Raw genomic sequence first — 243,793 nt, 5'->3', positions numbered from 1 at the left:
AGAGACCTAGGTGATACAACAGGCAGCCAGCAACCCCTCATCTACACAAGGAACCAAAAGCCAGTGAAACCCCGTTTGCTAGGCGGTGGCTCCATCTGACAGAGACTACATATCCCAGAAAGCACGGCGGCCATGTCCCAAGCAGTCTAGGTGTATGTGACCAGTGCATGCCGGGAAGTAGAGTTTCCGTTTCAGAACTGTCAGGAGGGGTTTCATCTCTCTTCCCTATTCACGACCCCTGTATCCCGTCTTCGAGGACTGGATCAGTAATTGAGAGACCAACGTCAGTTATTCCTTTACATTACTAACCCTCTCCTCCCGTCGCAAAGTAATCTCCGGAGAAGCAGCTTTCCATTTCCGGTTGGCTTGTTGCCTTGGTAACCACGACGCACAATCCTCGGCTATTATGGCAGGGCTGGGTAGTACGCCGATCCCCGACGGGGAGTTCACCGCGGTGGTGTACCGGCTCATCCGGGATTCCCGCTACGCCGAGGTGGTGCAGCTGCTGGGCGGAGAGCTCCAGCGGATCCCGAGGAGCCGCGCAGGCCTGTCGCTGCTGGGCTACTGCTACTACCGCCTGCAGGAGTTCGCGCTGGCCGCCGAGTGCTATGAGCAGCTGAGCCAGCTGCACCCGGAGCTGGAGCAGTACCGCCTGTACCAGGCCCAGGCCCTGTACAAGGCCTGCCTTTATCCGGAGGCCACCCGGGTCGCCTTCCTCCTCTTGGACAACCCCGCCTACCACAGTCGGGTCCTCCGTCTGCAAGCTGCTATCAAGTACAGCGAGGGTGATCTTCCCGGGGCCAGGAGCCTGGTGGAGCAGCTACTGAGTGGGGAAGGGGGAGAAGACAGTGGGCGTGAGAACGAGTCAGATGGCCAGGTCAACCTGGGTTGTTTGCTCTACAAGGAAGGACAGTATCAAGCTGCATGTACCAAGTTCTTCGCAGCCCTGCAGGCCTCGGGCTACCGGCCTGACCTTTCCTACAACCTGGCTTTGGCCTATTATAGCAGTCGTCTGTATGCTCCAGCGCTGAAGCATATCGCTGACATTGTTGAGCGTGGCATCCGCCAGCATCCGGAGCTAGGTGTGGGCATGACCACCGAGGGCATTGATGTTCGCAGTGTTGGCAACACTTTAGTCCTTCACCAGACTGCACTGGTGGAAGCTTTCAACCTCAAGGCAGCCATAGAATACCAACTGAAAAACTATGAGGCTGCCCAGGAAGCCCTCACTGACATGCCACCTAGGGCAGAGGAAGAGTTGGACCCCGTGACCCTGCACAACCAGGCACTAATGAACATGGATGTTAGGCCTACAGAAGGGTTTGAAAAGCTACAGTTTTTGCTCCAACAGAACCCTTTCCCCCCAGAGACCTTTGGCAACCTGTTGCTGCTGTACTGTAAGTATGAGTATTTTGACCTAGCAGCAGATGTCCTGGCAGAGAACGCCCACTTGACTTTTAAGTTCCTCACCCCCTATCTCTATGACTTCTTGGATGCTGTGATCACTTGCCAGACAGCTCCTGAGGAGGCTTTCGTCAAGCTTGATGGGCTAGCTGGAGTGCTGACCGAGCAGCTCCGGAGACTCACCATACAAGTACAGGAAGCAAGACACAATAGAGATGATGAAGCTGTCAAAAAGGCAGTGAATGAATATGATGATATCCTAGAGAAGTATATTCCCGTGTTGATGGCCCAGGCAAAAATCTACTGGAACCTTGAAAATTATCCAATGGTGGAGAAGATCTTTCGCAAATCTGTGGAATTCTGCAATGACCATGATGTGTGGAAGCTGAATGTGGCTCATGTTCTGTTCATGCAGGAAAACAAATACAAAGAAGCCATTGGTTTTTATGAGCCCATAGTCAAGAAACATTATGACAACATCCTGAATGTCAGTGCTATTGTACTGGCTAACCTCTGTGTTTCATATATTATGACAAATCAAAATAAAGAAGCCGAAGAGCTGATGAGGAAGATTGAAAAGGAGGAAGAGCAGCTCTCCTATGATGACCCAGAGAAGAAAACCTACCATCTCTGCATTGTGAATTTGGTGATAGGGACACTTTACTGTGCCAAAGGAAATTATGATTTTGGGATTTCCCGAGTTATCAAAAGCTTGGAACCTTATAATAAAAAGCTGGGAACTGATACCTGGTATTATGCTAAAAGATGCTTCCTGTCTTTATTAGAAAACATGTCAAAACACACAATCATGCTTTGTGACAGTGTTATTCAAGAATGTGTCCAGTTTCTGGAACACTGTGAACTTTATGGCAGGAACATACCTGCCATTATTGAACAACCCTTGGAAGAAGAAAGAATGCATACTGGAAAGAATACAGTCACATATGAATCCAGACAGTTAAAAGCTTTGATTTATGAGATTACAGGATGGAACATGTAGTCATATCTGGTAATGGGCATTTATCATAATGGCTCTGTTATCTATATTTGGTATTCTCTTATCTTTATTTGCCCTTTATCTTCTTTATATGTGTGGAATGTTTTACCCTTTAAAAATTGAAATAATTTAGTTGTAACTTTTTTCTTGAGAAATCTCACAAAATGAAATGTAATAAAAGGCACTTGAACCCTAGAAAAATATGAACAAATTTAAAAGTTAATGAGGAAATTGTGTTTAATACTATTTGTAGTCTCTGTGTTCTCTCTCCTTTGTGTATTTGTTCTTTATCCTGAGGGAACCCTGCATGACAAGATGACATTATCCAGGATGAGGCATTCTGAAGTCCAGGACTCAGTTAATGAATAGGACATCTGGACATTAATAATTATTTCAAGAATATTGTGTTCTACTCCAACATTAACCCTTGTAATTACATTAATTTACAGTGCATATATTTTGCATAGGCTTTAGTATTTCTTGGCAGAGCTTTTCAATACAGTTTTAATGTTTTGTCTAACAAAAATTTATGATATTCTAAGTGGAGTTCTTTTTGTTGTTTTTTATTTTATTTGTTTGTTTTTTAATATGCAAGACTCTGGGAAATTTTGTGCCATAAAACAATTGTGGTGCTATGGTGTGGAGACAATAAATAGTTGACAAATTTCCATGGTTTTCGTTTGCTCCATTTGTGAATAATTTGAATATGTGAATGTAAGTAAGATATAATAATACTGTGTTCATAATTGTTTTTTAGCAGTGATTAATAACAGATAGGTTTAGCCTCAGTTCTTAATTCTTTTCCTTGTATTTCTACTTAAGATACATTAATGCTAGAGTTTGTTTCCATGTTGTACCCTCTTGGAAATGGAAAAATATTGTATCTATTCCAATGACTCCATCACCCTCCTCTCTTACTCATACAATAAGTGAGATGATCTATCAATGAATTCTGAAATTGTATCTGGTAATTCATAATGCAAATATCTGGTATTACGCCAAAAGATGTTTCCTGTCCTTATTAGAAAAAATGTCAAAACACACAATCATGCTTTGTGACTGTGTTATTCAAGAATGCGTCCAGTTTCTGGAACACTGAACTTTATGGCAGGAACATACCTGCCATTATTGAACAACCCCCTAGAAGAAGAAAGAGTGTATATTGGAAAGAATACAGTCACATATGAATCCAGACAATTAAAAGCCTTGATATATGAGATTATAGGATGGAATATGTAGTCATGTCTGATAATGGTTTTTGGTTTTGTTACTTATATTTCACACCCTTTTAAAATCTATGTTATCCTTGGCATCTTTATATTTGTCATATATTGAGTTTTGTACAATAGAAATAAATATTTGGTTTGAGGAAGTTATCCATTTAATTAAGGAGAGTTGGGAGCATGTAGAATGAGCTAAATCAGTTTGTATTTTCTCTGCCAGTAACAGTCACCATGTCTTGCTTTCATGCAAATACTGCTAGAGTGGCCCTGGCTGGTATGGCTCAGTGGGTTGAGTGCTGACCTGTGAACCAAAAGGTTGCTGGTTCAATTACCAGTTAGGCACAAACCTGGGTTGCAGGCCAGGTCCCTAGTTGGGGGCACATGAGAAGCAAGCACACATTGATGTTTCTCTGTCTTCTTTTCCCTCTCTCTAAAAATAAAATAAAATATTTTTTTAAAATATTGCTATCTTTGTATAAGCAAGTAACCCTATATAGCAGTTTATATTCATCTTTAGGCTGTAAAAAAGAGTGTTACCAGAGCCAATGAACATTTTGCGTTGCTATGATTGCTAGCCCATTGGCTGGACCATTTCTCAACAAAGACAGGTTCATTGTGCCATTTCAGTATAGACTGTGCTTCCAATAAGACCAATTCTGATCTAATTGTATGCCTCCACTCCATTTTCTTAGTCCTTTAACAAAAGGCTAAACAAAATCAAATTTGAACCCTGGTCCAAGCTCTTAGAGAAGTACAAGTATTAAATGGATGATAATTTTTTTTCTTGATTATTTTCAGGTTATGAGAGTCAGCCCATGACTTAATTTTTCTTCTATAGTTTGGCTAATTGGTTGGTCTTTAGTTTTACAATGGACATCTCCCTTCATCTTTCATTTTTGGTTTTTCAGAATTGATTGTACCTCCTTGTGAATACTGACAAATATCAAGTGTGGAAGCTTTCTAATATGTTCAATGTAAGGAAAAATAAACAATGAAATGACCTTGAGTTCCAAACCCTTCACAGTCAAAGTTTAGGTCTTAAGAAATTAATTTATGCCTTGAGATCTCACAGTAATTTGAACTACTAGATACTCTTAACAGTAACTTCTGGCTGTACTATCTGATCCTGTATAAGCCATGTAAAAGAAAATTGCCTTCTTTTATGACCTGGATATATAAACAAGTCAGTAAGGAAATGAAATACATAATTGAATCTCAAATGAATATTTTCTGGTATTTGGCCTACAGTAAATGTTAATTCCTAAGGTGAATGTTTGTTGTTATTTTATTGTTGGATGCTATAACATATTGATTACTAGTAGGATTTTTGGATCTTTGCCCTTTTTTACTTGGAGATTTTGCTTACAATTCAAGCTATGAATGTATATAAGGTAGTCCTTGTTCTCTGCTATGGTTGTGCTAAGTTTAGAATTTGTGAATATTTAGAAATTATTTAATTCTGGTAACTTACCCTTTTAGTTTATCTACTAATGTATATACAATGAGTTCTGTCTGGGAAAAGTCCAGCCATTTTTAATATAACAAGAATGGTTTGCATGAGATCCATGGAACCTGGTAGCCAAGGAAGGTGATCTGGAATGTGCATGCATGAACAATGATAACTTCACTGCACTAGTCAGTGGGGGCAGTAGATGCCACTGAGTGAGCATGTGTACTGTGTGGCCATTGCATTCAAAAATGACCGAGCGAGGAGAGCAACGAATCTGCATCAAATTTTGCATTAAGCTTGAACATTCCTCTGCAGAAACTATTTGGATGATTCAGAAAGCTGCTGCTATGGGCAACTGGTGATTGGCAGCTTCATAGTGACAATGTGCCAACTTACATATCATGTCTCACGCAGAGTTTTTTTGTGAAACATCAAATCACCCACGTGACTCAGCCCCATACAGCCCAGATTTGGTGCCCTGCGACTTCTGGCTTTTCCCAAAACTAAAATCACCTTTCAAAGGACAGAGATGAGATTCGGGAAAATATGACAGGGCAGCTGATGGTGACTGGAAGAACTGTGTGAGTTCGCAAGGTGCCTACTTTGAAAGGGACTGAGGTGTCATTGTCCTGTGTACAATACTTCTTGTATCTTGTATCTTCTTCAGAAAATGTCTCTATTTTTCATACTACATGGATGGATACCTTCTGGACAGACCTGGTATTTTGGGGGAGAGGATACTTGCTTTAGATTCTTCCCAAGAATGATACACAAAAATGATACATAGTCAGGCTATTAATATATGCATTTTTAAATCACTTGTTCTTGAAATAATTAGAGCCTCTCCTGCCCCTGAGGTGAAAACCTCCAGCTGCCAGCCTGCCAGAAATCTGGAAACAGGAACAGGTGAGGTGAAGATGAAATGGAGATTTACCTGAGTGATTTACTTCACAACCCACCATGGATTCCCTTCAGTTCCAAATCTTGATAGTTAATCAAATGTTTGCTGCCATTAACAGAACAGGAATAATGGATAACAGAGTGAAAGTAACAGATGCCAGAGCTACTTCTGTAACTAACTCACCAAATCACATCATCAGTCCTTATACACTTGTTTTATCTAATACAAGGGAGAGGGGTCATGCAGACTTTCCAAAAGGACAAAGCCACAAGGAACAAGAAGGCAGTCCCTTGTTTATACAGCTTTCTCTCAGGGTATTTCCTTTTTTCTGCCTTCAAAAGATCTATTTAGAAGATAGCAGTGTTACTGCTGCAGAATGTATCACAAGATAAGACATGAAAACCTACCTATTTTACCACCCCTTTTCTCTTCTTTGTCAATTATAGGAACACTTCTCTGATAGCTGGCAGTTGAAACCACAGGAGGATGTAAAAACGGCTTATCAACCTTTTAGCAATGTATCAGGTAAGATAGCACTCTTATTATCAGAGTACCTTTAGAAATCATTTAACCACATTTTTGCAAGTCAAGATAATATTATTAATTAAAAGTGACTCTCCAGTTGATACAGCTAGAGAAGATTTTAAGAGAACTCACCAAAAGCACTAGATCCATACAATTTGTAGAATACAAAGAGCTCTATTTGTATACTGTAACTTCTTTTTTTCTTTTAAACTCTTTGACCTCAATAGAGAAAGTGACTGAAATTTTAAAGATGTGCAATATTTTTATCATTTAAAATATTCTGTGGCATTTGGAATTAAATATACTGTTAACTCTAAAGGACACTTGCTTTTTTGTATCCATAATTGTTTTATATTGAAAAGCAGAGCCAGGCATTAGCCAGATCATAATTAATTAATTAGCCATTACTATAGTGTGGTATTGTTTTAATATTCTCCTGGGGGGAGTGGGGAGTCTTTTCAAGGTGATTATTTTATACTGCAATACACAATTAATTGAGGATGTTTTGATTGTTTAATTAAATCATCTCCTTTGTATTTGAGCCAAGATTGATCTGTCACATACTGAAATACTGTTACAACATCATAATGTGGATATATTAGAAAGTTTATTAGACAATAGAGAGCTCTACATATTTCTAGTAGGAAAGATATGCATTTGTTTAAGTAGGACTGCCAATAACTTGATTCTGAATATTTTTAGATGAACATGTAAAGTGAGTCCAAGTCCTTTGTTCAGAAATAAAATTTGCACGTTTGTGAAATTAAACACATCATTACCAATAACTGGATACCTAGTTCAAAATAACTAATGGCTAAAATTTTACTGTGCAAACTGGACCCCAGGAAGGTGTGTGAGAAAGCATTAATTGCTATTATTATTCTATTTCCAATTAGTACAAAAAACAAATGCTTATGTTAAAGGACACATGACTGAAGGTTTCACCAGCACTCATGACAACTGCTCTAAAAAGTATGTCCACAGAGTGTCCATAGACTCTTGGTTTGTCAAGACTCACCAAGAAATAAATGGCTGGTTAGTGTTTCTGTCTCTGCTGCATAAGATCAAAGGCTATTCTGTGACTCAACCTCTTGGTCCCAGTTTTCCCAAATTTGCCAAAGCCATCTCCTATAGCTTATTCACTCCATATATGGAAGGAGAATATGTACTGAGGAATATAAGATGTTTAATCCTTCTTTAAGTCAGGAAATACAATATTTATAGCAAGAGATGGTCACACCCTGACATTGTAAAGCAAAAGAAAACTTCAGGAATTGAATCATAACAGAAACACTTTACCAAAAGATTCTGTTACTGTACAATAAAACACCACCTACCCACATTCGCTAAGGAGTGCTATTATTTTGTGGGTTTACTAGAAAAAGCAAAACTTCTTCTGTAGCTCATGTGACATTGTTGTTTCCAGGTCTTGTTCTTGTACTGAGTCATGACATTTAATGAATGTTCTGATGAAATGCTGAAGAACAGAGGTGAGCTATCCATGATCTGACCAAGCTGCTGAAAGTAGTTACTGGCCCCTTTCAGAAACTAAGGAGACTATTTTTCTGACAATGTGTAAGATTTACAATGAAATGATTGGCAAATTGCTAAATTACTCTAGAAATAATCATGTAGAATATAAAATGCAAAAACAAATGAATTCTTCTATAGTATTTATAAATATGACAAATAGATTTTTTAAAAATTACAAATCAGGCATTATGATAAACATTGGGAATGCACCTGCAACAATGAACCCAGGGGTTGAACTAACTCATCTCTTAAAAACATAAACCTGAGGCTCACAGGGATTAATATGATTTGCCAAATAGTGGGGAAGCCAGGATCAGAATCTAGGGTTTCTGGCTCAATTCCTGTGCTCTTTCCATTTACCATATTCCACCCCTTAGGTTTTTTCCAAATTATTCTGACTATCAATGCTAAGCATTTCTTTTTCCAGAACTATGACTTGCACTGCTTCTGTTGCTGGTGACTATTTAATTTGTGGGTTAATAAGCTTTTCCCAAATACACTTAGTGAGCACATTCCTTGGCTAGCCTAAATCATATTATAGTTTTTAAAACTGTGCTGGAGAGGACTTGTGTAGCCACCGCGTATTATTTGTAACAGACACAGATTTACCTGTGGTGCAACCTGGGTTGGAGACAAAGATCATTAAACCACCTGCTGTTTCATCACTTCTTTTTTTAAATATCACTTTGTATGATCCTTCCTTAAGTTAGGGATTTTCTTCTCTCCACAACAGTGTCTTCCCACCAACCACAGTAAAAACAGCTGTCAAAAGCCTTCTCTGCAACTCAAGTACAAAACGTACGTTTAAGGTACTTATTCAGAAATCACTATAGAGGGCCAGCTGCCTACACAAGTTCTCACAGAGTGTTACCAGAATCTTTTGAAACTTCATAACGCTTTACCTTTACTTGCAAAATCCTTTCAAGCCAAGGAATTAAATGCTTACACTCTTCCACAAGATAGGTTACTCAGTTTAGCTTAGCTCTTGGGGAGGAAAACTTAAGGGCAAGCTAAAACAAGAGAACAGACTGAGTCCCTGCTGTCTACCTTTTCTTTTCTTTTTCTTTTGTACTAATAACTCTCAATCGTCACTCTACATCAGAATCAGCTGGTAAACTTTTCAAAAATAGAGGTGACTGGTCCCTAACCCTAAAGCTTCTTCTTAATTTATGGAGATGGGAGTAGAAGGGAGGGATAGTTATTTTTTTAAGATTGTATTTATTTTTAGGGAGAAAGAAAGGGAAAGAAACATCTATGTGCTAGAGGGAAACATCGATTAGGTTGCCTCTTGCACACCCCCAATCAGGAACCTGGTCCACAACCCAGGCATGTGCCCTGACTGGAAATCAAACTGGCAACCTTTCGGTTCACAAGGGGATACCCAACCTACTGAACCACACAAGTCAGTGCAGGAGGGATCAATTTCTTTAAAGTCCTCCCAGCTAAGTATAATGTGTAGCCAGGATTGATAAGCACTATTCTATGCAAACGTAACAGTGACCACTGAAAGCATGCAAGCAGGACCTGGGAGGTGAGGGTGCACTCTGTTTGAGAATGAAATTATCTTGATACACAACCTAAAAAAAAATTATAAAAAATGTGTACATAGAAAAAAATTAGTGCATCTGAATATGTAGAAGTAAATAGAGAATTAAATTGCTCGACCCAAAGGAGCTGCCCTCAGTCTAAGTCTTACTGCTGCTTGGCAAAACCACAAGATAAACAACAATGTGTATAGTGACTCATACAGAAAACATATTCCTCAATTTCAGAATTTTCTTCACATTCCTTTAAGGTTGTTTCAGTAAAAGAGCTCAATAATAATAGAAAATTAAAAAGGAAAAGGAAACAACAGCAGCATTTTTTTCATGTATAGTGAACCTAAGTGGTGAAGTAAGGCAACTGAATCTTCTCTCCAGTGAGAAATGCTAACCTATGTACCACACTATTTCAGTTTTGGCCCTTTCCAGTCGTAAATCTCCTTATAGAAAAAGCTTCACACACATAAAAATAATAAACACTTCAGGTCTTGATAATCCCCACAGCCCTGCATTTCACCTATCAGGCCCAACTAATTCTGAGCTGTTGGCTTACATCAGTTTTCTAGAAGAACGAAGAAAGAAATCCCAATTCGAACTGGATGGTCCATATCACATCGGGGGATTGGGATAGTTGATTTACTCATATGATCTCTTTAAACATTTACCAGGAGAGGTTCTAAGACAGAATTTATTGCCTCCTCCTGCCATCTTTGGGCCTACAAAAAGCAAAGCAAAATCCTTCTATGAAATCTGAAACTCTAGTCGCTGATTTCCTGGCTGATGTCATTTGAAAGGCAGAGTGTAGTCCTTTGATTGTTGCAGCAGAAACCTGCCTCTCTCTGGGGTTTCCATCTGTTTGCCATCAGAAAGAACCTCTTTGGAGAACTACAGGAAATGCAGAGCACCCATTCCCCCCATAGGTCCTGGGATCTCTTAGTGTTTTAAAGGTCAACTGTTGTTAGGATTGAATTTGCTTACATTTTCCAAAAATAATAAGATATATAGAATTACATTGCTGTAACTTTAGTTTTCATTTATGTTTCGCCTATCATAGGCTATTTTGAAAAAAGTTTCCATATGATTTTAAAGCTACTATGCAAATGTTACCAAAATGAAAAGTCACTCATGGAAATTCCTTCTTTTTGAAGAAGAGTTTTCTAACTTTATGAAGTGTAATTCTTATTATAAAAGAATTTAGATTTGAAGCAACTTTTTCTGAGCCCGTTAGATCCAATGTTGCTTAAATACTTTTGTATCAAAAACCTGTTTATTCACTTTTTCATGAAGGGTCAACAGAGACTGTATAATAAATTACACAAAAAATTACATTATAATGACAGGAGGTTTTAAAGCTGATCTTTTACAAATCAGCTTCAATACCAATAATCCATTGTATGTAATGTGGGGTTCACAGTGGCACCAAGTTATAACTACCTGGGAATTGAAAGTATTCACTCAGCAATAAATACATAATGGTCGCCTTTATTTCTCAAGAAACAAAGCTTGAATTAATTCCACAGGAATGTTTAATAAAGGAAAGGTTTCATAAACATCAGCCTTTCTCTCCTCTCAGTTCTCCCCTACAGGTATCACAACGTGCGCAGTACCCCAACAAAAACAGACTCTCCATTATATTCCTCAAGGGGTAATTTATTAAATGTGTTTTTATAAATTGGACTTTCTGTGTTTATGTGCCATTTCCTCAGAGAAGCTGACTATAAGGATGAAATAGAAATAACACCACTTTTTAATATTTCTCAAGCCTCAATTCCTAGAAAAAGACAAGAATACAAAGGTCTTTTTATTCATCCTGTCAAATACCAGTTTGTTTCTATCTGGTTTCCTGGATTTCAGTATAAAATGAGGCACAATCCCCAGTGGGCAATAGCGAACATTTCCCTCAGCTAACTGGGGGAAAGGAAATATCCTTATTGAACCAAAGAACTGTGAAGGGATGGAGAGGGAATGAAGAAAGGTGTCAAGAGAGAGAATAAGGCACAAGGGAGAGGCCAGGTGAAGAAAAGCAATAAACAACTTACCTTTAACGGAAAAATGAAATTATGACTACTATATTTACATGACTTACCCACAAGGTATATTTACCTCGGCATTTTCCAAAGCATGGTAAGCACGTGAGATGATTAAATCAAATGAATTTAGTTGGCACACAGAACAGTTTTAAATAGCCATGTATTTATTTTATTGAGCTCATGTACACACACATACTACATACATGAGACATCAAACCTAAAATTTCACGGATTTTATTGCATGGGATGAGACTAAAATAAGAAATGACTAGATTGAAAGAAAAATAATAAGACTCGGAGTACTTAGCTATGGCAAGAAGCGTGTCGGTGATACTTGAATGAGGGAGTTTAAGAAATCGTGGATTAGGCAAATGGAACACAGAATTTCAAATGAGGGCAGGGAGAACCCTACACTTCCCTGAGCAAAAGTGGGGTTTTTATCCATTATTGAGTCAGTAGGTATTTGTCTAGGCCCTACTATTTTCAGAAAGCTGACTTCACATTTTAATACAGAAATCTGTTTGTTTTTGACCACCTAGTGCGAAAATTTACTCAGAAGAACGGTGCCTGACAAATTTATGAGAAAACAAGTTTAAACATCCTAAATCTGTTCCCTTGTCTGAAAGGTTGAGATTTTAGAGTAGACATTGCTCCATGTTCCCTTACTATTGAAATCTGTGTCTGATCCTGTTTTGATTTTTTTGTTTGTTTGTTTTCATTTCCCACAAACCTAACAAGTCCTTACTCCTGCTCGAAAGAGGCATCCCGCCATTAGAGGGGGCTCACTCTGCTTGAAAAGTGCTCCAAAAGGCTAACTTCCGGAGGTCGCTGCCCTCAGGAACAGGATAGGCACGCCATTTGTTCGCTTACCACGCTATCGTTTTCCTCTGAGTCAGAGCCTGGAGAGGATCCGGCTAGCTGATGGATGGGTCTGGCAGTGGATGTGCTGTCTCAGTTCAGTTTGAGATCCAGTCTGAAGTTTTCTTCGGAAGGATCTGCCGTGCCACTGTACAACACACCTTGCTCAAACAGGGAATGTCCTCCTCATTACCACGTTTTTCATTATGTGCCTCATAGTTCCGGGCTGACTAGGCAGGGGTCCAATGGTATTCATTTCGAGTTGGATTCAAGGTTTCAGAGTTGAATTTTTAAGAGCATCTGTTCCAACTTCAATATCACAAATGAAGGATAGCCACTCAAAGAATTTACTAGTGTGGAAGTAGGGACTATTTAGCTTATGTTAAAAAAAAAAATGATTTGCTGCCTGTTTGGTTCTGACTGTCACTAGGAGCTGGGTGGGTCTCAGTTTCTTTTTTGGTAAAATAAAGGCACAAAACCAGGTAACCAATAAGACCATTTCAGCTTTATTTTCGTATGCTCTCTGCCTCTAAGTGATTATTGCTTTGGCTTCCATTTGAAGGCAAATGGAAGACTTCTTGTTCGCTTTTTTGTTCATTCATCTTCTTTAAGTTTATAAATATGTTTACCTTTGTGAAAATATAAGGAATTAAAATTCAACTATATAACAAAAAATTGGAACTCCATAATGAATGCAACAATTAAAAACACGAGTATACTGGACAATAAGAGAATGTAGAAAAGTGAAAACAGTTGGAGTATTAAGGTAAAATTATGAATGATTTGTCTTTTTAAGAAAAATTTTATAACTATGCATAATAAAACATAATTCAAGAGGATGAAAAAGTCCACCTAAAAGGCAAAGCAGAGGTTAACAAGCATCAGACTGTACAGCTAGGAATTTTAGGAGGTGGAATGAAAGTAATCAGCAGACCCACAGCACTCAGCCCCAGGTCCCCCACTGCTGGTGTACTTCAGCCTTGCAATAAAGCTTCCCATTTTTCAGGATATTAAATTTGAGCTCAGGGAAAGCCAGACATCACGTAATCATAGTTTGGAATTACAGTATATATCTAATAAAAGCCCACAGAACTTGCCCCCCTGAAATACTCAGAATCTGTTAAAGGGCTATGTGTTTGCTAAGAAGGAGGGAGGTGGGAAAGAAATCGGGTGTAAGGGAAACCTTTTCAGAGAGCCAAGGCGACTCCAGACCAGGCAGATACTGCTGGCAGGCAGCTTAAAGTAAGGACTCCCCTCTCCCCCTCCTTCTCACCTTAAAGGACAAGAAGAAAGGAAGAGGGACAGGAAATCAGTCTGCACTGCAGAGGGAGGACACCTTGATTCAGACTGGACCTTAGGGAGGTCCACCCACAAGTGCTCTGTGGAGAAGGTGAAGTTTTTTCTCTGATGGCTATGTAAAATGAAGGCAGAAGAGAGTTTTGGTGATGTAGCCTACACATTTGGATTAATTCTAATGGAGACACACGGCCAACTTCATGGGTGGCTGTGCAGTCAGTCACACAGGGCTTTGCTTACAGGAGGACCCAGCCTTGGCTTCATCCTCTGCTGCTGCTGTTTTGAAATCCTCAATAATTTATGAACAAGGGACCCCATATTTTCATTTTGTACTGGGCTTTGAAAATGATGTAGCTGGTTTTGGCTAGGCATTTCTGTGAGGCTTTTCACAGAATACTGCCTATATTTCTTATATTGTTGCTCCATGGTCAATATTTTAAACATGCTTAGCTGTGGCCTACTGTGTATGAAGAGCTGTTTTTTCCTGTGTGTTCCATACAGCAGCCTGTGGTTTTCCTTCCAGGAGGATGATTAGTCCTTTCTCCCTTCTAAACTCCAGGTCAAAGCCCAGGTCTGATCATATACCATTCAGCTTGCCTTTGGCCTCTTCACGAATTTCCCTGAGTCCTATGCTCTTTATGTGTGGTTGCTCTAAGAATATGCTACCCTCTTAGAACCAACAGTAAAAGCAGTTGAATCCTTAAAATCTTGCCTAGGGCAAAGATTTGAGTAAACTTTTGCTGTTCTGGGTACCCCATATTGACCATAATCAGGCCTATATGTAGCAAACAACAGAGGCCCCTGAGTTTTACTGCATCTTGCCCAGACCTCTCTCGACCCACCCCACCCTCACACACAAAAGTCCTGAGGAGGATGAGAATCACCCTGGGTGATGAAGCTCTTAACCTTCCAGCTATATTCTCCTTCCCCCTGCCCTATCCCAACTCAGGGCAGAGCAGAAAAGAATCCAAACACTGTTCTGCACAAAAAACACTGTTCAGTGCCTCAAGGGGGAAAGAAGGAGAGGGAAGAAAGTGAGAGAGAAGAGGAAAGGAATCTTGCAAATCTGGGAAATACTTCTCAGTATCAATATAGACTGTATCATTCCTGAAAATGTGGCCCCTGGTGACACTAGCAGACACAACGTAAGAGGTAAAGTAATGAGCATGAGCATAGTTCACCCTTGTAGAAGTAGTAAAAAATGAACCTGACCAGTAGACTTCAGGTCTACTACCCCTTGCCACACAACAAGGAGCCCTCCTACCTGTTTTGTGAGGTTTAAACAGACAGAAAGGGCCTCTGTGGCAAGAAGAACAAATTGCCATCTGGTTTCTAAAATACCGATGACCAAGACGGCCTTCATATCTCCCGCAGCTTGACTGAACTGTGGATAGGCTTCTTCTTGACCTCCTTTTTCCTAGATCATTTTCTTTAGAAAACTTGTCCTTGTGATTGTTTCTCTGCCTCTTTGAGATACTGGGTTGTGGACCAGGTCCCCAATAGGTGTCACGCAAGAGGCAAGCAATCAATGTATGTCTCACACATGGATGTCTCTCTCCCTCTCTTCCCCTCTCTCTAAAAATAAATAAATAAATAAAATCTTTAAAAAAAAAAAGAGGTACATGTAAATCTTTTAAAAAGTCTCTTGCCAGTTTCGCAGCCCAAGAATGTCTTTTTGGAGTATCTGGGAGCAATCTCTTTGATATGTAATCATCAAAGGAGATGTACTGCTATCTCCCAGTTCCTGTGGGAGAGCCAGAGCCTAACTTCTTTGGGAACCTTGCTCTGAGTTATAAAACTACCTCCTGTTGTAGATATGAGAAATTTACTTTCCCTTGTGTCAAGCCAATTAGCAAACACAGATAGCCCATGATCATTCTCTGACCCCACTGCTTAAGAACACTACTACCCCCTGTTTCAGCAGAGTTGAGTTCAGAGCACTCTCCCTTAGGGCAAGGGCTTTGAACAAAGTCTTGTTTGCAAGTTTAACTCTGTTGTGACTTTTGCGTGGACACCAACCATCTAAATACAGTTAAACAAAATGTGCTGTGTTCCTGCAAACCCTGATCACTTTGCAGCATAAAAAGATCAGTGACTAAAATGCATGAGGCAGTGTCTCTTGGTTTGTGCATCTCCCCAGGGGGTCCTGGGAAGGCATATCTGGGTCAAAGCTGACATGTGAATGAAGGATGTCACCAACCCTTCTCAGTAACTGGAACATGATCAAGGAGCAGCAAGGAGCTGTCTGGAGTTGAGCTGCCCAATAGAGCGTTCACCTCACACCAGGCACTGATCTAAGCACTGTATAAACAATAATCATTTTCAATAACCCTATGAAGCAGAGTTTATTAATAGCCCCATGTTATCAGGTGAGGCACACCTCTTGCACCACAGAAAGCTTAAGCAAACTTGCTCAAGTTCACACTGCTAATAAGCATAGAGCTTTGGCATTTTGGTTCCAGTGGCTGTGTTTTAAGGCCAGACTACAGCCAGCACCAAAGAACAGGAAATCCCCAGGCCTTAGAAAGCCCTGTGAGACCTAATCAGGAAACTAGGTACGTGTCAGAGAAGTCTCTAAGTCTGTACCAGAGAGCAGTTCCCTCTTTCAGAACTAAGGCAGCCTGTGACAGCCTCTACAGCATTCACACACAATGGCCTCTATTCCATAGGATAGGACTGTTATACACCAGTATCCCACATTGCCTACAGCTAGAAAGGATTCCTACATAAAAGGTACTGAGATCTTTTCTGTAAATCAGCTTTCACTATGAGCACAAGCCTGGCAGCTCCAGAAGCAAAGCAGCCTATTTTTCTGCAAAGGGTTCTACAGAGGTGGCAGTGTCTGAGAAAACGATTTGAACAATAACCAAGTTCTTTCCTCCTTGCAGTTCTGAAGCCCAGAGTGACCTTGGCTGCTCTCTGCAGAATATGCTGAAAATGAAATGGCGGCCGTGACTTGCCATCAAGAGCAAATCAGATTCCACCTTCAGTGTGTAGAGTAGCTTTTCTTCTGGTCCCTTGCTCCCTTCCAACTTGCTTGCCTCCCTTGCTGCTTCCAGAAGTGCGCGAGACGACCTTTGACTGAGGGAGCTCATGTTTGCACAAAGGAAAGAAAGTGCAGCTTGCACTTCAACTACACACACACACACACACACACAAACGGATACATTCACCGGGTACTTCGTTGTTCCCGAGGGACCCGGAGGTCTCTGCGTGGCCAGCTCTGGGCTCAGCCGGAGGAGATCGGAGCTGTGGCGCCCAGCTCACCATCCTCCTCTGAACCTTCCTTTTTCCATCTGTGAAAAGCGAATCACAATATCTGCGCTTCGTACTCCCCAGGGCTGTTATGAGTCTCAAATAAGATCATGTATGTAAAGCGTTTTGTAAACTGTAAAATGCTTTACAAATGTAAGGGATTAGGATAAACCACAATACAGCTATGTTTTATGCTTTTATAAAACTACTAGCTGGAACTGTAGGAAGGGGAATCCCTCTGGTGATTTTTATTTTGGAAACGGGAGGATTTGGGTTTGCCTCCTGGACAGGAATTGGATTCCTGGCAGCAGCTGTTTATTCCATTTCGCGGGGCGCCGCACATATGGCCGCTGCGCGCCTCCTGCCGAGCTGACAATATGTACTACTTTGTTTGTGCACATCAAGGAAAAGCGTCTTTTCACCTCCCTCGCTCTCTCCAACTTGCCAAGTCTAACACCTAGGAAATAGAGACTTTCAAGTTGCACTTCGCCACCGCAGCATTTGTTTTTTCAGATGAGATCTTTTTTCCTCCTTAGCAACCAGAAATGTACAGCCAGACTCACACCATTAAAATAAAAATTAAAAAAAGCAGCCTTCCCTTGAGCAGATTTAAAAACCTGGATGCTGCTGTTATAAAGCTTGGCCGTTGTTTAAATGAACATGATCTTAATATTCGCCCTGGGGCTCAGTTTGCACCAGCTGAAAAGGATTAAGCTACGAAATGGCTCTCTTTTCCGTGTCTGCCGCGCACCCATAGGCGGGGGAGGCGCGCTTCTGGGAAACGAGGGCGCGATGGAGCAGAGCTCCCTACAGCTCTGCGCAAATGCGGGCACCCGCGCGCTTCGTTTGGCCGCGCTCTGCAGCCTGAGGTGTTTTGAGGTCACTCATGAAAAAAAACTACTACTTGCTTGTAAACGTCACGAGGAATTACGAACCTTTGTAGAAAAGTAACTGTTTGACTAATTTCCGGTTCTATGGAGCAAATACACTACTTTATGTAATATTTAGAATCTGGTGCTGACAGCCAGGCCGTGGCAAGCTTCAAGGTTATAGGATCATAAATGGGATTAGGTAACCCAGACAGGGTAACTCAGACTCTAGCCCTTTTAAAATATTATTAAAACCCCAGGAAAAGGCAAACAATTTTGAAGGGAAAGGTAGAACAGACCCCAACAAAGAGAGAAAGGAATCGTGGAGATGGTACTAGTGACTAGGTAACCCTTGGAGCATTTCTAGAGTACATGTTAGAATAAATAAATATTTTAGAACATAAAACAAAGAAACAGGTGATGATTTATAGCTGAGAAAGATTTTTCTATGAGGTCTGAGGCATGGCAAAAATAAATAAATAAAAGGAAAGGATGAAGAAAAACTTATTGAGAAGACCTGAATTGACAGTAATAATTTGCAATTCCAGATAGCAGAATGCAGTGCACCACCTGGAAGCCTTTGCATTTTAAATGATCTGTTTCTTTTTAATTGACTAGATTAATTATTTCCACCTTGCCACTTGGCAGGTAGGTCACTGTTCCTTTTCACAGCCTTAATGAACCCATTCACTTTTTCTCTATGTAATTAAGACTCTGGGTTACAGATCACATTCTTAAATTGGCTTAGTGTACAGCCAACTCAGTCTTTATTAAACAAAATATATGACATCAGGTATTTCTCATTGAAAAAGTGTTGAGTTTCTACTGAGTTTCCCTCCAGTTGTTGTGAGAGTGGTGACTTTGTTCTTTTTATTTTTTTTGGAAAAGAAATACAGACCTATAAAGATTATAGCATCCAGGGTGGTGTTTCATTCTTAATGTACTTAAAGTCTGGAGACTTAAAGGGCAGCTGATGGATTCATGTTCAAGTATTTCTATTGCCTCCAAATTCTGACCAAGGCTTTCATGAGCTATTTAAAAAGAAATAATTTTGAGTGTGCATTAAAGTTAGTTAAGTGAAATATATTGCTCTCTTCTGTTAGCTTTATTTAGGAAACCCTAGGAACCTTAAGAGTTACTCAGTGCATTGAATACAGTAGCAGAACACAGTAGAGGAAGCTTTGTCTACGGCCCTCAAGAGAGCAAGCTGTAAGCCAGCCCAAGCTGTCCTCCAAAGCATTCGGTTTCATTCATGACTTCTGGATCTCAACTTTCTTCCCAGAGGAACTAAATTTAAAACTAAAACTAACGGTTAAGGTGCTTTAATCTGTCCAGGATCTGCATGGGATTTGCTCTGTGAAAATGAGTCTGGTGGAGCACCTAATCAAGAGGAAAATTGTGGGATAGTTATCTCAATGGTGGTCTTCTTTGCTGCTGGCAAAAGACTGGCACCACAAATTCAAAATACCAGTAATACTAGTGCATTGTTTTGACATATTGAAAGCCTGTGAGAAATTCTGTTTGCACTGTCTGAATACAATGGAACTGAGATCAAATATACAACAACTGGTATTTTTCCAATTCTTACTCCATTGCTTTGTGAGAATGTGATCTTCTCATCATAGGTAAAGACTAAGCTCTACTAATCACTGTATGACAAACCTATTCAAGTATATAACATAATTTATTTACTAATTTTTTGAATGGCACCTACATTTTGCAATCTTTTGTCCCAAAGTTGTAAAACTTTATGCCATTCTCCTTTTGTCTACTGAGATTTCAGATGGTTAATTGCTGTATTTCCTTCCAACCTAAAATGCAGTAATGATATCCATGTGCTTCAGTGAAGGCACATTGGCCTGTGGTTATGTTTTAAATAAGTGCCTGAACACAGACACTCACACAGAGTCAGAGTCAGCTGGAATGGCATTTCATCTTGGTCTCACGTATGGCAGACTATGGTGGTGACAAAAAACACACAAAGCTAATTGTAGCATGGCTTAGTGTAGCTCCATCTTTTGCGCTAAAAGTACCTTTTACCCATTGTTGGGATGACTTGAAATAGCATGCAGTGTTTATAGGAACAGGGCATTTCAAATTCATGTCATAGGCATGTGTGGGAATAGAAGTAATGGGAAGAGAAACATCAACTTCAGGAACTGGAGTGCTTATACATGCTGTTAAGAGTCCTCTTTGGGGCCCTGGAAACAAAATATTTAAAGGAAAACCTGCTCAGAGAAATGAAGCTTTCAACTTCCAGGAAGCTAACTGAACTAGGGAAACACCTCAATGCATTACAGCTCCTGGCTGGACAATTTTACCATGCAGATCACGTCATTCCACATGGGGACAGGTCCATCCCTCTGCTCTCCCCTCCAGGAAATAGGCTTCCAAGAAGCAGTAACTTCTGCCCTGGGGAAATCTTTGGGCATTGTAAACGTTCCCTGCTCTCCTTTCAACCACATTTTACTTCCATGATGGCACAAGAAGGCTGCCAGACACAGCACTTGGGAAACCTGCACATTTTAAAGGCCAGCTCAGTGGTCCTCACTTCTGGCTCAGTTCTCTGGAGCCACATCTGTACCAACACCTCTCTCCTGGCCTCCTTTCTTTTCCCATGATCAGCTTATCTCATTCCAGGCTGGAGTCTGGATCAGGAGCCATAGGGACTAAACAGGAAGAAAAATGGGAACTGTGATTAGACTAGGTCTTGAGAGCTTATCCCACTGTATAAAATACTGGATATGCCTTTTAAAAATAATAGTCATGAGGAATCTATCCAGTTTTCAACTTTCCTGATGTTTTGTATGTCACACTATTTTATGTTCAGAAATACTGATATTTCTATTGGTGTAATAATGTTATTCAGAGAAGGAAAACTCTGATTCCAAAAAACCTCCGCTGCCTTGCGGCATACCTCTTCAGGGGAAAGGCTAAGGGAGTAAACCCCGACAGAAAATCCGGAGCCGGAGTCCCTAAGGCGGTTTGACGTTGTAGTCAACACCGGCAACTCCTGCGGCGCACCTGAAGCCAAGCTGTATTGACTTCGTCTTTCCCTTGGACCCTTCAGCTGCGAAGAGAGGGGGGGTCTGCTGCATGGGCAACAGCAGACCCTCCATATCACCCTGCCCAGGCTCTGTAGCTTCAGCTCCACTGGAGAGGACACTCCAGCGTCATCGCAAGATGTCGATTCAACACGGGAGGAGACAGATACCGTGTCACTCCCGAGTCGGACTGCACAGCCATTCTCGGCGGTGCAGATAGACTCTTAAGAAGCTACACCATCGTCTCTCGAGGCGGACAGCTGCCGACTAATAATGTTATTGTGCTCTTTGGTTAATTTGACTCTCTCTCCAATCCCAACCCTACCTGACCCTTACCTGTCTCCCATCCCTATCACTGATACCCCCACCAAAAGCCCTACCAGCCTCTCTTTACCATTCAGCTTTTGTAACTCTCCTGTTTCTCCTCTTTCTACCCTAAACCCAATGGCTTAGCTGCACATGGTAGGAGGAACCAGATATCCTTGCCAAGGAAGGGGCTGGGTAGACCCCAAGTGGGCTCATCCCTCCTGGCCATTGGGAGAGAAATCGCACTACTATGACTGGAAAGTACTGACCAGAGCCACGGTGAGGCGCAGACGTGGTGGTCCTGAGAGCAGGAAGGACTAAGTCCTGCGGGCCCAGTGACCTCAAAGGCAGCAGCTCCAGGGAGGATGCAGGCCCGGGGGAGGGGGCAGTGGGGACAGAAGTGAAAGTAAGCAGCAGGGCCAGGAGTAGATTATATTTTATATCAGAATGCTAATGTTGTCTATCATTTATACATTTATGAATTCATGTTTTGACTTTATGTTTGATAAGTTAATAAATTTTTGTATGTGAAATGTATTAAATATTTACTTTCACTAAATTTTAAAATGTTTTTATTAATTCTGAATAGTTTTAATAAAATAACTTTCAGGAAGCTGTTTACACAAAATAAATGCCCCATCCCCAACACTGGTGATGTTGTTTTGCTTCAGAATCATTATTTTTTTAGGAAGGCCTCTCCTTGCCCCTGAACCCAAGGCTTTCTACATCAGAGATAGTGCTTATGCTAGCAATCAGAGAACGTGGCTTGAGCTACAACAAAAATTCAAGAATCCATGATCAGTCTACCAACTCTCATCCTGTCAGTCCATTTGTGACTCATCTGCAAGCAGCTCCAGGCTTCAGAGTGTCCACGGTTGCCAGGAAGTGTATGCAAGAGCCTGGCACATTATTTCTATTCTTTAAGACAAGAATTAAGTACAGGTAAGGAACCTGCATCCCAGAGAAGACAAGAATGTGTTCGAGGTCACAGAGCTAGTAAACTCGATGTCTAGGTGTTACACCAAATCTGCCTGCTGCTGCTCATCCCAGCTTCTCCTCTTGCCATGGACTCCTGGGGTTTCCTCCTGCTGGAAAGAAGGACTATGTGGTATAGATTGTGATCTGGGGACTTTTGTTGTTGTTGTACAAGTTTTTTTTTTTAAGCAATTCATTGAATTACTGTGCAGTGGTATGTGTTTCATCCTTTTTTAGACTGGCTTCAGCATTGTATAATTTAAAATAAGTAACTTAAACTTACATAAATTTTGAATTGTTCTGTTTTTTTTAAGCGAAAGTCATTTGGTGAGGAAATGTAAATCTGCCCCAGAGAGGAGCAGCAAATATTTTGAACAATATTACAATTTATCATAGGTCAAATATCAAACAAATATATGAAGCTAAAAGTCTGAACATTAATTTAAAAAAAATTTTTTTTAAGTTACAGGGAATGAAAAGACAAGACATTGGTCATACTTGAGTTGCTAAAGAGAATTTGATGTCTGATTATAACAAAGGCTGAGCAAAGATCCAGGTCTCATGACTTACTTGGAATGTTTTATCAATGACTTGGACAGGCAGGACTGGCCATCTAGAAACTAAAGCTATGGTGCTCTGAAGAGGTATAATTCAAGTAAAGTACTTCCGGCAAAGTGGTGGCAGAATAAGGAAAGTTAAAGTCATTTGTGAATATTGGGGAGAAAAGCTAGATATTTCTTGGCAAAGGCAATGTTTCCACATGGTTTCCTCAATGAAGAAATACATCCAAGGCCACACACTGGTGCTCAGCAGTTTGGTGCTGGATGCAGTGTGGTCCACAAAGGAGAGTGCAACCTGGAAAAAAGACATGTTACAGGCCTAATGGGGCCAGTCCCAAGGGGTAGGTAGCACTGAGATCTAGGACGTCTTTCACCCTGACCTTCAATTGGTTATGTAATTGGCATTGTTGCTCTCACTTCTACTCAGCTTGTAGCTCAGCACAGGAATCCCCTTTCAAAATCGTATGCAAAGGGCTGAAGGGTCCCTGCCCACTTACTTGAGCCTCACTCAATTAGCTAACAGTTCTGAGTGGGTTGCATCTCCTCTGTCCACTACCATCCCAGCCCCACTGCTGAATAAGGAAGAACCCTGGCTCATAATGCAGCTGTGTCCACACTCGTTTTCACATCTGCCTGGATTGCAGTTAGTGCGGTCAATCCAAGAACCAACCTGAATTGTTTGCCTCTTGCTCTGAGGTTTTGGCTTTGCCTAGACACAAATATGTGCTCCAGTAAAGCCCTAATGAGGCCCAACTGCAGGTGCCCACACAGACTGACCGACCCCTGGAGGGCAACCTGAGTGAGGGGCAAAGGGCACAGTGTTTCTCAGTTATGACCCTCTGAACTCTCACCCCCAGGAACATTTAACTGAGCTGTATGCTCCCTGACAAGGGGGCGGGATCCTGGTTGCCCGCTGCTCCCATGACAGCACCTGCCCTTAACTGGAAGCAGTGCAGCCTGTGCTGACCTGCCTCGGTGGCTCTTCGCCATCTCCCCATCTGAGACGTGAGGACGATTAATTGAAAACATCCCTGTTAGGAATCCACCGTCCTGCAGTGCCTGACTATTCACTAGCATGCAATAATCCAACCTCCACGTATCCCAGATCCTTTACGGAAGTAACTTGTTTTCAGAGGAGGTCTGAAGTTTTGCCCTAGGCAAAAATAAAGCTCACTGAGATGCACGGATCACATACCAGACCAGGAGAATGCTTCCAATGTGAAAATGTCTCTCAGGCTACCTGAAGGACATCAGAATGAGGGGACACACGGTGGTGAATATGCAGCCATGCCAGCTACTGTTACGTAGTAGAAAGCCATGGTGATCCACTATTTTTATTTTTTAAATATTTATATGCTCTGTAACCTTCTCTCATAATGCATCCCGACTTCTGGAAGAAATTCAACTCCACTGACCACAGGAATGGGAACCTGTGACACATTTTCGCCCAATCTGGACCTCAGACACTTGTTTCCAAAAGTTGGGCAGATAATCTAACCAGGACTAAACAGAATCCTTCCCTGAGACTTTTAAATAATAACTTGCCCCCTGGATCAGTGAACTAGGTCTCCGTTTGAGAGCGGCTCATCTGATCTTGTCCTGGCAAGACATTCAATGGCACTGACAGCCACTGAACTAAGTGCGGCTGATTCACCTGGGCTTGGGTTTTGTTTTTGGTGTTTTGTTTTGTTTTGGACAATGTGCTAAAACCCACTGCTTATGACAATAAACTTTGCCATTTCCTTCCAGTTATGAAGCATATTTTATGGCTTCTTGTTCTGACCCATGTTCCTTAGAGTCTACCACTCTTCTTCATAACCACTGGCCTTCTTGGCTCTGACTATTCACCATTCAATAGGCAAAAGGCCATAGGAAGTTCTGGCTCAGGTTCTTCTATCTGAAAACCTCTCTCAGCCATTTCTATCATCCGGCATCAGGTAAGAAGTGAGGCTATGCCTCTCATGAATCTTCTGAGAAGTGTACAGTCTTTGTAGCTATCCCTGGAGATGCAAGAAATAATCATGCCCTTAGATATCTCCAAGCCTATCTGATGTGCCTCCCACAACAGTATCCCCATGGGTTGGACCTCAAGTAGAGGAACAGTTAAGAACACTCAAGTCTGACCTTTCACTTTTCTTCTTCTTTGCTGCCTCAGATGAGTCTCCTACTTCACCTTCCTCTTTAATACGAACTTCCCCTGTGTCACATCTTCCTTCACCTGCTTCCCTAAGTGACACTTGTCCTTCCCTTCCCTGGGAAAACAATGCTGGAAAGTGTACAGAGAAAGAAGGCGAATTTCCAAGATGGGAAAACACATGGGAAATAGCATCATTGTTACTCCAGCAAAAACTCAACAATCTTAAACGAGCCTCCTCATATTTTATTTGTGCAATAACTAACTTACTGAGGAGGCAAAGACACAATGATCTCAGTACCCGTGACACCGGATTACACATTCTCAGTTGTATGTCTTCCCTTAAAAGATGAGAAGTTGTATTTTATTCTGTAGTTCCTAATGTAAAGCCTAACACAATGGTGTTGTTCAAAAAAATTTGTAAGTAAATGGATCAATGAATGAATGAAATAGAGAGTGTTGTAAGAGGACATGCATAGGGCATTCTATGAATACACACAGGGTTCCCTATTTTCACTGGTTGGGGGGATGGGACTCAGTCAAGGAGAAGACCCCAGAGAAGATGGTGCTTATGCTGAGCCTTGCGTTGAGCAGGAGTTGAGAGGTGGAGAAGGCACACACTATACAGTTGCCCTGTGATGGGAGGGATCCTTCCACTTCTCAGCAACTGTCTGTGGGATTGGCAAATTGCAACAGTCCTGGAATGCATGTTGTGGACATAAAGCTGGTAATTGGGAAAGACCTAGACTATGTAGGGCCTTGTATCCATACAAGCGCCCTCTAAAAGATTTTCACTTTATGAGGAGAGAAATTTTGTCTATTTGCTCACCATTGTATCCCTTGTTCTTTAGTCACTTCTTTCTCATTATTCAGTTTGCTCAAGGTTTTAGCCAGCCACGGTTCCAACCTAATCTCAGGTCAGCCTTACAGTTTACACTCCTGAAATGATTCCATCTCTCCATATTTCCCAATTCAATTTTCCAGGGGCATGGATCAGAGTTACACAGCCCATTTTTTACCACCAGGCCATAATATGGGTCAGCCTGTCGATGGCTGTTCTGGGTGGGGTGCCAGCCCAGATCCGATCAGTCTGAGCTTCAGGAATAGGCCACATGGTACCACATTGGCCCACCTTGACAGAAGGGCTATAATTATGGTATTTCCTTATGAGATTGGAGGTTGAGTCAATGAGGCAGGCACAGGACTGATATATTCAGTACAGGTTTAAAGAGAGAAAGAAAGAAGCAAAGAACACACCTTATTCTTACATGCATCCCCAATGTGTATAGAGTGCTTCATATATATTCCATGAATGAAGAACTGAATGAATAAACATATAAGGGAATAAATAAAATTAATGAAGCAGAAGCAAGTGCTACTCAGAAGACAATTACTCTTACACCAGTACAAGAAGGAATCGGGACACTGCTGAGCAGCTATCCTGAACCACAGCTGTTCTTGGCACACTCCTGTGTTCCTAAACCCCAGATATGCCCCTCGTAGGATGCCCTCTTGGAGAATAAGCAAGGAAAATCCCTGTCTGCCAGGTGTTTCATCCAGAACCTCCCTCTGGCTGTGAATGAAAAGAGCTTGACCCAAGAGGTCTCTGGAAAGAGAGAGGACTTTAGGTGCTCTTGCCTAATCAATCTCAGGCTTGGAAAGAGTGACTGGGAGTGTCAAGAATCTCTAGTCAAACAGATGCTTCTCCTGAACTTTAACAACAAAGTTGTCAATGATGTTGAGGAACAAGAATCCATATTATTATTTAAGAATCTAGTACGCTTGTTTGAGAGACATGGAAGAGAATGTCTTAGGGGTTTGGACCCAAAAGAAGTGAGTTTGAGTCTGAGTTTGACCTTGAATAAGTCACTTGATGTCTAAGGCTCTAACTTTCCTTTAAAATAAGGATAATCATTTCTGTCCTCCCCATACCTCATTAGGTTGTACTGATGACCAGTTTAGACATTTGTGAAAAGAGCTGGTAAATGGTGAAAGTCTGTATAGATGTGGGAAACTGTTAGTAGCATCAATAAGCAATTAAGCAAATGGATTAGGAATAGGGAAATATGAAAATGATAAGTCATCAACTACAAGCAATGCTAACTTAAACCAAAGTAGCAGCAGTGATAATGAAGAAAAGGGACAGGGATTCTCTTGTAATTTTCTGGCCCATATGAAGCATCTAACTTGTTTAATAAATGAATGAATAGATTCTAATCAGCAATTCTTTACAAAGAAATCATCTTACTTATCAAAACATCATCTGTTACAGTAATTTCTGAATTCTGAATTCTACTCCTATCTTTGTAACACCAGTGAACTTAGTACACATTTTATTATTGCCTTTATGACTTCAGTTTAATGTATTTGTTAAATTTTTCATTTCTTCTTCTACACTTGAATCCCTGCAGTACAGGGGCATGTTTTATTAATGACTGAAACCTCTCTTGTTGCCTACCACACTCTTTAATGTGTAATAAACATGTAACGTTTGATGGATAAATAAATGATTAATCATATCACCATGGATTAATTTATTACTTCAAATCTTCAAAATAACCTTGCAAGAAACTAAGACTCAGAGTAGTTAATTAAATAAGTCACCCAAGGTCCCATAGCCGGTAGAAGCTGGATCCAAATGGCCTGCTTGAGAGCCCATGCTGCCTCCACCTATTTCCTCAGTGCCCAGCTGGGTGTGTCCTTGTCATTTCCCATTTGTTTTCACGTTGCTGATCTCCTATGCACCGATGTGCTTGGACACACATTTCACTTCCAGGGAGAAGTGAAAGAGCTTCTGGGAGTAAGGCAGTACTGTGAGGACCATGGGAAGGATTGAGCATATAAGTCCTCTTCTGAAAATGATCGGCTTCTTCTGGGCTAAGGCCCTCAGGGATCAAGTCTGATACAAACTTTTAAACAAAACTAAGAGAACTGCACATGGTACCAAGGCTGAGGAAACCCCGCATGTCCCACCTTGTCCTACGATTCTTTATCACCTCACGACAAGGACAGCATGGAGAAGGTGGACAGGGACCCCTGCCTGTCAAGCTAGCAAGGCAGCTGGCAAAGACTGTCAAGAGAGGAAAGAAGGTCTCTAGCACCACTAGCAGCCATGAATATATAGTGTTTGAAGGTTACTCATCATTGATAAGGAAAAGCAAACCCTTATTCTATGCTTATGGCCCTGTTCTATTTTGCTTTTTACATACACATGTCCAACCTGCCTGGTCCAGCTAATGCATTGATGCTCAAAAAAACAATAAGATTTTCATATTATAGATGTTCTTCTGTACTTTGGTACAAAATACATGCTATAAGTAATAAAAACTATTATTAAATGGTTTTGAATAAAATAATAAATGAATTAGGAATGAATAAGTGAAATATACTATATGCCTTGATATGTCCCTGAAATGATCATTGAGCTGTAAACTATCCACGGACCCTGCTCTCATTTCCCAATCAGTCCATCTTCTGGTTTTCAAAAGTCACCCTTCTCTCATCAGTCAAGTAGGAGCATTTGTGAGCACCTGTCATCCGGAAATCCCAACCAAATGGGCCTGGGAAAGAGAAGAAAAGAAGCAGGTTTGCCCTTCCTTTGACAACTTAAGAACACACTTCTGAAACTTAATTTATTTGAAATGAGCCTGAGTCACCAGATAATTCTATACATAGAACCTCACTGAGACTAAAAACATGCTTTCTCCAATAAAGTCCAGGCCAAGCGTGGCCTTAATTAAGGAAAAGGCAAGAGTATATGCTGTGTATTCAGTCCCTTGCATATCAACTACAGATATTCTAAAGCTCTTATATCAGGGTCCCTTTAATTACCTTAGCAAACTCCTTCCGGGCAGCTGGAACAAAGATCAGCTTCATTCCGAATGGGTCACTGCTAGGGAATGAAGTGTGACCACATTCCTGGCTTTACCCCCCAGATTGCTATTCCACTCCAGTCCCTCCTTCCCAGTTCTGTGGGGGTGGAGAGCAGGGCAGGAGGGAGCTAGAGGAGGGGCTCATCTAGGGGGGCTGCTAACCTGCAGCCTGTCCCTTCCAGAGTACAAAGAGCCAGAGGAAATCCCTAGAATCTCACCCTGCCTCTGGGACCCTGGAGTGGGAAGCCCAGCTTGAGGCTCCATGGTCCTCTTATCCTCACTCTTCCCACAGAGGAACTCCTGACTCCTCTGTGGCTCCCCCAACAGTCCCTAAAATGATATCTCACTGGGTGTGTAGATTTTTTTCTAGCAGAAGTGCCCTCTGCCCCATCCATCTCAGAGATTTCCCCAAGCTGCCTCTCCTCCACCTCATGCCACACAGAGAAGAGGATTTTAACCAATCCAAGGCCCTGAGAGGAGAGGGGAACTGGCACGTGGGAGGCCCTTCCCCACCCACCTGAGATCCGCGGCAGGGCTGACAGAGAGCAGCTTACCTCTCCTCCGCCACAGAGCCAGGCTCAGGCATGCATATCCCGACCCCATCGCTCAGTAGACTTACAGCTAATGGGCTCACTTGACTTCCCTGCGTCTCACTTTCACAATCAACAACACGGCAAGGACAAAGCCTACTTTACAGGATTGTTGTGAGAACTAAACTAAACACAGCGTAATAGTTTCCAGTGACTGCTAGCAATACTAACGTTAGTTTTTATATTTTTGCTTCCATCTTTAGAATGGGACACCTAACAAAATCTCTCACCACTGATAATAAGCACTCTTCAAATGTACATGTATCGAGTAAGATGGAGATACACTGTCTGTACTCTTAACTGAAGACAGGTTGGGTTTCTCCTTGCATAAAATATTAGACAAGACAGGTTGTGGTTTGGTTTGGTTTTTGCTTTGTGCAGACGGCTTAAGCAGCGCTGCATAAACAAGCCGGGGTTGGGTAAGCCCACGTGTTAAATGATGTGACAGTTGACTGAGCTACCCCTTGAACTTTGAAACTTGTAAGGAGCCCTAAAGTGACCCTTGAAAGCCCCTGAGTTTAGCTGAGCCAAGTTCATCAATCATCACTTTTTGAGGCATGAGGTCAAAGGTGAGTCCCTCCCTGGCCTCCCTTGTAAATGCAGAGACACACCTATAGGGAAAGCGGACCATTCAAGGAGGTAGGCAAGTGCCAAAGAGCAGCACAGGCAATACTCAGACGGTGCTAAATGTCTCTCTGTGATGCACAAGGTATTTAGAATCAGCCCTTCCCCACTACAGCTGGCCTGAGCTGAGCTTTAGACCTTGAGATCAGTTACTTATGCCATTGTGTTTGTACCCCATTAGAACGATAACCAAGCTCCTCAAGGGTTTTCCTGATGGCACTGGGCATACTGTTTGGAACACAGTAGGTACTCAATAAACGATAAAGTAAAGTCACACTTAAGGTTACCTGTTACCTGATATTTTAGAACAGGTGTGCATAGTGGATAGATAGTGAGTGCGTCTGCTTGGGACAAGTTTGTTAGTGCTGTTGCTGCCTTTGATATTTCTGTGTAGAAATAAAAGACAGAAATATCTGTGTATTAATGTGCTTTGGCAGCTGACTTTCAGAGGTAGGATGTGGTAGGGACAGAAGTGGGAGGTGCCTCTGTTTAAAGGAAGCTCAAAGGATTATAGTGAGAGATGGAAGAGAGTCCTAATCCAAATACTGACAGATGTTCTGCAGTCACTCCTGGCTGCTGGAGACCCTGAAATCTGAAGTCCCTAGCTGGCTGCAGACCTTCCTGCATGTGACAAGGAGGGCCATGCAGTAGCACCCCCAAACCATTGCTAGAGGCCAGCTTCAGGGCTCCATGCTAGGTCTGCTTCTTTGGGCATGCCACTGCACCATGAGGCCTACCTCAATGTTCGCATCAATTTGGCAGAGATGAAAAGGCACTGAGATGTCAGGCAAGCAGCTCTACGTGGCTGTGGCTGTGACCTTCTGGCACTCGCAGCCCAGGCTGGTGGCTTTCCAGCTTGCCGTGGATGCAAGCCTGGCATTTCAGAAAGTTCTGGCAGCAGAACCTAGAAAAGAGTACCTTTAAAAAAGTGGAGAAAGCTAATGTCACATTGGCAAAGTTCACCTGGGGCCCCCTCCATCTCTCACTCCCTCTCTATGACTCTCCATTTCACATTCTCTTTAGTGGTCAGAATCTCTATTGTCCTTCCCACGCCCTTGAGGGGAACAGGACCACAGATGGTCTTCCACTGCTCACTGCCTTGTGGGTCCCTCTTTCACAATGGGCAAGACAGCTGAAGTAATTTCCATAGGGGTTGTAAGCTAAGACTGCAGTGGAGGGAACATGGTTCAGATGTGCACCGCGCATACCTGACGCCCTGCCATAGAGCATGAGGTGGCCATAATGGGGCAGCTGGAGTGATGGCAGGTCTCCTTCTGTAGCCCAAGGCAGTGTGAACAGAGATAATTGTGGGATATAGGGCGTCTCCATCCACCCTCTGGGTATCAGCTAGGGTTCCTTAGTTGCAAGCAACAGATACCAAATATGTTAAGTTTTTTTAAAGGAATTTGCGGAAAGGAAAGGTAACTCATGAAATCAAAGAAAGGCTGAATAGCTTAGTCTGAGAAAGGGCTGCGAGAAACGAAGGTCTTGGGATCAAGGCAACATGTCAAAAGCACATATTAATGCCTTCAGAACATTTTTTTGTCCCAGTATCAAGCTGTTCGAGATTCCTGGTGAATCTGATTGCCTGTGCTTGGTAAAATGACCCAAATAAAGCCAACGAGATTGCCTTACTGTGATGGACAGACCCACCAAGACTTCACAGAGCACAGTGCAGGGCTTGTTCCCAAAGGGAAACCAGGAGAGAGCTGGGCAACAATGGGGTGGCCAAAAGCAACAGGTGTCCACAACCTCAAACCCACAGAATTCCTACACCGACCTTTGCTCTAACTTGACAAAAACAGGATTTACTGTGAGAAAGCGGTGGAAGAGTTAAGGATGTCAAGGATGGTGGCGGGGGTGGGGTGGGGGCACTTATTATTGTTGGCAAGTCAGACAGACCATGAGAGGGGGTTCCTGGAGCCGTTCCCACTTCCTTGAAAATCTCAGTAGAGACAGCATTCATCCAAGCCGAGCAACTGGGAGTCACCCAGATGCCTCCGCTTTCTTTGCTTTTTCCCCCAAATCAAACTGGGTACCAATCTCTTTCACTTTATCTCTTCAGCACTTCTTCTCCTCTTTCCACAACACGTCAGGCCTCCTGCTTGTCACCTGCCCAGGGCCATAGTCTCCTAACCAGCCTCCTTGACTCCAGGCTGCTCCCTGCTGTACACTCCCACACTGTGCCCAGGGGGATCTCTTGCAAACCCAGGTCTGATCACATCTCTCTGTCTCTCTCAGGGGTTTCTGCTGCATTCAGGAAAGCCTTAGCGCATATTCAGGGCCCCTTGGATTAGTCTCTGGCTTACTTCTTCAGCTTTCTGGCAAGTTTCTCCTTTCTTCACAACTTTTACATAAAGTTTCTCAAAGCAATATTAGTGCTTGATAACTGTTGGTATTAAGAGGTGGGTAAAAGAACTATCTTCCTCCACTGCCTGGATTTGGGGTCCCATGGGCTGAACTGTGTCCCTTAAAATTCACACATTGAGGCCCTAGTGCCCTGATGTGACTGTATTTGGAGAAAGGGCCTATAAGGAGGTAGGACCCTAATACATATAATAGGATTGTTGTCCTTATAAGATGAGGAAGAGAGACCACAACTCTCTCTCTGTGTCATGTGAGGAAAAAGCAAGAAGGCAGCCATCTGCAAGCCAGAAAGAGAGCCCTTGCCAGAAATCGACCTTGCCAGCCCTTGGTCTGAGACTTCTAGCCTCCAGAATTATGAAAATAATTATTTAAGCCTCCCAGCCTATGGCATTTTGTATGGCTGCCTGAGCTGACTAAGACTAGGTGCATGCCATAAAATAGTCTGCATAAACCTTGACATCTCCTTGAAGTCTTTTGTTTTACAATAAGTTTTATTTTTGCATTCTGCCTCATAATAGTCTTATTTATTTTGAGACAAATACATGATTTTAAATCACATACTTATTGAATCGGGCCATCACTATCCACTGACTTCTAGTATCCCCAGCTCTCTCCGCCCCACCTCACCACACCAGAAGGGTTGACAACCCAGTTTCAAAGCCCACATCAGCAGCTGTCTTCCCCTCAAGGCTTTTGCACTGCTTGCTCTGGACTGGAACATCCTCTCCCTGGTGAACCCTTTAAAGCAAAAACTCAGTTGTCACTTCCTCTTTCACGATGCCCCTGGCCTCACACCTCAGAGCGGAGCTGCCATCTTCCTTCGTGCGCTCACTGTGCTTTTGCAGACGTACAGCTCTTTATAACTCAACACGCACATTTCAATGTTCGGCCCCTACTGAACTGAAAGCTCCTTGAGGGCAGACATGAGGTCTGATTTATCAGTGAGTCTCTAGGGCCTAGCAAAGCACTGAACGCAAAATACATGCTTCATAATAGTTGAAGAATGAGTAAATAAATGAATTAATGGATGAATGAATCCACAAATTAGCTTAAATTAAAGCAGGAGTCATTTCTGTGGAACATCCTTGAATAAACTGTCCCACATTAACTGGCAGGGAAATTTCCACAGCTAAAGGGTGGCAGCAGCAAGGCAAAGAGAGGTCTGCCCGAGAAGGCACTTCCCATCCCAGGGAGGAAGGAGAGCAGGTGAGAAGGTCTCCCGAGATTTCTGCAGCGTGTACTGGTGAGTGAGCCTTTTCTCTAAAACCCTCCCTGCCTCTCACACAGACCCCCCTTTCCAAGCTGTCTTTAACATAGTTGAACTCTTCATGTCTCATCCTTTATTACCACATTTATTTTTTAAGTAGGATATCTAAAAGCAATTCTCTGTTCAATTACTCTGCATCACCTGCCAGGTGTACTCACCCCACCCCCAAGCCTCCATACAGCTGGAGAACACCATCTAAGGAGTTTAAGCTCTTTCTGTTTCTAGCCTCACTTCACCTCACAACCCTCGTCAACAAAATAAATTGACAACACCGGCTCTAGGTATTTACAGCAACGAATTCAATAGACAAAACTTACAGCCCTTGGGTACCTCACCTTCTAGCCTTCTAGCCTTCTCTACCCCACCTCCCTCCACCATCTTTCCCCACCTGCCCCCATCACCTGCACACACATTCGCACTCCCATGTCCTCACCTTTCTTTCTGCCATTTCCTGGCCTGGAACGTCCTCCTTACCTGAGCCACACTTTCCTGAATCTCTGTCAATTTTCTCCTGTCTCCAAAGGCTTTTCTAAATACCTCAGCCCATAACCATCTCCCTTGCCTTCTCTGATCTCATGAGGCATTCACTTAATCATCATGCACTTGCTATTTATGCTATGTTGGCTTTCTTTCTGTGCACACACGTATGCATTGTATGGATATGCATGGGCACTTTCTACCATCAGATATGTATATATTTTCTACCCGTAGAATGTAAACTACCTGCAGCAGAGCAGGGTTTCTCTCTGTCTCCTTCTGGGTCTTGCTCAGTGCCCTGCACATGGAACTCAATGAGTCCTAGCAGGAGCAGGGAAGTTAGTTGGCAGCAAACAGCTCTGTGGGGCTCTCCCTGAATTCGCTGACTTAATTTCCCGCTTCCCAGACACCCACTTGTTTCGGCCACTCTGCCTGACTCTTGTCAGCTGAGGCACCTGTGCAGATCTGTCAGTTTAGGATGATGCCCAGCATCAGAGTGCTAGTAATTGAAGAAGAGTCCAAGTTTTGAAGGTGTCCTAGGCAGACATTTTCCTTGAATCTTGAAAGAACAAGCCAGGTCCTTCTTCCTTTCTTAACTTCTCCAGAATAGAAACTGTATATAGTATGAGACACATTCAAATCAGTAGGGATTCTCTTTTTATTTTTGTGAGGGATGAGGATATTTGAGCAGAGAAAAAAATAAGGCAGCAAGAGGACCTCCAAAGAGCTGGGGTGTGCTCTCCAGTAATCCATTACACACATACACATGTGTATGCACACACCCACATGACAGCACACAGGCCAGGGAGCCCACAGCTTTCACTGCAGCTAAAATAAAGTCACAACATAGTTCTCAGCAGTATCATGTCCAGATGGTTGTCCTGGCACAGGCAGACAAAGCTTGCTCAAAACGCACTAGTTGTCTACCCATAGTCTCTCCTTCACAGCAGAATCCACAGCCTCCACCATTTCCCACTGTCTAAGGCTGCTCCTGCTGCAATCGCTGAAAGGGAAGAAAGGGAAACAGATCACAAACATCATTACCACTAGCTCAGCAACGTGGACTCCTCCTCTAAACTGGCTTTCTCGCCTGCCAAACCTGAGCCGGGACCAAATCAAAGAGAGGAATTTCAGGAAAAAAAAATTACAGTCCCCCTAGAAAGCAAAACCCACAATGCTCTGAGGCCACATCTAATTAACTTACAGCCTCTGATGTCAACAGCTTCCAAGGCTCGCATGGTGCATTCACAAACACATTCCAGGAGAGTCAACACGATCTGGTGTTGACACAGGCTCATAACTGTTAGAGGCAGTAGTTTTCAATTTATGGATGCTGTAAAGCTTTGGCAATATGATTGCTACAATGTGTGGTGTGTTTTTGACAATAAGCAGGAGGTGGGGGGTTAGGGAATAATGGCTCTGCATTTGGCCATGGACTTAGGCTCATGTGGCCAAATCTGTAGTGATTTCTGTTATTGCAACACAATTGCAACAGTACCTCCAAATAATGAACCACAGAATGTTATATGGTTCCTTACTTGCAAACTCTAGACTTCTACACTAGACCAAAGGTATATTATTGATTCAATAAACATTTTTGTCACTTATTATGTGCCAGGCACACAATAAGGTATCAGCTCAGTGGGAGCGAAAGTACTGGAGGTGAGGGTAAGTTTATCTCCAGGGGACTTAATAAATGTTAGGTCTCCTTGGAAGGAGAATGGTGGAAGGAAAAGAAACAAAGGAGACATGGGGAATACAGCTCCTCCTATCATCTTGATAGTGCGTGTCCACAGCTGTAGGTGTGAAACGTGGTCATGTGGGCTGCAACAGGAAGAGTGACTTTTTCATTATCTAAAACCTGACTGTAATACTGGGTCTGATTACTGACCAAAATAAAATATCACTGAAAATATTCAATTGTTATTACTTATAGACCAAAGCCAACATTTAGAGGTCCTCTGAGCCTGGGGTTCAAAAGGCTGGGCAATATGGTCCCAAGCTGGTGCAGAAGAGTAGCTATGGTTTTTTTGTGAATAGTATGTGTACATGTGTGCACATGCCTACATGCTAGTCTGAATCTCTCCATAGAGTTCTCAAAAGCAGAGGCTGCCAGGTCATCAAGAGCCATGCAACCAGCAAATCTTTCTAAACACCTACAGGGTGCCGAGCATGCTGCTGAAACAGAGTCTAAAGGGCAACCTGTGTGGCTGTGTGTACAGCTGCTTAAGAATAGACAGGAGGTAACCTATTTAGAGTCATATTCACACAGTCATTTTCAGGCAATTCCAAATAGGAAAGGCTCTTAACAAAGAGAGAGGGTGAGAAGGAGAGAAAGGTTACCACTACCTATAAGGATGGCTAAAATCCAAAACACTGACAACACCAAGTACTAACAGAGATGTGGAGCAGCAGGAACTCTCATACATGGCTGGTGGAAATGCAAAATGGTACAGCCACTTTGGAAGACAGGTTGGCAGTGTCTTATAAAACTAAACATTTCATGAACCATATTCCTTGGTATTTATCCAAAAGAGTTTGAAACTTATGTCTAACACAAAAACCTGCACACAGATGTTTAAGGCACCTTTACTATAATTTTCCCAAAAGTTGGAAGCAACCATGAGGTCCTTCAGTAGAGGGATGGGCAAATAAACTGTGATACATCTAGATAATAGAATACTACTGAGTGCTAAAAAAGAAAGACATGGTGGAACCTTAAATGCATGTTACCAACTGAAAGAAGCCAATCTAAAAGGCTACATACTGTATGATTCCAACTATATGACTTTCTATGGGCAAAACTATGTAGATAGCAAAAAGGTCAGTGGTTGCCAAGAGTTTAGGAGAGGGAGGAATAAATATGTGAAATGCAAGGGATTTTTAGTGCAGGGAAACTATTCTGTATGATACATAATATAATGGTGGATACATGTCATTATATATTTGTCAAAATCCATAAAAGGTACAACACTAGGAGAGAATTCTAATGTAAACTATGTGCTTTGGATGATAATGGTATGTCAGTGTTGATTCACGGACTGCAACATATGTGCCACACTGGGGGAAGATGTTAATGGTGGCGGTGGGGTACTGCTGTGTGCTGGGGGTGATATATGGAAACTCTCTATACCTTCTGCTTAATGTTTGTGAACCTAAAACTATTTTTTAAAGTCTAAATAAATAAATAAGAGAAAATAACATTCCAAGCTATGAACACTTGAAGAAAGACATGAGTAGATCTGACGCTTAAGTTTCTCAGGAAAGGCCCTGAGCAGATTTCTTGAGTTCTTTCTTACATGGAAACATTTTACATTTTTATGCTAACATTATGCCTTCTGTGAGTATACAGCCATGTTTAGAACTGAGATAGAGGCTCCAATGAGTTGGGCCACTGCTTCCAAACCAGGAGTCAGACAGGTCTTAACAGAAGCTCTCAGTGATGTTGAAGAGTGGGAATGTTTGCCCAGGCAGAGTAACATGGTTGTAATACAGTAAGTGAAAAAGGTACTTTCTAAAAGAGCATAAATGAGATGGTCCTAATTCTATTTTATCTTAGATGAAAGACATATGAATTATTAACAGCAGTTGTCTCAGGACGGCAGGTTAACATGTGACTTTTTTATGTTCTGCTTGTGCATCTCTATGTTCTGAATTTTCTACAATAGATATGTATTATTTCATAATAAAAAAACAAGAGAAAAATATGAGAGATAATGATGCACTCAACAGAGTTGTCATTGAGGGTGTGAGTTTATCAGAATAAAAAATAACCAGCAGAAAAACCCTTCTTCATCTGGCCCAGAGCAAGCTTCTGGAGGATTGGGGTACACTTGGGTTAAAATGAAAACTAGGCACCTGGAAACATAAACCCATATTGTTGGTTTTAAGTCAACTATTTGGCCACAGCATTAGGGATCCACTCAGTTCTTGTCTGTCCCAGAAGCGGATCAAGAATGTCAAGTATTTGAACATGGCAGGTTTTCCCATCAATGTCCAACCTCTTCATGCACGGAAAGGAAAGGCTCCTTCCAAAGCTATAAAGGCAAGGATGGTAGTGTCTGTAGCCCCAAACAGATTATAAAAAAAATAATTGGAGTTACGGGCCCAAATGAGAATAGGGAGGTGGGGGAAGGAGATAGAAATGAAATAAACCTGAACCACAACTAGGGATCAAAACCTAACACCTTCCACTTGATGTGAGGGCTCTTCTAGGAGCCTGTTAACACCTCATAACTTAACTGACACCCACAAAAGGAAACATTCCACAGGGGAAACACACAACAATCCATACACCCAAGTGTGATCATAGTCTCTGGAGCAGAACAGACAATCCTTTCCAGAAGGCTGAGCAGTGAAGAAGTAAGAGAAAATAGGGGGCATCTCTTTAATGTCCCTTAACATACCCAGCTGTGGTTTGTTCTTTCAAATCCTCAATTTCCTGAGAATGCACATTTTTGTATTTTGGTGAAGGGCTTCTGTTTGACATGTGAGGTAGTGGGTCCAACTGGAGGGCTTAGATGAGGACTTAGGATGGGCTGTGAGTTCCTCCCAAGAGCTGTGGGATCCACTTACATGGAGAGACATATCCTAAGTCAAGATCACTACTGAGATTAGGGGCTCAGTTGAAGCTCAAGTTATGGGATGTCAAGCAGGTATCATTCCCATCCTAAGCTTTTTAAAAAACTAACCAGAGCTTAAAAATTATCAGAAGTCATCTCAATTGGCAGATGTCTCATCAGGGATTAGAGAAGCAGGGTCAGGGTTCAGTGCGTGTTTAATAGTGGGCATTCTAAACTAAGTGGCTGGAATACAACAAGGATGCCAGCCTGTTAAATCAAGCATGCCATTGTCCGGGGACAGCCAACTGACCTGGAGTCTGCACGACCCTTTCCCATGTGGGAAGGCCACCCTCTCCTCCACACCCACACTCTTACTAGGGATTTCTGGACCCAAGGGTAGGTAGGACGACGACCATGCCCAGCTTGAAGCAGCCAGAGGAGCTTGAGACCTTCGCCCATTGTCCTTCATAAGATTATAAAGGGTCTTAAGTCTGAGAGGGAGGGATTGTTATTTTTTATTGTTAAAATAATTAATTAATTAATCATTAAAAAAAAAAAGAATAATATGCGAAAGGGTGAAGCCGGAGAGCTTGTATGCACGACCCATGTTCATGAACTGGGGTGGGGGGGAATTGCTGGGGGAGGGTGGTGCTGGCGGAGAGGAGCAAAGGGGAAAAAAATTGAAACTATTGTAACAATATAATCAATAAAATATACTTAAAAACAATAATGGCCATTCTAGATTTTTATGATGTATGAATAATGTTGATATTTACATCTCCTTTATCCTTCACAACAAAGCTATATAGAAAGCAATATTGTCACTTCCATTTGTAAAAGAAGAAACTGTGTCTCAGGGAAAATGTCTTGCCCAGGATGATAAGTAAGCTAGCAAGTGACAGACAGAGCTGGGATTTGAACCAAGATCTTCTCACTCAGCAATCTGTCCAAGCTGCCTACCCAAGGACAGCTGGCACAGTACTAATATCTTACAGCTACAGAGGAACTTCCAAGCAGGGCTTGAAATGGGAGCCTGGAAAATATGAGTCTTTCCAGGACAGGAGTCATGTCCTGTTTACTTTTGTCTCAGGGTTTGGTGTGTGGAAGACTCTCATCACAGATGGTAAATGAAGGAGGACGAGGGTCAGGAAGACTTGAGGCACCCGGTGGGACTCAGTGTCAGCTTGAAGACTAATGGTATCCCACGATGGGCTCCATCAGAAGACAAAGCAATGAAACTTCTTAGAGCACCTTCTAAGAGCAAACGTGGCCTGGTGACTGCAGCTGTGGGCATACTGGGGACTTTCAGAAAAAACCTCAGGCCACTTGTACAGTTAGGGAATAGGGAGGTCAAAAGGAGGAGGGAGACTTGAGCCATTGAAGACTGAAGCAAGTGATATTTAAATTACTTTTTTATAGTAATACACAAAGATGAGGTTCATACCTGTTTTCAACTTATCAATCTATAGTGGGTATCTTTCTAAATCAGTAAATATATAGATCTATATCATCATGGTTATTGGAATACAATTATTTATTTTACTGACACTCTATTCATGGTCATTTATAGTACTTCCCAGTTTTTTTGCTATTATAACTATGATGTGCCCTTGCAAAGACAATTTCTGAACTTAAGAGGACTAGATGGTCAGAAGAGAAAAGGTGACTTTTAGCTTGGGGAAGAGGACCCGGGCAGCTTCACAGCACATACATAATTTGAGTTGGACTGGATGATCAGGCAGAGAATAGGGAATGTGAAATGAAGATGGAGAGAAAGGGAACTGAAGTAGATTACTGACCTAGAGCAAATGTACAGAACTGGAAAAGCAGATCAAGTCAGAGATGTGGGAAAAACTGTGTAATGAGATTGGAGCACAGAGTAGATGAAGCAGAGGGTCTGGAAATAGATTCACAAGTAGGTTTGTACAAAGCTGAGAAGGGATTTGACTGCGAGGCAAAGGGACCTGTTAGTGTAGATCAGCAAGATGGTTTCAGGGTAACTCATTCATTTTCGAGATCATCCATCCAGACTTCAGCACTCAATGAGGAACTCAAAGTCAATTGTCCTGTTACTGGTCATAAAGGAAAAAGAATGCCTTTAATTCCAGATTGCAAGATCTGAAAACAAAATTCACAGACTCAGAAGCCCAGTGATATGTATACGCAAGAAACTTGCATGGACTTGTCCCACAGTAACTGTTCAATAAAAGCTAACTATAAGTATGAACAACCATAGCAAGAGGTCATTTTTAAATTCTGGTACTCTGCAGTTAACAACGTAGCTTTTTTTTTTTTTTTTTTTCATGTTGACTTTGCCAGTATTTATGTTTTCAGTTTCCAATAAAATTGCATGGGGAGAACACAAGCTTGCTTCAAGGAGAGAACAAGACAAAACCCGCACATCCAGGCGGCTATGGGAGTTAGTTCTCAGATTGCTTTATCTCTTTAGTATTCAAATCCTCACCGTCTGATCACCAAGTTCACTCCAGCGTAAACCTGTCTATTTTTCCCCCTGTGTTTGGAGTTTATATTAGAAATTAAGATTTACTGCATTTGCAGACCATTTTTAGTCTTTTTATGAAGAAAGTGGAGGCAATAGAGACCCACTTGTCCAATGTGTCATTTTAAACATGGTGGGCAAGCAGAGGGTGGCAGCTTTATTTATCACTACACGCGCGCTTCAGCGCTGGTAAATGGAATTTCTTGCTCTGCCAAGCACACAGGGAATAAACACGGCACAGAGGCTGGGTTTCCACAGCAACTCTGTGATCTTGAATTATGAACGGATTAGACAAGGTTTGAGAGAAAGAAGGCTCTGTTGTTTTTCTTTCCTCTTTTGTGAAGATTTGAGGGTGAGGAAAGGCCTAGAATAAAGAGTGTAAAAAGTCGGCCAGATGATGCTCATTGGAAGATGGGTTGTGAGATTTCTGATTTATTCCCTCTGGTTATTTCCCAAGTCAGAAACCATAACGCAAATAATGACTTCTCTCTCCGGAGTGAGGAATTCATTAGTGTTAGACCCAAAGCCCTTTTGGGCCCTGAAGCACTTGCTTTCACTCCCAACCTGAAGGGCCACCCAGTATCTCATTTCCATGAATTTGAGAGTTGAAGCCTATGTTTGCTTAATGAGTTACGGTAAGTGAACTGTTTGTTCTCTGTTGTTATTTGTGTCAACTCCAACTAATTTGCAAGTTGATAGCATTTGAAAATTTTCTTCCTTAAAGAAGCCACAGATATGCCCTGACCGGTGTGGCTCAGTTGAATGGACCACCATTGCATAAAACAAAAGGTTGTGGGTTCGACCTTGGTGGGGTCACATACCGAAGTTATGGGTTCAATCCCTGGAAGCAATCAATTGATATTTCTCTTTCACATCCCTCCACCATCTCTCTCTCTCCATCTCTCTCTCTCTCTCTTCTTCTTCTCTCTCTCTGAAGAAAATGTCCTCAGGTGAGGATTAAAAAAGAAAAAAAAGCTACAGATACCAGTGGTACAATTTTTTTCCAGGCCAATCCCTTATTTCTCTCTACCTGCCTAACCTTTAGACCATGCCCCAGGTCACTCTCTGCTCACCCCATCATCCTCAGGTACTGAAAGAAATATGCCTGACAGGAGCCATCTTCCCAGGAACCTTACTCAAAGGTCTTAGTGTAATGGGAGGCTCTCCCTTCAGATCCAACATCAGCTCAATGCACCATCCTCCTTGGCAGCCACCATGCTCCTTGAATAAGTCATGTTCTCTCTGACTTTTGGCCTTTTGCAAAAAAAGCTGCTACTTTGGGAAGAAATACCCATCTGTCTCAGTCAGCAAGAACTGTCATAACAAAATAGCATAGAATGGGTGTCTTAAACAACAGAAATTTATTCACAGTTCTGGAAGTTGGAAGTCCAAGATCAGCACGCCAGTTGGTCAGGTTCTGATAAGGATTCTTTTCTTGGCTTGCAGATGGCTGCCTTTTTGCTCTGTCCTCACAAAGTGGAGAGAAATCCTCTCTCTTCCTCATTTTATAAGGGCACTAATCCCACCATGAAGCTCCACCTTCATGACCTCATCCAACTCTAATAACCTCACAAAGGCATCCATCTCCAAATGCTATCACATTGAGGGTCAGAGCTTCACCTTACAAATTTTGTGGGGATACAAACATTCAGTTCATAACACCATCCTGCCGTCTAATAGGCTTTGCTTCAGATCTTCAATTACATGACACCGCTCCTGAGAGTGTTTCCTGAAATGCCCAAGGCTATGATCTTTGGAAGCATCCCATGTTTACCTGGTACTTATCACACTATATTGCAACTGTTGGTATACCTATATGTCTTCTCTTGCTGACTGAACTCTCTGAGGGCAGGAATTGTTTGTAATTCGCTGATGGATCCCTACTACCCAATCTAATACCATGCATATAGTAAATAAATGGAGCCCTGGCTGGTTTAGCTCAGTGGATTGAGCGTCGGCCTGCGAGCTAAGTGTCGCTGGTTCGATCTTCCAGTCAGGGTACATCAGAGAAGGAAAACTCTGACTCCAAAAAACCTCCGCTGCCTTGCGGCATACCTCTTCAGGGGAAAGGCTAAGGGAGTAAACCCCGACAGAAAATCCGGAGCCGGAGTCCCTAAGGCGGTTCGACGTTGTAGTCAACACCGGCAACTCCTGCGGCGTACCTGAACCCAAGCTGTATTGACTCCGTCTTTCCCTTGGATCCTTCAGCTGCGAAGAGAGGGGGGGTCTGCTGCATGGGCAACAGCTGGCCCTCCATATCACCCTGCCCAGGCTCTGTAGCTTCAGCGTCATCGCAAGATGTCGATTCAACACGGGAGGAGACAGATACCATGTCACTCCCGAGTCGGACTGCACAGCCATTCTCGGCGGTGCAGATAGACTCTTAAGAAGCTACACCATCGTCTCTCGAGACGGACGGCTGCCGCCGCCGCCGCCGACGACGAGTAAATAAATGCCTGTTGCCTGACTGTATTTGTCAGGGTGATGTTAATGGTTTCAAAAGCAACAACAACAAAATTTAAGACAAAGAAGTTTATTTCTTCATACATGTAACCGTCCAGTGCAGTTGTTCAACAGGGTGATTCAGAGACTCGAGTTCCTTCCATCTTGTGGTTCTACTACCACCTAGGGCTTTGGAGTCCTATTCCAGTCAGCAGTTGGAAAAGAAAGGGTGGGAACAACACACTTAACTGCCTAGTCACCTCTGCCTGGAAGTGGCAAGCTCCCCTTTCAATAATATTGTGTTGGTAAGAACTGGCCCCAGCTGGATACGAGGCAGAAGTGGGGTGGACGGGGTTGGGGTGAAGGATGAGAAATATGATTCCAACTAGGCAGCTGCCTCCAAACAGCCATTCCTTACTATGGAATGAATGAAACCTAAGATACAGTAAAGTGGAAAGAACACAGGAATATTGGGACCAAGAGGGAAACCACATTAATCACTCATCACCCCAATTTTATAAGGAGAAGCAAGAGGTTCAGAGTAGATAAATGACTGGCCCCCAAATCACACTAGTGGAAGACCTGGGGTTTGAATTCAGGTGACGTTAGTTCTCGACTTAGTTTATTAAATAGAAAAGTCACCCCCCCACACACACACACCTCTCCAGACCTCAGTTTTGTCACCTGTAAAATGAGAGTTCTGTGCCAAACGGTCCCTATGATCCAGCCCAGCAAAGGGGACGCAACCAAGACCTTGGAGGATTGTTCTGAGAATGGTACATTCAGGTCCCTGGGATTATACTTCACAATAAGAAATGAAAATTCAGTGAAATAAGCCAAGCAGCAAAAGACAAATACCATATGATCTCACCTAATACAGGAAACTAATGAACAACACAAACAAATGAGTGAAATAGAACCACAGGCATGGAAACAAGGGACAGACTGACAGTGACCAGGGGAGAGGGGAGAAGGGGGGAAAGAAGGGGAAGGGTCTTGTCAAGGAACTAGTACCAATGAGCCATGGACATGGACAACAGGGTGGAGATTGACTGTGGAGGGCGGGGACAGAGTAGGAGAGAGAAATGGGGGAAAATTTTAAAAAATGGGACAACTGTAATAAAAAAAAACAATTCTTAAAAAAAGTGTTGAATTCTATTAAGATGGTGTTCTAATTAAAAAAAAACAAAAAAACTTAGCTTAAAATAAAAACCAAAATAACAATCTAAGAAATAAAAGATTTTTTTCTTGTTGGAGACATTTTCCATTTTTGAGGAAATGTTGGCAAATGCCATTAATAAAACATAAATAAGAACTCTTAAAAAAAAAAGAAATGAAAATCCATACATTGGTCAGTGAACCCCATTGTGAAGGTGTTTAGAATTAGGTGGCTATGACACTGTCCACATTCCTTTATTCATCCAGAACTGGCCTGGGTTTGCGTGTGGGGTTGATGAGCACGGCCTGGCTGCGTGTGCTGTCCCTCAGGAGACCTCAGGGCATCGCGCAGGGGCGATGAGAGTCAGACCATTTCTCAGGGGCGATGAGAGTCAGACCATTTCTCAGTTATTCGAGATATGAAGTTCACACCTGATGGTGTTCTGATTGTTAATATCAACCCTGTCCTTTCTTTTTAACCATTGTAACCAGGTATTTCATACTATTCAGATGTGCTTTGCATCTCAAATTGTAAAACAACTGGGTAGAAGAGATAAGAGGACTGACTAGCATGGTGACTTCATGAGGGGCCTATTTTAGAAAATAAAAAATAATAAGCTTGAATGACTGCAATCTTCAGAAATGAACTTCAGATGAAGATAAACTGAACTAGTCATTTTTCAGAAGTTACTAGAAAACTTCAAATGCTTTTGGCCCCACGGCTTTCTTTTAAATATAATGAATTTCTAGACTCTCATATAACTAAAGGATTGAGGCTTAAATCCTCAAATTGCAAATCAGTAAGAATGTGTGCTAGAAATATTACAAGTTTTTATTTTCAATCAGGCCATTGCATTTCCTAGGAGAAAGTGAAAGAGACACCCCCCCCGCCCCCGCCACGAGGCTCTGAAAGCTGTGTGTGTCCATGCCTGTATCAATATAACTAAAAAACAATCATAATGATCTCATCTACACCTCCCAAACTCCAAGTCCTTTCGCTGCAAGCCCATTCTGATATATGTGCCTCACCTCTTCATCCTGTATCCTTTTTCCCCTCTCTGTCCCTTGGGAAGAATGTCTGCTTCCTGAGGGTGGCACTGCTTTGGGAGCTACCGGCAGAGCACTCTGGGTTCTCCTTGGCAAGGAAGGCCTCCCCACTTCTCCTGGCCCCACCACTGCCACTTCACACAATTTACCTTCTACCCCAAATCTGGAGCACCAGTCTATAAAGAAAAAAGGGAAAAGCAAGCTATCTAAAGACTCTTAATTCTTCTTCCTGGAATAAAGCAACATGTTACTGTGGCTTTTGACCTCCAGGGGTTGGATCAGATGATTTTCCACATGGTTTACTGTGAAAGGTTTTATGGCGCATTGTTGCGTTGGTTGTGGTTTCGGACGCTGAAATAAATCCGGCAGGCAGGATGATTGGCCAGTAACGAACGGAGGGCTGTGGCTCGCTCAGACCATCAGCGGAGAGCGAGAAGCCTCATCCTCTTTTTATTAGGGTTTCAAAAGTTACTAAAAATAGAATAGGGTGTGACATTCCAGCCAACAACAGGAGAATTTTACAAGTGAAAGAATTCTTACAGTAGCATTAATATGTAAAATACGGCCAGGGTAACTCCTGTTTTATCTAGCACCTGTCAAGGAAGTAAGGAAGATCCACTAATCCTCAAGGCCAGCTCCATATCAAGACTTCATTAACAAGGAAGCAGATGGAGTACACAACAGAACCTGTTTTACCCAGGATTCCATGACTCAGTGGCCTCGACAGCCTAAAGCCGAAGGCGGAGACGAGAGTTGCTCATCGTCTCCTGAGTCACGGGATGCCACCTGGGTGGTGGGGCATGAGAATGCCCCTACCCAGAGATCTGTCTTCCTGCAACAGCGCATTCACCTCACAGATCCCCCAACAATTTAATTGCCATAAAAATAGCTAACATATGTGGCAAGTTTTAAAAATGTCCATCCGCCAAATGGATTTGCTTCTCATGTGGCCACCCGGAGCTGGCGGCTTTCCCCACACACACCTCCCTCCTGCTCTCAGCGAGAGGGTTACAGTCACCCTGGCAAGCGTATTGAATGTGGCTCCCTGGAGAGAAAGGACAGATTCTCTGCTTCTATGACCCCGAGATACACATCTTGGTTGCCATTTTTCTTTTTCTATACTTGTGGGAGTTTTACTTGTTTGCTTGTTTTTCTACTTTGAGAGGTGAGTTTTTAAAGACATTTCTCTGTGGGCCATAAAACATTTGTAGTCCTAGATTCCACGAAGGTAGAATGAACTAACGTGGTCCATAGTCGCTGTCTCCGTGGGCTAGACGGATCCTCATACTATCCCATATTCTGGTATGTAAGCCACCAATATTCCTAACCTACCTGTTCAAAACAGAGAGAGATAAATCTCTGATAATCTACAGTACAATGCAAAGCAATGCAATCATTTCCTTGGCAGGAAGTCAGTGTCTTTACATCTTATTAAATAGTGACAACAATACTAAAATAAATAAATAAGTAAATTATATATGGATGCACTTCTCCTTACATAACAGATGTTATTTCTCAAAGTGAGGTTGCCTGAGAAATCCTTTGAGGTTTGGTTAGTTAATGCCTCCTCTATAGACCCAATAACCAGGGGTGATTTCTCCCTTGACCTCTCTATTGTCACTTGTTATAATATCCCCTAGCTATGGGGGAACCAAAAGGCAGCCTCATAGGGGTCCAAGAACCAGCCTGTTAATAGCAGTACCCCATCTTTCTTCAGTAGTGGTTCTTCCTCCAGTTGCCTACAGAGCAGTCTGAAGAAGATACTTCCCATCAGAAAAAATGCTATTATCTGTCCCAAGTACCAGCAAGATTTTCTGTGCTCCAGATACGAGAAAGAAGCTAGGAAAGATCAGGAAAGGCCTTCTCCTGTCCCCTCAGAGCCTTGTCCTGTCACCAGGCTTGGGAATCTCCATCTCCATCCAGTGAAATCTCTCTTGGGCAGCACCATTAGCTTCTGACTTTCACCCCTCTTTGCAGAATGGCTCAAAATTAATTCAAAGGACCGTGGAGGGACCCTCCATTCTTTATCCCCCTGGTACAATTGGTATTTTTGATCCCCATCTCTCTCCCCTTTAATAACAGCAGGGGGCAGGAAAGCATTGTTTTTGGGAGCTGGTGGCAGAATTCACCTGATGAAGATGACTTTTGTTTAATAAAATGTTTTGATAAGCCACTTTGGCTGTAGCCAGATGGTCCCTAGGACATGGGCTGGATGAGACAAGAAGGTTTATAAAGTGAGAAAAATGTCTGAGTTTTCAGGAACAGTGCTGGAGGAAGAGAGGGCCTGAGAAAGGGGATAAGCTAGGGGAGATGAGAAGAGGTGACGGGAAGAAATGGCCCAGCAAGAGAATAGGGAATCCATGGCTCAAGGAGAAAAGAAAGGGGATGAGAAATCCCCAGTGTAGGATATGGCAGATGGACTTTTTAGACTAGGGGTAGCTAGCTAGTCTTTTCAGTATAAAAGTTGTTTACTCTGACATGGACATCAAGGACATCTTATATGAAAAGGAGCTGAATTAAATTAATTCAATGAAACAAGCTATAGAATTAATGAAGATCATTTTAATTAGTTCAGTATATCCAAATATGCTGCACATATTGGCACCCAAATGAACTGAAGTTCTTTTGCACACACAGCTACATATTGTACCTGGGATAAGAGATATGGTTTTACTGCTTCTCTAACATTATTATTCTCACCTATACTCCCTCTCCCTGATATTACTCCTGCTCAGTACCTCAGTGCCTGGGAATGATATTTGGAATAGAGTAAAGAAAATGTCTTCCATATTTGCATAGCTATAAGACATAAAGAGGGGCTATGCAACAAGAAGTAATATGTAAGAAAAATTAAAAATTCAGTGGAAAGTGAAAAATCTTAGTATGAAATATTTATCTGTGTTGCAAGATAAAATAAAGAATTCCCAGTAAATTTTGAATTTCAAATAAACAAATAACTTCTACACTAGATGTCCTGTGGTTTTACTTGCAAAAGCTGGGAAACCTAGAGTGGGAGAATTCTGAAATGTAGTAACAATAAAAAAATGTTCTAATGTCATAAAATAATATGATTTGGGTAAAGTGAACCTCTAGGTCAAATAATAATGTGCATTTTTCAGAGGTCCTGTATTTAGAATCAGGCGCAAAACCTTTCACAAACTTACATTAGTTACATCATATTTCAGACTATTAAATACACATTCTGAACATACTCTTCCAACATCAGTGCTAGCTATGAGACATTGTCTTACCTATTGCCTAAAAACAAGAAGAAGAAGACGACGACGACGACGACGACAAAGAAGAAGAAGAAGAAGAAGAAGAAGAAGAAGAAGGAGAAGGAGAAGGAGAAGGAGAAGGAGAAGGAGAAGGAGAAGGAGAAGGAGAAGGAGAAGAGGAAGAGGAGGAAGAGGAAGAAGAATAAGAACAAGAATAAGAACAAGAAGAAGCAGCAGCTATTGTACCCTTAAAGGGAATCTTTTAATTTGTAGAGAAACTAATTACTAAAGAAGCAAGCAAATAGCTGCCTCCTCTCTAGGGTCAACAAAATGAAATGCAGCCTGGGGACCCCTACCTAAAAAAGGCTGCCATTTCCCCTAGGCCAGCTTAGTCACTTATAATCAAATTGGGGCCCCTTTCCCATTCTACTACTACCTGGCTTTATCAGGCAACAATAATCATGCTCTTAAAATGTCCAAATTTTGTTTTACAAAGATCTAAGCCATCCACAGAAGCAAAGTAAAACAATAGGAAAACTTTTAATTAAAAAAAAAAAAAAAAAAAAGGTTGTTACAAAGGTGCTTAATAAAATACAAGGTAAATGTACTTAATAAAGTTACAGCTTAAAGTAAAATGTTGGAACATGTTTCATTTTTATTAAAGCTGGATTTATTGCTTTGGTTTATTGGTTTATGTCCGCAGAACTTAATTTAGTTTCTAGATGATTTTCCCAAAGGAAAGCAGATGGGTCAGCTGTATGTTGAACTGTAACAGCCAACGGGTTTTGATATAGGTATTAACTAACTTGGCTTACACCAGCAATCTCCAAATAAACAAAAAAACATTCAAGAAATATTTCCAATTTACTCCCAACTTTGTCAGGATAAACTTTCTACAAACATACCTTGTGACTTTTTACTTTTGCACTGAAATCCATTCTATCATCTGCTAGCTTAAATACTACCCTTCATTTAAGTCCCCTTTATGCCTTTCTGATATTGCCTCACTTCTTCAGCCCGTCAGCTCACCATGGCAGCCGCACTCCTCTAAGGGGCATTATAAATATTTGTGGGATGTTTTTCTGGTGTTGCCATGGCCTAGCACGCATATATATTAAACTACATACTATTTACTATAAAGCATTTTCTTTCTTTCTTCTTTATGTTACAGTAGGGACATTATGTTTATTTTTAAAAATTAGGTATGTAAGGGAATGTAAAGAAAGGCCAAGAACAGCCATGACACTTCAGTTCTGAAAAAGGAAAGTACAGCAGGAATATCTGCCCAACCATATTTGGATTTAGAACAGAGTTATATATTTAAGATAATTTTGTATTGGTAAAAAACTTGATAATCTGCAATGGATTAGAATAAAGAGCCCAGAAACAATCTTATGCATATGTGGAACTTTGTATATTACAAAGGAGGCATATGCAATTGAGATGGACTAAGAGACTATTTAATAAATAAAACTGAGGACCTGAATAGTCACAGCAATCTTAAGAAGACAAAATTGGAAGTATTATGATACCTGATACCAAACTATACAACAAGGCTGGAGTAATCAAAACAGCACAGTACTGGCATAAAAACTGAAACATAGCTTGATGGGACAGAATGGAGAGACCATAAATAAACCCATGCCTATATGGTCAATTAACCTATGACAAAAGAGGCAAGCATATACAATGAGGGTACAGACAGTTAATAAATGGTGCTGGGAAAACTGAACATATACATGCAAAAAAAGAAAAGAAACTAGACCACTTTCTTACACCATACACAAGAATAAACTCAAAATAGATTAAAGACTTAAACATAAGACTTGAAACCATAAAACTCGTAGATAAAAACATAGGCAGTAAACTCACTGACATTGCTCTTAGTAATACTTTTTTTGGATATATCTTCTCAGGCAAGGGAAACAAAAGGGAAAAATAAATGAAACTACATCGAACTAAAAAGGTTTTGCACAGCAAAGGAGACTATGAACAAAACAAAGAGACAGCCTACTTAGTGGAAGAAGACATTCACTCATGACACATTTGATAATAAGTTAATATCCAAAACATATAAAGAACTCATACATCTTAACACCAAAAAACACAAACAATCCAATTTAAAAATAGGTAGAGGACCTGAAATGACATATCTCCAAAAAGGATATACAGGTGGCCAATAGACATATGAAAAGATGGTCAACATCACTAATGCAAATTAAACCCACAATGAGATATCACCTAACATCTATCAGAATGACTATCATCAATAAACCAGCAAACAACAAGTGCTGGTGAGGATGTGGAGCCACATTGGTGCAGCCACTATGGAAAATAGTATGGATTCCTGGGGTGGACTAAGTGGTAATAAAAACAAATACAATAAAGATTACATTTTTAAAAATAGTATGATGTCCTAAAAAAGAATTAAAAATAGAACTACTTTATGACACAGCAATTCCACTTCTGGGTATTTATTGAAAACACTAATTCAAAAGAATATATGCACCCCTATGTTCACTGCAGCATTATTTACAATAGCCAAGTGTCCATCAATAGATGACTGGATAAAGAAGTGATACATATATACAGTGGAATATTACCAGGCAATACAAAATAATGAAATCTTACCATTTGCTAAAACATGGATGAACCTAGAAGATATATGCTAAGTGAAATAACTCAGACAGAGAAAGACAAATACCATATGATTTTACTTATATGTGGAATCTAAAGAACAAAACAAATAAACAAACAAATAGATACAGAATGCAAACTGATGGTTGCTAGATGGAAGGAAATTTGGGGGCCTTGGGTGAAAAAGGTGAGGGGATTAATAAGTACAAACTGGCAATTACAAAAATAGTGATGGTGATGTAAAGTACAGCATAGGAAATGTAGTCAGTCGATAATATTGTAACAATGAGGTAGAGAGCCAGTTGGGTACTAGACTTATCCAGGGGATCACTTCATAAATTATATAAATATCTAGCCACTATCCTGTATACCTGAAACTAATATAGTATTAAATGTCAACTGTAATTGAAAAATAATAATTAAAAACTATTGAAAACCCACAAAAAATGAAGCTGTGGAAAAATGGTTATTCATCTGGTAAAAAATTAAGTTGAATATCCATCTCACATCATATACAAAACTCAACCAGATAAAAATTTTAAATGCAGAAAAAAACTTTAAAATATATATGTGGATATATCTAATCATGGAATAAGAAAATGTGTTTAAAATAAGATATAATAGGGACTTCCGGCCAAGATGGAGGCATAGACAGACATGCTATGTCTCCCTCCACAACTAAGAAGGAATACAACTACCTCAAAACTAGAGACAACCAGAAGTTCCAGAATATCGAGCTGTATGGAAGTCCAACAAACAAAGATATAATGAAGAAATACTCATCCAGACAGGTAGGAGGGGCGCAGCCAGGGCACAGAGGATATGTTGTGGTGGTGGCAGCAGTGGCAGCGGCGGCGGCAGCAGCAGGCCAGTGGAAAGTGCAGTCACATGTTTTAAAAAGTGGGGAGAGACACCTGGGGAGAGTTCCCAGCACCAGACCAGACTGCACAGCTCATGGTTCCAGTGCCGAGGAAAATAAAGCCTCATTGCTTCTGACTGCAAACCAGTGGGGGTTGGGACGGAGAAAGAAACTGCCAGTCTCTCAGCAGAGTCTGCTTGTTTAAAGGGCCCCCACTGTCCTAGAACATCCGCAGACCCACCTACCCTGGGAACGATGGCCAGGGCAACAACTAGAGGGGCACCAGTCCCATATGGAAGTGGGAAAAGTTCCTGGAAAAGGGGCTTGTGCTGAGCAAGCAGCATTGTTCCTTCTCAGACCCCTCTCCCACATACAGTGCCACAATGTGGTGAAATGGGCCACCTTGTATGACAAAAACATAAGGTTCCTCCACTTAAAATGTAACAGGTGTGACAGTTCTACGTAAAACAGAGGCAAACAAATACAGGAGCCTGTTAAGATGAGGAGATAGAGAAGTATGGCCCAAAAGATGGAACGGATCAAGGTTCCAGTGGGAGAACTAAGTGATGAGGAGATAGCCAACCTAACGGACGAGGAGATAGCCAACCTAACAGACACAGAGTTCAAAACACTGGTGATAAAGATGCTCAGAGGTTTGACAGATATGCTTAAGTATGGCAGACACATAAGGGAAGAAGTAATGGCTATGCTAAATGAAACAAAGGAAAATCCACACAAAACCAATGGTGAAGGGAACGAAACCAAGGTTCAAATCAATGATTTGGAACATAAGGAAGACAAAAACAGCAAACCACTACAGAATAAGGAAACAAGAATTGAAAAAAATGAGAGGCTTAGGAACCTCTGGGAAAAGTTTAAACACACCAACATCCGAATCATAGGGGTGCCAGAAGGAGAAGAGGAAGAGCAAGAAATTGAAAACTTAGGTGAAAAAATAATGAAGGAAAACTTCCCAAATTTGGTGAAGAAAATAGACCTGCAAGTCCAAGAAGCACAGAGTCCCGAACAAGCTAGACCCTCAGAGGACCACACCAAAACATATCATAATTAAAATGCCAAAGGTGAAAGATAAAGAGAGAATCTTAAAAGCAGCAAGAGAAAAGCAGAGAGTTACTTACAAAGGGGTGCCTATAAGACTGTCAGCTGATTTCTCAAAAGAAACTTTGCAGGCAAGAAGGGACTGGCAAGAAGTATTTAATGTAATGAAAAGCAAGGACCTACAACCAAGATTACTCTATCCAGCAGAGCTATCATTTGGAATGGAAGGGCAGATAAAGTGCTTCCCAGACAAGGTAAAGCTAAAGGAGTTCATCATCACCAAGCCATTATTATATGAAATGTCAAAGGGACTTATTTAAGAAAAAAACATTATGAATATTAAAATGACAACAAACTCACAGCTATCAACAACTGAATCTAAAAAGTAAAAACAAAATCCAATGAAGCAAACCAGAAAAGGAACAGAATCATAGGTATAGGGATCATTTGGAGGTTTATCAGCTGGAAGGGGGAAGGGAGGCAAATGGGGAAATGGTGCAGGGATTAAGAAGCATAATTGGTTGGTACAAAATAGACAGGGGGAAGTTAAGAATAATATAGGAAAGAGTGAAGCCAAAGAACTTAGATGCACAACCCATGGACATGAACTAAGGGGGGTGGGATTGCTAGAGGGAAGGGGGTACTGAGCAGAGGGGAGCAAAGGGGACTAATTGGGACTACTATAACAGCATAATCAATAAAGTATACTTAAAAATCATAATAAAGATCACTGACTATAAAAGGAAAAATTAACTACATTACACTACATTATGCTGGGTGGTGATGTCACTGGTGATTATTACATTAAAAATAACTAGCAGAACAAATAGAAGACTAGATGAGGACCATGCATGGATCAATAAGTGTACCAATAATCAAGGATTATGATTAGTCAGTTTATGCACCTGAAATTTAAGAAAAGAAAAAGAAGGAAATAAGAAAGAGAAAATATGAGTGTAGAACATTAATATAAATTGTGTGTGTAGAATATTATATATAAATTTTATTTCAAAATAGTAAAGAGGGCCTTGGAAAATATTTGTTGTGTAGGAGAGGAGCAAGGTAGCTGAGAGGGTTGCAAACCATTGCTCTGGCTGAATGATGGTTTGTTTTTACTATAAATTCTGAACTTCTATGCCAAGTTTTATCACTCAAGGCACTGCGCATATTGTCTGGGTGGTAATTTTTTTGGGATGTATTTGTAGTATCTCCCCTGGACTGTGTGTTTCTTGAAGTGTCTGGATGCTCCATGATGCACTCACTAAATATTGAGTAAACAAAATACAATATTTAAGTTGGTGGTTTAATTTCTTGAAGTAGTGGGTTTAATAAAGACAATAATTTATGACAGATAACTGTCCCTGCACATTCAGGAGTTTATCAGGCACAAAGGAATATAGCATCTGAAGTATCAGAGAACATCTACTCCTGGATAACAGCTATTTAACTCAGTAATCTTGTCCCAAGGAATCTCTATAGCTTCATTTATATAACAATAATAGTTAAAGTGTATTAAATACCTACTATGGACCAGATGATTTGTATTATCTTGAACAAAGAAGTTAGTGTGGTCCTTGTTTTACCAATAAGGCAACAGCAATTCGGTGAGGTTAAAACCCTTTTCCTTGGCTATGTTGTTGGTGGTGGCAGAACAAGGAATCGACTTCAGATGACTTTATACTGAACTAGCTATCTCCTTTGAATATGTTATGTGTTGGGGGGCATTTTCATGACTTTGATCAATGTTCGTTTCTTTGTTTTTTGTTTTTCTAAGTCCTTTATAGGTAGATGCAAGGTCAGCAGGATGCCAGGGCTAGAGAAGGACAAAGATATCTCTAAAGGTTAAAAGACACAGAAAGGGCGAAGAACCCCTCCATGGCATAGAGATCTAGAAGTAATAAAAGCTGATGGGCTTGTAAAACAAAATAATATTATTAAATTCTTCACTAGAAAAAAGTGACTAAATCAAATGAAGTTTACAGTAGTCCCTCTCTATATCGCAGTTCACTTATCGCGGCCTCACTGTATCGCGGGATTTTTAAAAATATTATATTTAATTATTTACCGCGGATTTTTCACTATACTGTGGGATTTTGTGGTACTATATACATATGTTGTTAAAGTTACATAGGTTTAAGAATGTAGAATATGTTTAAGAACATAAGTAGTGTTTATGAAAGTGTGGAAAAGGTTAATAAGGGATTGGGAAAGGTTAATAAGGGACTGGGAATGGTTTATAAGTGTGTGGGAAGGGTTTATAAAGCCTTAAAATACATATAAATAGTAAAATAAATGTAAGGTTCCTACTTCGTGGATTTTCACTTATCGCGGGGGGCGGGGGGGGGGGGGTCTAGAACGAAATACCCGCGATAAGTGAGGGAACACTGTATACATCACCTTCAACTTCTAATACCATATATTGCAACCATTTTTTCCCAAACCATATGAAGGCTCAGTCCCAAGACATTCTCACACATTCAGGCAAGAGTCATTGGGGTGAGTGACATCCTGCACACCTGAGAAGGAAACCCAGACCTAGGAAGAGGAGCCCCTGGGGCTCTATTTTGCGCAAGGATCTCATGACCTCCTGGGAGAGATGGGGAAGTGCATTTAAAGGCTTAATGAGGTCCCACAGTAAAACAAAGGAGTGAGATAAAGTGCTTTGAAATCTTTGGAACTGACCCAGAAGGAAATGAGAGTAAGTCATTTAGGAAATTTGATGCAGTTCTAGGAGAGAGACGGTGGTGGCAGAAACCAGAGCCACGGTGGAAGAAACTGGAGAGCAATATATGGAGTTGAGGTATTTCAGAGGCAGAATTGTCAGAACTTGATTCACTGGATGTGGGGAATGTGAGAGCAGGAGGCTTGAAAGACAAGCTTGGTTTCTGAGTTGGTCCCTTAATCCACTAGCACAGGCCCTGGAAGGGTTTCATAACTCCACAGAGCTATGAGAAAAGCCAAAAATACTAGCACAGTCCTTTTCAGACTATTAGATGGCTGCTCATCAAAGCCTTTATGGGTCACTCTCTGACGGAAGAAGTTTGGATGCTTTGCAAGCCAGATAAGGTGCTCGTTCAGAGACTGATGACACCTTTCTTTAAGAAATATTATCTGCTGACCCTGGACTTCAGAGACCTTTCCCATCTAATTTATTATTGGGTTGACCAAAAAGTCCATTTAGTTTTTTTCATAAAATAAAAGACGCATTTCTCATTTTCACCAATAGCTTTATTGATTTGAATATTTTGAGTATGCTGACTATCTCTCATGGGTATAACATTCATTGTTCTCAATTAATGCCTCAAGTTGATCGCTATCAACTTCAACTGGTCTACCTGACCATGGAGCATCGTCCAGTGAGAAATCTCCAGCATGAAACTTCGCAAACCGCTTTTGATGTGTTTGACCAGTCACAGCACCTTCTCCACACACTGCACAAATCTTTTTTGCATTTCAGTTGCACTTTACCTTTCTTGAAATAACAAAAAATATGCCAAAAATATTGTGTATTTTCTTCCATCTTCAATATTAAAGTGGTTACACAAATTTGCCGATTTTGATCATTTTAAATGCACACTGATATGACAGCTGTCACAATACAATATAACAAAATCGTCTCAAATGAAGTTAAAGACAACTAACTGCTACTAGAGCAGGGAAGGGAAAAAAAAAAAACCAACAAACTTTTTGGCTAACCCAATATTCTCTTTTCTTTTTTTCTTTCTCTCTCTCTCTCTTTCTTTAAGATTTTATTTATTTATTTTTAGAGAGAGGGGAAAAGAGGGAGGAAGAGAGGGAATCATCAATGTGTGGTTGCCTCTCACATGCCTCTAACTGGGGACCTGGCCCGCAACCCAGACATGTGCCCTGACCAGGAGTCAAACCCCTTGGTTCACAGGCTGGTGCTCATTCCACTGAGCCACACCAGCCAGGGTTAAGCTACTATCTTCATGGCTGTACTACAGAAATGAAAATTGGCATAGACAGGATATATCCGACCACAAAAGGTACCACTCTTGGAATAAAAAAGTTATACTACAAATCATTTCTTACTTCTTGGAAACAAGAGCAATGAAAAATGCTCAAATTAAGTCATTTGGGTAATAGCCCCAGTAGTACATTTGATAGCACATTTCAATTGTGAGGAATGAATTTTTCAATGGCAGTACCCACAATTGTGTCTTCTCTGCTAACCCCTCTCTATAAACCATGTTATGATATTCTGCTAGTAAATTAGTTTGGATAAACCTTGAAATATAAACTATTTGATCAACCTGGCTCTGAGACACAATGGATAGTATATTGTACTTCTAGACAGAAACTATTTGATCAAAAGCAAAATATATCAAGAAGGAAATATATTACTGTATAAAATATTAATAGAGTTGGAACTACCAGAGAAAAAAGATTAAGTTCTCAAGGAGGTTAATTCCCAAGTGCTAAGATTGAACATATGCTCCTATCAGTGAACTACACTACAAACTTGGCACTAATTTATTCTTTTCTCCCCTGTTTACAAGGTGGGGATGGGGAAGGGGGAGGCGAGAGGTGGTGGAAGGAGGGTCAGTTCTCTCATCATCAATGGATACATAGGAACAAAAAAAATCAAGCTGGACTCCAGAGGAAGCAAGGAAACTGAGCCTCTCAATGGAGCCATCCATCCTGCAGAAAATAGTCTGGAATGAACAAGAGACAGAAATAATTGTAGAAGGTCTTCTTTTACCAAGGAAGATGTTTAACCACAGCTGTGGTTGAAATACTCATAAATAAACAATGTTTACCAAAAGAAGTGGTTATTTTTACAAGAGAAATAAGAAACAATAATTCCTAATTAGTTTTAAAAGAGAATACCAAGTAAAATATATATGGGATTTGACCATTTCACATTTTGGCAGGAAGAGAGGTAAGCATGTTAAGAACCAAACATCACGCTTTTAGCTTCTATACATTTTGCCTGAATAGAATTCTTCTATGTGGAAGCATGCTTCTTCTTGTGCAGCAAGATCCACTCTGAGTCCAACAGTATTTTCTCAAAGCCTAATTCCTTTCAATATGGCACACTTTACTGCAGCCTCTAAAAGCTTTCTTATTGCTAGGAATGGCACAATACACTCACCTTTTTATTTTACTTTTATTTTAATTATTTTTTAATTATTTTGTATCAGTTTCAGGTGCACTACCTAATGGTTAGACAACCATATACTTTACAAAGCAGTCCCCTCGATATTTCAAGTACCCACCTGGTACTAAACAGCTATTATAATACTAATGACTATATTCCCCAGCTGTACTTTACATACCCATGACAGTTTTGTGACTACCAATTTGAACTTATTAATCCCTTCATTTTTTTCACCCAGTCCCACAAATCCCCTCCCCTTTGGAAACCAGCAGTTAGAGCTCTGTATCTATAAGTCTGTTTCTATTTTGTTTGTTCATTTATTTTGCTCTTTAGATTCTACATATAAGTGAAATCAAATGACAATACACTTACTTTTTGCTATATGTCCCATCTTTCCAAGACTGTTTTGGAAACCATCCTTTATGATGTTTTATAATATCCTGTGCCGTTCACTGCTTTCCAGAATTTCTACCACTAATTAAAGGGCATTCTTTTGCCATTTCCCCACCTCAAAATGAATCTATTCCCCAACTGCCTATGAGAGACTAAATAAAAGTCAGACTATCACAGCAGCAGTCATGGTCATGCCAATTTCACAGTGTGATTTGTGCACTCATTTCATTTTGAAAATGACCCTGCCCTCCATCTGTCTAAGCCGAATGTCCTGCTTTTTTCAAGCCAGCACATTAAATAAGGAGGAAGACATAGCAAGCCTCCTTCCTGCCACCTCAGCTGCCATGCTCACAGATAGGCACCGACACAAAGAGGGGAACCTCAACTGATGCCTGTGGGGATCACAGAAATTTGTGGCAGAGCAGGTAGTCCTTCTCTTTTTCATATATTTCCAAGAAGCCATTTGAAGGTGAATGCTCTCATGATGCAACTCTGGGAAACAGAGACAGATTAAAGATACAAAAGGCAGTGTCCTCTTTCTATGTTCTATCACCTTACCTTGATTTAAGAGCAACTTACCCAAGGTAAACAGTTCAGGAAATAAGGACTTAAAATACATAAGGATTTTAAAATATTGAACCTTTTGGATAATTATTTCTTCCAAGAGATGTGTCGATCAGACAGTCATAAAGGAGAAGACATCCAATTCCCTGATAATTGAGCAGCACTGCCCCGCATCTCTCAAACCATGTACTTCCTTGGGTTAAGACCAGTAAGGACTGCAGGCAGAGCACAGGTTGGAAAAAGCCTCGCAGGAGTATAGTGGTCTTCCTCAGATGCTTTCGCTGAGGGCTCCATTCAACACTTATGAGATGAGTCTAATTTGTCCCTTTCTTAGTTTTTATACAGAAGGTTCCTTGTCTAGTCCCAACCAGAGGAACACACCTTTGGCAAACTTCTCAGCAATGGAGAAGAATGTAGCCAGTCACTTGCTTGTTTAGCATTCAGATGCCTTATTAAAGTCTCTTTTTCACTATAACAGGGGGCTAGGAGCTATACCACATCTTACTAATCACTTCCTAATGTCTGCTCACAGACATCAAGCTGTTTGTTTGTTTTAATGGGAAAATAACAACCCAAAAAGCAAGACACTAGTGTCCCTCCAAACTGGTTTTTTATGTGATACATAGATTTAATTAATTCATCAGTAACTATTTCCTAATGAATTTATATTTTGGATATCATGGCACAGCTGCTTCTTTTCTCTACCTTAATATGCAGGGTGATTATTAAAATCAGAGATAACATATGTGAATAGTCTAATAGAATGCCATGCAATATGGTTGATGTTGGCTCCAGAACATATACATAGCAAAGATTTATGAGAAGCAATACTATTAAGGAGGAAAAGGAGGAGGATAAGGAATTTGAATTAAAGTCTTTAATTATATAGCAAAGACGTCCTTTTACTTGGGTGGTTGTGAGGCTAATGAAAATCAAAGACTATGAAACACAATCCCCTCACCCCAGGCCACCAGCAGAGGCATTGCATAGGATAGATATTCATAAATTATAGTTAATTTTATTGTCATGAAACTGAACATTTACCACTAACTCACTGGGATAAGCCAGTTTTGTCTTTTGCTATCTTTGTCTACTTCTCTAATGCTTGACTGAAAAGTATATTCATCTCACACAAATTCTACAGTCTCCAGGTCAGTATGGGTATGTTTTTTTATTAGTGATCCCAATATAATTTTTTAAGATAATCAAGTCTCTAGTTTTTCACTGCCCCATGATAGGCACCATTAAATTCAAAAGGATTTATTCAAAAATAGTCCTGAGGTACTAACATGAAATCTAAAGCATCTATTCCAAATACATGATAAAGGAAAAAAAAAAAAAATCCAGAACGGTTTCTTGTCCAGTCTAACAAATCTCAACAGAGATCTTCAAACTAATAATCTGAGAGAAAAAAATTAAAGTGTAGGCAATTTAAAAAATTAAAAAAAAAAAACTGAGCCCGGTGTAGCTCAGTTGGTCGAGCATCATCCTGCAAAGTGAAAAGTTGCAGGTTTGATTCTGGGGTCGCGGGCCCAGTCCCCAGGTGGGGCATGTGAGAGAGGCAACCAATCAATATTTCTTTCCCTCTCGTTCTCCCTCCCTTCACTCTCTCTATGAATAAATAAATAAACTCTTCTAAAAATTTAACTGAAAGAAAATCCCATTTTTTATTAATTTTGAGAGAGAGGGAGAAAGGGATGGAGGGAGGGGGTAGGGGAGAGAGAGAGAGAGAGAGAGAGAGAGAGAGAGAGAGAGAGAGAGACTTAGATGGATCTGCTGTTCCACCCACCTATGCATTCATTAGTCGACTCCTGCATGGGCCTTGACTGGGGACAGAACCCCAACTGCTGTCCCAGCGCACCAGATGACCACTTCAACCAACTGAACCACCCAGCCAAGGTAAGAAAATCCAATTTTTATCATCTTAGTGATATCCAAAAACATTAAAGCCTGACAATTACAGGCCCTAGCCTGACAGCTCACTTTGGTTAGAGCATCCTACCCTTCCTTAAGCCAAGGTTGTGGGCTCTATCCCTGGTTGGGGCACATACAAAAACCAGCTAATGAATGCATAAATAAGTGGAACAAATCGATGTTTCTCTCTCTCTCTCAAAAATCACACACACACACACACACACGGTGGCTAACAGTGCAGAGAAAACAACACGTCTGGTGGTAGGTTTTGTTGTTTCGTGACCAACAAAATAAAAAGAGAGGCATGGATACATGGAACAGGCTCACAGCTGGGGAGGAGGTGGGCACTGGATGAAAGGTGAAGGAATTAGCCAAAAAGCATATATGCATAACCCACAGGCAGACAACAGTGTGGTGATGGCCAGAGGGAAGTGGGGACAGGGGCTGCGTAGAAGCGGGCAAAGGGCGGTGGGGTGGGGACATCTGTAATAGTTTCGACAATAAAAATAAAGTAAAAAGAAAATACGAGGTCGTGGATTCCTCCAATATTTCTACTTTGTAGTAAAATCTGGAGGATCAAGGTAAGGTGTGAGACCAGGCTGAACTCTAATATGTGCTCAATAATATCAGTTCTTATGGAAAAGTAAGGCGGGAGACTAGGAACTAAAGCCAATCCCCTCCCAGTACTAGATAAGACCCACAACACTCCTTCCTGTTGTTAATGTCTGGAAACTACAAAATAAGGATTCCGAGTCACTGCACCATTCTGTTCTTAGAAACTGTTCCTCAGGACAGCCCGAAAACAGAACCTACTAATTCGGGGAGAAACAAAGTTGACATTCCGCTTTCTCCATTCAAGTTTCTTTCACAAAACGACAGGAAACCATATACCATACGATGACATCGTGTATAAGGCTAAAAAACACAATGAACATCAAAACCTAAACCTTCCTCCTCCGCGCTAGAGACCAAGATGTCAAAACAGGGAAGCAGCAACCGCCACCTACAACTGCGACACCATGTAGGCCAAACCTCATCTCTCAACCCCGGAGGTTAGGTCCCGCAGAGACTACGTCTCCCAGCATGCAGCGCGATCACGTTCCCAGCGGCGGCGCAAGTGAACCGAGGCATGCCGGGAGGTGGAGTTTCTGTCTCTGACGTATTTTGCGGCGTTTCCTTTTCCCCTTACATACTACCGACGCTCTCACTCTTGGAAGTTGGGATGGGTCAGACCAGATATAGAGACCCTCACATTAGTAAGTTCTTTCTAATTCTAGTCTGGTCCTTCCGCTAAAGTAACTTTGGGAAAGCGCAAGAAAAAAATTCTTTACGGTTTTCCGTTTCCGGTTGGCTTGTTGCCTTGGTAACTAGGACGCACAACAACCGTGTCGGTTATGGCGGGGCTGGGTAGTACGCCGATCCCCGACGGGGAGTTCACTGCGGTGGTGTACCGGCTCATCCGGGATTCCCACTACGCCGAGGTGGTGCAGCTGCTGGGCGGAGAGCTCCAGCGGATCCCGAGGAGCCGCGCAGGCCTGTCGCTGCTGGGCTACTGCTACTACCGCCTGCAGGAGTTCGCGCTAGCCGCCGAGTGCTATGAGCAGCTGAGCCAGCTGCACCCGGAGCTGGAGCAGTACCGCCTGTACCAGGCCCAGGCCCTGTACAAGGCCTGCCTTTATCCGGAGGCCACCCGGGTCGCCTTCCTCCTCTTGGACAACCCCGCCTACCACAGTCGGGTCCTCCGTCTGCAAGCTGCTATCAAGTACAGCGAGGGTGATCTTCCGGGGGCCAGGAGCCTGGTGGAGCAGCTACTGAGTGGGGAAGGGGGAGAAGACAGTGGGCGTGAGAACGAGTCAGATGGCCAGGTCAACCTGGGTTGTTTGCTCTACAAGGAGGGACAGTATCAAGCTGCATGTACCAAGTTCTTCGCAGCCCTGCAGGCCTCGGGCTACCGGCCTGACCTTTCCTACAACCTGGCTTTGGCCTATTATAGCAGTCGTCTGTATGCTCCAGCGCTGAAGCATATCGCTGACATTGTTGAGCGTGGCATCCGCCAGCATCCGGAGCTAGGTGTGGGCATGACCACCGAGGGCATTGATGTTCGCAGTGTTGGCAACACTTTAGTCCTTCACCAGACTGCACTGGTGGAAGCTTTCAACCTCAAGGCAGCCATAGAATACCAACTGAAAAACTATGAGGCTGCCCAGGAAGCCCTCACTGACATGCCACCTAGGGCAGAGGAAGAGTTGGACCCCGTGACCCTGCACAACCAGGCACTAATGAACATGGATGTTAGGCCTACAGAAGGGTTTGAAAAGCTACAGTTTTTGCTCCAACAGAACCCTTTCCCCCCAGAGACCTTTGGCAACCTGTTGCTGCTGTACTGTAAGTATGAGTATTTTGACCTAGCAGCAGATGTCCTGGCAGAGAACGCCCACTTGACTTTTAAGTTCCTCACCCCCTATCTCTATGACTTCTTGGATGCTGTGATCACTTGCCAGACAGCTCCTGAGGAGGCTTTCGTCAAGCTTGATGGGCTAGCTGGAGTGCTGACCGAGCAGCTCCGGAGACTCACCATACAAGTACAGGAAGCAAGACACAATAGAGATGATGAAGCTGTCAAAAAGGCAGTGAATGAATATGATGATATCCTAGAGAAGTATATTCCCGTGTTGATGGCCCAGGCAAAAATCTACTGGAACCTTGAAAATTATCCAATGGTGGAGAAGATCTTTCGCAAATCTGTGGAATTCTGCAATGACCATGATGTGTGGAAGCTGAATGTGGCTCATGTTCTGTTCATGCAGGAAAACAAATACAAAGAAGCCATTGGTTTTTATGAGCCCATAGTCAAGAAACATTATGACAACATCCTGAATGTCAGTGCTATTGTACTGGCTAACCTCTGTGTTTCATATATTATGACAAATCAAAATAAAGAAGCCGAAGAGCTGATGAGGAAGATTGAAAAGGAGGAAGAGCAGCTCTCCTATGATGACCCAGAGAAGAAAACCTACCATCTCTGCATTGTGAATTTGGTGATAGGGACACTTTACTGTGCCAAAGGAAATTATGATTTTGGGATTTCCCGAATTATCAAAAGCTTGGAACCTTATAATAAAAAGCTGGGAACTGATACCTGGTATTATGCCAAAAGATGCTTCCTGTCTTTATTAGAAAACATGTCAAAACACACAATCATGCTTTGTGACAGTGTTATTCAAGAATGTGTCCAGTTTCTGGAACACTGTGAACTTTATGGCAGGAACATACCTGCCATTATTGAACAACCCTTGGAAGAAGAAAGAATGCATACTGGAAAGAATACAGTCACATATGAATCCAGACAGTTGAAAGCTTTGATTTATGAGATTACAGGATGGAACATGTAGTCATGTCTGATAATGGCATATATCTTAATACACTTTTTATTTGTATTTAGCTATTGGTATCTTTGTTTCATGTTGAACTTTGTACAATTTAAAATTGTAATAAAAATAATTTGATTAAACCTGTTTTTACAATCTTCACTAAGTGAAATATAAGAATTTTGCTACCTACTTATATGAAAAATTCAAAACTGAATGTGGACTTTGTATCTATTAGATCTTGTAGTGCCTATGTTCCCCCTCCTTCCTTATCATTTGTGCTTTGTTGTATTTTATGAGTCTCCTGCACAAGGATTATATTATCTAAAAATTTAGCACTATCAAACCTAGAACTCATTGATTAAAGAATTTTTAGCCATTTTAGTAATAACTTAGGGACTGTTTCTGGTCTCACCATTTACCCTCATAATTATATTAATTTGTAATGCATACATTTTACAGAGTTTAGGATGTTTTGCCAGGGCTTTTCAATATAGGTATAATACTTTATGTAATCAAAATTATTTAGGTTTTTTTTTTTTTTTTTAAGTGTGCAAGATGCAGTGGGAAATCCTGTGCTCTTAACAGAATTATGGTGTTATGGAAAATGGTCTTCTTTTGTTCCATTTGTTAATAATTTGAATATATGGACAAGATATACTATTACTGTTTTTAATAATTCTGCTCTCATTTATATCTCACAGTGACTCATAGTAGAGATACCCTGAAAACTCAATACAAATTCCTAACCTTTTTATTTCCTACTTAGGACATGTTAATGCTAGAGTTGTTTGCAGGTTGTATACTCTTGGGTAAGAGAAGATCTACACTATTCCTGTGACCCCACCAAACTTCTTTCCTGCCTCCATCACAGATGAAAAAGTCAATTCTGAAACTTATTTGGCAGATTCACAATGCTAGTTTATGCCTATTGCCCTCCCAATGAGAACTCCACTCATCCTGATTAGGCGTTTTATTTTCTGTACCATACAAGGTCTATACTATTAGTTTCCCACCCCTTTTCTCTCCATAAATTGATCAACCCCACTTGACCTTACTCAGAAAAAAAAAAAAAAGGATTAGGTTGAATTATATGAAATTTCTAATTCTCAAAGTTTTTGACCTACAGGAGTAGCAATTTCTTATGGTTCAACCTAGTAGTAGTCTACTGAAAGTTAGTGTACCCATACCATAATGAGATTATTATTTTTTCCTTCAAGGAGAAATCTCTTAGCCACATAGGTATCCAGATCAAGTATTTTCAGCATAAATCCTCTGTAACATGACCTGGGCACTCAAATTTTATTAGATGTATCAGAAATTTTGGCTTATTATGTCCAATGGTCTTGAGTCCATAGCATTTTAAATCTTTATGCTATTTACTATTTGTTTGACCCCATATTTGGAGGACAGTCAATGTTTAATAACCACTTCAGTGCATACCATTGCACAATTCTACCTCTGGGAAATGTTCTTTAACAATTTTGTACTAAAAGTATTGTTACTTCTTTGTGCAGTAGCTCTGTGCCTCTCTCAATTTCACAGCCCCTTAAGAAATGGAAAGTAAATGAACTGAAATCTTATTTTCAACAGCCATGTTAAAATTCTGATTTTATTTTACACATTTCATCTAAACTGTTTTTTCTTAAGAAAAAAAAAAAAAAAAACAACATAAAGTGTAAGTCACGTTAACCACCCAAAAGCAAATGTTTTCCAGATTCCATTTTGCAAATAGTCTGGCCTTTATTCAGCCACACTTTATTTACCCAGGTGCTGTGTGTTTGTGGTTTGCATCTATGTGTAATTTACTTTTCAGAACATAAAAAGCTTTTCAGAACAGTTTTTAACCCATTGCCGCTGGGCAGTTGGGATTTCCTGGTGAGTAATGCATCAGGAAATCCTGACTGCTCCTACCACTGAGTAAAGGAATAAAGGTCAATCATGGCATTTGTCCCCTTTCTTACTATGATTCTCTAGAGGGGCACCCACCAGGATTGATAGATTGCTACCTAGTGACAGCAAATATTCATGAGCCATGCCTACTGGAGGAGATGGTAGGGGCATTCCTAATTCCCCAGACACTTATTTTCCTTTAAGAATATGCTTTTTAAAAACTCACTTTCAAAGTATTCAGCTGTGCTTATTGATACTAACAAGCTAATGACTTTACAATGACTGTGTTTTGCCATTTGAATGAAGGCTTTCATTCCTAAAACTCTGATGAAAAGCTTTGTTCTTTGCTCCTAGGATATTTATGTACTCAGTGCTAAAAGCACTTTTCTTTACACAAAAAAGATTTTCCTGTATTTCTAAAGATTTTACTCCTTTAAGATTTCTTCATAATATCTGCATATCGTACAACTATTTTAAAGGGATCAAATATTAAATCCAGTATTTCATAATATTAGTTAACCCCCCTATCTCCACACATGTTAAGAATATGAACATATGTTTGTACATAAGTATTTTCATTTTCCCAGACATGAATAAGAACTTGACCTTTCTGTGCAGAACGACCAAGCATTGATCAGTGACATGACATGCCTGCCAAAGGATTCGTATTCCTCATACAGCCCCTCTTTGAATTTGGCCACAGCTGTGGCATGGATGTTCACACTAATGCTGTTTTCAAAAGTCAGGTGTACAGTGGCTAACCCTGACCCATTCATTTACACTGGAAATGAGAAAACAGTATGCATTGGAGGTGAGTCATCAGGCAATGAGTCAGCTGTAATCATAGAAAATGACCATCCCTCCCAGAGGGGTTATATAGGGACATTTAGGTATGGCCTCTCAGACCTCAGAAGAGCACCTCTGATGGCATCCATACAGAACTTTCAGTGATAGGTTTGACCCGAGGTTAAAATATGTAATTTGTTTGTAGAGGGCTACCAGATAGATGCACAAACAAGCTTACCAGAAAATATAATCTAAGTGTAAATGGCTTGGAGGGGAAGCTTTAAGGAGGAACTTTCTGACCCCTCTGCTCTATCTATAATCCTTGCTTGGGCTTATTTCCACACAGGCGTACACAGGGTCAACAGCACTGGAAGTCTGTCAGGTAAGCAGGATGTGACTATCCAAACTACACAATTTTAAAAGAATAACATCACCAAGGCATATCTTTTCATTTCAGGTGAACCTCAGCATTTTCTAATACAATTTTTTATCTTAGGTTCCTTTCTCTTTTTCTGAATAAGTATGGGTGATATGAAAATATCTGGGAGGTTTGCTTTCCTGAGGGTGTTCTCTGCTGCATAGAGTAGCTTCCTAGCAATAGTGTAAGCATAACTTGCACCTCTTTATCCACCATTCACTAATGGCCTCTTATTTCTGTTGACCTGCCACTGTTGATGTGACATTTGGGTTTTTTGTATTCACTTACTGAGTTCTTGGTTGTCCAACCGCATAATTACCATTACTGTAACCACCAGTTCTAAACTTATACTTTCAATCTAGCTGTATGATATATGCAACGTTTTGAGTACCCTAACGTAGCTCAAATCCTTCAGCAAAAAACTTAATTCTTAAGTTAGCAATTTTAAGGAATTGTGATTTTTCCCAAGAATTCAGATTGGCTCTATATTATAATAAAACATTTCTTTAATCTTAAACATTTCTTTTAATTTCCAGATTCTCTATAGGAAGATGTATAACTCATAGTAAAAGATTTTTCTTACACTTTTCAGTGCAGCTCAAATGAATATACTATTAAAGCTATAAAAATGCAAATTTATTAAGTCCATCAAATAAAGCCCTTCCTTTTATGAGTTTCATAAAGACATCAATGGATTAAATATTTACAGAGGAAGGCGGCATCTGAGACAAAAGGCTTCCTGGTATTTCTGTGGTACATATTCATGAAGACAACAGCTTCCACTCCATAGTCATGAGGAAACTGTTTCTTTACTTGTGCCCTTTTGTAGAGGGCAGTGATTAATAATCTACTTTAAAAAGCAGAAGATTTGTATAGAGTGACTACACAGCACAAGAAGTCTTGAGCAGTGAAGCAGCCAACAAAGAGGCACTGGGTTCAGTCAGGTCTGGCTCCATATCTTAGCACTGCCACTAACCAATTACCAATGTTGGGAGTAACTCAGCCTCTCTAAACTTGTTACTTCACCAGTAAAAAGGGATGATACAGTCATTTCACAGGGTCGTGAGAACAATATTATCTCTTGTGTAGGGTTAAGTGCCTACACAGTTTCTGGCTAATGAGGATGAATTAAAAAGCAAATTATTAATCCAATAATCAATTCTAAGGGAGTGTTCAGCAAAAACACATAGACTTAATCAGAATCATTGAGACTGAGAAGGCACCTCAGAGATTTTCATTTTACAAAAGAAGAAATTAGGCCCAAATAGGGAAAGTGACTTGTAGTTGGCAGAAAAAGGTAGAGCATACATAAACTTCCCAGAACTGAATTCTTTCCACTGTGTTCTTCTTTAGTACTTCACCTTCCCCTAAGCTATTTCACAGCTTTAAAGTGACAAATTTCAGTCATTTTTTAAAAAATATTATATTCTCAGCTTGGCACAATGAGGTACAAAGGATGTGACAGAACCATGTAAGAATGTCAAGTTCAGAGTTTGTCCATCAGCCAATTCTAGGCCCAATCAATAGATCAGCAGCAGAAAGTGGGTTTCTGAGTGTTCTGAGACAGAAATGCCCCTGAGGCCAAACACAGTCAAAAGTAAACATGATGGCAGTAAGACCTCACTTGTTTTTCTGATAGGTTAGCAACAGGAAATCAGAGCAGTGAACTATTAAATGATTTCAGTCTGGCTGTTGACAATGTTAAATTAAGTAAATATAATAATTGTATGTTTAATGGTGTCTGATATACATGTGGACAAAATGTACAAATATGAGGTGCACAACAGCAGGTCAAATGGAAATGTAGCTGCCTGAACTCTGAATGCTTTTTCACAAGTGTGTCATGAGGCAGGCCTTGCTGTGCACTACAGATGTCTGCCATCACTTGGTTGAGAATTCAGGCAATCAGTACAGGTCTCAATTCTATGAATGACTCAGAGCTGACTGGGACACACAATATTCTAAGAGTCAAGATTCTAAAATCTAGAATATACATTTTAGTGAGGGTAAGTAAAAGTAATGAGGCTTTTTAAAAAAAAAATCAGCCTTCAGGGAGATGTGAACAAAATGGCATATGCAGAAAAGACAAGTTCTGCTAAATTCAAGTTCGGTGTGAGATGACAGTGCTGTGCCCACCAAAAGTGCATTTATTCATGAATAGAATAAGGAAATCATTGGTACTACTCTGGAACATTCAGGCCTAGACACTTCAAGAATATCAAAGAGGCCCTGGCCGGCATGGCTCAGTGGAGTGCTGGCCTGGGAACCAGAGTTGCTGATTAGTCAGGGCACGTGCCTGGGTTGCAGGCTGGGTCTCTGGTTGGGGGGTGTGTGAGAGGCAACAGGTTAGTAGATGTAGCTCTCACACATAGCTCACACATAGATGTTTCTCTCCCTCTCTTTCTCCCTCCCTTCCCATCTCTCTAAAAATACATAAAATCTTTTTTAGAAAAAGTATCAAATAGGCACATATAGATTAGGATGGTGAAGGCTCTAGAACTGACAGGAGCTGGGGAACATGAATTGTCTTTAAATATCTGAGGAGCTGTGCTTCAGCAGAGCAATTGGAGAATTCTCTATGGTTACAGAGAAGGCTGGAGTTACACTTAATGGATGAGAGAGAGACAGATTTCAGTAGAGTAAAACAAAAACTTCCGAATACCTGAAGACTGCAGAAGTTGGAAAAGGCTTCCTGGAATGACAATAAATTCCCATTTGGTCCCAACAAATGTTTAGAAAGATTGGCTATTATTTATGGTCTGAGAGATGGGAAAGGTTAGGTAGCAATTTTGTTTGGGGGAAAAAGAAATAAGATGACTTCTAAGGTTCATTCAATCTGAGCTTAAATAAGCCAGGTAGAAAATTGCTTTCTTTAACTAAATAATAAGAGCTAAAATCTTAGTGTGCAAGTGATTATTGAAATGTATCCAGTAAAACTGGGTTCAATAGGTCTAATTTCAGTCACTCCAGAGCCCGGACAGCTACAGCCTCCCCTCTAGTGTGGGAGCTATAGGCAGGGACAACATCAGCATCTGTGCACATGTACTTCACTACTAGAGCGGCTACTCCTGGGTATAGGCTGTTTCCTATGCATTCTGACAGCATGATGCTGTCAACAAAAGTTAAATGGAATCAACAAAATAAGCAGCAATTCCTGTAACGATGAGTGGTTTTGGTATTGTTTTTTATTTTTTCCCAGCACATCTTAAAAATCACACACGGGCATTTGCTTATAGAACAGTACAGTCTAGGAAAAGCAATAAAAGAATGCAAACATACACTGAAAGCACAGTACACAGACTATTACGTGGAGCCCTTGTGGAAAACAGTATGGCTCAGTCTGAACTGACGAAGCTATGCTGGAATCTCTCAGGAATTTTCCTTCCCACTCCATACCCACTTTTAGACTACAAACGTAAAGAGACGAATTGTTTGTATGCATTAGTTACAGCAGCATAATGGCTTACATACTTCATACAAGTTCTTATTCATATGTAGTTCCCAAAAGATTACTACAGTACTGGCAGGAATATGTACTGCCTTGGAGGAAGACTCAGGATAAGATATTATTCAAGTTAAGTTGCATCAGAGCCAAAGAATTTCACAGGCTAGCAAAAAGGACAAAAATTAAGAAATATAACCCACACATATTTCTCATAAGATTTATCATTGTCCAGAAACAGAAATATTCATTATTCTGAAGGCACCATCACACAAAAAAGGGACTAACACACAACATAAAAAATAGACAACCCCCCCACACACACACACACACACACACACACACACACACACACACACACACACACACAGGCTTGCTCCTCAGGGAGCTGTGGAAGCAAACATCAAAAAGCATGTAGTGGTTCTTCAGGACTAAGTGTGTCACACCCACCATGCCACATCTTAGGGCTATTAAGTTGGGACAGTACAAATGAAAATGTAAGACTGAAAACACACAAATCCCATCGACTGAATAGATGTATCTGGGAGCACAGATCCACCATACAATTAGCTAAATATGCTAGAACAGGTGATCCAGACCAACATTGTGGGAAGTTGTCAGTGTTTCTACATATACCTACCTAATTCCTGACATGTTATTGAAGAGGAATAGTGGTGAACTGCCAAACAATCTGTCTTTTAAAGACTTTTCCTCTCCCACTTTAAAACATGGCTATTTTATGGAAAAAAAAAAAAAAAAATCCCAACAAGGCACTGTGATCTTTTGGGGATATTCTTTAAGTAGTTCAAAAGATCATTATGTATAGAAACTGTATACCAGTATAAGCATTTCACGTAATTTTGGATATGTGAGCAAGACTGCTTGAAGGGTTCAGCAACATGGGTCATAGGGAGCTCGTGCTGTTCATGAAAAACACTGCCAACAATAGGGAGCCTTAAAAACTAGTTTATTTGCTACTTAGAAATCCACACTAAAACCTTTTCCCTCCTTTTCTCTCTACCTTAGATTTGGAAGTTATTTCTGAAAAATGTTCCTAATGATACTTAATGTATTACTGTTTTCCTTGTGGGGGAAAAAAAAAAAAAAGAATAAAATAATCTTTGACAACCAAAAAAGAAACTTTTTCATGTTCACACAACTGAAGTTACTTAATTCTGTGATGGTTCTTTGGCATGAGTGTTCTATTATCAGTGGTCCTTACTCAGGTTTGTTAAGGAATTGTAGTTAGAGGAACATAAGAATGTTCATTCTTGGAGGATCTTCCAAGGTTCACAAGGGGAATGCTTCAGGTTCAAAGGAGACTAACCACCTCCTAGGAATATAACATTGATTTAAAAAATACTTGAGAGTGATGAAACTTAGCTAACAATATGCTCAGCTGTAAACTGAAATGGATTTAGTTATATTTAGGTTGCTCTTGATTATGCTTCATTAATAAAGTCATAAAATTTAATTTTGTTTTCAAATCAGTGAAAATATGAAGATGAAAACTAAAGTTATAAGAAAAACTCAGATGTAAACAGAAGAACAAACAGCTTCACATTCCCTTTAAAGAAAAAAAAATACTTCTTAGACCCAGGTCCATTTTATTAATAATATAAGTTTCTTCAATCTGTTGACATTACAAGTAGTTTTTACAGTTAAATTTCACACTAAAGACACTGTTTGGCTTAAGAAGCAGAAAGCTGAGGGAATTTACATCCTTCATGTCAGACACTGTATTTCAACAGGTAAAAAAAATTTTACGCTTTCTGAATTTTAGCATCAAAGTATACGTTGTTTTTCTTTTAGGAAATTTAAGTTAATAAAAATTTAATGAATATACTGACATGTGGCTCATTTCGAAACAGGAAGCCTTGGGCAAAGCGAAGCTCCCATAACTTAGAAAGCCGAAGGCAATTCTGGATTCTCAGTCTTAAATGGGCACTTATTTTTGGCTTCCCTCCTGCCATAAGCTAAGCTCTAGGTAAAAACCAAAGTTGCTAAATATTAAGTGGTAAACAAAAAGCTATTAAAGCTGTCTTTAATTCCTACCTCAATGTTTTTTAAAATGTAGATATACTTTCCACAGTATACCATTTTGGCTGCCTCAAGCACCAGCACATGTGGTTTGTGAATCAATCTGTAACGAGTAACATTTGTTTTCCATTTTACTACATAGACTAGATGCTCAGCAAACCCAGCCCCACTTTACAGCCAAGATTAATGCTTTAGCTTGGGATTACAGGACATCAGCTATGTTTAAGAAGTTGTAGTTATAAAAGAATATAACAAAGGAAAAACCTCTGGAGCCAACATGCACAGAGGCATTTTTAAAAATGCAAGCTAGGACTTAGCAGTTACGAAGAGAATATTCTGAAAAAGAGGTTTCCTTGGAACCATCTGTATGTGGTGTAGTATACACATTGATGGAAGCTCATCCTTTACTTTTATTTTCCAAAATACATCAACACAGCTATGCACACCAGAAGGCGTCAAGCTTCATAAATAACTTGAAAGTAATTGTATTATGTATAATAAGTAAGCATTTAGGAAGAAAGCCCAATTCTTCCTAAGAGGAAAGAATTCAATCCTCTTTCTTTGTAATAATATGCTGGGCACAATAAGCATGTGGCTTTTATAATACTTACTAAACTAAAAAAGCTCAAGTTACTCAGCCTAAGACTAAATTCACTTATGCACTGTAAATTGTACCTAACATTAAGGCAACAGTTACTCTAGGGGTCAATAAAGCCTGTTCATACTGAGTCTTTAGTATGAATGCCATTTCTCACTAGGAGCAAGTTCCCATTCCCAGGTAAACCCCAACCCAAATGTGACATCAATCAAATAAAATATCAGAAATATGATGAAGACAGACAAGTCAGTGTTATGCAGTACAGAAAGCCAAATAGGGTACAGCCTTTAAAATTTTTAAATAAACTTACTCAAAATGAGTTAAGAAGCCTCACAGAAACAATGCTCTCCAGGCTTTAACTTTTATGGGGCCATTTTCAGATATTTCAGAAATATGAGGTTTAAGTGCTTCTGTGCACATTCAAGAACTCCGCTCTCCACAGACATTAAGTATATGCAGCGGCACATCTCGGGACCAAGTATATGAAAGTGGGGAAAAGGCTTTCTGATTTACTAAGTCTGAGTGAAACAGTACTGATGAGTGTTCATGTGTTTCAAAATGATCCCCATAGAAATGATTCCAACTACAAAATGTAGTCATCACTATAAAATCAAGGTTGGGGAATCCTGCAAACATGGGAGAAGAAAAACAAAGACATAAATCACTGATTTCTACAAGGTTTGTGTAGAATAGTGAACACAACCATTTCAGGTGTTAAATTTATAGTTTCCTAATATCAATACAGACTTCTGAGGTTGTTGAAATTTGAACTCCCTGGGAAAGAATGTTATAACAATCACATGCAACAGAATGGATCTGCTTATGAATCTGTTTTATTTTTTAAAAATTTCTCAGAAACATGTATACACTCCAGTGAGATACTAGTACCATATTAAAATTTTACATTTTGATCACCAATTAGAGAAATCACCTTCATGAATAGATGCATTTTATAAAGCTGAGATTTTTATAATTCTAGAGGCAAGTGTAATTTCCTCATTAAGTATCCAACTATTTCAAATACCAAGGGCTTTAAGCACAGATTTGCTGGAAATTTTATAATTAAAAATAAATCACCAATGTAGAGAGGCAGCTTCTAATAAGTCAATATTTAGTTTTTATTGTTAAACTAATATTTAATTTTTATTTGTTTACAGATTTATTAGTTTGAGGCCAATTTTATTAAAATCATTTATCATTTTGAAGTCTTAAAAATACAATTTTGTCAATTTTAAATATTTACTTTTCTGGTTAAGACTATCTTCAGATATAAAAGGTATCAAACTGCCCAAAAATACTCTGGAGCTGTTGCTACATAGATAGAGTGCCCTTTTACAGGATCTGCATTTTGACAACTGATCAAATATTAATTTTTAAAAAATATCAAAAGTTAGATATTGCATTAAGAAAAGAATCTATCTCAAAATGTGAACCATGAACCTTGACAGTGATTCAAAGTAATCATTTCACTTATTTTAATATCCAGATTTGAATGTAAAAATGTATGCTAAATATGATTAATGTTCTCCCCATTATTTATGAAATATGATATTTCAAGTTTTTGATTATACTATGTGTATTAATAATTACAGTTTTTTTAAAATTTAGGTTAAATCAGTAATTCAAAAAAGGTGTTAAGCCATTATTAAAAACTAAACTGAAACTTTTATATGAAAATTTATCATGTTGTTTGGGTTAACTTTTTTATAAAAAGATTTTTATCACTGAAACTATTGAAGCTTTCAAATTCAATAGCTGAACGATGACTGTGTTTCTTTAGCCAAACAATTCTTCCAACTGGAGACATTAAGTGTTGCAGCTTCTGCATCTCAGCAACAAGAATGTGCAATCACAAACATTAGGAGTCTAAGTTGAATAAAGGCATTCATTTTGTGGTAAACCTGTTCTTCACAAACATTGAGTAGTATAAATCAGCTTTTCTTATAAAACATATTATGAATGAACTAGGATGTACTAATAGTTTATCTCAGTGACACAAATACAACGCATACTTCTGTAGAAACAGAAACATGGAGAACAAAAACATGTCCCCAAACAGAATAATTTGTATATTGATGATTTAAAGTTTTACAATTGTATACTAACTTCAAAAAATAAAAAATAAAGGTAGGCCAAGCACCTTACAGAACTGAAAGCATCCTGAATAAGATCGCCAACATTATTTTATGAGTATCCTCCCTTTATGGCCTATTCACGATAGAATGCACCCTTAAATATACATGTGTATCACTCCTCAGTGGAATCCTTCCCACAGTAAATGCTTCTTCAAGATGTTTTTAAAAAGAGGTTGGATAAGCAATAGATGACACCAAAATCTGCCTTTGTTCCCAAGAGGAAACATTAATACAAAACAGCTGGCAGCATCTCCCTCTGCAATAACAACTGGCACACTTGTGCTGCCTGACTAAAATTTGAAATGACAACCAAATGAGAGAGACTTAGGAATACCATCTGTCAATCCATAAATGTAAAAACAAAACAAACTACAGAATGAAACAAACTTATGTTAAACCAACTAACAAATGCAGCTGAGATATAGCCCATGATATATATGATTACTGGCATAACAATAGTTGAAGACTTAAAAAAAAAGTGACTTTCATAACAACAGTAAGGGATTTATAAAAGGTTTCTGTTTCCAAAGATATTATTGGGGTCCACATATTCCTTGACAGACTTCAGCATCCCAAAGCCGACATCAGAGATACTTTCCTTTAGCCATTGCTTCCGTAACTTGCCCACTGGAAAAACAAAATAAAAAATGCTTCAATATACACTGTGATGCTGGGAACCAATCAATCTTGTGACCATGAATGAACAAACACTGTGTGATAAATGCTTTTATTCAAAAATGAGAAATGTTTTGCTTTATTTGATTTATTGAGCCCACCAGACTATCAAGCTCATTAAGCCCAATGTACTCCCAGGGGAAGCCTGTGCTCCACAGTGTCTCCTTTTTCTATAAACTATGAAATGAAGATGAAGAAAGCTTGGACTGAGATTATGGCCCATTTTACAAATAACAAAATGAGAAAAATGTGCATTTCAAAAGAACCCACCTCCTGTCTTAACAGCCAAAACAGCCAAAGTTTCAGAGAAAATTAAGTTAACTCAAGAAAAACATCATATCCAGGTGAATTTGTCTGGTATAATATAGCAAAAATGACAGGCTACATATCCATAAAATATTTTAAGGAAAACAAAAGCTTAAAATTTTTAAGAAAATCTGAACCTTGAGTTTAAGAAAAAAAGTCTGGTATGAAGCTTTTCTATTTGCATTTTCTTTTCATATTACTTTTAAGTAAATTTGCATGTTCCCAAATAATGGTTACTTTCTTCCTATTGTTTTCCCCAAATCAGAGATTTCTTTAGGAACTAAGTAAATGAAACACCCAATTCACCTTAAACTTATTCTTCTGCTTTTAAACACTATGTAATGTTCCCCTTCTTTGTTCTTGGTCTTACTAATTTTTTTTCTAAGAATAATGAAGTAATATAATGGCTAGCAGCATAAATCATCTTTTAAAAGGTAGTCAATAAAAAAACATAACCTTTGTAAGTAGAACTTTTATGAGAAAGAATATGTACTTAATCTGTAAAAGAATTCTGAAATGTCAATATGCTTTGGCATTAAAAAGCAAAGCAATATGCCGACCTATCTGTGGTGAAATGGATAAATCTTTCAATTCATGAATATGACTATCTGGGTTAGTATTTTTTCAAATGTATTATTGTAATAATTGAATTCAAATGGTCATTTTCACAAATGTTCATTAATGACCCAAAGTCATCATCAGTGATTTAACTGGCCAACAGAAATGGGAAACCTTCCTTCATTATGGTATTCAGCCTGTCATTCTAAAATGCACTCCCATTTATCAGGCTCCAGTGATACACCATAGCATCTGCCTTTCGGAAACCTTAAATACCATTTCAAGCTCAATTCAAAGCATCTTTGTGTCCAGTTCTCCAGGAAACCACCAAATTGTCATTAAAATAATAAATAATATGATATCCTTAGAAAGCAAAATATTTCTGCTTAGCTTCTAAAAATAAAAAAAAAGCACTGCTGGTGTTAGGATGGGGGAAAAATAAGGTTTAGCAAGAAAAAATAATCTTAAATTCAAAAAAGAAAATGTTTTTGTTTAAAAGAGCTCTAAAACTAGAAGCCAAGCTGTACAAATTCCTATTCACATAATCTCTACCACCTAAAAGATATTCCACCAGATCCTCCTCCTATCTCCCTAAGGGACAGCTCACCACAATGCTTCAGCCTCAGTTTTCTCACCTGCAAAAGGATTAAAATCTATAGTCTTTTCACCTCAAATATACCATAATTTTAAGAACTTAAAAAAAAAAAATTACAAATCAGTTACTTCCAGATTTGCTCCAAGGGATTAAAAAAAGCAGAAATGGCATTATGATTAGCTATCCACACCGAGGCAGTTCCACAGAGAGGGGCGGAGGGCAGCCAACACCATCTCCACCGTTATCTGTAATATAGCTTCACTGAATGTGTCCTGTGGTTATGGATCTAATTGTCCCGAAAAGACTGCAAACAACTGCTCCAACAAGATGGAGCACATTAGAGCCTCAGCAGGATGCCCAACAGCTAGCTTGTCTGCCTGGTTTTACACCTCCAGTAATGATGCAATCCCACAAGGAACTGAACCATCATTTGAGCAGTCACCCAACAGCCACTGCATATTTAATGAAGTCGCTCACCGAGTGCTGGAAAACAGAAGGTGCTTGGAGTGCATCATTAGTTCTGTCAGAAGGATAATTTACACATCTATCTTGTCAAATTTTCTATGGTTTATACTTTTACAATAATCAATCTAACATACATTTGATTAGTGAACTAGAAAGTTTTCAAAAAGGCAGTACAGGCAGCATGGCTGTGGCCCCTCATGAACATATTTAATGAAACAATTTAACCCCTTCATGGCAGAAGTCTGTGAGTTTCTTCCGTCAGTGATAACAGAATTTAAACTGAGATCAGAAACCATGGCTCATGCAATTAAAGTGACTAAGAATCTTTTTTGGTTTTGCTTAACAATTTAAGTCAACTACATTGTAGGAGTAACTGTCCAAACAAAAAACACAATTTAAATAAAAATGTTCAATGAGTCTTTGTAATAAGACAATTATTGGAAATAGTCTTTGTAAAATTCTAAAGAAATCTCTCTGGCTGTCTCAGATGAACTGATAAATTAAAAACAACAAAACACCAAAGGTCCTAATTCCAAAGACAGATCACATTTCAAAGTAGAAGATTTTTATTCTAGAGCTAACCAGCAATAATAATGATGATGTCATTTGTCCAATCTTGATTTGTACTGCAAGGCATTTAGAAATTAGCTGACTCTCCTGATCTGGACACCTGTGACACACATGTGCACAGCTCTAGAGGAGCTGCTTGAACATTGGCAGAGCTCAGTTTCAGAAATGGAAATGAACTCTGTTCTTTATGTAGCATGTCATATCGAAAGAAGGACAATGAATAAAAACAGCAAAAACAGGTAGCCTAAGACTGAAATATTCCTTGTACGTATAGTTATCCATGAAAAGGGACGTATACATTCATATCACATGAACCTTAATGCTCTTTTCGAACCTGTATTATCTGAGGTGGGATATTCATGACTACTGACTCAACTATATTCCTTTAACTTCTGATTTTCTATAGAAGTACAAACCTAGTCTGGAGCTACAGAAAGCCAATTCCACCACCTTAGAAAACAAAATAGGGAACCTGTATTCCACAGTTCACAATTATTCTAAATATATAATGCCCAAAGCACTTAAGCCTGGTATTTAAGAGTCTTAGAAGCATTTTTAAAGATACAAAAAACATAGGCCAGCCAAATACTAAACAGTATAGAAAGTAGGGGAAGTTCTTTATCTGCTTAAATTAAAAGTGAAATTCACTTTTTTACAGTTTAATTCCTGATAATGTACATACAGACTGGATGAAAAAAGTATTTTGTGTTCTTCCACAAACTTATTTTTGGAACAGAAAAAAAAAGGTTTTGACAATACTCTTTGAAATCACAGGATCAACAATCCCCTTTGGATACTAACATCTCCAAGGAAGAATGCATTTGTGGTATGATCAACAGCATAAAAGAATGAACAACATTAAAAAAAAATAAAAAAATAAAAAAAAATGAACAAATATATATGCAAGGAGGAGTGGGGAGTGAGTGTTATGTGCATAAAGTGTAAACACAGTGGTCAGCCAAGCCATCAAAAATTATCTGGAACTACTTTGTGTTCTAAAGGCCTGAAAACTTAGCAGAAACTACCCAATAGTCCTCTCTTAAAAGTGATAAGTCTAGGTTCTATTAGCCAGAGTTCTTTTCAGCTAGATCTAGTTAAAACTGTTTGCATTATGAATCTGATTATAAGGTTGGATACATTTATTATATACTTATGAAATAGACTGTATATTTAGAAGATAATGGAAGCTAAAGCTCAGAAGTAGAATATAGCCATAATAGAATAAAAGCATCTAACCATTATTATAACAACTATATTTTGAAAGTTGTAGTTGGAGCACACTGGATACCTTTAGCACTACTCTATAGGTCATATTTTTAAAACAAAATCTAGACTTAGCTGCTTGAATGAGTGATCTGAGCATCCATTTGTATTTCAAGATTTAAGTAATGCAACTAACCTACTGGTGAATTACGGTATATAAGGAACTAGTGCTGGAGGTACACCCAACCTCTTGCCAGATGAGGGTCTGGCCCCATGAAACTTATGAGGTAGTGATGAAAACGGAGGATAATGAACAGTCTCCTCTCCTTGAGGTACCTGGTGACCTGACTGCGATGATGTTTCTTCAGAGCAGGCAGGGGGTCTTGACTGGAAAAGAGGATTTAGTTGTCCATGTATTAGTGCTACAAAGCACATTTTTGTGTGTTTTATTTTGGTGAAAGTACAGGCTAAATGTTAGCCAGCAGATCTCCAACTGAGGGATGCTGACACCCAGCCTTTAAAGGTGTATGAGACGCAATTATGATTGTTCACGAGTCTAATTTAATGCTTAGTGGATAAAGTCATGTTTGATTTTAAGTCATCTGACTTTTTTTCTACTAATGAAACTTCTGATATCAAGATGAAAAATTCAAGAATACCATGTTAACAAAGCAATTACTATCTGATATTACAAGATATTTTTCTTAGTAAATATCTTAAAAGTCTATTTTCTTCATGCTAAGGTTTCACCTGTGCAGTTTATACAATAGCTCTAAAATCTTACAGATACTTGAATAGGTCTTTAGAGATTATAAAACAGAAAAAAAGTTTAAATTACTAGGATAATAATAGACCAGAAGAGCTGGATTCAATCTGTCTTCAGAATACAATCATGTGTCAATTCTGCTATATATCCACAAAAGATGGCTTAACACACTTGAAATTTAAACTCTCTGGAAATTAATGCTTATACCACAAAGTCAAAAGCAAGTGAAAAGGTCGAATAACATGAGATAGATAAGGACATAAAAGGAGAGAAAACATAATATGCTCCTTGAAGACTAAGGCAATGTTTTATTCATTTTTGTACCCCTGCTGCATAATATGTGTATGCCACAATACGAATTCAATAAATGTTAACCAAAATAAAAAACAAATATTGAACCACAGTTACATATCAGCCAGTTTAGATAAGGGGTAAGGGTTCAAGTATCTAGGACAAGCAATCTGTGTTTCCTAATTTACTTTGGTTATATCTGCCTTGCATTCCCCATATTCTGACATCACTTGGTGGATATACTCAGAGTTATTCCACGGTAGCTAAGATTCTTTGGACCCTATCAGTGGTTCTCAGCAGAGGCAATTTTGCACCTCAGACAGACATTTAGCAATGTCTGGAGACATTTTTTGTTACCATAACTGGGGCAACATTACTGACATTTAGTGAGTAGAGGTCTGGAATGATGCAAAAGATACTACAATGCACAACATAGTCCCCACAGCAACGAGCTATCTAGACAAAAATATCAACAGTGCAGAGACCAAGAAATCCTGAACTGTATGCTTCCAAGTGTCCATCTCCTAGGAGCCCAAACACTTTCCATAAAGGCAACATACCTTCACTGCTATAGCCAATTGGATTATTAGCAAATGGTTTATTGCCATTGCTAGGTGACCTTGTTCTAAATTTGAGGCTACTGACCAAATTAAGAGAAACTCTGAGATTTTCTCTACTGTCGTCGGCAGCCGTCCGTCTCGAGAGACGATGGTGTAGCTTCTTAAGAGTCTATCTGCACCGCCGAGAATGGCTGTGCAGTCCGACTCGGGAGTGACACGGTATCTGTCTCCTCCCGTGTTGAATCGACATCTTACGATGACGCTGGAGTGTCCTCTCCAGTGAAGCTGAAGCTACAGAGCCTGGGCAGGGTGATATGGAGGGTCTGCTGTTGCCCATGCAGCAGACCCCCCCTCTCTTCGCAGCTGAAGGGTCCAAGGGAAAGACGGAGTCAATACAGCTTGGCTTCAGGTGCGCCGCAGGAGTTGCCGGTGTTGACTACAACGTCAAACCGCCTTAGGGACTCCGGCTCCGGATTTTCTGTCGGGGTTTACTCCCTTAGCCTTTCCCCTGAAGAGGTATGCCGCAAGGCAGCGGAGGTTTTTTGGAGTCAGAGTTTTCCTTCTCTGATGTGCCCTGACTGGAAGATCGAACCAGCGACACTTAGCTCGCAGGCCGACGCTCAATCCACTGAGCCAAACCAGCCATTAATGGCAAACATACTTTATTTAAAATTGAACACTTAAAAGACTTGAATCTAATGTCTACTGAAAAACATTTTAAGTCATTTTTTGGCCATTTTCCAGCCAATGTGTTAAAATATATATGAAATAAAGTTTCATAGCACTCCAACAGAACTTTGTGACGATAGAAATGTTTTGTATCTGCACTGTTTAACACAGTAACTCCCTAGCCACACATGAATATAAGACTTGAAAAGTGGCTACTCTAAATGAAAAAACAGATTTTTAATTTTAATTAGTTTAAATGTAAATAGCCACAGGAAGCCAGCTGAGTGGCTTCTGTGTTTGACAACACAGAATATTAAAAATAAATTTTACCTAAAGTCACTCTTGACAGATGTTACACTTGAAAATATCTATTAGGGTTAACTGTTTGCTAAACACATAAAACCATAAAAAAGTTAATTATTCTGTGACAATTTAATAATGTAGTACATGCATTCTCAGACTAACAAACATTTAGTACTTAGAAGAATCTTAGACATAAAATTGCTGGGAATAAAAGTTCTCTTCAAAGATCCAAAGAGAAGTAGTATTACATAATGCACCTAGTCCCTTCTGGAGATACACCTGAGACAGGAAGCCACTACAGGGATACACAGCACACGGGGAGAGAGGCCAACACAATGTTGCCCCTGCCCTTTTGTCTCGGCTTGGGCATCTGTAATTGGATGAGTGGGAAGACACAGGAATCAATACATTCTTACAACAGACTTTCTGTCCTCTCTCAAATCTCTTTATCCTATAATATGGCTGAAATTATGGAAACTGTAAAATGTGCAGCTTGTATAGTCTGGTCTTGGAATCTAACTATTTATAACACTGCTTCAGAGGAAAAATATTATAATCAATTTTTAAGTTTTGTGGAAAAATAAAAGCCAGTCACAAAGAAAAAAAAACCAAAGGAAAAAATTTAATTTAAAAGGGCAAAACAAATTTTTTGCTACCTTATGGTAATCTGATAAAGATTCAATATTGGAAAGGCTATATTCATCTGGTAGCTATCAACAGATCAAAATCACAACCAGGATACTGACACTGAAATAGTCAAGACACAGAACAGTTCCATCCCCACAAGGATCCCTGTGTTGCCTGTTTATAATCACTCCCTCCCTACACCAAGTTCCTGGAAACTACTAATCTATTTTCTGTCTATAATTTTGACATTTCAAAAATGTTATAAAAATAAAATCACAGATTTTTTGGGATTTTTTCCACTAATCATAATTCTCTGGAGATTCACCCAAGTTGTTGCATGCATTAATAGCTAATTTCTTCTTATTGCCGAGTAGTATTCCACTGTATGGATATACAATTGTTTAGCCATTTACAGTGGATCGCCCCCCTTACCCACAGGGGATACACTACAAGACCCCCAGTGGAAGCCTGAAACTATGGATAGTGTCAAACCCTATATACACTATGTTTTTTCTTATACACACATACTTTTTCACTTAAAGGAAGCACTTTACAGCTTCTCTTTGGCATATCTGGATTGCCAGCATCACTACTCTTGAGCTTTGGGGCCATTTTTAAGTAAAATAAAGGTGACTCGAAAACAAGCACTACAGTAACATGACTGAGATGGCTAAGTGCACAACGGGCAGTTCGTGTACAGCGGGATGATTCACGTCCCAGCCAAGATGGAGCAGAACAGCATGATACTTCATCGTACTACTCAGAACAGCCTGCAATTTAAAACTTACAAATTATTTCTGGAATTTTCCATCTAATATTTTCAAACCGTCATTGGTCACAGGTAACTGAAACTGTGAAAAGTGAATCCGTGGATAAGAGGGGCTACTACTATATTAGTTAAAGGACATCTAGGCTGTTTGGGGCTATTAGGAGTAAAGCAGCTCTGAATATTGGTGTTTAGGGTTTTCGTTGTGGACAAAAGTTTTCCATTCCCTGGTATAAATGCCCAAGAGTGTAACTGTTGGGCTGGGTGGCAGGTGCATGTTTGATTTTATAAGAAACCGCCAGACTGTTTACAGAACGGCTGTACCACTTTACATTACTGCCAGCAATGTATGGTTGACCTAGTTTCTCTACATCCTCACCAACATTTGAGATTGTCACTATTCTTTAATTCTAGCTTTGTGATAGGTATTTGTATTTTACTATTGAGTTTTGAGAGTTCTTTATATATTATAGATATAAGTATTTGTTGGATATGTAGCTTGCACATATTTTCTCCCACTCTGTAGCCTGTCCTTTCATCCACTTAACAGAGTCCTTCACAGAGCAAACATTTTTGACTGTGATAAGATCCAATTTGTCCATTTTACCTTTAATGAATTGTACTTTTGGTGTGTTTAAGAACTCTGCCTAGCTCTAGATCCTGAAGATTCCCCTCCCCCTTTTTTTCCTGTTTTATTATTTTAAGTTTTACAATTAAGTCCACTATCTATTTTGAGATAATTTTGGTCCAAGGTCAAGGGTTTTTTTGCCTATAGATGTTCAATTGTTCCAGCACCATTTGTTGAACAATCTATATATGCTTCCTCCATTGGATTGCCTTTGCACCTTTGTCAAAATCAACTGGACATAATTGTGTGGGTCTATTTCTGGGTTCTCTGTTCTATTCCATTGATCAATATATCTCTCCTTCAACACCACACAGTCTTGATTACTGTAGCTATGTCTTGAAATCAGGTAGACTGGTTCCTATGACTTTACTCTCCCTTTTATCAAAAAAAAAAAAAAAAAAAAAAAGCAGCCTAGTTCCTTTGCCTTACCATGTAAATTTTAGAGTAATCTTTTCTATATCTACTAAATATATTGCTGAAATTTTGGTAGGAATTGCATTAAACAGACAGATCAATCTGAGGAGAACGAATATATTTACTATGTCCAGTTTTCTACATAGTATCCCATTTATTTAGGTCTTCTTTCATTTTAAAGAAATCAGCATTCTATAATTTTCAGAATATAGATCCTGTATATATTTTGTTAAGATTTGTGCCTATTTCATTCTCTTTGAAGCAACTGCAAATAGTATTGTAAATGATATTTTAAATTTCAGTTTCCATATGCCTGTTGTTAATATATAGAGATGTGATTGATTTTTGTGTATATTCTTGGATTCTACAATCTTGCTGAGCTTGTTTTTGTAGATTCTTTGGAATGTTCTATGAAGACAATCATGTCATGTATAAATAGCAAGTTTTATTTGTTCCCTTTCAATCTGTATGTCTTTTATTTCACAATACAGGTTTTAAATAAATGCCCTCAAAGCTGATCTTTTGCTTATTCCTTTGAATAGTCTCTTTTTAAAGTTTCTGATACTATTGGATTGTGTTAAGACCACACAAAATAGCTGAGAGCAGCTGCCCCATAATTATTCTCTGAACAACAGTAAATAATTTTGGTTAGGTAAAGACACCAATATTTAAACTAAGACAGCTTATATTTAATCAAGGCTTTTTACTTCCTGACAAGGACTTAGGTATAATTTTAGCAAATGAACAACTTAAAAACTTAAGTCATAAATTGAAATTAAATATGTGGCTGACATAAACTCTGCTGTTTAAACTGACCAGCTCGTCAGTTATAAAAACAAGCACTATGAAGATTAAGTTAAGCAGGCTTTATATTTCCTATAGCCTCCAGTTCCAGACTACATCTGTTTTCTTTGATACACAAAACCAGAGTTAAAATAGCTCCATTTATCACAGCATGATTGTAGGCAGACAAACCAGCCTGTCTGTTTCCAGATAGTGAAAGCAACTGTTATTAATCACAATTACAGGCCAAACCTTCTAAGAGAAATTGCATCAATATTCTCCCAACCCCCAGCCCTTCTACTCTTGAACTCAAAAATGGTACTGAGAGTGTCACAACACTGCCTGAAGATCAGTACATAAAGATGCTACTATGAGGTCAACCTGAGTTTTAAGTTCAGAATGCAAATTAAGGAAAATCTTTTTAAAATATAAAGTGATCTCTCAAAAGCATTATTATTAAGTTTAGGAAAACAACTAAACCCACTCTTTAATATTTATATAGAAAGGTTTATGCTTTATGAACTTATACAGGATACCTAAAATTTATAAATTAGATGATTAACTTTAAGCAGAAAAGCACTTATGAAAATAGACATTTTTCTATACCAAATGTAGTAGTCAACAGTGTGAAGAAAATTATTTCTCTCATACAGATTGTACAATAGCAGAACTTCCTACAGAGTGAGACCAACTGCAGGTTATAGATGAAAATAACATAAGACAATTGTTGAACCTTACCTGTTAAAATTTGGATCTTTTTCAAACAAATTGTAACCCTTTCTTCAATGGTTAGGGCAAGGGTTTAAGAATACAAACAATATACTAAACTTATTGGGTTAAACACTTTGTAAGTTATATAAATGTCTAATCACTATGTTGTACACCTGAAACTAATATAATATCATAAGTCAACTGTAATTGAAAACAATATTTTTCACAGTACTTACTTTATTTTCTGTGGTCACACATACTTTAAAAAAGATGCACAACCCTGGCCAGGTGGCTCAGTTGGTTGGAGCTTTGTCCCATAATGCCAAAAGGCTGTGAGTTGGAACCCCGGTCAGGGTGTGTGCAGGAGGCAACTGATTGATGTTTCTCTCTCACATCAATATTTGTCTCTCTCTCTCTTCCTTCCTCTCTTTCTAAAATTAGTGAACACACCCTTGGGTGAATATTTTGAAAAATAGTTAAAAAAAATGCACACACTTGCAAAATATCCAAACACCAGGAATTAGAAGGAAATAAAACAAGGAGCTTACAGGCCTGGAAGAATGTCATAGGCTTCCGATAAAAATCAAACCAATCAAATATTGAAAATTTCTTTGTTCAAAACACAAATTTTTAATTTAAGTTTTTGTTTACTGATATTCCTGCCCCTCTGGCCAAGATGATCTTCACAGTCAGAAAATCTGTCACATGCTCATCAAACACTTGGTCCACAAATCTCATTTTCACTGCATACTGTTTACCTAAATCATAGCTTGGGAGATTGTAGCCAAGGACGTAATGGGTCTTCCACGCTCCAAAAATAGGAAAGTGAGATCGGATTTCCATCTCTATGGAGTCATCCAAAATAAGGAGGTGGCTGGTAGAAACATCGCCATCTCATCCTGGTAATAAATCCTGGGCAGTGGCAGGAAGGGTGGTCTAAAAAGAGGATGGAGGATATACCACTATCTGGTTGTCTCTAGGAATCATAGTCTGTAAAAGGCCCCTTAAGCAGAGCCCCTATGTGCTTCAAGTCCCGCAGTAAGAAACCTTGATGATTTGGTGACAGTAAGGAAAGGGCTGCAGTTCTCATAATATATTTTAACAGCATTCTGACTATAGTATAGGCAGGGACACCTCTGAAAGGCCCACAGTGCAAAAGGTTCTTGAACCATGTAGGGTTCCAGAACTTGGTGTAGCTCTCCGTTTTGGGGGGAGGCAAGCTTCACATGAATTGTTTGTCTTTGCTGGATAAGAATTGTAGAAATATAATGGTTGCCCTCAAATATCATGAACTGTTTCTCTGATTGAGTGATCTGAGTTGAATATGGCTGAAGCACATACTATAAACTGTTTCCACAATGACTAAAATCTTGGTCCCAGGATTGAGGATTAGGAGCTTGACTGTGAAGAATTTCCTACTTCTACCCTTAATTTTGTTTTTCTGTACTTCTGGCATTGTTCTCTTCCTCATCTTTTCCCCCTCACTTGCACCCCTCACAGAGGTGTGCCAGCTGGGCTTCAAGCTCTGGCTGCAAGGCCAGAAGGAAGGAGGTAGTGTGAGATGTGAGGCTGCCACCTGGGTGCATCGGGACCACCTCACTGGCACCTTGGACAGGTGTTTGCTCAGGTCCACCATGTACTTCATATGCCCTCGTTAACAAGCAGTGGTGCCTCAGGCCCTGAGCAGCAGGAGCAGAAGCAGACAGAAGCAAGGACCTCCATGACCAGGTGAAAAAAAATTTTTTTAAATTCTGTCTTCCCAGATCTTTTATTTCAAGCTGAGTAACACATGTATCTTTAATGGTCTTTACAGTTTTTCTTTTTTTTTGGGGGGGGGTGTTAAAAATTTTTTTAAAACAAATACAAACCATACTTTCACTTAGTACTGTCTACTGCTTTTATTTTTTTTTAAAGCTACTGTTTTTTTAAACACCTACTACATGCAAGACACTTTAGATGCTTTACATATATGATTATACTGAACTCTTACAATAATCTATGAAGTAGGTACTATTTTTCCTGTTCTGCAGAAGGGAACACTTCGACTCAGAAAGGTCACACAGCTAGTTAGTTGTAGAGTCAAGAGTCAAATACAGATTTGATTCCATAGCCTATGTTCTTTCCCCTCGGTTTATAAGCCTCTAAAACTTTTACTTGTTTTAAGACAAAGTCTGAATGGAATTTACATATATAATGCACCTATGGAAGAACAGTAAAATGTTATACAGTTGTAGAGATAGCATATTTTTCTACACTACTTTCCCACTAAATGACTGTTAATTCTCTTACCCAGCAATATTATGGAATATGAGGCCTGTCCAGAAAAAGTTCAGCCATTGTTAATATAACGAGAACAGTTTTGAGGGACCTCAATGTAAACTGGCAGCCAAGGAGAGTGGACTGAAATGCACATGCGTGAAAAATGATGACTTCACTGAACTAGTCAGTGGGGATGGTAGACACCCTTGAGTGAGCATGTGAACTGTGTGGCTATTGCATTCAAAATGCCTGAGCGAGCAAAGCAACAAATCTGCGTCAAATTTTGCATTAAGCTTGAACATTCCTCTGCAGAAACTATTTGGATGATTCAGAAGGCCACAGCTACAGGAAACTGGTGATTGGAAGCTTCATCATGACAGCATGCCTGCTCATGTATCATGTGTTGTGAAGTTTTTTGACAAAACATCAAATCACCCAGTGATTTGGTCCCCCTACAGCCCAGATTTGGTGCTCTGCCACTTCTGACTTTTCCCAAAACTAAAATTGCGTTTAGAAGGGAAGAGATTTCAGACTGCCAATGAGATTCAGTAAAATATGACAGGGCAGCTGATGGTGATTGGGAGAACTGTGAAGGGGACTGAGGTGTCATTGTCCTATGTACAATGTTTCTTGTATCTTGTATCTTCTTCAAAAAATGTCTCTATTTTTCATATTACACAGCTGGATACCTTCTGGACAGACCTCGGAAATTGAGCCATTCCATGATTAGACCCTATATCCAAACAAGGCCTTATTATTAAACATTTGAGAGACATCTGGCCAAGATGGAAGTACAGGTAGACATGCTTCACCTCCTTCCACAACCATTAGAAGGAAAGGAAGGGAGCCAGGGTTCAAAAAAACTATTTGGAACATAAGGAAGAAATAAACAGTCAACCAGTACAGAATGAAAAAACAAGAATTGAAAAGAAGGAGGAGAGGCTTAGGAACCTCTGGGACAACTTTAAATGTGCCAACATCCGAATCATAGGGGTGCAAAAAGGAGAAGAGGAAGAGCAAGAAATCAAAAGCTTATGTGAAAAAATAATAAAGGAAAACTTCCCAAATTTTGTGACAGTAATAGACATACAAATCCAGGGAGCACAGAGAGTCCCAAACAAGCTAGATCCAAAGAGGACCGCAACAAGACACATCATAATTAAAATGCCCAAGGTTAAAGATAAAGAGGGGATCTTAAAAGCAGCAAGAGAAAAGAAGAAAGTCACTTACGAAAGGGTTTCTATAAGACTATCAGCTGATTTCTCAAAAGAAACTTTGCAGGCAAAAAGGGACTGGCAAGAAGTATTCAAATTAGCCCTGGCTACTGTGGCTCAGTGGATTGAGCGTCAGCCTGCGAGCCAAGTGTCGCTGGTTCGATTCCCAGTCAGGGCACATGACTAGGTTGCACATCAGGTCCCCAGTTGGGGGCGCGAGTGAGAGGCAACCACACAGTGATGTTTCTCTCCCTCTCTTTCTCCTTTCCCCTCTCTCTAAAAATAAAATAAACAAATAAATTATTTTAAAAAATATAAGTATTCAAATTGATGAAAAGCAAGGGCCTACAACCAAGATTACTCTACCCAGCAAAGCTATCATTTAGAACTAAAGGGCAGATAAAGTGCTTCCCAGGCAAGGTAAAGCTAGAGAAGTTCATCATCCCCAAGCCCTTATTATATGAAATGTTGAAGGGACTTATTTAAGAAAAAGGTAAAAACTATGAACAGTAAAATGAAAACAAACTCAAAACTATCAACAGATTAATCTAAATAAAAACAAAAACAAACTAAGCAAACAACTAGAACAGAAACAGAACCACAGATATGGAAATGATATGGAGGGTTGTTGGCGGTAGGGGGAGGGAGGAGAATGGGGGAAAAGGTGCAAGGATCAAGAAGCATAACTGGTACGTACAAAATGAGCAAGAGGACGTTAAGAATGGTATAGGAAATAGAGAAGCCAGAGAACTTACATTCATGGTCTATGGACATGAACTAAGAGGGTGGGGGGGTTGCTGAAGGGAAGGGAGGTACCGGGCTGAGGGGGGCAAAGGGGAAAAAAATTGAGACAACTGTAATAGCATAATCAATGAAATATACTTTAAAAAATAAAAATAAACATTTGAAACTAAATTAACAATGAGATTAATGCCATACTAATATGAAAAATTCAGAGGTATTTGATAGTTTGCAAAACTGCCCCAAGTCTGTGAGCACTTACCTACTCACTTAACATATTCATTGAGCATCTACTATGTAGAATAGCCAGCCACTGTTCTAGGGACATGGGAACACAGTGATGAACAAGATAAAGTCAGTAACCTCACTAAACTTATTCAAATGAGGAGCACAGAAACTACTCACAAGAACAGGGAAGACATCTCTATGAAGGTGGCATTTTTATCAGAGATCAAAATGAAGGAGAAAGTGAAGCAGGAAAATATTTGGAGGAGGGGGAGAACAAGCTAAAGAACTTCAGAAAAAGAGGGAATAGCAAAGGCCTTGAAGGAGAAAGGGGGTTTATATGTTTGATGAATAGCAAGAAGGCTAATACTGTTAGAGGGAAAAAGTACTAAGAGATGCAGACAGAGAGAAAGACACACTATGTATATCCTTGAAGGTTCTGATAAGAACTTCGTATTTTATTCTGAATGTGAGGAGAAAACACTGAGTTTTCAAAAGATTACTCTGGCGGCAAGAGAAAGAGCAGTAAGGGAGCGAGAGTGGAAGCAGACAGACCAGTGCAGGATGCTCTTGCAGTAGTCCCGTGGTAGTGGTGATCGATGTCTTCTGGTGCTTGCGAGTCAGCAGCATATAGATGGTGTTTTAAGACTTGCTACTGAGGTAATCACTAAGGGAGTGAATGCACACACAGAACAAAGGGCTTAGAGCTGAGCCCTGGAGCACTCCTATGTTTAGCAGTTTAGAAGATAAGCTTGCAAAGGGAAGAATATTCATTTTCCCAGCACATATGAAATATATGCTGTATTCAGGCTTACCTAGTTTCTTCTTCTAAGCAACAGATGAAACCAGGTAGTTTAGTTGGCTTCCATGTAGTAATATTTTTGACCCCACAGAAAATATGTGAAATATGATAGAAATAAAAATATTTCTATTTATATGAGGTAGAACCTTTAAATTAACATTCAATCAAACCTTGCTATATTCAAGTTACAGCAAATAACTTATAAAAATAAATTACTTCATCAAATTTGGGAGTCTTCAGCAAATAAAGGCCTATAAGCCTAGAACCTGAAAACACACAAAATTATACAAGGAGTCTTACTGTAACTTGATCTGACCTGCATTTGTTTTATTACCTGATACTGGCAACATGTTAGAAACCTACAATGAGGAAGAATGAAAACCAGAGTCAAATTGACTTACGTGCAAGGACTGAAAAAATAATGAAATATCTATAATGAGGAAATTAAAATTGTTGATTCATTTAACATCAGAAGGAAAGCAAGTAAACTAGTGTCAAAATTAAATAGAGGTTTTATATTTTAAAAGAAAAACAGTAATGTTTAGTATTTCTTTCCATATACTTTTTAAATTGTGTCTCTTTTCAAAGGCTGTTCATTTCACTCTTTTTCACTTTTTGCCTATTTTTACTGTTTTAGGCTCTTAAGCAAGAGAACAGGGATACTGAAGCAGAAGGACATGAATTGAAATTCAAATTCTGGCACTCACAATTACTCATACCTTTGGCAAGTTACTGTGCATTCAGAGTTTTAATATATCTGCATTTGAAAGACAGAAAAAATATCTATGCCACAGCATTTAGAGATTAAGTTAGCAAAAACTGAGCAAATATTTACAGCTTTATAAATGTTAATTCCTTTCCCTATTCTATCTCCCTTCTCTCCACTGTTTCAACATCTGTAGCATTTACAAACATGTAAGCCACTATTTACATGTTTATTAAAGTTATCTTTTGAGTGTTTTTAAAAGAAAATGGGAAACTTTTATCTTGGTTAAAGCAGTAATGATATAATCCTACCAGTTTTGATCAATGGCCTTCTAAAATGCTACAATATTTTATTTTACTGGACAGTAAGGCTCTACAGGGAAAGGATTATAATTCTTTGAAGCCCTATTGTCTGGTGGATCAAAAATATTTATAATATAGAAAACAAAACAATATTAAAAAGCACTAAGATACTTTGTATTAAAGAATCAGAGGAGGCTATTTACATTGTTTGCTTTGGGATCAAGAATTGAATCATGATCTTATTGGTAACTGTTTACATCCTTCCAACTGTATTTTTTAAACTTCTATTTGTGTGTATTGATTAATACAATGGACTACTGCCATAGTTTTCACAGTAGCAAAATCCACTTTTCAAAGGAAATAGTGTCTCTAAAATCCAATTACCTCAATGAAGATTAAGCCCCTATTTCCTCCAGTACAAAAGGTTCAGCTATTCTCACCCTCTGACAGAATCACATCTCTCTCAGATTTACTATCATAAATATGAAACCTACAATTCCTGATCTGAAAGGAGAAAGTTCACTGTTGGCTGCCAACATGTGCCAAAAGGCAAAACTGACTACAGAAAGGAATATTTTTTCTCCAAACAAGTAATTATGGATAAATTATTTTGCCTGCTCTCTCCATGCAATCAATTTAGAATGAAGAACATATCATTACTTCATGATAGTATTTATTTTCACAAGTTCCTTACATATTAATATACTGGAATCCTGAAACAGAATATATAAGATTTTAAATAATGTATATGGCTTTCTGAGCATTTTAAAGGAAGGTGCTAAAACTCTAAATATCTTTACAAAATGTTTATATTTCCAAAATCAGGTGTCAACTTTTAGATTAATCAAAAGCTTTTAACTGCACTTGAGAGCTTTCTAAATATCCATTTTCCTCTCTTCACTTTTGTCATTCTAGCATTCATTAGAATCTTCATCAAAGATAGTATCAATGAAAGGAAGAGGATGAAAAGAACAAATTCATTCACTGAAATGCTTGTCAGTTGGCAAAGTTAGAAATTTATGGGTAGGGGTTAAGGAAAAAGTAAGGCAACAACGATACTGGGAATTGTCTTTCTAGTTCAGTCATCCACATTAGCAATCTGCTCCAGGCCTCGCTGCAATAATGTTGTAAGGAACACAGATCTTCTGTAGCTCACTCTTTATTCTACCAAAATTCTTTTATTTACACACACGTACGAAGGCTGATGGCAGGGAGGGTGCACTACTCTAGGTGCTGGTACATAACAACAAACAGAACAGAACTCCCTGCTTGAGAACCCTCACTTTCCAGTAGGAAGAGATTACTACTTTTAAGAAGTATAAATATATAACATGTTAGATAAAGCTAAATGCTGTGGTGAAATATCAAACAGCGAAAGAGGGATATGGGGAATTCAGGGCAGGGCTAGGAGCTGAATTTTTTAATTGGTGGTCATTTATCTATTATGCACCTCCCTAAAAATATGTATTTAAAAATGTAAAAATCAAAACATATCTGTTCTCCTAAGCGACAAAATATATTGACGCATATATTCAGAACAAATTCCTATTAAGGGGAACAGGTTTATAATCTTAAAAATTACAATTTTAATGATTGAACAGCCATTGTTTCTCTTTTAAAAAACTGCCACATATAACTTTCATAAGCCTGCTGCAAGTATATAGGTAGTTACATCCCAATTTTTATAGATGTGATCAATTACCTAATAAAAACATAATATTTACCACAATGGACACCAAGTAAAAAACATCATTAAAATCTTGGAAAAAAATTTTTGGCATCCCATCTTGAATAATTTACTGAATTTTGGGTAGGCAGGACAAATAGCTCTTCAATATATAGTACAACTGATATCCAGCTACATTCCAATAGTGGCTGAAACACATTTGTGTTGTTTTTTTCTTTTTCTTTTTTCCCTTTAAAAACTTCTGTTGTAATGGTTAAATACCTCCCTGGCAAGTGAAGTGATTCTTGGGGAACATGAGGTTCCCTGAGAACTCAGAAGGCTGTCTAGGTTTATACAAGGGGAGACCCAAAGAAAACTGTAATTATCTTCTGGAGGGCGGGCCTTATAGTACAGGCTTCCCCCACTAAGTGAGAGTTCTAGGAACCCATTTGTATCAGTGTACCAGCTGGCATTGTTGTGAGAGGCTGCATTTGACTTCAGTGTGTGTGTGTGTGTGTGTGTGTCTCTCTCTCTCTCTCTCTCTCTCTCTCTCTCTCTCTCTCTCTCTCTCTCTCTCTGTCTGTAGATTCTTTCAATGCATTTGCCCATTTCATGTTTGGCAGTTTTTGACCAAAAACAGTATGACCTCTCTGTCCCACCCTCCCTATTCACCCACTCTTGCCCCAAATGACTTTTTTTTTTTTGGTTTGTTTCCCTGGATGAAAAAAAGTCCTCAAAAGGAAACAAAAAATGGCAGAAACACTAAAGCATATCAAAATCAACAAGTTCACAGCCTGTTTTAAGCAGTGGAAAAAAGTTTCAATAGGTGTATTGCATCAAATGGAGAGTACTTCAAAGGTGACTGGAGTTTAAACATGTAAGAATAAATATGCAATGTTTTGTAAATAGATTCTAGTTTTGGGGGATCCCCTTGTGTATCTAATCAGGCTTGCCCAAACTTCGGTTGGTTACTACCACAACCTAGGCTATCTCAGTGACAGACATAAACACTTCCAAGAAGTCTCAGGCACTCTCGTATTATTCATATTATGACTCTCACCAGCATTTTATCAAACCACATTTTTTTTATATTAGGAATATCAGAAATTTACATTAGGAATATCAAAAAAGAATACCTCCATGGTGGTGTGACAGACTCCCTCCATTATCGAGGATTTCTTCTCTAGCAGCTGCCTATATTTGGAAACAATACAACAAATAGATTTCACTTGGAAGTGAGAGTTAAGATTCAACTCCCAAAAGAGGCACACACTTCCTGGGTTAATAATAAAGTAGAAGCCAAATATTCCTTTCTCTTATGTTAACTACATTTAAAAAGCAATTAAAACATATAGCCTAGCTTTATAGCTTTTTCCAGTGAATAGTCACAATCTACAATAGTCACTTTCAGATTCTAGACTAGAAAAAAGAAGGCAAAATAATCAATTCAGCAGCACTCAATTGTCAATGAAAAAGCATTTTGTGAAGACAAAAATCAGGTCCTACTCTGAAGTAAACATGTCACTGTACCAATAAATTTATTGCCTGCTTATTGTATATCTAGAAAAACACTAAGCAATTTACCTGCAGCAGCTCATTTGTTTTTATTATAGCCTTATGGAGTAATTACAATTACTTGTATTTCATAGATAAAATAATGAGGCTTAGATGGTTAAATTATTGACCTAATATCATACAGTGGGCATCAGACTCAAAATCACTTGCAAAGCTATCAGGGATCAACCATCAAAGCCCTTATGGGGCAAATTTCTTGTGATGCCTATGGATATTTAAGTGTGGGGAAAAAAAAAAACCAAACCTTGTTTCATCCTCCCAACATAGTAGGCCTTGGCTAGGCTCCTTATAGAGCACCAAGGTGAGAAAGATAAGCACTAAAACCAAAATAAAGACTAAAGTACAGGGTGAAAAATGGGTAACAGAAACTGAAATTACATTCAATTTGTGAGTATGTAATAGCCATGAGGTGAAATATCTACACTGCCTTTAATCTCTCAGTTACTCAGGTTGTATAATACAAACCATCAAAAGTTAGGCCAGGGTAGAAAAGGGCCTATGTGGGACAGATAGCTAGTAACTCATTGCAAAGTAATTTATAGAAACCTTCATCACTTAGGATATTTCAAATGACTCATAAATATGGCGGCCCCGTTCTAAGAGATTTTATCTTCTATCTAATCATTTTAAATAAAGCAGAAACTACAATACTTGAAATCAGTAGCACTTAAAGAATGGCAGTTTGGACTGGGAAAGAAGGAATAATTTCACTCCTATAGCCCTACATGGAAAGAAGGGCACTGGGCAGCCACAGGGCAATACAAAAACACTGAAAGGTTAAGGTGATAGGAAAAAACTTGAATTTTTGAGGTTGATAGATATGCTCATTATTTTGATTGGGATGATGATTTCACTGGTATACATACATGTCAAAATTCACGAAACTGTAGACTTCGCATGCATTTAACTGTATTTCAATTTTACTTCAAAAGAGCTATGAAAAAGTTGCGGGGGAGGTATAGGTGGGAGCCAACCAAACCCTGGCCATGGTTTGGTCTAAATGTGTCCACTGAAGGTCATCTTGTGGTACTATTTTTGGTAAGCACGTAATAAGAGTTAAAACACCAGGACACCCGAGGTTTTAACAAACCTGAGTCTCTTCCCAGTTTCTTCAGTCTAGCCTGTTTCTTCAACTCTAGATATACATGTAACAGGAAATACTAATCATCTAACAGAAGGCTTTATAAAAATTAGAAGCTTAAGGCCATTTAAGAAATGTAAGAAAACCACTAACAAGTGGGCCTCATTTACTTATTTGCTTTAGCAAACAAATAAATTATAATTTAGAATAAGGATGTTACAGCAACACAGACCTAGAGCACCAGGACTGCTGGCCTCAACAGTAGCCACCATCTGGAGATGAGTGGGCTGCCAAAGTGGTAGCAAGCATTCTTATAGTCCTTTGCCATTTCATTTAATTTGGTATTATGTACTGTAAGTAACAACCAAAAAAATCACAAGATATAGAATATTAATTTTAGAACATTAATTCTAATACATGTAGAGAATATTAATTTTAGACTCATAATTCGGTATACAACCCAGTGCAACAAATATGCTTCTCATTTCTATGGGATGTCATCAACCAGGTAAGCCACAAGTGATTAAAGAGAGTCAAACTAAAATTCACAAATTGATGGTAAAGTTTATCAAAATTAATAAAAGAATGTAAGAGCCATATTGATGTATGCAAAATTACCTCGGTCTGTTCAAACACAGTCAGCGGGTCACTTATTCCCCTGTAGTTAAAGGCAAAGTAGAAATAGATACATGCACCTGCATCATAAGTCTGCGTCACCCTAAAAAACAAACAAAATCCCCACAAAACTTTAAGTGAAATCAGATTTAATGTAGAAGCTTAAAGGCAAGATCATCTGAATGATTTGCTTAAGCCATAATCTCATTCTCTACCAAGTCTCCTACTCCATGAAATACAGATTGGCTGGATGATGAATATACAGAAACTATTCGTACTATTTTTACAACCTTTTTTGGTAAGTCTGGATTATTACCCCCAAAAGTTTAAAAATTTAAAAATAATGTAAATATTTCTCTAATTGGCCTGAAATAAACAAAAAACCACCTCCTCAGAAGGAATTCTTTTTTGATGAAGTATATTGTGGCTAAAAGCAGCCCAAAACAAACTAGATGAAACTTGGTGATCCACTGTAAGTCTAAACTTCCTCTAAGTTAACAGAAATAAGTATGAGACCTTAGAACTAGGAAACAAGAGAAATATACAGATACCAAAAATGATCAGACTAGGTAAAGTACATCTTCACTAAGTTCACATTAATAATTAGTAAGGACTTGCAAACAAACTGAACGATCGTATCAAATGAACTGGCATGGCCTATAAAATAGTGTCTCCGGGCCCCATATGTGGTGCTTACAAAAAATATCTAGAATGCTAGATTGTTAATATATATTTTACATATATTTATGTATAGTTTTATTTATAAATATGTATTTACTTATATACTTAATACATATTTATAAACAAATACATATTTATAAATAAAAAGAATGCTAGATTGTTATATTTTTTATTTGTGTATATTTTTATTTATAAATATATTTAGTATATTTATATACATATTTAATACATATTTATAAATATATAAACACATTTATTTATAAATAAAAATATTTTTATATATTTATATATACTTTTGCTTTCAAAATGCAATTAGGTGAAGCATTTGAAAGGGAGCTAAGGTAATCACAGTCAAATCTCTAAATGAAATTTACGGAAGTTCTCACAAAGAATTTAACAGAAGGAGCAAATATAAAGGCAATACGCTCTTTACTACACAATACAAATTGAATCCAATCTAAGATTTTAGTGGCCTTTTAGGCCAAATGTTAGCTACCTCAGAACAGAAGAAACAAACTGTTTAATAATGCTATTGTCAATTTGCCAGCTGTGTTTTTCTTCTAGTGTTAATTCACAGTCATAAAAAAGATCCCTAGAATGTTTACATTTTAAGTTCCAGATTTATTAGAACTAGAGAACCATTTTAACTGATGGCATTATCATCACAAACAATCAAATTCAGGATACAGGAATAAGATGAGTTTATAGCAATTAGTAAAGTATACATCACTCATGAGAATAGTTAATATCAATAAATAAACTAAATATTAATAAGAGTATTGCCACCTTCCAACAAATCCAGGATCAATATTAAACACAGTTCGGTTTTCAGTAGATAGTCTTCTAAAGTCAAAATAGGGCTTGACTGGCCAGTATCTCAAAGAAAACATAGAAATAATTAAAACACCTTTTGGAAAATTTCAATTTGGGTCCATTTCAAAAAGTGACTCAGAACTAACACCTTTTAATAGATCAAGTTTATCATTTAAGACAGTTAAACACTAAACTCTTCCAAAATCATCTTGACAACTGATAGTGTGGCTGCCAGTCAGTTACTATTCTATAACTTTTAAAAAGTGTGCTCTGCACTCTTTGGAGTATTTTACTTGTGTCAGATTCACTGGCTAGGAATTCCTTCCATAAAACTTCTTCAGAAAATTTAAGGTTGAAATATCTATTCCAATAGACAAAGTACCTTCTAACAGACAGAAATGAAATAAATAAACTCAATAAATGCACCCTACAACTAAATTACTTTCCTTGGAATCTTTAATTTCAATAATATCTATAATTACTTTAAATTAATTTTGAAATAGCTTTTATAAAAATTAGTTTAAAAAATACATCTCACACATTTACATTCAACACAGAATAATCTACTATTAAGTAGCTCAAATCAAACTAAACTAAAATCAAATTCTTGTTAAATGTTAGTTTAATCAAATATGGGCTATAAAAACCACATTTAAAATTCCTATTAATCAAAACTATTCAAATAACCAGACTATGTACATTCTAAAGTTTGGTTTTATAAAATGATCACAGTAGCTGTGCATTTAAGCTTTTATCAGAACACTATTCCTATCAAAACAGCTACTTAATTAATGACACATAGCCAATTCTAAGTATACCAGTTCTAGCGACCTACAATACATAATGAAGACCCATCAGTCTTGAGAATACCTTCTGAAAAACCAAGACTTTAGTGTTATTAAAGAAGAGAATATTTTACTTCTCAATCACTTTCAATTGGTAGTGGTTTATCACAATGATACTTTCAAAATGGAAAGGGAGAAAGAAGTCTCAAGACATGTTTAACAGGGAGGTGGGACAGAAGGAGGAAGGGGAGATAAAACCTGTTAAGTTGCCACTAAACAAAAGGATAAAAACTTCTCAACTATTATTCTATTATTTAAAATGTTTCAAATTTTACTGATAACAAGAGACTTTTGGATTATCAGACCTGATTTATTTTCAGTATTATAATAAGAGAAGAATTAAGTATAGCAAGTCCTCAGATAACATCATTTCATTCAAAGTTGTTATAATGTCGATGAGATGCCTGAGGAGATGCAGTAAGTAGATCTTAACTCTTGTTTATATTGATTAACTTATGGTAGAAGTGGTTTCATTATACATCATATTGCTTAAAGTCACAGAACCTGTCAACATCATTAAGTGAGAACTTACTGTATCAATTTGGGTTGATAATATAAATAAGTACAATTTTTTTCTTAGACTTTAAGACAAGTCTCATTTTTAAAGCTGTCTCCAAATTTTATTATTTGTTTGTTTGTTTGTTTGAAAGCTGAGAGCGCAAACACAGCCCCCAACTACCACAAATTATGCAGTCGAGTTTCCCACACCTGGGGAAATCGCAGGTGTCAGCACATCAAGTGCAATGGATAAGCCTCGCACTGGGAAAACCACCTGTGTGATCATGGTATCTCCCCTGCCAGGTAAGTATGCCTCCAAATTTTAAAAAAGTACATTCTTACGTCTTTATTTGGAAAGGTTCTCTACAAATCAGTCACTAACAAGGTTCCCTCTTTTTCCTTCCTTCAGATATATCAAATGCCCAACCAATAAGCTCTAAATCCACATTTTTTGCCTTTACTTCTTTGATTCTACCCCGAATACACTTGTTATACATGTAAATACACAGACTTGACCTGCTAGTTCCTAAAATGCTCTTCAAACCCTGTCTCTCACCAAAGGAATAAAAGACTACTTCAATGAGATCCCGATTTACATGAACACAATGTAAGGAAGGTGCTTTCCTCACACTTCATGTTAGGATTTTACTTTCTGACCCAGCAGATGCACACACTTCATCAAATTCTAAAAAACATGTTTCAGTGGAAGCAATAAGCAGAGCCAAGAAACACAACATGGCAGTAGGGAAGTATAAGATGAGAGGATGTAAAAGAGAAAAGAAGAAAAAATATGACAGAGATAGCAGTTTAAAGAGTATAGAAGTATTCCTAGTCTTACAAAGCAAATATATACAAATTATCGTGCTATGTCAAGTGGGCTTAACAACTGGATATTTCCATGAGGATTTGTCTTTGGGAAGAAAACCAAAATATCCAAATTTTCCTTACTAATACTAGTATGAATTGAACCTAAACCTTAATGTAATTACATCATGATGCTACAATGGCATTTATATAGCCCTTCATATGCTTTCTCATTTCATTCTTATAACAGGCCCATCTAGCAGATGGTATTACCACTAGTTTACTAGTGATAAATTTAGAGCTCAGAGGTTAAATTACTAGTAAACAGCGAAACAGTGCTTTCTTTCACTGTTCAGACGTGTGTAATGTTACAAAACAAAGAAATTAAAAACTAAGGAAATTGCCATGGTCAGGCAACTGGTAGGTAGGGCTGAGGACGGCCCCTTCTGCTGGAACAGGCCCAGGTCTGCCTTCACAGGCTGAGATGAAGCGATTCCAAGCAAATCAGAAAAACAAGCATCATATACAGAAATACAGACAAATGCTCTTGTGCTGAAGCATAACTGTTGTTTCAGAGTCCAGTATTTGGTGCACTTAATAATAAAGACAAGACATTATTTTGAAAATTACCTTTTATTCATGCTTATATTGGTTTTTGTTTCTATAATCAATATTGGAGTTATAAATCACATACACACAAACACACACTCAGGAAAAAAGAGAGGCAGTTATGAAATAGAATGTTCAATAAATTTTCAAGTGATAGATTACCATTGTATCATTTACTTTAAAGTTCCCCTGCTCATGATCTGTCCTAACGTCCATTTATTCTCCATTCCAATTAGTTGAATAGCCTTTTAGAGAATTCGAAGGCTCAATTCAATCTTAATACATTTAATTTCCTGGTGTTTACACAGATAATTAGTATCAAAAGATTTAATACAAAGTACCCCTTCTCAAGAAAACCTCCATCTGGGCTGTAGCTATTTAACAAAGAAAACAAATCTTCAGTTAAACATGACCCAATGTAGGAGACACTGGCCACATGTGTCTTAAATTTAAATTTAAATTACTTGAAATTAAATAAAATTTAAAATTCAGTTCCAGTCACACTAGCCACATTCCAACAGCTCAAGAGCCACAGGTGCCTTGCAGCAACCATACTGGGCGAGGCAGATACAGAATACTTCCAGTATTGCAGAAATATCTATTGAAGAGCAATGAGTTAATCTTCATTTGGATCTTCCGCTCCACTCATTCCTTTATTCCATACCCATTCATTTAATCAACAATTGATAAACTGGTTCAAGTGCTTTTTCTCTGTTGAAGAAAGAGCTAGGTTGACTGTGTATGTATGTAACTTTACAGTTCCTTAACTATGTATGTAACTTACAGTTTCAATGAAAAAGATCTTCTCATACTGCAGGAGCTTAGACGTTTGGGTCTTCACTCTCATGCTGTCCAGATCGCATATAAGGTTCACTCACAGAAAGTGTTCTACTCAGGACTGTTTTAAATGCTAGTGGCACAATCCTAACAAGGTGGCAAGTGAAGTTCAGCAAAGCTTGCTAAAGTGTAATAGACTGAAGCTTCTCTTCAGAGGGCTAATTACACTTCTCTATTAATTATAAAAAATTTTTTTTTCAGAAAAAGAAGTATAAGAACAATTAAAAAAACTCACCGGCATGTAGAAAGAGGAGCAAACTGAACACCCTTCTCTTTGCATTCCCTTATTATTCTTTCTTTTACGTTTCTACAGAGATCTACAACCCTAGAAAACATAATTGAATACAACATTAAATTTTCAAATGTTACCAAAAATTCTGATATATGCTGTTTTATCTGGCATCTTTTAAGTGAGAAATTCTCTTAACTAAAACTTTCATACTTATTCCTTCAAGGATGGACAAGAGCCTTTATCATTCAAATTGAGCTTTCTATTCATAACTTTCTGGGGAGCAAAGTCCTTTCTTTTTTAGCATACTCAAATCTCCTGAAGACAGTTTCCTACACTTAGAAAAACCCAATTTCAAAATAAATTTAATTGCAAGATTTTAAAAGCCTTAAGGCTATGAAGAACATGTTAATAAAAATTCAATTCTGGATTACAGAAATACCAGTCTTATTTCCATGTCTAAAAAGTTTTCCTTAAGCCCTGACCAGTGTGGCTCAGTTTGGTTGGGCATCATCCTGCAGACCAAAGGGGGCTGGCTGTTCAATTCCTGGTCAGGGCACCTGCCTGGGTTGCAGGTTTGGTCCCCAGTCAGGGAGCCTACAAGAGGCAACCAATTGATGTTTCTCTCTCCTCACGTTGATGCTTCTCTCCCTCTCCTCCTTTCCCTTTCTCTCCCCCTCTCTCTAAACATAAATAAAATCTTTTATAAAAGTTTCCCTTATTTTAAAAATAATTAATAATCATGATGTTATACCACAGGTTCAACAGCTTATTCTTAAACACTAAGCTAATATCCAGTTCAACAAAGACTTACTGGATATGTAACCCTGTGTAAAGCTATGCTATGATTGTTACAATATTAAGTCAATGAAAACAGGTGAGAGGAAATTGATAATATTTAACAATATTAATCTATGTTTTAATGTGCACTGTAACATATTAAAACTACATATTTTGTGTCACATGGAAAATAAAACTCTTAAGGTACATAAAAGCCATTTAATCTCCAATAAATATCCTGGCTAGGCACTGACAATGACTCTGTTTTAAACCTTGGTCTCGTTAGAATCATAAGAACGGGAAAGATATCAAAGAAACTCAAAAAGCTGACCTATCTCCAGTTTCAAGACTGATTTGACTGTGTAAGAACCAATGTAATAAAAATAACAGCATTAAATGGATCATGCTTTATAATACAAATGATTTATATTTTCAATAAGAACAAAAAATATGATTCAAATATAAATATGAAAAGAATTTTAGTATTTTATTAGCATGCCAAATTTTATTTTTATAAACACAGTACCTGAAATTTTTATAAATTCTAACTTTATAAAACAGTGTCCTTCAGTTAAATTCTGCTTTATTCTATGAGAGCTACAGGCAAACATGATTTATCAGTGTTATCTATGTCTTGTTTATGGAATGGTAAGAATGTATGTTTTTTAAATCTCTGGTAAAGCATTTAGATTACTGAAGTTTAATGCATTTTTATTTTGAAATCCAACTTATAAAGTGAATACTTTAAATATAAACAAAACCTACTAGGCTTTAACATCAACAGGGGGTATTAGATATTTATAGAAATTACTACTGTTTATCATGACTCCAGAAAATGGAATTTAAGTGCTTAATAATAACAAAATAATGAGGAGGATGAGGAGGAGATGAGACAAAAAAACAAAACTGAATGGTTATAATCTTTAATGGGATACTTCCTGGAAATGATTTGTAGGATGGGAGTTCTGAAAGTATTCTCTCACAAAACTTGTGAAAAGGTCAAAACAATCCATTTGGACCAATCACACAGGAGATAAACATAACTGTATACTTTTAAATTCTTACCTGACCTTTTAGAAAATTTAACACTATTGGCCATTTCCTTCTGAAAAAAGTTTGCATGGGCTTCTCTCACATTACTAGTTTTCTTCCAAATTCTCTAGATATTATTCCTCAATCTCCTTTGCTCTTGTTTGTATGACTATTCCTTAAAATATTGAAGTTCCCAGGACTTCTTCCTTAGACTTTTTCCTTCATCCATACTATTTATAAGTGTTCATATCTGCTCCCTTCATTTTAATCAGTCTCTTGCTGATGTATCCAAAATCTTTAAATCTCCACTTGGATCTCTGAGATAGCTATTTTTATGGGCTGAATTCTAACACTATTCCAGAGCATCTCCATAGAATGCTATGCAGTCATTGCGCTAGGGCCCACTGAGGAATACGCAAAACTAGTAAGACCAATAATCCCTTAAGAGATGTATGCATGAAAAGGCCAAGTGACCTAATAATGAGTGAGAGTTGAGGACTCTGATCCCATGGGTTGTGCTAAATATGACCTCTACCCAGCTAAGGGTGGAAAGAAAAAATATTGCTAAATGGTTAATAAAATTTCAAGTCAGTAATGCAGCTGCTTTCCCTTAATCCTATTTATTAAAACTGAAGAGGTTGTTTTAAATGAAAACAAACGAAATATGTAGTATGTATAAAACGGATTATTGCCAGTGAGTCAATTAAATATGTAAGTATATACAAAGAAAGAATAAAGAAAAATAAAAAGATAGTGCGCAATTAGCTTGCACAGTTGGAAGAATAAAGACAAAATGAAAACTATCAGTTAATAATAACTGATGACAAGAAAATATATAATATTGAAGAAGTAATACTAAACTAACCCACTTTCCCCCACAAGGAAAGGTATTAAAGACTAAAATGGTATTTGAGACAACTATAAAGAGCTGCTAAACTATATCTGCTGTTCAAAAGTATCACATGTCAATGACCTGGTTAATTCTTATTTATAAGATTTATTCCCCTCAGAGTTAAATTAAATTTAGCATCAAAATCTGTGAATAACAGAGCCATACTATAAAACCTGGTTATCTTACAATGCATAGAATATGGGCATCAATGCACCCAAAATCAACCTGTGGTAGAAAAAGACTGAATGAAGAAAAGTAAAAAGTTTTCTAGGGGAGGAAAACAAGAGGTTAAGGTAGAACAAAAATATTAACATATGTAATGTCTCAGACAGATTCATGGGGATTTGTTATACTTTACTTTATTTTAAAGTAATTTGTTAATTTTATTTTTTTTAAGTAAAATGTAAGGCATACTAGAATAAAATGCACTAACAATCTTAAGAATTTTTATTATTAAATGAGTAAACTCACAAGTCCTCTTTTAATAAAACCATTTCATACTTCCTAATCAGTTTTTATTAATTCCCTAACCAATATCTGTAAGTGTACAAAATTTTAAAAATAGTACATTATTTTTTAAATTATGTATCTTCAAGAAATAACTTCAATGCAAGTTAAGATCCTGCTGAATCGTATGCATATAAATATCAAAAGCTAAATAATATATCACAAAAAATTTAACTGGTTTTATACTTTGAAGACACTCTTTAGAGAAGATTAAAGCATATTAATCACTTAAGAATTTAAATCAAAGCTAAGTAAAACTACATAGTGACACTTAGTGTTCAATAAAATTCTTTAAAATATAAACTTCAATAAGGAATTGCTTCTATTGAACACGAACAAATTTGTAACAAACTAAAAGTGGCTGGCAAATATGATAATCTGGTTGAGATATTAATTTAAATAAAGGTGATTGTGCTGTTTTAATAATTCTTTATAAAATTTTAAGTTTACATATTCACAAAGACATATTACTTGAACAACTTGTATAGCATATTTTAATAGCAGGCATTTTATTTCTTTTTCTTAATATTTGCCATTCATTTATTTAGATAACTTTTCTAAGAATTTTATTTCTATGTTTAATATGGATCAAAACTATATAGGTTTTATTTCAAATAGATTATTTGTTGATTTTAACAGGTTGTGCTTTTTAAAAAATTGTTGACACCATTACAGATGTCCCCCATTCCCCTCCTTTACCCCCAGGTATTTTATTTCATTTTACCTGTCCCAAGGAGCAGAAGTCTCAAAAGATTCTCCTAATACATAGTATTCCAAACCCAAATCCTGTTAAGACACATACACAAAAATCAAGATATTACAACAGATACAGAAGAATCAATATTGTTTGTATTTTATGTGGTTCATCATTTATAGTGCATATAATTGTTGGTATTACATGTTTCTACCTTAATCTTAATGGCTCTTTACCTCTTTACTATTCACCTCATCAGAGCACTGGAAAGTGGCCCCAAGAGTGACATATGACCTCCAGGAGGATAGGAACTTTGTCTTATTCTCCTCTGTACCTCTGGCTACAGGCTAAGTGCCTAAAATATGACAGAAACTCAAATACTTCTCCAATGAATAGAGTCTCTATCTAAGAACTGTTTATGTGTATGTAAAGAATACTAGCAGAACAGATTTTTAGTGGTCTAATCAGTAAATTAACCAATATCAACAAGTGGCCATCAGGATCAAAGGAACAGAGAAGTAGGACAGGGTGGGGGGTACTAAGGGAAGGAGAAGCTATCTCCTTTTCTTAAAAGTAACTTTTCTTTAAAAACAAATTAGAAAATACAGTCCCTCTCTTTGTAGCAACTGAACAGAAAGAACAGTTGGAAGCACCTCTGCTAGGAATATATGTGTATGTGTATGATAACTAACACAATACTAATTTCTTTATCTTCAAAGCTGAATAGAGCAATTCACAAGCCACCACAGAAGTAAAAAGATAAGAAAGAAAATTTTATAAGGTAGAAAAATCAATACATGGTAAGTTTTCACTTCTAGTAAAATGAACTACTTCAACTCTACCACTAGTTGACAGGAAAAATCATGAAATTACTGACCTAAAATTTTCTCTTATGCATTCATTTATTTAGTAAATATTTGATGACAACAGTAATAAGTACTGGGAAAAGAAAAAATAAAACAATCTCTATTACCCCACAAAAATCTCTAACTTGCTTTTGATTAAGTTTTAACATTAACTGAATCTTAATTAAGAAGTTTACTTCAAACTGTGTCTACGTCATACCTCCTATAGTTACATCTCATTTTCTAAAATTATGAATTTAGTACTATGAGAAAATGGTCAATACCCTTAGAGAAAATGCCTCACAAACAAAATTTATGTATACCCATAATATAATGTTTATTATAGGAGAACTTGAGGTAGACCTAAAATCATCTATTAACTCTCATTACCTGTATATCTGTTAATCACAATATCTAACATGGTACACAGGCATTAGAAATGTACCATTACCAAAATGGTGGCAGGCATGGGGTAGAGGGAAGAAAACTGTGAGATGACCTACATACTTCAAATTCACTGCTAGCTGAAATTTAGATCTTACCTAGGATTAAATTATTTTCAAAATCAAAACAAAATTCAAACCTCCTTAGAAAAATAAAAACCTATCTATATATATGTTTATATTAATATTTCCTTCAGAATAATTTCCACATGAGAAATTAGAACATTCAGTTTTTAGGGAGGTCAAATTCTCACTAGGATAGCTGAGAAATGACCTTTTAAAACAAGACCGTTTAAATTACATAACAGGCAGTATTTTTTGAAAAGTAACCATAGCAATAGCAGAAGACAATTTAAAAACTTAAGTTTGTTGCAGTCAGAGTAGAAAAACAAAACAAAACACATGAAAAAATGAGTAAACAAACTTTCATATCAATAATTATAGAAGACTCTTGAGGTTAACATGACTAACAAAGTTTCTCACAAAGAGAAAATCTAGAATTAGAAAAATTTCAGAACTCAAATATACACAAATTATTTATTTATAGTACTCATCACCAGTGAATCAGTAACTACTTGGAATTAAGTTAAATATCAACTTTTAAAGGCAGTTAAAAAAAGATTTACATAACTTTAAAACAATATGGCTTAAATGAGGAAGCTGCTATATAAAACACCTGATTCTAACCAATGTTAGGAACAGCATGCTCAACTTTCAGACAGAGAAAGGCTCCATTCTTCTAAAGAATAGAAAGACCTATTAAAAATCTTTAAGTTCCTCAAAAGCATATTTGTGAGGTTTAATTAATAATGAAAAATTACTTATAAGACATAAAATTATCTATTACCTTTCACAATCTATAAATCTGTTAATCACAATTTCTAACACGGCACACTAGCAATAAATGTACTTTTCCTTATCAGCAGGGAGAGGGGATGGAGGGCAGCTGGAAGACCTATATGCTTCAGATCATGCAATCTAAAATTTAAGTCTTACCCAAGGTTACATTAAAATGCTTACAATGGGAGAACTTGGGGTAGATTTGTAGCTTAATCCTTTATTACTGTAAAATGATATGCTCAGTTACAGTTGGCTGAATTTAAGAAAATAATTTTGTTCACTCAAAGTAAGAAAAAGTATTGTTTGCAACACAAAATGACAAGGAAAATATGAGATGACTTACTCGAATGTATGCTATGACATATGTCAGCAAATAACCTCTCTGTCCATTATCTTCTCCAGCTGCCAATCCCCTGTAATTAAAGAACTGTTAATAAATTTCAAGTGCACTATTAAAAATATATAAAACTAACCAAACTGATATGACACCTTAAGATAAGTGCTTAACAAATCAACATATATAACTTTGTATCTCATTTTTATTTTACTCTCATTTATCATAAACACACCAAAGAGACATCAAGAGAATAAGCTTGAGTAGTAACAAAAATCTGAAAGTTCTTTTAATATTTCAGTTTGGTCATTAACTTCAAACTCTTATTGACGACACCAATAAAACTGACTCATGAACTCAACCACTTCTACCCATATTGTCAAAAGAATATTAGACATGAGAAACAAACTTAAATAATCTTCACAAGCATAAAATGTTACTTAAAATACTCTTATTTTATTATTATATTTTTATTCATGTATCTTCCAAATACCAAGATGTTTCTTGAATACTTGAGCACATAGTACAATATTTAAAGTATTATTTTATGGAACTTATGAGTTAAATGAGACAACACATACACAGAAATATTAAAGTTTCTGAAGCAACATATAGATAAGTATAAGTCCAACAGGTAAGGTCTTATTACTATGAATACATGAACCGTCAATTTGAATTTGAAATTCAATTTGAAAGTAATTTTGTCCATAGAAATTGAATACAGTGATCTAGTTAGAATTAACCTATATAACATATAATTCAGTCTCACTGTTTTGCTTTGTGAAAGTCATTCTTATTCTAAAAGACTATCAATAATTATTGATGTCTATACCTTCAGTATAAACTTTTTATTTTTGCTTCTTTCCATGAGCAGGCAGAAATTAAATCTTAACTATTCTTAATCAACTAAATAAAACTTACCTCAGACTCCCAAAGTACCCACTAAAACTTCCTCAGTGAAACCATATAAAAAGAAAAATATCTTTCCGTGTGACTTTCTTGGGTCATGATTAATAATACCCTAACTATACCTCCTTGTTCTCAGGAGGACAAGCCCTTAAACAATGGTGTTGCTCAAGGCTCAGGTCTTCAGCCTCTTCTGGAAGAATCATTCCTCTTTACAGCTTCAAGACACAACTTATATTAAATCCTTTTTCTCCCTGAAGTTTTGTTTGGATTTGGCAGTAAGTAAATGATACAATATAGATGCACCCTTGGTCAATACAAATAATGTAAGGCATTTTTAGGCTAGGATACATTGGGTTAAATCAGATTTCCTGACTCAGTGTTATAGCTGGATACACTCAAATTAGTGTTATCCAGAGAAGTGGCAAAGGTTGAGAGGAGCAGCTCTAGTCTAGAACTACATGGGGATGGAGTATAATAAATGAAAGGTGATGTTCATATGATTAGAATGTTAATAAGTGAGGAAGACAGAACTTAGGTCACATAGCTAAGAGTGAAAGGTAAGAAGTAGAAGAGAATTCTGGGTTGGATGTGTATGGATGTGAGGTTGGGGTAGGGAGACTAATAAAATTCCAAAACAAAAAGGAAACTAGTCAGAAAATTGCTGTGTAAGTGACTAGAGAAAAATAGCTGAGCCCATACCTCAGGCAAATATGAAACAGAGTCAGACACTGAATCCAAGAGAGAAAAGAACACTACTGATCTATGAAACAGAAATAGCTCATCGTGGCCTAGAGGTAGAAGGAAAGAAAAGGAAAAGAGAGGGACAACTGAAAAAAGATGCAGAAGACCTGCTCTGGAAATCTTTGAGAAGGCACTTTCTAAGTATGTATTTGGTGAGATGTAACACTGAATAGGACTGTCACTCTTATATCAGGATGAGAAAAAGTCCTACTTTGCAGTCCCAGATCTACCATTTTTCTTTAGACCTTCCTCTAATATCTGGTGGGGCAGGGTGGGGAGGGCTTGGTTCCACTTTGGAAATGGGTCTGACAAACTACCCAGAAACACATATTTTCTTATCTGAAGCAGGAAGAAACCATATGTTCGTTATAAATTCATAAACCCCAAAGAAGAAAAGTCATTCTGGGTTTGTTTTTCTGAATCGCACATTTCTATACAAATTTAGCCTTTTGGGACTTTCTTTTTTTTAGCTCTCAGAACTATCCTCTAGCCAGAATTACCGTAAGATAAAATATGTAAGTAATAGTATCTTGCCACTTCCGCAGCCACCCCCAACTCCCCACACGCACCCCCCCCCAAAAAAAAACGGAGATTCAAACTGCTTTATGTTAAAGTAGCAACATCCATCCCCTGCTTCCTGGTCGCTACCACAAATTTCAAACATCAATTAACAAGGTTCTTAAACAAATTTAAAACTATCCTTGAGGAAGGTCTGAGAAGACTAATGAAAGAGGAATGAGAGACCATCTCTTTACATAAAAGAGCCATCTGCTGAACCTAATCACTCTCATGTTGAATTACATTAAACAACTTAAGCACACACTTTAAAAATAATGATAACATATTACCTCAAATTCTATGGTGAAACGTCAATACATTTGTCATGATTGCTGACAGGTAATGTTCACTCTGCTTAGCTCTTAGAAGTTAAAGTACAATACTAGCCAACACAGATAAACAACCAAAGTATGAGTATTAAACATTTGGCTATTATGTTCTGTTGGATTATATATGTTCAAAGGTATTTAACAGTGTTTGGGTGGAATTGGAAGGCAAGAAGGAAAAATGACTATGATAAAAATGTTCTAAACTGTTGGGAATACTGCATTAAAAAAATCAATTTGAAGCTAATGAGGTGGTAGAAAAAGGATTTTAAAAAGAATAGAAAATAAAGAACAGATTAATAATGCCCTAATTCAAAATAAAATACATTAACTAAACTAACTTAATGAAAACTTCAGCAGAATGAAATTTAGTGGTGCTTTCTTCCATGTAATTATGCAGAAGGAGAAATGACTGAGAGACAAGGGTTGGCAGAGTGGCATCTTAAATTAGAAAAACATCCCTGAATCCTCCAGTGATTAGAAGAGCGAGCCAGTGCCTGGAGAGAATTGGGGGCGAAACAGGACTTTTCCTAGAAAATGACACGAAGATATTCTCAAGTATAAAAAAAAAAAAAAAAAAAATTCAAAAGATCCCTATGTTATGTGCCTCATGACAGCCTGGGTTGTTCAACACAGAAGATTTCTGCATCTAAATGAAGGGAGCCAGGATGAAAGTACACTGAGAAACTAATTTATTGTAACTAAGAAGCAGCAAATAGTAATAGCAAAAAATGAGACCTCAATGAAGCTCTAAGTTAAATTTAATGCTCTGTCGTTGCTTTAAAAAGGTGTCTTGCCCTGGCTGGTGTGGCTCAGTGGATAGAGCACCAGCCTGTGAACCAAAGGGTGGCCAGTTCCATTCTCAGTCAGGGCACATGCCTGGGTTGTGGGCCAAGTCCCTAGTTGGGGGCACACAAGAGGCAACCACACATTGATGTTCCTATCCCCCTCTTTCTCCCTCCCTTCCCCTCTCTCTAAAAAAATAATTAATAAATAAATCTTTAAAAAGATAATTCATTTACCATAATCTATTTTTAATGGGTGAATGTGATATGTTTTGTTTAGTATAAGCAAACTGCTAGAATTAAATCAATAGTTCTGAGGCCTCAGTATCAGTATCTAAAGAGACCTGGATTCATCTTAAGGATGATTCATTCTTTTAAGTTGTAAATGGCTGGTGTTAAATGAGAAAAACAAAACTGGCATTACATGAAAAGACAGTTCTTGACAGTTGGTGGCTCAAATTAAATAAAACTGACAAAATGGTTCTGACAAATACCTAAAAATTAAAATACACCAGGAATAAAAAATTAATATTCACAAAGAACTCAAATTAAGTATAATGTGTATGATATATTTTAAGCTCTAGAGGAGAAAAAAAAAGGACAGGTAAGCAGAAAACTGTTAGTTTATATATTTAAAAAGGAAAGGAAAATAAATGTAGTCCTGATAAATGGCATTTTCACTATAGTTCCCACAGATCAATCTTATAATCCATCAAGCAGACAGAAAGAAACCACCCAATCATTATTCAGTTGGTTATAGATGTGAAATGTTTTCTGTTTCTTTATACTAGCATAAAACAATAAGTGACAGGGGGTGGAGTATAGGTAATTTATCAAATGCTTTTGATTAAACACAATTTCCTTTTAAAAACATACTAACAGCATATATATATATATAATTACCACTAAATAGTAACATGACTGAATTTTTTCCTATTTCACTCTAGCACAATAAACAGCAAATGTTGTAAAATTAGTATTTATGGAAAAATATTCTATTTAATATAATCATATATACGATTACACAAGTAAAAGCAACATATCGATCTAACTTCCTACAAATTTTTAAAGTAAACCAACACAACATTTTAAGTTGACTATCATATACTACCACAAATTTAATACTAGAAAGGGAATATTAACAACTGCTTGGAAATATCATAATTTTAGCTTAACTTTCTCTTGGTATTATGAAGTGAAAGCCATACCCAAATTTTGCAGCAATGTCATATACTTGTTTTTCATGTTGAAGAACCTTCTCACGGTCCCCCTCAAACAGTAATGTAGCAACACTTATTTGATTTGGATCAAATCCTTTGAACTGAAAAAAATAAATAAAATTGTTATTACACATAAATCTTATCCTACAAAACAGTAAATCAAAATACATTTTACTCCTTTTTTACTTCTAATCTGGGCTCATACACACTAACTCTTTAAAAATTGAACTCTGGAACTTTACATGTCAACCAAAAGAACGGTAATGCACCTATTCAGGCCATCAAAATATAATAAAAGTATGAAAAAACACTTCAAGGTATGCCTCGATGTCAACTATAATGACATACTGGCATGTAAACACATCAGATAACCTGTAAGAATTATAACTATAATAAAGAATCCAATCAAACTACTAAAATTATAGAAAATAAAGGATGTGGGGGAAAAAAGTAAAAACCAATAGTATCCTTACATACTACAGTAACTTCTTATTAAATAATATCTTCAAAGGAGCCCTTATGAATAAAATTAAAATGCAAAACACCTAAGAATAATCTTTAAACAACGTCATTAGGAAAACATGTCTAAAAAATTTAAGACATATGTTCCTGAATGCATAAACTAAATATTATAAAACCTGTTAATTCTTGCCAAATTAATAAACTTAATTCTAATAAATTCTAATTCTAAATAAATTCTACCTTAATTCTAATAAAAATCTTAATGTGCTTCCTAGTATGGTTAAGAGTTTCTAAAATTTTTCTAGGATAATAAACAGATAGGTGACAGTGATAACAAGGAAAATTTCAAAAAAAAAAAAAAATCAAAAGGGAGTACTAGATCTACAGCAATTAAGTCCATTTACTTTTTTAGGAACAAACAGCTCATTAAAAAGAATTTGATACGTTAAAAGGGAGTCTATTTCTTGGATAAGTATATAAGATGTGCCAGACATGGCAAATCAGTGTAAGAGAAGCAGGGGTTAGTTAGTAAATGATGCTGTCACAACTGGTTAGAAATTGTGGGAGGGACAGATAAAGATTAATTTAGATCCTTATCTCACATCATATAAAGGAAAAAGGTCAACTAGTAATAAAGATTTAAAATTATTTAATTCCCATTTAACAAAATAACAAGAGAGAAGAAAATGGTCCTACTCATAGTTCTGGAGGAAGGAAGGCTTTTCTAAGCTTAGAAGAATTAATCATAGGAAAATATATAAAAATTTGAAACTTCGGCAAAAAGAAAAACTCTTATTTAAAGGAATTCACTGACTGGAAAGATTATTTACAACATATATGACAAGGGCATCTAATAATCCATTACCCAAAGGGCACACACCAAAACATCAAGAAAAAAACATGAAGCTGCCACCCCTGGAGGAATAACCATATTCGACTAATTCACACAAAAAATCTATCTAGGAAAATAGGGAAATGGTCAGTCTCATTGCAGTTGCAAGAAACATCAACTAAAATAAAGTACTATCTGCCCCCTGGATTCAGTAAATTTAGAAAATAAGACAAAAATCCCACTATCAACAGTAAGGATGCAATAGAAAAATGGCATAGTTATATTGCCAGCAATAGTGTAAGCTGGTAAAACCTTTAGGAAAGGAATTTAGCAATCCATAGTTTAAAAAGAGCCCATACTCTTATTTCACTGCTAGATATCTACAAGAAAGGAAAAAACTCAAACTGTAAAAAGTGTTATATGTATGAAACTGTTTAATGCAGAGTTATTTTTAGGTACTTTAAACCTGAAAAAAATTTAATTTCTGAAGTTGAATGCATCATTGATTTACTTTGATAAAATATTTATTCCAACATGAAAAATAATAATTATGAAATGTACACAGCAATATGGAAAAACACACTTATAACAGATATTTGTGAAGGGAGAAGGCTGGAAAGAAAATCAATTAATATCCTAAGCACCTAAAATTTTAGCATGTTATAAAAATTCTTACCTTTGTAATATAAAACTTTTTTAATCCATCCAAAAATGATGTAAAAATAGAGGAAACCTGAGGTTTAAGAGCATGACCTAAGAAGAAAAAAATTAGTATTTTAAATTAATAACAAATTCTATGTTTTTCAGAAGATCAAGAGGCTACTTTAATTTAGTATCCTGAAAGAAAAGTGAATGTTATCATAACCTTAATTTTTAAAATCTACCTGTTATATATAACTTATTGATATTAAGATCTACATCTTTTATCTTTATTTCCTTTCAAAAGTCACTAACAACTTTTTGTTTACAAAATTCCTTCTTGGTTTTTTCTTTTCTTTCTTTTTAACTCAAATTACTATATGTAATTAACACAACACACAGTTTAGGTTTTCTTTCAATGTTATACTTTATACATTGTAAAATCACTTCATTAATTTTTATTTCATTAAGACCACCCAATGGTTACTGGTTTGACTTTTATTTTTTTAATTATGCAGAAACCATTCAGAACTATAACCAAATATGGAGTTGACACCACATTTAAGGTTGTTTCTTAATTAATTCTTAATTCATCTAGAATTCTTGGCATTAAACTAGTAATTGCTTCCTTAATCACACCCTGAGTTAAAATTGCCAAAATAACATGAATGGTGTCTCAGAGTCTGTTAAATTAACATCTTTGCCTGCAGATTGAGCTTAATTGAGTAAAAGTCTTTTACTATTTTCTCATTGTTTTCAGAGTAGCAACTTCTTAACTCTCATGACTATTGCATTTAAGAGTCATGCATCTGGCCTTAGTGATATGAGACCAATTAAAAAAACATGGCAAACCATTTACATCAATTTAAAGCTTCTAATAAATCTAGAATTATCTCCAAATAAAAAGTTTATTATTAAAAAAAGGCTTTAAGGTTTTGGGATTTAGTGTGTGCATGAAGTGTGAGTCCCTTCTCTAAAATAGGTACACACAGAAAACTAGTTTTTTCTAAAATCAAACAAAAAATGTTCTAGGGAAAAAACTATTACTTGTAGTCTTTCCCCCCCCACCCCCACCCCCATTCTCTTTTCTTTAAGTGAGAATCTGAATCTGGAATATTTACTACATTTTTATTGATTATAATAGGAAACTACATTACGTAAAAGACCACTAACATGAAGTCTTCAACAGAGGCTAACAATTAGGTATCCATGCTATAACTGAACAAAGCAAAACACAACAGAACTGGATAGATTATCTAAGGACCAATCTAGCAATTTTTCTGAGCTCCTGGATCACAAGAGGTTTATTTGGGGATTTCATTTTTCTTTGATTGTAACCTGTCAGAGATGCTTCTCTAGCAAAACCATTGCTTTAATAGACACCATTTCTAGCATGATTAAAATCAGAAATACCATATCATCAAAGTATTCACTTACTGCCACAAATGGTATTCACCCTACTTTAACAATTGAAAATAAATATATAAATATAAATGCATGAGTATGTTGTGTTCTTGCAAGAAACTGAAATTGTACGTTCCTCAAAAAAGTCTCTTGATCCACATAATCTTTACATGAGGTATGAAGACTCCAAATGTTACTACTGTGATGAGAAATAATCCTAAGGGTATATCTTCATCTTAACACATTGTACAATTTCTGTTAACACTAGTGGGAGGTAGTCACATATACTCCTGATATTCTGAGTAGATAAGATACCTTTAAAGCATATTATTTTAACAGTGATACTAACTTTTAAGTAGGTCGAGTATTAGTATTAATTGAGCATATTATCTTTTACTTATTCTTTAATTAATGTTGCCTATCAAACTGATTACATTCTAAATATATCCAGCTATTGTGTTTTATCTTTTATGGTAAATAAAGTAACTGGTTTCCAAATTTACTAGCAGGACAGTTTGATTAGTGAATTTAGTGTTGTTACAGTGCTATTAAATAATTTAAAAGGATTTAATAAACATCTATGTTTCAAAGAAGTAACCTGAGACAGTGGATCAGACACATCTGGGTTTAAACCCAGCTATACCACATGACTTGTGAACTTGGACTGAAATTTTATGCCTTTGAGTATTTTGTAAATTAGAAATACCACTGTGAACAACAGCTACAAGAAGATACTTGATAAATTGTGCTATTTATAATATGCTTAATATTATCACTCTGTTAGACGCTATCCAAGATTTAACCTTTTTTGTTAATTTGATGATTAAGTCAGTCAACATGTTATGTAATAGGTTCAGGAGATATAAAAATGAATGAGAAGCATCCCTAAATTTGACAAACTTTAGTTTAGAGAAGAAATCTGTAGATCATTTCAATGTACTCAATGATACATATCACTTTGACATATTGAAAAGAATGTTTAGGCTTGATTTTCATTTAACTATTTCATTATTTATAGAACACATTTATCTTAAAACTTTTATCTGTAGTACAGCATTTTTAAAGTAATTTACTTAAAGAAATAAAAGCCTGTGATGGACATAGAAGACTTCAATTAAGCTAAGCGACTCTTAGAATGAACAAAAACCTATCTTAGCTTTTATTAAATTTATTATTGAGGAGGAAACATTCCCATAATTTCATGCACTGTTTTGAGGGTACTTAAATTCTATAAATTTAAATCCCAACTAAATTAGAATTTGTGGAAAATACATAGAAGCAATAAAGCTAGAATTAAAAAGATGAAAACTTGTGTCAGAAAGTTTAATACTTTAAGCAAAAGAGGGAGGAAAAGAAACACAGTTAACTGCTACTGAATTCTCCATTTGAATATTCCAATGGCACCTTAAATACAACCCATTGTAATGTCTTTCCCCAAAAATGATCATCTCTTATAGACTGTAACTCTACCAATCCAATCAGTCAAATCAAAATCTGGCAGTTGCCCTCGACTCTTACCTTTATTTAACCTTCTACTTCCAGTTGGCAAGCAGGGCTTTGAAAAACCTACCCTTTACTCTGTATCTCCATTGCTGCTTCCTTGATCAAGGCCCCCAAAATCTGCCCCTTGAACCATTTCAACTCCTCCTGCATGCTGGCACCATTCTAATCTATCCTGCATAATGCTAACAGAATAAGTTTCCTAAAATGTAAAGTTGATTTATTTCATTCCCTCTATAAAGAAATCCCTTTGTTGACAAGATAAAATCCAAATCTATCCTGCAAAGCCTTAGTCCACCCACCCAGCTTTATCTTCTATAGCAACTCTCACCGTACCCTCCATGTGAGCCACACAAAACTAAAATATCCCACTAAGGTTTTACAACTTAACATTTTTTGCAGACAAGTGAACAAATCTGGTAGGAGAGAAGAAGAAAACATCTTAGGCAAACTTCTATTCACCTTTTAAGATATAGCTTAAGAATTATCCTCCTTTAAGAAGCCTTTCCTGTCTCTCCACCCCAACCTCAAGGAAAATCAAGCAGGCCACCAACCAGTCATCAACCAGCCCTCACTTGCATACCAGGGTAGCCAGTGTAATCTTCTTTACAGCACCTCTGACCCTCCTGCATTCATTCATTCATATAATTGCCTGTCTTCATTAGATGGAGAGCTTCCTGAAGGATAGGAACTATGACGTTCATCATTCTAGTTCTGCACTCAGTAGTGTTCCTGGCACATACTGGTATTTCATAAATTTCCGTGGCTTAATGAGCAGATTTTAAAACCCCCTTTTCTTACTTACCAAACTGAAACTGCTGGTTATCCATGAGGCGAATAGATGCAGGAGCACATCTCTGTTTTAAAAGAAAAAAATGTGATACGAACTTAATAAGGTAAAGAAGCTAGACAAGTAAAATATGAATGTCATCTTTCTTCATGTATAAGTCCAGGAATTGTTCCTTCTTTTTATCCCTTCTCATAACCCATAGAAAAACTATCAGACAGTATCAAGAGTCCTGAGATCTTTCAAGGTTATTTGTATAAAAACAGCAACAACTCTGAAGCACAAGATTATAGATCTAAAACATCTAAAACTGCACCAGTATCATGTTTATTTAGGCACACAATAAAAGCTGCAAGAAAAAGAAAAATAAGGAAAGCAGTCATATTAATTTGTAAAATGCGACAATACAAACACTAGCAAGGTTTAAGTTAGCTCTAATTTTTCCATAGAATTAACTGCACCCTAAACAAGATTTTTATTTTCTATGCAAAATTTTAACATGGTTAATCTGCTACCAAGACATTGCTTTCAGACCAAAGAATTTTGATAGTGTCAGCAATTTTTAAAACATTTATCTCTGAGTATTATCATTTATCAATAAAATTTGTACCAACACAATGTTGAGACTTATGGGAACCACTCAAAAGAACTAAGCTTATATATACCTTAACTGTGTGTTATAATATTTTTGCTAGGACTTTCTTTTAACTGGACAAATACTTAATTTTAAAACAATTCATAATACACATTTTATTTCACCCCCAAAAAAGACTAGTTTCTTATTTTAAATGCTATTACAACTTATTTAGTCAGCTTTGATACTAAAGGTGAGATCATTCAATCTATATAAAAGTCACTGCCAAATCTAAAGAAACAATATTAGATAATTTTATATACAGCATAAAAATAACCTATTATGTTACATTTTATAATTCTATGGTTTCCAAGCTGCTTTCATATGTCTTTAATATAAGAAACAACCCTGTCAAGATAGCAGTCCCCCATTTTATAGGTAAGGACACAAGAACCAAAGAGATTAAAAGATTTCTCAGAGGTCAGATGTCTATTAAATAGTAAAGAGAGAACTAGAACCAAGCTATCCTGACTGCTAGGTAAGCAATATTTCAAATATACCACACAGCCTCTAAAAAAATCACCACACACACACACACACACACACACACACACAGCTATAAAGTCACATTTGAAACAAAAAATTACATGAAAATTATCTTATTTGCTATTTCTTGATCTTATTAAAAGTATATAGTTATAAAATAAAATTAAAAACATACTACTTGAGTAATGTCAAATCTTGGAATAAAGGTATCTTTGTAGTTGGGTTAATGCTTCTAAAAATATTAGCAGTTTCCAAAATACCAAAGGAACATCAATTTCCTGAAATGTTTTTATTAAACTGGGCACATCAACATCTAACATAACACATGAAGCCTGATTTAACCAAGTTTCTCTTCTTCATAAAATAGAGTATCATATAACATACGTATTTATATGTCTTGGCTTAAGCACGCCAGTAGAATATGAGAAAGAATTCAGAGCTATTCTGTCATTATTTAAAAAAAAAAAAAAACCTTTGAAATTCCCATCAACAACTTGTAAATTCCATCTCCTATTGCCACCCAGATTCTACTTCACCTGTATCTACAGCAGGTGTTACTAATGAAAACAACCAACACAGGCATACATAAATTAGAAAATGGGGAAAAAATATATGCCATTTAGTATAGTAGGCTTATGGTGGAATACAATCTCTGAAGCAACTAAAATACCATACGCAGGCCTTAGAAAAATCTTAGTTTGACATAGCAGTCAAGTGCCATATAGAATCTCCATGTTAATTTCAAATGGTCCAGAAAATATACACAAACTTATAAAACAGATCAGGAAGTTAATTGTTGAATATACTAGATGGATACACAGGTGATAATTGCACTATTCTTTCAAAGTTTCTGTATGCTTAAAAGTTACAAATTAAAAAGTTGGAAAAATAAGAAAGCTTTAGGTCACTTGCTACATATAGCAAATGATACTCAATTATATTGAACATGATTTTAAATTGATAGCAGAGTGACATAAACTAGTCAGTAATAGGCTGTTTCTACTTACACTGAGGCAGAGAAGATGGTTGCAAACTTATATTATCAAAAAAGAATAAGCAGCTAAAGAAATTTTTGTATCTAGATAATAAATTATTTTCAACACGGACTTTTAAAAATTATCAAAATCAATCCAACAATTTTATTAAGTTTCATGTTTTAATAGTGCTGCTTTTTAAGTCAGTAAATGGAGTTTTTCAGTTACTGTCACAAGTAAATTCTCACAAAGTACTCAAATTAAAAAAAGAACAGCAGCATCTAGATTGCTTTCTGAGCCTATGGTAATTGATTTGTAAATCACTGTATATCATTCAAAAAATACAAAGCAAACGAAGTTTCTTAGAACTTCAAATTTGAAGCTGTCACTACAGAGCTAATTAAATAGAAAATTATTGGTTATGATACTTATAATTAATATTAGGTTATGTTTCAATTGCTATGAAAAAAAATTTGGTAGGTTTTTAAAACCTCAAAATATTTCCTCTAAAAGTTAGACATCACAAATTCTGAGAATCTTCAATTAGATTAGGAAAGGGGGAAAAGGGTCCTTGAGTTAAAGTGACCCCTGGTGGTAGGTGATCAGAACTAACCATGTTCAATGGTGAGTTTAATGGAATTTTAAGAAACAAACAAAAATTGCTTACTTGAACCTAATGAAATAATTGATTTCTTTCCTACTATGATAAATGTGCCCTTACTAGAATCACTAATATCATCTAACTTGTACCTAAAGTATATTAATACTTAGTAAATATTCTGTACAGGTATGAGATACTGATCATTATGGACTAATAAATGTCAATATCATTGTATCTGAGCAAAGAAGAAATAAAAAACCACACTGGCCTTAAAGCATGGATATAAGACTGACTAAGTCAAACTGCTGGCAATTTCATCCCTTTAGTAATAGTGTTGTACAAACAGGAATTTACTTAAATATGTAACCTGAAAAATAAAATAAAAACAACCATTCTAATTAGTCTTATTTACTTAGAAATCTTCGAACTTAAAAGCAAGGTATTTCTCAATCTAATCATTTTTTCCAATAGTTCCTATAATAAACATATCAAAAGATTTCCGTAAAATTTGTTTTTATAGAGCCAAGTCATATATCTCTCTCTTTTCAGAGAAAAACAGAACTTGCACTTCAGATGAGACATTATTCAAGGTGCCTTTTAACACATTTTAAATACCTGTAGATTTCCCACTGTTCTGAGTTCATAAGGATAAACTATAAAATATAAAGACTAGATGGTAGTCCTATTTTTCTGGCATCATGGTTAAGGAATAAATCATCTTTGAATTGAAAAGATTTGTTTCTTCAAACAAACTTCCTGTGCCGATTCTTAGAAAAGCCCAAATTCCTTAACCAGAAGACTATTTCTGAGATAGTCCACTAATCTCATACTGTATCAGAAGCCAATGCTTCAAAACCAAACACCCTGTACATAGCTAGCTATACACAAATTTAAACATTGAAAACGTTATCATAATAGGCAACATCCTTAGTGACTATTAAAAGACAGGAACCACGTCTTTTTAATTTACATAATCCATTATACTGTGTTGGATATAAAGTTAAGACCCTACTATTTAACATAAAAGACACAATATAATAAAATAAAAGAATTCAGAAAAGGATATGAGAATTTTATTAAATGCAAATTTCTAGATATAAAAGCTTAAAGTGTAGGCAGAATTAGTTCTTTTTCAAACTAATACATAAAAATTAATACCACAGATAAAATCATACAATGTTTAAAGCTATTGGTATAACTGATCCTATTTAAAATGTCATCCTGGCTTACTACCAGGAATCTACATTGTAAACAAGAACTTTTTTTTTAATGAGAATTATCTCTTCGTTTTAAGGAATGAAATAATACATATTATAAAGTAGATGCTTCCTTCCACTTATATTGAGGGAAGGGCCAAAAGTTAATGCCAAACAGTCTCCCAGTCAAAATTTTACATTTCAGTTTAGTAAAGGTGTACTGACTTGTTATGAGTAGCTCTTGGTTAAGAGCACGTCTTATAACTGTCCTCAAGTTTAACATATTTTGCTGGATCACACAGTAAATCCAATTAATCAAACATCTGGCTAGGTTATTCTCTGCTTGAGAGAGAGAAAAATATAATTTTTTCAAAAAAAATGATTTAAAATGACAATTCCATTTTCTGCATGTAACAAATTATTTCCAAATTTTACTTGTTTTATAGTATAAGTGCTAAACCTAACTGCTTTCAATTTATTTGAACCCCTCCAAGATAAATCAAGTTGAAAACAGAACAATCGGAATTGAAGTATAACATGCTCAGGTGTCAAACATAGTCTATGTATTTCTTCCCAAATTATGGTCTACACTCACTAGGAAACAAAACACCCTATCAGTTTAAAATTGTTTAAAATAAAAGTGACAGTAGGTAGAAAGGGCCACCCCTTGTCAAAAGGTAGTAAGAGAAAAAGCTGCCTTTTAACGTCTAAATCTAAAAACCTAGACCTCACACTGAGAAAGATAGTTTTTGGAAAAATGCATGCTAATTTGTGCCACAAATGTTGCCAATATCATAGGGCATAACTCCTAAGTTTTTATTGGGGGGAGAAAAAAAATCCAAACTTCAAGAATTGCTCTGAGCTTGTTTTAACACTGTTTTCCCTTCAAGTCATTTAAAAACAAACAATAAAAGAGAATAATAAAGTATTGTATCTGACACTGATCTTGTGATTTAAAAACACAATTTTCTCCCTTTGGAGAGGCTTTAGTAGGAAAAGTCACTTACCCATCTACTGAGTAAAGGTGGAGATTATACTGGACTGCCACTTATGAGACAGAACCACATTAATCTTCCTTTCTAGCTCCTCACAAGGTAGTGAAGAATTGAAAGAGGACAATCCCTTACATGGGGAAAGATCAGATGAGAGACTTCAGTAGAATCCTTCCACTGCCAGTATAAGGTTGCTCAATTTATTTCCTTCAGTAAGGACAGTGATGAAAATATACAGAGCCCACTTTGCTATTTGTGAACAATCACACATATGCTCCTTTCCAAAAGATACTAATCCAAAATACATCCCATTTCAAAAGCAACTTGAGTCTGAAAAAACTGCAAAAATGTAAGTGCTAAGAAATGACAGTGAGGAATTACAAGCAGCCAACTCATTACTCAATCAGGAATTTGGCACAACCATAAAACATGTACCATCTATTTTAACGGATCTTAATTCTGCTGTTACCAGCTGAAAATCCAAATTGCAAACTGAACAATGACTAGTGTAAAAACCTAGTAATTTTCTCAATTTCTCTGCCTGAGAATACTGTTACAAAGCAGGGAGGTACATACAATAACACTCTTGCCATGTGAGATCTGTACATAATGCTAACATTTACCCATTTCCAGGGAAGGTAAACAATAATGCCTCTCTACATGTCCATTATAACAAGAGTAAAATATCTACGTTCTCCAAAAAATGAGAAAACTCAATTGTTTCATTCATATTTGAGAATAAAATATTATCTATATGGGCTTTTAAATCAGTTTAAAGTAAGGCAAGCTTTCTAGTCACATGGTATGTATCTCTGAAAATTGTCTATTACTAAGTACAAAAAAATCAAATTGTTGAAACTATGGATTAGAAAGGAGCTTTCTTTTCTATCTACTTTTCAACCACAGGGTGGCACTTTCTATCAATCATCACCTTTATCCAAAGTAATTCAATACAGTTCTTTGTGTAGTGAATTTAGGTTATGGTCACTGTGTGAGTACACAAAAAAATTTTTTCAAACAAATCAAAGGATAATTTTTACTGGCTTATGTAAAGATGAAGGAAGATTTCACCTCCTGCTTTTCATGAGCACAAGTAGTTTTTCTGTTACTTTCTACCAGAGCATATTGTAACTGTAACAAAAAGTACATCAGATTGTACCAATTATTTATGTTTAAATCCAATATTTTCACTGCAATAAAATTATAAACTTAAGATTTTGATACACTTGTACATTATTTCTCATTAATAAAACCTAGATACATTTACGTGGGAGTATTTGAAATGTGGAAAAGCAGATGGAGCACTCAGGAATGCATAAAATACAACTACCTCTACTCTAAAGATCGTGTAACACTAAATCTGTATTCCACAGAATAGATACACTGTGCAGGGCAGAGTTGGACCAACATTGAGTGAATGTGACTTCATTAAGATCTTTTGTTGAACATACAATACATATAAATCAGACTAGTTTTATAAATTCTGTAATTATTTCTTAAATCTAATTTGTCATTTATGCTTATTCTGTTATAAAATATAAAGGCAATAATGCTCAATTAAAAAGATGGCATTCAAAACTTGAACAAGAGAGCTAACCTGAACTGTATCTTTAATAATAAAGCTTTTGGGGGAGAACAGTCAAGCTTGGCAAAGACAAAAAGTAAATAAAAATAAAAGTACTTAACACAAAGAATAAATTACAATACAAAGTAAAAACACTGGAATAAAACAAATTACCCACTAAGGAAGATTTGAAATTAACAAGAAAATATAATCTTTTTATGAAAAATGCTTGGTTTTATTTAACTTCCCATTTTTCTAGGTATTAACTCATAGGTAAAACCATAAGGCTCTGCAAGTAGTTCTTTTATTTCTCAATACCTGGGGTGTCCTAAATTTGAATTTACTTTCCTTGGCCTTTAGGAGACGGACGGCTTTAGCAACAACTATCAGAACATTTGAACTTTACTGCTCTGTGTTCAGATATTTACTCTTAAAACTGATCTCCACTCCTCCCTTATTTAATCAGCCCACTTTAAAACACTGTTACCATCTCATTATTTTAGTAGTGTAATATTCACAATATACCCCCAAAGGTATACTAAATTAAGAGCACTTACATAAGGATTTCAACCTGTAACGTTCACTTATACTTTAACCCCACCAAAGTAATGTACCACAAGTTCAAGAATGTTGATTCTAGGATTATACTTCTTAAACTCTCCCGTGCACCCAGGAGTAAAACAATCAAGATTAAGGGGTCTATGGCTAAGTTTTGATTGGAAAGACAATCTAACTCAAAAATAACAAAAGCTATTTGAAAATTATCCTTGTCAACTGTTAGATTAGGTGGTAAGTCCATATAGTTGGACTTCCTAAAATTGGGACCCTGTCAGAAAGAATGAGTTTCTCAGAAAGCAAAAATGAACTGAGTGTATGGAATAAAGAGCACTGAAAATGGTAAATATGTGGGTAAATATAACATTATTTTTGCTCATTTTAAATTTATTTAAAATATTAATAGTGGTTCTCTTAGGACAGTGGGAAGACAGAACTCTTCGTTACTTTCCATTTCAGTACCTTATCTAGTCTACAATAAATATAGAGTACTTGCTAGTTAAAAAATTCCGTTGCTTCATCAGATCCTCCCTCCATTCTGCCCTGGAAAACTGTTAGATAACCTATGATAGATTACATTAGAAAGCTCACTTGCCTTCAAGGTTCTAGTCTAGTGTAGCTGAAGTACTAAAGAACTCCAGGAGTTTGGAGAAAGCAAGAAGAGGCTGAAGTATATTCTCTTAACTTCCCCCCTGATAGAAAATGTTGAAAAAAGAATTTTTCACAAAACACTGCAGTTCAAACAATGAACCAAATGCCTAAAGAAATGTAAGAATTTCCACACTGATACACAAAACTAAATACAGAAAAAAAAATTATTTTGCATTACCTAGTCTTTTAAAGACTCTTGAAAAGACATCTTTTAAATGAAGGGAGGGAAAGAAAAGGGAATTCTTTTACTTGTAGCTAAATATATTATGTTATACTATGCTATTCCGTACTATATTACTTAATTTAAACTATAGATTGGGTAATATGATAAAACAAAGTAGGATCTGGTAACAGCACATACAAAGAATTGACTATCTATAGATAATTTCTAAATTTCTGGGCTATTGATATTCAGCCCTTTATTTTAATTTCAATAAATGTCTTAAGAAAAATTAAATATTGCTTCAATTCATCACAAAACATCTCACCCAAAAATAACAAGAAAACATAACATTAAATAAAAGGCAAAGTGACTCAAAACTATGAACCCAAGTACGCATCTTACCTTGGCTTAAAATTACACAGCACTCTTCAAACCAAAAAATAGGTGTATAATTATTGAAAAAAAAGCAACTGCATTTAAAGGGATGATTTTACAACATTACATTTTTATATAGGACTAGGTGAAAACCACATATATAACACAATTAAATATGAAGATTATACGTGACATATCAAAATCAATTATGCAGTAGAATTTAAAATATATAAGTATATATGTGTGGGTTTGGTTTTTTGTTTGTTTGGTTGGTTGGTTTTTACCTGTTTTGCAATTTCCCTTAAACAGGCTACTCCTTGTTCAAAATTAGGGAAAGCTACTGAGCCAAACTTTTGATATTCAGGGACTGGTCTGATTTTTATTGTAGCTTCTGTTATCACACCAAGAGTTCCTGAAAAAGAAGGGGGAATAATCCAATATGTCACATGCCAATTTTCTAAATCATATTTAAATCTATTTTATCTATTTATTCAAATAATTTATTCTATATTATTATATTTAAATCTATTTGATCTATTCTGTGGAAATAATGGCTACTCAAGATTTTCTAGAAAAACTAAGCAAATTTTTTAATTTCTAGAAAAGTTTTTAGAATACATTTTTCTTGGTTATATATAAATATTTTTAAAACATTTTTAAGGTAACCTTTCTTCCCATAAGGTTACTTTCAAGTAGTTTTAAAAGTTTTACAACTTACTAAGAGAAAAAGAAATGTTTGAAAAGCAACAAGTTTTATATCTTATATGCATTCATACAAAAGTATATATTAATATTTGTGCCTATTTTTACTGTGAGGACAATTTATTGGGGCAAAAAGAACTTAACTTTCCATGAGAACTTAAGATGATACAAGAAATTAGAGGGACTATTATACCTTGCCTTTTTCCCTAAGAATTAATATGAAGAAAAGACAAAGGCAAGGGAGGTGCCCTTGTATGAAACAAAAAAAAGATAGTATTACAGAAACAAAAATTATCATAAATATATAGCACAAGAGGACCACCAATGAAACAAATGTTCTTTTCTTCATTATATGGAGGAGTTCAGGACAAATCAGAAAGGAAATAAACAAGTTAAATATAACTACATGATCTAAATAGCTATGCTAAAATAGCTGAAGAGGCATGGTTAAAAACAATTGTATTAACAAGCCAAGCTTTTCAAATCCAGTGGTTTCTGATGTACAAATGACAGAAATTATTATTAATACTATCACTAAACCATTTACAAATCATAAAAAAGAACAAAGAGGGAAATCTTTGAAATTATAAAACAATTACAATACCAGAAATAAAAAGTATCACAAAAATCAAAGCTTCCAATACATTTATAATATACCTAAAATAAAATGTCAATATATAATCCAAGATTAAAATCTACTAAGTCCATTAAAAGTAAATTACATTTTATTAGATCACAATACATTCATCACATATAATAGGAAATTTCCTACTGTGATACCAAATATGGCCCTATTATGACTTGTAAAATAAACAAAGCTCTGCAATTCTGGCCCAATTAATATTTGAATAAAAAAGATATATCTTGTATATTTTAAACAATAACAAAGGTGATCAGACTTCCTTTTATTTTAGCATTTTTATTGATATAATTCACAATCATAAAAGCCACCCATTTAAATATAACATTCAATGGTTTTTAGTATATTCAGATATATGCAACTATCACCATAATCTAAGTTTAGAACATTTTCATCAACCCAAGAGAAACCCAAGAAACTATCATTCTCCAACACACACACACACACACACACACACACACACACACACACACACCCCTCAGCCCCAGGCACCCACCAATCTGTTTTCTGTACATTGCAGATAAAAAGAATCTTAAAATATGTGGTCATTGTATGTAATAATTCATTTTGTTTATCCATTCATCAGTTGATGGACATTTGGATTTCCTCTTCCTTCCCTCCTTCCCTCCTTCTTCCTTCCTTTCTCTCTCTCTCTCTCTCTCTCTCACTTGTTTACTATAAAAGGACACAATTCAGGAACAGCCAGATGGAAGCAATGCACAGGGCAAAATGTGGGGCAAGGGGTGCAAAGTTTCTGTGCCCTCTCCAGATACAACACCCTCCCATCACCTCCATGTGTTCACTAACCTTAAACCAATATTTTAGGAAATTTTATGGAGGTTTCATTACACAGGCATGATCACTTAAGCCACTGGCAATTGGTGACTAATTCAATGTCCTGCCTCTCATCCCTACCCAGAGGTCAAGCGGTAGAGCTAAAGTTCCATAGGTTTCCACTTTTTGGCTGCTATGAATAATGCTACTATGAATATATGTGTATAAGTTATTGTGTGAATGTATGTTTTCCTTTATCTTGGGTATGTACATGAAGACAGTTTCAGGACAATCTTTTATCCTATTCCAAGTAACACCTGGCCCTCAGCTACCTTTGATTGAGGCTAAGTTTCAGGTGAGTGCAGCCAAAAGGTGGGGGGTGAAGGGAAGAGGCTCATTTCTTGCACCCAACTTTGAACTGTGAGATAGTGGCTCTACTTTGAGTGGTGTGCTAATACTGGGGTCCTAATCACCCTTATCTCGACTTGTAAAGGATTGGAATCTCACCAGAAGAAGCAAACCTATAAGACTTACTTTCCTTCCTCCTTCCCACTAGCACTAAGCTCCTAAAGAAAGGGTGTACTCAAAGAAAAGCATGCCGTTGTTCCCCTCTGCCCCCACACCTCCAGAGCGTTCCTGAGGGGAGAAATATGCCATAAAACAGCTCTTGATTTCTTTCCAAAGGCAATTACTTTATTTGCAATAGAGCATGGAGAAGTTCAATGGCCAGTAGTTTAATCAATCATGCCTAGGTAATGAAACTCTGTAAAATAGTCAAGACTGTGGTAAAAGTTAATGGGGAGGACCTAAAACTCTTTAGAGAGTAAGCAAAACTGTAGGCCTGCTAGTTTGCCTAGGTACAAATAGTGGAGATACTGAAAGTCCCAGATAGAGCAATCAGGCAAGGAAAAAAAAAAGCATCAAAATTGGAAAGGAAGAAGTAAAACTGTCTCTATTTGCAGATAACAAAATTTTATAAAGACTCAAACAAAAAGTTCTTAGAACTAATCAATGAATTCAATATAGTTAAAAGATACAAAATGAATATATAAAAATAGCATTTTTATAAACAATGAATTTTATAAAAATGAAATAAATGGATTCTATTTACAATAGAATCAAAGCAATAAAATACTTAAGAATAAATTTAACCGGGGAGGTGAAAGATCCCTACTCTGAAAACTATAAGACACTGATGAAAGAAATCAAAGAAGACACATACACAATAAATAAAAAGGTATCCCATGTTCATGGATTGGAAGAATTAATATTGTTAAAATGTCAATACTAACAAAAGCCATCTATAGATTCAATGTAATCCCTATCAAAATTCCAATGATATTTTTCACAAAAAAGAGAAAAAAGAACCCTCCTAAAATTTATGGTAGCGGCAACCAGAAAAGACTCTGAAAGTCAAAGATTTCTGAGCCGAGAAGTGTCACAGTTGCTGATTTCAAACTTTACTATATATAGCTATAGTAATCAAAACAGTATGGTACCGGCCTGAAAACAAACAAACAAACCAGTGGAACAGAATAGAGAGCCCAGAAATAAACCCAAGTATGCACAATCAACTAATATTTGATGAGGGAAGCAAAAACATTCAAAGAAAAACAGACAGCTTTTAATAAGCAATGCTGAAAAACTGGATATTCCCAAGTTAAGAAAATAAAACATGACCCCTATCTTACACCACTCACAAAAGTTAATTCAAAATAAATTAAAGGCTGAAATATAAGACCTGAAACCATGAAACTCCTAGAAGAAAATGCAGGGGAAAAGCTATTTGACATGAATCTTGGTAATGTTTTTTTGGAAATCACCTAAAGCACAATCAACAAAATCAAAACACACAATCACTAAAAATCTTCTACACAGCAAAAGAAATCATCAAAAAAATGAAAGGCAACACACAATATATGCTTATATATATAGCAATTGTGTTTACTATGGACAAGGCAAATGGCTAAAAGATAGGGACAGGAGATAGATTTTTCCCTATACATCCTTCTGTGCCTTTTGAATTTTGTACATGTTTGTATGTATTTTAATTTTGTACATGTAATTACTTACTTAAAAAGTTAATATTATACACATACACACATATAACCTTTACATTCATAAACTTGCTTTTAATTTTAAATTCTACATAAAAATTCTAAGGTACTGGTAAGATGTGACCATGCCTTAAATTTCTGTATACTCATACTGCCTCATACGTATAGCAGTCATGTTAAAGTAGTAAAATCCAGCATAAAGCTATAAGTGAGGTTTAAAAAATTAGTAAAAGAAGACTTTGCATTATTGCAAGGTTAATGAAATGACCAGAGCAAGTCTGACTATCCAGCTATGAATTATGCAGGGAGGCCCCACTGTGAAACCAAAATACAGATTCATAGAGGTCATCTTCCATTAACACATATTCAAATTAAGCCAACCACAAATGGATACATCTCAATTCACTTCATCAAAAGGCTAATTTGTGTTAGGTTTTATCACATTTATTTATTCTTTTGCTCTAAGAATACTATGTCCATGGAGTGATATAAAATACTTGATTACATATCACTTGCTAAATATCCTTTGATTATATGCACATTATACCAATATTTTATGTCCACTCTATAATTTTTTACAAATAACTCCATGGCAATGTAACAAAATAGAGGCCAGTATGCCATTCATCTTTCTGTTTTAATAAAAATGTTACAATAATTTTAAAAATTTTTAAATGTTATTTCTCAAGAAAACTAAATCCTTCAATTGTTATTTAATATAAAATGCAGGTATCTGCTTTAAATAAATAAAATATTTCATTATTTGAAAATATTCTTTCAAGTGACTTCAGGACTGAGAAGAATGGCAGTCATCTGATTCTGAATCCTTTCCCTCTACTTTTCCCCAAAAAACATAAAAATCAACAAGGAAAACAAATAAAAGTACACAGGAACTACACCTTGAATATTACTAGAAGATGAAAACAAAAAAAGAAAAAAAGAAGAAGAAAGAAAAAAAGAAACAAGCTTCTAATTACCTGTTAGTAGAGGTTAAAAATTAAAAAAATTCTAGCAGACCCCCTAAGCATTCCAGCTGCTACAAGCTTGAAAGAGCAGAAAGTAAGAGGAGGCTTAAAAAATTGCATAAGAAAAAGTAGAGAGTAGCAGAGGACTTGGAGTAGGCACAAACATAACCAACCCCAGAAAGAAAAAGTAGAAGAGAAATGCCTAAATATTATACAGGGTTTGTAATCCATAGCCTTCACTATGTGGAGGGGTTTGAAAATGGGAGGAATTAGAAATGGCAGCCTTGGAGAAGTAAGGGGACACCTTCAGGGGCGCATCGTATTTAGAGAAGTGTGGTACTCCTTGGAAACAAAACAGTGAAAGGAAAAAATAAAAGAAAAATTACTGCTGTCATAGAAATGAAAGAGAGACAATATATGTCATGCCTTCTCCCAACAAAACCACCACCACCATCCATAAAACAAGGAGCACAAAAGAGGGTAAAAGTGACAGGGAAAAACCACTCTTAAACTAGGAACCCTTTCCAAGTAATAAATAGAAACAAAGAAAAGCAAACCAAATCCATTAAAAAACAAAAAGCAACAACAAAAAAACTACAAAAAGTGAGAAAGTGTAAACAAAAGCTTCTCTGTGGGTAAAAAGGCCCCCTCTCCCCAAACCAACCACAATCCTAAAGAAAACTGTGACACATTTCAAACTGAATTAAATACTGTCAAACAAGCATTTGTGGATATGAAAAATACTTAAATCAGAAATATAGACTGACTGGGAGAGAGGCAGAGGTGGGTGGGGCAGGGAAGAGCAATGAGGGGAAAATGGGACAACTGTAATAGAACAACAATTAAAAAAAAGAAAAATATGAGATAAACACTAAGGACATAAATGGACAAAAAATAAGAAATAAAGTAAGAGATGACTACACTCAGAAATAGAACAGCAGCAACAACAAACATAAAAAAAAAAATGAAGGCTAAATTATAAGGTATCCAAAAGATAATAAGAGAACAGATTTAAATGTAAACTTAATAAAGGGCATTGAAGAAAGGCAGAAAAATAACCAAGAGAAAATAAAATTTAAAAAGAAAAAAGTCTAGAATAAAAGTCAGAGAAAAATAGTGGTTGATGTGGGAAATAAGCAAAGGAAGTCAGGTGTATGTATAATTGGTGTCCCTGAAGAAAAATCAAAACAATGGGGAAAAACCCCTACTATTTAACACCACAATTCAAAGAATTTTTCCACAAATAAAATCTGAATGTACACACAGAAAGGGTCTACTAAATACCACAGCAAAATGACACAAGATGATAAACTCTTGAGTTGTAAAAGCAGTAAATTTTAACAAAAAAAAAAATTATCAGGGCCTCCAGGCAAACAGAAGAAACAAGCTACAAAGGCAAGAAAGCTGGCATTAGATTGCTTTAAAACAACATACAAAACCAAACCAACACTGGAGCAGCATTTTCAAAAACAAGGAAAGAAAGCGTCACCTTAAGGATATTATATCCACTCACGCTGACCTGCAAGTAGAGGCCATAGGCAAGCAGTTCAGAACATTCCAGAATTCACAGGATATACAAAAGTGCCTCTCCTGAGGAATCCACTAAAGAATGAGGTTTACTTACCCAAAAGATGACCAGTAAAACTACAAAAAAGAGCTGATAGTAAGCACTTCATCTATTTCACTCTACAGAAAAAGCTAACTGGTGGGTCATGGGTTTTTTTTTTAATGTACTATTAATCATTTTTCAAATAGAAGTGCAAATCATTGTAAGTTACTAGTAAACTCCATACACGGGAAAAGAATTGCAAAGCAACTCAAATGCTTTGACAACTTACTATAATTTTCAATATATTGATCATGTTAGAGAATTAAAAATGAGAAGCTGCTTGTTAAAAAATTATGAAAAATTCATAACACAAAGCAAGACAAAAACACTAAACTTAACATGGTTTAGTCACATGTGGAACTTAGTAGGATAGGGAAAATAGGCTTTTAAATCGCAATACTTTCAAGATTGTCGTCAAATGATTTAACTGCAGCAAAAGAATGTATCTTTAAAGCTCAAGGAAAAGTTTATGATTCACATTTAAAACAGGTTATTATTTAGTTAAAAATAGCAGATAAAAATATATTTTATAAAATATGATTTCACAAAAAATTAGTTCCTCAATCATGCTGTCTCCTGGCCTATATATTAAGATGATTCTATATCCACATATATAAAGAAATGGGGATTAGGGACCATAGATACACTTGTAAAGATCGCTAATGTAAAAATAATAAACAGTTACAACAATAGTGATAAATTTAACATTCACTGAGTACTTAGTGAATACTTATAAACTGCTTAACATAATCTCTTTCAATCCTCACAAAAAGCTTATGAAGATCATTACTTTATTATCCCCATATTATAGCTGAGGACAATAGGTATAGAAAATTATCTAATTTACATACGGAGTCACACAAACAAGTGGTGAAAACAGGACCGAAATCAGTTCATGTGCTTAACTCATACAGCATTCTACATGTAGATTTATAATAAAATCTCATTTAAACACAGTAATCTACCCTAGAAGAGAATATTTTTATAAATTGTATTTCTTTGCAAATTTATTACAATAATGAGTTTGTCTTCCTTAAACTTACTCAATAATTGACTAGAGGGAGGTAGTCCAGTCTTTTAAATAAAGTTCAAACTATTTTAAAAGGCATAAAGGCCATATTATCTCTCTAACACCCTATAACCTTTACCATTCTGCCCTTAGACCTGCTGCCCACTCCACCGTACAATTAAATCTTATGTTCCCATTACACTGAAAAACTGACAGCTTCATAACACAGGCATGGTTCCTTCCCACTTCTAAGCCTGCCCACATGCAGTTCTCTCTGCAGGGCAAATCCCTCCCACCTTATTCCCTCAACCCCATCAGGAATTACTTTCTTCTTATCTACCCTCAAGGACCCCTTATCTATCCTCAAGGACCACTTTAGGCATGTCCTCTCTTGGGAAGTCTTCTTAACACCCACTAATGTGACCTTTTGTCTGTATTATTACTGTGTTTTCCTATATCATAGAATTTATCATACAGTATTATAATGGTCTATCATTACTGGTGTCCTCAGTGCGCCAGTACAGCACCAAACAACCAAAATTTAAAAAATGCTAATCAATGGGATTTTTAAATACCTGAAGTGGTTACTTGAAAAGATAATTTATATTTATAGAGCTGACTCTAACTATATATGTATGAACAGTATACTGTAATTAATAATTGTGTTTTAATACCTAATTATTATTCAATTTAACATCTTATGGCAAAAGGTTATGTTCTTTTAGTTAACTTTTAGATGATGCAATACATGTAGTACAAAAACTTTCAAATTAATATTAGAGAACTGTATTAGTTAAAGGAATTTAACGTTTTGTTTTCTCATTAAAACTGTTATGTTTTTCCTTAGAAGCTTACACCAGTCACAAAAAAGAGTAAGAACAAACAAGAGAAACAAAACAAACAAAAACTCAGATACAGGCAACAGAATGGCGGTTATCCGAAGAAAGTGGGCTGGGAGGGTAGTAAAGGGTAAAGAAAGTCAACTATATGGTGACAGAGAAAGATCTGACTTCAGGTGGTGGGCACACAATGCAATGTACAGATAATGTGTCATAGAAAAGTACACTTGAAACCTATAAAACTTTATTAACCAATGTCATCCCAATAAATTTAAATATATACTAAAAATAAATACAAATAAAAATAGGAAAGTAAAATGGGGAGATATCTTGATAAAGGTTTGTCACTGGTTGTCATGAAAAAGATCTAAACTAGTCCACTGGTCATAACTCAGTAGTTGATCTTAAGCATGTCCTAAGAGGCATAGTTTGCTTTTCCCTCTTCGATGTTAGTGACAAAAGTTAGAATTTACCCTAGTTTATTATAAATTGCTTTTTATCCAGGCATATACCTAAATGTTTCCAAAATCTATCTTTTTGTCAGCTTGTACCACCTTCTGAAGTTAGTAATTAGTTCCTCTGCTAATTTAAAAACCTTATTTTACCTTATTTCTGATTTTAAGATTATCTCTCTCTACCATTCTAAGAATTAAAAATTAAGCCCACATTCACCTTCAATTCACAGTGCCTACATAACAGTTAGTTTGCAAAATCAAAGGATGATTAGTTTTCTTTCTAATTGGTACAGAAATTAAATGTTTAGAGTATAATAAAAAACTACATTCTGATTTACATAGCATCAAGTAGCCAAGCAAAGGATACTACTTAAGTAGTGACAAAAGACCAACATAACTTTTAAAAGTATATGAATCAACAGAATTTTAAGTTCTACTTCTTGAACAAAGCAAATAGCAGTAACAAAAATATAACTACAGAAAGACAAGACAATAAAACACTTTATCAGTCCTTTCTCCCTATTCAGACAACATTAAAGAATATTATAATATAAAATGTTAAAGCAAACCATTTTAAACCCTAATAACTACTTTTCTTAATGTTATTAAGAACTCTAAAAGAAAAAATCAAATAAAACCAAAAAGATCAAGCTGTCTCTAAAACTATAAAAGAGAAAAATGTAAGAAGTTTAATACGATGTTCTCATAATAAAAACTTTATGAAGTACTACTAAAGTAATAAAACTTTTTAAAAATCACTTATTTAAATATTTCTTTCAAAGATCTGATATCACAATATCACAGATTTTCACAAAACTGAGTCACTAACCTGTATTTTTTCATAATAAATTTGCAGTAATATTTACCTTCAGATCCCATGATGAAGTGATGAATATCAGGGCCTGTTGACATACGAGGTCCTTGACAGCTCTTTTCTATTATACCTCTAGGTGTTACCATTTTTATATGAACCACCTGTTTAATACAATGCACGATGTAAATTCTAGACATTTGTCAGTGAATGTTGTGTGTGTATGTACACACGTCCATATATTTATACAAAACACTACTTTTTAAATATTGGGTTAGGCGGTAAATGTTGATGTCCTTCAGAATTCTAATATCTTTTAGTAATTCTTAGACTAAAAATAAATTTTATAAACTTTAAAAGAGGGACAAATCAATCTTATTGGGTTAGGTATATTCATCATCTTAAGAACACCTTAAGCACATTTCTTTAAACCAAATTTAGTCTTGGGTTATGCATATGGCAAAAAACTAAAGGACAGAAAATATAAACAATAACTATACTTTAACAGGTTCATTCTTTCACTCATTTAACAATATTTATGAAACACTATTATTCATGTCGAAACTGCTCTAGACGCTTAGAACACTAAAAAAAATTCTTCTCGCCTTATTCCCTTCCTTCAAATGACCTAATCTGCCTACTTACAAGGAAAGAGTAAAAAGAATAAAGTATTAATTACAATCAGGACAAAATTGGAATGACGACTTGAGATCTACTAATTGAGTTAAAGAGAAAGAGAGATGTGTGTGTGATGTCTGTGAGAGACGTTTCGCCCAGGTGAGAAAGTAAGTATACTGTGTAGGAGGGGCTCAGGAAATCAATTATGAAGAGATATTTATCAAATATTTGTGTTGGACTGTAATTAAAATTCCTTAAAATGACCTTGAAAACAAGGAACAATCAGAATTTAAGATGAAAAGTTTATCCCCTGGTACAGAGAAAGCACCAAGGTATTTCAATTTTCAGATTATAATGTTAAAAATTTATACTAACCAACTATCTTCAGCTTTTTTTCAAACAGTTAAACAGGTATGAGTATCATTACTTATTGTACTTCAAAGAAGTATGTAACCAATATTGGTTAGAGAAATATATTAACATATTCAAAGAGTTTAATGTTTTTCATGAGTTCTACTCTAGCCACATAAAGGAATATATAAACTTCAACAGTTTTCATGAATGCAATTAATGTAAATTAAGTTTCAGTGGAAATTATACACTGTAAAGAAATTTAAGTTAAAAATAAAATGTGCTAATTACTAGCGCAAATAAGTACATTAGGATGTATATTTATAATTTGTGACCCTTAAATATCTTCAAAAATGATTAAAATTACATGCTTTAGCAGTACTAAATGTAGCAATCGATCAAATATTTGCTTCACTCTAATAAAGCTCTTCATAATCCAAGAGCAAAAGGATCAAATACTCCCTGAAACTGAATTTATTTCAATTGCAAAATGAAAATCTGATTTCCAAAATATCTTCAGTAAAAAAATAAAATAAACAGGGTGATATAAACATTTAAAAAGTATCCATAATACTGTACACTTAAAAGTCTTAAATTGCTGGGTGTTAACTATAAAGAACTAAAATTCATTTAAGATTTGATATTTTGAGTAATGAAGATATTGATGAAAATGTTGAAACTTTAGATTTGAAAAGCAAAGCTAAAAAGGTCTAAGACTAATGTTAGGAATATCACTTTAATAGTCTCATAGTTTTAAATTATTATCAAAATACTAATGATAAGGGAACTAACATTTTTGAAGCACCTACTACATACCAGGAACTACTAAGAGTTTTCATTTTATGTCTTTTACTTCTTATAATTCTATAAAGCAATTACAATATTTGTTCAATTTTACAGAATAGGAAACTGAAGTTTAGCAAGGTGAACCAATTTGCACACGGTCACAAAACTATCAGGTCAGACAAGCAAAAGCTACAAATGAAACAAATGATACCTAATTCCTAACCAGGATGCCCACAGTTACACTATCATCAACATAACTCCCAGAGCACTAGCACCAGATCAGCTAAAACAAAATGGTGTTCATACAAAACATTAGAGATTATGCTGTCACTTACTGGAACATTTTCATTAAGGCTTTTTAACTCTATATAGAAAAAAATGTTTTCAGAAAAGTAAATATAGAAATCTCCTAGGGCAAAAGAGTAGCAATGATGAGATCACCCAAATAAATTGATTAAAATCTTGGCAGAGTTGAAGACCAAAGCTCCATGAGGATTATAAAATAATATTTATACATTTTATAATTCAGATACTATGAAACATTTACAAAGTTTAAGTATCAGTCAGTTGAAAAGCAGCACCGTTAAGTGATGACCATTATGTCTTAACTGCTTCTATCATACATAGTCAGCATTACTATAATCAAAAGAAGTATACTTCTGAGGAGACTCCACCATCCAAATCCTTCCTTAAAGGCTTTCGTCATTTTATATAATCTCTATATATTAATCAATTACTATATAATAACTAGAAAAAATTTACCAGGTCTTCAATATTGCCATAGATATTCTTCTTCATGCCCGATGCCCGAGTAGATACCCATCCTCCCACAGTGCTGAATTCCAGAGAATCTGGTTCATGACCTGTACAATAACCACTTTCTTTAAGCTGAAAAACAAAAATGTAATGTTTTACTAGTGAAAATGGTCTCATTTCACACAGCACTCAACACATTAACTCTTCCCACTTTAAAAATCCCATATGTCACTGAAATTTGGACTCATTAAAACCTATATAAAAAAGAAATACTTCTTTTCATACTAGTTCCCCCCAAAATGCGAAGCTTTTGCCTCAAGAAAAACTTTACAGAACTGAAAAATGTGTCCAAAAGACAGCTGTATTTTCCACAACTTGACCAGCCAATCTTACTCCTTATATTCTTTTATTTTAAAGTCAACTACCCTCCCTACCTTTTTCCCCACAAAAAGACCATTTGAATACTTATGGAGATCAGATTATGCTTAAACAACTGCCAACTTCACCTAAACACTTCCAATAAATAAAGCACTTAATCTCTTGTTCTCCCTACCCTAATATAATATGCAGCAGGCCTGCAGAAAATCCAAGCAAATTGCCTGTACTTAATTCTCTCAAGGAGTCATGTGTTTTAATGTACAGCCATCTGGCTAGGTTTCCTGCATGTAACACTGTCATTTATTTGTGATGCAGATCATGCATTCTTGTACATTAAATAGTCACTTGTTTCTCATTTTTCTATATTAGCTTGGCTTTGCCATCTGCACAGCACCTGAGGTTGAATGGATGCCCTTTACAGCCACAACACCAAAGCCATTCCACTGAAATCATTTTAAAGATTCAGCCATCTTGTTTCGAACAGTACAGACACCACCATCTGCATACCCACTGTCTGCTGCACTCAAGCCCATCAATCTGTGTTGACCATTTGATAGTCATCCAGTTAAGCAACTGCTTCTATTTTTCAAGTAAGCCATGCACAGATGTAGAATATGTCAGCTATGTTTGCATACACATATTTAAGGATTGTATGAAAGTTGTAATCCAAAATTTGAGAGCCAATTAGGTTAAATGTAATTTGTTAGCTTTTGTACACAAGCAATGCAAATTATTTACCTTTTCTAGTTTTGTTGCTAGGAAAACAAGGTTTAAAAATATATCAATTGTCATATAATAGAATTTTTTCACCGAATACTTAATAAATTTCTTAAATTTTAAGGGGTTAATTACTACCTTCAAGTAAGTAGCTTAAATACATGACTGAGCAGGTAAAAATAAAGATTATCAGACTGTTATATTTCTTCCCTAACTTCTAAAAAATATACACTCATATTATTTACTCTCAAAAGACTACTGTTACTCAAATTTTCTACAATTAGGAGCAGGAAAAGAAAAATATTCATGAAGGACTTAGATGTGATATGTACTAAACAGGGAGTTTTCACATATTCTCATGACAAAATCTCCACATTACATATACAGAAGCAAATATATACTTAAGCTATTTCTGGAGTGCATGCAGAGTACTGAAAAGCACATACAAGTGAGGAAACTACGCAGAACCAGAGAAAAGAAATAATCCAGAAGGATCAGAGAACAGACTGGGAGAATATATTTGCAAAAGATACACCTGATAAAGGACTGTTACCCAAAATATACAAAGACCTCTTAAAACCCAACAATAAGAAAACAAACAACCCAATTATAAAATAGGCCAAAGTCCTTAACAGAGACCTCACCAAAGACAGCAAGTGATAACATGAAACGATGCTTCACATCATATGTCATCAGGGAAATATAAAATAAAATGTCAATAAGATACCACTACAAACCTACATAAACAGCCAAACTCCAGATCACTGAAAATATCAAGTGCTAGTGAGAATGTGGATCAATAAAAACTCTCATACTATGCTAGTCAGGATACAAAATGCTACAGCCACTTTGGAAGACAGTTGGCTGTTTCTTACAAAACTAAACATCTCAACATATAATCCAGTAATTAAACACCTTGGCATTTACTCAAAGGAGTTGAAGTCCTGTGTTCTCATAAAAACCTGCACACAGATATTTACAGAAGCTTAATCACATATTGCCAAAAGTTGAAAGCAACCAAAATGTCCTTTAGAAGGTGAATCAATAAATAAACTTTGGTATAACCAGACAATGGAATATTATTTAATTCAAAAGAGTAATGAGCTATCAAGCCATGAAAAGAGATGGAGGCCCCTTAAATACATATTACTAAATGAAAGAAGCCAATCTGAAAAGGCTACATATTCTGTGATCCCAACTACATGACATTCTAGAAAAGGCAAAATTATTAAGACAGTAAAAAGATCAGTGGTTTCCAGGGATGGGGAGGAAAGAGATGAACAGGCAGAGCACAGAGGATTTTTAGGGTAGTGAAATGATATTATTCTGTATGATATTATAATGAGAAATATATGTCATTATACATTTGTCCAAACCCACAGAAGGTACATCATCAAGGATGAATCCTAAGATAAACCATGGACTTTGAGAATTATGATATGTCAATGCAGGTCCATTCTTGGTAAAATATCTATCATTCTGGTGAGTGAGGGGAAGGCTATAAATACGTTTTGCTGTAAATCTAAAACTGCTCCTAAAAAATAAAGTGTTTTTTTTAAAAGAAATAAAGACATTTTCAGAAAAAGGAGAAAGAATTCATCAACAGTAAAGACATGTTAAAAAGAAGTCCTTCAAGCAATAGGTAAATATCACTGGATAAAATTAATAGTACTGGAAAGGGTAACAAGATGGGTAAACATATAAAATTTTTTCTTATAATTTAAATATCTTTATAGGTAACTGTTTCAACAAAAATAAAACAAAATATTGTAGGCTTTACAAGTAAAGTGATAATAATTGCAGAAAGGAGACAAGGGAAGAGGGAAGTATAATACTGTAAGGTTCTTCTACTAAACTCTGAAATGTTATTTTATCACCTGAAGGCACACTTTTAAGTTAAACATGTATAAACCCTAGAACAACCCTTAAAGTAATAAAACAAAAAATTATAGCTAATAAAGAAACAAAGGATATAAAATGGTATCACAAAGAATATTCAATCCCAAAAAAAGGCAATAAATGTGGGAATAAAACAACCAAACGCAAATAGGAAATATAGAAAACAAAAAGCAACATGACAGACTTAAACTGAACCACATCAATAACAACACTGAAGGTAAATGGTCTAAAAACCCCAATTAATAGGTGTAGATTGTCAGGTTAGATAAGAAGTAAGACCCAATTTTATGCTGTCCAAAAAAAACTCCTTAAATATAAAGACACAAATTAGCTAAAAGTAAAAGAATGAACTAGGAAAGAGATATACCTTGTTAACAATAAACAAAAGAAAACTGGAATGGCTGTTTAATATCAGCTGAAGTAGATTTCAGGACAAAGAATATTATCAGGAAGAAATAAAGATCATTTCATATTAACAAAATGATTCTCAATCAAGAAAATATAACAATCATAAGCACCTATTCCCCTAATAACAGAGCTTTAAAATATATGAAGTAAAAACTGATTAAAACTGCAAGAAAAAATAGATCTACAATGATAGTTGAATATTCTATATCCCTTCTCTCAAAACTGAATGAAAAAGTAGACAGAAAATAAGAAAAAAAAATACCAAAAGCCTGAACACTATAAATCAATTGACCTACAGACATTTACAGACTATTCCAACCAAAAACAACAGAAGACACACTCTTTTCAGGTGTACACAGAACATTAATAAGACACACCATAATGTGGGCCATAACAAGTATCAATTAATTTGAAAGCATTCAAATCATATAAAGTTTTCTGAACACAATGGAATTAACATAGAAATCGATTAACAGAAGAATGTCTGGAAAATTTCCCAATTACTGAAAACTAAACAATAATTTGTAAGCACCCAGTGGGGTCAAAGAAAAAATCAAAAGAGAAGTAGAAAGTATTTTGAAATGAATGAAAATAATACACATATCAAAATTTGTAGGATATCAATAAAGCAGTAGTTGGAAAATTTTATAGTACTGGAAGCTAATAAATTACCTCATATTCCATCTTAAGACACAAAAATCATGACAAAATTCAACATCCATTCCTAATAAAAACTCCCTGAAAACTAAGATAGAATAAACTTTCTCAACTTAATAAAGCACATCTACAAAAAAAGTAATAGTTAACATTGTAATTAATTGTAAAGAACTGAATGATCCGAAGAATCCTGAAACACTATATGATATCACCCAATACAGGAAACTAAAGAGCAACACAAACAAACGAACTAAATAGGCAAAGACTAGAATAGTAGTCAGTAGGAGGGAGGGGGGAGGGAGCGAAGGGGGATAAGTAAGAGAAGGGTCTAGTCAAGGAACATATATGAATGACTCATGGACATGGACAAAGGGGAGGGATATGATTGTGGGAGAAGGGATGGGCTGGGAAGGGGGAGCAATGGGGGAAAAATGGGACAACTGTAATTGAATAACCAAAAATAAAAATAAAAAATAAAAAAAATAAAAAAAAAGAACCTATGCACCCCTATGTTCATAGCAGCACTATTTACAATAGTCAAGTGCTAGAAACAGCCTAAGTGCCCATCTGTAGATGAGTGGATCAAAAAACTGCGGTACATTTACACAATGGAGTACTATGTAGCAGAAAGAAAGAAGGAACTTCTACCATTTGCGACATGGATGGAACTAGAGAGAACTATGCTTAGTGAAATAAGCCAGACAATGGAAGAAAAATACCATATGCCACCACCTATTACAGGAGACTAATAAACAACACAAACAAACGAGCAAAATTAAACCAGGGGTATGTAAACCAGGAGTAGACTAACAGCGACAATGGGGAAGAAGGGAAAGAGAGAAGAGGGTAAGAAGGGGAAGGGTCTTGTCAATGTATCTCTCCTAAATCAGAAACAAGACAGGGAAATTCATTTTCACTTCTTTTATAAATTGTATTCAAGGTTCTAGCCAACATAATCAGGAGTGGAAAAGAAATAAGGTATACAGATTAGAAAGGAAGGCATAAAATTGTCTTTATTCAGAAAGGACATGGTCATATATGTAGATAATCCAATGAGAGCTGCCAGAAAACTTTTTAAACTAATGAGTGAATTTAGCAAGGCTGCTAGATATAAATAAGATCTCTATACAAAAATCAATTATATTTTATATACTAATAGAACACTTATAAATTGAAAACTTTTAAAAATATTATTTACTATAGCACCAAAAATATATAATAGACAAATCTCATTTTAAAAATATGAAGTATATGTACACTGAAAGCCAAGACACTGCAGAGAGAAATTACATACATTAAAAAAATCTACAGATATTCCATGTTAATGGGTCAGAAGAATTAATATTGTTAAGATGTCAGTTTTCCCCAAATTGATAAAGAATTGATGCAATCCCAATCAAAGTCCCAACAGGCTATTTTTACAGAAATTGATAAGCTGGTTATAAACTTCACATGAAAGTGCAAAGAACCAATAAGTGCCAAAACAACTCTGAAAAAGATTTATGGTAAATCTACAATAACCTAAACAGTATGGTACTGGCATAAAGAAAGGCAATAGATCAATGGAACAAAACAGAGTCCAGAACTAGAAACACACATATATGCACAACGGACTTTTTTATTTTTTTATGATGGTGTAAAGTCAGTTGAGTAAAGAAAGGATAGATTTCTAAACAGATGGTGCTGGAATAACCACATGTAAACAAACAAACAAAAAACAACTTTAATCCATTCTTTGCACCAAACACAAACATTAACTCAAAAATTCAAACTCATCATATTAAAACAGTCTAAATGCCCATCAACAGAAAAATAAATTTTAAAAAATGTGATTACACACACACACACTGAAAAACTGTACAGTCATGAGGAAGGAGGATATCCTGCCATAGGCAACAACATGAATGAAACTTGAACACATTTTGCTAAGTGAGATAGAGAAAGACAAATACTGTAAGATATGATTTAAGGTATAGAATCTAAAAAAGTCAAGCTCGTAAAAAACAGAGTACAATGGTGGTTACCGGGGGATGGGAGGTGGAGAATAAAAATGATGTTGTTTAAGGGTAAAACTTGCAACAAGTAGTAAGTAAGCCATAAGCATCAAACACAATAATAGTACACTACAATTATCAAACTAGCTAAGAGACAAAAACTTAATGATCTCTACCACTAAAAAGAGACAATCATGAAATGTGATAGAAGTGCCAAATATCACAATGTCAATCATATTACAACACATAAATGTATCAATTTAATGTATTATACACCTTAAATTTACATAATATGTCAGATATACTGAATAAAAAACTCAGACTTGAATATAAACAAAAAAAACATTAAGTGGGAGAAAATATTTTTTTGTAACCTCAACCAAAGGTTCCTAGATATGACAGCAAAAAAATATATATAAAATAAATTAATAAGTTGAATTCATTAAAATTAAAAACATGTACCATTCAAAACACTCTAATAAAGAGAATGAAAAGATAAGCCACAGACTGGGGACAAAAATATTTTCAAGCCATATATCTGAAAAGCCATTGGAAGCAGCTTGGGTGTGCCTGCAAGCTGGGTGGGGTGAAGTCTCAGGGAATCACCAGGTTAATGGAGTCTCAGATATGACACCTGTCTCCAGGCTCTGTGAGTGGAGGGCTTAGAAAAGGAGCAATGGCCTCTGCCAGCACTTTGTTCTGGGAGAAAGCTTTCCCCCTAGTTTTTGCCCTGATGCTAGACAATTCAGCTCCTCCCCATGTGCTGCTGCCCCAGTGCTGGAGCTCAGAGTGAGTGAGTCCAAGTCAGTCCAAGTGCAGACCCTTTAAGAGGAACTACCTGGGACTCCAGAAGCCCCTCCATCTAACTCAGCCTCAGTCCCTGCTAGATTTTCCAGGCAGAAGTTATGGGGACTCCTCTTCCTGCCCTGAAGCCCTGGGCTGGGAGGCCTGGTATACAGCTGGGACCCTTCATTTCTCATGGGGGACCTGGGACCTCCACAGCTATGATAGCCCTCCCAATTTCAAACCGCCACACATGGGTGTGGGGCAAGCCTGTTTCATTTCTCTGCCGCTCCTACCAGTCTTGATGTGGCTGCTTCTTTAAATCCCTAATTACAGGACTTCCATTCAGCTAGATTTCAGGTGATTCTGAATGATGACTGTCCTGTAGTCTAGTTGTAATTATGATGTAGTTATGGGAGGATTAAAGTACCACATCAACCTAAACTACCATCTTAACTGGAAGTCTCTCAAGTTGTGTATTTTAAGTGAGTGCAATTTACTGCATGACAATTATACCTCAATTAAACTATTATAAAACAACAAAACAAAATAAATGACTCCAAGGATTTTAGGCAAAACCACCCGAAGTACTGAATTTCCATCAACTAAGAATAAGAAGGCTACAGAATAAGCAAACTGTGGAGAAAACTAGAAATTCAATTTTTATTTTTTAAAACTGCTCTTATTTGTTTGTTTATTTAGAGAGGTGAAAGGAGGGAGCAAGAGAGGGAGAGAAACATGGACGCAAGAAACATCAATTGGTTGCCTCTTACATGCACTTCAACTTGGGACTGAAACCATGATCCAGGCATGTGCCCTGACCAGGAACCAAATTGGCAACCTTTTGCTTTGCAGGACAATGCCCAACCAACTGAGCCACACTAGTCAGGGGGGATTTCAATTTTTAAAATGTTGAGTTTGTTTAAGACATTTTGTATAAAATGTATATTAGATATGCAAGTCAAGACATCAACTAGGCAACTGGACATAAAAGTCTGGAGTTCATGAAAGAAGTGTGAGGTAACAGTGTTACAGAAGGGGGTTGTCCAAAAACCCCCAGAGTTTGTGGCTGGGGGATAGCGAGAAGGAAGCAGCTTTCAGGATGCCTTCACATGCCTGAGGCTAGGGGCTACTGTCTTTGTTATGCAAATGAATTTAATGCATCCAAGGCCTGGGAAGATGGGAGGGGTCTTGGACCGGGGAATGGTATAGAAAAAGCACACAGAGCCTGCGTGAGGTTCTGTGAATTGTCAAAACTGGGGACCATGCCGATTGTGTCACAGGACACAGTCAGGGATTTAAAAATAAGCGGCAGACATTTTAACGGGACCGACCATGCGGTTTTGTAAAGGAAGGTTCTCCATATAGTTTCGGTAAAGGTGCTCTCCGTGTGGATTAAAAACGGGGGACGCCATGTGGTTTTGAGAACCACACACACCATGCTGCTTTAGAAAGAAGGGGTCTGACCATGCGGTTTTGAGAAGGGGACTGACCATACGGCTTTAAGAAGGGAAAACTCCGTGCAGCTTACAAGGAGGCTGGGAATCTACGCGGTTCTGGATTAAAAGCGGGCGAGCACCAGAACGCAGACAAGACCTCCCCCAATCAAAATTGAATGATTGGCAGCTACCAATAAAGCTGAACTGTGTCTAGGAAGTAGGGAAACGGTATCTCTAACTTTTCTAAAACTAGCCTGGTTTGATAGGGGGAGGCAGAAATATGTGTTTGTGGATGTTTTAAGGAAAATAAGACCTAACGGCAGAAATCCACAAATAATCTAAATCTATATAACTGTTAAATAAACAATTCTTTTTCTTTTCACTAAACTCTGGTATTGAGAGTTATAATTCTGGCAGTAGGCAATCAGGCCCCTAACTAAACAGCCCCTGGGTGCTAGGTTTCAATTGGAGCACCCCAGGGGTTCTGTAACAACAATATAAGTTTGGAAGTCCTTGGCATGTAGAGGAATATTTAAAGTCAGTTGTGCTTAAAGGAGCAGACAGTGCTCAATAAAATTCAGTGGAACAATATAAGTTCTAAGTACTTTATGTTATTAATTTATTTCATCCTAACAAAAAATGATTATGAAGTAATAATTATTATCTTCATTTTATAGATGAAGAAAGAAACTGAGACATAGGAAAATGAGTCGCCAGGTGGGAAAAGATATAAGTCACGTATCCCCAAATTATTAACTAATAAAATGAAGTAGCCAAAGATTTAATAAGCTTAAATTCAAATTCCCAAAATCTATAATTGACATGTTAGTGACTTCCCTTAAGTTTTATATATATTAAAATCAATGTAACCTACAAATTAAAAAATTAAAATTTGTGCTACCCAACTACTTATACATGTGTCATTTTTAAACTTCTAGAAGGAAAAAGCAGGTGTTTTAAGCCGGTTACCTTATATGAAGTAGAAACTGAAGGACAGAGAGTATAATGAGGAAGAACTTGAACTGCGATAACAGATATAGAAACTTAATTCATAGTCTACTAGAGGTAAAAATAGAAAATTCTATATCCGCATCTAGAGATATGAACTAGTAGGTAAAATGCCAGAAGTTCCCAGTCTAAGAAAATGTCATTTAAATTTCAAGGAATTATGTTCCTTGAATTTTAATTCTAACCTTTTAAAAACAAGAAATTTGGAAAGGTTAAAATACTACATCAAATGCCATAATAAAGGATATAAAATTAGACATATAAAAGGCCATCCTTTGTTATAAAAAAAAATTATGTGTTGATAATGCCTCATTTAGGCATAATGAAAGACTAATACAGGACTTTTTAGTTTTTTTTTTTCATTAAGTACTATTATTCTGCCCACTGATGTTCAATATAAACTATAATAATTAACAAATCCAACTACCTTGACTTATATAAAACCTTGACTTACTGAAGATGTTTAACACTGTCTCAACAAATATGTTCAATTTTATTCCAGTTCTCTGTTCTTACTGCATTAAATAAAAAATAAAGACAGTAAACAGTTTAATACTTTTTTTTCAAAGCCTTTCATCTAGAATTGTTCCCTGGCATACCAATTTCATTCATCTCTTTACCAAGAAAGAAGGAAAAAAACAATAACAACAAGATCAAGAAGCATGTCACATTTCCTTCAATGTCCTGTTAATAAGAGGAAGGAATCTTTGTAACTCCAACTGAACAAAGTGGTAAGAGCATCACCAACAAATTGGACTTTCCACAATTTTTGTTTATAAAAGCTGAGTTACAGCATCTTAACCATGTTTGAAGGGGTTGAGGGGGTTGAAGTAATCAATCCATTTTATTAAGTACTTGCTTAGAAACCATGAAGGGAACCTAAAGTTTTCAAAAAATTCATTAGGATCCCCCCCAAAGTGTGGAGGGACTCTAAGAGTTTCACTAGCTACACAAGATGACCAGTTTTCAATGAAATTATGCATTGAAATGTTCAATAAATAGCAAATACCAACACCTATCCAGCTGATACAATTTGTCATCAACTTCTGAAAATTCTACATCCAATTTGTTCTGTTTTACTCCATTCTTACTACTTTATTTCAGGTCACTATCAGCAACTGCCTGAAATGCAGCATCCTCTTAACTTAGACTTAGGGCCCCATTCATCCTCCACACAGTAGCGAGAACTATGCAAGTACAAAGATAATGGTCAAACTTTTAAAAGGGGCTTTATAAAGCCCTTTATGATCTCACCTCTTCATGTTTCCCTGCCTTCATCCTTTACCACTACTACATGTACACCCATCAATATATAAACACCAAGAATATGTGTTCTCCCATATACACACACTAGAGCTCAGTCACACTCAGCTATCTGTAGGCCCCCAAAAGCAACAGTTGCCCGTAAAGCCTCTGTACATGCTGCTTCCTAACTGGATTGTTATCCCCATTCCCATCTCCTTTTTGCTAATTCTTATTTATCCTGAAGTCTCATTTTAAATGCTGCGTTCTTTGTGATACCTTCTTTGTCCAACACCTTTTCTTCTAACCCCATTTGATGAGTCACAATACTTCACATTTAGCCTCACCAAAAAATTTTCATTCTGAATCCGAATTGTATATTGACCTTTCTGTCGTAATATAACATGAACCAGCAAAGGGTAGGGGATGGTGTTTTATTCACTACTGTGTCCTCAGCATCTAACTCAATGCCCTATCCACAACAGAAACTGAATAAACTTGTTCAATGAATGTATTGTGAAAGGTACTTCATTCATAGAGGGGATACATACCAGTTTTGAAAATCTTAACTAAAGAAACAACATACCTGTCTTTCCAACTCCTGCCCTGTTATGCCAGCCTCTACATGAGCTGTCAGATTGTGCTCATCAACCCAGAGGATTCGATTCTGTTGCAAAGGAATAAAAAAGTCTCAGTTCTGTGAACTATGGACATTTCCTCAGGAACTATAACTTTCTAACTCAAAGAAGCAAGTGACAAGAGAGTAATTAGGCAAGTAGGGTTACCCACACCAGAAAGCTCCACTAATCCCTGAATACACAACATGACAGACATAGTAACATAGACAGTATATTTCACAAGAGTTGGTTTAAAACACAGACTCTGATATTAATTTCAATTAAACTCTACCTCTTAGGCAAATTACTTAGCTGTCTAAGTAATCTGCAAACTGTGGATAGCAATACCTACTCACACTGTTGCTGTAGAAATTAAATGAGATACTACACATATATAAAAACCTTAGCATACACAGTTCCTGTCATTTTGTAAATACTATTTACTGTTAACAGTCAGCAATCACATCTAATTTAAGAATACAAGAAAATGGCCACCATGAGATTAGAAAAAGATATCTGCAAAGACATTTGAATATAAATGTCATCCCTACTTTATTTTTAATCCAAAGCAGAACCAGAAACCCCAGCTAGAGCACAAAGCACATTCCTACCTCTTGCTGAAAAGAAGATACTATCATCTGGCTCAACTTACCAAATGTATGCCTGTCAAAAAAATGTTTTTAACATTCTTATTTGACCTAATTTCAGTATATATATGAATCTTGACAAATTACTTTCTACTATTAAAAGCAGAATCTGTTCCCCTTCTGTTTGGCTGAGTAATCAGTTAACATACAGCATCATCTTTTGGATCCCAGAGAAGCTTTCTCTGCACTTTGATATGTTCAATTTCATGGCAATGACTAATGCACATAAGTCTAGTTCATATTAAAAAGACAACAGATAATATGAAAATAGTCTCAGGCTTCCTATACAGTAATCCCTCTCTATATCACGGTTCACTTATCGCAGCCTCACTGTATTGCGGGATATTTTTTAATACTATATTTAATTATTTATCACGAATTTTTTGCTATATCGTGGGATTTTGTGGTACTGCATATGTATGTTGTTAAAGTTACATAGGTTTAAGAGTGTAGAATATGTTTAAGAACATAAGTAGTGTTTATAAAAGTGTGGAAAAGGTTAATAAGGGAATGGGAAAGGTTAATAAGGGACTGGGAATGGTTTATAAGTGTGTGGGAAAGGTTTATAAAGCCTTAAAATATATATAAATACTAAAATAAATGTAAGGTTCCTACGTCGCGATTTTCACCTATTGCAGGGGAGTCTAGAATGTAATACCCACTGTAAGTGAGGGAATACTGTATTCCAAATTTGAGCACATACAAATAACTACACTGCTTAATTCACGGGATTATGGTAAATATTAAATAAGATGATGTATGTGAATGTACTTTTTTATGTTATATAAAATTATCATTATAATTACACCCTCAAAATAAGACAATAGTGATTTCAATATAACCATGGCAAAATCAGGCTTCTGGTCCCATGGCAGCTAAGCAAAAGGAAGTATTAAACTGTAAAGTTAAAAGACAAAATTTAGTAATCTGATGGTACCTTGTATTATAATAATTTATATATATCTTCTCACCCAGTAGACTGGTTCTTGAAGCAATTACATACTTGTGCTAAGTATATACCCTGTATTTTTACCAGGAGTCCAAACATATTTTTGATAGAACAGAAATACTGAAGAAGATAAATTTAAAAACCACCTTATGGGCACTCACAGAGAAACCTGAAGAGACTGTACTGGCTACCTTATTACATTCGCTATATACTACCCCATACAAGTTAACAATAAAACAAAAGACTTCCAAGGCCAACAAGTCTCACATATATTTAAGTAGAAAACTAGTACAACTAATTTTTATCATAATTTGTACATACTATATCAGAAGTACACTGTGCAAAATTATGCACAGATACAGCTTACTGACTTAAATATTAATCAGTTATAAGGACCACACATCCATTATAATATTTTAGAGAATCCAATGTTAAAAGCAGTGCTATATAAGGCTTTTCTACAAAATAAATGGTTAAAAACCTGGCATTAAAGAATCCGCCACAGATTTTTAAACATCTACTCAATATAAAGACTTATACATGTATTATCTCATTTAATCTTCACAATAACCTCCCACAGTATTACTGTCTCAATTTTACATAATCAGCAACAAATTTAGAGGTAAATCTGTACGTAGTAAGGTAAAGAGCCAGAAATTCAAACACATTCCAGAAAGCTGCCTTTTCTTAAACTGTGGGACATTGGTTGATGGGTAACTTTGTAGTAGAATAATCAGGCTGTCACTATCTGAACTTGTTGATCAATTTTAGAACACTAAAAGTAGACAACTAGCTATTATGTACCTCCTAAGGTGACATGATATAGAAAAATACATCATCATCTACGAACTACTCTTGCTTAAAAAAAAATATTAAAAGCTATGCTGAAACTAACTAGATTTTATATCTAACTTCAGGTTTAGAGGACATACAGAGCCTAGAAGGACAGTTAAGTGACAACAAAAAGAAGCAACAGGCAAATTCAATATATGACATATCCGATACTACAAATAACCTAGTCTCTTCAAGTCAGTAGCATTCAAAAAGAGAGAATGGGGCTTCAATAAAACAAAACTTAAGGAAACAACCAAAAGCTGATGTGGGCCTTGTATGAATATCCATTGGAACACATGAACTTAAAATAAAGACAATTTTGAGACAACTAGAAAAACTTGAATGTAGACTGGATATTAAATGACATAAGGATTTACTTTTAATTTTGCCAGGAGTGATAATAAAATAGTGAGAAAATGCCCTTTTTAAAAGAGATATACACAAATATTTAGGTGTAAGGTAACATAATACCAAAATCTGCTTTAAAATAGAGAAAAGAAGATAAAACCAATATTGCAAAATGTTAATAATTACTTAACTCTGGAGAATGAGTATACTGTTCTCCCTATTTTGTGTTTAATAGAATTTCTAATTAAACAGTTATAAAATCACCTTTTTATTATCATGAGGCATATGTAACAGGAATATTAACGATACAAAGATAAAGTTTATATATAAATTAAAAGTCGGTATCCAACTCTTGGACCACAATGAGCCAAAGCTTCAAAAAATAATCCTATCATTAAAATTAGTTAGCGTCTCTACTCTTCCACAAGAGAAAATGCAACAGTACTGGTAAAAATGTGTGTGTGGGGGGGGGGAGGGCAAGTACATTTGGGTGATTCAAATTAACCCTAACTAATATTATTTGTTTTCTTTCTTTAACAAATCAGGTCATGTATTACATTAATATTTCAATCCACACTTTTCAAATGATCAATTTCACATGCCAATTTGGTAGGCTCCTTCAAGATATGTGCTTTAGAGTAAGAGTGGGCTTAACTTTTGGAGACCTAAACACAAGGGTAACATATAACCATAAAATTAATTTAAAACAAAATGAAGAATAAACTTTTTCAATGACAACTAAGACTGAGCTATAAATACATTTTTAAAACCAAATGTTATATTTGAATACATCTTAATAATCATATACCATTTGTGACGTGTCCAAAGAAATAATTGTTCTTGTCTCATCTGCAGGACACATCAGGCCATATGAGACACTTGTTCCTCCTGCCAAAATAGAAAGCAATAACTTTATGTTTAAGTATTTTATTTTTAGCAATACAAAGGGCAAATACCTGACATAAAGTATACAAACAGGCCTTCTAGGGAAGTAATACCTATATCTACTTTGCAAATTGCAATTTGTAAATATTAACATACTAAAAACAAACTCACCTTTATTTTACGTTGCGTGCCAAAATGAAGAACTATTATGGAGCTGAAAGCAATGGGATATGGCTCCATCCCCTAGGCACACTCAAGTGAAGCCCCTAGCATTTGTGAAACTCTCAAAACGTGATTAGATAAGTTCTAAGCTAATAATGACTGTAGAAAGATAGCTCAAAAAAAATTTTTTTTAAAGCATATCCTATAAAACTAGAGACACCATTACTTTCTTTCTGCCATAATTATGAGATTCATTTATCACTTAAAATAGTATCTTATATGCTCATACAAAAAGGTTTTAATAAATTAGAATACTAACAAGTTAAATTTGCCCAGATTATATGATATTCCAAAACAAGTTTGTATGTTCTTTGGTGAAAGTGATTTTAATATAAATAAATAATACATAGAAGTATTTAAACAATGTACTCCTGTTTTCCTCTAACATCTGTTGTCAAAGGAAAAATAATTTCTTGAAACCAATACAGAATACAGGGTCTAAGTTCTTAACCATATGCATATCAACACATATCAGAATAATTAACTGGTACTTCCATGTGTTTTAAACAGAAAACATGTAGAAATCACCTAGATACAAGGTAAGAATTCTAAGGGCTGTTGATCTATGAGGTCAGCTTAATTTTATAAGGTGAGACCATGAATTGTCAGTTAAAAACATGCCTGTGCTCAGTAACTACTACTTGCTTGTCAGTCATTTGAAATCAGAAAAAATATTTCTTTAGAAGTAATACTAGAGTGCCTTTGTCATATGAATTCAACAAGAAGTATCATCTGAAGAAAGAATCTGAAGCTTCTGACTTGTTGGGGTCCCATTTCCATTCCATCACTGCCAATTCAGTAAGTGAAGGCAATTTCCTTTGGTTTGTATAAGTTATTAAAATAATGTGACTGATGAAAGATCAAGAAAGATCAAATTTGTCTTAAAACAAAAAACAGTATTAGTTCTCAGTATTAAAAGATATTAATTTGGTCATCAGTGTCCCTGTTGATCTTTTATGTTGCATTGCATTGCTTCTCAAAGGTTTACATTGGATATATTTAACCTTTGAAAAATACTCTCTCCATAAGGATAAAGGTTATAAAGTAATTACTAAAGCAGGAATATATTCTTATTTAGGCATTAAAGTCACAGCTTCAATAAGGATCCATATAGGAGAAAAGCCATGAACTAAGGGCACATCACATCTTAAGTAGATCTACTCAAAATAGAAATGAGAAGCATCAACCAATTTTTCAGAATAATCTTATCGTAATTATAAAAATACTTGTTTTCAGTGAGATGGCACAAATATTAAAAATACACATATTTTTAATTAAAATAACAAATTTACATATTAAAATTCAAAAGATGCAATACCTACCACCAATTGGTATGATACAAAGGTTATATTTGCAAGCTAGATTCACAATCTTAACTACATCACCATGACATGCTGTTGAAAAAAGAGAAAATAAATTAATCACAAAAACATGAAAAATCTGGGTAATCCTGCAAAATATGGTTTATAAAGTAAGGTTTTCCTTCATTTATTCACTCATTAACACATGAAATAGCTATATTAAAACAAACTCTTCATTATTTATCTTTTTAACTTTTCTTTTTGAAATAATTTCACACTTACAAAATAGTTACAAAAAATGGTATAAAAACTTTCCTTCACCCAGCAGCTGCAAATACTAACATCTTAAGCAACTATAGTTCAATTATCACAACTAGCAATTGACACTGATAGAATACTATTAACTGCTCTACAGACTTTATTCAAATTTGGCCAACTAGCCCTGGCTGGTGTGGCTCAGTGGATTGAGTACCAGTTTGCAAACCAAAGAGTTGCCAGTTCAATTCCCAGTCAGGGCACATGCCTGGGTTGCAGGCCAGGTCCCTAACTGGGGGGCACGTGAGAGGCAACCACATGTTGATGTTTCATTCCCCCTCTCTCTCTCCCTTCCCTTCTTTCTAAAAATAAATAAAAAATCTTAAAAAAAAAAAAAATTTGGCCAACTGTTCTTCTAATGTCCTCTTTTCTGGACCAGGATCACACACTGCATTTAGTTGTCATGTCTCCCTAATCTTTAATCTGAGGCAGTTCCTCAATCTATCTTTGACTTTCATGACCTTGACACTTTTGAAGAGCACTGGTCAGTTACTTCACAGAAGTTCCTATATTTGGGTTTGTATGTTTTTTCATGATTAAATTCAGGTTATACATTTGGGCAGGAATTCCACAGAAGTGAGGTGCCCTTCTCAGTGTGCTATGTCTGGAAGTACATAAAGTAGAGAAGTTTCATTTCTGGCAATACTAACTTTTAATATGTACCTTGTGAGGGGATAGTTAAACTATGTAAAAATCATGTTTTTCATCATACTTTAACCTACTAATTTTTGCATCTGTTGATTATTCTTTATTGTTTTTAAACAAATTTTAAAATATGTATAATATGCTGCATGTGAATTTCTTTTCTGTTGTACATAACTGAAAGGTACCTTTATTTGTGTAAAAGTTTTAAATAAAAACCTGGCTGGAGAAGACTCTAAATACCAAGAAAGAAGTGCTAAGGCTCAATCTCACCAGCCACAGGGCTTTAAGGAGTGGAACAACATGGCAAAAAGAGAATTTTAGAAAGGTCAATCTTCTTATAGACTATAAGAGAGCATGAAGGAGAAAGAGACTTGAGGTAAGAAAACAATGTAAAAATCAAGTATTACTAGCTAAGGGCCTGAAAAAAAAATAAGGACGCAAAGATAATATGCAAAAGAATATCCGTTTATGGATATAAAAGCTGTTGTCATATCTCAAATTTGCTTAAAGCTATGAATATTATGTATGTTATTATCATTACAATTTTAAATAAAAATTCATTTTCAAGTTTTCAGATTAAGCTCACAACCCTGTTTGTGGTAAAATTTTTACTAAATATTAATTGTTCATTAACAATTAATAAAATACCTGAAGTCTGTTAAAAACCTTTAACAAGGGAAAACTATGTCTAGAATTGTCACCTAATCAGAAGCTCTCCCTCAACACGTTTTCTGACAGAGCACTCCCTCATCCCCCTACCCACCTTGTTTTGCTCTCTTTGTTCTGTCTTATTTTTCTTCTTCCTACTTATCACCACTCAATACATTATGTATTTATTTGTTTGCTGTTCTGTCCCCTCCCCTTCAATTATATTGCATGGCACCTGAAAACAGGGGTTTTTGCTTTGTTCACTGCTTATTCTCAATACCTAGAATAGTACCTAGCACTTATTTTCACAGAACTAAAGTTCTGGTATTTAGATCACTAAAAATAATACATAAATACTAAATGTAATAAGTGAAGTTATTTTTTAGTATTACTGCTAAAAAAAAAAAAAAGAACTTTTATTTTTACCAGCATACTTACTACAGACAAGATATATGAGTCACTAACTACTTGTCCAAACTAAAGAGAGATATCCGCACTGTGTAAAGGTCAGAATGGTGACAAATCCTGCTGTAAATAATATTCTAAATCAGAGAAGTTACATACACTACAAGTTCTTAATCTTCGACAAGTCCTAGACATCCTATTAAAGCAACATGTACAAATCAGATTCAGATTACAGCCCAAGTTAAAGATCCACAATGATATGTTTCCTGGATATGTGAATATGTATGTATTATATATGGTATATATACATATTCAAACTGCAAGATGAGACAGTCACCTCCACTCCATGGAATATCACATTGTGTCAAAACTTCCCTTCGTGCAAAGAAAAACTTGAACTTTATCACCAAAAGAAAATGTACATTTACAGTTCAATAAAGGCTCAGTGAATTGACAATATGCTGGGAGGTAAACTATCTCCAAAAAGTCCTAATACTGGAAAATTCAACACAATGAAAAGTATAAACTTAATTCAGGCACCAATACACTTTTCAGATAGATTCACGAAGCATGGGATAAAAAGGCAAAGGGAGTATTTTTGAAAAATTAGCCTTTCAGAAAACAGTGTATGAGGGCTTGAAGGGACAATAAACTTGAGGCACGTGAACTTTTAAGGTAATTGCAAAATTCCAAATATGCACCGATAAGGGCCTAAATTGGAAATTGGGATGAAAAAATAAATAAAAGGACAAAGTTATGAGGGAAGAAGTTTACAGCATAAAGAAACTTTGGTGCAAAATTGACTAATTCCATATGTTTCCAAAAGCTGGATTTTAAAAAATATTTTAATTTCTTAAAGCAAGATGTATATTCCCATTGTAATAATTCTCTTAGCAGTTTAACACTCAGATATACAAGAAAAATACTTAAGAGGCACTGCAGAAAGTTCTACTCAAGATCTATCAAAGGATAGTCTATTAGGATTCTATAGGAAATAAATATTGATAAATGTTCTCATTTTTTTCCAGTTAAGAAATGGAATGAGCCTTCCTCAAATCCTGGTAAAGGGGTAGCCTAAAGTTATTAAAAACAGGCAGGCAAACAGAAGCATTTCTTCTATTTGAGTATATCTTTTATACTTTTAGGTGGTGCTAAATTTCCAAACTAATAGAAACAAAAACTTATCTCATACTATTAAAAATATACAGAAAAATATATATCACTAGTATCAGGAAAGTAATTTCATCTTAGCTACATATGCTCTTGGATTTTTCCTGCTATGTACGTCACCTCCCTCCTACCCCCATATTAAAGTACAATTTTTCCTTCAGATACTCCCTGCAAAATGAAAGGATCACATCTAAAAACTGAGAATCCATGAGTAAGCCATTATTTGGAAAAATAAAATACTCTATATATTCCTTTTCTAGAGTGTGAAGAGGAAAAAGAATCAGAAGATCAATAGAATATTTTTAAAAGGCAATTATGGACAGTAAGGAACAGTATACCTGTTCTGCTTCATATTTTCTGATAGAAAAGATGGGTATAAAAGCCATATATATAACTATAGTGTATCAGCAGAACCAAATAAAAGTAGAAAGCTCATCTATCCTCTATCTCAAGCCAAATCCCTGAATGAAATTAATTTCTCAAAATTTAATTATTCATATCAAAGACTATATATACTAAGCAACTTGTTTCACCATCTGATCACCATGCCGTTTTTAGCCCACAAGCTGATGTCAGTAAATTATTATTATTTTGTAGTGATCAATTATTTTAAATAAGAGTTTAATTATTATTATTTAAATTTACTTATGTTTTTTCTATTACAGCTGTCCCACTTTTTCCCCCGTTGCTCCCCACTCCTTCTCCCACAATAATCCCTACCCCGTTCCCCTGTTGTCCATGTCCAAGCATCATAAGTTTAATTATTTTAACTACTGATCTGAGTATACCATTATTGATACTAATTTCATTAAGCTTTGAAACTAAGCAAAAATACATTTTTCTACTGACTTTCCAATATGATATTTATTTCTACCGACCTCCTAATATATTTGTTTATAATAAAGATTTCATCATCAACAACAAAATCAATCATTAAAACCAACAGTTCAGGATGATCAGATCAAAAAAGAACTTTGTGACCTTTAGCAAACTCTAAAAATACAGCTACCTATGTTTTTTAAACTCATATGTTAAAAATTACACATTTCAAATACTAAATTTACTTAAAATTTAACAATACTAAATTAAGAATACAAGAAAAAGAACTTACTTGGCCATATAACTATATCAGGAATGCGATGAAAAATTCCTTCCCTGAGCAAAAATATCTCATGAAGACAATGACCTGTTTTGTGATTTAAAGAAGAAAATGCAAAAACATCTTAAATTACAGGAAATTTAAAAATTCAAAATAAATAGCATTTATATAAAATTGCTTACCATGAGCTCTAAATACTCGATCATCTGCTTCTTGTGAATATGAAATACTAGTTTCTTTAAGCTCATGAAGAAAATCTTCATTTACAACAGAAGGAGGTGTATCACTAGGATTTAAGGATGCCTAGAAAATAAAAGTGGTTTCTCTGGCTTATTTCTAAAAAGTTAATTTCAGATACCTCTATTAGGGAGAGTGACTATAAAAATAAAGGTTTTTATATCCAACTAAGTCTGAAGCAGAGGAAAACACCAAGTAATATGTATGGAAACCAACTTTGTGACAGTAGAAAATGGTCTAGTTAATCAGATTCTATAATATGAGTTACAGAAGTCTTACATTTCCTCATTTTCTCCTATGGTCCATGTTTTTCTTACTTCTAAAGACCGCAATCAAGAGCAAGAAAGACAGCAGACTCTCAAATTCTCATTTTTAGATTAAGGAGACTGGGGAAAAGCTACATGACTTTTGCATTATCTACATTTTCACCTATAGATAATATTTATCATTTCCTATACTACAACTGTCATTTTCAAATGAACAGCAAAAAGTCTCACAATGAGTAATCAAGCCATTTTATAGAACTGCTTTAAAACTCACAATATAATTATAAACTTGATACTTAATTTCAACCAACAGGTAACTTTTAAAATTAATCTTCTACTTTAAAGTTATGTGACACTGGGCAAGTCACCCAACTTCTATGAACTTTGGCTTCCGGATCTGTTAAATGAACTTATCACCACCAAATTCAGAGAGCTGCCATTAGGACAAAAGGTTAAACATGATTGTTTTTGTGAAAAGCAACTAACATCAACTAGTATATAGGAAGAGATCTATAAATGGCTGCCTAAAACAAATCTGCTATTAAAAAAGAAAAACAACCATGATATAGTATTTGAAAAAAAGAAAGTATAAAAACATGTAAAGAAAAATATATGCTATTTATATAGTCTTTTAGTTATCTTATTAAGGAACTGTATTTAATTTTTAATTACAAAGTTGGACCTCTGTATCTGTGGGTTTCATATCCACAAATTCAACCAATGACAATCAAAAATATATATTTTTAAATCCTTGAAAGCTCCAAAACACAAAATTTGAAATTGCCATGGGCCAAGCACTATGCTGAACCCATGCAAATGAAGTAATATTAGGAATACACTGCTGTAGATTATATGCAAAAATAGGTTATATGCCAATATTACAGCATTTTACATAAAGGTTTTGAGCATACACAATTTTAGTATTCACATGGGGTCTTGGAACCAATCCCCTGTGGGATTATTATATGAGTATATTTATGTAATAAATATTTATTGACTGCATGGTATAAACCAGGCACTGTTCTAGGCCCTGGAAAGACAGTGGTGAATTAAACAGGGGAAAAAAAAATCTTGACCTCATGGTATCTACCCTACGGTGGGCTAAAATAACCAACAGAACCTCCACAAAACATAGATTACTATTTTAAATTAATGAAAACTGAAAAGGGCTTAAAAAACAGGAAAAAAAAAAGTGCATGTAAATAAAACTGGTGAAATGTCTGAATGTAATAGTATCTAGATTGCATCTATGTCAAAAAAAGTAATTACAAATAAGAGAGAATTAAGATGAGAAAAAAGATCTTTTAAGAAAACTTAAAAGAATTTGGTTTGTGAAAGGAAGAAATTAGTTGTTTAGCCTCATTTAATTACTAGAATAAAAGGTATCAATAGATTTATGAATAAATCAAGTAAGTATTCACTGAATACCTACAGTCCTTAATAACATGGTGGATATATTGGAGAATACAGTGTTAGCCACAGCCTCTGCATTATGGAACTTACATCCAGTTAGAGAAATATCAGAATACCATGCCACAGCAAATAATAATAAATAATAAAAATCATAATAATTAAAGAAATACTAACAATTTCATTAGTCTGATATGTATACAGTTTAAAGTTTTCTAATCCCACTTTCAGAAAAGTGAAACTATACCCTAACAAGGGCAAGATAATAGTAAACATCTTAACAACAATTTTTAAAAAATGACTAATGCATTAAAGCAACTATAACAAATTACAAAGGTAAGTCGAATTAATTTGGAATTAAAACACACACACACAGAGTTAAGCATATTAGTAATCATTCTTATTTGCTTACTTTAGAGGTAGTTCTATGCTCCACATTTACTCCAAGGGTATTTTGGATCCATTCTTTAAAACTTGGTAAAACCATGCCACTAAGAGGGTACCTATAGTACAAAGAAGGTAAAACATTAGAATGAAGTATTCTCATTTAAATTTCAGTCTTAGATTTGCTTCAGTAATGATCAAGTAGTTCCTATCAAACCAACCCTTTCATATATAATTATAAACTCTGGACAAAAACAAAACAAATAAAATAAAATCCAACTATCTGCAGGCAAAAAAGGGAGTGTGCTTGGCAGAAAGAAATTGCACTACATGAGTTTCTTTTTGTTTTTCTTTAAATAGGCTTTAGCTTGAAGGAAAGCCCCAGCTGGTACCACAAAGAAACAAAAATGCACAAAACCTAGTCTTCCTGGCTTGAAGAACCAAAGGACAGTGTTTAAAGCGAGCAGAGTCCCTGGAAAAAGTGCAGGAAATCATGGAAAAGGAGAGTTGGAAAGAGACATATATAAACTCTGTCCAAAAGTTTGACTGACCTTGAATTACACAGCTATAGAGCAGATACTAAGCAGCCCAGCTAAGCTTAAAAGAACTGAACAGATAACTCAGCTGCTCACCACCACCCAGGGAAATTAGGAGTTTGAGATCAGTCAAGTTAATCTCTTAATGTTAAAAAAAAGAAAAAAGCTTCTTCATAAGAATGTAACAGAATCCAGAGACTCTACAACATATCATTAACAATGTCCAAGATATACTACAAAATTATTAGGCATGAACAAACAAGAAAGTGTGACCCATAATCAAGAGAAAGGGCTATAAGAACTTACCCCAAGATGATCCAAGACACCAAAAACAGAACACAAGGATTTTAAAGCAGCCATAACTATGCTAAAGGACAAAAGGGGAAATACATTCCCAGTGAGTAACAGAAGTCTCAGCAGAGAAATAGAAACTATAAAAAGAATAAAGAGAAATTCTATAATTAAAACTAAAATAAAAATTCATTGAAGGAACTTAAGAGCAGTTGGGAGATGTCTTAACAGATAAAAGCAATAAAACATGTGCAATCGGAAGAAAAGAGAAAAAAAATTTAAATATACAGAGCTTCAAAGACCTATTGAAAAGACTACCACACATATAAATGGAGTGCCAAGAAGGAGGGAAAAAAGGATTTGAAAAAGCAATGGCTGAAAGTTTACAAATTTAATGAAAGAGAAAAATTTGAAATTCAAGGTCAGAAAAGTTGAAGAGGATAAATGCAAAGAAACACTAGGTACAACATAGTCAAATTGCAGTTAGAGAAAGAGAAGGGGAAAGAAAATCTTTAAAGCACCTACAGAAAAATTATTCATTACATACAATGTGATAACAATAAATATTATGACTTCTCATAAGAAACAATTAGGTCAGGAAACAACTGAACAGCATTTTTATTTTAAAGTGCTGAAAGGTAAAAAATGTCAACCTAGAAATCTTTATCTGGTGAAAATATCCTTCAAAACAAAAGTGAAATAAAGACAATTTCAAATGAGAACTAAGAGAACTTGAGAATTTGGTGCCAGCAAACCTACGAGAAATGCTAAAGGAATTTCTATAAATTGAAGGGAAATATAACATGAAATGTTAACTCAAATCTTCAAAATGGAATATATAATACCAGAAAAAGTAAATATGTGGGTAAATATAAATGACTATTCCTTCTTAATTTGTTTAAAATATATAACTTTTTAAATTATAACATCATATCATGGAGTTCACGATGTGACAATTATAATAAGAACAGGGAACAGAAAAAAATACCTATAGATTTACAAGGTTCTTAACTTTACATGAAGTGGTATAACATTTAAAATGCACCAAAGAGCACTATAGAGTGGGTATGGTATGAAAAACTAGATTTACTACTCTCGTTTTGTGTCCTACATCTTTCATCTCAATCTCTATTTAAATAGTTTATATCAAACATCAACATATTTCACCTATACAAGAAATCCTAAATTTCATATGACAAGATAGATGCAGAAAACTCAAGTGCTTACAGATCAACTTTTCAGTTTTAGAAATATTTCTCAGAGGTGGTAAAATATTAAATAGCAATAAGTGCCAGAAGTAAAGAGATTAAGTATCCTATGCTAGATTAGCGTAATAAAGAAGGCTGATATGCAAACAGTAACAATCCAATGTGTCAGAACAGTAGTAATATAAGAGCTCTCTGAAAAGATCAAAACAAATTTTAAAATGTTCTAAAATAGTATTTTAAATTTTTTATTAAGTAAACACTTTGTATATCATGTGCCAGGCATTGTTATGAGTTTGGTAGTATTATCCCCATTTTATAGATGAGGAAGGTACAGAGAAGTTAAATAATTTAAGGAATTAAGTAATTTATTTACTCAAGGCCCCAGAGCTAGTAATTTACAAAAGCAGGATCTGAATCAGATTATGAATAAAGCTTCAATTTGTGCTCTTAACCACTACACAAGGCTGCCTCCAGTCTGATTCTTCCCTCGCCACCAGGCCAAGCAGGATAATTAAAAGTCTTTATTATGACCTTTATAAAATCATAGTAGCTACATTCAGTAATTTTTTCACGATAATGTTCTTCTACCTTTTCCACTTACCTCACTCCCACCCTCCACCAAAATTGATGACAGGTCAGCCAAAAAAAGCTATTATACAGCGTAGGGCAAAAGTAGGTTTACAGTTGATAATATATAAACTCTGCACTCAAATTAAATATATGTTTATAATAATGCAGCATTCAATAGTTAAAAAGCCAGTGTTGGGCCCTAACCAAATAAATTTTTAATTGGAAGTGACAAAAAGCACTCATCTTGTTACATTTTTTTAACAGTTACACACCATGGTCTGAGTGGGTGTCACTTCGTATTACACAACAAAAATACTATCTAAAATTCTCAAACCCATCTTTACGTAAAGGTTAACAAAACAAAAAAAGATAGTAGAAAGGAAAAAAATAAACCACAAATGTTTTAATCAAACAAGTTCGTTTTTTATATTAAAAATCATCAGGGCTAAAAAGCAAACAATGGCATGTCTAAAGTATTATAAAATATAACTTTTTCATAAATCTAAAGAAATTGGAATGAAAATATGGAACTCATAGCTAAAACAACTAAAGACAGTCATTTGGAATATCAAATAATCTTCATTTTAGCTAAGGTAAAAGTATAAATTCTGGGAGGCTAGTTACAATACATGTGCTACTACATGTTAGTAATGTCCTACAAAAAAAAAAAAATGGAACTACTACTAGGTCTGAATGCTGGGCCCTTATAATTTAATTGTAAAATTACTTTGGGTTTCTATAAAATATAGTAGACCTTTGATGTTCATGACAAAATCATATTCAGACCTTTGTGAATCCATTAATTCACAAATAATATTACCCATAAGATAAAAAGGTGACCACCTTCAAGATACTTGAACCAACAGATAGATACAGGGTTAGTGTTACTGTGATGTGCAAAATTTAAAACTGCATTCTACCCTTAATATAAACACAATATACTTTTACATCTGAATGCACAATATTTAAGATTTTGAAGAAATATCTTGCTTGGCGGAACCTTGGACTTCAGGCTTTGCTCCATAATCTAAAATTCTAGCACAGAACTTAATACAGTTCAGAAACAGTTCCATGTCATAATGAAAGCTTTTCAATTGTACTTGTTCTTGCATCTAATGTCCTGGGACTTGAAAACAATAAGGAAGCCTGATAATAATCATAAAGCTTAGCATACTGCTAAGGGCTCCAAAAATCTCATAAAATATCATGAAGTAAAACTGAAAACTTTGAAGTCAAAGAAGTAAATGGATGGAAAAGAAAGATGACAAGAAAAGTTACAAGGAATCAGAAGTATTTAACATAACAAATAGCTATGGAATGACTTGATTATTATAGTAATATAATTTGGACTGACACCTAGAACTATAAATAGGCAATCATTTAACACTCTTATAAGAGTTCTTGTTCTTTAAAAACTTACAACCCAGTTCAGTCAAACCTGTAAACACATTTAACTTGCAGGGTGAATACATGGGCAGGAAACATTCAGCTGTTACCAGGAATGTGGTGAGAGGAAAGCCAAGTACCTATATCAATTGTTGAAACAGGGTGACTACTAAATGGCTCTTTACCATAACTAAAGATCAGTTTGAGAACTCTAAGAAATGGTCTTTGTGTAAAATATAAAGTGAGATCTAATTACCACCATTCTTTAGAACCAAGGTAGACTATACTGTAGAAGATATAGAACCAAAACAGGCTTTCAAGACCAATGAAATCATTCTACATGGAGAGAAAAATAACCAAGAAGGAAGTGCACGTCAGAATTTATGGTAACTAAAGACAAGACAGACAGACACCCTGCTGCAGTGCACAGAAGCAGCAACTGTAAAGCAATTTAATGGCCTTTTTATAAGTAAAGATAAAACCTGAATGAAAAATTATGCCACTGTAAATAAAATGTGCAACAAATCCAACCAAATTCTTGCCATTTAAACACTAACTTGTGCTTTGTATCAATTAATGTATATAACCCTTAATGTCACAAAATGACATTTTTCAAAAGTATTATTTAACAGTAATCTATAGCACTAGTTCTGAAGTGTTACCATCTACTGCTTAAAATCAAGAGAGCTAAATTCATCTACATCTAGAAAAAATAAGAATGACAAGATTATAAATCTAGGTATTTATAAACTGACAAATTACAAATCTGTTCAGAAGACAGACTATGTTCAGGAAAAAAACTTCTAATATTATCCTAATATCTAAAATACCTTAAAATAATTGTTTCTAATTTAATGACTATGTTTTAAATGTCAGTTACCCTCCCCAAAATATATGCAGAAATTAATCACCTTTCCTTACAAAAATTCCCTACCTTTTCAATATTTTTTGGATCAGAAATAGGGGAATACCCATAAATTTTCATGCAGAGTCACTATTAGTTTCTGGCACCTAAGAATTTCCTTTCCTTTATTTCTGACTCTATTATATTTCTTTCTTGTGGTATTTTATCCATGTTTTCTATATGGTTATAGAGGGCACAAGGGCTGTATTCAGTCTACCACAAACTCAGAAAAGAAACTCTTTACAAAAAAATTTCAAAAATTGTTCTTATAATCTAGTATAGTAACAACGGGGTGAATGAATTCTGTTCCGCCAAATCAGTATTTTCTTCTACTTATCCTTTCTGTCACAAATTCCATTTTTTCTTTTAGGACTATCACAACCTTCTTACGCTTCTGCCCTCTGCCTCTTACTGGAACAACGGAAACTTTGGTCACTGGGTAAATTTTATAACATGACTAACACTGTTGTGCTGGAGTATAGCGTGTAAAAGGCTACCTTCCACTTTTCTGGTCTCCCTTTGCAGGTCCTGCCAGTCAGATGTAACCCTCCCCCACCATTCCATTCTCTTGACCCACCTTCCCCACTGGACTCTAACTCAGGAGTCAACCATGCAAAGAAATGAGGACTTCACAGAATCCATCCTGGTTAGAGGGGCACCAGCAGCAACCTTCCAGTGTCTAATGCCAAGAGATAAACTTTCTGCTTTCAATGGCACTGTGTTGAAGTACAAGTTGCCTATTTGTCCCCTCCTGTAAAACATATATGCTCTACCTTCACAATGGAGAGAAAGAGAGAAAGACACTTTTTCCTCCCAGAAGATTTTATAAAGCCAATCTATACATAGATTAGTTTCTACTATATTACACATTATTCTGTTTAAAACATAAAACATTCAACATTCAGAACACTGGTAAATTTAATTTTGACCAGAAATTCTTTCTACCTAAATTATACACAATTTCTCAACTAAGTCTCCAACCAACAAGCTGCCCAGTCACACTTAAGGATAGAAATGAGAATGCAGATAATATTTGTTTTTCCTATTAAAAAGCGAAAGTCAAATGTATATCTTCACATCTTCATTAAAATTAGTTCCTAATTACTACTCCAAAGGTTTTGTTTCAGATACAAAGTATATTTAAGTTAGAAATATAGAATGATTATGTTGTAAAGAAAATGAATTTCTCCAATGGAATAAAAGTTTTCTCACTGATATTTCAATATTATTAACATACTATATAAGTATAAAAAGTATTAACCTAAGCATATTTATGTCCAAAAGATATTAAGCCGAAGTTCAATACTGGCACATATTCATAACATATCTGATTCAACTTTTACCTAGTCTCAATTTTTAATTTATTTTTAGAGCCAGCACTCAAGTATTAGATTTCTATACTCAATGTCCTTTCAAAAGTTATATCAAAACTCAACAGACGAACCCAAAACACCAGTGTTGCTTAAAACAAACCAGTAAGTTATTAAACAATTGTCTGTATCTGGAATAGTAACAATACAAATATTCTTTACGATTCGTATCAAAACATTAACATAAACATTTTAGAAATGTGAAAGCTATCACACAAATGACTGATATTTCTTCAACACTTCTTCTCTAATATATCTCAGAAAACTAATTTTACAAATACTATTTACATTCACCTAAAACTGTTCACCTTCCATAATAACCCACACCCAAATGTAAATTCCCGGTCTTAAAAATGGAGTTACTTTGAACAAATCAATGGGGATTGTGACTGCAGACATTTTTGCATCCTGAGTCAATTTACCTTTAAAAAATGGTATTTTTGAGACAACTGGTGAAATGTGAATATGGACCGGAAATTTAGATATTATAAAATTTGCTATTTTAGGGAGTATGATAATGGTGTTACATGATTGGCTATATATCAGGTCCTCTTTTTAAGGGACGCATATGTAAATATTTAGAAGTGACATGAAAATGTCAGAATTTGAAATACTATACTACAGAAAAACACAGAAGCAATTATGGCAAAACACTCATAACTTTTAAATGGAGGGAGGAGTCATATTACTCTATTTGTATGTATGTCTATTATTGAACACGTTATGTTTGTTATTTATGTTTAAAATTTTTCATGGAAAGAAAAAAAAGAACCAAAGAAAGAATAAACAGAATTACCTTTTCCCAGTCAATTCAACTTGACCTTTCTTATTCAAGATGAACTTGGAATCAGTATATCCCCATCCATTCCATTTCAAAATTTCTTGTCTAATAAGAAAAAAATATATAAATGAGACCTATGCTAAACATCTCAAAACTAAACTGTACATCACTATTAACTTTCACAATCATTTAAAAGAACTTTATCCCACTAATATTATACTTGTTTTAATAAAATGAATGCATATCATGTCTATATATTAATATTCCCAAATATTGAATCACTCTAATGAGCAGCACCTGCTTCAGAAAAAGCCATAACCACTAAATTTAATGCACTCAAAGAAATAAGAACAAAGGAAAAAAATATGCTTAGAGTTAAATATGCTTTATTTTGTACATTACTGAGTTTACATTATAGGGTAGCCTAAAAAATTTTGTAATTAAAATAAATTTACTTGAACAGGAAACAAATTTTTGTAAATATTTAAAAAATGACAATTATTAATCTTCTACTATGATGAAAAAGACAAATTTACAAAGTAGGTTCACGAGTACTGACACTGCTAGTAATAGACACTTTTAATGCCCCATATTAGTCATCGGAATGCTGGGTCTACAACCATTCTAAATCCTCCAATTTTCATGTAACCACCAATCTCTACCTTGACCTTGATATTAACATTAACATAATAGTTAATAACTATATTAGTTTTCAGTATTCCAAAACAATATGGTATTTTTAATATCCAAATGCAATAATTCAGTTTTAAAAATAATTGTCATAAAACTCAATGGTTCACTCATTTAATTTTGCACATTACAAAAGAATAAATAGGTCTGGACCTGTGCAGAACACAATAGGCAACCACATTCCAGTGTTGTATCATATTTTATTACATGTTTTATTTATTTTTAAAAAACATTTCTTATTTATTTTTAGAGAGAGGGCAAGGGAGGGAGAGAGAAAGAGAGAAATGTTGATGTCTGAGAGAAACATGAATCGGTTGCCTTTCACATGCCCCCAACCAGGGATAGGTCCATACCCATGGCATGTGCTCTGACCAGGAACCAAACCGGTGACCCTCTGCTTTGCAGGATGATGCCCAACCCACTAAGCCATGCTAGTCAGGGTTTATTACATATTTTAGCATGATGCCCTAGTATATCTGGGCTACTGAAATAAAGTGATGGTAGTTTACAGTCAGAGATCCAAGATGGTGGTGGAGTAGGTAGAAGTTACACTCACTTCCTCCTAGGACCAAATTAGAATTACAACTAAAATATAGAACAATCAACCTGAATAACCAAGGATTTATAGAAGCCACATCAAGACTGGACATCAACTAGCTCCACCCTCCCAACTCCCAGGGGCCCTGCCCTACTGACCTCAGCTCTTCAGGAGGTCCCAGCAGAATCTGGGGCAGAGGGACATTTTGCCCTCAAAGCCCAACCAATGCAGAGCCCTCCCTTCACACAGCCAAATCTTTCTTCATTTGGGCCTGATAAAATCTGTTGGCCTCACCCTGATGACTCCCTCAAACCTTGTCCCCAAACAAGGACATGCGGGCACCCGGTGGGTGGTAGCTAGACTTGGTATATTGTAGGACTTTTGCTAAGTGGTCCCAGACCCAACATTAGCACCAAGTTTGCCTGATGACTCACTGTGAACCTACCTCATGCAACTCAAGTACCGCCAGAGGCACTCCAAGTGACTAAGCCGAACAGGCAGCCAGCAGGCAAAAGCAGGCAGGGGCAGCTCTAGGGGTGCCTTGGGCATTCTGCTAACCTGCCACAGGGCTCAGTGTTGGTGTAAGCCATCCTTGATGTGCAGGTTGGTCCTTCTCACAGAAACCCAGGCCCAGGAAAGGCAGCCACAAACTATGGACCACTTTGTAGCTCCACACAGGTTGCCCAGGGCTAGTCACAGGCAGTGTCTGACACTGATCTGCCCAAGAGGACCCAGAAACAACAGACCCACCTGCCAACTTCAGACAGCATCAGAGCAAAATCCAATTAGCTTCACAAGCAGCATAGCCAAAGAATGATCTCAGCAGGTACCATATGCTGTTGAGGCAAATTCTCCTTTGTGTGGTCAGCACCTGCACAACAGCTCACATGCTGTGGTCAGGGTTGAGCCTCACAGACAGCCTGAGGGTGGATCCCACACATGAACAGGTCAATAGCAATTAAGATTCAATTGCAACAGGAGGCCTCACATAACCCACACAAGGGACTACTGGAGGACCCAACTCAGATGATCAAGGAGACTGTGCCACAGGGTCCCAGAGGACAAACACTACATAAGGCTACCCTACCAAGATGGGGGACAGAGCAGATCTACCTAAGAAAAACAAACACAAAGTGACAGCCAAAATAGGGAGACAAATATACACGTCCCAAATGAAAGATAAGGAAAAATCTCTATAGACAAAAACCTAAATGAAATAAAGGCAAGCAATGTACCAGATATAAAGTTAAGAAAACGGTTATAAGAACGCTCACAAAATTTAATGAGAACTTCAACAACAAGAAAAAGGACATAAATACCATAAAAAGAACCAGTCAGAAATGAGGAATTCATTATCTGAAATGAAGAACACATTACAAGAATAAAATCAGTAATTTGGAAGACTATGCAGCAGAAATCGCCCAAGCAGAGTCGCAAAAAGAAAAAAGAAATTTAAAAATAAGGATAGTTTAAGGAACCTCTGGGACAACATACAGCATAACAAGATCCACATCATAGGGGTACCAGAAGGAGAAGAAAGAGCAAGGGATTGAGAATCTATTTGAAGAAATAATGACCAAAAACTTCCCTATGCTGGTGAAAGAAAAAGACACACAAGTCCAGGGAGCACAGAGTCCCAAAGAAGATGAACCTAAAGAGGCTCACACCAAGACACATTATAATTAAAATGGCAAAGATTAAAGACAAAGAGAGACTTTTAAAAACTGCAAGATAAAGACAGTTACCTACAAGGAAGTTCCCATAAGGCTGTCACCTGATTTCTCAACAGAAACATTTCAGGCCAAAAGAGATTGGCATAAAATATTCAAAGTGATGAAAATTAAGGACCTACAACCAAGACTACTTTACCCAGCAAGACTATCATTTAAAATTGAAAAACAAATAAAGAGCTTCCCAGACAAGAAAAAGCTAAAAGAGATTAACCACAAAATGAGTATTACAAGAAATGTTAAAAGATCTTCTATAAAAAGAAGAAGAAAAAGAAAAAACAGAGGAACATAATTATAAAGAATAAAATGGTAGTAAATATGTACTTACCAATAATCACTTTAAATATAAATGGCTTAAATGCTACAATTAAAAGATATACGGTAGTTGAACAGATAAGAAAACAAGTCCCATATATATGCTCTCTACAAGAGACCCAAGTCAGAATAAAAGATAAACACAGACTAAAAGTAAAGGGATGAAAGAGATATTTCAGGGAGCCCTGAGCAGTATGGTTCAGTTGGTTGGGCATCATCCTGCAAAATGAAAGGTCATGCATTCGATTCCCAGTTAGGGCAGGGCACATGCCTAGGTTGCAGGTTCATTCATGATCAGAGCACAATACAAAAGGAAAAAAACTAATGTTTCTCTCTCACATAAATGTGTTTCTCTCCCTCTCTTTCACTCTTCTGTCCCCTCTCTCTAAAAATAAATGAATTGTGGGTTTTTTTTTTTAAGGAAGATATTCCATGCAAATGGAAAGGAAAAAGCTAGGTTAGCAATATTTGCATCTGAAAAAACAACTTCAACACAAAGGCTATAGTAAGAGACAAAGCAAGACACTACATAATGATAAAAGGAACCATACAACAAGAGGATATAACCCTTGTAAACATTTATGCACCCAACATAGAAGCACCTAAAAATATGTAAAGCAAATCTTGATGAACATAAAGGGAAAGATTGACAATAATACAGTCAAAGTAGGGGATTTTAACACCCCACTGACATCAATGGAGATCTTCCAGACAGAAACTCAATGAGAAAACAGCAGCCTTAAACGACACATTATCAGATAGATTTAAAAATATTTTCAGAGGGCATTTCACCCCAAAGCAGTGGAATATATTCTTTTCAAGTGCACATGAAACATTTTCTAGGATAGATCACATGACGGGGGGAAAAAACAAGTATCAATAAATTTAAGAAGATTGAAATCACATCAATCATCTCTGACCATAATGGTATGAAACTAGAAACAATCACAAGGAAAAAAAAAAAAGAACAAGTCAGGGCACATTACTAAGTTGCACATCAGGTCCCCAGTTGGGGGAATAAGTGAGAGGCAACCACACAGTGATGTTTCTCTCCCTCTCTTTCTCCTTTCCCCTCTCTCTAAAAATAAAATAAACAAACAAATAAATAAATTATTTTTAAAAAAGAACAGAAAAACACACAAACACATGGAAGCCAAATAATATTTTACTAAACAATGAATGGGTGAACTATGAAATCAAGAAAAAAATCAAAAGAATCCTTAAAACATATGAATATAAGAATGCAACAACCCAAAATCTATGGGACACAGCAAAAGCAGTCCTAAGAGGGAAATTCATAACATTACAGGCCTACTGCAAGAAGAAAAATTACAAATAAATAATCTAACATTATATTTAAAGGAAGTAGAAACAACAAACAAAGCCCAAAGTGGTAAAAGGAAGGAAATTATAAAGATCAGAGCAGAAACAAAATAAGAGTCTGAAAAAATAAAACAAAAAATCAATAAAACCAAAAGCTGGTCCTCTGAAAAGATAAACAAGACTGACAAATCTTTAACCAAACTCATCAAGACAAAAAAGAGAAAGGACCCAAATAAATAAAATCAGAAGTTAAAGAGTTGAAATAACAACTGACAAGACAGAAATACAAAAGACTGTAAGAAAATATTATACTCGTTGGCAGCCGTCTGTCTCGAGAGACGATGGTGTAGCTTCTTAAGAGTCTATCTGCACCCTTCTCAAACTAATCCAAAAAATTCAAGAGGAAGGAAGTCTCCTAAGTTCATTTTACATGGCCAGCATTATCCTAGTTCCAAAACCAGATAAAGACACTCCAAAGAAATAAAATTATTGGCCAATATTCCTGATATAGATGCCAAAATTCTCAGCGAAACACTAGCAAACCGGATCTAGCAATACATTTTAAAAAATCATACACCATAATCAAATGGGACTTATTCCAGGAATGCAAGGTTGGTACAATATCCACAAATCAATTACCATGATAAACCACATAAAAATGAAAGGTAAAAATTATATGATGCAGAAAAAGATTCCAATATAATCCAGCATCCATATATGATAAAAACTCTCAGCAAACTGGGAATAGAGGGAACATACCTCAACATAATAAAAGCTATATATGACAAACCCACATCTTACATCATACTTCACAGGGAAAACCAAAAACGTTTTCCTTAACATCAGGAACAAGACAGGGACGACTACTTTCACCACTTATTCAACATAGTAATGGAAGTCCTAGGCACAGCAATCAGGCAAGAGGAAGAAATAAAAAGCATCCAAATTGGAAAGGAAGAAGTAAAACTGCCACTATTTGCAGATAATATGATACTTACATAGAGAACCCTAAAGATTCCACCAAAAAACTACTAGAACCAATTAAATTAATTCAGTAAACTAGCAGGATACAAAATATATATCCAGAAATCAGTTGCATTTTCACACACTAATAAACTATAAGAAAGGGAAACTAAGAAAAATGCCTTTTATTGTACAATGGCATCAAAAATAAAATAGAATACCTAGGAATAAATTTAACAAATGATGTAAAAAGACCTGTACTTGGAAAATCACAAGACACTGAAGAAAAAAAATGAATAAGATACATACTAATCAGTGGAAGCACAACCATGTTCATAGGTAAAAAGAATTAACAGCATTAAAATGTCCATACTACCCAAAGCAATCTAATAATTCAATGCAATTTCTATCAAGATACCAAAAACCTATTTCACAGAACTATCCATAGAACAAATATTCCAAAAATGTATATGGAACAACAAAAGACCCCAAACAGGTACAGCAATCTTGAGAAAGAAGAACAAAGTCAGAGGAATCACACTATCTGATATCAAACTATACTACAAGACTACAGTAATCAAAACAGCATGGTACTGGTATCAAAACAGACATATAGATCAATAAAACAGAATAGATAGCCCAGAAATAAACCCACACCTATACAGTCAATTAATATTTGACAAAGGAGACAGAAACAAGGGATAAACATAGTAAAATGGCATTGGGAAAATTAAGACAGATATGTGCAAAAAAAAAAATGAAACTAGACCACCTTGCAACATATACAAGAATAAACTCAAAATACATTAAAGACATATGTAAGACTCAAAACTATAAAACTCGGACTTCTGGCCAAGATGGAGGCTTAGACGGACACGCTAGGTCTCCCTCTACAACTAGAGAGGAATACAACTACTTCAAAACAAAGGATAACTAGAAATTCCAGAAAATAAAACTACACGGAAGCCCAACATATGAAGTTATAAACCAGCGGTGCCATTTGGGCAGGTAAGAGTTAAAGAGGGCAGCGCTGTTTGCGGTCGCACCTGGAGCGGCGGGGCGGCGAGGAATCCCGGCTGCGGGCAAGCCCCTGGCGGTGCGCGACCCCGGCGCTGGGGAGAGCGGCCGCCGCATCGCCTTGAACAGTGAGGCCCAGGGGGGCGGGAGGACGGATCCCGGTCTCCTAGCTGAATAACTGTGTGAATCCATCTTGGACCCCCGCCCCCAAAGAAAGCACCACAGGGCTGCGAAATACGTTGCAGACAGGCGCCGGTCGCTGAATTGTGACGCGTACACAGGCACTGCCCCCTACAGCCGGCCCAAGAAAACAAAACACATCTGTCAAAATGAGGCAGACAACTATAGAAATCCCGGTGGCACAGCTCACCAGACAACAGATAGAGAACCTGACAGATGAACAGATAAGAAACCTGTCAGAGGCTCAGTTCTGGGCCATTGTTATCAGGTGGCTTACAGAATTCACAAAAGAGCAGGAAAAAGATAAGAAAGAAGCAAAAAACATTCATAACGAAAGGAACAAAACCACATATGAGACAGATGGTGAGGAAAAAAAATCCAGAGTTCATTTCAACAAACTGGAATATGGAGAAGGAACAAGCAGTCAACCAATGCAGAGAGAGGAAATGGGAAGCAACAATGAGAGGATCAGAAACCTCTGGGACAGCTATAAAAGGCCCAACATAAGAATCATTGGTTTGCCAGAGAGCGAGGAAGATGAACTAGAACTTGAAAAATTGAGTGAAAATATAATAAAGGAGAACTTCCCAGACTTGGGGAAGGAATAGACTTGCAGGTCCAGGAAGCAAGGAGAGTTCCCAAGAGACTGGACCCAGGGAGAACCACTCCAAGACACATTATAATCAAAATGTCAAAAATTAAAGATAAAGAGAGAATCTTAAAAGCAACAAGAGAGAAGAAAAGAATTATGTACAAAGGGGTCCCAATTAGACTATCAGCTGACTTCTCAAGAGAGACCCTACAGGCAAGAAGGGACTGGCAAGAAATATTCAAAGTAATGAAAATCCAAAACCTACAACCACGAATACTCTATCCAGCGAAATTGTCATTCAGAATAGAAGGACGGAGAAAGTGTTTCCAGGACAAAATAAAACTGAAAGAGTTCATTAGATCCAAACCACTGTTATATGAGATGTTAAAGGGACTGGTTTAAAAAACAGAAGCTAGGGAGATGAAACAAAGGCAAACTAAACAGGCAACGAGAGTGGAAAAGAAACTGTGGGTACGGGAAGCATATTGGGGGGAGGTCAACAGGGAGGGGGAGTGGGGAGAGGGAGGGAGATGATATAGGAATTGGGGATCATGGTAGGAGGGAATGGAATAGACGGAGAGAGGTTGGGAGGAACTGTATGCACAACTAATGGACATAATCTAAAAGGGGGGGACAACTGGAGGGAGGGGGGCCACCGGGTGGAGGGGAGCAGAGGGAAGGGAAATTGGCACAAATGTAATATTTTAAACAATAAAACACATTAAATCTGAAAAAAAAAAAAAACTATAAAACTCCTAGAAGAATATATAGGCAGTATTTTTTTCTGATATAATATATCCTTAGGCAAGGGAAACAAAAGAAAGAATAAACAAATGGTACTACATTATACTAAAAAGTTTTTGCACAGCAAAAGAAACCATCAATAAAATGAAAAGACAACCCACTGAATAAAAGAATATATTTGCCAATGATACATCTGCTAAGGGATTAACATCCAAAATGTATGAAGAACTTATACAATTCAACATCAAAACAACAACAACAAAACTCAATCCAATTAAAAAATGTGCAAAGGACCTGAATAGACACTTCCCCAAAGAGGACATACCGATGGTCAACAGACATGAAAAGATATTTAATCACTAATCATGAGAGGAATGAAAAGTAAAACCACAATGATACCACGTCACACCTATCAGAATGGCTACCATCAATAAATCATCAAACAAGTGCTGGCTAGGATGTGAAGAAAGGGGAACCTCATGCACTGTTGGTGGGAGTGCAGACTGGTGCAGCCACTATGGAAAACAGTATGGAATTTCCTGAAAAAATTAAAAATGGAACTGCTTTATTACCCAGCAATTCCACTTCTGGGAATATCTCCGAAGAAATCTAAAATACTAATTTGAAAGAATATATGCATCCCTATGTTTACTGCAGCATTATTTACAATAGCCGAGATATGGAAGCAGCCCAAGTGCCCATCAGTAGATGAGTGGATACAAAAGCTGTGGTACGACATTTATCAAAGAAATACAACTTGGCCATAAAAAAAAAAAAAAAAGAGATCATACCTTTTGTGACAGCATGGATGGACCTGGAGAGTATTATGCTAATGAAATAAGCCAGTCAGAGAAATGCAAGTATCAAATGATTTCACTCATATATGGACTGTAATAAACAAAATAAACATACAAAACAGAAACAGACTCAGATACAGAGAACAGGCTGACAGCTGTTAAGAGGGGAGGAGGTTTAGAAGATTGGGCAAAAAGGTGACAGGAGTAAGAGGAAAAAACCTCATAAACACAAACAACAGTATGGTGACTACCAGAGGAAAAAGAGGGGTATGGGTAAGAGGAACAGGGTTAAGGGGTGGGGGGACAAATGGTGATGGAAGGAGACTTGACTTTTGGTGGTGAACACACAAAGCTTATAAGATGATGTATCCAATATTATGTAACTGTACTCTTGAAGCCTATATGTTATTAACCAACATCATCCCAATAAATTCAATGGAAGTCTTAAAAAAGAAATATGGTACATCTTCTTAATGCAAATTCAATAATGCAGTTTGATGAAAATAATTAAAAGAAAACTTTTCTCTATACAAAAAGTTATTTACTACATTAAAATTTTGAAGTATATCACAAGAAAAATATGTGTGGTAATGAATGTGAACTAGACTTATTGTGGTGATAATTTCACAATATATAGAAATATCGAATCATTACGTTGTACACCTAAACTAAATAATGTTACGTGTCAATATATCTCTATTTTATTTCAAAATAAACAAAGATATATATACCCATTAGAAAGCATTCTAATTCTCCATAATTCTCAAGAAGAAAATGATAACTTACATGCAAAATTTTTATTACAATCATAATTCTTTATCCAGTTCAAAGGCTTTTCAAACAAGTAGAACACTAACACAATACAACTGAATCAAATGTAGGCCACTAATTGGGTATTTAAATCTCCATCTACATATAAAATTGAGGAAAAAAACTAGGAATTCTCTCTTGAAAATTAGTTTATCAATAAAAACTACAGTCCCTATACAAAAATAAACTGTTCAAAAAGATCTCAAGAGTATCAATCCAGAGATAGGATTTGTAGATGAACCTGTTACAACCTAATGCCCAATATTTTCTTCTAGGTTCACATTCCTACCTCACTGTAAAGAGAGGTTTTGGAAGAAACCTTTTGAAAAAAATATGGATAGAAAAACCTCATGACTTATATCACCACTAAAACACTCATTTTCTTAATATTACACTTTCTAAGACAGATTAGGTCATCACCCACTTTGCTTTTTTCATCATTATATTCTCTTCACATAGCCCTGGCTGGTTTGGCTCAGTGGATTGAGCGTCGGCCTGCGAGCTAAGTGTCGCTGGTTCGATCTTCCAGTCAGGGCACATCAGAGAAGGAAAACTCTGACTCCAAAAAACCTCCGCTGCCTTGCAGCATACCTCTTCAGGGGAAAGGCTAAGGGAGTAAACCCCGACAGAAAATCCGGAGTCCCTAAGGCGGTTTGACGTTGTAGTCAACACCGGCAACTCCTGCGGCGCACCTGAAGCCAAGCTGTATTGACTCCGTCTTTCCCTTGGACCCTTCAGCTGCGAAGAGGGGGGGGGTCTGCTGCATGGGCAACAGCAGACCCTCCATATCACCCTGCCCAGGCTCTGTAGCTTCAGCTTCACTGGAGAGGACACTCCAGCGTCATCGCAAGATGTCGATTCAACACGGGAGGAGACAGATACCGTGTCACTCCCGAGTCGGACTGCACAACCATTCTCGGCGGTGCAGATAGACTCTTAAGAAGCTACACCATCGTCTCTCGAGACGGACGGCTGCCGACGACGACGATTCTCTTCACATTTATGAAGTATAACTTAATATTTTATTTTTATCATATACCTCTAAAAATTTACATTAGAAGGATAATATCCACATTTTAATTAACCCCTTTACTTAATGTTTTATAACATACACATACATTTTTATATGCAAAATGCATTTTATTAGGTAGTGAATGTCATGAAGTCTGTATTCTATAAAATAGTAGTTTGGCAGTACACAGAATAAATACAAAAATACCAATATAGTCATTTTGCTTTGGTATTATTACCACTATCACTGGGGAATTATTTCAATACAGATGTTGGGTCTGGCATGTTTACATAGCTTAACAATGAGAACTGTTTTCCTTAAAATTATGCTTAGAATTAAAAAAAATTATTCCCAGACGGCCTCAAAGTAAAAACTAAATCTGATTAGATGTGGTCACTCTTAGGACTTGATGAGAAAAATGAATCAAGATAAGTAGAATATATCTGCTGCTGTACACTAAAAAATGAAGAGATTTATGTACTGAAGAATCTTTAGGTAATGTTATAAAGAACTTACAAGTATATAACTGTAGGCCAAGGTCTCTTTTTCTCTCTTTTCATCTCAATCTGATAATCTGCCTCTATGGGTCTTACTATATTCATACTAACTTTTAGAACCTTCCCAGAAGTTTAAATGTAGGCATTTCAAATAAGTTTGTACCCCCAAAAAGTGTTATATTGCTTGAATAGTATACAATTAATATCTAGTTTATTCTAAAACTAATCTTGAAGCACCCATTAACTAAAAAGTACACATATTCCTAGTCTTCTGGTTTTAAACTCTTATACATGTGTATCCCATCAAATTCCTGATATATTCTATGCAATCACAATTATGTGATTAAACTAAACTTTAAAATAATTTGTTATATAGAAGAATATAATGAGTACATTGAAGGGCATTACAGCATCAACATTTTGAAAAACTGAGTGTCAAACTTTGTATGATCACAGAATTCTAAACTTAAAAAGGTACTTAGAAACCACCTAGTTCAACTGCTCATTTTTCAGATGAAGAAACCTGTGCCCAGAGAAGCATTCATGATTACACAGCTAAGCTAGTCGGGAGCATCAGAAAGTGAACTCCCAGTCTGGTGATTCTTCCTCTTTAGAAAGATAATATCTGAAACCCACCAAGTCATGCCCCCAAGTAACCAGGATGATTTAAAGAAACCTTTTTTTCATCACATCAGTATTTTTCTAAGCACTATTACATGTAATTATTACAGTCATTCTTCTGCACTTGCCCTAAAGAAAACATTTAAACATCAAGGAATATGACTGCCCCAAAGGAAAACATTTAAACATCAAGGAATATGATTGTGGCAATAAGCCTAGTGCCCTGTACTTGCTTTATCTACAGTATAATAATTCTGTCATTCAGAATAATGATCCCAAAGCACTGCAAACACTAAAAGAATCACCGGCTTTCCATAAGATTCAGCTGACGTGTCCAATAAGTTCAAATAAAAGGACTCAACTCCCAACTAATTCCAGATATCAATTCACTAGGCTGATCTCTCAGACTTTCCAATTCTTAGAACTAACTACACCAAATTCATTGTCTTCAAAATGCAAGAAGACTCCTTCTGGCAAGAAAAATATCTAGGTTGATTTCACTACATGAAAAAAACAAGGGAGTGTTTGATTTTACTACATGAAAAAAAAATGTTTTTTTTTAAATACATTTACACATCTGAACACAGTAACAAATGGTGAAAAATACACACTGTATTAGCTAGCATAACAAAAGGAAATGAAAAGTAAAATAGCACCACATATACACAAGGTGGCAGTATCCTCCCATGATATACATATTTAGTATTCTGCATTTCCCAGGGCTGTCGTTTGCACAATTTTTACCTGAAATATTTAGATGTAGCATTATTAGTATTATAAAAACCATTAAAAGTTCCTTTATTTATTCTTAAAATGGGAAATTTTTGCTTTTAAGTCTCTGTACATAATAATCAAATTAGTATTCCTCTAATAATAAATTACAAGCATCCTAATAAAAATGTATGACTTATTTCCACCATTACTATTTCTAGTCATGATATTTTTCATTAAAAAATGACAAAAAAAATATGCCTTAACGTACTTTTATTTTGGATTAGCAATTAAAAAGTTCAACTAGCTAATAACTAAAAATAAGAAATTTTTCTCAATGTAATTCTAATAATTGAAATTCTAATAAGAGACGCTTCACTACTCAGTTTAGATGAAAACCAAATTTTCACTTATCTTTTCCAATTTAAACAGTAAGAAAAAATTACATAATCTTAGAACTTTTGAAAAATAAAAACTAAAGTATAAAACTTAAGCTCCAAAGCTGGATTTCTAACTAGTAATGCTCAGTTATCAGTTAAATTCAAATAAATTTCATAAGTAGTCCAATATATATGTTAAAGAATTTTTAAATCTCTTAAGGATTATTTGTGCTAATTAAAATCCTTATGGTCTTGTGCTTATTTCAAGATCCAGATAACCTAAAAGAAATCATAAAAGTGAAGTAAAAAAATAAGTGATTAGAAAGATACCAAAATAAACAGATATATCCCTGAAAAGCTCTGCCACAAAAAATTCCTGTAAATAAAATAATATTTCTACAGGCATCTTATATATTTTTTTAAATTAAACTTAGTTCTCCTTATTAGAAATAGAAAAGTTTCGCCTTGGCTGGAGTGGCTCAGTGAATTGGGCGCTGGCCTGTGAACCGAAAGGTCGTTGGTTCGATTCCTGGTCAGGGCATGTGCCTAGGTTGTGGACCAGGTGCCTGGTTGGGGCATGTGAGAGGCAACCGATCAATGTATCTCTCACACATTGATATTTTTCTCCCTTTCTCCGTCCCTTCCCCTCTCTCTAAAAATAAATAAGTAAAATTTTTTAAAAATAAAAATTCTTTCTTTTAAAAAAAGAAATAGAAAGTTTCAATGAGGGAAAAAAACTATAGAATACTGTTTAATTCTTTTTTTTTTTTTTTTTTTGGTGTCTGTAACCAAATTTATCCCTGAGGCCCGGCAGGGGCGATCAGGGCCCATGAGTCACAGTGTTTCTATGGCAGCCTTCTGGGCCAGTGCCTACCATGGGTGGGGCAGGCACCGAATTTGACATGGCTGCAGTGTTTAATTCTAAACTTAATTTAAAATATATGTGCTTTAAAATAAATTTAAAACCTTGTTCATATCTAGAGTACAGATTCTACAAAATTAATTCTAAAAACTCAATAGCAAAATTCCTATAGCACTAATTACAATGCTTACTGCCTCTTACAGTGCAACTACTGTATTTTTCACTCCGTAAGATGCACTTTTTTTTTCCCAAAAGAGGGGGGGAAATGTCTGTGCATCTTATAGGGCAAATTCTACGTCACAGACCATGATGTGTATTACCTGACCTGTCAGCGGTGGCGACAGCTGTTAGAAGAGGAAGCGGTGGGCCCATGTGAAACCCCCGGGAGGCTTAAATGTCCCACTTTACTGCTGAATCTCAGGGCGTCTGGTCAGTATGAAGATAGCGAAGAAAGTAATATCAGTGATTGTGAGCAACTGAGCTTCATAAATTCTGACACTAGCGATGATGGGTTCTTGGCGTTCCCAGAAAACTAGAACTAGAGTACTAATGACAGTGATGACGGTTCTTAATACCACTGTTGACTGCTGTTCACTTTACATGGTTGAAGTATTATTCTGTTATATTTTATTAAATATTTTAGTACACCATTTGTTTCAGATCTTTTTTTTTTCCCTTGTTTTACTCCTCTAAACCTAGGTGCTCCTTATAGTCAGGTGCATCTTATGGAGTGAAAAATATGCTAATTCCTTTTCAATAGTTTAGTTAATTTAAATGGCTTTCTTATAAGTACAATAATTTATAAAGCCCCTTTATAATAAAGACCAGAAAAAAATCAAATAGAAGACATTGATAGATTATCATGTCGTAATTAACTCTGCTACAAACCTCATAGTTCCAAGACTGTTGAAACACCTGACTTAGAAAATGGATAAATGCCATCAAGCTTTGATAGCTTGACACCATTAATCACCTGATTCATAGAATATTTCCTCTTGCCCTGATTAAAACTCAACAAGATACCTCTTCTAATTATACTTTATTTCCTGCAGAGAAAAAAATGACCAACTGAAATGGCCAGGAGGTTAGACAATTTTAGTTTCTCATCGTGAATTAGTCTATTGGCATTCTAATTAACTAGTCACTAGTGAGGGTAGTTAACATGAGTCAGAGTACCTAAATAAAATTGACAGTAGACCCTGACAAGACCAAGCTTCTGGACACGTCGACAAGGTAATATCCCTGCCCTCTAGACAGTTAAGACTTCTTGCAAAACCTGGACATTATCATGCAGCACTTTGAACTTCAACATGCGTTTCAGTCTTCCCTCAATTTCTCCACTGTTAGTTTTAAAACTCTAGTTGCTATAATAAAAATATGAACCTTCTGTGTAATAAATTAATCAATTTTCTATTTTTCCAATGTTACAGTATGAAATGGATTAAATATAATATTTAAAACACAGAATGTTAGCAAGAACATGAAGAAAAGGAACCCACATGCATTTCTGATAAGCTACCCCACAGAACAATCGTGGGATAAATTTTCATAGGTAATGCCATTTTTATGACCCAGCTATACAACTCTAGGTATATATTTGGGACAAAGTCATACACAATTCTACAAGAGAACATGTTTGGTATATTCTCTGGAGCACTGTTCGTAAGAGCAGCTGGAGGCATCACTAGAGGAATGAGTAAGTGGTAAGGAAATTCCATGGAACACTATGCAGCAATTAGAAGCACTGAGGTAGATACACATCAGAAATATGAGATTATTTTAAACAGCAGTGAACACAAAAGGAAAAAACAAACAGAAACATGAAGAGATTTTTTTAAATAGTAGTGAACGCAAAAGGAAAAAGATCTACTATTTAAGCAAATTAAAAATATCGTCGTCGGCAGCCGTCCGTCTCGAGAGACGATGGTGTAGCTTCTCAAGAGTCTATCTGCACCGCCGAGAATGGCTGTGCAGTCCGACTCGGGAGTGACACGGTATCTGTCTCCTCCCGTGTTGAATCGACATCTTGCGATGACGCTGGAGTGTCCTCTCCAGTGAAGCTGAAGCTACAGAGCCTGGGCAGGGTGATATGGAGGGTCTGCTGTTGCCCATGCAGCAGACCCCCCCTCTCTTCGCAGCTGAAGGGTCCAAGGGAAAGACGGAGTCACTACAGCTTGGCTTCAGGTGCGCCGCAGGAGTTGCCGGTGTTGACTACAACGTCAAACCGCCTTAGGGACTCCAGCTCCGGATTTTCTGTCGGGGGTTTACTCCCTTAGCCTTTCCCCTGAAGAGGTATGCCGCAAGGCAGCGGAGGTTTTTTGGAGTCAGAGTTTTCCTTCTCTGATGTGCCCTGACTGGAAGATCGAACCAGCGACACTTAGCTCGCAGGCCGACGCTCAATCCACTGAGCCAAACCAGCCAGGGGGAATTAAAAATATACACACTAAATAACACTGAATATTTTACAAAACATATATTCAAGAACATTCAGATGCCCATGGGAGGGGGCAAATGGAATGATAAGGAATCAGAGTTCATAGACAAATGCCATGAACTAAATATGATTAGTGCATCTCTAAACCTGAAGCAAATATGCTGATGAGCCCTTGAATCACAGTGCAATTTCTCTCTGTTTCAAAACAATTCTTTCTTTCACACGTATACAGAAATTCCATTACAGTTTGTTATAAAACCCATTGTTGGGCTGCTTAGCAATCTCAACAAGCTTTTGTTTTTGTTTTTTTAAACATCAGAATTCCATTAAGAATGAGTCAGCTTCACCCTGGCTGTTGTGCCTCAGTTAGTTGGAGCATTGTCCTGTAAACCAAAAGACTGTAGGATTAATTTTCACTCAGGGCCCATGCCTAGGTTGTGGGTTCCATCTTTGGTTGAGGCACATGCCAGAGGCAACCGATCAGTCTTTCTCTCTCACATCGATGTTTTTCTCCCTCTCTCTCGCCCTCCCTTTCCCTCTCTCTAAGATCAATAAGCATGTCCTCCGGTGAGGATTTAAAAAAAAAAAGGAATGAGTCAGCTTCGACATGCAGCAAACCAAATACACATTTAACTTCAAAAACGCTTTTTATAGTGTACAAGAAACTGGCAGTTTAAAGAGACTTTTTAAAACCTAAATTCAGGGGTCATAAATTGTGTCCAGGAAATCGAATTCCTGTAACACTTGCTATGTATTAATGAATGGAAGGAAAAGGAATATACAGATAAGGCGGGGGGCTAGAGGGGTCCTTATAGATAAAGGCACAAAGAAGTAGAGAAAAGAAGGCAGGACTGGGACAAATAAGGCAAGGACAGCCTTATCCCTAGACAGAATAATCTGGCATTCACTACTCACTGCAGGTTCCTAGGGTACATCCGCTTTCCCCCAAACTTCTCTTACTCCCTACCAAATTCTACCAATTAGAAATTCATTATTGTTTAAATAATCTCTTTGAAAACAAAAACACAGCAGTCCCCTTTATTCACAATTTTGCTTTCCAATTCTCTTTCATTGCTCCCTCCGTGCTTGCTAGTTACCCATGGTCACCTGCAGTCCAAAAATATTAAATGGAAAATTCCAAAAATAAACAACTATTAAGTTTTAAATTGTGCATCATGTAGCATGATGAAATCTCCTGGAGGATCACAACCTATGATATAGTGTCAGCCAAAATACAAATTCTCCTCAACAGTGAATATTACATGTTTTTAATTGTTGACAATTTGATGAGGAAAATATTACATATTATGGGTATTTTATGGGCATTTTAAAAATTACTAGGAATGTTTATACGTTTTCTTGCTTACTGTTCATTTCAAATACATCTTCTTGGGTTGCATTAGTCCAATTTTTTTCCTTTTTAGTGTGAAATTTATTTATTCTCATGAACTTGAAAAATTACAGTATACAATAGCCCCACACATCTGCAGTTTTGCTTTCCACAGTTTCAGTTACCTGTGGTTTCAGTTATCCTCAGTTAATTGTGATCTGAAAATGTTAAATAAAAAATTACAGAAATAAACAACTCATAAGTTAAATAGTGGCCATTGTGAGTAGTGTGACGAAATCTCTTGCCATCCTGTTCCCTCCCACCTGGGATGTGACTCATCCCTTTGTCCAGCATCCCCACACTGTATATGCTACCCACCCGTTAGTCACTTAGTAACAGTGCTTGTGTTCAAGTAACCCCTACAGTAGCCTAATGTTACATTATAAAGCCCACGACATCATCCACCTCGCTTCATTTCATCACATAGGCATTGTACTATCTTACATCATTGCAAGAAGGTTGAGGGCAGTACAATAAAATACAGACCACATTCACCTAACTTTCATTACAGTATATTGTTGTAATTGTTCTATTTTATTATTCTTGTTGTTAATCACTTATTGTGCCTAACTTACAAATTAAACTTTACTATGGGTAGGTATGTATAGGGAAAAAACAGAGTATATGTAGGGTTTGGTACTATGCAAGGTCTCAAGCACCCACTGGAGGTCTTGGAATGTAGCCCTCCTGGATAACAGGGGACTACTGTACAGACTGTTAGTCATTTCTACATGTAGTAGTATATATTCCTAATATTTTGTTCTAGAGCAGGCATGTATGCACATACAAGCTTGACTCCTGCCATTCTGGAGACCTAGAAAGTCATAACCATACTCTTGGTTAGCCTCATAAGGGGCTACATAAAAGAGGAAAGCAACCCAAATCAGTACCTTGAAGCTGTCTTAGCAAAAGACAACAAAAAAGGATGTATCCTTCCCTAGACCATGTGTGCTCCCTGGACTAGACTTTAAATGTCATAATTTGCTCCCTCCACTAACCACCTGTAATTTAATCATAGTAGCAATTTAAGCAGCCAATTCCAAACTTTCTCTGCCACCCAATGAGAAAAGGCCAGTTCAATTTCATTGCTCCCTCCCTGCTTGCAAGTAATTAGAAGAAAATTGTATAACGAACTTATTATACTAGACAACCTGTAAGAGACCAAAGTTCTTTTCTGTACAGTCTTTAAATTTCTGCAGAAACTGTAAAACTACACAAAACTAAGAAAACATGAATGTCTCCAACAATGTCTTTCATTTTAACCAGAAATCAAGCCTCTGAGTTCCCTTTCTTAGCTGTCCTCCAGGGGACAGCCAACCATCACCCTTGGCATGACCATAAAAAGGCCAAAACTCCTTGGCTGCTGTGGCTCAGTGGATTGAGCGCCAGCCTGCAAACCAAGTGTTGCTGGTTCGATTCCCAGTAAGGGCACATCAGGTCCCCAGTTGGGGGCATGAGTGAGAGGCAACCACACAGTGATGTTTCTCTCCCTCTCTTTTTCCTTTTCCCTCTCTCTAAAAATAAATAAACAAATAAATATAAATAATTTTTTTTAAAAAGGCCAAAACTGATAGCCATACTGCTTGACAGACACAGTATTCTTGCTGTAACAAGTATTTTTTTGTTTTGTTTTTTAATTAAAATGATGAGAAGCAGCAGCCCCTTCTACTTTGAATGACAGGTAGTTGGTATTGTTACCTTTGCTTCTGGCAAATGCACAGGAAAAACTGACCCCCACAAAATTTGGAGGCAGAGAAAAAGAAAAATTAAAATCAATATTATCCTGTATTAGTTTCAGCTGTACAGTACAGTGGTCAGACAATCATATACTTCACAAAGTGTTCCCCCTAATATTTCCACTACTCTGCTGGCACCACATAGTGTTATTACAGTATTATTGACTATATTCCCTATGCTGTACTTTACATCCCCATGACTATTCTGTAACTACCAATTTGTACTTCTTAATCCCTTCACCATTTTCCCCTCTGGAAACCATCAATCTGTTCTATCTATAGGTCTGTTTTTCATTTATTTTGTTCTTTAGATTCCTCACTTAAGTAAAATTACATATTTGTCTTTCTCAGACTGACTTATTTCACTTAGCATAACACTCTCTAGATCTATCCATGCTGTTGCAAATGATAAGATTTCATTCTCTTTTGTGGCTGAGTGATATTCCACTGTGGGTATGCACCACTTCTTCTTTATCCACTCATCTACTGATGGGCACTCGGGCTGCTTCCAAATCTTGCCTATTGTAAATAATGCTGCAATGAACATAGGATGCATGTATTTCTTTGAATTAGTGTTTCAGGATTCTTTGAACATATTCCCAGGAGTGGAATCACTGGGTCTTAAGGCAGTTCCATTTTTAATATTTTGAGGAAACCTCCATACTGTTTTCCACAGTGGCTGCACCAGTCTGCATTCCCACCAATAGTGCATGAAGGTTCCCTTTTCTCCATATCCTGGCCACCACTTCTTGTTTGTTGATTTATTGATAATAGCCATTCCGACAGGCATCAGGTGATATCTCGTTGTGGTTTCAATTTGCATTTCTCTGACAGTTAGTGATATTAAACATCTTTTCATGTCTACTGGTCATTTGTGTAGCCCCTTTGAAGAGGTGTCTATTCGGGGGGGCAGGTCATTGGTGTTAAATTGTATGTGGGTTGTTTTTGTATATTTTATTGATTATGCTGTTAAGTTGTCCCAATTACTCTTCCCTTTGCTACCCTATGCCCAGCATGCCCAGCACGCCCATCCCTCCAGCAATCCCACCACCCTTAGTTCATGTCCATGGGTCCTGCACATAAGTTCTTTGACTTTACCCTTTCCTGTACTATTCTTAACATCCCCCTGTCTATTCTGCACCCTTTTGCTATGTTTCTTAATCCCTGAACCATTTCTCCCCTTCTCCCCGTGCTCCCTCCCCAATGACACCCCTCCACATGCTTTCCATTCCTATGATTCTGTTCCCACTCTGGGTGTCTGCTTAGTCTTTTTTTGTTTGTTTTTTAGATTCAGTTGTTGATTGTCGTGACACAGCTGTCATTTTAATGTTCATAGTTTTGATCTTCTTTTCCTTAAATAAGTCCCCTTAGCATTTCATATAATAATGGCTTGGTGATGATGCACTCCTTTAGCTTCACCTTATCTGGGAAGCACTTTATCTGGCCTTCTGTTCTAAATCATAACTTGCTGGATAGAGTAGTCTTGGTTGTAGGGCCTTGCTTTTCATCACTTTGAATATTTCTAGCTAGTCCTTTCTTGCCTACAATGTATTTTCTGAGAAATCAGCTGATAGTCTTACAGGTACCTCTTTGTAGGTGGCTCTCTTCTTTCCTCTTGCTGCTTTTAAGATTCTCTTTATCTTTAACCTTTAGCATTTTAATTATGACGTGTCTTGGTGTGGTCCTCTTTGGGTCTCCTTTGTTTGGGACTCTGGCGAAGGAAACAGACATACAAGTCCAGGGAGCACAAATTTGGGAAGTTTCTTTAATTATTTTTCACATAAGTTTTCAATATCTTGCTTTTCCTCTTCTCCTTTTGGCATCCCTATGATTTGCATCTTGGCAAGTTGAAAGTTGTCCCAGAGGTTCCGAAGCCTCTCCTCCGTTTTTCAATTCTTGTTTCCTTCTGTACTGGCTATTTATTTCTTCCTTATGTTCCAATTCATTGATTTGAAACCTGATTTCCTTCCCTTCACCACTAGTTTTGTGTGGATTTTCATTCATTTCACTTAGTATAGCCTTCACTTCTTCCCTGTCTTACTTTACCTTGTCTGTCAAGTCTGTAAGCATTGTTATCACCAGTGTTTTGAACTGTGCATCTGTTAGGTTGGCTATCTCCTTGTCACTCAGTTCTCCCATTGAAATCTTGATCTGCACCCTCCTTTTGGGCCATACTTCTCTGTCTCCTCATCTTGACAGCTTTCTGTGTTTGCCTTTGTGAATTAGGTAGAGCTATCGCACCTGTTACATTATATGGGGTGGAGCCTTAGGTATTCGTCAGTGCAGGGCGACTCACTTCACCACATTGTGGTACTGTATGTGGGAGACAGGTCTGAGAGACAACAATGCCACTTTCCCCACCCTCGCCACTTTTTCAGGCACTTCTCCCACTTTCTGTACTAAACTATCTAACTCCATTGAGAGACAGGCAGTTTCTTCCTCCTCCCCAAACCCCACTGGTTTTCATAGTCACAATTAATGTGGTTCTATTTTCCTTGGTGCTGGAACTGTGAGCTGCACAGTCTGGCCTGGGGTTGGAATCACTTCCCAGCTTTAAAATGTATGACTACGCTTTTCGCCATGGATATAGCCCCTATGCTGCTGCCAATGCCACAGCCACCAGCTACCACCAACCACCACTGCCACGGCTGCCTCTGCACACACCCACCACACCACACTGCACCACACCACACTGTGCTCTCTCCACCCTGGCTCCACGCCTCCTACCTGTCTGGCTGAGTATTTCTTCCTTATTTCTTTGTTGAACTTCCATGTAGTTCAATTTTCTGCTTCTTCTGGTTTCTTTTTCTTTTATCTCAGTTTTCAAGTGGTTGTAAATTCCTTCTTGGTTGTGAGGAAGATGCAGCGTGTCTACCTACGCCTCCATCTTAACCAGAAGTCCTAAATTTGTATATCTTCTTCATAAATTTTGGATATTAACCCCTTATTAGACGTACCATTGGTAAATATCTTCTCCTATTGAATATACTGTCTTTTCATTTTGTTGATGGTTTCCTTTATTGTGCAAAAACTTTTTCGTTTGATATAGACCCATTTATTTTTTTTCTTTTGTGTTCCTTGCCCAAGAAGATATATAAGAAAAAAATTTGCTGAGAGAAGGTCAGAGATTTTACTGGCTATGTCTTCTTGCAGGAATTTTATAGTTTCAAGTCTTATATTTTAGTCTTTAATCTATTTTGAGTTTACTCTTGTGTATGGTGTAGGAAAATAGTCTGGTATCACTTTTCTGGCATGTATCTGTCCAGTTTTCCCAAACCACTTATTAGACAGATTGTCATTACCCCATTATGTTCTTGACTCCTTTGTCAAATATTAACTGCCCACATAGGCATGGGTTTATTTGGGGGCTCTCTATTCTATTCCATTGATCTATGTATCTGTTCTTATGCCAGTACTATACTGTTTTGATTACTATGGCCTTGTAGTAGAGACTGTTATCAGGTAACATGATACTGCCAACTTGGTTCCTTTCTCAAGATTTCTGTGGCTATTTAGGGTCTTATGTGGTTCCACATGAATTTTTGGAACTTCATCTGAACTTCATAATGTTTTTGAAGATGGTATAAATTCAATAATCAAGCATGAACAGAAAAGCATACGAATTTTCCCATGCTAGTAAACAGCCCAAATCTGCTGAAGCATAGAGCATATACAAGAAAATCTGGAAAAAAGCGCAGAGCCTGAATGCCAAATTAAAGGTATTGAGCTTTATTACTTCAGTAACCAACAGGGAGCAACAGGATCATAACAGTATTTTCCATGTTCCATGCTCCCACCAAAAGTAAAAATCTAACAGTAACTGCATTAAAATTTTTGCTGCCCTCCAATGTGGATAAAATCCCAATTCTTTAACATAGCATACAATCTCCTTTGCAATCTGGCTCCAAACTATATTTTTACCTTTCCTAACAGCTGTTCTTCCAGCCTTGATAAAAGTTATCACAATTCTTTATACATACATGCCCTTTTATGTCTGCCTGTTTTTACACTTGCTATATAGCCCCTATCTAAAATGCCCTTCTCTGGCTAGAGAACTCCTATTTAACCATCAAGAACCAGTTCGAAAGTTACTTTTCCTATAAAGTCTTTCCAATCATCCTCAGGAAAAAAAAAAAAATTATGGCTCCTTCTGTATACACTGATTATACCATTTACCACTTATATTCTATATGTCCACTTATCTCTATTGGACTGTTAGTCAATTTTGAAATTTTAGAATGTAGCACAGCATCAGCAGGCAGCGTGTCCTGAAACTTTCTCTGAACAGAGATTGATCTAGTAATACAATGAAGAATCATTTAAAGGGGAGAAAATAAAGAAAGGGAGACAAGAATAGACAGGAGACTATTAAAATTTCATCTAGGTTGGTGCCTATGTAAGAAAAAAACAAATACCTTGAGAATCCCACCTAAGAGAAAATCTATCTGATTTGTCAACAGACTGGATAAGGGAGAGGAATTGGAGCTCAGCAAGGCCTTGTAAGTGAGATGTTGGGCTTGACTGTCTAAGAAATGGTGGAAGAAAACAGAAATAGTGGAATACTTGAAGTGAAGGATAAAATAATGGCCTTATACATGCATGCTAGGTTGGAGAAACCAGCAAGACATTCAGATGGAAAATCCCAATAATTAAAAATGTGAAAATGGAGATTGAGTTAGAAATACTAACTTAAAAATTCCCCCAATAGTGGTAAAAGCTAATACAGTCTAAATAGATGAGATTATTAAGAAGAAAATACAAAGAAAGGACTCAAAGTGAATTTTAAGGATTCGTAAATTTAGGAAGCAGAAGGAAGAAAGTCAGCAAAGGCATGACCAGAAAGGTAGCAAGAGTAGAAAGAAAACCAAGACAGTTCAATAGCATGGGAGTTAAGGAAAGAGGTAAGACTATCCACCAGGCACTGGGAATTGGTTAAGAGGATGACTAAGAATTTTATAATTAGGTTATTAATGGTTTTTAAGAGGGCTATTCCAAAAAGTGATTGATATGGGAAGAAAATTTCAGCAACTTATATGGAGATCCAAGATGGCAGAGGAGTAAGTTGAAGCTACACTAACCTCTTCCTAGGACCAATCAGGAATTATAACTTTAGTGTAGAGAACTCACCCTGAAAAACCAACTGAACACTAGCTGGAAAGAAGCCCTATAACCACAGAGAGACAGAAGAAATCACTTCACCACAATGAGACTGGTAGGAAGTGTGGAAAAGGCATGAGAGGGCTGGCTGGGCTCCCAAGAGCAGCAGCTGAAGTTCCAGAAGGATATTTCAACAGCCTGAGAGTTCCCCCTAAGAAGTGTGGAGTCTAACCTCCCCAGCTGGGCTACCCAGCCTACAGCACCAGAACTGAAAAGGAACCCAGAAACACCCAGGTGTGAAAATCATCAGAGTTTCTGTCTGCCGGGAAGAGAGAGCTGGAAATGCAGAGAGTCCCTTAAAGGGCCAACACACAAAATTTTGTTTGCAGCCATTTACCCTGGGCTTTGGCAAAAGAAAGGCAGAGTGGACTACAGATTGCTGAGGAGAATCTGGAGTTGGTAGCTCTGAGGAAAGAACTGAAGGAACAGCCACCAGGTTCCCTGTGCTGGGTCACTGCCCATACTGCAGGAGCCATCTTTCTCAGGCAGAGCACTCCTCTCTGAACGGCCTTAGACCGACAGGAAGCAAAAGCCCCGCCCACAGGAATTACCCTACCCCACCTTGTGGTTCTTCAGCCTGGATGCTGATAACAGCTTGATTAGATTAACAATTGATCAGTTTGATGGCTGATTAGTTTTAAACTAAGGCAGAAACTACAAAGAAGCAGCCAAAATGGGAAAACAAAGAAACATATCCTAAACAAAAGAATACATAAATTCTCCAGAAGAACTAGATGAAATGGAAGCAAGCAATTTATCACACAGTTTAGAGTAATGATTATAAAGATACTGAACAGCATGAAAAAGACACAGAAACCATAAAAAAGGACCAGTCAGAAACAAAGAATGAAATACCTGAAATAAATAATACACTGGAAGGAATAAACAGCAGATTAGATGAAGCAGAGGACAGAATCAGTGCTTTGGAAGACAAGGCTGAAAAAAACACCCAGGTAGAGCAGCAAAAGGAAAAAAGAATTTTTTTTAAAAATGAGGGGAGTAAGAAACATTTTGGCCAACATGAAGAGTAATAACATTCACATCATGGAACTACCAGGAGAAGAGAGCAAGCAAGAAATTAAGAACCTATTTGAAGAAATAATGACAGAAATATTCCTTAATCTGAAAAAGGAAAAAAGTCACCCAAGTCCCAGAAGCTCAAAGAGCCCCAAACAAGTTGGACCCAAAGAGGTCTACACAGAGACACATCATAATGAAAATGAAAAGGCCTAAAGATGAGGAGAGAATCCTAAAAGCCTCAAGAGAAAAGCAGGTAGTTATCCCTACAAGGGAGCACCAATTAAGACTGGCATCTGATTACCCAACAGAAACTTTACAGACCAGAAGGGAGTGGCGTGAAATACTCAAGGGGATGAAAAGCAAGGACCTACAACCAAGGCTACTTTACCCAGTAAGGCTATCATTTAAAATCGAAGGAAAAATAAGAAGCTTCCCAAACAAGAAAAAACTAAAGGAGTTTGTTAACACCAAACCAGTACTGCAACAAATGTTAAAGCACTTGTTTGAAGAAGAAAAAAAAGATGAAAACTGCCTAACAATAAAATGGCACTAAATATGTACCTATAATCACCTTAAATGTAAATGGCTTAAATGCTCCAACCAAGAAACATATCAGGCAGCTAAATGGGTAAGAAAACAAGACCCATATAATATTATGTCTCCAAGAGACCCATCTTAGATCAAAGATACAGACAGACTAAAAGTAAAGGGATGGAAGAAGATATTTCATGCAAATGGAAAGGAAAAAGCAAGCTAGGGTAGCAGTACTTATACCCGACAAGATAGACTTTAAAACCAAGGCTATAGTAAGAGACAAAGAAGGACACTACGTAATAATAAAAGGAACAATCCAACTAGAGGATATAGCCCTAGCAAACATTTATGCACCCGACATAGGAGTACCTAAATATGCGAAGCAAACCTTAATGGACATAAAGGGAGAAATCAACAGAAATACAGTCATAGTTGGGGATTTTAACACCCACTGACTTCAATGGATAGATCTTCCAGACAGAAAATCAACAAGAGAGCAGCCTTAAACCACACAAAAGGTCAAATGGATTTAAATGATATCTTCAGAGCATTTCATCCCAAAGCAGCAGAAAATACATACTTTTCAAGTGCACATGGAATGTTTTCTAGGATAAATCACATCCTAGGACACAAAACAATTCTCAATAAATTTAAGAAGACTTGAAATCATAACATGCATCTTCTCTGACCACAATGCTATAAAACAAGAACTCAATCACAAGAACACAGAAAGACACACAAAGACATGGAAGGTAGTAACATATTATTAAACAATGAATGTGTCAATGACATCAAGGAATAAAAATATACCTTGAAATAAAAGAAAATGAGAACACACAATCTGAAATCTGTGAGAGACCAGGAAAGCAATCCTAAGAGGGAGACTCATAGCATTACAGTTGTATCCCTAAAAACAAGAAAGAGTTCAAATAAACTATCTAATTTCACACTTAAAGGAACTTGAAAAAGAACAAAAACAAAGCCCAAAGTGAGTAGAGGTAAGGAAATAATAAAAATCAAAGCAAAAAAAAAATGAAATTGAGTCTAAAAAATTGATACACAAGATCGATGAATCCAAGAGCTAGTTTTCTGAAAAGATAAACAAGACTGACAAACCTTTAACCAGACTCCTTAAGAAAAAAAGAGAAAGAACATAAATAAATAAAATGAGACATGAAAGAGGAGAAATAACAACTAACACCAAAGAAATACAAAGGATTGTAGGAAAATACTATGAACAAACTGGACAACCTGGACGAAACAGATAAATTCCTAGAAACAAACAACCTTCCAAAACTGAATCAGGAAGAATCAGAGAATCTAAACAGACAGATTGATACATACTAAAATTGTAGCAGTAATCCAAAAACTCCCCAAAAACAAACACCCTGGACCAGATGGCTTCACAGGTGAATTTTATCAAACATTCCAAGAAGAACTAACACCTTCCCTTCTCAAACTATTTCATAAAATTCAAGACAAGGGGAGGTTCCCAAACTTATTATACAAGGCCAGCATTATCCTAATTCCAAAACCAGATAAAGACACTACAAAGAAAGAAAGTTACAGGCCAATATCCCTGGTGAACATAGACGATAAAATCCTCAACAAAATATTAGCAAACCCAACACAGCAATGCATCAGAAAGAGCATATACCAGGAACAAGTGGGATTTATTCCAAAAATGCAAGGTTAGGACATTCAAAAATCAATAAATGTGATTCACCACATAAACAAAATGAAGGATTAAAACCACATGATCATATCAATAGATGCAGAAAAAGCTTTTGATAAAATCCAGCACACATTTATGATAAAAACTCTCAGCAAGGTGGGAATAGAGGGAACATACCTAAACATAATAAAGGCCATATATGACAAATCCACTGCCAGCATCACACTCAATGGGCAAAAACTACAAGCATTCCCCTAAAATCAGGAACAAGATCTTATTCAACATAGTACTAGAAGCCGTAGTCACAGCGATCAGTGAAGAAGAAGAATAAAAGGCATCCAAATTGGAAAGGAAGAAGTAAAATTGTCATTATTTGCATATGACATGATACTGTACACAGACAACCCCAAAGATTTCACCAACACACTACTAGAACTGGTAAATGAATTCAGCAAAGTATCAGGATACAAAATTAGTATCCAGAAATCAGTTGCATTTTATATGCCAATAACGAACTAACAGAAAGGGAAATTAAGAAAACAATCCCATTCACAATTGCTTCAAAAAGAATTAAATACCTAGGAATAAACCTAACCAAGGATGTAAAAGACCTGTACACGGAAAATTATAAGACATTGAAGAAAGAAACTGAAGAAAATACAAATAGTGGAAGCACATACTGTGTTCATGAATAGGAAGAATTAACATCATTAAAAATGTCCATACTACCCAATGCAATCTATAAATTCAGTGTAATTCCTATCAAGACTCCAATGATGTATTTCATAGAACTAGAAAAAATATTTCAAAATTTTGTATGGAACCACAAAATGCCCCAGAGAGCAACAGAGATCCTGAGAAAGAAAAACAAAGTTGGAGGAATCACAATGCCTGATATCGAATTATACTATAAGGCCATAGTAATCAAAACAGCATGGTACCAGCATAAAAAGACACATAGATCAATGGACCAGAATAGAGATCCAGAAATAAACCCACACCCTTATAGTCAATTAATATTCAACAGAGGAAGCAAGCTCATACAGTGGGCTAAATAACTGATTCCATAAATAGTGTTGGGAAAATTGGACATATGAGTGCAGAAAAATGAAATTAGACCATGTTCTTACACACATACAAGAATAAATTCAAAATGGATCAGAGACTTAAATGTTAGACCAAAAACCATAAAAATTGTAGAAAAAAATATAAGTAGCAAAATCTTGGACATCGCTCATAGCAATTTTTTTTATCGGAAACAAAGGAAAAAATAAACAAGTAGAAGTACATCAAACTAAAGTTTTTGCACAGCAAAGGAAATCATCAGCAAAATAAAAAGACAACCCTGGCTGGTGTGGCTCAGTGGATTGAGCACCAGCCTGCGAACCAAAGGGCAGTCAGTTCAATTCCCAGTCAGGGCACATGCCTATGTTGCAAGACAGGTCCCCAGTTCAGGGCGTGCGAGAGGCAACCACACATTGATGTTTCTCTCCCTTTTTTTATCCCTCCCTTCCCCTCTCTATGAAATATTTTTAAAAAATACAACCCACTGAATGGGAGAACATAATTGCTGATATACTTGATAAAGGGCTAATATCCACAATTTATAAAGAACTTAAAAGAACTTACAAAACTCAACACCAAAAAAACCAAAGAACCCAATTTAAAAATGGGCACAGGACCTGAACAGACGCTTCTCCGAAGAGGACATACAGATGGCCAATAAACATACGAAGAGATGATCAACATGGCTAATCATTACAGAAATGGAAATTAAAACCACAATGAAATATTATCTCACATCTGTCAGAATGGCTATCATCAACACATCAACAAACAACAAGTGCTGGTGAGGATGTGAAGAAACGGGAACCCTAGTGCACTGTTGGAAGGAATGCAGATTGGTGTAGCCACTGTGGAAAGCAGTATGGAGTTTCCTCAAAATATTAAAATAGATCTGCCTTTTGATCCAGTGATCTCATTTCTGGGAATGTATCTGAAGGGATCCAAACCACTAATTCAAAAAACCATAAATACCCCCTATGCTCACTGCAGCATTATTTACAATCGCCAAGATATGGAAACAGCCCCATGTCCATCAGCAGATGAGTGGATAAAAAAACTATGGGACATTTGAACAATGGAATACTACTTGGCCATAAAAAAGAAGAAAAATTTACCCTTTGCAAGCATACAGATGAAACTGGAGATCATTATGCTAAGTGAAATAAGCCAGTCAAAGACAAATGCCATATGATTTCAGTCACATGTGGAATCTAATGAACAAACTAAACTAACAAGGAAAATGGGGACAGACTCAAAGATGGAGAGTAGACTTGACAATTAGGTTGGTGGAAGGGGGCAATTAGAGAGTGGAGAGATTGAGCAAAAAGGAAAAAGGACTCATGAAGATGGACAACAGTGTGGTGATTGCTTGGGGCAAAGGAGGTATAAAGGGATTAAATGATAATGGTAAATTTTAAAAAACTTACATGCACATGCTTTTAAAAAGCAGGAAAAGTCAATAAAGAAAAAAAAAGATTGATGACTCAAGATGGTAATTCATGCAGCAAGATTCTGAAGAAGGAATCGTCAAAAAAGATGAGCAGATGATCTGGTTGTGACACCTTTCAATGGATGATAATCAAAGTTAGTTCAGCTAATTTAGCTGCCTGAGAAATTTTTGTACTAAGATCACCACTTCTTTCCAGGCACAGCTGATTAGAGCAATGTAGACATGTGACCCAGCTACTGGGGTCAATGGGGTTCAATAATTCTCTGCTACTAGATGAATATCCTGGAAGAGGGAGGTGGCTATATTTGACCATTTGGAAAGAAAAACAGAAAAGCTTGATCTGCATAGGGAAACAAGTAGCAGATTCTAGCAAGAAGTGATGCTAGCAAGAAACCTAGTAAGTTTTCTGGTTCTTTGTTCTAATTCCATCTGGAGGCCAAGCTCCACTCCTGCCCTTAGGCTCTTTGGTGCCCCTGTGCTCTTACATTAAATTCTTCTTTTCTGCTTTAACCTAGTTCAAATTAATTAATATTTGTAACCGAGAGTCCTAATTAATGCACATACTAAAAAAAGAAGAAATCCTTTTAAAAATGGTTACCACTGGTATAAAATCTGAAGGCAAGCATAATAAACTAGAACATACTTTCTGAAAATAATGGCAAATAGCAGGTAACAATTAGGAAATAAAACCAAAATCAGGCTAGCAGTCTCATAGTTATGTTGTGAAGGTACAAATACTTTGTGAAGACAAAGCAGACAAAATACTATTTGAAACATCAAGCCCAATATATGAGAAAAGTAGAAACTTTTACTTCAAAAATATAGACTGAACCAAAAGGTGGCAGGTTCAATTCCCAGTCAGGGCACATGCCTGGGCTGCAAGCCAAGTCTCCAGTTGGGGGCGTAGGAGAGGCAACCACACATTGATATTTCTCTCCCTTTTTCCTTCCCTGCCCCACTCTCTAAAAATAAATAAAATCTTTAAAAATATATATATAGCCTTTTAAAATTTTATTTCAAAAAGAGATTACCACTTTGTGAAAACACCAAGATGTGAAAACACCAAGACATTCAGATACAAATGTCCAAAACTCAAAAACGTGGAAATGAAGATTGAAGAGTTAGAAATATTAACTTAAAAGTTCCCCCCAAAGTGTTGAAAACTAATATAGGAGATTTTACTTCAAAAATGAAGCTAATGATTTTCTTTAAAATTCATCAAAAATGAGATGGCCATGTAGCTCAGTTGGTTGGAGCACTGTCGGATGTGCCAAGCTTGAGGTTTTGATCCCCGGTCAGGGCACAGGTCGGGGGTAGGGGCAGCCAGTGAATGCACAGATGGGTGAAACAGCAGATAGATATCTCTCCCCCCCCACTTCCTCTCTCTAATAAAAAATTAAATAAATCAATAAATTTTAAAAATCAGATGGACTTATATTGGATGGAGAATAGGACAGATTAATGGGTAGATATGTGATAAGCATAATAAAATGTTAGTGATAGAATTTAGGTGGTTGGTACATAAGTATTTATTATAATATTCAACTGTGAGATATGTTTAAATTTTTTTCAAAATAGTATGTTAGGGAAAAAGAAAACTGCAGACACTACAATCCTTAAAGTGCACCACCTCATATAGAGGGATTTGCCCAAAACAGGAAGTACGAGCCATCAAAATAAATGCAGAGTGTACATTTTGTACTGATAGCATCTAAACTAGTTGCCTCAGCTCTCCTCATCACGCAGGATTAAACACTGTTTCCCAGTCTCTCTCTATTCATGTTTTGGTTTCCCCTTAGCAACTCAGGCCAAAGCATAAGATTTCCTTTTATCTGAATTTCTAGAAATCTGCTTTCTTAAATTATAAGATATGAATCTGCTCAAACATTATGGCAATCTTTTTCCTAGGATTCTGATCATTTCCAATTGTTTATTCTTGGTCAGAGTTAATTCCAAACAAGCGTTGTCCTTTTTTACCTGTGTCCACTGAGAGAAATGAAGGATATATTACAATACTCTTTGACTCATTAAAACTTTTTTAAAATGCGCCTTAGGGAAATTTTTAAGGATTTAATTATAAAAAGCTTATCATAACAACCTTTATTATAGAAAAAAACTGGAAACAAATATAATACGGTCCTGGTTAAATCTGTAGTACCTATATACAATATAGTAGTCCCTCTCTATATCGCGGTTCATTTATCGCGGCCTCACTGTATCGTGGGATTTTGCGGTACTGTACAGTAAATACTAAAAGAAATGTAAGTTTCCTACTTCGCGATTTTCACCTATCATGGGGGGGAGTCTAGAAAGTAATACCCACAATAAGTGAGGGATCACTGTACAATATTTGTTTAGTCACTGAAGATGGTATCACATTAATATTTCTTGACATGGCAAGTTACACACAAGATAGTGAGTGAAAAGTGGTTTAAAGATATCATTACAGCATGACTTTATACACACACATGGTATCTGAAAAAGGCCAAGATGCTATTGTGGATATCTTTTAATTGGCTTGGATATTGGTCTTCATTTTATCTATTATTTTCTACTGCAACAAAAATGTATAACATTTCATAATAAATTATTTACCCTTCCATTTTTTTTATAGTTGTAAAGTAACTGCCAGATATTCTGCTGCTATCAGAATAAGACTTCAGAAAGCTATCCAGATAGCTGAAGGTTCCCATCACTACTACAGCCAACTGGATATCAACTTTATACTTTATCATACTGTCCATATTCTTCTACCCCAATTCTTCTGATTTTATTTTCATCCAAATGTTTTTACCCTCAGATTTAAGAATTTTTGCATAACATCTTGACACAGCATGATACTCTCCCATCCCTTGTAATCTGTTTTTTTGAAATTAAGTTACTCTTTCATTGCTGTGCCAGTCATCATTCCCTTCCCATACCTGTTATAGCACCTAGCGCCTTGCAGCAGTAGAAGACACATCAGTCTTCTTTGGTAGGCCTATAAGTCCCAGAAAGCAAAAATTAATATGCTAATCCTCCCTAATGCTTAGCACATAGAAAACTCTGAATAAGTTGCCAACGAATTTGGGTAGATGAAGTTTCAAACAGGTGGGGTAATGGCAAAAGAGCATCTAGCTGTTTTAAATGAATTAAAGGCTCCAGGCCTAGATATTACATGGCATACTTAACAGTATGATTTTAGAGTTACTATTCATAATACAAGAAACCACAGGGAAGAGGTAGCAGGCAATAACCAAATGCCTCCTCCTGCAATTCTCAAAAAATAAAATAATAAATCCCCAAAACAATAGACCCTGAAGCCTGGTGTCAAATAAGCAAAGCTCTTCCAGAGAAATAAGAAACCCAGAAAAGTAACTTCATTTGGGAACCAAAAAGAGTAATGAGTTAGGTTTCCATCTATAGCGGTGCTGTCCAACACGGTATCACTAGCCACATATGGCTATTTAAATTTTAATTAAAATTAAATAAAACTTAAAATTCAGCTCCTCTGTCACACTAGCCATATTTCAAGTGCTTAATGGCCACATGTGTTTATGGCTACCATATTGGACTGCACAGATTACAAACCACTTCCATCACCACACAAAGTTCTAGCGGACACCTCTGATTTATAAAATTTGAGTTGACGGTAGAATAGAATTCAAGTGGGTGTCATTTTAATATTCCTGATGCTGGATTTCTGGTAAAGCTTAAATATCTTTAGAAGCAAGGCAAAATCCAACCACATTATCAAACTGAGTGGGAGTTGCAAATTGAATATAACAAATTAAATAATTTGTATTGTTTTTTTACAGGACCTAGGATGCCTGAACATTCCCTACTTGATGGTATAAAGTCCCAACATGGCAACTATAAATAGAATTTGGAGAGTCCCAGTGAAGTTGCTGGCAACAATTTGGTCATCATTACGGCTGAAACCTCTGGTAACTTCAGATATGCTGGCAAGGCCAAATATTACATGCAATATAGAAGTTTTCTTAGTGAGGGATAGGATGACACCTAGAGCTCCAAATCTTAACTAAGAAGCAAAACTCCCTTGCCAAAGTAAGCACAGTTACCTAGAATGGTAACAGCCTTTAATGAGTAAGCGTATTTCAACCACAGAAAAAACTAGAATGAAATATAAAAATGCTGAAAAGAATCAAAGTCCAATGCTAATTTTTGTTTTAGAAAGCTAAGTAAAAATTGATTTTTTATATACTTACATTTAAGAGAATCTGGTCTGTAAGAAAGACTGACGTGTAACAAGTTTAAAATGTGTAACTGGGTAATAACTTGAGACATGATTTTAAGCTGAAATCCTGTAAATTCAGAAATAACAGTTGAATACTGCAAAGACTTTAAGCTGTTCAGAAATTCGACGGATGTCAACAAAGATTTTTTTTTCTCTTTTTCGTAACATGTCATATACTTAACTGACATTTACTATGATTTTTAAGAATCTAAAACTGCATTCTGAAGAAAGGTCAAAAAGAAACAGTTTATGGAATAATATGCACTTAAGGAACAACAGAGGGTCCAAAGTAAATCATCACCCTCAAAACTCTGCTCAGTACCTTCAAATAATGAGAATATGTGTTCCTGAACGGAAATAATTAGAATCAACTCATAGGAAAATGTGTTACAAGTGCAACAGGTTTTAGCCAGTCAGCCCTCTGAAGTCTCTTAAGTGTCCACATTCTTTAGCACTCTGCAATCCGTTTCCTGTTTTCACTATCTCCACCCCCCCACCCCCCCACCCCCGCACACCTCCCTTGGCATTTAGTCACATAATTTTAAGTATCACTTAATGCACTAACTTCCAAAACCCAAATCCATCCTTTCCTCTCTATTCCCATTGCTATCATCTTAGTTTAATCCTTCATTATTTCTCATTTGTTCTGCAACACAGGCTACCCTAACTGATCTTCCTTTGTTCATCCTCATTTTTCTCCAATCAATTCATAACAGGAGTGACTTCTCTCAAACCCAATCTGATCATGTTCCTTTCCAGTTCAATTCCTTCAAAGGTTCTCCATCACATACTCCCTTCAGCTACTTCATTTTTCCTCATTACATTTAATATTATCTGACATATAGTACTATATAACTTGTTTGTTCATGATCTCCACTCCAATTGAAATATAAGTCCATAAGGGCAGATTGTGTTCACTGCTAAATGTTGCATAGTAAGCATTCAAACATACATGCATAAATGAGTGAATGAATAAACGATGATCTACAGGCCAGAGGCCTCCATCACGTGCAAGGGTCCTTCTCTTTTTACTTCACTCCCACCTCTACCTATGTTGAATTGCTTCCGTTGTCCGTCGGCAGCCGTCCGTCTCGAGAGACGATGGTGTAGCTTCTTAAGAGTCTATCTGCACCGCCGAGAATGGCTGTGCAGTCCGACTCGGGAGTGACACGGTATCTGTCTCCTCCCGTGTTGAATTGACATCTTGCGATGACGCTGGAGTGTCCTCTCCAGTGAAGCTGAAGCTACAGAGCCTGGGCAAGGTGATATGAAGGGTCTGCTGTTGCCCATGCAGCAGACCCCCCCTCTCTTCGCAGCTGAAGGGTCCAAGGGAAAGACGGAGTCAATACAGCTTGGCTTCAGGTGCGCCGCAGGAGTTGCCGGTGTTGACTACAACATCAAACCGCCTTAGGGACTCCGGCTCCGGATTTTCTGTCGGGGTTTACTCCCTTAGCCTTTCCCCTGAAGAGGTATGCTGCAAGGCAGCGGAGGTTTTTTTTTTTTTGGAGTCAGAGTTTTCCTTCTCTGATGTGCCCTGACTGGAAAATCGAACCAGCGACACTTAGCTCGCAGGCCGACACTCAATCCACTGAGCCAAACCAGCTAGGACTTGAATTGCTTAGTTACCTAAATATAGTATATACTTTTATGCCCCCTTGCTTTACTATATGCTATTTCTTTCACCTCACCATCCAACCTGCCACACTATCACCCATATTTTAAAATCATCTCCAGAAAGCTTACCCTGACCCTCTCATATTCTGATTCAAACTTCAAAACAGCTGTATATAACTAGATTTTAAAACTAACTACACACCTAACACTGAACCAGAGACCAGACAGAGCTTCCTAACCTTTGTAATCTATGCCATCAATGGGTTACAGCTGTGCCTTTAAACAATGGAACAGCCACCCAGCCGACACCAGGCCAATCACCTTCAGCCATGCAAGCCTCATCCATTATCCCAAAGTGCCTTACAAGACTTACTATTTTTCTCCAAATACTGTCGACCAAGGCCCCTAAATCCAACCATAAGGAATACACCTGACCTACCTACTTAGTTCTAAGAGTGTAAACCTGCACATAAATGTACAATCACACACAGTTGCATACACATGAATAGACATAAATGTACATGAAGTTGTTTAGAGAACTTAAGTTTTAAATCTTATGACAGCTAATATAATACCAAGTGAAGGCAGAGGCCAAGATATGATCCTTGATGTCTCCATTCTCCACCTTTCAGTAACCAAGTTATGGAAATTTCACCTCCTATTATTTTTTTCAGATAGGTTGCCTATTCCCAATCACAGCATTTCTCATTGGGATAACAGTCTTCTAATTGGTCTCCCTGTCTCTGGCCTCAATGAAAACTGCATCTACCATTTGCCGATGGGTTATGTAACCAGCATTGCACTAAGTACTTACTCTATATTTTTCAATTCTCACAACAACAATGCCAAGAAGAAATTACAGTCCTCATTTTCACAGATGGGGGAATAGAAAGAAGCTCTGAGAGGGTTAAGTGACTTGCCTAAGTCATGCAGCTGGAATTGTGCAGTGAAAATTCAAACTCAGGTCTATTTTCCCATGTGCTTAACCTTCTTCAATTCAGTCTCCAATGTGGCCTTTCCAAAAGGTAAATGTAATGTTTTACCTTATATAAAATTCTGCAAACAACATTGGTCTCCCCAGCCCTCATCACTGTCATTCTCACCTCTTTCTGTCACACTTTACTCCCAGCAATTCCCTAACTTGTCTCACGGCTTTATCTGTGAATGCACTTTTTCTGCCAAGAACACTTTTCTCCTTTGGCAGGCTGCTTCCAACACAAACTTCAAGATTTACTTAGACAATCAGGGTCTGCTGCATGGGCAACAGCAGACCCTCCATATTACCCTGCCCAGGCTCTGTAGCTTCAGCGTCATCACAAGATGTCGATTCAACACGGGAGGAGACAGATACCATGTCACTCCCGAGTCGGACTGCACAGCCATTCTCGGCGGTGCAGATAGACTCTTAAGAAGCTACACCATCGTCTCTCGAGACGGACGGCTGCCGACGACGACTTAGACAATCAGTATTCTGAAAAGCTTTTGCCCTAACAAGTACATACCCAAAACTGGGTTAAGTGACCATTTGCTATGGTTACCAGCTAGTTTCGTATCACACTGTATTATAACTTTATTTTACTAAGGCTATTAGTTCCTTAAGAGTAAACACTGCATTTTTAAATCTCTGTATTCCTAGTACAATGAGTATGTAGTAGAGGAAGGACTCAATGAATGCTGAATTAATGAATTCATGAGAAGCAGCACAGCTTAAAAACTTGACCCTAAAGTTAAACTGATGTGCTAATTCTAACCTGCCACACAGTATATCTGCCAAGCCTGCAGCAGCCATGTAAATCTTTTTCATTTCTTCACCTGTAAAATGGAAGGGAACCTCACCTACCTCATTGTTTGGAGAGAGGAATAAAAGAAATAATAGATTTAACACAATCTCTGGCACACCGAAAGCATTTAAACATTAGCAAAGTTTTTTTTTTACTCTCAAAGTTTATACATACTGACAAAGCCACATCTCAGAAAACAGCTTCTCCTAGCAGCTTCCATCAAAGCTTAAGAATTCTCCAAAAAGTCTTAAGTCAAGATCTTTCAGCTTCTGTTTACAAATAGGTCGGTAGCTGCCACCACACCCTAAAATCACTCACTAGTATCTGAAGTTTATTGCTTCTTTCCCACCTCTCGGTTCTCTCCCTCGAAGTCGAAGGCCCTGCCCCTAAGCAGGAGGACACCTACCCCAAAGAAACCAGTCAGTGTCTTCTTCCACTTCTCCTTCGAGGAAGTTACAAGAGACCCATCATCTAGTACAAACTTAAATCTCCTCGAAGGATCAAAAGCGAACCCCCTTCTATCCATTCCAAGATCCTGCCCCGACCCCCCCCCCCAGCCCCGTGTATTTATTCAAGATAGAGAATGAATTTCTGGCATTAAAAAGCCAAGAAAAAGGGTTCCCTTAAAGGCTCCCCCAATAAGAGTTCTTCAGGTCTGTTGCTCTCAAATAGTGACCCAAATCCACCATTCCATCCCGCCCCCTTCCTGACAGGGTCCAGGGTCTCGTCCACGCTCTCTTGAAAGAAACGGATAGGTACTTCCAGAGACAGGGATGCCTTCCACCCACCCGTCACCTCCCTTATCACTTCCCCTGTTCCCTCCTGCAGGGCGCGGCCTGGTACCTCGCTGGCAGCTCGCTCCACCGTGCCGCTACTCACCGCTTCTTGGGGATGGTGCCCGACTCCTGGGCGGCGGGAGTGGCCGTGGGCGCCGCCGTGGCAGGAGACGCGGCTCGACCCGCTTTGCACTCATTGGTACTCAGACCCTCCTGGGGCCGGCCCAGCAGATGGCCCGAGAGAACCCGCAGCCTCCGCCCTGCACGGTCCCGCTCCGGGTCCCGATCCAGGTCCGCTGCAGAGCCGGAACCTGCGCTCGCGCTCGAATCGCCGGCTCCAGCCGCCGCCTCCGCCATGGCTTCCGCCGTGTACAGCGGTCCGGGACCGCTGGGCGCGGGTGAAAGGTCACTCAGAGCGGCGCCCGGCGCGACCATTCGCTGCGGCGTATCCCGGCAGCCACCGCGGCGACTGGGCGGCTGGCGCCTTGCGCCTGGAGCTTTACATCCTCAGCCCCCGCCCAACCCGGCAGCCCGCCTCTGCTGTCACGCCTCCGATTGCGCGCACCTGGCAAGCAGGTGAGTTTGAGCTTCCCCGGTACTGGCCCTGCTCCTGCTGGTCTGGGCCAGGACCCAAACCACAAATGCCCCCAACTTGCCCTAGTACCCTATGTCGTGTCTTCAGTGTGTCCTGTACCTCTGGAGTAGCCTTGCTGCAAGAAGTGTGGGCGGTGCTGCTAGACCGGGCAGAACCAACTGCATCCTTTATCTGAAGAAGCTCATACTGCCTCACTTCTGCCCCAAATCCCAGCAGTCACTAAAGTGACTCAAAACTGATTCGTCGCCCATTATAGCTATCACTTTCTCATTGCCTACTTAGTGCCTCCCACTGTGCTTAAGACCAGGTCTCAAGGAGGTAATCCGCATTTTACAGATGAAAAAACTGCATCACAGAGACACTAACTCGCAAAAGTCAATCATGTGGCTAAGAGACACTAACTAGCAAAAGTCAATCATGTGGCTAACAAATGCTAAAGCTGAGTTGAAGCTACTGATCAATTTACTCAACACTGCTCTCAAGACTTCTTGTTTATATACAAGTTGACTTCATTTCTGGAGAGTGGCACTTGGTGAAATTAGGATGACCTCTTAGGACAGTGCTCCATACTGTTTTCAGCAGTGGATTAGGTTGCAGAAGGAAACATCAGAAAGTCGAGTTCCTTTTTTGCATAATGCGCAATTCAAAGATGTTTTGGGAATAGTAAGGGGAAGTGTTGCTATAAGGATTCCAAGCCCAATGAAGTCCCTCCTTTCTGAATAACCACCTTTCTAACACTGCCTCTTGTGAAAAAGTTAAGACCTTTGAGGAGTTATATGACTAATACAATAGAATTCCTAAGTACTGAAAAAAATCAGGTAATGGGACGGCTTGATTTGTATGCCAGATCTTTAGATCTTAAGAGAAAAAGCATTAAATATCTGGCCTAGCTCTGGAATCAACGAGCCCAGCTCCTGTTTAGCTGCTCTTTCTAACCATTGTACTCTTTCTAGAGGAAATCATTGGACTGAAGAAAATGGACAGTAAGACAAGTAAATTGCTGAGTGCTCTAAGGAGAAAGGCCCCTCAAGTTCAAGAGTTCAGCAACTGTAGCCATCAAGGTTCTCACACCCTTTCCAGATGTTACTAGAACAACGTTAAAATGCCAGCTAGCATCTTCGCTTGCAATCATGTAATATTAGTAAATTTCTTGCCAAAATGCAATATGAGCAATACACAGTCTTTTGAAACAGGTCTGTTCACTTTTGCTCAACTCCCAGAGAGCTCAATATAACACCACTGGCATGCTTTGAATATTAATGTAGTTAACTGACTTCCTCAGTCTTGTTCAAATTGAGATATGGACAAGCTTCCTGCCAATTCCCAGGAGGCGGATTTATAAATTTTGCAGATATCAACAGAATAACAGAAACCTGGGTGATGAAAAGCTTGATGTAAACCAAAATTATGTACCAGTGGAAAAACTACCAATTTGTATTTCAAATATGTATACAGTGGTGAAAAACATAAAGGCAGTAAAAGCATTTATTTAAGACTATTATGTACCTAATTCATTACTTTGTGCTATGAGATGCAGAAGTATTTAAGGCATTGCCTCTCCTCTGTGGTATAATCAGGCTAATTAGGAATTAAAGTATATATGTGGGAAAAAACTGTGATGTCATTGGGTGGAATAAGTATGATGCAACTTACTTGGGTGAAGGGTTTCCTGCCTCTTCTTCTTGCAAGAGCAATTCCAAAGAAGAATGCACTGAAATTTATTTCATGATACTTAAGAGGAACAAATGTTTCACTTGAAGCATGGTCCTTTAAGAGGCTTATGATCCCCACAAAAAGCAAAACCTCAGTGAATATCACATTCATGAGGGCCTCAACAAACCTGCTCCTTCTGAGTCCTGGGAACACTTAGCCCTTGATAACCTGGATCCCTATGAAGAGCTGACCACTTGCACAGAAACAAGGGGTGAACCAATGGCATGGAATTTTAAATGGAGTAACCTTTATTTTCATTTATGACATTTCACTCTTCTAATATGAAGCACAAAAAGCCTAAGCAGCATAGATTTAACTCCTAAAGTATGCACTAATTTTTTTTACTGCACTGGTTTTTATTACTCATCTTCAGAGCTAATGAGCGATCCATGAATCAAGGAATTCTTGCAATTTCACACATTTTATTATAAAATATAACAGAGGAAAGTGAACCAAATCACAAATTATCACAGATCAAACACCCATATAACTTCCATTTAGGTCAAGAAATAGAACACTGCCAATACCCTGCTAGTTACCCTGTGCCCTCTCATTCACTTAATCCTTCCTACCTTAGAAAGGTAACCACTGTCTTGAGTTTTATGATATGCATTTTCTTGTTTTTCTTAAGGTTTTAATAATTAAGCATGCATTCCTTATTTGTTTGTTTGCATTTATATAAATGGGTGGCCTTCCCACATGGGGAAGGATCTTGCAGACTCCAGGTCAGTTGGCTGTCCCCGGACAACGGCATGCTCGGTCTAACAGGCTGGCATCCTTGTTGTATTCCAAGTTGTTCCAAATAAATTTGAAAGTGTCTCAGTAGCTCAAAGTCAGCCAGGAACTTGGGGGATAAAATATTGCAATTAGGTCCCCCACTGAGCCCAGGTCCCTTGGTCTCCTGTCTGGATGAGTATTTCTTCTTTACATCTTTGTTTGTTGGACTTCCATGCAGCTCGATTTTCTGGAACTTCTGGTTGTCTCTAGTTTTGAGGTAGTTGTATTCCTTCTTAGTTGTGGAGGGAGACCCAGGGTGTCTGTCTAGGCCTCCATCTTGGCCAGAAGTCCTTATTACCTTTTTAAAAAAAACAGTTTTTGACTTTACTGATCCTATTATATGTATGCTTTCTTTTTTTATTAATTTTTACTAATATTACTTGTCATTTCCTACCTGCTACCTTCCCCCACCCCAATTTGTTGAAATGAATGCTTAGCTCGTTGATTTTTCAGCCTTTTGTGTGTCTATTTTCTGATACATGTGTTTAAGGCTAGAAATTTCTATCTAAGCAATTAATTTAATTTATTCAAGTTTTAGAAGAGACAATCTGATTTTAAAGACAATACTCTATAAGAATGTCTACCCAGAAAATAACAAACTTTCACAGAATACCAAGCTGGACAGATGCTTCAGCAATCCAGTACAAAGCACTGTTTTAAAATTTATTCAAGTTTTAACAATAGTGTTTTTATTATTATTCAGTTCCAAATAGTTTCCTTTTGTATTTGAAAAGGATAAGTATTCTCTCTCATTTTGAGGTACAGTGTTGCCCAAATACAAATTTGACCTAATGGTTGCTTCGTTCAAGTTTTTTTATATTCTAATTGGTATTTTGTCTACTTATTTTATCAGGTATTGAAGTATGTTAAAATCTTCCACTGTTATTATGGATTTATTTATTTTTCCTGTACTGCTAATTTTTATATATGATACTTTAAATCTATATATGAGATATTGTAAAATTATTATATTTTATATATAATATATATTATATAGTTACTAAATATCCCTCTTTGTCAATAATAATTTTTGTCTTAAAGTTTAGCTAAACTAGCTGTGTGTGTGTATGTCTGTTTCTCTGTCTGTCTCTCTCTATGGTCCTATTCTGTAACTTTTACTCTTTCTATATTCATATATTTTAAACATGTTTCTTGTAAACAACATTTAGGTGTTTTCTTTTAAGCAGTCTGAGCATACAATGCTAAATCCATTTACCCCATTAAATTTAATTGACTTACTGATATATCTGGCTAAGAGCACTAGTTTCATTGCCAGACAGACTTGAGTTTGAATATTGGGCTCTACCCATGATCAGATATATTATCTTGAGATTGTCACAATAATACCTCTGGGCTTGGCTCCTTGCCTGTAAGTTTGCAATAGTAATGACTACTTCCTAGGTGTGTTAAAGGTTAATGAGCAAGAATACAGTACATTCTAAGTGCTATTATGAATGTAGGAATGAGTCTGATGTAAGGAAGATAGCCGTCCTGGAAAAAATAATTCATATTAATAGGAAAAGAAATAAGGTAAAATAGGTATTAGGGGACCAAATCATGGGAACATTGAAAACTTAGTAGAGAGATAAAAACTTGATCTTGTGGAAGCTATTATAAGTTCCTGAGCAGGGAATTAGCATGACAAACCTGCAAAGACCACTATTTTGGAATTTATTCTCAAGTGGAAGTCAGCCTATCTGAGAAACTGTTGGCAGTTTTAAAAAGAAGCTATACCAGCAAATGATGAAGACCTACCTAAAGAACTCCTACAAAAGAAGTTAATATTTTTGAATGATGGAAAAGCATTTAATTATGGTTAGCTGTCTTCTCCACAAAAGGGCCTGAGTTACCTCAAGAAGTAAAGATGTTGGCTGTTGTGGCTCAGTGGATTGAGCACCGGCCTGCAAACCAAAGGGTTGCCCATTTAGTTCTCAGTCAGGGTACATGCCTCGGTTGCGGGCCAGATCCCCAGTTAGGCGCGTGCAAGAGGCAACCACACACTGATGTTTCTCTTTCTCTCTTCCTCCCTTCCTTCCCCTCTCTCTAAAAATAAATAAAATATATTTTTTTAAGAAATAAAGACATTTAATGTGAAAATGGCTAGAAGTGGTTCTGTGTCATGTTGCAATACGTGACAGTGGCTAGAAGATCCATGTCATGTTGCAATAGTGTCACAATTACACTAAAGTATATAGAGTAAGGAACAACTTAGTTAATTAGACACATCATTGGGACAGAGTGAAAAGTGCTTTATGTTCTCTTACAACTCTGCTATAATCTGAAATTCTTTGTTTCTTGATTGTTTCATATTTTATGTAGGAACAATTCCTGACAGCTTATCTCTCAGATTTATTGCAAAATGGTAAATGTGCCATTATTTTAAAGCCAAAGTCAAAAGTCACTTTAAAATAATTGTTTTCTTTGGAGCATATAAAACCAAAATTCTATATTTATCAATTAATACTCATAAGTAGTAAACTTTTAAGTAAACATTTAAGTTTTAAGTTTTTAAGTGAATTATTTGGTCTCTAGGATTCCTTTAAATTTTTAAAAATTTGAGACCCCTAAAGAACTTTTATGATTCCACTTACCTACCTGTCTTATCTATACTATATTAAAAATTAAAATTGAGAAATATTTAAGGTATTTATTTAGTAATTTATTTTAAAATAATGATAAACCAATCAATACATATTAACATAAATCATATACTTTTATTAAAAACAACTATTTTTTATTTAAAAAAAGAGAATAATAGAATTTACTTAGTTTTGCAAATCTCTTTAATGTCTCTGCCCTAATAGATGATAGCTAGATTCTCATCTCTGCTTCTGAATGCAATCTGTTGATATATCACATACCATGTAACTACTGGAAAACTCCATTTTACACACTCATGAGAGACTGAAAGTGAAAAATACAAAAACTTCTTAGTCTTATTAAGAAAATAGTTTTGACTGTGCTAACCCCCAAAAGGGTTTAAAGAATCCCACAAGGGTTTCCAGCCATATTGAGAACTTCTGCTCCAATGTATTTCTATAACTATCTGCTAAAACAATTGCTAGGGAAGCTCTAGATAACTGGATGCTAAAAGTAGTTACTGCTATTGCCACAGAGAAGTAGTATGCAATGCCACTAAACAAAGTTGTCTAAAATATTTATGACATAATCTATTGTAATGCATTCTTTCTGAAATATATATATATTAATTTCATACAATCACATTTTTAAAGTGATTCCTAAGTTCTCCTGACTTCTGGTCAAGATGGCGGCATAGGTAAAAACAGCTCGCGTCCTCACACAACCATATCAAAATTACAACTAAATTATAGAATAACCATCACTCAGAACCGCCAGAAATTGAGTGGAATGGAAGTCTGACAATTACAGAATTAAACCACATTCATCACACTGGTAGGATGGGCAGAGACATGGCACAGGCTAGTACCAAGTCCATGTGTCATGTCATGTCATGGATAAAAATTTGGGAGGGATATCTCAGGAGTAAGGAATCCCAGCCTCACACCAGGCCCCCCAGCCAAGGATTCCAGTGCCAAGAAGATAAGCCCCCATAACTTCTGGCTGCAAAAACCAGCAGGAACTCAATCAGTGAAAGAAACTTCTGGAGTCCCAAGCAGTAGATCTTAACCCATGCACTGACTTACTCAGATTCACTTCCTCTAAGCTCCAGCACTGGGGTAGTAGCTTGAAAGGCACCAATGGCATAAAGGGAGAAACTGAAGTGTTTGGCATCAAGGCGGGAGCTGGGGTACAACTTTCTCCCAGACAGAAAGGCAAACAGAGGTCATTGTCCCTTTTCTAAACCCTCCTTCCACAGAGCCACAGAGCCAGCAGGTGGGGGCCATGTCCGAGACTCCATCAACCTGGCTAACACTGTTTGCCCCACCCTGGAGATCCCCTGAAGCTCTCTCCCACCCAGCTTATAGCTGTTAACAGTGGCTTTTCCATATGAATGTGTGGTCTTGGTTTATGCTTTACAACTTCCTAAATCCTTTCAAACAAGCAACAGCTGGCTTCAGTGAGCCCCCAACCACTGTACCTCTTACTAAGTTTCCCCAGGCTTGGCACTAGCAGCAGCCAACCTAGAATCACCTCTTGGCTTCAGCTGGGAACCTCGAAGCCTAGCACAAGTAGCAGCCATCTCACATTGCTTTATAGCTCAGGCAGGGTGCCCCAGGAAAAACACAGGTCGGAGAAAACCATGGCCTGCACCACCCAGGAAACCCCAAGGCCTGCATAGCCAGTGGATAGCTACAGACCACATCAGAGCACCACCACCTGTGCGTGAACTGATGATCCTCCATGGAGGACAGAGGTTGGTGGTCAGTGGTCATAGCCAGTCCTTGAAGATGACTGGCCTAGGGGGAAAAAAACCTCCTATTAACCTACCAACAGAAATCAAGGCTCAACTATAAAAGGAAGGTGTACTAAGCCCACACGAAGAGCACACTTTGAGTACCCAGCATGGGTGATAAGGGAGACTGTGCTACTGACCCTATAGAACACCTACTACATTAGGTCATGCTACCAAGACAGGGAGTTATAGCAGTTCTGCCTAATAAATAGAAACAAACACAGCGGGGCTTCAAAATGAGACAAAGAAATGCCCAAATGAAAGAACAGATAAAAACTAAAACAAAAAACAAAAAAAAAAAAAACTGAACAAAATCAGGATAAGCAATCTATCAGATGCAGAGTTCAAAACTGGTTATAATGATGCTTAAGAAACTTTGTGAGGACCTCAAAAGCATGAAAAAGATCAGTCATAAACAAAGGATACACTAATTGAAATAAAGAACAATTTACAGGGAAACAACAGTAGAATGGATGAAGCTGAGAATCAGATCAGTGATTTGGAACATAAGGAAGCAAAAAAAAAAAAAACCAATCAGAACAAGAAGAAGAAAAAAATTTTTTAAATGAGGATAATTTAAGCAGCCTCTGGGATAACTACAGGAAGTACAATATTCACATCATAGGGATGCCAGAAGGAGAAGAGAAAGAGCAAGAAATTGGAAATCTATTTGAAAAAAATAATGAAAGAAAACTTCCTTAATTTAGTGAAGGAAATAGATATACAAGTCCAGGAAGCACAGAGAGTTCCAAACAAGATGGATGCCAAGAGGCCCACTCCAAGACACATCATAATTAAAATGCCAAAGGTTAAAGATAAAGAGAGAATCTTAAAAGCCACAAGAGAAAAGCAGTTAGTTACCTACAGGGGAGTTCCCATAAGACTATCAACTGATTTCTCAAAAGAAACCTTACAGGCTAGAAGGGATTGGCAAGAAATATTCAAAGTCATGAAAAGCAGGGACCTACAGCCAAGATTGCTCTACCAAGCAAAGATATAATTTAGAATGAAAGGGCAGATAAAGAGCTTCCCAGACAAGAAAAAGCTAAAAGCAATCTATCAGATTATCATTACCAAATCATTATTATATGAAATGTTAAAGGGACTTAGTTAAGAAAAAGAAGACCAAAACTATGAACAATAAAATAGCAAAAAAATATGTATCTATCAACAATTGAATTTTTTAAAAACTAAGTAAACAAGAAGAACAGAGACATAAATCATAAATACAGAGAGTATTTTGATGGTTGCCAGATGGGAGGGGGGTGTGGGGGAATGGGTAAAGAGATGAGGGGATTAAGTACAAATAGGTATTTACGAAATAGCCATGCGGGTGTAAAGTACAGTATAGAAAGTGGAGTAGCCAAAGAACTTATACACATGACCCATGGACATGAATAATGGTTTGGGGATTGCCTGAGGGAGTGAGGGGTGCTGGGTGGAGGGTGGCAAAGGGGGAAAATTTGGGACAACTGTAACAGCATAATCAATAAAATATAATTTTTAAAAAAGAGAGAAAGTGATTTCTACACATTAAAATCAAATCTCCAAATCCAATTCATGTATAAACAGAAATCTAATTCTTACAAATGGAGTAGATATATTTAGTGTCACTTTTGTGACATAACATGATTAAGTTACTTTGTTAAATCAGACTCACTCCCATTTTAGTCTTACAAAATTATCATTGCATTTTGGTCAGTGGTAGTTAACAAGATGTCCTGGAGCCAGTTGAAAGCTACTTTGAATTAGAGGATTAAAATGACCTATTAACCAGCCATGCAGTGTTTCTACTGTACCCCCAAATTGCTACTTAAAGGAGTAATATCTAGTTTTGGAATTGACTCTATAATTTTGACTTATTAAATCACTATATTTTCAAGCAAAGATAGATGGTAGCTTTTTCATGCTCTTGCTTTTTTCTTCATTCTTTAACACTCCCTTTCCTTTTTGTTGCTTTCTTTTAGATCTATCACTTTCTTTTCTGTGTTTCAACTTGGGTTAATATATGCAGGGTTAGAGAAGTGAGCAATGGATGTACTCATAATAAGTAAAATGAACAATAATATCGGTCCATGAGCTAATAGACAAAGTCATGGGAAGACATCTGAGGTAATGCAAGGAGATCCCCTTAGGGAAACACACTCCCAGATAGAGCCCTGTGTAGAATCGCTAATAGCCAAACTGCAAGGCAGAAATGTGAGGACAGTCATAGGAGGCCAACTAATTCTGCTAATTTCTTGTCTTTTTGAAATACGCTCTTTAGGACATTGTGTGGCCCTCTAAATATAGTTCTCAAAATATATGCTTGATCCAGTTTGTTTTAAGCTTGTATGCAAAATAATGGTGTGTGTAAAAGTGTTAGATAATTTTTCATTTCTGTTTTGAAGGCATTCAAATATCAGGGACTGAGTATATTCCTTACTTATTTCTTAATGAAATGCCAAAGTTATTAGTTTAAAAGTAATATTCTGATCTGCTTATGTGTAGTGGGGGCTGGAGGGAACAGAGTTGAAATTCACATTACTAAAGCTTAATTACAGTCAACTCTAACACTTTATTTTTATAAGCATATGACCCATAAGCAGCTTTTAAACCCATCCATTTAATCAGAGTTTAGGTTTGAAGAAGTTGCCTGTGTAGAGCAGGGTCATAGGATGAGCCCCAGGAGCACAGGCAGGAGGCTGGTAGAGGGATGAACATCAAGGACCCGCTTACAGGGAAGCAGTGCACCAGCTGGAAAAACATGACACCAGATGCAATAATAATCAGGGAGAAATCTAGGCCCCACAGCAGCCGGGGGTTTCACAGAAGGGAGGTGAAGATATCTGGAATGAGCCACTTTCTATACTACAGTAGTCCTATGTGGTACTTATAAAGCACTGGGGGTCAGAAAAATCGGCCCTCGGTGGCTACCCACTGGCTTACCCTTTTGCACTTTTGCTGCAAGTACATTTGTAGTCATAGGAAGCAACATCCCAAGTTCTAACCATCATTGAGGGAGTTTTTTGTTTATTATAACCAACCCATGGATCTTCCAGCTACCCAACAGATCTTAAAATGTCAGGAAAAACATTGCAGAAACCCAAAATTCAGTATGAGAAGACAAAAATGTGTGAAAATACAGTTTTATCTTATAAAAAATTATTAAAGATAGGTTGATGACAAGTTATGCAACTTGCCTAAAATAAACACATATTTTAGCTAAATCACATTTTTCCTTAGAACCAGTTCATGAGAACAATTGATAAGCTCCTGCTTCCCAGCTTTGAATACTAGATTGTTACTATCTTGTCTTATATGATGTTTTAGATTTGCATCCAGATAATCCAATGTAGATGGTGATAGGGGAGGCCGCAAGAAGACTAGAGAATAGATCAAACAAAATTGGCCATGTTAAAGTTGGGTGATGGCTACATGGAATTCATATACTCTCTAATTTTCTTTATGTTTCAAATTTTCCATAATAAAAAGTTTAAGAATTATATTACTATTTCAAAACAATCAATGCAGATTATAAAGAAACTAGAAAGGATAGCAAAGTGTAAAGAAGAAAAAAAATCTTAGTATTTATGCATGAACTTTCCCAACACTCAAATATCAAACATGCTAATAATGTCACTTTATAAATGCAAATTTGTCAGTAGTCTTGACAGCCTCAACTAGTTCTTAACTTTAATGCCATGATTTCTCCAGTAACCACCAGAAGTGGTATTTCCGCATGTTTGTGAAAGGGAGGGATGATAAAAGCAGCTATAAAACACATTGTGCTACTTAACCAACCAGCAGTTGTGATAATTGCAAGGTCAGGTTAACCAGTGTGAGTAAATAGATACCTTAGGTTAGTGTGTTTATCCTCCACAATTTGAATGAACTTTGTCAGGGAACAAAGACATCATCAGGTCAATTATTGCCTGCAGTAGCTTTGCAAAGCACCTTGAAAAGGCACTGGTGAGCATTTAAGTGCCACCCACAGAGAGAGCAAGAGAGGTTCGTTCTTTTTTTTATTCTTGTTTATTCTATTACCGTTGTCCCAATTTTTCCCCCTTTGCTCTCCTCCGTCCTGCCCCACACCCATACCTACAGTCCATCCCCACACCGTTGTTCTTCAACCTAACATAAAGCCAATGTTTCACATTTTAATACGGTTGTGCTGTATTGGTTATCTATTGCTGGCTAATAAATCACCCCAAAATTCAGCACCTTAAAACAATAAACATTTATTATCTCATACCATTTCTGCAGGCCAGGAACCCAGGAGTGGCTTAGGTAGGTGATCTTGGCTCAGGATCTTTTAAATTGCAGTAATCTCAAGGCTTAACTGAAGCTGAAAAGCTCCCTTCCAAGTTCCTCACAAGACTGTTAGCCAGTCTCAGTTCCCTACTGCGAAGGTCTCACCATAGACTGCCTGAGTGATCTCATGACATGGTAGCTTGTTTCCCACAGAGAAAGTGATCAGACAGAGAAAGAAAAAGACTAAGAGAGCAAGCAAATAAGAGAGTGCCCAAGATAGAAGCCATAGTCATTTAAAAGTTGTCCTGGAAGTAACATACCATCATTTCTGCCTTATTCTGTTGTTCATACAGACCAAACATGTACATCATGGGAGGGGAACACAAGGATGTGAATATCAGGAGACAGGGATCATTGGAGACTATTTTGGAGGCTGGCTACTACATGTAGAATAAAAAGGAGAAATAACTCAAATATTAGAGATAAGATACATGAAAATGAATTTGCAAGGGTTATCTTTAAGTGAGGTTGGACCCCAATTCATCTGGGATGGTTTTGTTACTAAAGTAAAGAGGGAGTCAAATAATAACTTCCAATCACTTAAAACTTTCAGAATACCTTAACACTGTAAATCTCTGTGTATAAAAGCAGATACCCCATCAAACACTTAAGCCAAGAGATTACTGAGTTTATCTATTCAGATCTGAAAAGAACATCAATAACAATTGCTGTAAATTCTGTTTCGTTCCCTCCCTTCCCAAATGGGGTCATGTGTGCCTCTGCCAAAACTCACTTCCTAGTTTCTAGTCCCATTCCCGGTGGACTTCAACCTGATTTTACACAAATGCTATAGTCTGACTTTTTGTTCATTCATAATCTTAACCATCCCAACCAAAGAATTGTGGTAGAAGAAAAATAAAATACAGCATATGGTTTTTGCCTTCAACAAACTTAAAATTTTTATAAACTGACAGTTCCTAGCTATTCCTGTACATACCAAATTAAAAATTATGCTACAGTCTCTTTCTCTTTACTCATCACTAATTCAATACTTACATGGTGATTTCTAGCACTGGTAGTTTTGAAAAACATTTTAGGGTTTCCTACCATGCTTCCAGAATGCAAATCATCATGGCAAATAATTCAACCCAGTAAAGTTATATGTAGATAAACTATTGAAATACAATAAATAAATTCCATAGTCCACCAGAAAATCATATTTTTTCAACTGTGGCATTGGTTATATTATAATAAGGTATCCTTTGGCAAGCTAATATCTTCTCATCAAAAGTAGAGACTAACACACTCAAAAATAGCTCTAAAATCTGTAAACTGTACACTAAAGTATGACTATTTAAGTATAGTAGAAAGAAAAGAGAAAGGTGAGTGCTACCTTTCACTTTTATAATAGTATCATAAAAATAGACTTGATAATAATTTTACTCATTGGTAAAAGAGAGATAACCATTTTTATAATTGGTTGAATAATAAATTAACTCTTCTTAAGGGAGAGAATTTGATGCATATAACTATTCATTCTGAGTCTAATAGTCACTATTAATCATCATCTCCTCCCAACCCAGTAGTGCTCTTAATATCCTACAATTCTGAGGTGCAGATTCTTTTTTGAATCCTCTCTTGATGTTATCAGATCATGTGGAATTAAATTGTTGTTAGGTATTTTCTTCTTGTCAAGATAAATCCATTGGTATCTATTCAAAGAAGATTTTTTTAGTACCACTCTAAAGAATAAAGCACCTATACTACCTCACCTCCAAAATTAAAATAAAATCATTGTTCCTCTTTAACAGAGAATTCATTCTGGTTCATTCCCTATGAGTTATTATGTTTATACAGCCAAATTATGTGGGTTTCTTTTTAGGTTCACTGTAGCAGACACTTTTCCCAGGGAAAACTATGTTGGTTATAACAGTAGGTGTAATTCCTTTCCCATGTGTTTATTTTTTTAAGAACTCCCACAGACTGGCTTGACCTTAGCCATAGATGAAAGTTTATTCTATATGATGTGTGTGTGTGTGTGTGTGTGTGAGAGAGAGAGAGAGAGAGAGAGAGAGAGAGAGAGAGAGAGAGAAAGAAGTAGGGGGCAACAAGGGTAGTCAGGAAATAAATCTTGTTTTATACAAACATGTAAGAGAAGCCTCACTAAAGAAGAAATGATTAATATCAGATTCCTTTCTAAGAGCAAATTTTGATAGTCCAGAAACAGAGATACCACAAGAATACCAGGCACTGAAAAGGGAGTTAGACGAGGTCAGGCAGAACATACCTACATCCAAGGTCAGTCCTATCTGAACCTCCCCCCAACAACTCCCATAGGAATTAAAATGAATATGTGCATATGTTAAAAAAAAAAAAAAAGCTAATTTCACAATTACTCTTGTATTTCAAGGAATTGTCTGTGATACCTAGACAAGACTTAAGGATGAATTACCTAAGAGTAACATGAGGGATGGTTGTCATTTTATAGGGATGAGATGAGACAGGTAAATAAAAAATGAGATGTAATTTAAAATGGATCTAAAGGTTAACAGAAAAGCATTTCCCAGTTATACATATTAAATGGGAAGAGAGGAAAATCTCACACATGTCTCAAAGGGAGAAGGAAAAGTGATTCCTGTATAATTAACCATGTAAAGATAATTGATTTTTAATGGTTTCTGGCTAGTAGTTGTTTTACTTCCAAATTTTATAAAATAATTTAGTTAAGTACAACCATTGGTCTTGATTTGAAGTAGAATAGAAAGCCAAACTCCTTGTGTCAGAGATGGAAATGGCTGTTGCGTATTTTTAATTGTTGGATATATTTAGCATGAGTACCTGATGGGATACATCTCAGTAGTGGAGAGGGAGAAAAATCTCCTGCTCTTACAGAAATAACTTAAAACTGTGAGTCAGGAGACCTGGATTGAAATCAACAAACTGCAAGCACCTGTTAATAAGGGTCTTAAGTAATTAGGGGTTGGGGGGGAAAGAGACATTTCAAAGGTAGACTCAGCACTACATAATGACCACTTGGACACAGGGAATGAAAGTCAGGAAATATAGAACAATTATGAGTAGATGGCGATACCATAAAAACAGTCTGAGAAAACACTAATCTAAGTGAACCTCACCATGGACATTTATAGTCCATTTTCACAAGTGTGGGCACTATGTTCCCAAGTAGTACTCACAAGCTCTCATTCCAAAGACAGCCATCATATGATTATATCTTGGCAGGTTATTTGTACTTTTTGGGAATTCCCCCACAATGTAGGAGGCCAAGGAAATTATTAAATTCTGGAAACAGGATTTCTACTTGGTCTCTGATAAGAAAGCATTACTATGGTTTTGTCATGCTGGTATGTATTGATCTGGTAGACACCTTTGACTTAATGAATATAATTAAAAGAGTAATTATAGCCAAACCTAAAATTTTGTATGTCACACATCAGAAAAAATACCACCAACTCAACTACTCTGCTTTCCTTTGCCTTCATAGTTAGAGGTAGAGGAATTAAAATTTTATAGTGAAATAAAATTGAAAAGAATATGACAAAGTGACATAAGGTTCGGATTTTCAAAGTAAATTTTCTGTGTTTAAAACAATTTATCAGAAGGCCCATTTTCACCGTACCTTTTCCAGAAAACGAATGGGTTCTCTACCTGATTCCTAAAACAAAATTATCAAATGCTATCAATGTAACTTGTTCTGTATTAAAAACAAAATAGGACACAATCCTGACTTGCTCGCTACCATTCCAGTGTTTTTTGAAAAGTGCATAATTACAATTTGTGGATGGTGATTTTGACAAAAGTAAAAGCTCAGCAGCTCACAGACTTGTAAAATAACTGACATTTTGTAATTCTGACAGTTCTAATGAACTATAGGAAACATTGGCCAAACGCCACTTGGTTGGATTTTTTCATCATAACTGAAATAACAGAACTTTCTTTTTGTGGAACAAGACTAGGTTCACTCATGGAAGAAAATAGCCTTAAAGGAATGCTGTTGGTGGTAGTAACCACTGTTAGAGGATTTCACCTTATTTTTTAAAATTAAAATGTCGATGGCATGAATGTTTTTCTGTATTAATTCTAGAAAATGACATTCTTAGAGAAGCTAAGGGTTATATCCTCTTGTTGGATTGCTCCCTTTATCATTATGTAGTATCCTTGCTTGTTTTTACTATAGCCTTTGTTTTAAAGTCTATTTGTCTATTTTTTCCTTTCCATTTGCAACTAATATCTTTTTTCCATCCCTTTACTTTTAGTCTGTGTGTACCTTTTCTTCTGAGGTGGGTCTCTTGTAGACAGCATATATATGGGTCGTTTTTTCCTATCCATTCAGCTACACATGTCTTTTTTAAAAAAATTAATTAATTTTTATTTATTTATTTATTTTTAGAGAGAGAGGAAGGGAGGGAGAAAGAGAGGAAGAGAAACATCAATGTATGGTTGCCTCTCATGCACCTGCGACTGGGGACTTGGCCCACAACCTGGGCATATGCCCTTACTGGGAATCAAACCAGTAACTTTTTGGTTTGCAGGCTGGCACTCAATGTCTTTCGATTGGAGCACTTAAGCCATTTGCATTTAAAGTGATTATTGATACTCATGTATTTATTGCCATTTATTATTTAACTATGTTCCTCTGAGGTTTTCCCTTTTCTTTTCTTTCCTTTCTCCTTCTTGTTCTTCTTCCTCCTCCTCTTCCTCTCCTCTTCCTCCTCCTTCTTCTTCTTTCTTTTTCTTCTTCCTCAAGCAGACTCTTTAACATTTCTTGTAATACCGATTGGGTGATAACAAACTACTTTAGCATTTTCTTCTCTCGGAAACTTTATTTTTCCTTTATTTTAAATGATAGCCTTGCTGGGGAAAGTAATCTTGATTGTAAGTTCTTGCTTCTCATTACTTTGAATAGTTTATGCCAATCTCTTCTGGCCTGAAATGTTTCTGTTGAGATATCAGATGACAGTTTTATGCGAACTCCCTTGTAGGTAACTAATTGCTTTTCTCTTATGACTTTTAAGATCCTCTCCTTGTCTTTAAGCCTTGCCATTTTAATTATGATGTTTCTTGGTGTGGGCCTCTTTGGGTCCATCATGTTTGGGATTGTCTCTGCTTCCTGGACTTGTGTGTCTTTTTCCTTCACCAGGGTAGGGAAGTTTTCAGTCATTATTTCTTCAAATAGGTTCTCTATCACTCGCTCTCTTCTCCTTCTGATACCCCTATGATGCAGATGTTATGCTTCATGTTGTCCCCAAGATCCCTTAAACTAATCTCATTTTTTAAATTTATTTTTCTCTTTGATGTTCTAATTAGGTTTTTTTTTTCTACCTTATCTTCAAATCACTGATTTGATTCTCTGCTTCACCCAACCTACTATTTATTTCTCTCAGTATATTCTTCATTTCAGATATTGTATTCTTCATTTCTGACTGGTCCTTTTTTATGGGTTCTGTCCTTTTTCATTATTGGCCATCTTTATAACCTTTAATTTGAACTCTATATCTGATAAATTGCTTATGTCTGTTTCATTTAGTTCTTCTTCTGGAGAATTATCTTGTTCTTTCATTTGGGGCCTATTTTTTTGCCTCTCCATTTTGACTGCCTCTTTATATTTGTTTCTATGTATTAAATATATCTGTTATTACTCCCAGTCTTAGTGGGATAGCCTTACACAGTAGGTTTCCTGTGGGGTCCAGTGGTGTGGTCTTCTTGGTCATCTGAACTGGGTGTTCTGGGAATGTCCCTGATATGGGTTATGTGGGCCCTCCTGTTGTAATTGAGTCTTGATTGCTGTTGGCCTATTCGTGCATGGGCTCAAACCTCAGGCTGGCTGACTGTGAGGTTCAACTCTATCCACAGCATGCAAATGGCTGTGCAGGTACTAACCACCTGAAGTGAAATTTACCTCAGCATGGTTTGCAAAGATTTCCCTTTGGATATAGTATTTATGAAGCTTATCAGATCCTGCTCTGTTTTTGTCTGGAGCTGACCACTGGGTGTGTTGGTTCTGGGCCTTTTGGGAGGAACTCTGGTACAAGCCAGTGTCAGACACTGCCTATAACTAGCCCTGGGCAACCCGTTTGGAGCTACAAACAATCCGCAGTTTGTGGCTGCCTCTGCTGGGCCTGAATGCATGCGAAAAGGACCAAACTGTACACTGAGGTCAGCTTTTGCCAGCCACAGGTCCCAGGGAAGGTCATCAAAAGTCCCAAGATACCCTGAGATCTGCCCCTGCCTGCCACCACCTGCCTGGTACAGACTCTGGCTGTACTACTCAGCAGGGCCTAAGCTCCACAGGTAGGGTGAGAGAGAGTCCAGAGGATAAGGCTATTGCTTTCCCCCAGGCTGATGCTACATTGAGGGGAGTGCTCTACCCAAGAATGCTGCCATCTGTGGTATGGGTGAGTGACTTAACACAGGGATTCTGGTGGCTGACCCCAACCTCTCTCACCAGAGCTGCAAACATCAGAGTCTCTTCACATGACTCTCTTCTACTTTGCCCTCCCTCCATTGGAGCCCATGGTGAGTGGCTATAAATGAAATTTTGTGTGTTGATCCTTTAAGAGGGTGCCTGCATCTCCAGCAGGTTTCCATCTCTCCCTTGTGGACAGATACCCCACTGCTTTTCATGGCCAGATGTTATGCAGGCACCTCTTCCTGGCTCTATTGCTCTGGGCAGGGGAGTCCAGCTTGGCATTAAGACCCCATGCTTCCCAAGGGGAACATCCCCACATCTGAGATATCCCTCCAGAACCTCAGTCACTGCCTATGGGAATGGGCCAGCTCTTTTTGCATCTCTGCCCTTCCTGCTCATCTTGATGTGGCTTCCTCTTTAAATTGTTAGCTATAAGGCTAAGAGAACTTCAACTAGTCTTTAGTTTTATTCCCAGGATGATTGTTCTGTAATTTAGTTGTAATTCCAGTTTGATCCTGGGAGGAAATGAGTGTAGCTTCCACCTACTCCACTGCCATGTTGGATCCCCATCCCAAAGTACTTTCAAATATACTGACCCTCTCCTTATAAATTTGTTTCTCGAAACCTTTGTGAAGGATGTCTTCTGGACCTTTTGGAAACATACAGTTGAGTGGGTGGTTGGGTCAAAAATGATAAATCTATTCCAGTATCCCTATGTCCTGAAATGTTTACATTTGTTCTTTTACATTTTACCAAAGAGATTTGCATCACAACTTCATTTTGCATAAGTCACCATTGTGTCAAGATTTGAGTCAGCTTTTAGCAGAACAAACAGAATTATCTCCAGCTTCTCAAGCTAAAACAGTTAATCTAGAATCTCTTGTAAACTCTACAAGAGATTTCCAGTTTAAAATTGTGTCCTCCTCTTCATTCAACATTCTTAAAATCTTTTCTAACCCACAGTCAATGGATTAATTATAAAATTATTCAATTTTTTTTATACTTGAACCATCTCTTCCTGAATTACACTTTATAATCGATCCCTTGAAGCATAGTATAATTTGACTCTAATTAAAGATCTGGAGATAGGGCATTAGAGAACTGGCATCCTCTCATAAAGTGACTCACACAGATAAGGGTGCTTCAGTATCTTCACACAAAGTAGAAATTGCCTCATAAGCAAAAGGAGATACTGCTTCAGCTAATGAGGAAGGCTCAGTGAAGTTGGGGGTGGGAATTCTCTGAATTCTTCAAATTCTCTCCTTTTTAGCATTTTCATTTTAAAGATGTTACTCTTTTTGGATCAGTACCTTAACATATGTTCGCATAAGACCCCAGGTAAAGAGGTGAATTCAATTGATTTGCCAGTCAGCCATCAGCAAGTACAAATATTAGTTTATAGTTATCTAAATTCTAGGTATGTAAGAGGTTTTTTTGTTTTGTTTTGTTTTTAACAAATTTATAGTTTGGGTTTCAGTTCACATTTAAAATGAGAATCTAGAAATTTCCATATGTCGATCTCTTCAACTGAAGCAGCAAACCTCAGCTCTTGGGTTCCTTATACCATTCATACTGTTCTTATCTTAAGTGACCACCTTAACCTTAATGTTCACAGGCACTAATCTTTAGCTGTTTTACTGTAACAGTCCATGGCCTTCCCATCTCTGAATGTTAATTGGGCATTTATTATCTTCAAACAGAATGCGCCTGGATAACTAGTCTCCTCCTTTCCTTAAGAGTCTGTTGTTTGCAACCAACTCCCCATTACCACCTTCTGTGTAAATCAGGATTAGTAGTTACAAGTATTAGATTAGAAACCAACTCTAGGTAGCATACACAGAATGGAATTTATTGGAAGTACACCAAGTAGCTCACAAAATCTATGGGAAAATTAAAAACCAGGCCCAGGAAACCGACAGGAGCCAAAAGAGGATAGCAACAGAAAACTCAATCAAGGACCTCTGTTGGAACAATCTGATATAACAGAACTTGGATAAGAGCTGTTATAGGGAGAGTGTAGGCAGAATGATTCCAGTGACACTACCATGAGCAGACATTCTCTTCTCCCAGATTATTGACATCCCACTACAGTAGTCCCTCTCTATATTGCAGTTCACTTATTGTGGCCTCACTGTATCGCGGGCTTTTAAAAAATATCATATTTAATTATTTATCCCAGATTTTTTGCTACAATGTTAATAAAGGACTGGGAATGGTTTATAAGTGTGTGGGAAGGGTTCATAAAGCCTTTATATATATATATATATATATATATATATTTAGCATTTATATATATAAATGCTAAAATAAATGTAAGGTTCCTACTTCGTGGATTTTCACCTATCGCGGTGCGGGGGGGGGGGGGGGTTCTAGAATGTAATACCCACAGTAAGTGAGTGAATACTGTATCTTTATAAATAACTTGCTGGATCCTGTACCATTCTCTCACTCTTTCTGGATTCAATATCAGAATCCCTCCTGAACAAAGAGTTATATGCTGATGTCCTTGCTGTCTGGAAGGAAGATCTGCTCTTCTTCAGTTTCTATACTAGGCAACCAAAACACATACACACACACACACACACACACACACACACACACACACACACACACACACACACACACACACTTCCAGGCTGCTGTACTTGTGCTTGTTTCTGGACTTCCTGTTCTCTTTGATTGGTCTGTTTGTTTATTTTGTTGCCACTATGGTACTGTTTTAATTTCAGCCACTTTACAATTTCTTTTAAAATCTTTTAGTTCAGACCTGGCTGGTGTGGTTCAGTGGACTGAACACCAGCCTGCAACCTGGAGGGTCACTGGTTCAATTCCCAATCAGGGCACATGCCTGGGTTGCAGGTCAGGTCCCCAGTTGGGGGTGCACGACAAGCAACTACACATTGATGTTTCTCTCCCTCTCTTTCTCCCTCCTTTCCCCACTTTCTATAAATAAATAAAGTCTTCTTAAAAAATCTTATCGTTCAAATCCTCTTTCCTCTCAAAGGTTGAATTTTTTTTCTTGGTTCTTCTCAGCTTAATTTTTCTCAGTAAATTTCAGAACTCCTTCATCAAGCTTCCAAGAATATCCTATTTGAATTTTGATTGAAATTGTATTACATTTATGAATACATTTGGAGAATAATTTAAAAGTTTAAAATGTTCTTATCTAAAAACATAGTATATCTATTTATTTAAGCCTTCTTTTATATTCCTAGGTAGTTATACAGTTGTCTCAATGTAGATTTAGCATACTTCTTAAGTTTATTTCTTTGTTGTTAAGGTAGATGGAATTTGTTCCATTTTCTTTTCCTTTAAAAGAGTTTAAAGGCCCTCCTTTGGACCCAAGCAAAACCTTAATATCTCTCAGCCAAGAACTCTATGATTCTAATTTCCCTATTAAGCTATATGAATCATTAAGCTAAATTATTACTAAGTTTTTTTCAGCTTTCATTACTGAACTACATTTTATACTTTATAGTATAAATTTGAGCTTAAAAGTTAAAATTAGAAATGTTTTTCAGAGAAGTAAATTTAGGGGAAAAATCAAGAATTGGATCAGTTGGAAGATGGTAGCCATTGCACTAGTGCTACAGTACCCCCTAGTGGACACATAGAAACATGGTCTTTGTACCAAGAATGACCCCAGTCTCTTCCACAGACAATTGGAATCTGGAGGGTCTTTAGTTATGAACTAGGTCAACGTCTCTCACTTTCAGATAAGGAAACTGAGGAACAAAAAGGAGAAATTACTGGCCCAAGTTCACATAGCCAACCCAAGGCTAAAATCCAAGACTGCTAACTCTCATTTTTATTCCTCCCTCCCTCCCTCCTTCCCTCTTTCTTTCTTCCTTTCTTTCTTTCTTTCTTTCTCTTTCTTTCTTTCTTTCTTTCTTTTTCTTTCTTTCTTTCTCTTTCTTTCTTCCTTTCTTTCTTTTTCTTTTTCTTTCTTTCTTTCTCTTTCTTTCTTTTTCTTTTTCTTTCTTTCTTTCTTTCTTTCTTTCTTTCTTTCTTTCTTTCTTTCTTTCTTTTCTTCTTCCTCTCTCTTTCTCTCCTTCTCTCCCTCCCTCCATTCTTCCCTCCCTCTTTTCCTTCCTTCCTTCCTTCCTTCCTTCCTTCTTTCCATTTTCATATGTACTATGCATCTGTTATGGAACAGGTGCTAAGAATACACAATATAAAAAATATTTAGTCTTTGTCTTCAAGTCTAGTTTTCTTTCAAGTCTATTTCTTTTATCCATTTTCAGGGCATTAATTTGTTCGAGAATGACCAACCAACCATCTAGGGGAAAGTTTTTAATCATCCACAGATGGACTCACAATGTGATTAATTATTGAGATTTGACTGGAAAATACATTTGGAAATGTGGAAATTTCCCATGACCAGGTTCAGATCATTTCATAAAGAGAAAAGACTTTACAGATCCATAACTGTGAATTCTGCAAAAAAAAAATAAAAATAAAAAACATAACAATAATATTTAAAGGTGTACATGTATGCCCACCACCTATTCCCAAACATCATCGTTTGTGTGTACTTCATTGAGCAAATCTTTATTGAGGACCTACATGCCAGGCATGTACGAAGCCCTGGGTTTAGTATGGTAAACAGAACAGATATGGTCCCATGGTTTCTGCTCTTAGAAAGCTTATAATTTCCTATGAATGTGTGTGTGTAATTCTCTAAACCACAGATAGACTGTTTTTCCCATTTCATTTCAGCAAGTCATATATTTAGGTTATGGAAATCAGGGAGTATACAAATATTTTCAAAAATTACTCTGCTCCAGCATAAGGGAAATAAATAATAAGAATTGGGGGCTATATGGGACTGGAATTGAATCCCAACCCCACCATTTACAAGCTCTTAAACAAACTGATTCACTTCTCTGAATCCCAGTTTCTTCTATAAAATGAAAATAATATGTATTCCTTTTGAAGGATATTTTATCATTATCCTTATTAATACCTGAAGAGACCTTACTTCTTGAATCAAAAGATGAATTATATAGTCCTTTTCCTAAAGTGCACAAAAATGATCAGAAAAGGCATTAATATTGTTCACTTAATTTCACTAAGAATGTCATTTTTGAGAATTAATACAGAAAAATATTCATGGTCATTGTCATTTTAATTTTTAAAAGATAAGATGAAATCCTTAAGCAATGGATACCACTACAACAGTGTTACTTCAAGGCTACTTTTTTGCATGGGTGTATATGCCCTTGTTCCATAGAAACAAAGTCCTGTTTTTTCAGTTATGATGAAAAAATATGGTATGACCCTTGTTTATCTATATAAGGGATTGTTTAAAAAGAGACAACAGACCCAAAATGGAGTCACTGTGCTAAGGCCCACGTCAGCAAACTGAGACTTAATATCTAACCTAATTGCACTTTCAGCTTCTCCCAAGAATGTAATCTTAATTGATCAGCTTGGAATTTTCTGGTCAGCACTAATGAGGTATTCCACCTGATAGGCCTTTTTCACCCCTTAAAGAAAGTTGAACCTGCCTGAAACAATTTGCTCTTTCCTTGTTTTTTCCCCCTTTTCTGCCTATAAGAGCCTTCCATTTCGTACAGCTCCTGGGAGCATTTCTGTTTGCTACGTGGGACGCTGACCAATTTATGAATTATTGAATAAAGTCAAATTGATCTTTAAATTTATGCAGTTAAATTTTGTTTTTTACAAGGATCTCAGAGTAAGTTGTAGATGAACTTATCCCTCCACCTACTGAATGCTTTGACCAAGGCCAAGAGTCGTGTTTTACTCAGCCCTCCCTGTTCTCCCCACCCAATGGTACCTGCATGGAGTTAGAGAGTGCTTAATGTGTGCTGAGTAGAAAGATCATCTTACTGCTATTTGACATGTAAGCTGAGGGAGAAAATCTAGCCTAAGTATAGGTAAAAGTTATTTTGTTTTACTTGGAAGTAAGAATTATCAAACAAATCCTATAACAGTCCTACTAGGAAAAAAGGTCATTAAATTTCCCAATCTTTACTCAAACCAAAGCAAAATTTCAAAAATATTTAGACATAAGGAGGAGGAATAGAATAGATGGGGGGAGGACCGGTACATTTGCACAGGCTGTGCCTGCAGCAGCCCAACTTCTTTCCCCTGTTGTAGTGTTTTTTAAAGTTTGCTCCATACAACACCAGCTTTAGGGTTTCAAGGTCAAATTGGGGAAACTGCCTAGCATTTTCCTCTGTCACAAATTTACAGCGTACAGTGGTAAATTAAAGGCTATGGGAGGTCTTGCCTGTACTAAGGAAAACTGTTCAAAATTGTTTTACCTTACATTTCCCAAGTTTATTTGACCAATACTTCACCTGTAAACATCCTGAAGAACTAGTAGGTTCTGTGGGACACACTCACTTCAGAAAATTGTCCCACTGTGTTCAAAGAACCCCTTGTTAAATCATACACGCACACGCACACACACAATTTGTTATTTTATCTCTAAATCCTGCAGAACAGAATGTGAGCATTTCCAGCAATGTTTAACTATAGAAAAAGGACACCACTTTGGAGGTCCCAGAATGTTAACACAATTGAATTTTACTTATGTAAGAAGAGGTCAATTTGAGTCCAGGAAATGGCTCCCCAGCAATGCCTGGAATGTTATCACAAAAACCGATAAACAGACATCCAAATCCTGTTTTGTATCCGGGAGGAAAGGAGAGAGGGGGTGGCGGGAACATAAAATTATCACCACTGATATTTCTTATAGTTTTCTACAAATCGATATACAGTATCCATTTTCCCTCATCTCCATCTTGGGATTTCCAGCTTATTTTTGTGTGTTTCTAATTCTTCTCTCTAGATGGCAGCACAGATGAAAAAAAAATGCCAGAACACCATCAGAGCAGGCTGGCTTCAACAGCAGCAAACACCTACATTTCAACAGTCTGTCCCTAGCTCACTCTTAAAAAAGATGAACAGAACATAAGGTATGATGGTTGACAATTTTTTGAAGTGGATTTAATCAGTTATACGGGGATGGAAAAAGTAATGACAAACTAGTATCAGCAAAAATGAGGAAACTGAACACTTAGCAGCATCTCTCCCGTGCTAGACGTGTTTACTGTATCTTAAAGATAATGTCATCAGTACGTATTCTCATGTCATGCAGAGTGCCATATAACATGATCATTGGCATTCATTACACTGGGCATCATTACAGCCAAATACCAAGTCACCTGGTTTTTTTGTAAGTATTGGATTCATTTAAGATATAGAATAATGCTGTTCACTGACCCTTTTGTCAACTGATACTTTGAATGTGCTGTAAAGTGATCACCATGTCACCAGATGCTGCACTGAAAGTCAGAAAGTTAGCATGAAGGTCACACTTCATTAAAAGTATATAACTTATGGTTGACTTAATTATGCAAAAGAAAAAGAATGGAACACACTTATAAAATCGTTAGAGTTTACATTGAAGCCTCACTAAAAACTTTTATTTATAAAACTTTACTTTTCATGGTATCATCGAATCTCTTCATTATGCAATAAAATGGAGTCTACCAGCAAGATGTTCACAACAAAATCTGCTAACAGACAGAACACAAGGACGCTGGCATCTTCAACGTATGGCATTTCAAGGGCTCCAGAGTACCCCAGAGAACACTAAATTGCTCATGTGTAATGAACTGGACAGAAGCTAAACTGTGACCTTTGCTTTTAAACAAACAAAAAACTCACCATGGGGAGTTAAAATACATGTGGTACAAAAAAAAAAAAATCATTGTAGTTCATATTTAAGAAAAAATTAATTAACAATGTATCAGTCCTTTTTTTTTATTTATTTATTTTCAATTACAGCTTACATTCAATATTATTTTGTATTAGTTTCAGGTGTACAGCATAATGGTTAGACAATTGTATACTTTACAAAGTGGTCCCCCCGATATTCCAAGTACATAGTTATCACAATATTACTGACTATGTTCCCCATGCTGTACTTCACATCCCATGACTATTATGTGACTACCACTTTGTATTTTTTAATTCCTTCACCTTTTCACCCAGCTCCGAACCCCCTCTCCTCTGGCAACCGTATGTCTGGTCTCTAACAGAATCCTTTTGAAATTCTCTTTTTTTTTTTTTTCTCTTTTTTTTAAGGAAAGCAAACATTCCAGGAAATTACTCTAAACACCACATGTTTCCTCAAAGGAGTACCTTGTGATATTCCTTGTGTTGAAGGTAGTTAAGGCTATAATGAGTCTCACTATCTGCCTTTCCCAAAACAACTCCTGGTGCTCAAAGTTTACTTACTGGCTGCTTTTCTCTGGGCTTTAAAGAGAAAACCAAGCCCTAAAATGAACAGGAAGAAAGACATTGAGATCATGCAGACTATGAGGGAGTGAAGGAACCTGGGATGTTGAATATCACCCAGCCACTGGCCTGTGTGAGCCTCAAAAGCCATACCATGCCGCACCACTCAGAGCTTGCAAGCCAGCAGCCAGCCCTCAGCTTTAAGCCTTGCCCTAGAGTCAGGACTCAGCTCATTTCCTTCCTGAGATCCAGGAGCCTTGGAAGTGTGACACACCCAGGACAATGCTGAATCCTGAGAACCCTGACCCATTCTCCCTCATCTTTGCAGCTGTCAACCGCCCCACCCCAACCCCCACACTCAGACCCTTGATATCCTTGATGTGTGCCCAAGAGGGAAGCCTTTTCAATGAGTGATATATACTGTTCTGAACTCTCACGCTCATACTTGACTCAGCCTCCCACTCCTCCCTGTCCTCCTAAACTTTTCCTCTGTGACCTCAAGAATCCCATTCCATCATCAATGAAGTCCCTGATAATCCTAGCTTCTTCACTGGACAGTCTTCAGATTTCTAGCCCTGAGAAACCTGGCTTTCCCCACAAACATGCTGCTTCCTCTGCAACCCTCCCAAGTGGAGGCTACCGGGCCAGATTCTGTCACACACCACCGTTTCCCTGGATCTCAGTTCTCTGCTCAGAGGCACAGACGCACAGACTATGTAACCATTATGTCACACTCTCTACCCCAGCTGTCTTCTATTTACTACCCGGCCATACCCTTTATTTACTGAAGACATTGGCAGTGGACACACAGTATTCCTTTTCATGCCAAATTCTGCCAACAATCTGGCACACTTGGTATCTCTGTGAAGCACGCTTGACCTCTTAGTTCCTTGATTCCATCTCTGATTACCTTCTCCATTCTGTTTCGATCATCCAAGCCCACGGCCACCCCCAGACTTTGTCATCGAGAAACCACGGCACCTCGCAATCCACAACTTTCTGTTCCTCTAATTCTTTTCATTTGGTTATTTTCCACCCTGTCGATTTTTCAAACTTATTAAGACCTCTACTCTTTCCTCTTTCTCCTTACCTGTCATCCATTTGCTGTCTCCTTTTCCTTCTCTGCCCAGGAAGGATTTTATGCTGCATGACGTTAGCTTCTGACTTGCGTTCTCAACTCTATTTCTCCATCAGTCTCCAGTTGTCTGCCTTGGCCATTTTTTTACCTGGATGGCTGGATGCTGCTGGAGAAAACCACACAGATGGAGCTGCCCCAAAGTCAAGCTCGGCAAGCTCAAGTGGGGCTTCAGTGATGTTTGCAATCCTCACATTGCTCTGACCTACTTGCTCTCTTTTGAATCTCCAGAGTGACTATTTCAAGAATTTTCCTCTTTTTGCAAACCTCCATGCTTGCTTTCTCTATCATTCTCTGTAAGTGATTTTATTTCCCACGTATCAAAGGGGGGAAGAGAAGTCACAGGATGTGAGCAGTCTCAGTTTTCCATGCCAACCTATAAATTTGCATCTTTACCCACCTTACCTCTTATTATGAAAAATATTCTCCTACCCCCTCCAAGGCAGATCTCTTGGCCCATGCTCTGAATCCCATCTTCTCCTGATTTTTCATTGACCTCACTCTTAGTAATTCTTTCTCACTTTTATATATCTATTCAACCTCTTCCTCTCTACTGGCTCCTTCCTTATTGGGTTAAAAAAAAAATAATAAGCCACATTCCCGTCTCCCAACGGCCCTCTCCTCTTGCCAGCTAAACTTCTTGGAAGAGTTATCTCCACTCAATGTTGCAACTTCCTCACTTCCCACTCACTCTCCAGAATTGCCTTCTCCAAGGTAACCCGTGATCTCTGTGTAGCTAAATTCAAGAGTCTCTTTTCAATTCTCTCTTTATTTGATCTTAAGCAGCATTTGACATGTCCTTCTTTCTTTTTTTAATTCTTTTTTTATTCTTATTCTATTACAGTTGTCCCAATTTCCACCGCTTCTCCTTGCCCTCCTCTGTCCCGCTCACCCCCTGCTCCCACAGTTCATCCCCACATCATTGTCCATGACAGGTCCTTCTTATACTTTCTCTTTCCTGGGCTATTACACCATCTACATGCTCCCAGATACTTCTCTCTAGCCCAGACGTTCTTCTTGAGCTTCAGACCCAGATAGCTATGTTTTAGTCAGTTCTGCCTATGTGTTTCATCGCCATCTTAAACTAAAAGTGAACTCAGATTCTCTTTAAACCTGTACCTCTTCCTGAATTCCCCCTGATGAATGACAGACACAACAATGGACTCATTGAAGCAGCCAGAAACTCGTGTATCCTCCCTGATTGCTTTTCTTCTCCACAATCTCTCACATTCAGTTGCATCACCATGAACTCTTATTCTGTTTCTCTTATACTTTTGCTTATCTCTTTCCTCTCTGCCACCATCACATTTTACCTAAGTCCCTGGTTTTCCTGTTTTCATTCTTTCTCTCAAGCCATTCCCCATGCAGTAGCCATGTGGTTATAACAAGCAAGGCACCTCACAGGGACACACGTCCCCAAATACTCAGATATGCAAAAATGGAACACTTTTTTCTAGAGTAAATTAATGTCTGAATCTGAACCTCCAGCCTTCTTCCTGGCAGTCTGTTCTAGAAGCTGTAAAGTGAATTCAGTGATTTGTTTAAAACTGAGATTACATGAGTATTTCAGTTCAGAGTTCAGTTTGAGACTGTCCCTCCTCTCTTCTTGCCCCTTACTCTTGGTTTCCTTGGGCTAGCTGCCCAAGGGAAGTGGAGAAAAAGGCAGAGGTCCATGTGGGTTGGCTGCCTGTTGTGATGGAGAGAGAGCTCTCTGTCTAGTCTCATCTGGGGTGGTCCTAAAGCTGACATGAGCTGCTAATGTCATTTTTGTCTATCCTTTCAGCACAGGCAGGGCCCAATGTGCCCTCTAGATTTTTGGACCCTGCTGGCTCTGACAGTTGGTGATGGGTTAGCTGGGTGCACATGCAGGTAGATTTCATGTAGCTGCACATCTCAAAGGGGCAGTCAATCCCCCACAACTGCAGTGAGCAGCTCAGGAACATCTCTTCTTTTGGTCTAGCACATCGTCTTCCAAGTCAGGTCGTTTCTCCTCCCCTCTCAGTACAGAGGGGAAAAAACAATTCACATTTACACACTTGTGTGAACTGTTAAATCTCATCAGTGTAATCTGTCAGTTAAAGTGCAGAGCCCTTTTCATTTGAATTTTGTAATGTAGAATCTGGGGTTCCCTTAGCAGCACACTGTCTCCACAATAAATAATGTGTTTTCCACTCTACTGACAAGAGTCTGGTGGAGTGTCTGTGTCTGTGTGTGTGCTGGTGGGGTGATAGGGTGCAGGTTAGCAGCCCAGAGCCCAAGGAGAGAGATGAATGGAGAGAATACATTCCATTTATACTTCACATATAATCCTGACACATATTCTATCGAAGTCGTAAATTTGATCAGGTCATTCACCACTTAAAGCCTTCCTGTAGCTTCCCATTGCCTTTAGGATAAAAATCTAAACTTTTAACCTTATGTTCCCAGTTTACCTCTCCTACATCGTTCCCTGCAATTTCCTCTCTTCTTTGAGGTCCGCATACTCACCACACTCTCTATGGCCTCTGGGCTTTCTCACATTCCTATAAGATTTTCTCCAATTTTTCCCTATACTTGGCTAATTCCTGCACATTCCTCTGATCTCAGGTTAAATGCCACCTCCCTAGGGAAGTCCTCTTTGACTTCCCTCCCAGTCCTACTTTGATGTGTCCTTTCTATGCACTCCCATAACTTTCTCATGTCATAGCACTTATCATATTTTAATTTGTTTTTTCTTTTTTTTTTTTTTTCTGGTCTGCTCTCCTACTAGACTGTGAATGCTTTTAAGCCAAGACTATGGCTGTTTTGATCACTGGTCACTCTCCAGCACCTAGCACGTGCCTGACACATGCTAGTATTCAATAAATATTTGTTAAATTAAAAATACAGGAATGAATGAAGAATAAGTTGAAAACTTATTCTTGATGTAAGCCAGATATTAGCTGGTTTCATGTGCACTGTCTTTTCCTTAAAGTAGGACTTGGTACTTTATTGTATTTTTCCAAAAGCAAATCAACTCCACAAAGCAAAGGTGAGCAATGTAGATTTGACTGAAAATTTTATGACTACACGAAGGAGAGTGTTTAAATGACAAGGAGGTCTAGTCTCCCCTTAACATTCCTCTTTGCCTTCTAAACATTGGGTCTTCATTTCTTTTGGATCTCCCTTCTTCCCTGCTTCCCCACCCCCAACTCACCCTCTACTTCCCTTTCCTAAGGAAGCATCGCTCTGTAAGGACTATGTGGGAAGAATTAGAGAGAGACATGGCCAGTATCTCCTTGTAGGACACAGTTGAATGAGGCCAGGCAGAGATGAAGGTCTTAATCAAGAAAATCACAAAAGGAAGAAGAGAGGGTTGGTTTAAAAGATGTTTGAGAGGGAAGATCAACAAGATGCTGTAACTGATTGAATTTGGGTAAAAGAGGAAGGAAAGAAAAATATAGGATGCATCACAGGTATTTGTGAATGTGAAAGAGAGAGAGGAAATAAGGAAGAAGGGAAGGAAGGAAGGAGGGAAGAAAGATGGTTAGAAGATAAGACTGACAGAGTAGAAATTGAGAGTGCCATAGGATTAGAATTATTACCAAGAAAAGGAGGAGAGGTTATTAAGCAAGGAAGAACAAGTATAATGATTAGTACCTCTTGAGAGTCTAACTGGGGTTAGAGGCAAAAATTGTTATTGGCACTAGTCTACATAATTGTGTGATTTTCTTTAATAACTTGGGTTATGAGTGGTAAGAGCTGATAAAGTGATAAAATGATGGTGGATTGATCCAAGACTTGGGATTAGCTGCAAAGATAGGGAAAAAGAACCAAGGAGCAAGGGGATTGATGGTGCTACAAAAACACGTTCAAAGTGATGGAGAATTACATGTAGGCTCAATAGTAGTAGAGGGGAGCCAGGATAGCGCTGATAGATTGCAGGGGAGGGGGAATAAAAGATGGGTCAGGAAATTGGATATTTTGATGTAGTGAACAGGAAGTAAGAAAACTGTTACAGAACCCCTGGGCTGCTCCAATTGAAAACAAACCCACGGGCTCTTTAGTTAGGGGCCCGATTGCCCGCCGCCAGAATTATAACTCTCAATACCAGAGTTTAGTGAAAAGAGAAAGAATTGTTTATTTAACAGTTAAATAGATTTAGATTATTAGCGGATTTCTGCTGTTAAGTCTTATGTTCTTTAAAACACCCATAAACACATATCTTTGCCTCCCTCTTACCAAACCTGGCCAGTCTTAGGAAGGTCAGAAACACCGTTTCCCTACTTTCCAAACACAGTTCAGCTTTACCAGCAGCTGCCAATCACTCAATTCTGCTTGGGGAGGTCCTTTCTGTGCTGTGGTGCCCTCCAGCTCTCAAGGGAGAACCGCCTGGATTCTCAGACTCCTTGTAAACTGCCTTCTTCCTGCAAACTGCATGGATCTCCTCTCCTTCTCAAAACTGCATGGTGAGAGCCTCTTCTTAAAGCAGCCTGGAGGCCCCCTCCTCCAAGCCACATGGAGGGAGCGCACAAGAGCAAGAGAAAGCTAAAATGTCCGCAGCTGCTTACATATCCCTGACTGCGTCCTCTGACGCCGTGGGCGTTGCAAACAGTTCTGACCATTCACAAAACCTTACGTAGGCTCTGTGTGCTTTTTCCATACTGTCCCCTGGTTCAAGACCCCTCCCATCTACCTGAGACCTTGGAAGCATCCAAGCAATTTTGCATAAGAAAGACACCAGCCACCAGCCTCAGGCATGTGGAGGCATTCTGAAAGCTGCTTCCTTCTCCCCATTCCCTAGCTGCAAACTCTGGGGATTTTTGGACTCCCTTGTTTCTGTAACAAAACTAGCATACTTAGAAGCAGGAGATGTAGAGCAGAGAAGGGACCATACATAATGCAATGTTTTGTTTTGTTTTTTAAAAATTATGTCATCTACAACAATTTTATTTCTTCAATTTTAGATGCCTTTTATTCAATGTGTTGGCATTTTTTTAAAACAATTTTTATTTATTTATTTTTAGAGCAAGAGGAAGGAGAAAGAGAGGGAGAGAAACATCACTGTGTGGTTGCCTCTCACTCGTGCCCCCAACTGGGGACCTGACATGCAACCTAGTCATGTGCCCTGACTGGGAATCAAACCAGCAATGCTTGGTTCACAGGCCGACCCTCAATCCCCTGAGACACAGCAGCCAGGCTTCATAATGCAATGTTTGTAGGCAGTAGGAATCCCCAGACTCCAGGAACCAAGGGGAAAACAAACCCTGGAAAGGAAAGCATTCTCTTTTTTTCTCTGAAATGAGAGGGAAGGAGAGGAGTAGGTGTCCTATTTAAATATTTCTTAGAGAAGAAGCAGAAAGAGGGGATTCACATTGTAGAACTTTGATTTCTTCTATTAAGCAAGGTGAAAGATGGATATGCAGAAGGTGGGATCTGGGCTTGAGAGAAGTAGGAAAGATTTTAAAAAGAAGCAGTGGAAAAGGTGCTAGGAAAGGCACCTACCTTGATTGAAAAATTAGAGAATTGCCTTTTAACTGGAACCAGTCAGCCAACATTGGTTTGGATCAGAATTCTAATCTTCTCCAGCAATATTTTCTGCTTTGAAGCAGAAACAGAAAGTACTACATGGTGAACTTTATTCAAGGCTAGGGACTAGGAAGACAGGAACTGATGAAGGACCAAGGATTTGGGGGCACTTATCGGGATTATCGCTGAAACTGTCAACACTAGAAACAGGCTAAGAGGATGGCAAGTGTGAGCTGATGGGTCCTTGGCAGCATGAGAACAGTGGTGAGTGAAGGAGTGGGTCACAATGAGGAGAACAAACGCCAGAATCTTCCAGACATTTTCTCCATAAAGTGAAAAGTGCTGCCCCTTTAAATCATTAAATAAACTGGAATTTAAATCTGGGCAGACTTTCCCAGGTTGGGCTGTTCTGCTTTGCTAAGCACTGATAAGCTTCTGCGAACCCTTCAGGGTGAGCGAGGCATGATCCATCTTCCCTGTCTGGACAAGTCTGGTCTGGCCTCCCTTCTCCTGCTGAAGCAGGCCTGAGGTATGCACCAGGATTACACATTACTTATCACATTCCAGAATGTAGGGCTCCTGCTGATATGAGGGCTCTGCCCTGACCCTTCCTGGCTGTGCCCCTCAGAGCAGGGTGAGGAGACTGTGGGGTTAAGGGGTTGCATGCACTCGGAATGCTCATCAATCCCTTCTAGATCACACTCTGGATACCTTGAACCACCTCAGAATCCCTTGCCCAAATGCCTTAAGCCCACTTCCCAGAACTGTCTGCACTTCTTCCCCAGTCCCATCCTCCAAGGGCAGACCATGCCTCTAGAGTTTGCACTCCTCAGCCTGAAGGTGGCCAAAGGGGAACCTTGGGGATGTGCCCAGAGCATGAATGTGTGGCTGGGACCTCCACACTTATGCGTGACAGGCCCTTCTCAGTCGGAACCAGGAATGGAAAGAGAATGGGGCAGCTTCAGCCTGGGGTCCAGCTCCCCCCATGCCTCCATGTCCGGGTAGAGAACACCAAGGGGTCTGAGAATTACACATTCAAACTTGGCCTTCAGGTCATTAGGAAGCTGGAGTAATCAAGTTAGGAAAATAACTTGATTTTAAATAAATTTTTACATAGATGTGGATACAGACCTCTATCTGTACTCTTGCCGTTTGTCCACAAATGTTAGAGGCAATCCTGGCTCCTTTAATGTATTATTTACCTGCTGTGAAGAAAAGCTCTTCAAAATAATTATTCTAAGTTTATTCGACATATAGTTAGGTCCAAATCGTATCCCAATTTTGTAAAAAATAAAAATCCATTAAAAATCCTGTTTGGATTTTTTTAAAGTTTTTGTAGCCTAAACCTTTCTCCAATTTTTAATATCATTTGATACAGTATGTTCCCCTTTTCACTAATATCCATATTTAAGCTGCATTTTCTAAAAGAATCTGT

The 243,793-nt window shown here is 37.1% G+C and overlaps 3 protein-coding genes, 2 non-coding genes and 1 pseudogene across 8 annotated transcripts; 2 read left to right on the top strand and 4 right to left on the bottom strand.

Annotated features, from left to right (window-relative positions):
• The first annotated feature begins 406 nt into the window (after positions 1 to 406).
• LOC150022297 (intraflagellar transport protein 70B) lies at positions 407 to 3,760 on the top strand. Its single transcript, XM_090268063.1, has one exon. It carries the CDS (start codon positions 407 to 409, stop codon positions 2,402 to 2,404), a length of 1,998 nt encoding a protein of 665 aa, XP_090124189.1. The 3' UTR covers positions 2,405 to 3,760.
• A 30,972-nt stretch (positions 3,761 to 34,732) lies between these two features.
• Positions 34,733 to 209,804, bottom strand: AGPS (alkylglycerone phosphate synthase). Of its 4 annotated transcripts, none has more exons than XM_090281055.1 (21): positions 209,446 to 209,804; positions 170,707 to 170,796; positions 163,674 to 163,764; positions 161,531 to 161,651; positions 161,361 to 161,435; positions 157,088 to 157,159; positions 155,467 to 155,546; positions 151,850 to 151,930; positions 140,745 to 140,870; positions 138,283 to 138,391; positions 128,651 to 128,778; positions 120,194 to 120,245; positions 116,522 to 116,598; positions 114,540 to 114,652; positions 110,022 to 110,091; positions 107,581 to 107,642; positions 103,652 to 103,741; positions 99,797 to 99,886; positions 98,333 to 98,432; positions 96,195 to 96,252; positions 34,733 to 35,101 (listed from the first exon to the last, which is right to left on the bottom strand). In XM_090281055.1, exons 1-21 carry the CDS (start codon positions 209,775 to 209,777, stop codon positions 35,040 to 35,042), a joined length of 2,079 nt encoding a protein of 692 aa, XP_090137181.1. In that variant the 5' UTR covers positions 209,778 to 209,804; the 3' UTR covers positions 34,733 to 35,039. The 4 variants fall into 4 exon arrangements, with proteins under 4 accessions (XP_090137181.1, XP_090137174.1, XP_090137190.1 ...); XM_090281048.1 differs by lacking the exon at positions 34,733 to 35,101 and adding an exon at positions 75,437 to 76,880; XM_090281064.1 differs by lacking the exons at positions 34,733 to 35,101; positions 99,797 to 99,886 and adding an exon at positions 75,437 to 76,880.
• On the top strand, positions 62,751 to 65,037 carry LOC150022296 (intraflagellar transport protein 70B-like). The gene has a single exon (XM_090268058.1). The coding sequence runs from the start codon at positions 62,968 to 62,970 to the stop codon at positions 64,963 to 64,965; it is 1,998 nt and encodes a 665-aa protein (XP_090124184.1). The 5' UTR covers positions 62,751 to 62,967; the 3' UTR covers positions 64,966 to 65,037.
• Positions 87,774 to 88,865, bottom strand: LOC150022295 (dolichyl-diphosphooligosaccharide--protein glycosyltransferase subunit 1 pseudogene; annotated as a pseudogene).
• On the bottom strand, positions 101,318 to 101,477 carry LOC150022294 (U1 spliceosomal RNA). The gene has a single exon (XR_016513577.1). It is a non-coding gene; the product is annotated as a U1 spliceosomal RNA (small nuclear RNA).
• LOC150022293 (small nucleolar RNA SNORA5) lies at positions 184,388 to 184,522 on the bottom strand. The gene has a single exon (XR_016513664.1). It is a non-coding gene; the product is annotated as a small nucleolar RNA SNORA5 (small nucleolar RNA).
• Positions 209,805 to 243,793: the final 33,989 nt, after the last annotated feature.

This window comes from Furipterus horrens, unplaced genomic scaffold (genome assembly GCF_987537825.1).
Source record: "Furipterus horrens unplaced genomic scaffold, mFurHor1.1.pri manual_scaffold_1, whole genome shotgun sequence".
NCBI classification, from domain to species: domain Eukaryota; kingdom Metazoa; phylum Chordata; class Mammalia; order Chiroptera; family Furipteridae; genus Furipterus; species Furipterus horrens.
Note: the sequence above shows the minus strand (reverse complement) of the source record. Positions and strands in the feature narration are given on the sequence as shown.

Bases quoted from the DNA above. Each gene is read 5' to 3' on its own strand.
- LOC150022297 (XM_090268063.1), top strand. From the start codon at position 407: ATGGCAGGGCTGGGTAGTACGCCGATCCCCGACGGGGAGTTCACCGCG.
- AGPS (XM_090281048.1), bottom strand. From the start codon at position 209,777: ATGGTCGCGCCGGGCGCCGCTCTGAGTGACCTTTCACCCGCGCCCAGC. The intron at 170,797-209,445 runs GTGAGTAGCGGC...TTTTCTTATTAG, and splicing joins GGCACCATCCCCAAGAAGCG to ACAAGAAATTTTGAAATGGA. The intron at 140,871-151,849 runs GTATGTTGTTTC...TTTGTTTTTCAG, and splicing joins GGCAGGAGTTGGAAAGACAG to CTTAAAGAAAGTGGTTATTG.
- LOC150022296 (XM_090268058.1), top strand. From the start codon at position 62,968: ATGGCGGGGCTGGGTAGTACGCCGATCCCCGACGGGGAGTTCACTGCG.